The sequence below is a fragment of the Mirounga angustirostris genome, unplaced genomic scaffold, assembly GCF_029215605.1.
Source record: "Mirounga angustirostris isolate CCGP_5_RB_7025 unplaced genomic scaffold, mMirAng1.0.hap1 SCAF_11, whole genome shotgun sequence".
NCBI lineage: Eukaryota > Metazoa > Chordata > Mammalia > Carnivora > Phocidae > Mirounga > Mirounga angustirostris.
In genome coordinates this window covers 126247844-126491636 of record NW_026991719.1, presented here as the reverse complement: position 1 = coordinate 126491636, position 243793 = coordinate 126247844, and the positions used below count along the sequence as shown (strand labels likewise).

The 243793-nt window shown below is 45.0% G+C and overlaps 5 protein-coding genes, 3 non-coding genes and 3 pseudogenes across 14 annotated transcripts in view; 6 read left to right on the top strand and 5 right to left on the bottom strand.

Annotated features, from left to right (window-relative positions):
• The first annotated feature begins 724 nt into the window (after window positions 1–724).
• MPP1 (MAGUK p55 scaffold protein 1) lies at window positions 725–28552 on the top strand. The gene is made up of 12 exons (XM_045884569.3): window positions 725–961; window positions 13987–14130; window positions 14366–14444; window positions 15327–15412; window positions 17649–17717; window positions 20021–20217; window positions 22123–22229; window positions 23200–23280; window positions 24387–24467; window positions 26161–26363; window positions 26552–26626; window positions 27892–28552. Exons 1-12 carry the CDS (start codon window positions 860–862, stop codon window positions 28066–28068), a joined length of 1401 nt encoding a protein of 466 aa, XP_045740525.1. The 5' UTR covers window positions 725–859; the 3' UTR covers window positions 28069–28552.
• DKC1 (dyskerin pseudouridine synthase 1) lies at window positions 22588–41073 on the bottom strand. Of its 3 annotated transcripts, none has more exons than XM_064574772.1 (15): window positions 40919–41073; window positions 40118–40185; window positions 39389–39475; window positions 37975–38066; window positions 37472–37656; window positions 36780–36844; window positions 36277–36403; window positions 35913–36043; window positions 35353–35496; window positions 34277–34397; window positions 32888–33006; window positions 32100–32203; window positions 31494–31602; window positions 30601–30720; window positions 22588–23023 (listed from the first exon to the last, which is right to left on the bottom strand). In XM_064574772.1, the coding sequence occupies exons 1-15, from the start codon at window positions 40932–40934 to the stop codon at window positions 22907–22909; spliced, it is 1605 nt and encodes a 534-aa protein (XP_064430842.1). In that variant the 5' UTR covers window positions 40935–41073; the 3' UTR covers window positions 22588–22906. The 3 variants fall into 3 exon arrangements, with proteins under 3 accessions (XP_064430842.1, XP_045740516.1, XP_064430843.1); XM_045884560.3 differs by lacking the exon at window positions 22588–23023 and adding an exon at window positions 29567–30343; XM_064574773.1 differs by lacking the exon at window positions 22588–23023 and having other exon boundaries at window positions 30617–30752.
• LOC123851703 (small nucleolar RNA SNORA56) lies at window positions 31676–31804 on the bottom strand. Its single transcript, XR_006792680.1, has one exon. It is a non-coding gene; the product is annotated as a small nucleolar RNA SNORA56 (small nucleolar RNA).
• LOC123851693 (small nucleolar RNA SNORA36 family) lies at window positions 35678–35814 on the bottom strand. Its single transcript, XR_006792677.1, has one exon. It is a non-coding gene; the product is annotated as a small nucleolar RNA SNORA36 family (small nucleolar RNA).
• A 13493-nt stretch (window positions 41074–54566) lies between the features above and the next one.
• GAB3 (GRB2 associated binding protein 3) lies at window positions 54567–149812 on the top strand. 5 transcript variants are annotated; one of them, XR_010406288.1, is made up of 11 exons: window positions 54567–54740; window positions 100889–101192; window positions 103573–103774; window positions 104221–104675; window positions 123399–123454; window positions 124114–124333; window positions 126564–126645; window positions 127730–127832; window positions 143423–143536; window positions 144673–145900; window positions 147939–148072. XR_010406288.1 is itself a non-coding variant. In XM_064574770.1 (11 exons), the coding sequence occupies exons 1-11, from the start codon at window positions 54669–54671 to the stop codon at window positions 148168–148170; spliced, it is 1950 nt and encodes a 649-aa protein (XP_064430840.1). In that variant the 5' UTR covers window positions 54567–54668; the 3' UTR covers window positions 148171–149812. The 5 variants fall into 5 exon arrangements, 4 of the variants coding, with proteins under 4 accessions (XP_064430840.1, XP_064430839.1, XP_045740492.1 ...); XM_064574770.1 differs by having other exon boundaries at window positions 103576–103774; window positions 144673–144785; window positions 147939–149812; XM_064574769.1 differs by having other exon boundaries at window positions 144673–144785; window positions 147939–149811.
• LOC123851324 (U6 spliceosomal RNA) lies at window positions 111915–112021 on the top strand. Its single transcript, XR_006792542.1, has one exon. It is a non-coding gene; the product is annotated as a U6 spliceosomal RNA (small nuclear RNA).
• Window positions 113960–115296, bottom strand: LOC123851050 (eIF5-mimic protein 2-like; annotated as a pseudogene).
• A 24642-nt stretch (window positions 149813–174454) lies between the features above and the next one.
• Window positions 174455–185283, top strand: LOC123840995 (cytochrome c oxidase subunit 4 isoform 1, mitochondrial-like; annotated as a pseudogene).
• LOC123842784 (small nucleolar RNA SNORA70) lies at window positions 184772–184921 on the top strand (annotated as a pseudogene).
• A 16914-nt stretch (window positions 185284–202197) lies between the features above and the next one.
• LOC123850844 (olfactory receptor 1D2-like) lies at window positions 202198–203309 on the bottom strand (the record flags this gene model as incomplete). The annotated part of the gene is given in 3 exon segments (XM_045884175.2): window positions 202198–202425; window positions 202606–202944; window positions 202947–203309. Coding segments are annotated over 3 exon segments (930 nt in total), but the record flags the coding sequence as incomplete, so codon positions are not given.
• A 40270-nt stretch (window positions 203310–243579) lies between these two features.
• The window catches only part of LOC123850693 (olfactory receptor 10K1-like), a 1580-nt gene continuing 1366 nt past the window's right edge, over window positions 243580–243793 (top strand). Inside the window, exon 1 of the mRNA XM_064573650.1 lies at window positions 243580–243793. This exon is cut by the window's right edge and continues 707 nt beyond it. Coding sequence (XP_064429720.1) covers window positions 243580–243793 — 214 coding nt within the window.

Below are 243793 nucleotides of genomic sequence, written 5' to 3'. Positions count from 1 at the left end.
CTGGGTGATGTGGCTGCTAACTCTTGTCCTCGGACTTTTTCCTTTTGGCTATGAGCTACCCGAAGGTCCACAGAAGATTATATAGAGTACTAAACTGCTGATAATACTGTGAGGTTACTAGCTTGGGGTAAAGGAGGCCAGGTTTCCATCAGGTCTATGGATGGGGACAGCTTGAGCCCTGTAAACCCAGTAAATGTTCGTTTTGTTCAGAAACCCTTCTCTCATTAGCACGGCTGCTTTAACAGCACCAAGGTATTAGGATGGTAAGGAATCCTGCTGTAGGATTCCTAAGGAATGTCGGTTCCCTTTGCTTCCGCGATCCCTCAAAATTTCTGTGGCATTAACAGTAGGAGATGTGGCCCAAGACAAGGAAAAGGAGTTTGCTCTTGGATGCAATCAGGCCTTTCATCACTGAATTGCAGACAGCAATGTAAATCACAGGGTACCTGCAGCCCAAGGAGCCTTAAAGGCATTTTCGCAACGTTCTGGGCCCGCAGAGATTTCTGGGTAAAGCCTGGAGTGGAAGGGATGGCTTCCCCGCTGTCCGCACGCATTAGGCCCAGGGTGCGGGCCGAGCTGGGGACCCGCCACAGCGAGAGCGCCCTTTTCTTTACACCTCTGAGCCCTTCTGGGTTCAGCCTCAGGGTCCGGGCGGGGGCGGGGCCGGGGGCGGGGCCGGGGGCGGGGCGCGGGCGGTGCTCCGCCCCCGCCCGCCCAGCGCGCTGCCTGCGGGGTGGTGACGGGTCCGGCCGCGCCGCCTCCGCCGCCTCCGCCGCCCCGCAGGCCTCGGTTCTCGTACTCGCGGCTCTGCGCGGCTCGCGGCTCGCGGCTCGCGGCCCCGCGTCCAGGTTCCTGCGAGATGACGCTCAAGGCGAGCGAGGGCGAGGGCGGGGGCAGCATGCGCACGGCGCTCTCCGACCTCTACCTGGAGCACTTGCTGCAGAAGCGCAGCCGGCCCGAGGTGAGAGGGCCCCGCGGTTCCCTGGGCGCAGGGTGAGGGGCCGGGACTCGGCTCCAGGCCGCGCCGCCCGCCGCGGGACCTGCTCGGTCCGCGGGCCGGCCGCGGGGGGCTGCCCTCGGGATGGAGGCCGCGGCGGCTGCCGGGGGTTCGTGTGGAGGGCTTCAGGTGCGGTGGGTCGTTTCCCCCAGGAGCCCTCGTAGGTGGAAATGAGGGGAGGCCGCGCGGCCTGTACAGAGCGCTTATTAAGGTCAAGGAAAACTTCTTCGTGGACGGAAGTCAGGCTAAGGGAAAGACTTTAAGGAGCAGATCCCAGAAGAGCCGGTCTGCTTGCTTGCTGTTGAAGTGCTTGTGTTCGGGTCAGCAGAAACGGTTGTAAAACCTAACTCTGCCTCCAAAGCGCTCACTCACCGTCCGTCTGCGTTTAGGGAGGGCCCCTTGTGCTGCGGTGCAGATGGGGTGGCCTGTGTGTATCTTCGGGTGGACAAGGAATGCACGGATTCCAGAGGTAATTGTGCCCTCCGGATTCCTGGGATGGGTGGCGGATAGCTGTTACCCTCTATCCTCAAGGATGCCCGGAGAGGATGTTGAGCATTTCCGTGTTCGCTCTCAGAGTTCTGAGTGTGGATTTCGCCCAGCAAAATAAGGTTGTCTCTTACGCAGAGGTGCGGCCGCCGGAATGCTCCCTCACTCCTCTGCAGGCTGAGGCTGGCTCCCACTTGGAATACAGGCCCAGCAGCCCCTCCAGGTAGCCTGGCCTTCCTCACAGGTTGGGGGTCAGGTACTACTAGTGAGTGTCCACAGAGCGAGAGAGCGAGAGAGCCAAGCAGCAGCTGCACTGTCTACAGAAGTCCGTGTGAATCTCCTTCCTAGACTGCAGGATGTTTCAGGGCAGGGCTATTTCATGCTCACTGCTTTTATTTTAAATGCCTAATAAAGAGGTCCTCAGAAATGTCTGTGAATTAATAAGTGACTGAAGAGGTGGACAGAAGAGATTTAGCGTAACCTTCCACTTCCACAGATGAGGACACTGAAGATTCACAAGGTAAAGCAAACAGTAGAGCTGTAGACTGTTTGGGCTGGTAGCTCAAGGAAACAATTGATAAGCATCAGCACAGTGTTCACACCTGTGTGTTGTTTCCAGTCATGATCGCAATATTCTAGGCTTGAATGAGTGCCGGAATGAGCAGGTGGGGAACACAGTATTGTTACTCAGATGGCAAGACAGAATTGGAAGGTATGTAGTGGAATATGCACTATGAGGGAATCAGGATCCAAAACAACCTGGCTCCCCATAGGCTTGGATTCTCTATAATCAGTTCACTTGGCTGCGCCTTAACTTTTTAATAAAATCTCTTTATTAAATTTCCTTTTGGCAGCTTTACTGAGGTATAATTACCATACATATAATTCATAAATTTATTTAGTCTGTTCAATAAGATTTCACAAATTCATACAGTCATGTAACCAGAAAGTTCCCTGGTGGTCCTTTACACTCATTCCCCCCACCCCCGGAAACCTGGAAGTCACCCTGGAAACAGAGCTGCATTTTGACACTATTTGACGCTAGCATTTGGCCTTTTCAGGAGTGTCTGAGAAGTGGAATCCAACTGTATGCAGTCTTTTCTATCAGGCTCCTTCCACTTAGCACACCCAGAGCCCCATATGTAACTGAACGACCAGCCCTTGTGTAAACCTGTCGGCCCCTTAGGGACAGGCTTGAGACACTGTGGGCCTTCTGGAAGAAAGGCCCTGTCACTACAAGACTTACGTTGTAGTGCGCCCTCTGAGTCGGCAGTCCTCAATTACCGCACATGGTCTACTGGGTAGCCAGTTTGTTCTGGTGTTCTTAAAGAATTTGAAGCAGGTGAAAGAAAACTTGCTAAATCCTTGAATGGAATAGCACCCAGATCAGCCACTGTGCGGACATCGGAGGGAAAATCTCCAGTGGTTCCTTGAGGTTCATCTTCCCTCTGGGACTCTTACCTTTGCTGCCAACACTAGGCTTTGCCTCTCACTGCCGTGTACCCTTGGGCAAGCTTCTGGGCTCTCTGTGCCTTCGGTTTCTCTTCTCTGTCAAACGGACCTGTTTGGGGAGTTGTGGGGATGGTTACGTGAGGTAATGCTTGTCAAACACTTTGAACTGCACTGGTCCATCCAGCATCTCCCTCAGAGCTGCCTGTCCCGAAGCATCAGCACAACCCTCTGGGAAGACTACTTTTTTAAAAGGCACCAAGAATTAGGAGTGAGGGGCGCCTGGGTGGCTCAGTCGGTGAAGCGGCTGCCTTCGGCTCAGGTCATGATCCCAGCGTCCTGGGATCGAGCCCCGCATCGGGCTCCTTGCTCAGCAGGCAGCCTGCTTCTCCCTCTGCCTCTGCCTGCCGCTCCCCCTGCTTGTGCTCTCTCTCTCACTATCTCTCTCTCTGTGTCAAATAAAAATAAATAAAATCTTTAAAAAAAAAAAGTTTCACTTCTGATTATAGTTCACATTTAATATTGAAAAAGGATGCCCCGCTTGGGTGGCTCAGTCTGTTAAGGGGTAAGCGTCTGCCTTGGACTCAAGTCATGATCCCTCCCCCTCCTTCAGCGGGAAGTCTGCTTCTCCCTCTGCCCCTCCCACCACTCATGCTCTCTCTCTCTCAGATAAATAAGTAAAATTTTTAAAAAAAGAAAATAATTTCACAATAGATTGGAACTGTAGCCTGTCTCCCGTATTTAAGTATATTTCTTTTCTTGGAGAAACTCATAAGCTATCTCTGGCCTTGTTCTTTACGGCAGTGCTCACTAGTGCACATACAATTGGTTGAGGAATTCCTCTTGCATTGTGCTCAAAACAGCACTTTGCCCATATAGTAAATCCCTCAACGTTCACTGACAAATAAGTCAGGCCCCAGGTAAGCTTCCCCTAAGATCTGTCTGTTGATCCATAGGCAGTCAGATGCGTTACCCCACGCTGGTAGTCGTCCATTCTGACCAGTCTGTTGATTGCCTACTACATGCAGGCCTGGTTCTGGAGCTGAGAAGTCCAGAAGGGAGGACACAGAGGCAGGTGTAGAGTGCTGTAAAGCTGTCAGACCTTCAGTTCTGCCGAATCTAGGATGTCATTGGTGAATGGTGCTCCAGGCCGGGGCTACTGCTTGTGCGAAACCATTGAGGTTCTTGCCAGAGTGTGATACCCCTGAGTGTGATCATTTTTCGTTGTGAAAGTAATACACCCCCCCCCCAGTTGTGACAATCAAAAAATGTCTTGAGACACTGTCAAATTTTCCCCAGGGCAAGGGAGACAGAATCAGTAGACATTTCGTGGATGCAGAGATTTCACCCCTAAGCAGTGAATTGCTCAAACCTTTCAGTGTTGCTAAAACTGGAGGACCCTGAGTATGGAGTGTAGGAAGGCAAGAGTAAATGCATCTCCAAACTTGTCTGTGGGGCAAGGGAAGTGACCCCGAGGGCAGGGAAAACAGGAAGAAAAACTCTGAATTAGGGAACCAGAAGTTTCTTTTTTTTTTTAATCTTTTTTTTTTTTTTAAAGATTTTATTTATTTATTTGACAGAGAGACACAGCGAGAGAGGGAACACAAGCAGGAGGAGTGGGAGAGGGAGAAGCAGGCTTCCCGCGGAGCAGGGAGCCCAATGCGGGGCTCAATCCCAGGACCCTGGGATCATGACCTGAGCCGAAGGCAGACACTTAACCAACTGAGCCACCCAGGCACCCTGGGAACCAGAAGTTTCTTTTCTGATGCTTCACTTTTTCCTTTTCCTTCATATCAAGAAATATACATGCATACATACATATGTAGGTTTTGGCTCTGTACCTAGTACACTGGGTAGATAAAGTGCATTGGAAAAGGATCTTTAGAGACTTGACCTTTGGATTGATTGATGTATGTGTTCTCAAATGGATTTAGTGCCTGAGAAACAGTGCACCTAGTTAATGTATGATTTTAAGATAGTTCTCGCCAGAAACTTCTGGCTCCTAGGCTTTCCTCTCCCCAGCTCTTGTCATTTGTGGTAAAAGTGCTAATCTCTTTCTAATAATACCTTAGAGTACTCTTGGTTTTCTCAGTTTCTCTTTTTTCCCCAAAGTGGAGTAGATCTTGCCCAGGCTGATGGGGGGCTGCTCCCACAGTCTGCCATCTGGGGATGGCTTGGCTTCTTGGCCTGGCCTTCTCCTAAGTCTCCGCGTGGAAACAGTTGGCCAAGAGCCTAACAGTAGGCTGAACAAATGTTTGTTCTTGCCTGCATTCGCTGTCACTCATTCTTAATGCGATTGTTCGGATGAAAAAGCCAGCTTTAGTTGCGCTGTTTTATTCACCCGCATCCCCGCCCACCCCGCCCCCCAGCCCCGCCAAGTTTGTTTTCATCTCTTTTTAAGTCCCAGCTTCCTTTGAACCCTGCGGCAGATGTTTCCTCCCAGTCCAGCAGTTCCGGTAGTTAACAGCCAAAAGGCTGCAGACCAAAGGCTGGAGGCGTGGGGCGGGGTGGGGGGGTTGCTCCCCAGTTTCTGCGGCCGGTGAGCTGAGGGGTGAGCGGTCACCCCTACCCAGAGCCACTCCCCCCGCCCACCGGGAGATGAGGGCGGCGAGCTTTCAGTTGGAAGCAAACTCTGGGGCGTTTGCCTTTATTACTGGTTCAGCATTGCTTCGTGTCACTTGGCAGTCACGTGGCAGTAATGACTCAGGAAACAGCAGCACGTGCCTCGCGAGTCATTCATGTCATCAGTGAATGTGGAGCAAGCTCCTGGTGTGGGTGCCCTTGTGGGACTTACGTTCCAGCTCAAGGAGACAAAGTGAACAGAAGAAACAATCAAATCTCTATCTCTCAGCTGTGGAAACAAGACAAGTTAGGGCAGATCAGGGGGCCAGGACAAGTGTCTGGTACACAGTAGGTCAAAAGATGGGCAAGTTAAGTATCCCGAGTGGAAGGCCAACAACACCTTCCCCTTCCTCCTAGGTTCAGTGTGGGCCACTTATGTAGCTTGAAGACTGGGATGCGACTTCATGGGGCAAAACTCGTGTCTGGATCCCAGTGCTTGTCTTGGCCTCCCACTGAAGAACAGACCGCCTTTGTGAAGCTCCATTTGCTAGTTTTGAAGAAAGCTGAAAACCGTGTTTTGTGTCCTTTGAGTGCTTACTCTCTAAGACAACCTTAAACTTGATGGAGGCTGTCTTTTCCATTTATCATTTACGTTGCATGAATGGATGAATGAATGAATGACTTCCCCTTATAGTAATGAGCTGCCAAAGGGCAGACAGCATGACTTAACTATGTGAAGATGTCCTGCACTTCATGTGGTCACAGACCCACAGATTGAATTAAGGACTCACCTTTAGTGTGTGTACACAGACATCAAGTGGAAGTTTATGTCTGTATATCCTTGTTCCCACAGTTGTCTGTGGTGAGGAGATACAGGGGCTGCTTGGAGGAACTTGCTGTGAGGTGAGATTGAAGAGTCGTCTAGGGAAGTTTCACTTAAGACATACAGGAAGACAGGGTTGCTCAAGGACAAATTTGCAGTGGAGAACATTGTGGTTTGATTTTAGAAGCCTTACTGTCACATGTCGGTTCTTTAGTTAGCACATTGAAGACTTCCGTTTATCTTAGTCATCGTTCGCGACTTCTGGGGGAGTGTAATAGGGACTCTTAGTCATCGCAAAGAGCATCTTGATGGGTAAGCACATTTGAAAGACCAACCTTTGGGATAGCAGCTCTTGAACTTTTCTGACTGGAATGTGTTCTGCCTCTGGTAAGCTTTGCTGAGTCCTTAATTTAAAGGCTGACATGTTAAAAACAATCTTTGCAATAAAGCTGAATAAGAAGAATATGAGGTAAGTGTGCCGGTTTATCTGCCTGTTCTAGGTACACTATCATGTAGGCTTCTTCCCATTTCAAAGGTCAGTCCATATTCTGTGGACTAAGACTTTCTAATCTGTCACTGTTTAGAACAGTATGCAGGTTCCCACTGAGTCTGGAAACACAGGTGAATCATCATAAACACTTTACTGACAGTACGTTCCAGCACATGGCCCCCTGTGGTTAGCGACGCACATAAATGGTAGTTGATAAACGCACAATTAGTAGTGGTAAGAAATTCATAAATGAGGGTCAAGGAGAGTCCTGGGTTTTATTTCATACTCTGAGGCCAGAAATTTGACACTTGAGCTCATCATTTTTTTGTCCTTCAATTCCTCATTCTATAACACATGCGGATGGTGAATTTGAGAAGAGGAAGTCTTCCTTCCAACGTGACATTCTTTTTCTTTTTCCTCTGGTTTTCTTGAGTCTACTCACTTGAAATATGCAATGTGGCAGGAGCTACTTCACTTTGAAGAGTGTTAACCACATGGTCCCGGGTCACCGTGGGCCATACTTTGAAGAACTGTTTGGACGCTGTGGGTCGTGGCCTCTTACTTTCCTGAAAACCGATCCTGTACACCGCATAGCTCTCAAGGATGTCTTGTCGGTAGCCATTCTTTGGTACCAAGCTCTCTTGGTTATAGTTGTTGGGGTGCAAACAAGTGCTACTTGCCGGCCATTTTGCTAGTTATTTTGTGCAAATAAGTTCAATTCTGTCTACTAGGAGTTCAATAATAGTACAGTATCAGAACCATGGAATCGACATTGGTACAAAGTGTGAGTGTAGTTCTGTGCCATTTTGTCATGTGTGCATGTGTATGACCGCCACGCCAGTCAAGGTACAGTCACATGTCTCCTTGGCGACCACTAATCTGTTCTCCCTTTCTATAATTTTGTGATCTCAAAAATGTGATAGAAATGGACTCATAATATGCCTTTGAGATCCATCCCAAGTTCCCTTTTTATTGCTGAGAAGTGACTTCATCTGTTCAACTAATCACCAATAACTTTATAGCCATTCTGGTTGTTTCCAAGCTTTAGCTATTGGGAATAAGTTGTTATGAACCTCCACATAGAAGTTTTTTTTTTTTTTTTTTTAAGATTTTATTTATTTATTTGACAGAGAGAGAATGAGAGAGAGAGCACATGAGAGTGGGGAGGGTCAGAGGGAGAAGCAGGCTCCCCGCCGAGCAGGGAGCCCGATGCGGGACTCGATCCAGGGACTCCAGGATCATGACCCGAGCCGAAGGCAGTCGCTTAACCAACTGAGCCACCCAGGCGCCCCACATAGAAGTTTTGTGTGAACATTTCTCTCAGGGTGCTGTTGCTGGGCTGGGTCCTGTTGCTGGGCTGTAAGATACTTGTTGTTTTTTAAAAGACTTTATTTACTTCTTTGTCAGAGAGAAGGAGAGAGCGAGAGAGAGAGAGAGAGAGAGAGCACAGAGGGAGGGGAAGGGCAGAGGGAGAAGCAGGCTCCTGGTGGAGCAGAGAGGCGGCTTCTCCCTCTGCCTTTGCCTGTCTGTCTCTCATAAAATCATAGAAAGTACCTAACTCTCTTCCCAAATGGCCATGCCATTTGACATTCCCACCAGGAAGGATGAGAGATTCAGTTTCTTCGCATCCTCACCTGCATTTAGTGTTGTCATTGCTTTTATCTTCGCTATTATGATAGGCGTGTGGTGGGATCTCATTGTGGTTATAGTTTGCATTTCTCCCTGATGGCCGTCCTTCCTTCCTTATCCTCTTCAGTGATACCTGTTCCGGTCTTTTGCCTATTTTTTTTTTTTTAAAGATTTTATTTATTTATTTGACAGAGAGAGACACAGCGAGAGAGGGAACACAAGCAGGGGGAGTGGGAGAGGGAGAAGCAAGCTTCCCGCGGAGCAGGGAGCCCGATGCGGGGCTCGATCCCAGGACCCTGGGATCATGACCTGAGCCGAAGGCAGACGCTTAACGACTGAGCCACCCAGGCGCCCCTTGCCTATTTTTAAAAAAGATTTACTTACACATTTGAGAGAGAGTGAGCAGGCGTATGCGAGTTGGGTTGGGCAGAGGGAGAGAGAGAATCCCAAGCAGGCTCCACCTCCAGCTCGGAACCCTATGTGGGCTGACCCCAGGACCCCGAAATTATGACCTGAGCCAAAATCAAGAGCCCAGTGCCCAACCCACTGAGCCACCCACAAGATCCCGGTCTTTTGCCCATTTTTAAATTAGATGGTTTTTATTTTTTTTTAAGTTTTTATTTAATTCCAATTAATTAACATACAGTGTAATATTAGTTTCACGTATACGGTGTAGTGATTGAACACTTCCATACATCACCTGGTGCTCATCACCTTCATCCCCATCACCTAGTTCACCCATCCCCCACCCACTTCCCCTGGGAGAACCATCAGTGCGTTCTCTATAGCTTTTCTTTTCTTCAAGTTTTCTATTTAAATTCCAGTTAACATACAGTGTACTGTTAGTTTCAGGTATAGAATTAGATGGTTTTTAGTGTTGAGCATTGAGCATTCTTTTTTCTTTTTTTCTATTTATTTATTTATTTATTTATTTGACACAGAGAGTGAGAGAGCACAAGCAGGGGGAACAGCAGAGGGAGAGGGAGAAGCAGGCTCCCAGCCAAGCAGGGAGCCCATTGCGGGGCTCGATCCCAGGACCCTGGGATCATGACCTGAGCCGAAGGCAGACGCTCAACCATCTGAGCCACCCAGGCGCCCCTCTTTTTTCTTATTTTTTAAGATTGTATTTATTTATCTGAGAGAGTGAGAGAGAGAATCTTTTTTTTTTTCTAAAGATTTTATTTATTTGACAGAGAGAGACACAGTGAGAGAGGGAACACAAGCAGGGGGAGTGGGAGAGGGAGAAGCAGGCTTCCCACGGAGCAGGGAGCCCGACGTGGGGCTGGATCCCAGCACCCTGGGATCATGACCCGAGCCGAAGGCAGACGCTTAACGACGGAGCCACCCAGGCGCCCCTGTGGTTGTAATTATTATTACTATTGTTGTTTTATTGATTTTCATCTAACTGACACTGAGCCAACCAGGCATCCTGAGCATTCTTTATATATTCTAGATTCTAGTCTTTTGTTGGGTGTTTGGTTTGTAAATGTTTCTTCTCATTCTGTAGTTTGTCTTTTCATCCTCCTCACACAGGCTTTCACTGAGCAGAAGTTTTTAATTTTTAAGAGGTCCAAATTATCAACTTTTCCCCTTATGGATCCTGCATTTGGTGTCGGGTATAAGAACTCATTGTCTAGCCCTAAATCCCGATGACTGTCTGCGATGTTGTTTTTCTAAAAAGTGTTAAGAGTTTTACACTTTACATGTAGGTCCGTGACCCATTGTAAAGGTGTGAGGTTTAGGTCGGTGGAGTTTTGGTGTAGCGCCATTTATTGAAACGACTACCCTTCCTCCATCGAATTGTTTTTACACCTTTGTCAAAATCACCTGGGCGTATCTGTGTGGGTCTATCTCTGGGTTCTCTATTCTGTCTATACCACACAGTCTTTATTACTTGCAACTATATAAGTCGTGCAGGTGTGTAGACTGATTCCTCGTACTTTCTTCCTTTTCAAAAATTTTCGGCTATTCAAGGGCGTGTGCCTTTTATAACATACATGGTTTTTTTTAAAAGTCATCCAGAGGTACGTTTAATGTAGCCCAGATGGATCAGGTGCATGAAGCCAGTTGTGTGTAAGAAAAATAACATCTATTTATCCAGACCCGCCTCCGCCCGGACCCTGAGGCTGAACCCAGAAGGGCTATAGCACGTTAAATAACATCTCAGGTACAGGGGAATCAGCAGGAGTAGGAAGAGAGCTGGAGAGCACGTGGCCACCTGCAGGGCACAGCCACCCTCAGCCATGTGAGCAGTGCCAGGTCTTCTGAAATTTCTAAAGAGAGCTTAGAATCTTCTGGGTTTTACTAAATTAAAGTATGTGGTCAAAATAAAACAGACTTGTGAGCTATCCATTTACAATTTCTGCTTTAAATTATACCATTATTCATGTAGCATCCCACTCACTGTAGAGAATACGTCTTGCCTCCCCACTTTGTAAGGTGACCAGATCAGTGGCCCTTTCCCTTCATTTCCTTTCTCCTGTCAACTTCTGTCATGGTGTTGACATATACAATGTGTTCTTCAACTATGACTGCTTCATATCTTGTTTATAGGTAGATTCTGAAAAGGGGAAGTCAGTAAATGGTTTTTATATTATTATAACTGACTGCCGACCCAACAGCTTTATCCCATTTCTCCCTGATTTTTTTTTTTAAGATTTTATTTATTTATTTGAGAGAGGAAAGCGTGACAGAGAGAAAGAGCACAAGCAGGGGGAGCAGCAGAGGGAGAAGCAGGCTTCCCGCGGAGCAGGGAGCCCGATGCGGGGCTCGATCCCAGGACCCTGGGATCATGGCCTGAGCTGAAGGCAGACATTTAACCGACTGAGCCACCCACTTCTCCCTGATCTTGTTTGGGATGGCAGGATGCCCAACTCAGTTCTTATTTTCTGAGCAGCTCTGGCTGAGGAGACATGAATAGATGTCCACTGGCCTGGTCCTCCTTCCTGCCTTGAAAGTGGAGCGTTTGGAGAGCTATTTTCACCTCAAGCCTCATTTCTTTCATTTTCTGTGCAGGGACTCCTGAGCCCCAGCCCGTTGTGGTCTGCTGGACGGCACAGTCTTCCATGGCTGATTCTACTATGAGCAGGTTCCCGGCTCTGCTGTCCCAACTCTGCTCGATCTATGACCATTTCCCTATCTCCTTTCCATCTTCTAGAAAGTTATGAATATCTGTCATCCCTGAAGACTTCCTCGTGTTTTCTTTTTTTGTGGGTTTCTTTTTCCCTTCCCCCTTTCCCCCTTTCTTTCATTTACACAGGCTGCCAACTTGAACCTGAACCACAGTCACTTAGGACAAATTTTATCTTGCCAGAATAGAAAGCATTGTGCTTTGTAGCACTTTTGGGAATAATAGGTTTTCATTTGCCTGTATAGAAATGAATTAAAAATGAAGGGATGCGTTTTTGAAATTTTGAATGCCGCCCATTTTCTTCAGCAGTGTCTAAGTGTCTGTTACTATCCTCGTTTTGCCAGTGAGGAACCTAAAGCACAGAGAGATCAAGAAAGTTGCCCAAAGTTACCCAGCCGTAGTTAAAAGAGTCAGGGACTCAAACCCAGTGGGTGTATAGTTCTTTGAAAAGGTTTGCTACGTCAGGACACCCCCAAACAGATGCAATGGTAACTGTATTATTAGACCATTTCCTGTAGAGTGCCTTGAAGTTATATGAAGTTCTGTACTCCCAGGCACCCCAAGTCTATTTTCTAAATACAATACAATTCTATTTTCATAGCAAATTCTATAGGACTCATGTGACATATATCTCTTTCTCAGCACTTCCCTCTTTTGAGGCCTCCCAGTAACTAACACTCCTTCAAACCTCACCATCTTCTCAGAGTTTCTATGACCTCTTAGAAAGGATTAAGTAAATTAAAATTTAAATCATTTTATATTAGTTCATAAGGCACACCCCCTATCTTATGAGATGCACGTCTGTCCACAGGCCTCTACCCTGTGATCTTCTAGTCCTTTCCCCTCTAGGCCCTTGGCCACTGGCTGGGAAGAAGTGAATGAATGAATGAATGAATCTAGATCTAGATAGACACCTTCGCAACTGGGGATATTCCCACTTCCCCTTCCTCACTACTCATAGCATCCCCGGGTGTGGCTGGCCATATTGCTTTTGATTTACTGTTTTATCTGGGGTGGGTGGGGGACACATTCAGAGGTTTCCACTTGACTTTCCCCACTGTGATAGCTCTTACTGCAAGCTCTGGGCTACTTCAACATTACCGGACTAGAAAAATGAGGAAGAAGCAACAAAGGAGACTGAGAGGGAGCCCTTCAGGAACAGAGACTGATCCATGTTGCGGTCTAGCAGCCCAGTGACTCTCTTGGTGTGTGGTATCCAGTTTACTCATCATACTGTTGACGGACTTTTGACGTCCTTCCAGGTTTGGGCTTCTAAGAAAACTGTTGGGCTGAGAAGGATACACCACCACTTCCATGGGATTCCTATCAAAAATGTACAACCTCAGCCTAATTGTGCGAAAACATTGGACAAACCCCAATTGAGAGTCTACAAAACAGCAGGCCTGTCCTCTTAAAAATGTCAAAGTCATGAAAGACAAAGAAAGGCTGAGGAGCTTTTCTAAATTAAGGGAGGCTAAAGAGATGTGAAAACTGAATGCAGTGCATGATCCTGGATCCTGGTCTGGGAAAGAATATATATATAGCTCTAAAGGACATTATTGGGATACTCGATAAAATTTGAAGAGAAACTGAGGACCAGATACAGTATTGTATGAATGCTAAATTTTCGTTTTTGAGAAAGTTTTTGTTCTCAGAAAACACACAGAAGCATTTATGGGTTAAGGAGCATGAGGTCTTCAGATTATGTTCGAATCATTCCAAAAATTAAATTTTATAGTATTTTCTTTTACAAAATAGTGCTGCAATGACATCACTACCCACATCTTTTGGTGCCCATGGCACATGGCCGTGCGTCTCTGGGGAAGGGCGCGGATGTGGTGGATGCTGTCTCTGCACTTTATGTTCTTTTGTCTGTCCTCCTGCCCGTGCCACCGTGAGTGCCAGTTGTCTGGCTTTGCCATCATCAAGGTTGGGAGAAAGGTCACAGTGCAGATAGCATCTTGGGATGGTGGGAGGGGTGCCACTTGGGTTCAGTGGTATTATTGTTATCATCATGGGCCAGGGGCTAATCCTAAATGCCTAATTCTCTTCCTGTTTGTAGCAAAGACATAGTTTGTGAGAGGCTAATGCTAACCTGAATCATCTTTACGCAGAGCATCAAGATGCTTGAATGAATCCCACCCTGGATCTTGGCTGTAGACTGTGTGTGTGCGCGCGTGCGTGTGCGTGTGAGCACCATACAAGTACGTGGCCCCTAACCAGAAACCCTTGGTGCAGTACCCTGGATATCAAGCCCATTAATATTTCTGCAGCAAACTGGATAAACATGTCTATTAAGTTGGATAAGAACGTTGACAAATAGCCTCACATCAGAGCCTTTTAGATTTTAGAACTGCGGTTACAGACTGACGGCCTCTGCTGCCTCCCTTATTCATTGCTTTGTTGTTTTGACCCGACAGGCTGTGTCACACCAGGTGAATGCCGTGACCGAGGACATGTACACCAATGGTTCTGCTGCCCCAGGTAGCCCTACCCAGGCCAAAGGGCAGGAGGTACGGAAGGTGCGACTCATACAGTTCGAGAAGGTCACAGAAGAGCCCATGGTAATCCCTTATCATATTCTAACCTCCTGCTTACTCCTGACCCCGTGAGTCCCTGGCTCTCATCCCTCCCTCAGGTCTCTCCTTCCAGCAGCTTTGACGCCCATTCTAGTTGAGTACCACCCAGGTACAGATGAAAAAATCTTTCTCCTAAGAAATCACCTTAAATTATCCTAAAGATGATAACCGCAGAAAGAGCTGAAAATACAGCTGACTGTGCCTTTTGTCTTCATTGCAGGGAATCACTCTGAAGCTGAATGAAAAGCAGTCCTGTACGGTGGCAAGGATTCTTCATGGTGGCATGATTCATAGACAAGGTACTCTGGGGGGCTCCTAGGTTGTGTTTCACTCAGGGATTAATCATTTACTTCCTATTCAGTGGTGAGGGTCAGGAAGCTTACAATCTTAAACCCAGGAGCATTTTTGTGTATATGGCAAGAGATTTTCTGGGGCTTAATAACTGGCTCTTTGTATGAATTGCCCAGTGCCACCATCTCTCCCTCTGAGCGTTCTTACACACCTATTTATACCACTATTTTTACAGTTAATATTTGAGCAATTAGATATATGCAACCCACTGCCTTAGACTTTGAATATGTTACAGTGAAGGAAACAGACCATCTCTACTCCCTGGAGCTAACAATTAAACTGAGAAAATACACATTAAACAAATAATTACAGGTAACTGTTGTATCTTCTTAATGTGAAGGTGCTGTCAATTTTCAGATGCATCATTTAGTAAGAGCTGTTTGTGGCGAGAGAGAACATTGGGGTGAGAGAACATTAAAATATGACATGTTTTTAGTAGCTGACGATAACCTGTATTTGCCCACCTGATTCATTCCATGCTGTGAGCCCTACCCTTTTATGTTTAGTTGGGACTTTTTTTTGTATCTAGGGTGGCACAAATATTTGTAACTACTTTTCACATAGAATCTAACCATTGATTAACTGTACCATTAGGTGGCATTTGTGGGTTTATCTAAACAACAAAGAAACATTACACTTGCTGTGGATGTGGTACTTTTATTCTGCTTGGTCACCGAAACTGTCAAGTGCTGGCCTTGGTACATTCCCTTCTCCCGTGGAATATGAACATGCTCTAGGTCATGCTTTCTTTTCTGTGGTGTCTTGATTTCTATTGACAGCTCTTGTTTTAATGTTTATTCTTTGTGGACTGATTTATCATTTTGTGGTAGGCTCCCTTCACGTCGGAGATGAGATCCTAGAAATCAATGGCACAAATGTGACTAATCACTCAGTAGATCAGCTGCAGAAGGCGATGGTGGGTATTTTCCATGCCATTATCTTTGTGAAGTGTGGATGCACATTGGTGTCAGTGTATGTCATTTTTCTGTCAAGTCTTTATACCTCATTGAGGGGACTCTTACCACTGCTAATCTTTATTCTGTGCAAGCAATGACAGTTCTCTATTTTCATCTAGCAAATTTCTAAAATAAGGCGAATAACCCAGAGTATCTATCTAGAAAGAACATTGGACTGGGTGTCAGAAAGCGTTGGTCTTTAATGGCAGCTCTGAAACCCTGCTCTACTTCATTCTAGCCATGATTTTGAACAGGTGAATTAATTTCTCTAAGTCATCTGTAAAATGAAGATAGGAATCCCTATTTGTAGATTTGTTATGAAGAGTGGATGGGATATTATAAATGAAAAGTTGAGGGGCGCCCCGCGGGCTCAGTCAGAAGAGCATGTGACTCTTGATCTCGGGGTTGTGAGTTTGAGCCCCACGTTGGGCATAGAGCTTACTTTAAAAAAAAAACTGAAAAAAACCCATATGGGGCAGTTGGCCAGAATGTGGCTTTTCACTTGAGACAGAGATAAGGAGACTGAACCTTGGAGAGTTTTGAAACTTGCCCATGGTCACATGGCTGTTAAACGATAGACCTGGGATTTGCTTTAATCAAAAGTCCTCGTGGGGGGCGCCTGGGTGGCTCAGTTGGTTAAGCGTCTGCCTTCGGCTCGGGTCATGGTCCCGGGGTCCTGGGATTGAGCCCCGCATCGGGCTCCCTGCTCCGCGGGAAGCCTGCTTCTCCCTCTGACCCTCCCCCCTCTCATGCTCTCTCTCATTCTCTCTCACTCTCTCAAGTAAATAAATAAAACCTTTAAAAAAAACAAAAAAGTCCTTGTGGGGTGCCTGGCTGGCTCAGTGGGTGGAGCATGTGACTCAATATCAGGGTTGTGAGTTCAAGCCCCACTTTGGGTGTGCAGATTACTTAAAAATAAAATCTTTAAAAAAAAAAAAAAGCCCTTGGGAGGTGCCTGGCTGACTCAGTCTGAAAAGCATGCAACTCTTAATCTTGGGGTAGTGAGTTCAAGCCCCACGTTGGTTGTAGAGTGTATCTAGACAAACAAACAAACAAAAACAAAAAACAAAGCCCCCGCTGGACTTCTGCTTCTGGCCAAATGAAGTAACAGGGACCAGATTTACCCTGCCTTACCAAAATCCAAACATCCGTGTACCTAATAAAAGAGCTTCAAAATACTTGAAGCAAAAACTGGTAGAACTGCAAGGAGAAAAAGACAAATCCACAATTTTAGTCCAAGATTTCAATCTCTCTCTCAATAATCAACAGAACAAGTAGTGAGAAAATCAGTGAGGATATAGAAGAGTCTTAAAAGATACATCAACCAGTTACAGGGTATGGACTTCATTTCCCCAAGGTAGAATTGCTGGATCCTATGATAGTTCTATTTTTAATTCTTAAAAAAGATTTTATTTATTTATTTGACAGAGACAAGCAGGGGAAGCAGAAGGCTCCCCGCTGAGCAGGGAGACCCATGCAGGCTGATCCCAGGACCCTGGGATCATGACCTGAGCCGAAGGCAGGTGCCCAACCAAATGAGCAGGGTAATCTCTTTATTCTAAGAGGAAAATGGGCAAAGCAAATGAAGAAATAATTCAGGTGTCCCATTCTCCCTCTGCCCATCACCCTGCTCATGCGCACTCTCTCTTTGGCAAATAAATAAATAAAATCTTTAAAAAAAAATAAAGGATGTCTATTGCAGCAGATGATAGTGAAAAAAAATTGGCAACAGTCGACATGCCCAGTAATGAGGAGTATGGTAGAACATGAATAACATGTTCTATAGAGTATAATCCCATTTTTGTTAAAAGCAAACAAAAATACATATGAATATGGATATATGTGTAAATATTTGGAAATGTTTTCTTTCGTGTCGAGAAAGGTATGGGTATATGTGTGCCAGGGTTCCTTTAGGCTCATCTGGAGACCTTTTAGGGTTGAGTGTGGGGAGGAGGGAAAATTATTAGCTTTTTCTTCATTATTCTTTGTGCATCTCCATGTTGTTACACTGGTTTATAGGGCACATGAGACTTTGATATCAAAGGAGGAATTGTCCTAAAAATTTCAAAGTGTGCAGTAAAGATGGGTGTTGGGGAAAAAAAAAAACACTTTTTGGGGACTTTGAGAGGGGAAATAAGACTTTATGAAACCCCAGATCCATCTATTATATATCCATTATAATTTCTTTTTTAATAGAAAGAAACCAAAGGAATGATCTCATTAAAAGTAATTCCCAACCAGCAAAATCGTCTTCCTGCACTACAGGTAGGTGACACCATTTTCTCTGTTGTGTTCTTTGATATTCAATTGAAATGACATGATTTTAGTTTTAAGTTCTCAGTATATCACGAGTGTAGCTGCCTGGTGCTCTCTGAACTAAATCAACATCCATTACAAACAGGCAGTCCTTCTTTCTTTTTTTTTTTTTTTATTATTTATTTATTCATGAGAGACAGAGAGAGACAGAGAGAGAGGCAGAGGAAGAAGCAGGCTCCCAAGGAGCAAGGAGCCCCATGCGGGACTCGATCCCAGGACCCTGGGATCATGACCTGAGCCGAAGGCAGACGCTTAACCATCTGAGCCACCCAGGCGCCCCGGGCAGTCCTTCTTTCTGAGTTGCTTGTTTGTAACTGATGTGAAAGGAAAGGGTAATCTCTTTATTCTAAGAGGAAAATGGGCAAAGCAAATGAAGAGATAATTCACAGGAGGAAAAATACAACTGGACATCGAACATATGAAAAAATAGCCAATTTTACCAGTCATCAAAGAAACACAAAATAAAATGTGTGCAGTATCATTTTTCACCAGCAAATTGGCAATTATTTTTTAAAACAATAATAGCCCAGTGATTAATAGTAGCCAATAATAATAGCCAAAGGGAAGAAAGAGTCTTAAGAGCACTTACTCAAAATTCACTGAGACTTTACCTTGTACACATCACTTCGCTAGAAACTGGAGGTGATATAAAGAGAAATGGGTCCATTCCCAGTCCACAGACAGCTCATCATCGGTACAGGAGAGAAAGTGTTTGGATAGGGCCTTGGCAGATGAATGTATGCAAAAGTTTCTAGCGCAGGTCGTTTATGTTATTGTGGCAAAATTTTCTTTTTAAGCAAACTTTTTAAATTGAAGTTTGGGTATATGTGGGTGTATGTATATATTACAAAATACACAAATCATAAGTATAAAACTAGAATGATTTTCACAAACTGAACCTACCCATTTAACCAGCACCCAGCTCCAGAGACAGAACATGGCTAAGAACCCCTGTACCTGTTTCTAGTTACCATAACCCTAACTTCTAACATCAGAGACAGGTGTTGCCCCTTTTTGAAATTGGTGTAAATTGAATCATACACCATGAATTCTTTTATTTCTCATTTCGTTCACTCAGTATTATGTCTTCTTGTTCATTTGCCCAGTTGCCCCAGACCCTCACCAGTACTTTTTCTTCATTTTGGCCGTTGTGGTCTTGATTTGCGTTTCTCTGAGGACTAATTAGAGTAAGCTCCTTTTTTTTTTATGTTTTTCTCCATTTGGATGCCCTCCTTTATGAAGTACCCATTCAAGGCATTTTCTTACTGATTTGTAGGAGCTCTCTATGTATTCTGGATAAGCATCTTGTCCTGTGTCCGTATGAGACTAGCCTTAGTTTTTCAAATTACATTTGGAAAACTTTGCCATCAAAGCCAGTGGGGCCTGTGTGTTTGGGAGCAGGGGAGGGCGGTGTTCCGTAACGGCTTTCATACTTTCTTGCGGAGATATGAGTGCTCATATTTTCAATTTCTTGTGTCGCTTTTGGGAAATTGTGTTTCGTAAGGGATTTGTCAAGTGTATTCATGTGACGTTGTTCACCATATCTTCTTAGAACCTTTTAAACAGGTGCGCCTGAGTGGCTCAGTCATTAAGCGTCTGCCTTCAGCTCAGGTCATGGTCTCAGGGTCCTGGGATCGAGCCCCGCATCGGGCTCCCTGCTCCGCGGGAAGCCTGCTTCTCCCTCTCCCACTGCCCCTGCTTGTGTTCCCTCTCTCGCTCTCTCTCAAATAAATAAATAAAATCTTAAAAAAAAAAAAAAAAAGAACCTTTTAAACATTTCTAGGATGTCTACCTATCTTCTACACATTGATTTTTATAGTTGGCCTGGCAATGATGTATTCAGCAAATGAGCATACTTAACTGATTCCTCATTCTTGGAAAATTAGCTTGATTCCAATATTTCTGTCTTGTAAATAATGCTGTGGTGAACATACTTTTCCAGACATCGTAAGTGACAACTTGTGCAAAGAAGGGGATCGTGGAGACAAGGGGTATCCACATCTTAAGACCTTTGGCACATTCATATTGTTTAGTTAACATACCGTGAAAAGATTTCCCAAGGAAACATGCCTTTCCGATAGTAGCTCCTTTGTTCTCCAAGATAGACGGACAATCAGCCCCAGTAACCACGAACACGTTGGAGGGATCAGGTCCAGCCCCAGTTTCAGTCACTTCTCAATCCTGAGCCTATTTACTTATAGCAGAACTTTCGACCTGAATCCCGACACCAGCACCTTTGCCTTATTTTTCAGATGTTCATGAGAGCACAGTTTGACTATGATCCCAAAAAGGACCATCTGATCCCTTGCAAGGAGGCGGGACTGAAGTTTGTTACTGGGGACATCATCAAGATAATCAACAAAGATGACAGTAACTGGTGGCAGGGGCGGGTAGAAGGTTCCTCCAAGGAGTCAGCAGGCTTGATCCCTTCTCCTGAGCTGCAGGAATGGTGAGCCACACACACATGATTGCTTAGCTTCAAAAACCTGTCGCCTCGTGTGTAGTTTCTGTTTCTCGACTGAGCCAACCTGCAGCCTTACCTGGCATCATGGCTGAGGGGGCAACAATGAGCCGATGGGCTAGGCTCGGAAGCCGTTACAGGTAAAGGAGCCCGCGTGAAGGGCTCTTCATTTGTCTGTGGGCCTCTGTTTGCTCAAATGCTTTCCCTTTGGTTGCAGAGCAAGGGACAGCACGGGGACCGGAGCCCTCCCTGGTCTCCTGCCTCCCAGGCTAGTGCTTCTGAGACTCGCAGAAAACAGTCAAATGTGAAATGTGTGTCCTTGATGCAAAATCCCAGCACGTAGAAAAGAATAAATCCGGCCCGAGTCGGATTGCTCACTTAGTGCTGGGTTACAGTACCTGGCCCTGGGAGTGCCGGACCTGCCCCTGCAAAATAAATCCAGTGTAAAGACACTGTGCAGCCTCAAGGGAGGGGGTCCTTTTAGATTTAAGCCTGCATTCTGGTTGACCTCATCTCAGGAAGTGCCAGACAGAAATAAACCCTTACAATTCGAGGAACAAATGAGGGGCATCCAGCCAGCTCAGTCAGTAGAGCACATGACTCTTGGGCTCAGGGTTGTGAGTTCGAGCCCCACGTTGGGGGTAGAGATGACTTAAAAATAAAATCTTAAAACACATTTGGAATTCGAGCAGCAAATGAAATATAGCGCCAACCCTGCATGGTAATGGTGAAAGACCCAGGTAACACGTTGTGAAGAGCACTGCGGGACTGGGGGCAGACGGCTGAGGAGGACCCAGCACGCGGCGGAATTCAAACGGGGCTGCAGCTTAATGAGGTGTGCAGTCAGGATTTCTTTTGAACAAGGGCATCAGGTAGCAGTATTGGAACATATTTCATGTATCTAAGAGAAGGTATTGTTTTATGAAGCTGCAGTTTTAGTTGTGTACGTGATGTGTTTGTTTTACTGAAGTAGGGTCATAAAGGTTCCAAAACCAATGAGCCAGAGTGTGGTTGGGTGCGGAGTCGGCTGAGGTTTCCGTGTGTGAAGGCAGCAGCCAATTCACGGCGCCCCCCGCAGACAGGAGGCTCAGAGAGGTGGGGGCCATGCAGACTAACACAGTGATGGCTTCTCAGGGCGCAGTTGCCTCCCTTGCCTTTCTGGAGAGTTCTTATGTGGGCCTCCAAATACCTGGCATTGGGAATGTGTCCAGGCGAAGTGACACCCCCCCTCCCCCCCGCCATCACATCCTCCCCTCAGCGCAGCCTGACCATTCATTCCAGCTGGGCTTCTTCCACTTGTTTCTTTGTGTGCCCGTTGTCTCCTCCATACCAGTCTAAACCCTGCTCATCACAGACCCAGAGCTCACAGAGAAGGGCGTGGGGGTGGGAGAGTGGGAGGGAGAGAGGGCAGCTGAGGGGGTCCTGGCAGAGACACAGAGAGCAAGAGACTGCGGGGGGAATATGAGAGAGACACAGAGACTGGAGAGAGAATGAGAGATCCACACAGAGGCTGCGAGAGAGACAGACACACAGAGAAATGGGGGAAGTAGGGAGGGAGAGAGGGACAGGCTGAGAGACCAAGGAGGGGCCTCAGAGTGAGAGTGAGGACTGAGAGGGGTGAGGATGAGAGGGTCAAGGATAGCACAAAGTTTTTAGCAGATAGGTCTGGAAGTTCTTTTTTTTTTTTTTTTTTTTTCAAGATTTTATTATTAAGTGATCTCTACACCTACCGTGGGGCTTGAACTTACAGCCCTGAGATCAAGAGTCGCAGGCTCTACCGACTGAACCAGCCACGTGTCCCTGGTCTGGAGGTTTGGTGGAGAAGGGGAAGGGTGACCCTGGGGCTTTTACGCTAAGGTTCCCCTGACATTTTGGGTCATCTTTTCCTGCCAGGCGAGTGGCTAGTGTGGCTCAGTCTGCTCCAAGTGAAGCCCCCAGCTGCAGTCCGTTTGGGAAGAAGAAGAAATACAAAGACAAGTATCTGGCTAAGCACAGCTCAAGTAAGCTCCTGGGCTTCCTCTCTGCCGGCTCCTGGCAGCTAAAGGGAGATGGTGTCGTGCATGGTGGACCATACGTTACACAGGAAGCATGCCATTTCTTCTGGTTTTCTTTTATTACAACATTCATCTTCCCAGTACATGTGAAGGAAAGCTAGTGGTCTGCTCACACCCGCTCATTATCCTCACTCCTCAGGTAACCAACCGAACAGCCTTCCAGACCTTTCTCAGCATGACCAGCTCATGGTCTGAGTAACCCCAGAAAACAGCATGTTTTCCTGAGAACTCATTTTGGTTTTGTTTTTTACCTACTGTGGTAGGTAATATAATATACTAAAATTATAAATGGATTCAAGCAGACTGTAGGTAACAGCTGAATAATCTCCCATTCAGCTCACCCTCCCCAGGGGGGACTGGAGTGCAGGGCAGCGTGATGTTACTGAAACTATGGAGAAGAGAGAGGAAAAAGGAGAATATGGGGTCCAGAAAATTAGAAAGAATGTGAGTCCAAGGAATTCACTGACAGAGTCATGATGAGTTCAGATGGAGGAGGCTGGGAAAAGCAAGAAATAGACCCAAAGGAAAGGCATCCATGGTCCAGAAGTGGTGTCCTCGGGACGCCCTGTCCATCATTCCGTCACTGGCGACTGTGGTCGTGCCGGACAGTGTCCCAGCCCCCATCATCCTCTGGTAAGGTTAGATGAAGTCTGGTTGGCTGAAAAGAGCGGTGGGGCAGTTAAGGGTCTCACTGCTTCCATCCCAGCCCCTGTAGCCTTTCGTCTACCAGAGTTCGTCTTCTGAAACCAAAATACGATCACGTCACTTCAGTGACTCCAGGCCCAAGTCCTTTCTCCCCAGCCTCAGCTGCCTTCACGCCAGGCTGACAGACTTTAGGCTCTTTCCCGCCTCACCACCTGGACCACGTTCTTCCCAGCTGTGGAAATGAACATGGCTTGGTTTTCTTTGTCCCTAGTTTTTGACCAGTTGGATGTTGTTTCCTATGAGGAAGTTGTTCGGCTCCCTGCATTCAAGAGGAAGACCCTGGTGCTGATCGGTAACTTCTTGGTGCCCGCCCCCCTCCCCATGTTGCTTTGCTAGTTAGAGTACAGCTCCCTCCTTACGGTCCTGCCCGCAGCGTATGATGCCCCCTCTCCCTCCCTGCCTCAAAAAAAAAAAAAAAAAAAAAAAACGCAGTGAGGACAGTCTCTGGGGTTCTCTGAATCCTTACAGGTGTTCCATCTGGATTTACCTTACAAATGCAACTAAACCTTACAAGTTTTTCAGCAACTAGTTATTTTAGGTGGGCAGCTTACCACCCCGTCTTTAGAGTTAAAACATTAGTTGCTTAGAGGAAATTATTAGGGTTCCGGAGAAATCTCCAGTAAAAACACTGCTTTAAATTCAATTCCACTGGGACGCCTGGGTGGCTCAGTGGGTGAAGCATCTTCCTTCAGCTGAGGTCATGATCCCAGGGTCCTGGAATCGAGCCCCGCATCGGGCTCCCTGCTCCGCAGGAAGCCCGCTTCTTTCTCTCCCTCTGCCCCTCCCCCTGCTTGTGCTCTCTCTTTCTCTGTCAAATAAATAAAATCTTTAAAAAAAATCAGTTCCATAAAATCTTTAAAAAAATGATTAAAAAAGGGGGGGGACACCTGGGTGACTCAGTCGGTTAAGCGTCTGCCTTCGGCTCAGGTCGTGATCCCGGGGTCCTGGGATCAAGCCCCGCATCGGGCTCCCTGCTCGGCGGGAAGCCTGCTTCTCCCTCTCCTACTCCCCCTGCTTGTGTTCCCTCTCTCGCTGTGTCTCTGTCAAATAAATAAAATCTTAAAAAAATATATATTGAAAAAATAGATCAGTTCCATTAATTTTGGAGAGCTCAGTAAAGCAAATCTCTTTAGAAAAGAACTAGAAAACCCATGTGTCAGCTGGCTCCTCTTTGGAAACAACAGTTATGTTCTGAGTCCTGACCCTTAGCCCTTGGAGTCTTGTCTCCTAGTGGGGGCCTTTGCCACTCCCTGACCCCAGTCTGGAAGCCACACCTGCTCACTCACTCTCACCCACGTCCCATTTCTAAACCTATCCCCACCTTTGTCTTTGGGGAAAGAAATGGAAGCCTTCACGAGAATAATAGCAACCTGGTTTCTGTCTTTTCTCCCTCCCCAGGAGCCAGTGGGGTGGGTCGCAGCCACATTAAGAATGCCCTACTCAGCCAGAACCCGGACAAGTTCGCATACCCTGCCCCATGTAAGTACCTCTGCGGTCCTTGGAGGACAGGTGGGAGCACCACTCTGAGATACCAAAGTGGTCTTTTCTATGTGTGACTTTATTTGAAATGTTTGATTATAAAAACAAAACACAGTTTGGAAAGATGCAAATGTGTACATATAATCGCTCCAGCTAACTATGTTGCTATTCTTCTCTGTGTTGTATGCCTGCGTAACAGAAGCAGTTGAAAATACTTTTATCCTGCTTTAAATAAGCAAGCAAGTAATATTATTGAAAACATATATGACCGGGGCGCCTGGCTGGCTCAGTTGGTGGAGCGTACAACTCCTGATCTTTGGGTTGGGGATTCAAGCCCTACGTTGGGTGGAGATGTTACTTACAAATAAAATCTTTAAAAAATTATTTTTTCATCTTTATATTTTCTCATGTGCCTAAATCTCAGTCCGTTGAGTGGCTATACTGTAATTTCCTTAGCTATCCACTATTGCTGCCTCTAATTTTCCTGAAATGTCTTCTGAATCAAAGCAGCGCTCAGGAAAGGCACAGTCTCGGCAGTAGGATTCTTCTCAATAGAACAATCAGGCCAGTGGCCAGGTAGGGAATCAGATGACTGCATTCCCAGAAGTGAATTTGCATAGTATGATTGTGTATATTCCCAGGAAGAGATCCTGCTTATCAAAGTAGAAAACTGGATTCTGAATCTGGTATTAGTATTTTTTTACTCCTTGCTTCTACATTTTGCCTTTAGGGATAAGGGACACCCAACTAGGGGCAGAAAGCAGATGGCCCTGGGTTGAGGAATGAGTGGGGAAATTCGAAAGTAGAAATAGCCACTAAAGAAGAATTGTTGTTTTGTAAGATGGGAAGAGAGAGAGGCATGTGCAGTTGTGGATCGAGAGACAAGCAGAGGATGCACAAGACAAGGGGATAGGGGGCTCGATAAACATGGGATGCAGGAGAGGTCCCCTGGGGAGGAGTGTGAGGGGTTATGTTTCAAGCTGTGATTTCTGGAGCACGTTTTATTTTTTATTTTAGAGGACAGTTTATATGAATGATAGTAAATGTTGTGACTTAAGAATATTCCAACATTTAACAAAATGAGTTTAAACCAAACCAGAGTACTCTTCTTTCTAAGCTATAAAAAGGAAATTTTACATACGCTTTCAAGAAATCCAAACCATAGCCCATAGATCTGTTTAAAAAATATAATCAGGGGCGCCTGGGTGGCTCAGTCAGCTGGGCATCTGCCTTCGGCTCGGGTCATGATCCCAGGGTCCTGGGATGGAGCTCTGTCAGCTTCCTTGCTCGTAGGGGAGCCTGCTTCTCCCTCTCCCTCTGCCCGCCGCTCTCCCTGCTTGTGCTCTAACAAATCAAATCCTTGAAATATATATATAATCAGCTGTCATTTCTCCAATTCTGAGCTCTAATTCCTGGGGTTGGTGATTTAAGAGATGTAACTTCATATAGGGAAAGGGATAGGAATTTTCTACGTTGGGCTTTGCCTCTTGAAAGGTAAACACATTCTGGATGGACAGGGCATTTCCTGCTCTGCATCATCTATTGTCAGCCCTTCGGGATCCTGTGGGAGGAACCCCCCTATTAAACTCTCTGCACCAAAGGCAGCTGGGATTTACATACAGATACCATGGGTCAAGCCCCTAGGAGATGGGGAGGACCCCCAGTTTTGTCAGGGATTTGGGTTCTTGTGCAGATACAACACGGCCACCCAAGAAGAGTGAGGAAGACGGGAAGGAGTACCACTTCATCTCCACCGAAGAGATGACCAGGAACATCTCTGCCAATGAATTCCTGGAGTTTGGCAGCTACCAGGGCAATATGTTTGGCACCAAATTTGAAACCGTGCACCAGATTCATGAGCAGGACAAGATTGCCATCCTTGACATTGAGCCCCAGGTGGGTAGGCCTGACAAGGCAGGCATGGATGAGGTTTGGTTCACGTAGTTTCACTGGGGTCACCTAAAACCACAAGTGATGGAAATGATACTGGGCTTGGCGATGCTCAAAGATATGTATTAGAAGGAAGCCATCATGATAGCTGACTCTGGTTCTTTTCTTCCTTCCTCCCCTTCCTCTTTCTCTAGACCCTGAAGATTGTCCGCACGGCCGAACTGTCACCTTTCATTGTGTTCATCGCACCTACTGACCAGGGCGCTCAGGTGGGAAGGACGGGGTTACACAGGGTGGATGGAGGTTCATTCTCCAGGTTTGCCCGGACTGGGACATCAGTCCAGAGCTCAGCTTGTGCCCGTATCTCCCATGAGCCTCCTGGCTACTGCTGTCCTTCTTCCTGCAAGGCCAAGAAGCCAAAGGGCATGGGCACATTTGATTTACTCAGCAGACATTTATTAAACCACTAGGTAACGGGGACAAAATAAATCCGAGACCGTCATAGTTCCAGAAGTGCTTGGGGTCCAGTGGCAGAGATGGGCAGTTTGGCAGATCCTGACACTGCTGCGACGTGGGCTCAAGTGGGAAGGACAGAGGCGGCACTGAACCCACCACACCCACCGCCAGGGGTGTGGTGTGGCTGTGGGGAGAGGGGAAGAGCTAGGGGACCAGGGATACACTGAAAAGCCGCTCCCCGCTCACCACCCGAGTTCCTGCACCTGCTTTCACCAAATGCAACAGCTGTTCCTGCAGACACGGCCGCACCCCGTGGCCTGTGCACGTGGCGGTGGGAATGGAGATTGCTTGTTTCCCTGTGCCAGGAGCATGTTACCCAAAGTTTCATTTGTTGACCAATCTACTAGAAAAATACAGTCTCGCTGTACTTTTCTTAGTTAAGTGGCTGCGTGTCTTATCAGACTATTGAGGGCTACTTGTATCTTTTCTGCAAACTGCCTGGTCCTGTCCTTAGCTTATTTTTCTCTCGGGTTATTGGCCTTTTTCTTACTGCTTTCTAGGAGCTCTGTATTCGGGTAATTAGCCCTTTGGGACATCAGTTGTAAACATCTTTTTCCAAGTTTGGCATGTCTTTTGGCACTTATTGCTGTGCAAACATTCTTACTTTTACGGAGTAATCAGTCTTTTCATAGCCACTTGTTTGGGATTCTAGAAAGAGGCCTGGGATTGTAAGTCAACCTCAGACCTGTCCCAGGATTGCAGCTGTGGTGGTTGCAGCAGTGGGGAGATGCTGCTCACGTCCATGCCACAGCGACGGAGCTGTTGGTCTTCTGAGCTCTGATGATTTATCATCAGGGTTAGTTTGAGGTCCTCTAGAATTGCGGTGCTCGAGTCTCTCTCTACACCCAACCCTGTTAAACGTTCTCAAGGAAGGTCTTCAGGGCTGGAGTCTTTTAAGCAGGCGACTCTGAGCCAGGCAGTGGTCACCACAATCAGGGTCCACTTAAAGCCCATCACTGACCTCTTGGGCTGCCGTGCTGTGGGGCCTGCCTCATCCCCGCTTCTCTTTTCTTTGCAGACGGAAGCCCTGCAGCAGCTGCAAAAGGACTCCGAAGTCATCCGCAGCCAGTACGCACACTACTTTGACCTCTCACTGGTCAATAACGGCATTGACGAAACCCTTAAGAAACTGCAAGAAGCCTTTGACCAGGCGTGCAGTTCTCCACAGTGGGTGCCTGTCTCCTGGGTTTACTAAGCTTGCAGAAAAGGGGCAGCTACTCTGCGCCTTTCTCTAGCAGTTTGAATTCCATTCTCCTTGCTTTAAGACAAACAGGGACACTCCACCTCGTTTGTCAGCTTCCAGTGCTCTGCATCTATCCTAATTAGGCCAGTGGGTGTCAGTCTTGTTCAAGTTCCTTGGCTGGGCTCCGATTTTCCTGATAGATGGAGCCCCACTGATCAGGGTTTCAGAAGGATCTCTGGAAATCTGAGGCCCAAAGTACTATCAAAATGCAACTGCTAATCAAAGATGGTGCACAGAGAGGAAAAGGCAATGGCCCTTGTTCTTTAAAGCCCGTGCTCCTTCACCTTTAATTACACTGGGCATCTCATGTGTCTTTGAAGCTATTTGTAACCTCAACTTTCTAAAATGCCAAAATGAAGCGGCTGTGCAATAGAATGATGTCTGCTCTAGGGAGACCCTCAAAAGCAATAAAAACGTTGCTGTGTTGAAATGCCAATACCTTGTAACTCTCTGGGTTTCCACCTGCACCAGTCTCTGGAGAGGGAAATGGCAGCACCTGTCAACCCTTAGGACAGCATCAATACCAACTGCCTCTCCTGGGTTCAGAAGTCTCCCTCAAGCACACACAGGTCAAGATAACCCACCCTCCCATGAGGGGGGTGTGTGCTGGGCAGGGCACGATCTGGTACATTACGTGTGGACCTGAACACACACAGACAGACATGTAACCTATAAAACAAGTTTGGGAGCAAAGGTGTGATCCCATTTCTACTCCATGGGGAGAGTGCTCTGAATGCTTTGCTTCCGCTTGCATCTCCCCCATTTTCCTCCTGGCAGCCATTCCTTTCAGCTTTCTCTTCATTCTCAAGACCTGGTTTCCAGAGCACCCCACGACTGGCTGCCCAAATTAATCTGTATCCAAAGGGAATTACTCCACTCCGTTGCTCACACAGCAGCTAGCTGCTGCGATTATAAACACCCATGCCCTCAAAACCCCCCGACCCCAAGTCTTCTGAGGCTGGTGCCCACATAGACATGCACACAGGATGCTCTAATCCTGGACGAGAACCCATCAGGTGCACACATGCAGCTTCCTGCTTTGACTTGCCAGAGGCTTTCATTCTGACCTCCCTTCCAGGAGAGGGAAACCCAGCCTCAGGCCTATGCTCAGAATCCCTCCCCACACACACTGGTACCTCCTGCCAGACCCACTACATAAATACTTCTACCTTCCTCCCCTCGACTGTTGGGGGAGATCACTAGATTTGTGATGATTCCCCTTTTAATCTAGTCAATGTCCTGAATGAAGATTCTAGAGTATTTGGTCCCATACCAGATAATAGGCCCCAAGATGAATGTTGCACGACATAGAACCAGAGAAAATAACCAAAGGAAAAGCATCAAATTCCAAACAGGACATAAAGTTTCCTAGATTTTTAATTAAAATAGTTTCTATCTTTTGTTCTACTAGTTTGACCTCCCCAACAATTAGAAAACCCAACAGAAATACTTAAAAACAAATAAACTTTAATAAGTAAAAAGTACAACCTTCTCCCAGCAGTGAGTGAGTGCATCCTTTGAAAGTAAAGGAAAATTAAGAGAGAATATGGAACAGTATTTTAGCTTCTGTCACAAACACAAGTAGGCAGATGGATTCAGGTGCATTAGGCTGTACACACAGGCTATGAAGGAGTACAGAAAGGACCGCTAAGCCAGAGATGGAGTGGATGTAGCTGACAGACCACTGTCCTCACAGGACATGGGAGAAAAGATTTATCCCCCCAGTGAACAATGTGGTTCAGTTCTCTTCTTTTACTTGATCTACACCATTTCACTGAGCAATGTTTAGAAACGTTTAAAATGGGTTGAGGGGTGGTGCAAACCAGGAGAGAGCTATGCTGATAAAACAGCCATCGGGCACCAGCCGCAGATGGCTCCTGGGCTGTGCTGGGTCTGAAGGAGAGAATTCCCAACTCTCCCAAGCAGACAAGTGGGTGCCATCAAACCTGCTTCCTTCACCCATATCCTTAAAACAGGACAGGATGGGATGACCACACCAAGGAACGTCACTGAGTTCTCACGTAGCAGCTAAAATGTGCCGGAACTCTCCACCCTTTCTGGGACCTATGTTCCATTCCCTCAAGAACAAAAGGAATTCTGTTTTCTCAATAAGGCTTTAATTTCTCCTCCCACCTGGACACAGTGCTCAAAGTGGTGTCCACTATTCAGAAACCACTTCCACTTTTATTTTCTTCTTCTTCTTCTTCTTCTTGGTACTGTCACTGTCCTGGGAGAAAGAGAAAGCCTCACTGCATCTGTTAACAACCAAATGAGGGAAGTTCCAAGAGCCCAATAAGCCTTTTCAGGATCTGGGAGGATATTCTGGATTAAATAAATTTTGCAAAGAACACAAGCCCTGAGCTTTTCAGTGATGCCCCAGCGGTCTACTTTGACGGACAGGACCATTTCCCCCTCACCATCAGCAGCATTCCAACTATGAGCAGTTACTAGGGAAACGCTGCTGCTCCCCCTTCAAGTACATACCCCATCTCCTGGATCGCCCCCGCTCTCTAGCGCAGCTTTGGCCTTTTTATCCTTCTTCTTCTTCTTTTCCTTCTTGACCAGCTGTGGAGAGGTCTCGTCACTTTCACTCTCTCGCTTCCGCTAAGGTGGAGACAAGCGATCAAATGTTAGACCTTGGGCAAAAATGGATGAGAAACGTTCAGTAAGAAGGTGGGGAGTCACCAGAAAAGTTCCTGACTAAATCCAAGAGTAAGTTTTCTAATTACAAACCCCAACAGAACCTTAATTTACAGAGAATTCAAACACGGTCTCATCCCCATGCGCACAGCCGGAGCACCAAAGCTCGGGGGCTGTGACAAGTTGGACTGCAGGTCTTCAAAGGCGGCGGGCAACCCAGGAGTTGTGACAGGCCCCATGCGTGCCAGAAGCTCTTCCCAGCTCACTCAGCGCACCCATTCTGTGCTCTAATGCCAGTGGTCCCCCCAACCCTGACAAGCTGAGGTGCTACCACATACTTTCCTGGAACTTTTCAAACGCAGAGCTAAGGCGATCTAGAGGTTGTCAGCCTCTGGTGATTCTGCTCCCCGCGGAGTTTTGTACGGCTCGTCTGCCCCGGAGCCAGAATCACACACACCTCCACTGTGACCCAGTGCCGTCGCCTCAGCGCGGTGGAAGCCGAGGCCCCTGATTTGAGCCCACAATCCTCCCAGCAGACACAACAGGGAATGTGAATTGGAGCCCACACCGTCCAAACGAGTACCCCAAGGTACGGCACATTAGCTACACTGCATCACGCCCCCAAGAAGCCTTGCCGTACTGAGCCACGACCCGTGCCTAGACCGCAACCATCGAGATAAGCCAAATGCAACCATCTCCCAAAGCACACTCCCAACTGCTCACAGCATGTCACTCACCTTTGGGGCTTTTACCACTTCGGCAACTACTTTTGGGGCTTTTACGACTTCGGCAACTTCCTGTGGGTCTTTTACTGCTTTGGCCCCCACCTCTCTCTTAGCAGAGTCACTGAAAGACAGACAGCAATAGGTGAGAGGCACTGAACGGCTTTCCAGGGAGGTACTGCTGCCTCCTCAACCAGTGATATCTGGCAAGTCTAAAGCCACCATCAAAATACTGACGACAGACAGAAGAACTCACCACTTACTGTTGCAGACTGACTCCCTCTAGAGTCCCACGAGCCAGACTAGAAAGGGATAACTGTCTGCTGAGCAGGCCTGAGCAGTCACGGGGCAAGTCCCTACAGCCCCCAAGGTCTCGTGAGCACCACGCAGGTTCCTAGAGTCCCCCATATTAGCAGCTCTCCCCGGAACTAAATCTGCCCCGCTCCCCATACCCAGGTTCCATGACCTCCTGCCTTGGCTCATGTAGGCAGCCGCCATGCTGCATCTACCCCTCTGAGCTCTACAGCCTCCCGTCCTCACCTGTAGTGGATGCACTCCTGCATCCAGGCGGCCAGCGTGCCGCCTCTGCCCGCCTGGGGCTCTGAAACACCCTGCCCTCACCTGTAGTCCACATACTCCTGCATCCAGGTAGCAGGCGTGCTGTCTGTGGGCTTGCCGTGCTTATCCAGAAGACCCTGCTTGATCATCAGCCTCTTCTGACTTGCCTGGTGGATCGTCAGGATTTCAGCATTAGAACAGTGTGACACATGAAGCAGGTATTATGGTGGCTCAAGTAAGGCTCCTCCCTTGTGTGTTCTCAGCTGGGCCTCACACTTCTCTGCAAAGCACTCAGAACTCACGCTCTCCAACAGGAGCAAACATGGGACTTGTCAAAAGTCATCAAGCCTTCTTTATCAGTGAGAACCTCCAAAATGTCATTTTGTGGCACCCCCACCCACCCCATTCTTCCACCACAGGGCCTTTGCAGCACATGCGATTCCAGCTTCCCCAGACTCTCCCTTCCTTTCTTCACTTCATCAATACATAACACTGTGTCCTTTGTGCTAGCCTGGCTCCAGCGAGGATCCCTCACCCAGACCCCCCAGCCAAGTCAAACCCCTCATTTTGGACTCCCGAGATGCCAGGCACCTCTCTGTACTCTTTGATATCCCTTCAACTTGGCTTTCGTTGTGCAGTATGAGTGACGCCCGTCTGCTTCTCCCCATTAGACTAAAATCTCTAAGCTCTGAGATGGATGGTCCCATTTCTACTCACCATCACTCCCCAGAGCCCAGGTACACGGCAAGGTTGTGGTGGTAGGGACATAGCTGAGAGCCACCCAAGGAGTATTCAACAACACAAAAATGAAGAGTTAGCTCACAGCAGAGCACACACCTGGTCCCACTTACCTTTGGACCTAAACCCCACTTCCGAGGGTAAGTGTCTCTCTCCATGATTACTCTCTTGATCTTGGCTACAATACCATGGTCACAGGTAGATATCACTGCCGTGGTCATTAATGCAATAGCTGCAGGTGTTAGAAAGAGATTAAAGAATGACTTGGAAGAGAGAAACTTCGTTATTATGAGCCCTAATTCCACTGTTTTATATAAATTTTAAAACCCCATTTTAGGGGCACCTGGGTGGCTCAGTCTGTTAAGCATCCAACTCTTGATTTCGGCTCAAGTCATGATCTTAGGGTCATGAGATCGAGCCCTGCGTCGAGCTCCGTGTTCAGCGTGGCGTCTGCTTGAGATTATCTCCCCCTCTGCCCCTCCCCCCACTTGTGCGTGTGTTCGCACGCTCTCTCTCAAGATCTTAAAAAAAACAAACAAACATACATTTAAGGGGCACCTGGGTGGCTCAGTCGGTTAAGTGTCTGCCTTCGGCTCAGGTCATGATCCCGGAGTCCTGGGATCGAGCCCCGCATCGGGCTCCCTGCTCAGCGGAAAGTCTGCTTCTCCCTCTGCCCCTCACCCCGCTTGTGCTCTCTTTCAAATAAATAAATAAAATCTTTACAAAGAAAAAAAAACATTTAAAACTCGAAGCTCTACTGCCTTGAGGTTTCCTTTGCTGAGGATGTTCATATGGAGAAAATCCACTGCTATGGGAAAAAAGCTCTGAAACCATATTACGATTGTCAGTTAAAAAAATATTTACACTAACCACATAAAAATCAACGCTTCCTAGAGCCTCAGGAGACCTCTTAATAAGTAAATCAGAGCTATTCATTTAACGTGCCTAATTGGCACCACCAGAAAGAAAGCATGTCACGTGAAGGTCATGAGAGTCCCTTCTCGGTTGCAAGCAGCGATCTATGGATAGCAGCCAGAAGGGAACACCTCTAGTAAGGCACCCTAAAGATACACTCACCAGGCTTGGCGCTCAGGCCACACACGGGGAACAGCTTGCCACAGCCCCTTCAGGGCAATGGAACATTTGAAGTTTTAAGGACAATCCAACAGTAGCTAAAGGTTCACAAGTTAACTGCTATAGGCAAACAAGGAATGAGCTAAACTTTTCATCTCGATTACACAGACATTTACTCCCTTCGTTAAGGATTTTCCCTCTCCCCACTGGAGCCGGGCTGCTGAGACACGACCTCTAACAGCAGCCAGTTGGGGCAAGGGGAAGCCTCATTTACCTCCTCCTCACCTATGCCCATCTAACACAGTCCCCAAACAGGCCCCAGACAACACAAGGATTAGATGAACCTGAGGAGCCAGCACTTGGGGGCCTGCCCTTAGTGAGCCTGGCTGTGATGGTGCAGAAGGAACTAGGGCAACTTCCCCTCTTACCCATGCAGATTGCTTCCCCTTTGGTGGTGATGACCACGATCTCCTGATTGACTTCGATGCCATCCTCATATCGGAGAACACCTGGAAGCATGATTTTTGCCCCATAGCAGATTGCATTCACCTGCAGAGACAGCACTACATGTGAGAGCCCTAGCTGCTGCACTAGCCCCTGCCCTCCATCCCTCCCCTCACCAGCACAAAGGAGAACGGGGCTGGGGGGGGGGGGGGAACAGGACCTGCGAAATGGAGCTAATGGCATTCCACCATGGGCTAGGCACCTTATACACACTGACTCAGAAATGTTAAAGGGGAATTTAAATACCTACTCCTCATTCCTCCACTGGACTTAAAGGTATTTTCATCTTAAACAAAAACCCAGCCTTACTTTTCCTTAATCACTCCTCTCTTTTTTTATCACTGATGAGAGAAACCCTGACAGAATCAGGAGCGTTTTTGCTTTTTTTGGGAGATCGGGCCTCTAACAGGCTCTCAAAATGACCAGCAAGCAAGATTACTGAGGCCTGTTGAACCAATCACATGCAAGTTCAGGCTACCTCTCCCTGAGTTCAATGGCTTGTGCCACCTTGTCTTCACTTACCTGTATCTCTTGCTGACCACACTCCACCTCCCCCTTAAATTCACCCAGAGGGTACCAGTCTGACCCCAGCATGAGGAGGCTACATCACATTTATGTTGTTGCTTCACACAATTATGTTTTTTCAACTATTATAATGGCAGAGTTTAGGATACCTAATTTTTCTTTTTCTTATTATGAAGGATAACGTACAAAAAAATGCATCAAACACCCTCAACTCGGCTATCCTTTGTCCCGGACATAATAACATCATTAAGAGAACTACTCGTGGGGCACCTGGCTGGCTCAGTCGGTGGAGCGTGCAACTCTTGATTTCAGAGTTCTGAGTTTGAGACCCACGTTGGGTAATAATAAAGGAAAATAATAAGTTCACATCATGTTTCATCTCTTCACACAGAATGAGGATTTCAGAACACTGACTGTATCTCATCTTTGTGGAGTCACATTTTGTGCAAATGTGAACTTGTAACCCAGAACTTACTGCACTGTCTTTCATAACCAGCCTTTTATGAGAAGTCAACAGCTTTTCCAAAGGGTAAACAACTCGCCGCAGGTAACTGTCATCCTTGTGGTTGTCATACAGCCACTGGGCATCAAGCACGTCATGCATTGTCACCATGTGGTCCTGAAAAGCAGCCATGTATGAAAACTATATTCGGTGTCACTGTCTCTGAAATAGTCCCACAGACCCCAAACTTCCAAAACCTGAATGAATTTAGTCCAAACTCATTAGTCTTCAGTCTCTTCAGAATCACCTCTCTTCTACACATCTGTAACTACTGATACACCGAAATCTAAGTAGGCATTTTTGTAGGCTGGGGGGTAGTAAATGAATAGAGTAATGCTTTCTATCCAATCATCTCCCACAGCCCAGGTTTCAATGTTCCAAAGTTTAATTAACAGAACAGGGAAGCTGCCCTGAACTGAACTCAACACTTTGGAAATTGCCTTTTCCAGGATGTGAAGCAGGTGAGGAATTCCACCAAGGGCGGGAAGGTGTTAAGTACCAGCTCTGAAACTTCTAGCCCCATAACGGTGTACCTTTTCACTCATGACTCCAGAACGAACCCTCCGAAGTTCCTGCATCTGACCGCCAACTCCCAATAACAAACCAAGGTGCACACACAGCGTCCGAATATAGGTGCCGGCCTCACAACTCACCCAGAAGATTCCTAAGACACACACACACACAAAAGTAGCACATTGTCCAAAGTAAACACATCACTGACTGAGAAACCCAGAGTTATTCTTTGAGCCAGCAAGACTAAATACAATAGAAATAGGCTCCGACTATACCATATACTAAGGGCACCTACTCTTAACAAGAAAATCTAATTCTCAAGAACGCGTTCCTATCCACATGTGGTCAATGTCAATTCAGTTCCTCACAGACCTAATGACCCACCTAATCTTCTTTCAGGATCATACTCGATCATCTTGCTCTCATATATGGTCCGCACTCTGAGTTGCCTCTTTACTGCAGCAATAAGTGGGGGTCGCTGGAATAAGGCACCTGTCAGAGTTTCTAGGGCCTGAGAATAAGCACAAAACAAAATGAAGACTCATTGTACAGACTCTCAAATAAGAGCAAACAGCCTATTGTGGCAGTTTCAGGACACAAATGAAAAAGTTTTTTTCAATCATTTAAGACCTAAAATGTCCTTTCCATTTTTGCTTCTTTATTAGTGACACAGGAATGATTCAGTGCTTATCAGCGAGCCCTTTCCTCAGAAGGGACATGGCCAGAAGTGCCCCTGTCAATCCACAGTACCTGTTCAGGCTGGCGTGAGCAGCCCACTGAAAAGGGCACAAGACAGGACAGCCAGGAAAGCCGGCCTGTCTCCAGATGTCTACGGGCTTAGACACCCACATCACCAAAAGGTGCCCTCCCTGTAATCACAAACTTACCCTAGAAAGTTGAGTCCCCCCTTCAATAGCATTGTGTAGCCGGACAATTCCCACATACTCTTTGCCTGAAAAATGACAAAAGAGTAGTCAGGTATGGCCACTGAGTTTTCTGTGTTTTTATATGCTCATATTCCCATTTTGTGCAGCAAGAAAAGCATGCAGTTTGATGACTTCCTTCTGTAAAGTTTCCATGAAGACAGATTTCATGGTTTGGACATGGGAAAGGAGTGAAGATGCTTCCTCTCACTGGGGGTTCAACTTCCAATGTGCTGACAGGAACAGCTGGAATACGCAGTGTAGAGCCTGCTTAGAACAAAACCTCGCAAGGTCATGCAGGAGTTTCCCCTGATGAAAATGAGGGAAGGGCACTTTAGGCAGAAGCAGCAGCGAAGACTCCAAGAAGCCTGGAGCAATAAGCCTAGAGCGGGACCCAGACACAGCCCTGTCTCAGTCCTGGGAACAGATCTAGTCAACTTGATGTGCACATGTCCAGTACCTGGAACTCCAAGAAAGGCAGACACACTAGGATCTGGCAAGGGACAGAAGGTACACAACCAGAGTATCCCTGCTTAGGATTTTTTTTTAACTAATGAAGAAACCATTACCAAGGGCCAAAAAGTAGAAGGAAGGGAAACATAGAAAGCCTTCCAATAACAAAGGAGCTGCCTCTTTTTATTCCCTCTTCCACATACCTGCACTCTGCTGGGATTTCACCAAGCGAGTGGCTCGTTCTATGCACACGATTAAACAGCCAGTCACCTTGGGATCCAGAGTACCACTGTGTCCTGTCTTTTCCACCCGAAGTATTCGTCGGATCCAGGCTACCACCTCATGGGAAGAGGGGTTGGAAGGCTTGTCAAGATTAATGAAACCTGTCCTAAAATGGAAACGAAATCACTGTGCTGTCATCTCTGGCCCTCTAATAAAAACTAAATCTGAAGAGTAAAAAAGTTCACCACAGGTACAGGTTACGTATTTCCAGCAATTCTAGGCATTTCTAAAATGCCACTACCTTCTTGAACAACTGATGTGAAAAAGTCACTTTTTTAAGTACACTCTATGACCAATGTGGGTTCAAATTCATGACCCCAAGATCAAGGGTCCCATGCTCTACCGACTGAGCCAGCCAGGCGCCCCTGAAAAGGTCATTTTGAAAAGAACAGAAGTCTGAACACCACATGCTCCCAACACTTACCTGATATAGTCCCCAATCTCCCTCTTCAGAGGATTTGAACCACAGGGAAGAGGTGTATAGTGTGTAGTCCTTACATTTAGCTTATCGAAATTCTGGAAAGCAATGATACAACACAGAATAAACTTAATAAACCATTAACATATGTAAAACAAGAGTCAGCACCATCCACCATGTTATGGTTAACCCGCAAGTTTATAAACTTGGATTCTGCTCCTATATTTTCATTAGCTAGTGTGACGGACTGTTAAGCCTCCTTACACACTGGAAAAATTACCCATATGAACAGAATTAAGACAAATTTGATCACTCCTCTAGAAAGACTTCTTGGGGTACAAAGACTGGCAACGTTTCTCAAACACAACCAGCTTGTTCCTGCTCCAGATACTCCCATCTCTGCTTTTCCCAGGTCTGCTCCTTTTCATTCTCCTCCTTTCCAAGGCTTGACCACAGGTCTAAAAAAGCTCCCTTCAATTAAAGCTTATCTTTCATGTTGCCCAGTTTAGTTTCATCATGGTACTTATCACAAATAGCAATTTTAACTATCTCCCACCCTGAGATTTTAAATCCCAAGATAGTAGGGACCTTGGCCTACCCAGTTCACTAGCATATCCTCAGAGCCTACAATAGAAAAGCAGATGTATTAAACGGTAGACCTATCTGACCAAGCAGAAACTCAACTGTGTTGAATTATATAAGCAAATCTCATTTGTTTACTTCATATATATTGATTTATTATAACACTTTGTCAAGAGGCGCCTCAGTAACTTCCTCTACCCTACCCTTTCTCCTAATCTCATACCTGGCGCCTACTAAGTTGCTTGTGAAATTTGTAATTCAACTCATTACTGAGCCACTCTATTTAAAATCCAACACAACAGTCAGCAATTTCTAGAGGACCTACATGCTAGGCACTGTGGCTAAACACGTTTCATGGATTACCTCCTACAGCCCTCAGCCTGCCTTCCTAAGAGAAGATACCATAAGCAAACAGCCTTGGAGGTTAAATAACTGGCTCAAAGTCATACACTGACTCAAATTGGTCTGGCTTCAAAGCACATATCCTCAAGCACTAAAGCAGTCCTACTCCAACTGTGGCCCACAAACTAGTAAAAGTCTGTAAGGTGGAGTTAAATACAGAAACCAAGAACTAATTATTTATAAACTTTAATGGCAGTATGACATTGTTGTGACATTTTAACTATATTCTACTACAGCACTGGGTGCACTGGAAATAAAAAATGAAACAAAATCTGGTCCTTCATGTCAGACACTTTGAAGAACACTGCTCTAAAACAGTATCATCAGACATTTCCTAAGTCAAAGATGCTAGTGCTAATCACTCTTAATGAACCGCTTAACACTTAAATTACGTAAAAGCCAGGCATTGATCTGATACATAATCCTAGCCACATACCTTGAGCAACAGTGGCCACTGAGATGTGTCCAACTGAGCCACCTTGGACTCAGGTTTGATAAGAAATTCTTCAGCATGCTGTATCTCCTTACACAGGACAGAAATACACTGTTAGACTTCCCATCTGATTTTGTACAATTCCATTACTACCATGTAAGTCTAAGCCTCTTAAATAGAAAACAAGGTAGTCCCTATGCCTCTTCACTGGGACTTCCAAGTGAAAAAGAAATGAACCAGGACCTCAGAAGGGTAAGTGAAGTGCCACCAAGATGGGGACAGCTAGGAGCGCCTGGGTGGCTTGCTCAGTTAAGCATTTGACTCTTGATTTCAGCTCAGGTCATGATCTCAGGGCCCTGAGATGGAGACCCGTGTCTGGCTATGCACACACACAAACACACACTCTCTCTCTCTAAAGAAAGAAAATCTTAAAAAAAAAAAAAAAAGAAAAAGAAAGATGGGGATAGGGACTTAAAGAGAAAGAGGGATAGTGGGTCTGTTGGTGGGATAAAAAAGAATTTCAGGGAGAGGAGCTGATGTGGTCAACACCATTCAGCAAACTATACTTGACAGGAGAGATTTAGGTGGCTGGGGTTGTGTGGTTTACTACACAACCACTACCCAATTCCAACCCATTCCTTAGAAACTTTTAAAAACAGTCTTTTTATGTAATGTGTTACCTAAGTAACCTTTCACTTTAGTTAAAGCAAACTATAAAACATTCGTACTCACTGCTACATCTTCTTCTGGTAAAGACTTCCGCTCCTTTTTCTTCTTATGTTTCTTCGGCAAAATAAATACTAAAACAGACAAGAGATTTGGGAGTTTTTCCCGAAAATAAGGGTAACAAAACTTAAAATAAAGAATGAAATCAGAGCAAGTAGAAAATGGACGTTTGGTCTAGAACTACTGGGGAAAACAAAGTGTGTAAGGCCAAACGCAGGGTTGCACGGCTCGGTAACCGACCACAGGCAGTCGCACATGTCGGCTTCCATTCCGGTTCACCACGTGGCCGTGGCGGGGCTTAAACCTGCCGCACAAGTGTTCGGCCCACGGGCCACGAAGTTCCGTAAGTGACCACTCAACTGCCCCCTACCCGGTTCTGTGGCCCACAGAACTTTCTTGCGACTTGGAGCTACGAACACGCCGGAGCCCCTCGGCCCTTATTCTTCCCCGTCTGTTCCTACCGCCCTTTCGCGTGGTGCAGGCACTGCCAGGTCTCCCGTCACGGCGGGGAAGCCGGCACGGCCGACGCCTTTCAACGGGGACCCGAGCCCTAAAGAGGCTGTGCCTCGGCGGGAGGCCCGGGCCTCGCGAAGCCACGTCACTGAGAGGACCCCTCCATCCCTTGCCCTCAACCGTAGACCCAAGGCCAAGGGGCAAGGCCAGCAAGAGGCCCGGCTGCGACGGGACCGGCCTGGCGGCAAACCGGCGGAGAACGCGGCCCCCGACGCTGTCACCCTCCCACCCCCAGCTCTTCGGGGCGGCGGAGCTGATAGTTAGCCCGGTCACGCACGAGGAAACGACCCTTACCTTCCGCGTCCGCCATGTTGCCCCGCACAGCGTGCGAGCCGCGTGGGCCACCACCGAGGGAGCGAGCACAGACTCCCGCCGCCCACAGGCCGCGCCACTAAAACCCGCCCACCTGTGCGACGCCGGGTGCGTGCTGCGCCGCGGGACTGAGGGGCGGGGCCAGGCTCGGGGAGGTGAGCCCGAGGCGCGCGCGGGTCGCCTGCGCAACTTCATTGGCTGGCTCGCCTCCCCGCCCCCCACCCGAGGTAGCGCGTCCGCGCGTGCGCTTCGGGACTCGCCCGGCCCTAGGCTGCCCGGGTTGGAGACGCATGCGCAGCCCGCCCCCGCGGCCCATAGCCTATGGGCGTGGCTCCGACCACAGTTCACTGACCTTTGCTGTGTTTGACGCGGGCTTGGGCGCCCGGGTATACCGCGAGCACTGTTAACAGCAGCTATCTGCTTCCTGTCGCCGACCCTTTAAGGTTGGTATCGGATCAGTCCTTTTTGAAAAATGAAGACGTTGAGGCACAGAGAGGTTGAAAGTCCTTCGCTGCTTGCAATTCCCATCTAGCTAGAGTGGTGCTGGCCAATAGGAATACAGTGCGAGCCACTTGTGGACTTTTAAATTTTCCAGCAGCCACATGGGAAAAAAAAAAAAAAAACGTAAAAAGAAAAAGGTGAAATTGATTTTTTTTTTTTTTTAAGATTTTATTTATTTATTCATGAGAGACAGAGAGAGAGAGAGAGGCAGAGGGAGAAGCAGGCTCCCAAGGAGCAGGAAGCCCCATGCGGGGCTCGATCCCAGGACCCTGGGATCATGACCTGAGCTGAAGGCAGACGCTTAACTGAGCCACCCGGGCGCCCCGTGAAATCGATTTTAATAACGAATTTTGTTTAACCCAGTGATCCGACATATTAGCATTTCAACATATAAGCGATACACTTCATGGAATATTTTACATTTGTGTTTGTGTGTGTGGGTGAGATAAAAAAGAATTTCGGGGAGAATTTCCAGTGTGTGTTGTACACGTAGAGCGCACCTGCATTTGAACTCCAGGACGGGGACTCCATGTCAAGTGCTCTATAGTCAAAAGTCGCTTAATGGCTGCAATTATCTGACAGCAGGAAGTAGCGAATTGTGGTTCAAACTGTCTTCCCTTCCTTCTTTGGTGTCCTCTCACTCTTCTCTCTCTCAAGCGGCGATTCTTAATCTAACCTCTGTGGATTTAACTAAGCTCTCTTTATTTAATTCCTTATTGCAATTGTAAATGGAATCTTTTGCCATTATATTTTCTAATGAGTTGCTGCTTTTCTTTCATTTCTCCTCGGCCATACAAAGATTTTATTTCGCTGTGGCTTAAAAAACAGCTGATGATTGGCTTTTCCTCACTTTTAATTCTATCTAGAATTTATTTAGGTGTAAGCCAAGGTAATAATAATAATGATGTAAATTGACTTTTTATAGATAACCAAAGTCCCCAGAATCAGCCAATCCATGAGTAGTTCACTACTTCCCCCCCTTATTTTATAATGCTTCATTGGTAAATATTTCACAGAATAACTTTGAGGTATTCACTGATGGTTCTCCTATGGGCTTCATCTTTCCCCAAAACTCTTCATCCAATCTGGTAGCAAAACCTCTCAGCTTTGCTTTCAAAAGAGGTCCAGATTCTGATGGTTTTTATCACCCTCACTGCTGTCACTATAGTCCATGCCATCATTATGGCTCTCCTCTATTTTTCCAATGGGCTCCTACAGATCTCCCTGCTTCTACTTTGTCCAATTATATTGTCTTAACATAGCAGCTGGCAAGTGCTTTTAAACTGTAAATCAGGCCATGTCCCTCCTCTGCTCAAAGCCCAATGACTTCCCATCTGTAGTGGGATGAAGCGCCCCCCCCCCAAAGGTATATTCTCACCCCTGGACCCTTATTTGGAAAAGAGTCTTTGTAGATATAATTAAGTTAAGGATGACCTTATTTGGAAAAAGAGTCTTTGTAGATATAATTAAGTTAAGGATCTCAAGATAAGATCATCCTGCCTTACTCAGGTGGACCCCAAATCCAATGACAGGTGTCCTTAGAAGAGAAGATAGGGCGCCTGGGTGACTCAGTGGGTGAAGCGTCTGCCTTCAGCTCAGGTCATGATCCCAAGGACCTGGGATCGAGCCCCACATCGGGGTCCCTGCTCAGCAAGGGGCCTGCTTCTTCCTCTCCCTTTGCCCCTCCCCTCCACTCATGTTCTTGCTCACTCTGCTCTCTCTCTCTCTCTCTCAAATAAATAAATAAATAATATTTTTTAAAAAGAGAGAGGGAAGAGAAGGGAAAAGACACACAAGCAAAAGAAATGAAGATGTAGGCAGAGACTAAAGTGATTTCAGTCTTCTAGCCTCCAGACCGGGAGAGAGTACATTTCTATTGTTTGAAAGCAACCCAGTTTGGGGTAATTTGTTATGGCAGCCCTAGGAAACCAAAACACCATCTCACTAAGAGTAAAAGCCGAAGTATCTGGGGCGCCTGGGTGGCTCAGTGGGTTAAGCGTCTGCCTTTGGCCCAGGTCATGATCCCAGGGAGCTGGGATTGAGTCCCGCGTTGGGCTCCCTGCTCAGTGGGGAGTCTGCTTCTCCCTCTCCCTCTGCTGCTCCCCCTGCTTGTGCTCTCTCACACGCATGCTCTCTCTCTGTGCCAAATAAATAAATAAATAAAATATTTTAAAAGAAGCCAAAGTGTCTATGATGGCTGCTCCCCATTCTCTTTCTGAGTCCACTCCTTCCACCGTTACTCACCCCACTCCAGGCACACCCCCTTCTCGGGTCTTTTGCACCCGCTCTTCCCTCTGCCTTAAATGAATCTTGTTTATTGTCTCTCTTCACTAGAATGTTAGCCTTACGGAGCCAGGAAATGTTTGTCTGTTTTGTTCACTGCTATATATCCAGCTCCTAGAAGATGTTCAGTAAGTATTTTTGTTTAATGGATGTGTCTTGAACCCAGAAACCCCCTGGACCTTCCCTTACCAGCAGAAGTAGGGGTTCCTCCCACCCCCATCTGGTGAGGCTGATCCTGTCTTTCTTGGAGATCTTGTGATAAAATCACCTGAGCAAGAGAATGCCAATTGTCCTTGTGCCCTAACTCCTCACGTCCCTCATTGTCTCCAATCCTAAGACTTGGGTAGGCGGAACTGTGGGAATGAACTTGTCATGTGCAACCTACTGGCTCAACCCTTAACTACATCCCCAGAGAAAGTTCAAAGGACATTCCTTTCATCAAAACATTGAGAAGTACTTTGGTGAAGGTTCTGGAAAACTAATCTAGGAAAGGAGGTGAGAGGTGTTGCCATAGAAACAGGGAGCCTGGAGCAGCAGCGGCCAAGTGGGGGCATCATGATTGGCAGCAGGACTGGCAGCTGGAACCAGAATGGTTTATCCGCAAGAATCTTTGGTGGTGGCTAATTGGTCATGATGTCCTATTAATAATAAGCCACCTGGGGCGCCTGGGTGGCTCAGTCAGTTGAGCATCTGCCTTTGGCTCAGGTCATGATCCCAGGGTCCTGGGATCAAGCCCCCCATCGGGCTCCCTGCTTCTCCCTCTCCCTCTGCCGTTCCCCCTGCTTGTGCGCACTCTCTCTCCCTCCCTCTGTCAAATAAATAAACAAAGTCTTTAAAAAAAAATAAGCCATCTATAATAGACCATGATCTATATAACCCCAACAACAAAAACTCTAGGTCTGGTGAATGGCAGTCTGCCTTGAATTGCCACAGTGGAAAACATGGCCCCTCATCTAATCCCCAGATCCAGTCGCCCACAGGCTCAGAGCCCTCAAGTGAAGACTAGGCCAGGTACATACAACACTAGTGTATACTTCAAACCTTCATCCTTCTTTCCCTGGGGGACATAGATTGCCACTGTGGTCCACTGGTCAGAAATGAAGACTTAGTCTGTGTCCCTCTCACTGTGGGTCCTCCTGTGGCTTTTTCCCCAGTTCCTAACTGTATAATTGGAAAAATCCGCAGCTGGAAAAATTCCCACAGGGGAATTTTGACTCAAGGACTGAGGACAATTATGGGAAGAAAACTCAAAAGGAAGCCCCTGGAACTGTCCCTTCAATTCTCTGGCAGATTATTGTAATTAAGTCCCCAGGGACTGACTTGATCATCTCGCTGTCCCCCAAGACATCATGCTGGTCCATTACATTAATGGTATCCTGCCAACAACCTGAACAAATATTTCATCTCAGGGTGAGAGATAAGCCCCATGAAAATTTAGGGCCCACCACCTCCATGAGGTTTCTGGGCATCCAGTGGGCTGAGGCATATTGAGATGGTTCCCCAAAGTGAAAACCAAGTTGCCATACCTCAAGTCCACTGCCACTGAGAAAGAAGCACAGTGCTTGGTGGGCCTCTTTTTGGAGGTGGCATCTCCCATTAGGATGCTACACAGAGCCTTTTTCACGCCTTGATAAGAGAATCACAGTTCAGGCCTCTGGAATTTGGGATAAAAATAAAGCTAGGACTGGCCACGTGGCTGGTTAGCTCAGTTGAGTAGAATGTGACCTAACAACACCAACGTTGTGGGTTTGATCCCCAGACAGGCCAAGAAAGGCATTAGTTCTCATGTTTAGTAAAGATTAATTGAAAAAAAAAAAAAAATGAAGCTAGGACCTACACATGCACCAATTTACTGGGAGGCAAAGCCCCTGACTTTCTTTCATCCTAGGTTGAAACTGAATAACTGTGTGATCTTAAGACCTGAGCTGCACATCATGAACTGAGCACTGTTTGGCCAAGCAAGCCACAAAGTCAGGCGTGAGTGGCAGCACTTTGCTGTCAAGTATAATGGTGAAGCTACTGGGGAAAACAGTCTGGTGGTTCCTCAAAAGGTTAAACACGGAGTGGCCATATGACTCAGCAATTCCATTCCTATGTGTATATACCCAAGAGACTTGAAAACAGATGTTTAAACAGATGCTTGTGCATGTATATTCATAGCAGCATTATTGACAATAGCCTAAAGGTTGAAACAACCCAAATGTCCATCTACAGATGACTGGATAGACAAAATGTCTATCCATACAATGGAGTATTATTCAGTCATAAAAAGGAGTGAAGTGCTAATACGTACTACAACATGGATGAACCTTGAAAACATCATGCTAGGGGCGCTTGGCTGGCTCAGCCAATAGAGCATGTGACTCTTGATCTCAGGGTTGTGAGTTTGAGCTCTACGTTGGGGCTGAAAATTACTTAAAAATAAAATCTTTTTAAAAAAAAGAAAGAAGAAAACACCATGCTAAAGGAAGTAAGCATAGAGGGACAAATATTATATGACCCCACTCAGGTGAAATAGCCAGAATAGGCATCCTCACACAGGTAACAGGCATGTAAGGGAGGAGACTTCCAGAAGATTATAGCCTCTAGCCATCTGGTCACCCCCAGCCACTGAGTCCTCTCAGCTGAGGCCCCAGACATCATGGAGCAGAGAGAAGACATTCTACTTTGTCCTGTCTGACTTCCTCAGCATAATGTGTCAGCTGAATAACAAGCCATCCCAAAAGTCCGTGTCCTTAAACATGTTATAATGCCGACAGATTACAAGTATGGTGAGAATTCAGCTGGAAGGCCCGGTGCAACTGGAACTGGAACAGGAGTCTGCCCATGTGGCTTGGACTTCCTTATAGCATGGCAGCCTCAGAGTAGTCAGACTCTGGACTTAGCGGCTCAGGTCTCCAAAAGCAGGTGTTGGAGTAGATAAGGCATAAAACTGTCAGAATAACCTCTTGAAACTTGGCCCTGGAAGTCCCATAAATCAGTTCTGCTGTGTTGTGTGATTCAAGCAGTCACAAGATTATCCAGGTTCAAGGGGAGAAGGCGTCAACCCCACCTTTCAATGAGAGGAGTGTCAAAGACTTTTGGAGCCCTGGCTTAAAACTGTCACATTCATGAAGACTTAACCAACTGCTGCGCAAAGCCAAATAGTGAATCAAATGGAGATCTGATAGGAATTTCCTTCCCTGCATTTCTCAAGTCTTTGAACTAATTTCTGACATTGTCCCCTAAGTATATGTTATTTCTTTTGACTTACACTTTGATAGAAAGGCAAAGCCCCGGAGATTTCTACTTGGGCCTTTCTGCCATGATTGCCTCATTCCATGGATCAGGAATCAGTGTGGGCATTCTGCTGATTTTTAACAATTTTAGCCATTCTGGTAAGTATGTGGTGGATCTCATTGTGATTTGGATATGCATTGCCCTAATGGCTAATAATATTGAATATCTTTCCAAGTGCTCGTTTGCCACCATCTGTATATCCTCCTCAATGAATTGTTTCTTCATATCTTTTATTTATTTTCTGATTGGATTATTAGTGATTTGGGGTTTTTTAATTACTGAGTTTTGAAAGTTCTTTATATATTCTTGATATGAGTCCTTTAGCAGATATGTGCTTTGCAAACATTTTCTCCCAGTCCGCTGCTTGTCTTTTTTTTTTTTTTCTAAAGATTTTATTTACTTGGGGGGTGGGGGGAACATGAGCAGGGGAGAGGGGCAGAGGAAGAGGGAGAAGCAGACTCCTTGCTGAGCAGGGAACCCAACACGACCCTGGGATCATGACCTGAGCCGAAGGCAAACACTTAACCGACTAAGCCACCCAGGTGCCCCTTTAGCTTGTCTTTTTATACTCTTAACAAAAGTGTTAATTTTGATGAAGTCCCATTTATCAATTTTTTCTTTTATGGATTGTATCTAAGAATATTTTCTCCTATGTTGTCTTCTAAAAGTTTTATAGTTTTACATTTTACATATAAATATATGATTCATTTTGAGTTAATTTTTGTATAAGGTGTGAGGTTTTGGTTAAAGTTCTTTTTTTTTTGGCTATGGATGTCCAATTTCTCCAGCACTGTTTGTTGAAAAGACTATCCTTCCTCCATTGAATTGCTTTTGTGCCTTTGTCAAAAACCAGCTGGGCAGATTTATGTGGGTCTGTTTCTGGGCTCACTATTTCATTCCCTATGTGTCTATGTGTCTATTCCCCTACCAATAGCATGCAGTCTTGATTACTGGAGAGACTATATGATAAGCCTCAAAATCATGTAAAGAGATTTGTGTGTTGATCTTGTATACTGCAACCTTGTAAAACTCACTTATTAATTATGGGAGTTTTTCTCTGCGGATATCTTGGGATTTCCTACGAAGACAATTATATCATCTGCAAATTGAGACAGTTTTATTCCTTCCTTCTCAATCTGTGTGCCTTTTGTTTCTACAAGTTTCAACACTATGTTGAATAAGAACAGTGAGAGCAGATATTCTTGCCTTATTCCCAATCTTAAGGGAACATCTGTGCACGTTCTTCAAGTTGCAGAAGCTCCCCTGCCATTCCCAGTTTTATGAGAATGTTTGTCACAGATTGGTGTTGGGTTTTGTCAAATGCTTGTTCTGCATCAATCAATATAAGCATGTGACTTTTCTTCTTTCGCTTTTTTTTTTTTTTTTTAAGATTTTATTTATTTATTTGACAGAGAGAGACACAGTGAGAGAGGGAACACAAGCAGGGGGAGTGGCAGGCAGAGGGAGAAGCAGGCTCCCCGCGGAGCAGAAAGCCCGATGCGGGGCTCCATCCCAGGTCCCTGGGATCATGACCTGAGCCAAAGGCAGACGTTTAACCGACTGAGCCACCCAGACGCCCCTCTTCTTTTGCTTGTTAACATGGTGGATTGCAGGGGCGCCTGGCTGGCTCACTCGTTGAGCGTCTGCCTCCGGCTCAGGTCATGATCCCGGGGTCCTGGGATCGAGCCCTGCATCGGGCTTTCTGCTCCGCGGGGAGCCTGCTTCTCCCTCTCCTTCTGCCCCTGCTTGTGTTCCCTCTCTCACTGTGTCTCTCTCTCTGTGTCAAATAAATAAATAAATAAATCTTTAAAAAAAACCCAAACAAACATGGTAGATTGCATTGATTTCTTTTCTGTTTTTGTAAGTAACCACTACCTCCAATGTGGGGCTCAAGCTCACAACCCTGAGATCAAGAGTCACACGCTCCAGCTCCACCGATGGAGCCAGCCAGGGGCCCTTGATTGACTTTCATATATTGAATGAGCCTTGCATCTCTGGAATAAACCCCACCTAGTCATGGTGTATAATCCTTTTAATGTAGTTGTGAATTCTACTTGCTAGTATTTTGCTGAGGATTTGTATGTCTAGATTCATGAGGCATATTTGTCAGTAGTTTTCTTTTCTTTTTTTGTTTTACTGTCTTTTTCCAGTTTCGGTATCAGAGTAACACTGTCCTCATAGAACGAGTTCAGAAGTGTTTGATTTGGACTTGTAACGATAATTTCATACTATTTTAAATATAACAATAATGGATATGATGTCAGGATTTTTTTGGTAAGACATGAAAAAGACTATCATTGGTAATATTAAAGTCAAATTTCAAATTTAGGTGGAAATTGGGTTGCTTTCACTTTCAGAGAAGCACTTTACAGAGGTCCATAGAGGAAAAAAGAAAGTTTCTGTATCTGAAATTGTACCATGGCACTCCAGGCCTTTAGTTCACGTGCTTCATAGATGATTTGAACATGCATGTGCAGTCATCCCCCCTCGTGACTGTCCCTGATCCAGAAATCAGAGAGGCATTTTCTTTTCTTTTTTTTTTAAAGATTTTATTTATTTATTTATTTTTATTTTTTTTTTAAACATTTTATTTATTTGACAGAGAGAGACACAGCGAGAGAGGGAACACAAGCAGGGGGAGTGGGAGAGGGAGAAGCAGGCTTCCTGCGGAGCTGGGAGCCCGATGCGGGGCTCGATCCCAGGACCCTGGGATCATGACCTGAGCCGAAGGCAGGCGCTTAACGACTGAGCCACCCAGGTGCCCAAGATTTTATTTATTTATTTGAGAGAGAGAGAGATAGCGAGAGCCAGAACACAAGCAGGGGGAGTGGGAGAGGGAGAAGTAGGCTCCCCACCAAGCAGGGAGCCCAATGCGGGGCTCCATCCCAGGACCCCGGGACCATGACCTGAGCCCAAGGCAGAAGCTTAATGGCTGAGCCACCCAGGCGCCCCGAGAGAGGCATTTTCTTTTCAAATTTTCTTCTTCTTTTTTTTTTTTTTTTTAAGATTTTGTTTATTTATTTGTCAGAAAGAGAACACACAAGCAGGGGGAGCGGCAGGCAGAGGGAGAAACAGACTCCCTGCTGAGCAGGGAGCCCGATGTGGGACTTGATTCCGGGACCCTGGGATCGTGACCTGAGCAGAAGGCAAACACCCAACCGACTGCGCCACGCAGGCGTCCTTCAAATTTTCTCTTTTCACAGAGAATAAGATTCACAGCCATTTTGCCCATCATAACATAATTAAAATAGAAACTCTTTTTAAAAATATTTATTTATTTATTTTAATTTTTTTATTTGTCAGAGAGAGAGAGCAAGCAGTAGGCAGAGGGAGAAGCAGGCTCCCCGCTGAGCAGGGAGCCGGACAACGTGCGTGGGGCTGGATCCCAGGACCCTGGGATCATGACCTGAGCCAAAGGCAGACGCTTCACCCACTGAGCCACCCAGGCACCCCTAGAAGAGAAACTCTTCTTTTTTAAGATTTTATTTATTTATCTGACAGAGAGAGAGACAGCGAGAGAGGGAACACAAGAAGGGGGAGTGGGGGAGGGAGAAGCAGACTCCCTCTGCTGAGCAGGAAGCCCGATGTGATGCGGGGCTCCATCCCAGGACCCTGGGATCATGACCTGAGCCTAAGGCAGACGCTTAACGACTGAGCCACCCAGGCACCCCTAAAGTAAAAACTCTTAATAGTAGATATTTATGTTCGCAAATCCTTCTAGTTCTAAGATTTATAGTACTTAATGAAAGGCTAAGCCAAACCTATTTTAAAATAATAATAAATGGGGAAGCCGCGCTAAGGAATCCAGGTGCTGAAAACCACTTGTTATTCAAATGGATCTCCTCTCCCCAGGCTGGGTGCAAAGAAGCTAGGAAGGGGCTTGATGAAACGAAAATAAAAGTTGCAATACAAACAGGTCATCTCTCCCTAGAAATTTAGGGGGAATAACCTTGTAGAAGCAATTTTGATTCGTCTGGAAGAGAGAACAGTGCCCCCTGAAAGATGCAAGAATGATTGTCCATATCACACCCTTATTTAATGGACATGGTTAGCCTGGAGATGAGTAGTGGATAATTGTAAAATTAATCAGGTTGTGACTTGAAGCTGCTATTCCAGATGATGTTGCTTTTCTAGAGCGAATCAACACAGCCCCTGGTACCTGGTAAGTGCCTATTTGCCTGAAAAATGCTCTTTTCTCTGTTGCAATCAGCAGAGACTGTCGGAAGCAGTTTGCCTTCATCTGGCGGGAACAGAAGTACGGCTTTAGTGCCTTGCCTCAGGGCTATGTCTCTCCTTGGGCTCCCTGCCCTAATCCAGGGTGAGTGGAACTCCATTTTTGCAACGATCATGGTGAACATCAGGCTGGTCCATTATATTGAAGACATTATGCTTACTGGACCTGGTGGATCAAGAGGTAGTAGTTACTTTATTAATAAACATGTATGCCAGAGGACGGGAGATAAAGCCCATGAAAACTCAAAAGCCTGGCCCTCGGTAACATTTTGAGATGGGCTGGACCATGTTGGGTATTCAACAGGTTGCTGCACCTCATGCTACCGACCACCCAAAAAGAGACACAGCATTTGCTGCGGTTCTTTGGATCCTGTAGGCAACATACACTACATTTCATTGTTCCACGCCTGGGGTGCCTGGCCAGCTCAGTCGGTAGAGCCATCATAGGGTTGTGAATGCGAGTCCCATGTTGGGGGTAGCATTTACTTAAGAAAAACAAAAGTTGCAAAACTGTTGTACACCAGTGCATTGAACAAGTAATCTGTGAGGCTGCGTGTGTTCAGCAGCACAGAGGGCAAGGAAAGACTCCGTAGCAGGTCCGGGCCACTTGACCTTTATGATGACGTAGATCCAATATAACTAGAGCCTTTGACACGCTGGCAGGCTACATGGAGCCTCTGGCCAGTCCCAACAGGAGAAACATTCAGTGGACCACCGGCGTTTTGAAGCAAACAATACATTCTACCACAAAAGAAGTATTTTCCTTTGGATCAGCAGCTGCGGTAAAGTCTGAATGCCTTGCCATGGAGCACCAAGGAACCATGTAACCTTAGCTGTCCCTGATAAATTGGGTGCTAACTGATCATCCAGGGCAAGTGGAGTATTTGAGACCAGACTTAAGCAGGTCTGGAAGGTATAAGAAAGTTGCTCGAGCAAGTGGCTCCCATCTCTGGGGGCCCTACTACTGTATGGCAACCTTTTCCTTGACTTGTAACCTCGTAGGGAGTTGTCCATGACTAGGTATATTGGTCAGAGTCTCAGAGGGAAGCGAATGGTAGACTCAGTGGGTTGAACTGAGGAGAGCATGAGGGTTTGTTTTTTGTACAGAGGTGGGAGCAAGGTTAAGGGAATCTGCAACTAAGTGGTGAGGCTCCCAGGGCCTGCGGTTGGGGGAAAATATGCTGAAAGGTGGAGGTTCTGTCTTAGAGGATGAGGGAAATACTTTGAACTGGTGCTCTATGGTGTAGTTTCTCCATAGCCAGAATCCCTGGTTTCAGGAATCAGGAGGTGAAAGTGGGAGCAACTTCTCTACTATCACACCTAATCTACTGCCTAGGTGTTTCTTTCCATCCCCACAGCTTTGAGCTCAGCTGGTTCCCAAGGAAAGAGTGCTTCTACCAAGGCCACGACATTGGTTCTATTGAATTGCAAGTTGAGATTGCCATCTGGCCATTTAGGGTTGTTTATGCCACTGAATCAACAGGCAAACCATGGGTCTACTGAACTGGCTTGATGGTTGATACTGTTGGTTATCAAGTGGAAAAGTGTTGCTGTTAAACAACGGGATTGGGAAGGACTCTATCTGCAATGCAAGTGATCCCCTGGACACCTCCGACTATAGCCACGCTAGGCAGGACCACTGAGGATTAATACTCGGCGGTGGGGTGGGGTGGGGGTGGGGAGAATAAACGTTTGGGTCACTCACAACATAAAGAATTCTGACCACCTGAGTTCTTGGCTGGAGAACAAAGGGAGGACAGAGAGGGTAGTAGAAGAAAGAAGATTATAAACACCAATTATGGTCTGAAGACCAGTTACAGAAATAAGGATTGTAGTAACTGTGTGTGTGTGTGTGTACATACAAAGTTTTTCAATCTTCTTTCTATATTTTATACATATCAAATAAAGGCTGATAGAGGTTAGCTTTATAGTGTTTTTCTTTAGGTTGTAGGATATTGAGGTGGGGTGATGTTGGAACTAGAAGAGCGATGACTGTCCCCTAGAGATGGCTACAATGACCAACGAAACTTTTGGTCTCCTGTTTTAAGGAGTGCTTTTCAGTTTGTAGGAGGGATAGCAGCATTGTTTGGGCGGGAGCAAGCTGTTGTGGCTTTAGTGAGTTTATTTTGTGCACAGGGTGTCTATAGTATTGACTAGCTAGGGGGTGGACTGTGGTGGATATGTGGTTTTCCTCCTATTTGGAAAGGTGGGAGAGCTAAAAAAATAAAAAGATATTTACCATTCTCCCTTGAACCTGGATTTCTAGATGCGAATTAGGTTCAGCTAATCCGATACACTAGTGTGAGATTTGGAAAGCGGGAGGGAAGTCGGGGATTGCGGTGGTGGTGAAGGTCAAGTGGGCTCTGAGAGGTGGGAGTGCAGGCAGTGGCTGGAGTCCAGCTTTGTGAGAGTAATAGTGTCTGAGTGATGTGACCCTGGAGCCGAGAAGTCTCTTTGTAAGTCCCAGAAATGACGTCGCATTTATTTCTTCCAAGCGTCACTTTCAAGTGAGAGGTATCACACCACGGGAAAAGAGCACTATGGGTCAGGGTGGTGGCCAGGTGGTAGCAAACCTCAGGTAGATGAGCATCGTGGGTGCTGATCCTCACTGTGATGATCAGTGCTTTTCTGTTTACAAAGTATGTTGGCCCTGGCCCCTGGCCCGTGATCCCTATTTGTGTGGGTTTGGACAGGTGATGTTATTGTCCTGTTTCTCATTTTACTCAGAAGCAAAAATGAGGCAATGAGAAGGCCCATTGATTGTGCATATCCCATAAGATCATGCCCGCCAAGTGCTTAGCATAGTAACTGGCACTGCAGAAGGTCTCAATCAATGTTAGCTCATTGTTGTTATTGGTATTATTTAAAGTGCTCGGCGCACCCTGTGGCACGACCATTCTTAGACCCGGCGCTGAAAACCCCAGAGGCCTGGAGACTGCAAACAGCACCTCCAAGTTGTAACCTTTTGAATCGGGATGCTCCGGGTTCCGGAGGACATTTGAATAGCTCTGCAGCCGAGCTCCTCGCTGAAATACAATGATCTTTGGGGGAGGGGCGCACGCGAGCCATTGCTCGGCAAACAATCTAGGGCAGCGGGGAAGTCGGAGGGGAGTCCTGCTTCCCTTCCTCCCTCACCGGGTCCCTCGCAGGTGCGGGTCCTAGGCTTCGGCTCCCGTAACCGTGGGGCCCGGAGCCGCGGCGCGCTCGCTCGAAGGGGTTTCCCCGGCCCGGCCGCCCGCTCCCCGCGCCGTCTGGGCCGCGGGCGGTGGCGCCGTCCCCCCGCCCCAGGGGGCCGCGGCGGGCCGGGGGCGGGGGTCGCGGCGGGGGCTCGGGGCGGTGCTGGGCGGGCGGCGCTGGGCCCGCCCCGCCGGCATCCCCGGCCCGACTTCCTCCTGCCGCGGCGACCCAGCTGGAGGAAGCGGCGGCGGCGGCCACGATGAGTGCGGGCGACGCCGTGTGCACGGGCTGGCTCGTCAAGTCGCCCCCCGAGAGGAAGCTGCAGCGCTACGTGAGTAGGGGCGTCCTGGGACCGGGCCGACGGACGCACGGCGAAGTCGCACGTCGAGCCGGTGTGGCCGCTGCGCCCCGCGGCCGGCCGGGCCGGGTGGCTCCGGCGCGCCGCGGAGCCGAGGGGAGGGAGGCGGCCGGGGAGACCTCCCGGTCTGTGGCGGGGAGGCCGGCGCGGGGCGGGGGGGGGGGGGGAGGGAGGGCGGGGAACCGGGAGAGGGGCCGCGGGACCGGGCCTGCCGGGCCGGCCGGGCGGGCGGGCGGCGAGGCTCCGGACTCCCCTTGCAGCGTCCGGGGCGCTCGCTCGTGTGGCTGTCAGCGGACACTCCTCTTCTGGAGCCTTCCACAGTGGCTCATGGTTTCTCATGGTGTCGCTTCTCTGCTCTTTATGCTGACACCGCGCTTTTCGAGTGCCAGCAGGAACCAAGGACTTTTGCTAGTACGAAATCCGGGACGCTCGGAAGAGCGCATCTTCCTACACTTTCCATTTCCATTTTAAATGTACTACCGACCGCTCAGGAGTTCATTATCTCCATCGGCACGCTCAGGACAAGGTCTTAAAAACATTCCGCCGCAAGACCTGATTGTTACTGAGTGCTCTCCAGCCATTAGGAAGAACCGCTTCGGCCCCAGGGAATTGCATATAAATAGATATTAGGGCTTCTTGCTGTTTTTAGGCCGGGAGTAGTTGGATGGATCCATCTTGTTCATAATTCCTAACTTCTCTGCAACTCCAGAACACGGTGGTAGGAACGAACGCACCCGTGTTGGCTTTGCTCCAGAGCAACCCGCCCCAAATAAGGTGTTCTTGTGTGTACCGCGCTCCCAAACCGGTGTCCCCGTTTCCACCGAATTGCACCTTTGTTTTTCTTCCCACGTTTCCGAGGCACATACTGTGTCAAACTGCAGGAGGTGGAATTGTAAAGACTTTAATCATGACAGGACCCGTTTCTGATCATAAATTTGCTCGGCCACTTTCCCCATTGACCCTGAACTAGACAGTGTCCCTCTCTTAGGAGTTTTTGAGAAGTTTTTGTTGTTTGTTCTGTGGAGCAACATTTTAAAAATCTTTGTAAAGATTTACTTATTTTATTTATTTTTAAATTTTAAAAGATTTTTAAAAGTGATCTCTCTACACCCAACGTGGGGCTGGAACTCCCAACCCCAAGATCAAGAGTTGCATGCTGTACCAACTGAGCCAGCCGGGCGTTCGTCTGCTGAGCAACATTTTAAAAGAATGTTGTTCAACTTAGCAGGGACACTTTTCAGGTTAACTACCAGTGTGTCCTTTCATTATTCTTTTTGAGTCCCCTACTCCGTAAACACAAGCTCTAGTATTTCTCAGACTGTTATCACTTAGCTACTTCCCTATCAATGAAGCTACTTGGAAGACTCATTGGTACTCAAAGGAAGCAAGAGAAGAAAACCTGCTCCCTGAAATCTGCAGGGGCAGGTGAGGGCTTGTCACAAAGAGGTACTTACAAAGCCAACTCAGGGTGGGTTTCCTTGTGGCCCTTTGGCATGTGAGACATTTTAAAGGCTCACTAGATATTTTCAGAGTGGCACTCACTCTCATGATGATTTCTGATGATTCAGAAAGATGGTGCACCTGGAGGGCAAAGTTTATGGAAGATTTCTTTTTCTGGTCTTGTTTTGTATCTTGTCTCGACCAGACTGGCTTAGGAAAGGTTATTAGTATTTCATCAGTTTTGGGAAAGCATGGATGTACGTACCTACTACCATATGTGGTTCGCTGTTTTTGGTTGGAATGGAAATGTAGCAATGTGGACTTTGCGCGGCTTATAGGTGTGGGGGGCATCTGATGATGGGATGGTGATGGAGGAGACTTAAAACACAGGAGTACCTAGATGTCATCTTACCAACACTCCAAGACATAAACCATGACCTTTTAGCTGGTGCTTGTCAACTTTTTCTGAGGGTCATGCTCTTTTAGAGAGGCCGTGGTGTTTTGTTAAAAGGCATCCCAGAACACACCTAGTCCGTTTCTGCGGATCTCCGGCTTCCGCAGGAATCCCTGCTGCCACTAGATGGCGATCATGTGTCGATTCAATGGGGCATGGACAGCGCTGTTCTACACAGCCACCTTTAATTCCGATATTGCCGTGAGGACTCATTCTTTATTTCAGTTGAGCGCCAACTCTGAATCAAGCCCTGTGTCACGGGGCTAGAGAGACAGAGAAAAGAAATTGATCCCTGTTTCTAAGAAGTCCACAGTCTAACGTTTGTAACACAGTAACAAAACAAAGCTAGTTAGCGGCACGGCCGGGGCAATGACTCAGTTCTTTGCTCTGCTAGGCCAACAAGCCGCACTCGGTTCATGTTTGTTAAATTACAAATGGAAGCTGAGTCTATTTTTAGGTAAATATTTCAGTCCAAGGTAAGCTCGTGCTTCATCCTCTTGAATCCATGAGCCAAGGCAATCAGAAAGTTATTTTTATCACTGCTCTTTTAAAAGATAGTTGACTCTTTTGTGTTTTCTGTTTCAAAAATATAGGAATATATTCTGGTAAAAATTCAAACAATCTAGGAATAAGTAGAATAAAAAGTGAAAGACCCCCTTTCTCTGGACCCCCTTTCTCTGAACCCCTCCTCATTCCACTCCCCCTCCCTAGGGATAACAACTGTTAGCAGTTTGGTGAGTATCATTCTAGAAAAATTTCTTCAAAATATATCATTTTATTTTTACACAAATGAGATCATACTATACAAATTGTCCTGCAGTTTGCTTTTTTCACAATAATTCTGGACATCTTTCCGGATTAGTACATATAAATTTACTTCATTCTTTTAAACCATTGCCCAAGATTTCTTGTAATAGATGTAACATAATTTAACAATTTTTCTATTGATGAACATTTGTCTTTTATTTTCTCAATTTTAAAGAATGCTGTAACAATAATGATAATAAATTATAATAATTCATATTTATTTATTTTTTTTACATTTTATTTGTTTATTTGAGAGAGAGGCAGAGAGAGAGCAAAAGTGGGGGCAGGAGAGAGGCTAAGGGAGAGGGAGAAGCAGACTCCCCCTGAGCAGGGAGCCCACACAGCGCTCCATCCCAGGACCCTGAGATCATGACCTTACCTGAAAGCAGACAGTTAACCCACTGAGCCACCCAGGTGCCCCAATAATTCACATTTATTGAATGGTTTGTATGTGTCATGCATTACACTAAGGACCTGACTTCTATTATCGCATTTAGGGGTTTTTTTGAAGATTTTATTTATTTATTTATTTATTTGAAAGAGAGAGAGAGAGAGAGCATTGGGGGAGGAGGGGGGGGGAGCAGAGGGAGAGAGACAGGCAGACTCCCCACTGAGCGCGAAGCCCCCAAGGCCGGACTCGATCTCACAACCCTGAGATAATGAATGACCTTATCCAAAATCAAGAGTTGGATGCTTAACTTGACTGAGCCACCCAGATGCCGCTTCACTCTCTCTCTCTCTTTTTTTCCCTTCGTTCTCTTTATAGTATCTTTGTAGAACAAGGATTTTAAAGTTTTGAGGATTTTAAAATTTATCAATTTTTCCTTTATGGATTGTGCTTTTACTGTCAAATCTAAGAACTCTTTGCCTAGCCCTAGGTCCTAAAGATTTTCTATTTTTTTTCCTAAAAGTTATATACTTTCATATTTTATATTTAGATCAATGATCCATTTGAGTTAAATTTTGTCAAAGGAATGATTTTTACGTTGTGGTTTATTTTCTATCTTATTCATTTTGTTGCAATACCATTTATGGAACAGACTGTCTTTACTCCATTGAGTTACTTTTGTAACTTGGTTAAAAATGAATTGGTTGTGATTTGTAGGTCTATTTCTGTGTTCTGTAGTCTGTTCCATTGATTTCTTTGTTCATCTTTATGCTAATACCATGCTGTTTTGATGACAGTAGTTTTATAATAATTCTTGAAATCAGGCAGCTGTAGCCCTCCAACTTTGTTTTTCTTTTCAGAGTTGTTTTGGCTATTCTAGGTCCTTTGCCTTTCCATATCAATTTCAGAATCAGGTTGTCAATTGATTTCTGTATATTAACCTTGTATTCTGCAACCTTGCTAAACTGACCTTTTTTTTTTTCCTGATCCTAGGGGAAAAGCATTTAGTCTTTTACCTTTTAAGTATGGTAGTAAGCTTTTTGTAGTTGCCTTTTATCAGGTCAGGGAAGTTCCCTTGAATTGCTAGTTTGCTGAGACTTTTTTTATGAATTGGATTTTGTTAAATGCCTTTCCTGCTTCTACAAAAATAATAGTATACTTTTTCCTTTTTTGTCTGTTACTATGGTGAATTATTCTGATGATTGATTTTTGCATGTTGAGCCAGCCTTGAACCTCTGGGATAAGCTTCACTTGGTTGTAATATGTTATTTTTTTCATATATTGCTGGATTTAATTTGCTTTTATTTTGCTGAGGATATTTGTCTTTGTGAGGGATGTTGGTCAATAGTTTTTCTTTTTCGTACTGTCTTTGGCTTTGATATTAGCATAATGCTGGCCTCATAAAATGATTTGGGAAGTGTTCCCCCCCTTTCTAATTTTCTGAAAGATATTGTGTAGTATTGCTATTCCTTTTTCCTTAAGTGGTAAAATTCACTGGTGAAACCATCTGGGCCTAGACTTTTCTTTGTGGGATGGTTATTAACTACAAATATAATTTCTTTTTAACAGGTAATAGGATTGGGCGCTTGGGTGGCTCAGATACTTAAGCGTCTGCCTTCGGCTCGGGTTGTGATCTTGGGGTCCTGGGATTGAGTCCTGCATTGGGCTCCCTGCTCTGTGGGGAGCCGGCTTCTCCCTCTTCCTCTGCCTCCATCTCTCTCTCTCTGTCTCCCATGAATAAATAAATAAAATCTTTTAAAAAAACAGGTAGTAGAACTATTCAGATTACTTATATCTTCTTGAATGAGCTTTGGTAGTTAATGTTTTTCAAGGATTTTCTCTAGTTCATCTAAGTACTTGAATTAATTGTCATAAAGTTGTTAGTTATAGTCCCTTATCCTTTTAATGTCTATAGGATCTGTAATGATGCTTCCTCTTTCATTTATGATATTGTAGTTTCTTTCTTGTCTATTTTTTTCCTGATCAGTCTGGGTAAGTTTTATCAATTTTACTGGTATTTTCTAAGAACCAGCCTATAGTTTCATTGATCTGTATTTTTCTGCTTTCCATTTCATGGATTTATCCTCTTATCTTTATTATATACTTTCTTCTGATTGCTTTGGATTTAAATTTATTTTTACTTTCTTAAGGTGGAAGCTTAAATTACTAATTACTCATATTTCCTAATATAAGAATTTAATAAACTTACCTGTAAGCACTGCTTTAGGTGCATTCCACAAAATTTGATATGTTGTATTTTCTTTTTCTTAAGATTTATTTATTTATTTGAGAGAGAGAGAGAGAGAATGTGGGGAGAGGGGCAGAGGGAGAGGAAGAGATAGTCTCAAGCAGACTCCATGCTGAGTGGGGAGCCTGATGTGGGGCTTGATCCCATGACCCTGAGATCAGGACCTGAGCCGAAACTAAGAGTCAGACACTTAACCAACTGTGCCACTCAGGCACCCCTGATATGTTATATTTTCATTTTCATTTATTTCAAAATATTACTTAATATTCTTCTGAGACTTCCTCTTTTTTTAAGATTTTATTTATTCATTTGAGACAGAAAGAGCAGAAGCAGGGGAAGAAGCAGAGGGAGAGGGAGAAGCAGACTCCCCACTGAGCAGGGAGCCCCAAGTGGGACTCGATCCCAGGACTCTGGGATCATGACTTGAGCTGAAGGCAGACGCTTAACCATCTGAGCCACCCAGGCGCCCCTGAGATTTCCTCTTTGACCCAAGGGTTGCTTAGAAGTCTTTGTTTAATTTCCACATATTGGGGGATTTTCTAGATATCTTTCTGTTCTTAATTTCTAGTAAATTCCATTATGATCTAAGAACAAACTCTGTATGAGTTTTATTCTTTAAATTTGTTGTTTATATTATGGCTCACAGTAAAGTTTTATTTGGTGAATATTACATGTGCACTTGAAAAAAGCATGCATTCTTCTCTTGTTGTGCAGAGTGTTCTATAAATGCTAATTAGGTCAGGTTGGTTGATATTGTTGTTCAGTTCTTCTCTATCCTTACTGTTTTTTTGCTTACTTTTACAATCAAGTACTGAGAAAGGAGTGTGAAAGTTTCCATCTGTTAACTATGGATTTATACATTTCTCCTTCTAGTTCTGTTTGCTTTGGCTTCATGTATTTTGATGCTCTGTTGTTATTTGAACACATTCAGAATTATTATGTTTTCTTGGAGAATTTTTGTCATTATTAAATGTTTCTCTTTATCCATGATGCCATTTCTTGTTCTGAAGTCTATTTTTTTCTTTTTTTCTTTTTTTTAAAGATTTCATTTATTTATTTGACAGAGAGAGACAGCGAGAGAGGGAACACAAGCAGGGGGAGTGGGAGAGGGAGAAGCAAGCAGGCTTCCTGCCGAGCAGGGAGCCCGATGTGGGGCTCGATCCCAGGACCCTAAGATCATGACCTGAGCCGAAGGCAGACGCTTAACGACTGAGCCACCCAGGCGCCCATGAAGTCTATTTTTTTCTTATATAAATATAAGTACCCCATCTTTCTTTTGATATGTACTTGCATGTTATATCATTTTCCATTCTTTTATTTTTTTAAAGATTTTATTTATTTATTCATGAGAGACAGAGACAGAGAGAGAGAGAGGCAGAGGGAGAAGCAGGCTCCCAAGGAGCAGGAAGCCCGATGCGGGACTCAATCCCAGGACCCTGAGATCATGACCTGAGCCGAAGGCAGACGCTTAACCATCTGAGCCACCCAGGCGCCCTCATTCTTTTATTTTTAACTTATCTGTCTCTTTTTAAAATTTTATTTATTATTGGGCGCCTGGGTGGCTCAGTTGGTTAAGCAACTGCCTTCGGCTCAGGTCATGATCCTGGAGTCCCGGGATCGAGTCCCGCATCGGGCTCCCTGCTCAGCAGGGAGTCTGCTTCTCCCTCTGACCCTCCCCACTCTCATGTGCTCTCTCTCATTCTCTCTCTCTCAAATAAATAAATAAAATCTTAAAAAAATTTATTATTAATTAATTAATTTATTTATTTATTTATTTATAATCTCTGTGCGCAATGTGGGCCTCAAACTCACAACTCCAAAGGGCGCCTGGGTGGCTCAGTTGGTTAAGCTTCTGCCTTGGGCTCAGGTCATGATCCCAGGGTCCTGGGATCGAGCCCCACGTCGGGCTCCCTGCTCCGCGGGAAGCCTGCTTCTCCCTCTCCCACTCCCCCTGCTTGTGTTCCTGCTCTCACTCTCTCTCTCTCTCTGTCAAATAAATAAATAAAATCTTAAAAAAAACAAACAACTCACAACCCCAAGATCAAGAGTTGCATGCTATACAGGCTGAGCCAGCCAGGTTCCCCAAGTGTCTTTATATTTAACATGAGTTTCTTATACACAGCATATAGCTGGATTTTGCCCTTTTTTTTTTTTTTAAAGATTTTATTTATTTATTTGACAGAGAGAGGCACAGCGAGAGAGGGAACACAAGCAGGGGGAGTGGGAGAGGGAGAAGCAGGCTTCCCGCCGAGCAAGGAGCCCGATGTGGGGCTCGATCCCAGGACCCTGAGATCATGACCTGAGCCGAAGGCAGACGCTTAACGACTGAGCCACCCAGGCACCCCGATTTTGCCCTTTTTATGCAACCCTACCCTCTTCATTTTAATTGGTGTATTTAGTTTATTCACATAAAATGTGATTATAGAAATGTTTCAAATAAAATCTGCCATCTTGCTAGTTGTTTTCCATTTGTTCTATCTGTTCTTTGTTTCCTTTGTCTTCTGTTTCTGCCTTCTCTTGGGTTAATCAAGCCTTTTATTATTCAATTTTATCTTCACTATTAACTTGACAATCATAACTTTTTAATTTTTACTAGTTACTCTAGGGTGTAAAATATACATCTTTAATTAATTGGAGTCTTCCTTTAAATAATAATATACCACTTCATGAATAGTGTAAGGACCTTATAACAGTATATTTCCAATTCTGACTTTGCATTTTGCTTTCATTTATTTATTTATTTATTATTTATTTATTTATTTTTAAAGATTTTATTTATTTATTTGAGAGAGAGAGCGCGTGAGCTGGCTGGGAGGGGCAGAGGGACAAGCAGACTCCCCACTGAGCAGGGAGCCGGACGTGGATGTCTACTTTCCCTCATTTTTGAAAAATATTTTCACTGGGCATGGAATTCTGGGTTGACAAGTTTTTTGGCTTTCAACACCTTAAGATCTCACTCTTTTGTCTTCTGTCTTCAGATTCTTCTAGTGATATCTTCTATTTAGGATAGGGGCTGCTTGCCAAGGCTTCTTTCTCAATGTCCACATGACCTTCAACTTTAGATCTTTTTGTATTTTCAGTATACCATTTTGCTAATTGTCTCATTTATTCTTTCTTTCAGTTTTCCTCTTTTCTGCCCTGTTTTGGGGCTGAATTTTAAATGCAATTTTTATGATTTAATTTTCTTTGTTAGTTATACCTCTTTGTGTTTTTTATAGTGGTTGCCTTAGGGGATTAGTGTGTATCTTTAACTGATCATAGTCTACCCTAAAGTAATACTAAATCATTTGACATACAGTATAAGAAAAGGCTTTGTGCTACTGTTGTCATACATTTTACTTCTACATTTTATAAAAGCCACACTGCAGTGTTATTTTTTGCCTTAAACAGTTGTCTTTTAAAGAAATTTAAATAGGAAAAATGTCTTTATATTTACCATATCCAGTACTCTTCATTTCTTTCTGAATATCCATACTTCCATCTGGAACCATTTTCCTGTTCTGCAACTCTGCTGGTGATGAATTCTTTCAGCTTTTTTTATGTCTGAAAAAAACTTTATTTTGCCTCAAATTTTGAATGATATTTTTGGTAGGTAAAGAACTTTTGCTTAATTTTTTCCCTTTGAGTATTTTAACGATGTTGCTTTACCGTTTTCTCACGTGCATTTTTACTCTGTTCCTTTATACGTGTTTTTTCCTAGCTGCTGTTATTACTGGTTTTAAGTAAATTGATTATGATGTGCCTTGGTGTTATTTTCTTCATGTTTCTTGTACTTGGGTTTCATTGAGCTTCTTGGATCTGTGGGTCTATACTTATTTCTTCTCTTCTTTTTTAGAGATTTTATTTATTTATTTGAGAGAGAGAGCACAAAGGGAGAGGGAGAGAAGTAGGCTCCCCGCTGAGCAGGGAGCCCGACACAGGGATTGATTCCAGGACCCCGGGATCATGACCTGAGCTGAAGGCAGACGCTTAACCGACTGAACCACCCAGGCGCCTTGGTCTATGGTTATTTCTTGGTGATAGTTATATCTTCAGTTTTTTACTTATCTTTTCTTCTGCAGTGTCTAATCTGCTGTTAATGTCATCCAGTGTATTTTTCACTTCAGACCTTATATTTTTCTTCTTTAGAAGTTAAAATTTCTATCTTTTTTATTTTTCATGTCTCCTTAATATGCTAATTCTTCCTCTGCCTTCTTGAATATATGGGACATATTTATTTATTTTTAATTTATTTTTTTTAGTAATTTATTTTTTTTAAAGATTTTATTTATTCATTTGAGACACAGAGATACAGAGAGAGAGAGAGCATGAGCAGTGAGGGGAGACAGAGGGAGAGGAAAAAGCAGGCTCCCCGCTGAGCCAGGAGCCCGATGTGGGGCTCGATCCCCGGACCCTGGAATCATGACCTGAGCCGAAGGCAGACGCCTAACCATCTGAGCCACCCAGGCGCCCCTTTTTTAGTAATTTCTAACCTCAACATGGGGTTCGAAATTATGAGCCCCAAAATCAAGACCCCAAGACGAAGAGTTGCATGCTCTTCTGACTGAGCTGGTCAGGCATCCCAGGGACATATTTATGTCTTTGTTGGTGGCTCATCTCTGCAATTCCTCCAAGCATGTGGGGTTGCTTTTGAATTGCTATTCTGGTAGTGAGTGTGGGGAGTTCCAATGACTTGTGCCCTTCCTACTATCAAAGTCCTCACTCCACAGATCAGAAGGCTGATGTAGGGATTTGATCAGTTGCCAGGGATGTTGTTCCAATTACACAGTCAAGAACTGGAGAAATTGCCATAAACTCAATGGGCCCACCCTGAGATTGAATTAGGTCAAAACTTCATTTATCATCTGACTTTCCTAAAATATTCTTTCGGGAGATATGGTGGAGATGGGTGAGTGAAGAGGCCACACATGGGGAATCCATTACATCTTTCTACCTCCCTGCCTTTGTGTTTCTCCTTTTACATAATGAAAAAGAACCTCTAGTATCTCAACTTCATTGAATGTAGTCACCATTTAGTCCATGTCTTAGTCAGGCAAACTGTTAGAACACTCTAAGTGCTTGAGCTAACACATTAAATCTAGAAGCTCTGGTGAGCACACACCCATATCAACACATTTAGCTTGATCTGGAATTATATTCTGTCTTGCTTGGCCTACTGTCCTTGGAATGCATTCCCACACATTCCAATGGTTTTTAAAGACAGCTTTATTGAGGTACACACACACACACACACACACACACTATAGAATTCACCCATTGTAAGTCTATAGTTGGACGATTTATAGTAAATCTGTAGCTGTGCAGCCATTACTATAGTCCAGTTTTTTTTTTTTTAAGATTTTATTTATTTATTTGATAGAGACACAGAGAGAGAGGGAACACAAGCAGGGGGAGTGGGAGAGGGAGAAGCAGGCCTCCCGCTGAGCAGGGAGCCTGATGCGGGGCTAGATCCCAGGACCCCGGGATCATGACCTGAGCTGAAGGCAGACACTTAACGACTGAGCCACCCAGGCACCCCTACTACAGTCCAGTTTTAAACCATTTCTATCCCCTGAGAAAATTTCCTTGGCCTGTTTGCAGTCCATCCTCACTCGCATCTCCAGCCCCAGGCAGCAAGTGATCTGCTTTCTGTCTCTATAGATTTGCCTTTTCTGATAATTTCCTACAAATGGAATAATGGAATGTGTGATCTTTTGTGTTTGGCTTCTTTCCCTTAGCACTGACCACACAACAGTCAGCACTCTTTCTGAAATTCACTTAAGGTAGAACCTGAGGTCATTGACTTGAGACATTTCTTATTTTCTGTTGTTGTTGTTGAACTATACTTGACACACAATGTGAACTTAGTTTCAGGTGTACAACATAATGATTTGACAAGTCTCTCTGTTATGCTGTGCTCAGCACAAGTGCCCCTGCCATCTGTCACCATGCCATGTCACCGACTATATTCCCTGTGCTCTACCTTTCATCCCCGTGACTTGTTCATTCCATAACTGGAAACCTATACCTCCCACTCCCCTTTCACCTTTTTTGCCCCTTCCCCCAACCCCTTCCCCTCGGGCAACCACCAGTTTGTTCTCTGTGGTTCTGTTTCTGCTTTTTTGTTTGTCTGTTCATTTGTCTTATTTTTTTAAATTCCACATATAAGTGAAATTATAGGGTAATTTGTTTTTCTCTGTCTGCCTTATTTCACTTAGCTAATACCCTCTAGGTCCATCCATGTTGTTGCAAATAGCAAGATTTCATCCTTTTTTATGGCTGTGTATATGTACCACATCTTCCTTATCCATTTGTTTATCAATGGACACTTAGGTTGTTTCCATAATGCTGCAGTGAACATAGGAGTTCATACATCTTTTCAAATAAGGGTTTTCGTTTTCTTCAGGTAAATACCGAGAAGTAGAATTGCTGGATCATATGGTAGTTCTATTTTTTTTTTTAGTGGTTCTATTTCTAATTTTTTGAGGAAACTCCATATTGTTTTCTGCAGTACCCACACCTTATTTTCTAATAGAGACATTCAGTGCTATGAATTTCCCCCTTGGCACTTCTTTAGTGGCATTCCAGAAATTCTGTTATGTTGTGTTTTTATTTGTATTCACTTCAAGATATTTTCTAGTTTTTCTTGTTATTTCTTCTGTGACCTGTGTATTTAATTTGTAGGCATATTTCTGTTGTTGATGTCTAATTTCATTTCATTGTAGTTAGAAAACATATTTTGTATGGTTGGAATCCTTGTAAATTTGTTGAGACTTGATCTAATATACGGTTTATCTTGGTAAATGTTCTGTGTGCACTTGAAAAGAATGTGCATTTTATTGTTGGGTGGAGTGTTCTATAAATATCAATTAGGTCAAGTTGGTGGATAGTGTTGCTCAGTTCTACATCCTTGTTGATTTTCAGTCTTCTTGTTTTACCAATTGAAAGAGGGGTGTTGAAATCTCAGACTGTAATTGTGGATTTGTCTATTTCTCTTTGAAGTTTGATCAGTTTTTGCCTCATATTTTGAAACTTTGTCATGAGTTGCATACATGTTTAGGATTGTTATTTTATCTTGATGGATTAACCCATCATTATGAAACTACCTTATTTATTCTTGATATTATTCTTTGCTCTGAATTCTACTTTGTCTGTAGTTCAAGGTCATTGTAAGAGTTCATTTTCTAGGACTACTTCTGGTAATAAACACTATCAGTCAGGCTGCAGACAGGAAAACAGAAGCTATACGAGGTATTCAACAGAGATAATTCCATATAGGCTATGGTTTACATGGATATTAGAAGGCTAGAAGATCAAAAAAGGAGGCATTCAGCTATTAGTAACTACAGAAAGCAGTTACTATTGAAAGAACTGGGGCATAAAGGTGAAGTTTGGCATGACCACAAGCTAAGAGCTTACAGGAGGGGTACATGTAGCCATGTGTCTATTACTCTGACTCCTGATGAAGAGGGTGCTAATGTAGTTAGTGCTGATGCCTCAGAGATGGCTAGAGGAAGCTGGCAGCTGGAGCTGGTGCTGTCTTCTGCCACTGAAGGGATGCTGATGGATGCTGAGAGTCCCATCTCCCTTTCTCCTGCCTTGTACTCTTCCACCAGTGTTTCCCATTAGCAGAACCCAACAGCAAGACATCCAGAAGGGGAGTCTGAGAAATACAGTTGGTCGTCCTGTCCCAGAATCAGAGGAGTAGATCTACTCTCCAGATATGTCCCAATCTTTCTTTCATACTTACTATCATTCTGTCCTTTTTTGCTCAGTGTTCTGAGAGACTCAAGTCAAGCTTTTAGCTCATTGATTTACGGATAAGTTGTAAACTTTCTGCTGCTCAGCCCATTGATTGGTGGTCATGTTTTTAATTTCTAAGAACTGTTTCCTTTTCACATCAGCATTCCCATCTTTTCTGGATATCTTATCTTGTGAGAATTTTCCCTAGCATATTTATTATATCCTGGCTTTCTCCCTCGCATCCATACAGATATTTAGAGGAACAGATTTTTAGAAAGAGGGAACAGAAAGTGCAAAGGCCCTGAGGCAGAAGAATATATTTGCCATATTTGAAGAAGAGCTTTTTGAATTCAGTTTCATCTTCTTCAAATGCTTGGTGATTCTTGGTTTTCTGCTCATGTTTGTATTTGAGGGTCTAGATCAGTAGTTTTCAGTGGGGGTGCCAGGTAGGGATACCATATTTAGCAAAAAATAAAAAGTTAAATTTCGGATGATAAAAAGAAGTACTTTTTTAGATTTATTTATTTATTTGGGGAAGGTGGAGGGGCAGAAGGAGAGAGAATCCTGAAGCAGACTTTCCACAGAGTGTGGAGCCTGATGCAGGCCTCTATCCCAGGACCCTGAGATCATGACCTGAGCCAAAATCAAGAGTCAGATGCTTAACCAACTGAGCCACCCAGGTGCTCTGAAAAACAAGTTTTTTTGTTTTGTTTTGTTTTGTTTTTTTAGTATAAGTATGTCAACCCTATGCCCAGGAGACATTTGGCATCATCTGGAGACATTTTTGTGGTTAGAACCGGTCGGGAGGGTGCTGCTAGCATCCAGAGCGTAGAGACCAGGGATGCTGCTAAATAGCCTGCGTGCACAGGGCGATGACTACCACAAAGAGTTTGGCCCAAAATGTCAGTAGTCCAAGAGTGAGAAATTCTATTGCAGATTGAACAGTGTCTTCAGCTGAAATGAGAATCTTGTTGACAAATATCTGGTGGTTGTTGTTTTTTGTTTTGTTTTGTTTTAAAGATTTTATTTATTTATTTTTGAGAGTGAGAGAGAGCGAGCACATGAGCTGGGGGAAGGGGCAGAGGGAGAAGCAGACTCCCAGCTGAGCAAGGAGCCCGATGCGGGACTTGATCCCAGGACCCTGGGATCATGACCTGAGCCGAACGCAGATGCTTAACCGACTGAGCCACCAGGCACCCCTGGTTGTTGTTGTTGTTGTTGTTTTAAGATTTATTTATTTATTTGAGAGAGAGAGAGAATACAAGCAGGGGAAGGGCAGAGGGAGAGAATATCTAAGCAGACTCCCGCTGAGCACAGGGCTCGATCCCATGAGCCATGAGATCAGGACCTGAGCTGAAACCAAGAGTCCAACACTTAACTGACTGAGCCACCCAGGCACCCCGGCAAACATCTGTTTTAATTGCAGGAACCTGTTTCTTGTTACGGTGAAGAGGAAGGCCAGTACTTGGGTTTGTGTTCTGGGGTGTGGGCTTTGAGAGTACCTGGAAGTCTCTATATTTAGGATCACCACCAAGGGGGCTTGCTGCCATGAGTCCTGTCTACCCTGGGGCTTTGTGACCTCAGCTCTGGATGAGCTCAAGAAAATGAAAATTCTTTGTTTTGTTGTGTTTCTTGTCAGGGTGGAAGGGATATTCCTTGCAACTTTCTACATCTTAGGCAGAAACGGAAACCCTTTCTATTTCTTTTCTGAATTTAATCAACTCTTGTTTTATTATTTTATTTCTTCTTGGTGTTTATTCATTTCTGTTCTTAGCTTTTGACATTTGGATGATCTCAGCCTCTGAGTTGTGTTTAGAGGATATGTTGAAAGTTTCAGATTTACATGGTCATCATCACCTTGGCTGGTTTCATTTTTTTTAACTTTTAATTTCTCTAGTTCAGTTGGTATCTATATTAGTGTAAGATGAGGGTATGATTTTATTTTACAGTTAATCAACTGATCCAACACCATTTGTTGAGCAGTCTTTCCTCTATACATATCTTACTTTTTTTATTTTTTTATTTTTTTATTTGACAGAGAGAGAGAGACACAGTGAGAGAGGGAACACAAGCAGGGGGAGTGGGAGAGGGAGAAGCAGGCTTCCGGCGGAGCAGGGAGCCTGATGCGGGGCTCGATCCCAGGACCCCGGGATCATGACCTGAGCTGAAGGCAGTCGCTTAATGACTGAGCCACCCAGGCGCCCCATATCTTACTTTTTTAAAAAAAGTTAGCTCTCCACCCAACATGGGGCTTGAACTCACGACCCCGAGATCAACAGTCACACGTTCCACTGACTGAGCCAGCCAGGCCCCCCTGTACATTCTTCTTTTTTTTGTTGCCAGAGACTGTATTTTTAAGGAATATATGCACTTGATATAAAATCAAAGCATATTAAAATAAGTTTCCCTCCTTCCCCTTTGTGCCAGCCACTTGGTTTCTCTCTCCAGCTGCAGGCATTGGGACCAGCTTCTTCCTTCCAGATACATATTCCATGCATGTACAAGCATATTTTTTGCATAAATGGTAGCATACTATAGTCACTATTTTATAACCCCTTTCTTAACAATATATTTTAGGGATTGTTCCCTTTCAGCACATATAGATATTTCTCATGATTTTTGACAGTTTCATATTTCACTGTATGGAGGTACCATGATAGATATTTTCATGTTTCTAGTCTTCATGCTGCAGTGAATATCTTTGTGCATCGGTCTTTGTGGTTTTGTGCAATTATGCTTGTGAAAAAACTCGTAGAAGTGGAATTGCTGAGTCAACGTGTATGTGAATATAAAATGCCAATAGATACCAAATTACTGTCTTAAGTGGCTGTGTCAGTTTTCACTCTCAGCACCAGTGCATGAAAGCGCTTGTCCCTCTGCAACCCCTCAAATGTTACGAAATGTTTTGATCTTTGCAAAGTCAAAAGCTGATAAGTGGTATTCTGTTTTAATTGAATTTCTTTATCAGTGAGGTTGAGCATCTTTGCATATGTAAAAGCTATTTGTATTTCTGTGTCTCTAACATGATCTTAAATGCAACATAAATCGTAAGGTCAAAGTCTACTTTGGGGCAGTTTTTTCAGTTGATCTTCCTGTCTTCCTTACACTTTTGTCTTGGCTTTTAAACTGGTATTGAATAGGTAATAATATGTTTACATATTTCAAAAATGAAAAGCATATATGTATTTTTTAAAGATTTTTATTTATTTATTTGACAGAGACACAGCGAGAGAGGGAACACAAGCAGGGGGAGAGGGAGAGGGAGAAGGAGGCTTCCCGCGGAGCAGGGAGCCCGATGCGGGGCTTGATCCCAGGACCCTGGGATCATGACCTGAGCCGAAGGCAGATGCTTAACAACTGAGCCATCCAGGTGCCCACATTTTTTTTTTTTTAAGATTTTATTTATTTATTTGACAGAGAGAGACATAGCGAGAGAGGGAACACAAGCAGGGGGAGTGGGAGAGGGAGAAGCAGGCTTCTCGCCATGTGGGGCTCGATCCCAGAACCCTGGGATCATGACCTGAGCCGAAGGCAGACGCTTAACGACTGAACCACCCAGGCGCCCCACAAAAATGAAAAGTATATTTAAAATATACGTTGAGAAACCTCATCTGCACCTCTGTCTTCATCCATCTTGATCACCCTTTTCCTTGAAGTAAACATTTTTATTAGTTTTTTCCTTCATCCTTCCAGTATTTTTTTTAAGATTTTTTTATTCATTTGAGAGAGAGTGTGAGCGTGAGTGGGGAGGAGGGCAGAGGGAGAGGGAAAGAGTCTCAAGTAGACTCCTGCTGAACGCGGAGCCCACACGGGGCTTGAGCTCACAACCCTGAGATCACTACCTGAGCTGAAACCAAGAGTCGGTTGCTCAACCAACTGAGCGTCCCAGGCACCCCCTTCCAGTATTTCTTTATATAAATACAAGAAAATATGTATTTGCTTTTTTATTCTTCCCTTTTTCACACAAAGTTAGCTTACCGTATATACCATTCTGCACTGTAGTCTGTTGATTTAAGAAGACATGCAAATGGCCAACAGATACATGAAAATGTGCTCAACAGCACTAATCACCAAGGAAATTCAAATCAAAACCACAATGCAAAGTCACTTCACACCTGTTAGAATGGTTAGTACCAAAAAGACAAGTGATAGTAAGTGTTGGCAAGAATTTGGAGAACAGGGAGCCCTTGTGCACTGTTGGTGGGAATGCAAACTGGTGCAGCCACTGTGGACAGCATATGGAGGTTCCTCAAAAAGTTAAAAATAGAGCTACCCTCTGATCTGGCAATTTTACCTCTGGGAATATATCCAAAGGAAACAAAAACATTAACTCAAAAAGATATTTGCACTCCCATGTTCATTGCAGCATTATTTATAATAGCCAAGACATGCAAACAACCTAAATGTCTGTTGGTGGTTGAATGGAATATTATTCAGCCACAGTGAAGGAAATCCTGCCATTTGTACACCATGAATCAACCTTGAAGGCATTGTGCTAAATGAAATAAGTCAGAGTAAAACAGATACTGTATGATCTCACTTATATGTGGAATCTAAAAACAAAAACAAACAAAAAGCCCTGAATTCATACATACAGAGAACAGATGGTGGTTGCTAGAGGCTCGGGGCAGGGTGGGTGAAATGGGTGAAGGTGGTCAAAAGGTATAAATTTCCAGTTATAAAATCAATTAGTCCTGGGGCGCCTGGGTGGCTCAGTTGGTTAAGCGACTGCCTTGGGCTCAGGTCATGGTCCCGGAGTCCCGGGATCGAGTCCCGCGTTGGGCTCCCTGCTCGGCAGGGAGTCTGCTTCGTCCTCTGACCCTATCCCCTCTCATGTGTTCTCTCTCTCTCAAATAAATAAATAAAATCTTTAAAATAAATAAATAAATAAATAAATAAATTAGTCCTGAAGATGTAATGTACAGCATGGTGACTAGTTAGTAATACTGAATTGTATGTTTGAAAGTTGCTAAGATCTTAAAAGTTCTCAAAAAAATTTATAATTCTCTCCATGTCAGTGACCAGAGTTCTTCACTGTTTTTAACACTCTTTTTTTTTTTTTTAAGATTTTATTTATTGGGGCGCCTGGGTGGCTCAGTTGGTTAAGCGACTGCCTTCGGCTCAGGTCATGATCCCAGGGTCCTGGGATCGAGTCCCACATCGGGCTCCCGGCCCAGCGGGAAGCCTGCTTCTCCCTTTCCCACTCCCCCTGCTTGTGTTCCTGCTCTTGCTGTCTCTGTCTCTGTCAAATAAATGAATAAAATCTTTAAAAAAAAAAAAAAAAAAAAAAAAAAGAAAAAAAAAGAAAAAAAAAAAAGATTTTATTTATTTATTCATGAGAGATAGAGAGAGAGAGAGGCAGAGGCAGAGGGAGAAGCAGGCTCCCCGCGGAGCGGGGAGCCCGATGCGGGACTCAATCCCAGGACCCTGGGATCATGACCTGAGCTGAAGGCAGACGCTTAACCGACTGAGCCACCCAGGCATCCCTGTTTTTAACACTCTTTTAAAACCTTTATTTATTAAGTAATCTCTACCCCCAATGTGGGATACGAACTCCTGACCCTGAGATCAAGAGTCACACGTTCCACTGCCTGAGCCAGCCAGGCCCCCCAGTCTTCACATTTATTCAACCAGTTCCTTATTTTGCGCATCTGGGTGGCTTTCACTCTTCTTGCAACTATTGCCACAACTAATAGAATTTTATGTATGTGACATTTTGTACTTCTGCAGGTATATCGTTCGGTATGATTCCCAGAATTGGGATTGCTGGGTCTGTGAATCTATAAATTTAGTAAATATTACCAAATGTCCCATTTTGCATTCCTACTGGCAAAGTAGAATACTGCCTTGCCAAAAGAATGTGTTGTCAAACTGTGGGACTTTTGCCATCTCATAGGTGAAAAATTGTATTTTGGTGTCATTTTCATTTGCAGTTCTTTTTTTTTTTTTTTAAAGATTTTATTTATTTATTTGACAGAGACATAGCGAGAGAGGGAACACAAGCAGAGGGGGAGTGGGAGAAGGAGAAGCAGGCTTCCTGCCAAGCAGGGAGCCCGATGCGGGGCTTGATCCCAGGGTCCTGGGATCATGACGTGAGCCAAAGGCAGACGCTTAACGACTGAGCCACCCAGGCGCCCCTGCAGTTCTTTTATTCAGAGGGAGGCTGAACATTTTTTGACCTGTTTATTTATTTTCTTGTGACCTATGTGCTCTTCCTCCACCATTGGTCTTTTAGTCTCAATTTCTGGGAGCTGATAAGTCCTTTGTGAGAAAAGGTGTGTATAATTTTTCCCAGTTTGTCATTTGTATTTTGACTTTGCTTATGTAATTTGTGTGTACATGTGTGCAAAAAAAATTGTATCTAGTAAAATTTGTCAATATTTTCTATATAGTTGTCCCAGCACTACTTTAAAAAGTTCATCTAGGGCACCTGGGTGGCTCAGTCGGTTAAGCGTCTGCCTTCATCTCAAGTCATGATCTCAGGGTCCTGGGATCGAGCCCCACATCGGGCTCCCTGATCAGCGGGAAGCCTGCTTCTCCCTCTCCCTCTGCCTCTCCCCCTGCTTGTGCTCACTCTCTCTCAAATGAATAAATAAAATCTTTTAAAAAATAAGTTCATCTGTACTCCCACTGATTTGAAATGCTGCCCTTCCTCATCATATATGAAATTCCTATCTTTATTTCTGGGCTTGTCCCCCTTTATTGTTCTTCTTTAGAGCTTTCCTGGTTGTTTTTGATTTCTGTTTTCCCATGTGAACTTTAGAATCAGCTTGCTTAGTTTCAAAAGAAAACCGGTTATTATTGGGGCAGGGGTTATGTTAGGTTTTTAGATTAACTTTTTTTAAAAGATTTATTTATTTGAGAGAAAGAGCGTGCGCGCACGTGCGCGCATGGGTGGGGGGAGGGGCAGAGGGAGAGAGTCTTCAAACAGAATCCACGTTGAGCCCAGAGCCCAGTGTGGGGCTCCATCTCACGACCCCTGAGAGCATGACCTGAGCAGAAACCAAGAGTCGGATGCTCAATTGACTGGGCCACCCAGGTGCCCCTATATTAACTTTTTAAGGCTGAATGCTATTTCACTGTATGGATATTACCACATTTTCTTTATTTATCCTTTGATGAACACTTAGATTGTTCTCCTATCTTGGCTACTGTGAATGATGCTGTAATGAACACGGAAGTGCAGATATCTCTTTGAGATCCTGATTTCAGATCTTCGGAGTATGTACCCCAAAGTGAGATTGCTGGCTCCTATGGGTATAAAGTTTCAGTTATGCAAGATGGATGAGTTCTAGAGATCTGTTGTAGAGCATAATGCCTATAGTTAACAATACAGTATTGTACACTTCAAAATTTGTTCTAAGGGTAATCTCATGTTAAGTGTTTTTACCACACATGGACACAGGGAACCTTTTGGAGGTGATGGATATGTTCAAACTCATCAAACTGTTCTTTGTATGGCAGTTACACTTCAACAAAGCTGTGTTGTTTGTTTTTAAAGTAATGGCTTTGGGGCTAGGAGAATTTTTTTCAAGCTAGTAACATTCCACTGAGCTCTGTATTACTGTTTTTCTCATCAAAAATCATTGTTAAATTTAAAAAAATTTTTTCAGCATTTCTAGTGATGATCATATGATTTTTTCATTGAATCTAGCAAAGCAATGCATTCTATTAATAAATTATGTAATATTGAACCATCCTTACATTTCTGGAATAAACCCCAGCTGGGCAGCGTGCTTTTTTTATTGTGTTGCTGGATTATGCATGCTATTTTCCACTGGATTTTTGCATCTGTATTCATAAGTGAAACTGGTCTTTGGTTTTAAATTTGGCTTTATTTATTTCTGTAAAATCTTTAGCAGATTTTGACTAAAAGGTTATGTTTGGTCCATACAAAAATTTGGAAGTTTGTCATTCTAGAATATTTTTTTTAAGCAGGCTCCACACCCAATGTGGGGCTTGAGCTCATGACCCCAGGACCAAGAGTTAAATGTTCTACACACTGAGCCAGCCAGGCACCTCGTCTTCTAGAATATTTTAAGTAGAGTTGGAATTAACAGCACTTTAAAATTTTGGCAGAATTCCCTTCTAAACTATATCTGGTGCTTTTTTTTGTGTGTTTAGATCTTTGTCCACTCTCCTATTTCTTCTGTGGATTTGTCTGTTTAGTCTGTATCTCCCCAAGTCAGTTTTGTAAATTCTACTTTTCCTAGATAAGTTTCTGTTTCATTCTGGCTATCAAATTCATCTATGTATAATTTTACAAAATGGTTCTTAAATTATTAAGTTTATTTTTACTCTTTCCAGAGCTATTTCTTCTTTGTCGTTGTGAATTCTGCTCTGTCCCCTTTTCCCCTGTTGGTTAGATTAAGCTCATGGTTTTTCTAGGTTATTGATTTTCATTTTTGCCGTGAACCAGCTTTTTGATTAGTCTACATTTTAATTTTTCTAACTCTTTAATTTCTCCTTTTCTATTGATTAATTTCTTCCTTTAGCTTTGGCGTATTTTAGAGATGGGGAAACTCAGACTGATCACATTCTCCATATAGATGTTGTACCAGTCAGAGTTTTCATGTGCAAGCAACAGAAGCTGACCCTGGCTCATTTAAGCAGAAAAGGAGCTTATCAAAATGATATTGGGTAGCTCACAAAAGTGTTGAAAGGGCTGGAGAACCAGCTTTGAGGTTAAACAGCCAGGAAAAAACACCCCAAACCACAACTCAGAACTAGTTCTGGTGAGAAATCTGCTGTCAGTGCTGCCGACCATCTACTATCACTATTGTCATGAGTCACGGTCATTGTCACCAACACATTCTAAGTAAAATTGTATGGAAAAGAAAGAGGAAAGAAAAAGAAAATTACTAAAATGTCATAGAGTCCTCTTCCCCTTTTGCTCAGCCAGTACTTCAACCGATCAGGGATATTCACCTGGTAAGGTGACCTGAACCTTCATTCCTGAGGATTCTGACTCCTTGGTGATACCATCAGTATGTTTTGGGGGGTGGGAGCTTTGGGTACTCAGAATCCCCCAAATGCCTTTAGATGTTTCCATTCCAATTCTCAGGTTCCCAGTCTTACCTGTTTGTTTGTTTGTTTGTTTATTATTTATTTATAGTAATATCTCCACCTAGCGTGGGGGCTCAAACACAAAGGGAGGAGTGTGTTAAAGCCAACTTCATAAAGTTGTTTATAAATTTTTTTTAAAAGATTTTATTTATTTATTTGACAGAGAGAGAGACTGAGAGAGAGAACACAAGCAGGCAGAGGGAGAGGGAGAAGCAGGCTGCCCGCTGAGCAGGGAGCCCGATGAGGGACTCGATCCCGGGACTCCAGGATCATGACCTGAGCCGAAGGCAGTCGCTTAACCAACTGAGCCACCCAGGCGCCCCCACCCCGAGTTTCTTAAGCATGCTCTCGATTTCACATATATGACCTGGTGGAATAATTCGGCATCTTGTAGTATTGAAGTCTGAGGTTTCTTTGGAGCTATCTCAGCCTGTGGGTGTAAGAGATAAAAGATTCTTTTCACACTGTCCTAGAAAGGCAAGTTTTTCACTCATGTTTTGGGCCAAGAGTTTAGGTCTTTGAGCTCGTCATCCCTTTTCTTTAACATCTCCAGCACATTTGGCAGCAAATGCCTCATGCCCTTTATTGCTATTGTGTGGTATTGAACACTGAGCTCCCTCTCCCCATCCCACCCCCAGAGAACCCTTCTCTTCAAGGGGCCATTCATTTCAGGTAACTAGATGGTTATTTAATTAGGTGGCTAAAAAGCTGTTGTGGGGTCTACAGAAACAATGTTGAGGGAGACTGGAAAAGAAAGGGTATTCACAGAAATGTGGCAGAAGGGGAAAATATGAGGATGATTTTAGAGAAATAGCCAGTGGGACTTGTTGAGTGCTTAATTAAAAGGTATGTGAGAGGGAGAGGATGTCGAGAACGGTGATAGGCGACACCAGTCACAATGCAGCACTGTAAAGTAGCTTTGAAGGGATATTAGTGGCCATCTAATTAAATGCTGGCCACATTGTGACCAGTCATTTGTTATCTGGACACAGACAGTGGCAGGAAACTGGTTACATAACGTGCTTTGCAGATAATTGTGTGACAGCTGTGACTGAGAAGCCAGTGTCCGTGTTACCTCTTTGCGAACCCCGCTCGCTCTTTGCCACCGTGAAAGAGCCCTGCAGATGTGGTCCGTGCATTCAGCTACTCCTCCTGAGTCCCCGCACCATCCTGACAGCGTCTTCTGCCCCGGTGTCCGGGCTGAACGAGCTCCTCCATATTTAGAGGGCTGGGGCCGAGCCGAGCAGAGCACGATGATCACGTCTCGTCTGGATGCTGTGCTGCGGAGAAGGCAGCTGGAGATCCCATTAGCTTTGTTCTGGCAGCCGCGCTGTTGACTCACCCTGAGCTTCCTGTCAAGTGAACTGAGTTTTCCTCTGTGCTTTTGTTAAGCTGTCTTTTCTCCAGTCTGTTCTTGTGCTGTTGGTGTTTTGTTTTTCCTTTATTTTTTTATGTTCACATACAACATTACATTCGTTTCAGGGGTACAACAACGATTCCACGTTTGTGTACATTGTGAGGTGCTCACCACAATAAGTCTAGTTACCGTGTCACACTTTTTTTCCTTCTGCTGAGAACTTTTAAGATTTACTTTCTTAGCAGCTTTCAAATTTGTAATACAATATTATTGGCTTTAGTCACTGTTGCTGTACATCCCATCCCCAGGACTGCTGTTTTGTTTTGTTCAAGTCCAGGAACAGGACTTAACATTTATTCCTGTTAAATTTCATCTTTTTGGTCTGCAGTTAGTCTTCATGCCAGTCTGTGAAGATCTTTTTGGACTCTGATTATGTCATATAGGCACTGGGAGAAAACTAAGGTTAGGGCATACTGAGTCTGACATGACTGTGGGACATACGGCAGTCGTTTGGACAGATTTGTGCAGAGCTCAGGGGTGGTCTCTGGGGTATAGATAGATAGTAGTTGAAATCATGGAGATAGAGGAGATTATTCAAAGAGAATGTGATGAGCAAGAAGGAAAGGGACCGAGGGTGGAACTTTGGGAGGCTAAGAGGAAAGGCGTCAGTGAAGCTGGGAGAGACGAGAGGTGAGCTTTTGCAGGGGAGTGCCAGCCGGCCCTCCTGCCTCCCAGGGCTCCAACAGACAAGGAGACAAGCCGCAGTGGAGACTGCCATAGTGGGGCTTCCTACTCTTTCTGGTGATGCTGATTCCCAGTAGTCCTAAAGTGGTTAAGGAAGAAATGGGTAGGGAGGACAGTAGAAGTGTGGTGGTGAAAGAGAAGAGACAGGAGATGCTAGTTGAAAGCAAGGGAGAGGGAAGCAGCTTCCACCACTGCTTTGTCCCATGCTGAGACACACCTCCCTGTAGATTGTAATAGTTAGCATCCAAATATGTTATTTTCTGAGAGACTTATGTAATGACTCCATCACCCATTTCCGTAGTACTCATGCCTTCTATAGGTGGTATTCTTGTTCTTCCATCAAGAGGGAGATCATATCTGGTTGTCTTTTTTTTTTTTAAGTTTATTTGTTTATTTTTTTTTAAAGATTTATTTATTCACTTGGGGGAGAGAGAGTGTGCACATGCCGGTGGGGAGAGGGGCAGAGAGAGAGAACCCTGCAGCAGACTCCGCGCTGCAGACTCCCCACTGAGTGCAGAGCCCGACCCAGGGCTTGATCCCACGACCCATGAGACCATGACCTGAGTCGAAACCAAGAGTCGGACACCTAACCGACTGAACCACCCCAGTGCCCCTTATTTATTTGTTTTTGAGTAATGTCTACATCCAACGTGGGGCTCGAAGTCACAACCCTGAGATCAAGAGTCATGTGCTCTTCCGACCGAGCCAGGGCCAGGCGCCCCTGGTTGTCTTTTTGTGTTTGTAGCCGTCACTGATGCTTAATGCCTCAAGTGATGACTTCATTAAGGATTATAAATGGTGATATTCTTTTTCTCATTCACTCTTGTTTTAGAGACTTCGTTAGTGGTCAGTAAATGTCGCCAGTTAATATTTTACAACTACCACTATTAGGACTAGAACCACAGAATGATACTGGAGGATGTGGCCTTTTGCTTCCAACATCTGCAGCTCCTGTTTGGGGGATTGCTCTTGTTGTAGTAGAGACCTTTTGGGTTGGGAATCTGCATACCACACTCCTTACAGGAGGAGCCCAGGGAGTGAAGACGAAGTAGATGTGGTCACAGAGGGGATGGGAGGGAGTGGGGGACTCCAGCAGGGCCTTACATGCGTACTAAGGCCTTTAGCTCTTCCTCGGAGGGTGGAGGGAAGACACTGGAAGGCTCTGAGCACAGAAATGACATGATTTCCCATGAATTGTAACAGGATCAGCCTGGCAGCTGCACTGAGCACAGATTGAAGAGGTGACAGGCGGCTGCAGTGACCCAGGTGACAGGGAGGGGGCAGTGCGAGGAGGTATATGCTGAAGGTAGAGCCATCCATTGGGGTTGGTTTTTGGTGACAAAAAAGAAAGGAATCAAGAATTCCAGGGTGTTTTGGCCTCTAGCATTTGGAGGGTGGAGTTGCCATATACTGAGATTTAGAAGTCTGTGCAAGGAACAGACCCAGAGGGCTACATTATAGAAAGATGTCTTGTGAAAAGCCTCTTCTCAGTTTTTTGACACTTAGCTTCTGTTTTAGAGTTAGGAACTTTATTCTTCATTTCACTCAGACTTGTAAGTGGGATGAGGAAATTGGAACTCAAAGAATGACAACAAAGTAGAGTAACTGGGGTACAGGGGGATATGTGTGTGGCTTGCATATTGATACCACAATTTATTCACCCTTTTGATAGATATTTAGTTTCTTTCTGATTTTTAGCCATTACAAATAACAACGTAAACGGCAATGAAGACACAGCATTCTGCACATGTTTGAACATTTTTTGCCAATCTGATAGGCAAACGTATCCCATTTTTATTTTTATTTTTTAGAAGATGTTATTTATTTATTTGAGAGAGAGAGCAAGCACACAACAGGGGGAGGAGCACAGGGAGACGCAGAGAAAGAATCTCAAGCAGACTCCCCGCTGAGCATGGAGGCTGTCACAGGACTCGATCTCACGACCCTGAGATCGTGGATTGAGCCACTCAGGCGCTCCAAGGTATCACATCTTTAATTAGCGGTGTCTGGATATATGATTTCGGGCTATCTGTGTATTCTGTCAAATGCTTATTCATATGTTTTGCTGATTCTTATTACTCATTTATATTTATCTTAGTGTTTCATAGAAGCTCTTTGTGTGTTTTGTTTATTAAATTGTAGCTGACTCTATGTTCATTATTTCAACTTTGTTCAAGGAGTCTTTCACCATGTAGATATTTTTTATTTTTTTGTAAGCAAATCTATAGCTCTGTTCCTACATAGTTTCTGTGAGTTGTCCAGCATCTCACAATTGTGTTCCTGTAATAATTAAACAATAAAAGATTAACGAAAAATATAGAAAAAATTTTTTTTTATAATCATGAAGTGCGGAAGGCTTCCAACTTGTGTCATGCTGGATATGCCCAGAGACCCTGTGTAACCTGGCCCTGAAGCATCTTGGGAGGCCCTGGCTGGGGTGGCTCCACATCTGCTGTCTCAGTAGCTAAGGGCGGGTGTTGGAGTGGAAATAGATCAAAGTCAGTTTCCTTCCCTTGCAGAGCACCCCCTCTGTTTACTTGTCTGTCTCGCTCCCTGCACGGTGAGCCCATGAGCAGATTTGCTCAGTGTTCTCTCCCCAAGTGCCTAGAGTGACTGACCTCAAAGTCAGGGTTCCTTCCCTTGCTGGTTGGTGCCCCGAGCCTGAAAATGCCCTGTCTTCCTGCCAAATGGAGCCTCTTCAGTCTGTCCCACTGGCTTTGCCTCTCTTCCGTCTGCCACGCTATACTGGGGTTATTTGTTGACTTACTCGTGTCTGTATGCCTGTCACTGGAGACTTGCTTCTATTCTGGTAACTCCGCTTATTTTGCCTTCTTCACAGGTAAGAATTTTTCCTTGCCTCCCACGGAGACCAATAACCTCGCTGTTGCTCAGTAAAAGGCAGCGGCAGCGACATGCCGCCTGGGTCCCCCAGCGGGCTGCTCTGTGGTCCCTTTTCGGTAGTTGTTTCAGTTCATCACCACCAGTTCCTATTTCACAAGAAGCAAGTCTGTTACACTGTGGCTTTCAGTGCTGACAATAAGTCAGTGGTTTAGGGTCTTTGGTCGTGAGAACCATGTAATTAGAAATTAAACTGAAGTTGAAATGGTCATTTAACCTCACCCAAATTTTTACCCCAAATGAGAATTCTAATGTTGCCTTGCCAAAGTCTTAGGCCCTGACATGTTATCTGGCTCTATACTGTAACTATGAAAGAAATGAAATGAAACTTCTTCGATAACCCTGACACCAAGTTAGGTAAGGAGATTCCAGTACAAAGAAAGTAAAGAAAAAGAAAAAGAAAGAAAATTATAGCTCAATCCCATGTACTACAGATACGAGAAACTAATTGCAGATGTACTGTATTTAAATGTAAGAAAATGACAAAATTTCTAGAAGAGGTTGTGGAATGTCAGTCTGATCTTGGGACAGGGAAAACCTTTGCTATATGAAAATAAAACTTCTGTTTATTCATGTATTCATTCAGTTAGTCCTTCAACAGATACTTAGCGAGCACCTCCTAAATGTTGCCAAGCACTATTTTAGGCATTAGGTACTTCAAAAACAATATAAACTTCCGGGGCGCCTGGGTGGCTCAGTTGGTTAAGCGACTGCCTTCGGCTCAGGTCATGATCCTGGAGTCCCGGGATCGAGTCCCGCATCGGGCTCCCCGCTCTGCAGGGAGTCTGCTCCTCCCTCTGACCCTCCCCCCTCTCATGTGCTCTCTCTCTCTCTCTCTCTCAAATAAATAAATAAAAATCTTTAAAAAATTAAAAAAAAAACAACAATATAAACTTCCAAGGCAAATGACAAACAGTGAAACATTTTTGTATCATGTGTGGCAAGCAAAGAGTTCATATCCTTTACCTTCATGAATAATCCTTTTCAATCATTAGAAAAAGATCAGCATGGGCGCCTAGGTGGCTCAGTCGTTAGGCGTCTGCCTTCGGCTCAGGTCATGATCCCAGGGTCCTGGGATCGAGCCCCACATCGGGCTCTCCCTGCTCAGCGGGAAGCCTGCTTCTCCCTCTCCCACTCCCCCTGCTTGTGTTCCTGTTCTCGCTGTCTCTCTCTGTCATATAAATAAATAAAATCTTAAAAAAAAAAAAAAAAGAAAAAGATCAGCATCCCAGTAGAAAAATGGGCAAATTATATGAACAGCTGTTTACAGAAGGAGGTCTACAAAGAGACATGACACATAAGAAATAACATCCAACCTCATTACACAAATTTATTTATTTATTTTTTAAAAGATTTTATTTATTTATTTGAGAGAGAGAATGAGATAGAGCATGAGAGGGGGGAGGATCAGAGGGAGAAGCAGACTCCCCGCTGAGCAGGGAACCCGATGTCGGGCTTGATCCTGGGACTCCAGGATCATGACCTGAGCCGAAGGCAGTCACTTAACCAACTGAGCCACCCAGACGCCCCTCATTACACAAATTTAAACAACCAGATACTCTTTTGCTTTGGTCTATGAGACTGCCAGAGCTTTAGAAGAGGTTTCTGAGAAAGCTGGCAGAAAGAAGGAACATATTTCTGAGTACATGTTTGCACATAATCCCCTTCTGTGAAACTCCTCAAAAAGAATGAAAAGAACCCAAAATACAAAAGGAAGATCCAACCAACTCATGGAAAGACCCTAGCTCAGTTGTACATCTCCTCACCCTCTTCGGAGGGCGCAGTTTTGAGAAAATAAGAAAGTGATTTCTCAAGGATTCCAGTGAAAAATCCTCAACTTGGTCCATTCCAGACTCTCGGAATCACAGTGATGGGAAGACAGTGGGTTTAAGGCGAGGGGAGATATGCTGAGGTGGGGGGGGGGAGCATCACGATGACCTGCTGGCACCGAGGGCCCATCTGAGCTGAGCACACTCATACACTGAATTGGAAGTGAGTCTGGTTAGTGTCATCTTGTCTGAGTGCATTTGTTCTGGACCAGTTCTCATCAGTTCACTCAACACACATTTCTGAACCCTGACTTGCACATGTGTTCCTAGGGGAAAGGAAGGGCATTTGGGTCAGCAGTGAGGAGGCCAAGGGGGTTTGCCTTAACTGTAAACAATAAAGGGTTCTTCCTCGCAGCAGATGTATGTGCCTTGAGCCAAGGAAGTAATGAAACCAAGTTGAAACTGAGAACGTTCTTTCACTCTCCAGGGATAAGTGTCCAGGCTGGCACCCTCTGGGATCTTCACTTCTCCCGTGCTGAGACAGGAGCTTAAATAAACACGGGTGCCCTGTGGTCTCTTGGGCGGAGTAGCTTCTATTGATTCACAGTTTGTGCTGGCCAGAGGCTGGGAGGTGGTTTTGGCAACTTCCTCTAGTCAGAAGAGTGTTTAGAGCTGTCGCTGACGGCTTGATGCCCCACCCGCCCTGAGGTGCTGCCACCATCCAAGCTGGACCCTTTGAGGATGGCTCCCTCCGTCTCCTGCTCACTTTCTTCTCTTCCCTTCCCTTCCACCTGCCTACACCCCAGGCTCACACGTAACACACGTGCGTCAAGCACAGACATCTCTATTTTTTAGGAATTCATCCGTGGCACTGTTTTCTCTTCAGCATTTCTGGCAGTGGTACCATGTTTTTAGGAAGCATTTCCAGCTGCCAGGGTTAGGTAAATGTCCACCTCTGTGTTTGCAATAGTGTTCTAATTTCCTTTTTAGTTATCTTATTTCTTTTTTTAAAAAGATTTTATCTATTTATTTGTCAGAGAGAGAAAGAGAGAGAGCACACAAGCAGGGGGAGTGGCAGAGGGAGAAGCAGACTCCTCGCTGAGCAGGGAGCCAGACGACGTAGGGCTCGATCCCAGGACCCTGAGATCATGACCTGAGCCCAAGGCAGATGCTTCACCCACTGAGCCATCCAGCCGTCCCTCTAATTTCCTTTTTAAATGTGAATCTTTAATCCAGGCAGAATTTAATCTGACACTACCTGCAGTGAAATAGAGAGATTCACTAATTTATTCAGCAAGGTTTACTGAGCTCCCTCTAGGCATCAGGCACTGTTGGGGCATTTTAAAAAGATTCTTCTCAGCATTAAAGCTCAGATATCTTTTTTTTTTTTTTTAAGATTTTATTTATTCATTTGAAACAGAGAGATACAGAGAGAGAGCGAGAGCATGAGCAGGGGAGAGGCAGAGGGCAAGGGAGAAGCAGGCTCCCCGCCGAGTCAGGAGCCAGACGTGGGGCTCGATCCCGGGACTCCAGGATCATGACCTGAGCCGAAGGCAGATGCTTAACCATCTGAGCCACCCAGGCGCCCCTAAAGCTCAGATATCTTATATCTAATAACCCAAGAGACCAGGTTTTCCAAATGTTTTCCAAATTCCTGTATTTGAGGAAAATGAGAAGATCTCTTGCTAGACTGAGCTCATTTTGATAAAATGGTGCTGTATTTTCTTCCTGACTCACTCTTGGGGCGTTCTAAGCTCCTTGACCTACACAGCTGTAGTCAGTGGATAGCAGCTTCTGATCTCACTAGAGCACACTGTTAAGACCCGGGCTCCTGAGGTAGATGGTCTGAGTTCAAAGCCCACTTCTGCCGCATGTTAGCTCACGCACCTCAGTTTCCTCATATGTATGAAGAGTGTGTACCTCACAGCGTCCATGCGAAGGTTAAATGATTTAATTCAATCCATCCAAAGCACTTAGAATGGTTCCTGGGACACCTGTGTTAACTATTATTATTGCTGTATATTTTGCGAAATCTGTGTCACTTCAGATCTTTCTGTTGCTCTGGTACTTCGGTGACAGTCCCGGAAGCCCTCGTACCTTGAGCAGTGGGGAATGTCCCTAGAGGACAGACACCCATGGATGTGAAAGTACTGTTTTGTCACTTTTTTATTGTAGTAAAATATACATAATATAATATTGGTTATTTTAACCATTCGTAAGTGTAAAGTTCAGTGGCATTAAATACATTAATGGGGCACCTGGGTGGCTCAGTCAGTTAAGCGTTGGACTCTTGATTTCCGCTCAAGTCGTGATCTCACGATCGAGAGATTGAGCCCTGAGTCGGGCTCCGTGCTCAACGGGGAGTCTGTTTGAAGATTCTCTCTCTCCCTCTGCCCCTCCCCCTGCTCTTGTGCTCACTCTCTCTTTCTCTAAAATAAATAAATCTTTTTTTTTAAGATTTTATTTATTTATTCATGAGAGACAGAGAGAGAGAGAGGCAGAGAGAGAAGCAGGCTTCCCGCAGAGCAGGGAGCCCGATGCGGGACTCGATCCCAGGACCCCGGGATCATGACCTGAGCCGAAGGCAGACACTTAACCATCTGAGCCACCAGGCACCCCTAAAATAAATAAATCTTAAAAAAATATATAAATACATTCATGATGTTGTATAACCATCACCATTATCTGTACCCAACACTTTGGGATGAGGATGATTTTTAAAAGTTTATTCTACGTTCATGCCTTTGCAGGTACCCTGCTTTAAAAGATTTCCCCATCAACCAGCTCAGTGGTCAAGTTGTCATTTCAAATGTTCCTTCAGACTTGATCACCTCCTTTGTGTTTCGGTTCTACCTCAGACTCTTAATCTATCACAGAAACTAGTTACTAGTTTCAAACAGCTGTTTATTCCTGTGTTGGTTTGGGCCCATTGTTCCAACCCATCATTTTGCATCCTGAGCCTGATACCTAATGTATTGGTGACCCTTCCAGGTTCACAACACCTGCAAAGTTGATTAGCTGGTCTTAATGACCTCTAAGAATCTGCCATGTAAGAACTAATGAGAAACTAGCCAGGACACTCAGTGGCACTTGGACTGACAATACATGAGGAAGGTCAAGTCCATGTCATGCAGTGTGGCACACTTATCTCTGCTGAACATTCCTCCTCAGGATTCCTCCTTCCAAGGCTCACCACATTGCAGAGATACGGGACTTTTCTGCCTCTGTTGACAACCATGGAAGCTGATCCTGTGGGCCAGGCCATCTCCAGGACAATCACAGGAAGTTATTCCATGCCTGGGACAAGTCCTAGCTCTATCTGGCAGCGAACAGAAGGTTACAGGCCATCAGGCTGAAGGGTCACCAGCAATCCCAGGGCTAGTGGCACTGAGCCAGGACAAAGAGGAGCAGTATAACATGCTCCTGGAAATTCCCAACCTGCTGCCCTTGGGTCCCATGGCTTTTGCGGTCCCCCTTGGCAAGGAAGTAGAAGGCGGAGAGAAAGTAGAACATTATCCAGAATTCTGTTTCTTTGATGATTTTCACCTTTTGCAACCCATAAACACACCCCAAACTTCCTGAGCGTTTTCATGGTGAAACCACTGGGAAGAGAATGGGAGCTCCAAGCCGTTGCCAAATGCTCCCCTTCATCTCAGGTTCTGGGACCACATCCAACATTCCTGGGGGCCCTTACAAATGGCAGGCAGTGACTGAGTTGTTAGGTTTTCTAAACACTAACTAGCATTCACTCAGTCCACTTCAACACACCACCAAGAAAAACCCAGTGGGGGAAACCTGCTCACAGGGGAACAGTGATGAGGAGGAATGCAAGAGGAAATGGAGTCAGTAAATCAGACAAGGGCAAGTCTTAGTTCTCTTGTCTTTTCTTCCTCCGTGTCTTCTGGACTCTAGAGAAGGATGTATGTAAAGAGACAAAAATATTCCACTTTGGAAGACAGAGCTAAATTAGGGGAAATGGTTTTGACAGTTCTGCGGGCTAACACGGTCTTTGCGGAAAGGGCTCTAACGAGTGACTTTGAGGGTAATACTCTGTCACTGTTTCCCCCCCCACACCTCCCAGTAAACTGCAGGAGTGGTAGGAGCAACCAGCTTGAAAACCTGCCTGGTGACATTTTAAGATATCTTCCTGGGTCACCAACCAACTCCTACTGTTTTCTCTTTTCTTTCATTTCAATTGATGTTTTAAAGAGATTTTATTTATTTATTTATTACACATATATATGTCAAATATATATATATAGAAGAGAGAGAGCACAAGCAGGGGGAGTGGGAGAGGGAGAAGCAGCCTTCCCACGGAGCAGGGAGCCCGACACGGGGCTCGATCCCAGGACCCTGGGATCATGACCTGAGCCGAAGGCAGACGTTTAACCGACTGAGCCACCCAGGTGTCCCTAATTTCAAATAATTTTTATTCAATTTCTTAAGTTAAAGAATGTTCTTGAACACTGAAAGAGGAGCCATGAAACTTGGATTAATGGACAAGACACTTCATGTCTCTGAGGACCAGCTTCCTTTTCTGGAAAATTAGCTGCCTTGACCGCTTCACAGCACTATGAATATAAGTTGATAAACGTGTCAGAGAAAGAAATGCCATCAGTGAAATCTCATTTGCCCTTGTTCCATGCAGTTGATAACACATGACACAATAGTAGTAAACCAGAGCCTCTGATTCTGCTGGGAGCCCTCGCACTCCTCTAGTGGGCCAGTTCCTATCAGTTCTACCCCCACCACATCTTCCACCACCCAGCTGCCACCTCTCTAGGTTCGTCCTCTGTCTCTGCAGTTGTGAATTCATCCACGCAGCACATTCTGTCACGGCACTTGGCCCACAAGACCACTGTGAGCATTATAAAAGCAGAGCCTGCGTCCTATTTCTCTTTCTATCCCCTGCACACATCCCATTCAATAAATGTCTTTTCACCGAAGCCTTGAGTCCCTTTACATTTAATGTAAGTGTTGATGCACTTGGATTGAAATCAAGCATCTGATTTGTGCCTTTTGTTTGCCCCACGTCTTCGAGGTTTCCCTTTTCTGTGCTTTCTTGATTTCTTGTGGATCGAGGATCTTTTTGTAAACTTATTTAATGAGATCCCGAGGAGGCTTGGTGGCCTCTCATTCCCTTAGTGTCACTCATTCGCATGCGGTTTCAGCACATGGAGCTTCACGTGAGCCCCACTGCTGTCGTGTTCCAACACGAGGGTCCTTCCTATTAACTCCTTACAGCCACATGCTGCAGGCCGTCCGTCAGTCCACAAGCACACATCACGTATGTATTGCGTTGCCAAGACTGCTAAAGATGCTGGAGGCACTTCAGGGACCCAAACAGGAGATGTTCTTGCCATCCCAGGGCATACAGGTGAGGTCGGAACAGGCTTAAGTCGCCCAGAGAGTAGCTTCTTAGCAACAGTTCTCTTCTAATCGGAGGCATATCCTGCAGCCACTGAAGGAGCAGCTCAGGAGGAGAGCAATGCTTAGAAGCAATCGGAGCAGTCGGAATCAGAGCAGCAAATTCTGGAGCTCTGGATACTCTTGGCCAGGACAGAGTGGAGCACGTTGATGGATCAGAAGGCGAAGAGGCCCACACAGTCGCTTTGACAGGTTAAGTCCGAAACTGCCATCGCTGAGAGGACAGCAATGCTGAAGGGTCAACACCTCAGCTACATGTGGGTTTTGTTCCTTCAGCCTGAGTTGGAAAGCCTGGCTACGAAGGCAGGTTGCTGACCCATCCTGTGCGTATGTGGAGGAAATGATTTCATAGCTTTGGGATTTCACCACTGCAGAGGGGGCAGGGGGCCAATTCCGCTGAAACAAAGGGCCAGTAATCACTCTGGCCAGAAAAGAAGTTTAAACCCGAGGTGTCTTTTTACAGCCTCAGAGACTTTCAGGATGTTTCTCAGTTCATTTCAGTGTCTTTCAACAATGGACACAATCCAGACGGGCCACTGCAGTTTTATTGGAGTGAATTCTGGAGCCCAAGAAACTTGCTCGAACCCAGCCAGGTTTATCTTATTGTACAAGTAAAATTGAGTGCACGAATAAAGTGCTCAAACTTTTAAGGTCGATCCTTTATAAACTTCAGCCTTGATTATCTGTTGTAGTAACTGATAAAAGCTCATCTTAGGTATGCTTCACTGATCACTCTCACACCCCAGTTTAATCCTGAACAACATGCTGCAGTGTCTGGATAGAGCATTTATAGTGTTTGATTTAAAAGCCCAGTACCAGGGTGCCTGGGTGACTCAGTCGGTGAAGCATCTGCCTTCAGCTCGGTCCTGGGATCGAGTCCCACGTTGGGCTCCCTGCTCAGCGGGGAGCCTGCTTCTCCCTCTCCCTCTTCCTGCCACTCCCCCTGCTTGTGCTTGCTCTCTCTCTGTCAAATAAATAAATAAAATCTTTACAAAAAATAAATAGGGGCGCCTGGGTGGCTCAGTCGTTAAGTGTCTGCCTTCGGCCCAGGTCATGCTGCCGGGGCCTGGGATCGAGCCCTGCATCGGGCCCCCTGCTTGGTGGGAGGCCTGCTTCTTCCTCTCCCACTCCCCCTGCTTGTGTTCCCTCTCTCGCTGTGTCTCTCTCTCTCAAATAAATAAATAAAATCTTAAAAAAAAAATAAAGGTCCAGTACCAAGCCTTGCCTGACTGCCTAAAGTCCAGCTTAGAGATCATGTCTACCTGGTTCAGCATCACATCCCCAGTTCTTGGTACATAGATATATGAAGAGGAAATCCTGGTGATGAGGTTTGTTATGAACCCACAAAGCTAGTCCTGTTTCTCAAGAGTAGTATTTTAAACCTAGGTCTATGATACCGTGAAATTGTGTGGAATTCATTCATTCAACAAGTATTTACTGAGCAACTCTTCTGTGCCAGGCAGTGCTAAGCCCACAGAACAAAGCAGTGGGGGATGGGTGGGGGGGTGGGGGAACAGACAGCAAATCTCGAACAAACAAGAAAAATACCAGGTATTGAAAGTGGCCTGGAGGGAATTAAGATAGGGTGATGTTGTGGAGAATGATTGTGGCTGGCCACTTTAATTTGGATGATCAGAGAAGGTCTCCGAGGAGATGACAATGAAGTTGAAGTCTCAGTGACAGGAACATCAAAAAGACCAGTGTGAAAGAGCAAGAGGGTGATTGAGATGGGCAGGGCCAGTTCATGTGGGACTTTCTGGGCCACGTTAGAGTTTGGATTTTACTATTAAGGCATCGGGAAACCTTCGGAAGGGGCTAATCAATGGAGCAATATGATCAGATTTAGGTTTTTAGAAGGTCATTGACTTCTCTCTTGAGAACGAATTTATTGGGGTTGAGAGTTGATGTGAGTGACTCGGACCAGGGTGGTTGTAGGGGATGCATAGAGAGAAGTGGGTTGATTTGGAATGTTTTGAAAGTAGAGTTAAAAGAACTTGTTAATGCATTGGATGTGGAAAGTGGAAGCAAGGATCACCCCAAGGTTTGGATTTAGAAAATGAATGGATGGTGGTACCATTTACTGAGGTATTGGAAGGCTGGAAGAGGAGTAGATTTGAGACGCATGAAACTGAGAGCTTAGTTTTGGGGCATGTTAAGTTTAAGAGATAGATATATAAGTGGAGATGTCTGATTGTTGGTTATATGGGTCTAAAATTCTTGGGAAAAATCCAGGTTGGAAACATAATTTTGTGAATCATCATCAAATACATGGTAGTTAAGGGACATGAAACTGGAAGAGGCCAGTAAAGGAGAGTGTTGTGTAGTTCGATAAGGGAAGGCAGTCCAGAATGGGGATGGGGGGTGGGGGGTGGGGGTGTGTGTGGGAGAGAGTGAGAGCAAGAGAAAGATAGAGAGAGAGCATGCGGGCACTTGCGTGTTTCTGACGAGAGAAGGTCCGTGTAGTTCATCATGTCTCTAAGGGGTTCATAACCCATAAAAGGTTAGAATTCTCTGCTCAAATTTTGTGCATGCTATGTCTCTTGACTCCTTCCTTTCTTCTCATCTCTGGCCACTTACCTGTAGAAAGGGGGGCTGCTAGGGGCGCCTGGGTGGCTCAGCTGGTGAAGCGTCTGCCTTCGGCTCAGGTCATGATCCCAGGGTCCTGGGATCGAGCCCCACGTCGGGCTCCCTGCTCAGCGAGGAGCCTGCTTCTCCCTTTCCCTCTGCTACTCCCCCTGCTTGTGCTCTCTCCTTCTCTGTCAAATAAATAAATGAAATCTTTTAAAAGAAATTAATAGGGGCATCTGGGTGGCTCAGTGGGTTAAGCATCTGCCTTCGGCTCAGGTCATGATCTCAGGGTCCTGGGATTGAGCCCCAAGTTGGGCTCCCTGCTCAGCAGGGAGTCTGCTTCTCCCTCTCCCTCTCCCTCTGTTATCTCTCTCTCAAATAAATAAATTTTTTAAAAATCTAAAAAAAAAGAAAGGGGGCTGCTTTTATGCATCCCTGTCTGCCGAGATATTCATTACAAATGCCTGCTGAATTAGTCTCTGTGCATTTTTAGCAGCTCCCTGAGTGTTTCTGTTCTCTCCCAGGTATTCTTTCTGTGTTTCACATTCACCGGTCACTTCTTCAGTGTCTAATATGCTGTTATACCCATCCAATGAATGTTTCATTTCAAATATGTATTTTTTACCTCCACAAGTTCGATTTTGTTCTTGTCTATTTCTCCTCTCATTATGAACATGTTTTCCTTTAAACCTCAAACAATAGAACTGTTTTAAATTCTTGTCTGCTTATTCTGTCATCTCTGTGATTTTTAGGCTTCTGTGTATTAACTGATTTTTTTCATGATTATGAGCTACATTTTCCTGACTCCATTTTTAGTAGTTTTGGGGGGATTATTTACATTGTAAATATTGTAGAGTATCTGGATTTTATTATCTTCCTTTACAAAGTGCTGAACTTTGTTCTGGCAGGCAATTAAGTAACTTGAAGATCATCAGCTTGATCATTCCAAGGCTGCTGCTGCTGTTTTTGTTTTTTTTTTAAAGATTTATTTATTTAATTAATTATTTAAGAGAGAGAGCAGGAGGAGGGGCAGAGGGAGAGGGAGAATTTTGAGCAGACTCCCCGCTGAGCAGGGAGCCCCACAAAGGGCTCGATCCCAGGACCCTGAGATCATGACCTGAGCTGAAATCAAGAGTCGGACACTCAACCTACTGAGCCACCCAGGCGCCCCCTCAAGGCTTCTTTTTAAGCTTTCCTAGGGCAAAGCTAGGGTAGTTACACTCCAGGGCTAGTTTGGCCTATTTCTAACTCTAAGCTGTGGCCTTTCTAAGAGTATTTACTGAATGTTTCAGGTTTTTCTAGTCTAGCTGATCAGAACTTAGACATGTCCCAGTCCTGTGTGAGCTCTGGTGGTTGTTCAGTTTGTGGGTCTCCAGTAGCTGTTACTGCATTCACCTCGTGGAGTTTAACCCCACACACGTGCTTGTTAGTATTCAGCTGAAGTCTTTTTTTTTTTTTTTTAAAGATTTTATTTATTTATTTGAGAGAGAGAGAATGAGAGACAGAGAGCATGAGAGGGAGGAGGGTCAGAGGGAGAAGCAGACTCTCTGCCGAGCAGGGAGCCCGATGCGGGACTCGATCCCAGGACTCCAGGATCATGACCTGAGCCCAAGGCAGTCGCTTAACCAACTGAGCCACCCAGGCGCCCCTCAGCTGAAGTCTTATGAGGGAATTCCTATGTGGATTTCTGGAACTCTTTACTTACCTGGCTCCCTCCTCTCTGGTACTTTTCCCTGTGAAGTTCAGCCATCTCAACCATCCAGAATTTTTATTTCTGTCTTCCCAACTCTGCAACAATGCTGTAATCTGTTTGGGACACCTCCCTGTACTGTAGTCTGGAAATGGGCCTATAGGCTGAAAGCCAGGGTGGTCGTTGGGCTGACCTCTTTTGTTTCTCTTCTCATGCAGGTCCCAGCCCTGCACTGACTGTCATCCAGTGTTTAAAAGCAATTGTTGCATATACTTGGTGTAGTTTTCTAGTTGGTTTTATGGGTAGGAGATAAGTTCAGTGCCAGGTACACCAATGTGGCTAGAAATAAAAGTTCTCCCAGGTGGTTCAAATACATAATAAAGGCTGAGGAATGTATTTCTTTGCTGGATCTTAAGCCACAGAAATTGATTGTCTCATGATTTCAGAAGCTAGAAGTCTGAGACCCAGCTGTCGGCAGGGTTTGTTCCTTCTGAGAGCTGGGAAGATGGATCTATTCCAGGCCTCTTTCCTTGGTTTGTTGATAGCCGTCTCCTCCCTGTGCGTCTTCGCGATATATTCCTTCTATGTATGTGTCCAAGTTTTCCATTTTATAAGGACACCAGTCGTATTGGATTAGGTCCCACTCTAATGGCCTCACTTTAACTTGTCTCCAAATACAGTCACGCTCTGAGGCACTGGGGGTTAAGACTTCAGCATATGAGCTGGGGGGGGGGGGCGGGGGACACGGAGAAGTTCAGATTCAAGTCTCAGCCCCCCTTCCCTAGATCACCGTTGCACAGCCCCACCTCAGCCTTGCCGGCACTTGCACTTTTGTTTAACCTGGTGGGTCACTGTGTATCGAGAAACAAACCAGGAGGTGTTTGTAAATTATGAAGTCAGCAAGTTGGGTTGGTTTAAGAGGAGAACAACACATAGCTTCTACTCTTAGAAGGATGAGATTCAGTTATTCCGCTAACAATTCCATAAAAATAAACAGACCTGTGACCTAGACACACCTTCCTGGAGGAGCTCAGTTTTAGCCCTTCTCGGATTCTAGGAATGAGCATAAACACTTTTCCGCAAGGTTACAGGATGTTGCAGGTTTTTGTTGTTGGAGATGATACTGGTGGGGTGGTCATGAGTCAGCTTGGTGGCTGTGGCAGGAAAGGCTGATGGGAAACAGATCTTTGATTATCAGAACTGGAAAAGCCCTCAGAACCCACTATTGCACGGCAAGGGGTATGGGTTCCAGAAGAGGAGAAGCAGTTTCCCCAGGGCAAGCAGTGCCTTGTGCCCTGGTGACAAATCCCATCATCATTTTATAAGTTGCTTTCTTTTTTTTTTATAATTTACTTTCAAATTGATAATGTTTTGCTGTCCATTTCTCATTGCTTCACTGCAGGCCAAGGCATATCATGTCCATTTGCAGATGCTGAGGTTCGCAGCAGTCAAGTTAACTGCTCCAGGTCACCCAGAAAGTCAGACGTAGAATCAGAATTCAAATGCAGGTCCTGACTTTTAATCCAGCCCCCCCTTCTTGTACTCTGTTTCTCTGAGTCATAATTGTGGCTAATTGTTTGCATAGTGGTTTTGCTTTCTAGATCCTCTTGGTGCAGGACATGCTCGTCTTCACAGTCTATCCAGAACTGTTGACTTCCCCCCGCTTTCCATCTTGGCTTCCCGAGTTGCTCATGAGCTGCCCAGCAGAGGAGGTCCAAGGGGAGAGAAGGTGGAGTTCAGTGCAGCCATGGAAACCAGCTCCCAAGGGAGAAGAGACAGCAGCAGAGGATGTGAGGCCCCTCTGTGGGCCTAGAAATTCTCTTCTTCCCTTTGTGCACAGTGCCTGGCATGTGGTAGGCAATTAATAACCGTTTATCGAATGGATCCGTGAACATGCCCTCTCCAGAGGAATTGTTTTTTTTTTTTAAAGATTTTATTTATTTATATGACAGAGAGAGACACAGCGAGAGAGGGAGCACAAGCAGGCGGAGCGGGAGGGAGAAGCAGGCCTCCCGCTGAGCAGGGAGCCCGATGCGGGGCTCGATCCCAGGACCCCGGGATCATGACCTGAGCCGGAGGCAGACGCTTAACGACTGAGCCACCCAGGCGCCCCTCCAGAGGAATTGTTTTAAAATCCTTTTTATTGGGGCACCTGGGTGGCTCAGTCGGTTAAGTGTTAAGCATCTGCCTTCAGCTCGGGTCATGGTCCCAGGGTCCCGGGATCGAGCCCTGCATCGGGCTCCCTGCTCCGCGGGAGGCCTGCTTCTCCCTCTGCCTGCTGCCTCTCCCCCCGCTCGTGCACTCGCACGCTCTCTCTCTCTCACACACACACACTCTCTCTCTCATATAAATTAATAAAAATCTTTTAAAAAATAAAATTCTTTTTATCACAGAAGAAAACACAAATATAGCAAACCACATAGAACAAATTATGGTTTAATTATTATTAGATGAGCCCCCTTCTAACCACCAGCCAGTTGGAAAATAATTTTACCACCCCGGGCTGAAACGTCTCCATGTACCTCACCTCAGTCATGACCTCCTTCTCCCTGTAGGTTAGTTCTACCCTGGCATGTGTAGAAATCTCTTCTTTGCAATTTTTTAATGTTCTTGTCACTCCAATGAGCATCCCCTAAGCACTATAATTTAAAGTTTTGATCTCGGGGCACCTGGGTGGCTCAGTCGGTTAAGCGTCTGCGTTCAGCTCAGGTCATGATCCCAGGGTCCTGGGATGGAGCCCCACGTCGGGCTCCCTGCTCAGTGGGAAGCCTGCTTGTCCCTGTCTTCTGCCTCTCTCCCCGCTCATGCTCGCTCGCTCTCTTTCAAATAAATAAAATCTTTATTTTTATTTTTCTAAAGATTTTATTTATTTATTTGAGAGAGAGAGAGCATGAGCAGGGGGAGCAGCAGAGGGAGAGGGAGAAGCAGGCTCCCCGCTGAGCAGGGAGCCCGATGCAGGACTCGATGCCAGGACCCTGAGATCATGACCTGAGCCAAAGGCAGATGCTTAATTGACTGAGCCACTCAGGCACCCCCAAATCTTTATTTTTTTTAAAGATTTCATTTATTTATTTGACAGAGAGAGAGACACCGCGAGAGAGGGAACACAAGCAGCAGGGGGGAGTGGGAGAGGGAGAAGCAGGCTCCCCGCTGAGCAAGGAGCCCAATGCGGGACTCGATCCCAGGACCCTGGGACCATGACCTGAGTTGAAGGCAGATGCTTCACCGACTGAGCCACCCAGGGGTCCCTAAATAAAATCTTTAAAAAAAAAATAAAGTTTTGGAGCGTCTGGGTGGCTCAGATGGTTAAGCGCCTGCCTTCGGCTCAGGTAATGATCTCCAGGAAGCCTGCTTCTCCCCCTCCCAGTCCCCCTGCTTGTGTTCCTGCTCTCGTTATCTCTCTCTCTCTGTCAAATAAATAAATAAAATCTTTAAAAAAAATAAGAAATACAAAATAAAAGTAAAATAAAACCCTGAGGGAGGGCGGGCTGGTGAGTTATGCTGCTTCCTATTGAAGTTACTGGGTGATTGTCATTTTTCCTTCTGCTTCCATGCCTGCTGCACAGGCCTGCCAACTACCTGCCCTTCTCTGTTCGTGCGTCTTCCATCCTGGTGCCTGTCAGGCCGGTCTCAGCCCCTCAGTAGCCCTTGTGGTTCTTACTATGATTGCAAGATGCCCCTTAGCAACAACCATTAGGAAATTTTGAAGAAATAAAAGTGTTTTACTTACGAGGCCTGGAAATGACACAGAACACCTGGGGCTACACAGCAAGGTCGTCAGTAGAGAGAGTGCTCACGGGGGCCTGGGGTTATGCGTTTATTAGGGTCAAGGGTGGGGGCATAGGGTTTCATGGGCTTACTATCGGTGAGTTTGAAACACAAGCGTGGGAAGAGAAAAAACAAGCGGCCCAAATGGTCAGTTACCAAAATCAACCGCGGTGCCTCGGTGGGGTGAGGGGCCCTGCTCTCCATCTTGTTGTTGTGGCCATGTGTTCCTGGGAGAAAGTGTCTTTGAAGTAGAAGCCTCTTTGAAATGGATGCCTCAGCAATCAAAGCTTAAGTCAGACACTTGCATTACAAAAAAGAAACAAAATAACTGGAATATAAGCCCTCACCACAGTGCCTTTGCCCTGGCTGCTTCTTTGGCCCTTCTTCAGGCTCAGCTTAGCCATCCTGGAAGCTTCCCCAGGCCCACCAGTCTGATAGAGTTGTGTCTTTTGTGTGTTCCCCTAGAATTTGGGCTTTCCGTTATCATAGTGCTTACCTCCCTAAACAATTGTCTGTTTATCCGTCTGCCCGCCTCCCCTGCTGCCCACAAGACTGAGTGGCAGGGCGTGTGCCTTGTGCACCTCTGTTTTCCCACGGTCTGCATGGTAGGCCATCAAGAGATAGTTGTTGAACAAATGAGTGGAGCCGAGACATGTCCATGTCATTCTCCTCTTGGCACGCCTGCTGCTCCTGGCTGACCCCTCTGCCACTGCAGTCATTGCCCGGGTTGAAATCTACCCATTTCATATTTCTACCTCTTTACCATCCCAGCCAGAGAGCAGGCTCTTTTAGGGACCAGCTCTCACCCCCTTCTCTGTCTCCATCATCTGGCAGGATGCGTGGTGATTCTTGATATTACTTTCCCCCCCAAAACTATTAAAGGATGAGAAAGCTGTTCCCATAAAACTAAGAGCAATTAAGTTGAAACTTGGTTCTGCACTCGGTTTGACTTCCTCTTTTAGAATCATTTTTGGGAAGTACAACAAAGTTCCTCTTCACATTTCCCTACCAAAGTCGCCTTTGGAAAGTTTGGGGTACCCCAGGATCCCCATGAAGGCTTTCCTTAGCAGGCACACGTGGTGTTCCCTCATCCTCTGGACCCCTTCCCTGGGCCTGCACCATCTCGGGGAAGCCAGGGATTAGGGCTCATATTCCTGTTTGCCCAGTTTCCCATCCCCCCATGTTCCAAAGCCCATAGTGATGCTTGAGCTCCTTCTCTCCTGTTTAGTGGCCCCACCCCATCCGATGCCATGTTTTTGCAACAGGAATTTATTGAATCAGTAATTTTTCTCGTCCTCCTGCATCATTCCCATGAGCACACAAACATGCTGTTATTTCTCCTGTCTCAAAAAGAAGGACTTGGGCGCCTGGGTGGCTCAGTCGGTTAAGCGACTGCCTTCGGCTCAGGTCATGATCCTGGAGTCCCGGGATCGAGTCCCGCATCGGGCTCCCTGCTCGGCAGGGAGTCTGCTTCTCCCTCTGACCCTCCTCCCTCTCATGTGATCTGTCTCTCATTCTCTCTCTCTCAAATAAATAAATAAAATCTTAAAAACAAAAAAAAAACAAGGACTTAATCACACTGTTTTGTCCCTCTTCCGAGTGGACAAACATCTCAGAGGTTTAGTGTCTGTAAAGGCAGAACCAAGCCAGGGCTCACCTGCCAGGCACCGTTTTCCCCTCCTTGTCCCAACCCAGCGTGAAGCGGCTGCCCACCTTCTCATGGCTGCCCCTTGCTTCAAAAGGGTTTTCTAGTCTGAGGAGACATAGGCCATTTGTGATGATTGGCCTTCCCCCTTTCAGTGCTTGACCAGGTTCTCTGCTGCCTTGGATCTCATGTGCCCTGGGCAGGGAGGGATCTGAGAACACTCCAGACGGCAGCTTTTCCTTTTTCCCTGGCATCCTGGTCTAAGCTGGTGGGCTTATAAATGTGTCAGGCATACATGAAGCTCGAGATACAAGACTTCCTGTCCCAGTGGTCACCATGCCTCCTGGCAGAAGCCCACACTTCCTGCTGTCACACATGCCCCTGCTCAGAAGAGCAAACCACAGAGCTATAAATCTCTCCACTTGGCATTTGCCAACTGCAACAGCGAGTATCTCCAATGGTTAAGAGCCCTGCTGCTGGCCTGTCAGCCTGTGAGAAAATGGGGAACTTGAGGAAGTTCTCCAGGAGAGGGCAGGGAAGTTTACAGATACTGAGGACTCCTTAGAATGGCGGGGCCACGGTCAATTGCAATAAACATCTTTTCCTAGGCCTCATACCCAAGGACGTAGCTCATTCTAGGTCAGGGGTAAGTGAGGAGCCGAGGAGCCCTAGGTCTTCCCTAGTAGATCCCGTGGCATGCAGAGCCATGCTTCTTTGGAACATCATTCTCTTTCCTGAGCATGGACTAAGCTTTCCCTGATCATTTTACCTCAATGCTTGGCTCTTTCTGAGATTCCTGTTGCAGTGAGGAAAGTTCCTTTTAATTGTTTTAGTGTTTCTCAACAGGGCATGATAGCTTTGGGCCAGACAATTCCTGTCCTGCTCCACCCCCAACCTTTAGGACATGCAAAACATGCCTCTCGTCAGATGCCCTGTGGGGCGTCCCAATCCCGGATTGGGAAACACTGTGATTTACGAGGTGAATGCTTAAGTGTCTTCCATCTTTAAAAAAAAAAAAAAATTCAAGGGGCACCTGGGTGGCTCAGTCGTTAAGCGTCTGCCTTCGGCTCAGGTCACGATCCCAGGGTCCTGGGATTGAGCCCCACATCGGGCTCCCTGCTCAGTGGGGAGCCTGCTTCTCCCTCTGCCTCTGCTGGTCACCCTACTTGTGCTCTCTTGCTGTCAAATAAATAAAATCTTTTTTAAAAAATCCTTTGGGGGCACTGGGGTGGCACATACGGTTGAGCGACCAACTCTTGGTTTAGGCTTAGGTCATGACCTCAGAGTCATGGGATTGAGCCCTGAGTTGGGCTGTGTGCTCAGCGTGTAATCTGCTTTAGATTCTCTCTCCCTCTCCCTCTCCCCGTCCCACTGTTTGCTCTGTCTCTAAAATAAAATTTAAAAAAATCCTTTGGCCCAGAGCTCTCCCACTTTATAGTCAGACATCCCTAAAGAATTGGCTATACTCCCCCTCTCTACTTTTTCTTTTACCTCACACTCATTACTAGTTCTTCCATCCTCACTTGAGTTCAAATCCCTTCCTCCAGCTGGACACCTTAGTTAATTTCTCTGAACCTCAATGTTCTCATACAGAAAATGGACATAAAAATAGTTACCTCTCCCATAGGATATTTTTGGAGACTAAATGGGTTCTGGTAGAGCACTTGGGGGTTTACAGAAAGACAGTCGTCAACTTCAGATGATGAAGTCAAATGTATATGATTCTTCCTTTCTTGTTGAGCAACTCTCTAGAAGTTAAATAACAGTGTTAGATGATACAATGGTGGGCACTCCTCATCTGTGTCTGATTTGAATGTCTGATCTTGGCTTTTGGACTGAGCCGGATGGTGGTAAGAAAGCTTTCTTATTCGTCACTAAGGTTTTTTTTCAGCGTGAGTATACATCCGTTTCTTTTACGTACCTTTGCCGCATCCATGGTGACGATTGTACGACTCCAGTCCTGAGGACCCGTCCTTACAGTCATTGAATAAAACAGACTCGAAGATGGTGCATTAGTCGTTTCATCCAAAGCTGGGTGGACTTGCATTTCCTTGTTGAGTTTTCTGCCGTCCTTGTCATGAAGCAAGCGCCGTGGGTGCAGTAACTCCCTGTCGCTTCGCCTCTCCGCAGGCCTGGCGCAGGCGCTGGTTTGTCCTCCGGCGGGGCCGCATGAGCGGCAACCCCGACGTGCTGGAGTACTACAGGAGCAAGCACTCGAGCAAGCCCATCCGCGCCATCGACCTGAGCGAGTGCGCCGTCTGGAAGCACGTGGGCCCTGGCTTCGTGCGGAAGGAGTTTCAGAATAACTTCGTGTTCATTGTCAAGACGACTTCTCGTACCTTTTATCTGGTGGCCAAGACCGAGGTGGAAATGCTGGTGTGGGTGTACAGCATCAGTCAGGTCTGCAACCTCGGCCAGCTGGAGGATGGCGCAGGTGAGAGCAGAGCTGGGGTTCCTGTGCGCGGGGCGGGGGTGCGGGGGGTGGCCGCGGGAGGGGCCGGGGACGAGGCCCGCCCGCCTCCTCAAGCGTGTCTGGACAGGCTGCTTGATATCAGAATTGTTCCCACAAAGTACACGGCTAGAGGTGCCTTCCTTTCACCTGGTTCTAGATTTCAGGCCTGAACGTGCCACATCCTGAACGTTACAAGTGACTTCAGTGGCTTTGAAGCCACTCCACAGCTTTGCTTGCATCAGCCACAGACAACAGATGCAGTAAAAGTAGAATGTGGGTGACGATGTCCTGGAGGGCTCTGGTTTTCCCCACGCTGTTGCTGCTGCTGATTTCCAGGAAATATTAAATATCAGTGTTTTTCAGTAATTCACAGAACTCCAGTTTTTCTGTTGTCGACTGGGTTGTTCAGCCCGGGGAGGTAGAAGGACAGAACTCAGCTACTTCTCATAGGCAGGGAAGAATTTCTCATATCTCCAATCGGCTTGAGCTGTGTGCAGGACAAATTAGCTCTGAGGTTGCCCTGGGCCACTCCTGGGCTTGCTCACTCTTGCTCTCTCTTTCATACACATGCAAGCACATGTATTCCTATGTATTGTGCACCTAGCGTTACATTTCACTTACCTTCATGGAGTTTGCTGGAGAGCCCCTGATCCTCAACCTCTTGAGATCTTGACTCTGATTTCCTTTAGCATGTTAATCAGTCCTAAGTTCCAGTGGCCAATGGCTTCAACGTCTCCACCCTTACTGTATGCTTATCACCTGCCACAGAAACACACACTGGAACGCTAGGTGGCGGTGGGGAGTCAGCTGCAGCTCTCTAGGGTGGCACAGAACCGTGTGCTTCCTGAGGACAAAATCCTTTTCTTTTCATGAACCTGGGAAGCTTAGTAAGTGCAGTTAGCTATTCAGTCACATTACTGAGCTTCAAAAGCACTGAAATAAAAGGAAATGAAGTGATGGCAAGCTCTTTATCCTTGCTACAACAGATGAAGCTTACTTGCAAAGTTGCAGTGAATCCTTCCCGGCCAGAGTCCAACTCAGTGCAAACAGACTGTCCCTGACCAATTCTTCCAGGCTTGCCGCTCGCTCTCTGCCACCTTAGTCCCTACCTTCAGCCCAAACTACATAGATATCCGTGTGCAATGTTATGTGTCTCCTCTATTTCTTTCCTCATCCGGGAGTTATCCTAAAACATAGATATATAACATGTTTCCCAGTATCCAAAGTGGAACAGGAATGAGTCAGACACCAGGCAGAAAGTGGACAGGTCTGGTGGGAATTTGGAGGAAGCCAGAAACCACCCCCTATGATCTTTATCATTCCCTATACCCCACCCCCCCCTTAGTTTTTAAGAGGATGTAAGAGTAGAGTCCTCTTCATCTGAGAACCACGCCCAGAGGCCTTTCTTGTGGCTTTTAACATACAGTGTTTGGTCCTGTATCCAGCAACCCTAGCTAGTCAACGCATCATGTGCACTGTAGCCAGGAGCTCTGCTAAATGCTCTTGTGTATTAGCTCAGCTTATCCTCAGAGCGATTTTGTGGTGTATGTACTTTACAAAGAAGGAAACTTGCAGCAGGTAGGTAGCAGGCCTACGGTTCCAGTAGAGCCTGGACTTGAACTCAGGCAGTTCTTGGCCACTCGGACTCAGGAATCCTGAACTTCTGCCAGCATGGTTCAAAGGGAAATAAAAGCCGGCTTTTCATTGGAAGTCTCTGAATATCATGCTCCTTGAGAAATGTCGGCTTTACCAGCCATCACACCCTATTTCTTTCTTTCCTTTTCCTTACACATCATTACCATTATTCTTTATTTATGTTTTATTTGTCTGTCTCCTCTAGCGGACTGTAGACTCCAGTGAAGGCAGAGTCTGTCTTGGCAGAGTTAGAACAGTTCTGCGCGCATAGTAGGTGCAATAGGAGGTATTCTGCCTAGACAGAAATGCCCATATATCTGCATATGCAGATGTACATATCTGCACACATGCATATGTAAGTATGTACATACATGTTATGCATAAATATACGTGTGTGTGTGTGTGTGTGTATTTGTTGAGTGAATAAACAGTAATGCAGGGCTACGGCCGAGAGCCATAAAGAAGCTGTGAGTAGACTATGTTACTGCAGATTTTTAGGCCAAGAATGCTTGGCTTTTTTTACTCTTAATTGATTCAACACTTCAGTCTTGGAACATTGGCCTTCTTCCCCAGACATTGTTTATAGCTTGGGGAAATGGTCTCCTCCATCAGTACAAACACCAGCTGTGATTTGCATCTTCTATTTGGCCTCGTAGATGCTGTTTGAGATTTGTGAGTGAGTGCTATAGCCATTCTTAAACGTTAACCCAGGAAATGATTTCTCCAGCAGATTCCATGGAGAGCTTCTCTCGCATGCCCTGCTCCCTCCAGCCATCCCCTGCCAGCTCCCTTCCCACCTCCTTGCCGAGAGATGACCTAAGCACGAATTCCGTAGCCGCCGAGGAAAGCAGAAGTGAGTCAGAGTTTCTCTCCCTTCCTGATTATCTGATTCTGTCCAACTGTGAGACTGGAAGACCGCGGCACACCAGGTATGCTCATGTGCACGTCTCTCTGTGTCTGTGGAACCTCCGCTGCCTTCTCTGGCGGGCTCTAGTGCTGACATGTGTGCTCAGCATGCCTGACCAAATCAGTCCATTTAGCTGTAGCATCTGCTAGCGGGTGTGTCTCCCCTCACCTCTTCCTGCGGCAGCCAAGGTGGGGACAGATCACCATCAACCACTATGAGGGCTGAGTCATGCATGTGGCTTTCATGTCTAACCTTGAATTTTCATATGTATCTGACACCAATAGGATGACAAAAATCAACAAACCATTGGTTCCTGCATCCAGGGATTGGTGAGGGCTGTGGAGGGAATATGGAAGCATGGGAAAGAGACCAGCATGGGTTTTGTCGTGGATAGGTGGCCTTCCTCTTCTGACTTCTGCCAGGGACTTGCTCCATTTCAGTCACATTTATATGCTTTTTTCCCCGCAGTCTGCCCACCAGATGTGATAGCTGGTCAAACTCAGACCGCTCATTGGAACAGACTTCATTTGATGACGTTTTTGTTGACTGCCTGCAGCCCGTGCCCCCCAGTAACTTGGCCCACCCCTCACGCCATGGGAGTGGCTCTCAGAAGGCGCCTTCCCTGAGGCCTCAGGCTGCCCTGATATGGAGCAGAGATATCAATGGGCCAACCAGGGATCACTGTTCTTCACCATTGCCAGAAACTTCCTTAAATTCCACCATTCAGGTAGATAAAAACCAAGGTTCCTTGCCCTATGAGGCAAAAGAACTAGACCTCATGTCCAACATGCCACCTCCCCGCCCCCCGAAGCCAAGCCATCTCTCTGAACGGCGCCCAGAGAAGCAGCTCAAGAAGCCAGAGTGCACTATGGCACCAAGAAGAATCTCTCTCTCCGGTTTAGATAACATGAGGACCTGGAAAGGTAAGTGTTGGATGCTGACAGTGAGAGTGAAGCCTGCCTCCTCTTTACTCCTTGTGTCCTCCCAAGTCTGGCCACCGGCAGAGATCCTTAGGTCCCTGTGGCCACTGAAGGAAGTCAGAGCCCTTGTCCCTTAGCCATGCCTCTGTCTGTGTGATGGGCTCCCTACCTGAGACTAAGCTCCTGGTGTTTGTTTGGAATCACTCAGGGTCCCACTCGGTACAGAAGGTGATATATTTTGCCTCTGTTCAGCCAGATTCCATTCTTTGGCTCTCACGTGCTTAGTGAGAAGTGTGATGGTAGACCGTAGCTCTTTTCTTTTCCAGCAATCCCATCGGCCCTATTCCTCCTCCCACCTGACACGTTCTTTCCAGGTTTTAGTGGTAGAGCTTTTTACCAAGTTGTCACCATTAAGATAATTCTCACCCAGCCCTATCAGCTTGGTCTGTTGGCATGCCCTCCTGGAGCCCTCTTTTGCCTTTCTCTGTAAAGCTGTTTATTCTGATGGGGTTGCCTTGCTGCCTCCTCTCTCCCCTCTCCCTCCCTCTCTCCACCCCCGCCCCCCCCCCCCCCCCCCCCCGCCAGTGTTCCAACCAAATAGGATCAGTGTAATCACTCCCACACTGCTACCTATAAGGTCATATCTTAAAAGAATTCTGCAAGTTTAAGGAATGCAAACCCATTTCAAATTGTGTCAATTTCTCATTCTGACTGTGGAGCTAAGGCACTCTGGCAGAGACCTCCCCCAGTGCCCCGAGTGATGCGACCTTTACACGTTACTTTCTGCCAACCTCGATGAGATGAGTGTAGCTGAGTACACAAAGGGTCCTAACGTGCTGACAGTGAACAGTGGGCAAAAGGGGAAAACTGAAAGAGTATGTAAGCAGATTTTGGAAAGTGAAATTGAAGGAGTGCCTGACTGGCTCAGTTGGGAGAGCATGCGACTCTTGATCTTGGGTTTGTAAGTTGAAGCCCCACATTGGGTGTAGAGGTTACTTATAAAATCTTTTTTTTTTTTAAGATTTTATTTATTTATCTGAGAGAGAGAGAATGAGAGACAGAGAGCATGAGAGGGGGGAGGGCCAGAGGGAGAAGCAGACTCCCTGCCGAGCAGGGAGCCTGATGCAGGACTCGATCCACGGACTCCAGGATCATGACCTGAGCTGAAGGCAGTCGCTTAACCAACCGAGCCACCCAGGCGCCCACTTATGAAATCTTTTTAAAAAGGTCTCAAATTGGAGAACAAAACATTGAAATAATTTAAAATTTCAAGACAGACCTAAAACAATTAGGTTGTATTCTTTTACATGAAAGCAACAAAGTCTCATCAAAATGAAACTCATTGAAACAGAGGTTTTGGGGCGCTTGGGTGGCTCAGTCGTTAAACATCTGCCTTCGGCTCAGGTCATGATCCCAGGGTCCTGGGATTGAGCCCCGCATCGGGCTCCCTGCTCGGCGGGAAGCCTGCTTCTCCCTCTCCCACTCCCCCTTCCTTGTGTTCTCTCTCTTGCTGTCTCTCTCTGTCAAATAAATAAATAAAATCTTAAAAAAAAAAAAAAACCACAGAGGTTTTGACCATGAAACAAAGACCCAAAACGACAGTGATGGATAGAAGCAAAATGGATCCAATAAAGCAGAGGGAGTACGTCAAATTGATTATTCTGCCTAGCCCGTTGAGGTCTCCCTGGAATCAATGGTTGTGTGTAACAGCAGAGTGGAGTCAAGGTTCATTATTGTCCACATGGATCTCTGTCCAGTGACCCAGCACCCTCGATTGCAAAGGCCCTCGAATTCCCAACACTCTCCAGTGCCCCCCCTGCCATAAAGGAAATGCTGTGTATGGGAGGGTCTGCCTCTCAGCTCTGCTTTCTCTCCCATTGGGCCCCATGGTCCAGTCTGCACCAATGCCACAATCCCTTAATTATTGACATTTCTGTCTTGAAGTCTTCCCGTTCTGTTCTTTTTTTTTTTTTTAAGATTTTATTTATTTATTTGAGAGAGAATGAGATAGAGAGAGAGCATGAGAGGGGGGAGGGTCAGAGGGAGAAGCAGACTCCCTGCTGAGCAGGGAGCCCGATGCGGGACTTGATCCTGGGGCTCCAGGATCATGACCTGAGCTGAAGACAGTCGCTTAACCAACTGAGCCACCCAGGCACCCCCTTCCCATCTGTTCTTAAAGAGTACCATGCCTATTCTAGGCCAAGTTTATTTTTTATTTATTTATTTTTTTTCGACAGAGAGAGATAGCGAGAGAGGGAACACAAGCAGGGGGAGTGGGAGAGGGAGAAGCAGGCTTCCCGCCGAGCAAGGAGCCCGATGTGGGACTTGATCCCAGGACCCTGGGATTATGACCTGAGCCAAAGGCAGATGCTTAACGACTGAGCCACCCAGGCACCCCTCTAGGCCAAGTTTAGAGTCAGCTGGTCAGGTTCCAAACATACAGACACAAATCCAACTTGTGAAGATTTGACATCCATACAATGTTGAGTTTTTCAGCTCATGAACAGGAAATATCCTTCCATTTATATAGGTCTTATTTGATTTCTGTCTATAATTTGATTTATAGTTTTTAGTGAAGTCTTGCATATCTCTTATTAACGTAATTCCACATATTTCTTCTTTTTTAAATGTTATTGTCAATGGTATTTTAATAACTTTTTTGCTACTATCTAAAAATTAATTTAGGGGTGCCTGGGTGGCTGAGTTGTTAAGCGTCTGCCTTGGGCTCAGGTCCTGATCCCAGGGTCCTGGGATTGAGCCACGCCTCGGGCTGCCCGCTCAGCGGGAGCCTGCTTCTCCCTCTCCCATTCCCCCTGCTTGTGTTCCCTCTCTCGCTGTCTCTCTCTGTCAAATAAATAAATAAAACTTTAAAAAAAATTAATTTAGTTTTGGGGCACCTGGGTGGCTCTGTTGGTGAGCGTCTGCCTTCGGCTCAAGTCATGATCCCAGCATCCTGGGATAGAGCCCCACGTTGGGCTCCCTGCTTAGCAGGGAGCCTGCTTCTCCCTCTCCCTCTGCTATTCCCTTGCTTGTGCTCTCTCTCTCTCTCTCTGTCAAATGAAGAAATAAAATCTTTAAAAAATTAATTTAGTTTGATGTTTTGATTTTGTATCTAGCTTTTCTAAACTAGAGATTATGTTGCATTTTCTTTGTTTACAATCATATCACATGCAAATACTAATAATAACTGCATTTCATCTTTTATAACACATACTTTCATTTACTTTTTCTCCTGTCCCTGCTTGGGCTAGGAAGTCTAGGACATTGCTGAATCTGAGTGGTCATAACAAGGATCCTTCTCTTATTCCAGCGTTTCACCATTATAATGCGACCTGCAGATTTTTGTCAATACCATTCATACCATTCAGTAGATTAAAGACATTCTCTGATAACACTACTTAGCCAAGTGTTATTTTTTTTAATTTTTTTTTTTAAAGATTTTATTTATTTATTTGAGAGAGAGAGAATGAGAGAGAGCACATGAGAGGGGGGAGGGTCAGAGGGAGGAGCAGACTCCCTGCAGAGCGGGGAGCCCGATGCGGGACTCGATCCCGGGACTCCAGGATCATGACCTGAGCCGAAGGCAGTCGCTTAACCAACTGAGCCACCCAGGCACCCCCAAGTGTTATTTTTTAAAACTCATAATGGATATTGAATTTGTTGAAACATTTTATTTTATTTTATTTTTATTTTTTTAAGATTTTATTCATTCATTTGACAGAGAGAGACACAGCGAGAGAGGGAACACAAGCAGGGGGAGTGGGAGAGGGAGAAGCAGGCTTCCCGCCGAGCAAGGAGCCCAATGCAGGGCTCGATCCCAGGACCCTGGGATCATGACCTGAGCCGAAGGCAGACGTTCAATGACTGAGCCACCCAGGCTCCCCGAAACATTTTATGATCATATGATTTTTCTCTTTTATCTTCTTAATGTGAGGAAGTTTATTGGTTGATTTTTTTTGAATGCCAAACCAACCTTGCATTCCTAAAATAAACTCAACTTCATCATAAAGGGTATCCTTTAAATAAATTACTAGATTTGTTTTGCTCATATTATGTTTTGAACTTGTTTTTTGATCTGTGCTTCTGAGGGGGATTGTCCTATACTTTTCTTTTCTTCTGATAACTCTGTCAGGTTTTGGTAGGAGAGAAAAAGGTTATGCTGACTTCATAAAACAACCTAGAAAGTTTTCTTCTTTTTTAGTGTTTAGAAAAATTTGTGTATGATTGGTATTATTTCTACCTTAGTTGATTGCTAAAATTTACTAGAAAAGCCCCTGGGACATGGGGTTTGCTTTGAGGAAAGATGTTTAAATTAAGGAGTCAGTTTCTTTCTTTAGTCTTTAATAGACTATTCAGATTTTCTATATTTCTCAAGCAATCTGTTTATTTCTCCTAATTTTTCAAATTTATTGTCATAAAATTGATTATAATAGCCTCTTGCTATCTGTAGGATCTGTAATAATAGTTTCTTTTCATTCCTGATATTCATAATGTTGGCCTTCATCTGTTTTTCTTAATCAGTCTTGCTGGCAGTTTATCATTTTTACTAGTTGTTTTGTTTCAAGTAAGCTCTACGCCCAAAATGCGGCTTGTACTCACGATCCCTAGATCAAGAGTCACATGCTCTACCCACTGAGCCAGCCAGGCACTCCTGTTTTGCATTGGTTTTTGTTTTGTTTTGTTTTTTGTTTGTTTGTTTGTTTACCAGAGTACAAATTTTGGCTTTGTTGAATTTTTTTCCAGTTGTATATTTGTTTTCTGTTGCATAAACTTTTGCTCATATCTTTATTCTGTCCTTCCTTCTTGGGTCAGCAAACTGTGGCCTATGGGCCAAATCTGACCAACAGCCTGTTTTTTTACAGCCCACCAACTAAGAATGGTTTTTACACTTTTAAGGGGTTGTAAAAAATATATATATACCATTTGGTTCTTTCCAGAAAAAGTTTCCTGACTCCTGTTGTATGTCCTTGGAGGTAATTTGCATATTTCCCTAAATTCTTTTAATGGATGGGTGGCTTATTGAATTTCTGCCTTTCTTTTTTAACTAACATACATGTTTAAGGCTACAGATTTTCTGTAAACATTGTCTTAGCCACATCCCACACATTTTGAGATGTCATATTTTCATTTTCATTCAATTCAAAATATTTTCTAGTTTTCATTGTGGTCTCTTCTTTGCCCCATACATTATTTACAACTGCATTTCTTAATTTCCAAACCTGAGAATTTTCTAGTGATTTTTCTCATTGATTATATTTTGGTTAGAGAACATCCTCTAGTTCAGTCCTTAGAAATTTGAGATTTCTTTGCAGCTCAATACACAGGTATTTTTGTGAATAATCTGAATATACCTGAAAAGTATGCATACTCTGAAATTGCTCAGTGAGGTATTCTATGCAGGTCACTCAGGTCAAGTTCTTCAGTGATCATGTCATTCATCCCTCCTCTCTCTGCACTGTTTTTCTGTTTCCTTTATTGTAGCAGTTACCGAGAGGTATGTTCAAGTCTACCCCTATGATTGAAGAGTGGGTGTCTCTTTCTCCTTTATAATTCTGTCAGATTTTTCTGTGTATCATTAAAAGCTATGTTATTAGTTACATACGTCTTAGGATTTTATATTTTCCTAGTGAATTGAAACTTTTATCAATTTGTCATGACTCTCTAGTAATGTTTTTGTCTTAAAGTCTATTTTATATGATATTAACATAGCTATGCCTGTATTAAGTACTAAATACTACTAATAAATACTAACCAACAGGTTAGTATTGGCATGGTACGTATTTTCTCACTGTTTGGCTTTCATCTTTTCCATGACTAAATTTTAGATACGTTTCTTATAAAAAACATACAGCTATTTTTTGTATTGTTATTTAAATTTTTCATCTATTCTGACAATCTTTCTCTTTTAACTGGAAAGGTTAACCTATTTACATTAATTAGATTCATTTTTACCATTTTATTTTGTGGTTTCTGTTTTTCCTGTTTGTACAAAATTTCTTACATGTAATCTCATTCCTTGCTTTCTTCTGAATTGAGTTTGCTACCTCTTTTCAGTTTTGTTTTTTACCTCTTTTCAGTTGTAACCTCTACTGATTTGGGAGTTATACATTCCATTTCTACTTTTAGTGATTACCTTCTATATTTTTGTCATGCATACTTAATATCTGAAATTTATCAATATCCTTACTCTTCTCCCAATGTAATACAAAGACATTAGAATGCTTAAGACCTAATTACCTCTCCCAACTTAATATACTAATACCATGTAGTATTTTATTATTTTATTTTTTTATTATTATGTTATGTTAATCATCGTACATTACATCATTAATTTTTGATGTAGTGTTCCATGATTCATTATTTGCGTATACCATGTAATATTTTACTTCTATCTTTAAATCCCATAGGATAAACATTGGTATTATTTTATACAGTCATTTTTTAAAAAAGATTTTATTTATTTATCTGACAGAGAGAGACACAGCTAAAGAGGGAACACAAGTAGGAGGGAGTGGGAGAGGGAGAAGCAGGCTCCCCGCCGAGCAGGGAGCCTGATGCGGGGCTCGATCCCAGGACCCTGGGATCATGACCCGAGCCGAAGGGAGCCGCTTAACCGACTGAGCCACCCAGGCGCCCCTACAGTCATTTTTTTTAAGCTTCACTTACATTAAGTATTTTGCTAGTTTATCATTGCTTCTGGCATCTCCTAACTTCATTCTGGGATGATTTTAATTCTTTTTGTGGCTTATAGATTCAGTTACTATATCTTCAAATATTGCCTCTCCATTGTCCCTATTTTTCCTCTGGGGGTCCAATTATATGTATTATAGATTTCACACTCTGTCTTGTGTGTCTCTTGAATTCTCTTTTACATCTTTCATCTCTTTGTACTGAATTCTAGTAATTTCTTTGAATTTTTGAAGTCTGTCTTCGGTTGTGCCTAATCTGTATAACTCATATTTTGAGTCCAAATTTCATTTAATTTTTTTTTTAAAGATTTCATTTATTTATTTGAGAGAGAGAGAATGAGAGACAGAGAGCATGAGAGGGAGGAGGGTCAGAGGGAGAAGCAGGTTCCCCGCCGAGCAGGGACCCCGATGCGGGACTCGATCCTGGGACTCCAGGATCATGACCTGAGCCGAAGGCAGTCGCTTAACCAACTGAGCCGCCCAGGCACCCTCATTTATTTAATTTTTAAAGGAATATTTATATTTCAAACTCACTATTATAAGAAAGTACATAGTGCTTACTTTGGCAGCACATACACTAAAATTGGAATGATACAGAGAAGATCAGCATGGCCCCTGCACAAGGATGACTGGCAAATTAATGAAATATTCCTTATTTTGCTTTCCTTTTCTAATGTTTATGGGTGGAGAAACAGGCTCTGATAAGTGACTACCTAACTGAGGGCCCTTCTGGTTTCAAATCCTACCCCCAATTCTTCCTCCTCCAGAAAGCAAAAAGTTATACAATGAAAAGTCTCCTTTGTACCTCTGTCTCCTGTTTTTTTTTTTTTTAAGATTTTATTTATTTATTTGAGAGAGAGAGAATGAGAGAGAGAGAACACATGAGAGGGGATAGGGTCAGAGGACGAAGCAGACCCCCCCGCCGAGCAGGGAGCCTGATGCGGGACTCGATCCCGGGACTCCAGGATCATGACCTGAGCCGAAGGCAGTCGCTTAACCAACTGAGCCACCCAGGCGCCCACCTCTGTCTCCTGTTTGCTCTTTCCCTATCACCCATATCCTTCTTGAGAGTTTTCTGGGTATTCAAGAAAATATGCATATATAATCTACTTTTTAATGCAAATAGTAGCATTCTTACACTCTACCGTATCCATTGATATTCCTCTTAAGAATATATCTTGGATATTATTCAGCCATAAAAAAGAATGAGGGGCGCCTAGCTGGCTCAGTCAGTAGAGCATGCGACTCTTGATCTTGGGGTTATGAGTTTGAGCCTTAGGTTGTAGAGATTACTTTAAAATAAGAAAAAGGAATGAAATCTTGTCATTTGCAATGACATAGATAGAGCTAGAGAATATAATACTAAGTGAAATAAGTCAGTCAGAGAAAAACAAATAGCATATGATTTCACTCATATGTGGTATTTAAGAAACAAACGAGCAAAGGGAAAAAGAGAGACAAACCAAGAAACAGACTCTTAACTATAGAGAACACACTGGTGGTCAGCAGAGGGGAGGTGGGGTGAGGGGTTGGGTGAACTAGGTGATGGGGATGAAGGCGGGCACTTGTGATGGGCATTGGGTGATCAAAATAAAATCTTTAAAAAACTTTAAAATTTTTAAAAAGAATATATCTTGGTGATTTTTTACATTAGTAGAAACATACCTTATGGCCCAGCAATTTCGCTTCTAGGAATGTAGCCTACAGTTGCTCTTAAGGACAGTATTGGGACAGCAGCAGTGTTTGAATGGGGACTGTATAGTATTTGTAATTTTGGTAGATGGTGTAGATTGGTTTAACTCCTGTGAAGGGCAATTTTACCTACAGAAATGGGGCACCTGGGTGGCTCAGTCGCTTCGGTGGCTGCCTTTGGCTTAGATGACGTCATGATCCCAGGGTCCTGGGATAGAGCCCCGCTCCCTGCTCCGCGGGGAGCATGCTTCTCCCTCTGCCTCTGCCCTTCCCCTCTGCTGGTGCTTGCTCTCTCTCATGCTGTCTGTCTCTCTCTCAAATAAATAAATAGAATCTTAAGAAAAAAAATGCTTTCACATGTAGAAAATTATATGTGTACATGGTTGGTGATTGAAAATTGTGAAAGATTGGAATTAACCTTAATGTTCATTAATAGAGACATGGTTAAATACATTATTCTATATCCATTCAATGCAATGGTTCATATTTGTAAAAAAGTCAGGTAGTTCTCTGCTTATATTAGATAATAATATTATATCAATGTCGAATTTGCTGAATTTGATAAAAAGCACTGCAGTTATATAAAAGGATGTCCTTTTTCTTTTTTTTAAGTTTTATCTTTTTCTTTAAGATTTTATTTATTTAGGGGCGCCTGGGTGGCTCAGTCATTAAGCGTCTGCCTTCGGCTCAGGTCATGATCCTGGGGTCCTGGGATCGAGCCCCGCATCGGGCTCCCTGCTCGGCAGAGAGCCTGCTTCTCCCTCTCCCACTCCCCCTGCTTGTGTTCCCTCTCTCACTGTCTCTCTCTCTGTCAAATAAATAAATAAAACCTTAAAAAAACCCTGGTTTTAGAAACTAAACCCAACATTTCCAGTAACCGTAGAAACCGTTAAAATTTGCCATGAACGCCCTTACATCGTGCTTGATATAGGGAGGTAGGAAGATGCACGAACCAGGACACATGAGACATGACATTTTATCTACAATGCCTGTTCGCTTTACTGAGGGTGTAGTTTCAAAATTCAGTCACCTTCTTCAGCTTCAGACTCAGATTCTTCTTTAACACCTTTGAGCCACTCTACAAACTTTTTCATTTGCTCAAGGAAGACACTTCTCCCCTTTGCAACATGTGCATCTTTATACAACTTCAGAATGCGCTTTTCACTCAGGACTTCAGGTTTATAAAAAAGCACCACTATGTTCTGGAAGGCTGTCATGAAATGAATGTTGTCATAGCAATACTCTTGAATCTTCAGTAACAGTCAGCTCAGACTGACCTTGGGTAGTAAAGGCAGCAAGTAAAGGGCTGTATTTATTCAAGTGCCTGATGGCTTGCTCTGCTACCAGACTATTCCAATGACAACGGGTTCTGGGATGTTGTTTTTGTTTTTGTTTTCATCTCCTCCTTGACATACGAAATTATATCCTTACATGGATCACCACAGGACATCTGTTCTTGCAGTTCTTTCTGGAGTTCCTCTCGAGCTCTCGGGTTTGCTAATTCTGAACATATTCTGAAAGTTCTTTCAAGCCTGCCTCAGTGAAATACTTGGTGAAGTGTTCAACGCTATGTTTATTGGCAGGAAAAAAGACTTGCAGCTACTGCATAGATATCTTTTTCATGTATTCATGATTTAAAGAGCTTTACGGCAAAAGCTGCTGAAACCCCTTCTTTAACCAAATTCTCATTAGAAAAGCTATTAAGAATGGATGCATTAAGTGTCCCATTAGCCAGAAGAACACCGATCAACATAGCCAGCTTGTTCTTCTCTGACTCTGAAAAACCCTTTAAGAACTGCAGCAGCTTTTTTACTTCATCTTCAAAACCTTTCTCCAGGTATTTGTAGCGCCTGATTGACTTGTTAAAAACCTGAGCAAATGTTTGCATGGTCTCCAGGTCTTCTTGTGCTGCGAACACACAAACATCTGCGCGCATCATGTCATCCGCCAGTATACCGCGTGGGGCCAGCGTTCCGCCGGCCACCAGAATGTCCAAGAGTGTTTCTGCATGTCGGCGGTAATCAAGTTTTGCTCCAGAAGCATCGAGACACTTTGCTACTGCTTCCAAATCAGCACCAGTTTCAGTGAAGCCTTGAATAGCACAGTCTTGAAACTGAGTATGGTCATACCTCTCTTTTTCATCGTTTTTTCTGGTTTTAAAACGCTGGCCTGATAGCGCTGACTTTTGCTGCGTTTGATTATTCATAAAAGACATCCGAATTTAAGGCGACGAGAAAAGAGCCGGAAATCCCCGATGCGGCGGCAACTGTGGAGGTGTCTCTTCTCCCCAAATAAGTTTTGGATTATTGTTTTATGCGTTTGTCTTTTAAATCAGTTAAGAGAAGAAATGAGAAAATTATATACTTATACAGTCTTTTATATTTACCCTACATGATTCTCTTTAGTTCTTTGTGAGGGTTTGCGTTGCCATCTGGTGTCATTTCCCTTTCAACCTGTATTAGGGTCTTCCTTTAGTATTTCTTATAAGGAAGATCTGCTAGCAGTAAGTTCTCTCGATCTTTGTTTCTCTGGGGATGTTTTTATTTCACCTTCATTTTTGAAATACAGTTATGCCAGATGTAGAATTCTCGTTTGACAGATTTTTTTTCTTTGAGCATTTTGGATTTCTAATCCTACTACCTTCTGGCTTTCCATTGTTTCCGATGAGTAGTCTGCTATTAATCTTACTGTGATTCTCTTGTACCTAGAGAGCTGGTTTTCTCTTACTGCATTCGAGATTTTCTCCTTGCCTTTGATTTTCAACATTTGACTATGATGTGTCTAGGTATTGATGTGTTTGTGTTTAGCTTACTTGGAGTTCTTTGAGCTTCTTAGATGTAGATTAATGTTCTTCATCAAATTTGGGAAGTATTCTGCCATTGTTTCTTCAAAAGAATTACCTCCTTTTTTTTCCTCCCTTCTCTCCTCTCCTTGTAGGACTCTAATTACATGTATGTTAGTACACGTGATGGTGACAAGTCTTTGAGGCTTTGTTCGTTTTTCTTCATTCTCATTATTTCTTTTTCAAACTGGACAATTTATATTGATCTATTTGGAGTTCATTGATTTTTCTATCAGTTCACATCTTCTCTTGAGGACTTCTTGTGAATTTATATTGTAGTTATTGTACTTTTCAACTCCAAAATTCCATTTGCTTTTTTCCAATTTCTAACTTCTTATTGATGAGTCATTGTTATATTATCTTACAACTTTTTTTAAAGATTTATTTATTTATTTTAAAGATTTTATTTATTTGAGAGAGATAGCAAGAGAGAGCATGAGCAAGGTGGAGGGGCAGGGAGAGAGGGAGAAGCAGACTCCCTACTGAGCAGGGAGCCAGGCATAGGGCTCGATCCCAGGACCCTGGGACCATGACCTGAGCCAAAGGCAGATGCTTAATGACTGAGCCACCCAGGCACCCCTAAGGATTTATTTATTCATTTGCAGGGGAGAGGGAGAAGGACAGAGAGAATCCTGAAGCAGACTCCCTGCTGAATGCAGAGCCTGATGCAGAGCTCTATCCCAGGACCCCAAGATCATGACCTGAGCTGGAATCCAGAATAGGCAATTTAACCGACTGAGCCACCCAGGTGCCCCTATCTTGCAATTTTTTGAACATGGTTTCCATTTGGTTCTTTGAACATATTAATAATAACAGTTTTGGGTGTCTGGGTGGCTCAGTCGTTAAGCAGCTGCCTTTGGCTCAGGTCATGATCTCAGGGTCCTGGGATCGAGTCCTGCATCAGGTCCCTTGCTCAGCAGGGAGTCTACTTCTCCCTCTCCCCCTGCTTGTGCTCTCTCTTTCTCCCTCTCTCTCAAATAAATAAACTCTTAAAAAAGTAATAGTTTTGAAGTCTTTCCTGCTAATTCCAATATCTAGAACTTTTCAGAGACAGTTTTTATTGACTGATTTTTTTTCCTGTGTATGGATCATTATTTTACCCCTTCTTTGTGTCTGTTTTAATTTTTTGTTGAAAACCGACTATTTTAGATACACCTGGGTGGCTCAGTCAGTTCAGCGTCTACCTTCGGCTCAGGTCATGATCTCCAGGTCCTGGGATCGAGTCCCATGTCGGGCTCACAGCTCAGCGGAGAGTCGGCTTCTCCCTCTCCCTCTGCCTCTCCCCCTGCTTGTGTGCTCTCTCTCCCTCTCTAATGAATAAATAAAATCTTTAAAAAAAAATAAATAAAAATTTCTTTAAATGGGACGCCTGGATGGCTCAGTCGGTTAAGTGTCTGCCTTGGGCTCAGGTCATGATCTCAGGGTCCTGGGATTGAGCCCCGCATCGGGCTCCCTGCTCAGTGGGAAGCCTGCTTCTCCCTCTTACTCTCCTCTGTGTACTCTTTCTCTCTCTCTCAAATAAATAAATAAAATCTTTAAAAAAAAAAGAAAACTGACTATTTTAAAGATTTTTATTTAAGTAATTTCTATCTCCAAATTGGGGCTCAAATTTACAATCCCGAGATCAAGAGTGGCATGCTCTACTGACTGAGCTAGTCAGGAGCCCTTAAAAACTGGCTATTTTAGATAATATAGCAACTGCATTCTGATTCCACCTAGGATTTGTTATTATGGTGTATGTTTGTTTAATGACACTCAGACTAATTTTCTGGAGACTACTTCTGCACACAATGTGCAGCTGCTGAAATCTCTGCTTCGTTTTTGTCTTTTGTGTTCCTTACTTTTATTTTTAATTCTGGCTTCCCAGAGGTCTGGGTCAGCATAGTTTACTGGTCAGCCAGTGGTCGGTCAGAGTATATGCTGAAACTCTTGAGCCAGCGAGGCTTCCACCCTTTGCCAGCGGATCACTGCATGGGATGGGAAATGCATTCAAAGTTCAGTCTGTTTACAAGTCTGTCCCAGCTCTTACTTTCTATGTGGGCAAGACCTCATGTAGCTACCTACCTCTTTGACCTCTTCTACATGAATGTACCTCGTGCGTCCACACAGCTTCCCAGACCTGCCAAGGGAGTGCGGGATTTCATCAAGGTACACTTTGCTTGACTCATTGCCTAGATCATCTTGCTGTGTTTCTGGCTGGTCCACTTGTTTACTGCTCACCGTGATTGTCACTGGTCACCTAGAGGGTGGGGTGTTTATATGCTTGATCCAAATCAAATGAGTCCCCTTGGACAGCAGAGCTGTTGGTCTTCATGAGGGGGTTGGGAGCTCCCCAAGCTCAAATGCCACAGACTCACACTATTCTTATCTGGTATCCAGGAGTTTTTCTTGAATAAATGCTTTCCAATTTGTTGTATGCTTTCGGTAAATTTGAAGAGTCCCCAAATAGTTGTTTTTTTATAGTTATGTACTGTTTTATCATTGCTTTTGGTGGCATGGCTTTGCTGAGCTCTTTCTTCAACCAATTTAATAGTCCTCCCTTCCTCTGTTTGCTGATAGTTTATATAGGATTTTTACATTGATAATCACAAGTGATATTAATCTGTAGTTTTCTGATTTGCTTTATCATGATCAGGTTGAGCTGCCAAAGTTATACTTCATAAAAAGAATTAGAAATATGTTTTTATTTTTCTATGCTTCGGAACAATTTGTGTAGCACTGGTCTTTGAAAGGTTGGTAAAATTCTCTGTGGAAATCATGTGGTCCTGGTGCTTTGGGGGAGGTAGCACCATAGTGATTTTTTCTATTCTGTAGTACTTTATATGTGTAAGATTTCTATTCCTTTTTTTTTTTTTTAAGATTCTATTTATTTATTTGGAAGAGAGACAGCGAGAGAGGAAACACAAGCAGGGGGAGTGGGAGGGGGAGAAGCAGGCTTCCCGCCGAGCAGGGAGCCCCATGCGGGGCTCCATCCCAGAACCCTGGGATCATGACCTGAGTGGAAGGCAGACACTTCACGACTGAGCCACCCAGGTGCCCCAAGGTTTCTATTCCTATTTGGGTCACTTTTGGTATACTTTATTTTCCTAGGAAATTATCCATTTCATTTAGATTTTAAAATTTTATAGAAATTGGTACAGAATTGTCTCTGTGTTTCTTTTAATTTCCTGTGCTTCAGTGATAACTTGATCCTTTTCAGTTCTTATTTGGATATTTGTGCTTACCCCCGCCCCCCTTATTGATTAGATTGACTAGTCGGTTGCCTTTTGGTTATTTTTTTCTCCAGAAAACAAAGATTTTGATTTTTTTTTTTAAGATTTTATTTTTAAGTAATCTCTGCACCTAACGTGGGGCTTGAACTCACAGCCCTGAGATCAAGAGTCACAAGCTCCACCGACTGAACCAGCCAGGCACCCCAAAGATTTTGTTTTTTAAAATTAAGTCTACTCGGGGCGCCTGGGTGGCTCAGTTGTTAAGCATCTGCCTTCGGCTCAGGTCATGATCCCAGGGTCCTGGGATCGAGCCCCCGCATCGGGCTCCCTGCTCCGCGGGAAGCCTGCTTCTCCCTCTCCCACTCCCCCTGCTTGTGTTCCCTCTCTCACTGTGTCTCTCTCTGTCAAATAAATAAATAAAATCTTTAAAAAAAAAAATTAAGTCTACTCTTGGGGCGCCTGGGTGACTCAGTTGGTTAAGCGACTGCCTTCGGCTCAGGTCATGATCCTGGAGTCCCTGGATCGAGTCCCGCATCGGGCTCCCTGCTCGGCAGGGAGTCTGCTTCTTTCTCCCTCTGACCCTCCCCCCTCTCATATGCTCTCTCTCATTCTCTCCCAAATAAATAAATAAAATCTTAAAAAAAAAATTAAGTCTACTCTTTCTCTACACTCTATTGTTTTCTTTTATCTTTATTTTGTAATGTCTTTTGGTTTTCTCTGTTGTTCTTTCTCTAGCTTTGAACTGGGTATTTAATTAATTAATTAGTTTTTTAAAAAGATTTTATTTATTTGTGGGGCGCCTGGGTGGCTCAGTCGTTGAGCGTCTGCCTTTGGCTCAGGTCATGATCCCAGGGTCCTGGGATCGAGCCCCGCATCGGGCTCCCTGCTCCACGGGAAGCCTGCTTCTCCCTCTCCCACTCCCCCTGCTTGTGTTCCCTCTCTCGCTGTGTCTCTCTCTGTCAAATAAATAAATAAAATCTTAAAAAAAAAAGATTTTATTTATTTGTTAGAGAGGTCGCGAGAGAGAAAGAGCACAAGCAGGGGGAGCAGCAGAGGGAGAGGGAGAAGCAGGCTCCCCGCCGAGCAGGGAGCCCAACGTGGGGCTCGATCCCAGGACCCCGGGATCATGAACTGAGCCAAAGGCAGTCGCTTAACCGACTGAGCCACTCAGGCGTCCCTAATTTATTTATTTTTATTCTGGCATTTTATCAATATAGCCGTTGTAATAGAATTTACCATTTTAGGTAAAATTGACCAGCCAGTTAATCCAGGTACTTGGTGGGCCCTTTCAATATGCAGCGTCAGGTGTTACTTTATCTGTGGACTTTTTCTTGGATTATAGTTTTTAATATTAGTACTATACCATTGTTTGGTTTTCCTTCTATGAGGAATCTAATAATAAAATGTATACTGCATCTTGTTTGCCTGTCTTCTATTTCAACCATTTTTTTTCTGTGATTCTTTTTCTTTTTTATTCTCTTAGCTGTTTTCTGGCATTTCTTCAATGGCATTTATTGAATTTTCACTTGAATCTTTTTCCCTGGGAATCTTGTGACTTAGGCTTCATCTCTGAGACTGGTTTTATCTTTCTCTTCACTTTTTTCCCTGAGTACAGTCATTCAATTCTTATCTCATTATGTCTATTTCTTCAACCATTTCTGTCCTTTGTTTTAATGATTTATTTATTTATGTATTTATTTATTTATTTGAGAGAGAGAGAGCACGAGCTGGGGAGGAGCAGAGGGAGAAGCAGACTCCCCGCTGAGCATGGAACCCCATGCTGGGCTCAATGCCAGAACCCTGAGATCATGACCTGAGCCAAAATCAAGAGTCAGACAGTTAAACGACTGAGCCACCCAGGTGCCCCTATCCTTTGTTGTTGTTATTGTTGTTGTTGTTTTAAGATTTTATTAATTTATTTGACAGAGAGAGAGTGAGCACAAGTAGGGGGAGGGGCAGGCAGAGGGAGAGGGAGAAGCAGGCTCCCGAATCAGGCTCCCGCCGGACACAGAGTTCAATCCCAGGACCCTGGGATCATGACCTGAGCCGAAGGCAGATGCTTAACCGACTGAGCTACCCAGGTGCCCCCTATCATTTGTTTTAAAGCAAAGTGTTAGAAATAAAATTGATGCCTAATATTAGAGGAATACTCAAATTATGATCCATCTGTAGAATGAAACACAATACCAGTGAATAAAAGAATGAAGAAATTCTTGATTGTGTTTCTCTGCCCTGATCTCCAAGATATTAAGTGAAAAAATCAAGTTGCAGAATTGGGAGTATAATATGGTACCATTTGTGTTAAAAAGGAATATATAAAGAAATAAAAATATGTGTGTATGTATACATATATATGTATACAGATGGTCCCTGACTTATGATGGTTCAATTTAGGATTTAAAAAAGAAAAAAAGAGGGGCGCCTGGGTGGCTCAGTTGGTTAGGCGACTGCCTTCGGCTCAGGTCATGATCCTGGAGTCACAGGATCGAGTCCCGCATCGGGCTCCCTGCTTGGCAGGGAGTCTGCTTCTCCCTCTGACCCTCCTCCCTCTCATGCTCTCTGTCTCTCATTCTCTCTCTCTCAAATAAATAAATAAAATCTTTAAAAAAAAAAAAAGATTTATTTATTTATTTGAGAGAGAGAGAAAAAGTGCACATGTGTGCACGAGCGGGGGTGGGGGGCGGGCACCGCAGAGGAAGAGAGTGACAAGCAGACTCCCCACTGAGCAGGGGCAGGGGTGGGCAACATGGGGCTTGATCCCAGGACCCTGAGATCATGACCAGAGCTGAAATCAAGAGTCGGACACTCAACCAACTGAGCCATGCAGGCGCCCCCAATTTAGGATTTTTTTACTTTATGATAGTGCAAAGGCAATATGCATTCCATAGAAACTGTACTTAGAGTTTTGAATTTGGATCTTTCCCAGGCAGGAAAATAAAATAAAAATAAAATGAAATAGGCTTGTGTCTTAGCTGATTTTGCCCAACTGTAGGTGAATGTTAGTGTTCTGAGCACGTTTAAGGCAGGCTAGGCTAAACTATAATGTTTGGTAGGTTAGATGTAGTAAACACATTTTTTATTTAGAATATTTTCAATTTAGGGTGGCTTTATCAGGACATCACCGATAAAGGAAGTTGAGGAAGATCTGTATATAATGCACAATCTCCCATTACATCTTTCTGAGCTGGGGATTATTCTCTCACTTTAAGATGATGTTGACTCTTGGGGCACCTGGGTGGCTCAGAAACCAATCAGAAACCAAATCCGATTCTTGGTTTCAGCTCAGGTCATGATCTCAGGGTCATAAGATCAAGCCCTGCGTTGGGCTCACATGCTGGACGTGGAGCCTAAGATTCTCTCTCTCCCTCTCCCTCTGCCCCCCTCCCCGAAAAAAGATGACGTTTACTCTTCAGTATATTTTTCCAAGGCAACTTGACTTTTCATATCTCCAAGTCCTTAAGGAACACTTCCCTGGTACCCACTTGCTGGGAGCACTGGACTTTTCTAACATTATTCTGTGGTTGCTCATCTTCCTGCTCTTTGAATATTGGGATTCTGTAGGGTTTTGTAGTTAAACTGCTCTCAACACTTGCAACTTAGATGGACTCATCTACTCTTATGGTTTTGACTGCCATCTCTAAGCTGCTAATTCCCAAAAATCATATCTCATTTGAGTCTAGGCCCATTTATCTTACTGCTCTGCTTTCTGGACATGTCTTCTTTCAGTTCAACAATTATTCTAAATGTTTATGTCACGCTGTTTGTCACATCCATCTGAGAAGTTTCTAGTCCTGGATTAACCCACCTTTCCTCTTTCTCCATGCCTGTACCTGAGTGGCTGGCTATTGCTGCAGAAACTCATGATCACAGGTCTCCAGTTCACCCTCAGTGATGCTCTGTGGTGCTGCCCCTTGTCTGTTTATCACAAGGGATCTTGTACACCTTCTCTCTTCAAACCTCCCTCTCTGTCTCTTTCATCTCTATGCTCAGAAAATTCATATAATAAATGCAACAGGCATTTGTTAACTCTTTGCTATATGTCCTCCTCATTCATTGAGAGAACTGAAGCCATGATACAGAAACTTCCAAATCTGGTCTGATTTCCATCTGTTGGTGAATGTGCTCTGACTGCCCAACTAGACGTAATAGCAAGCCTTGCGTATAGAAACTGTGTTATGCTTCCCTTCCTCTCCAGAGCTGAGCATAGGGCCTTGAGGTCCATAGGGACTTGGAACCTAGTTTCAACTGATACCGTCTTGCGTTTCTCACCACCCTGGCTTGTTTCTTACAGCTGATGTAGAAGGCCAATCATTAAGACACCGAGACAAGCGGCTTAGTTTAAATTTGGTAAGTTTGGCACTTGAGTTCCTTTAAGCCTCAATTTGACCAAAAATAGCCTGACCAACATATGTTCCCTTTAGGTCTTTTTTTTTTAAATGTTACAGTCTTTTTTTTTTTTTTTTTTTTAAAGATTTTATTTATTTATTTGACAGAGAGAGAGATAGCAAGAGCAGGAACACAAGCAGGGGGAGTGGGAGAGGGAGAAGCAGGCTTCCCGCGGAGCAGGGAGCCCGATGCAGGGCTCGATCCCAGGACCCTGGGATCATGACCTGAGCCGAAGGCAGATGCTTAACGACTGAGCCACCCAGGCGCCCCCCCTTTAGGTCTTTTGAGACTCAGCACTGAGTCTCTGAGGACCCTTTCAGTCTCCCCTAAGGCTTGCACTTGTCTGGGAACTACTGGACTGAGTGTTCAGACCCTTGTCTGGCTCGGGGCAGGACTTCGGGCATCACATTATATGTAGAGCATCTGCAGACATTCCTAACCCACTGTCTTCTAGCATCACCTTCAGGAGAGTCTCACTCACCTCATACAATAGGTGCAGAAGCAGAGCTGGAGTTGGAAGCTCATTGGACTTTCCTAAGGAAGTTCGAGGTTATTCTTGGATAATTTGCAACCAGAGCCCCGTGTGCAGCCATTTTCGTGACCGTTCTGTTTTCTTGCAGCCGTGCGGGTTCTCCCGCATGTCCCCTCCGGCTTCAGGAGGGGCTGAAGACGGCTACGTGCCCATGGGCCCCCAGGCGGCCGTCTCTGGCCTTGGAGCCTGCTGCAGCCATGACGACTACATCCCGATGAGCCCAGGAAGCATCTCAAGCCCGCTGCCTGAGCTGCCTGTGGACCTGGAGCCTCCGCCAGTGAACAGAAATCTCAAGCCTCAGAGGAAACGTAAGCCACTTGACCAGGCAGGAGAGGGGGTACGGGTCCTAGAGGCCATGTGAAAAAGTTTCCTTCCTGACACTCTGGGAAGAAAGCACTAGAGGAACCACCTCTGAGGGCTGGGAAGTGTAAGGAGCAATGGCCGGGACTGCATGGGAAGGGCTGGGAAAGCTTGCCACCCCAGACTGAGAAAAGGAGGCATAGGACTTAAGGCACTGTGGCCCTGCAAATACAGCCTACAAAGCCAAGTTCATTCCAGAGGGCTCACCTTCAGCTGCTTCCCTAACAAAGACCCAGAACTAAACGATGATGATGAAACCCGCCTGGCGTCTCTTTGTTTAAACAGACTTGAATATAATCACAGTGAGGTAGCCAAGAATGACTTTTGACAGGAATTCCTGAATGCCAGACCTGGTCACATGCAATTTCTCACTCACTGCCTTGCACATGCCCATCAGCAGAGGTGTCTGGGGGCAATGAGCAGTCTGGATCCTATAGGCCCAGAGCTCCTCGAAGCTTCTGCCTTGTTCCCAGGCAGCTTCTCTGGTCTGCAAACAGCATGGACAGAGGGAGAAAGGAGAAGAGGGAAAGAAAAGCAGGTCAAAGTAACTTGCTAACTTCATTCTTGCCCATTGCCACCTGCCCAGTAGGTGTGTGTGATTACTAGGAACTATTTGGTACAATGACTGTGATCTCTGGTTGGTTCCCACCTCTGTTCGCTCTTTGGAAAAACTACTGCTTCAGGCGGCCTTGCCCCAAATTGGTAACCAAGGCCCCTACTCATGCCTGGTCGTTCTAGTCTCCCCTCCTTCAGTTCGAGTCAGATCACATCTACAGCACGTTTGCCGTGGGTATGCTGCTGTGCTAGGCACTGGGTGGGAGGTAAAGATGAGGAAGCAGGTTCTTCAGTGGGAGGGGGAGGAAGATCGGTAAGAACCAGCTGGAGGAAGAAAAATGATCCAGTCAGTACCGAATAAGAGAACGAACGCTGTCTTCGGAGTTTCAGAGGAAACAATCATTCATTCTGGTCAGGAGTGATTTCACAGGGACATGTAACTTTGAGGTCGCTATTTATTTTGCTCCATTGATTTTCTGTAGCAGTGTTATCCAACAGAACTTTCTGTGATGATAGAAATGTGGCTATTGAACACTTGAAATGTGGCTAGTACAACTGAAGAACTGAATTTTTTTGACTATATTCCCCATGCTATACCTTTCATCCCCAAGACTGAATTTTAAAGTTCATTTACTGTTAAGAAATATCAATTTAGATAGCCATGTATGGCCAGTGCAGCTCTATGGGACCTGGCAGTCCGAGGCATGAACACGGTGGATGGACTCAGGGCTGGGGATTCACTGGGTGGCTGTGAAGGTGGACACCTGGGCCAGGAGGACAGGTTCTGACAGGGGTGGCTACAGGGGTGGACCCTGGGGCCCAACAGGGAGAGGGCAGGGGGAGTAGCCACGAGTTGGCTGGTCGGTGAGACGGATGCCAGGGTGTCATGCCACCAGGAGAGACCTTCTCGCCAGGGACTATGTGACTCACATGTCCTTTCCAGCTCAGTACCTCACCCAGCTTAGAGGCTCCTGGGAAACTGAGGCTCTGATGATATGGAGGGGACTGAAATAGTCTCTACCATGTAGTCTAGTGGGGGAAACAAAAGGAACCTGGTCAAGGCCCTGGTAGAGGGATGCATGCATCACCCACTCAACAAGGTGGATGACTGAGGTGGAGTAACACATGAGCCAAAAAATCCCTGTCCTCCCAGAGCACAGTCTAGACCTGAATCAGATAATCACAGATGAATATATCATTACAAACTGCAAGGAGCTCTATGAAGGGTAAATACAAGAACTCATGAGAGCCCATGATGTGGGGCCTGATCTTGTCTGGAGGTCAAAGAAGGCCTTCCTAGGCAGGAGACATTGAGCTGAGATCTGAAGATGACTAACCAGGCAGAGAGATGGGGAAGAATGTGTCTAGGTAGAAAGACTATCAGGTAGACAATGAACTGGAAGAGGGGAAGACTAGAACCTGGGTGATCATCTCTGCCTGTAGTAAGAAAGGTAGAATTTCCATTTTGGACATGCCGAGTGTAAGGTAGGTGTTGGGATTACATACGGTCAGAGGCTTTCATATGTTTTGCTCACACTGTGCCTCCCAACACCTAGAACCATGCATGTCTTTCGATTCTGGCCTCTAACTCCTGAGAACTTACTGTACTGTATTATCTTGTAGCACGGCCACCTCCCCTGGACCTGAGAAACCTCTCCACCATCCGGGAACATGCGTCTCTAACCAGGACCTGCACTGTACCTTGGTATGTCTTTGATTGCTCAAAGGGACCTCATCCAGCACAGGCACTCCCGGTTTTAGTTAAGACTCTGACTAAATGTAGCTGAAGCCCACTTGATCTAGCTTAAGTCAAAGGAGAGATGGGGTTTGTTATCATGAGCCAGAAATATTTTGTAGATCACAAAGGAAGGAATATAACTGGATGTCCCAGGATGCTGGAGTTAGGAACGAGCTGTTGGGAACCCAAAGAACTCTCCACCTCTCACGTCTGCTTCTCTCTTCTCATGACCGTAGATCCTGAGCTTATTTACATGCTATAATTCCAGTACCAGCAGAGATAGGCTCTTTTTTGACCCCAACTCACATTTCCTGGGAGAGGGAGTTGGCCTGCCCCAGCCTGAGTGGAGTACCAACACAGCTTCCAGAAGCCCAGCCTTGTGAACAAGTAGGAGGAGGGACTTCTCAGAGAAAGAGGGATGGTGCATGGACCTGGCAGACAAACCCCAAATGTGTCTGCACTCTCTCATCTCATCTTTAAGCAGTAGTATTTTCAGAGTCGTGGGCCTGGCCCAGGAGTTTCCTGGTTCTCTCTCTAGGCCACAGGATACAGTTACTTTGCAAAGCACACCTCTGCAAAGAGCTCTATTTCCAGTCATGACTGCAGAGAGATGCAGTCTGTGCTTCTGACTCAGGAGTAGGGTGAAAATTGATTGGCAGTCTTGTTCTCATCCCATCAGAGGAATGGTCACACCTCATTACTTTTGCCAGTAACTTTGAATGGAAACAAGAGCCCCAAAGGAGCGTTTTGGTTTTGTTTGTGTTTTTTTTTTTCTAAATGATATGATGCCTTGGTCTGTTTCTAGAAAGCTTGTGAGCTCTAACACATGGAGGGTCTGGAAAAAAGTAACCCTTGAGAATTGGGAGCCATTCGCCCCAGAATGGGACAGAAGCTGGGCAGTCTCTACTGCTTCAGGAATCGCTTTGGCCAGAAGGAAATTGTATCTGGAAGGGGAGGGCCGAAAAGCCCATGGGGACCATGTCAGTTCCTGGCTGGCTTTCACAGCAGCTGTAAGACATTGCTTTGACCTCATCTATATTTTTGTTCTCAGCAATCGAACCAGATTTCTCTCTCCAGAAAGAAACGGTATTAATTCTGCAAGATTTTTTGCCAATTCTGTTTCCAGAGAAGAGGAAGAAAGCTACATCCAAATGGTAATCCTCTGTTTCACACTCTTCATATGCTTCACCCCAATGTATATTCTTAAGAGTTCATTATAAAGGAAACATGAACTTGAGAAAGCCCCCTGCAATCTGAAAACAGTCACTTGAATGTGATACCAGGTTACTGGGAACAAATCGATTTGAAGCTGGTTTTCTTTCCTGCAATATCCAGCTCCTCCTAGCATTTGGAGGCCTCCAGGGAGCACCCAGGGTTGAGGCACGTGTAATGGGAGAATGGAAATGTCGGGCGTTCTTTTCACCAAGGCTGTGATATCCTGTTTGATCTCAATGACTTTGTAGCTCCTTGGATGTGCAGAGCAAACTCACATACCCTGTGTTCCTTTCTGCCAAACCACCTGAAGGATGAGTCACTTGAGTCCCAGTGGGAGGGAGGACAGTGTCCTGGGCTGTGAATGTGTCTTAGTCTCTGGAGACTCGGGCTATAGGGTCTTTCTGTAGATCTGAGCAGATAGAGACGTGACACCTCTATCCTTTAATTAAGTAATTAATCTCCCCTTCCTGCCCTGTGTTGTTCCTTCCGTTCTCTTTACCTTGGATTCTATTGGCAGCATGGGTTTTTGAAGACAGAGGGATTTTTAGCACCTCTGGGAATTATGAAGCATGTTAGCCAGGACCGAGCCTGTTCTGGAACTTAATGTAGAGAACTCCAGAGAGAATCTGTGTTTGACCGATGAAGTTTTGAAAAGAGATCATAGAAGACTGCTATTCAAGGCACTGTGACTATATGTACTTTTGAAAAGACAGTTGTGGCCCTCCTATGCGTGAGGTTAGTAGGCAAGTGAAAATCTAAACACGGTCATCTCCAGTGAAACAGTAATTAAATGCTTCATTTTGCCTTTCTATTTGATAAAAATTGTGCTGTAAGTTCACTTAACCATATGCAGATGGAAGGTGACTCATATACAAATCTGCTGTGGTCTTCCCGATGTTTTTCACACTTAGTAATGGCCCTTGGGAAACTTCTAGAAGAAAACACTCTTATAAAGGATACTGACCAGCTGTGCTCTGTCTCCAGGGAACAGAAAAGGGAAGTGAATCTCTAACCTAATAGAAGCAAGTGCAGAGTCATTCCAGATACTAGCAGTTCATCCCTGATCTTTGAGGTTATGAGAAAGCCCAGTATTTAATTAACAGCATAGTTATGGATTGATTTCTTGCCTAAGTTTATAATCAGTAGTTAATGACTGTCTGGGCATTATTAGGCCATATGACACGGTAGATTAAGAGCCCAGAATACTGGCTGAAGGCAGGTAGCTGTGGGGAAAGCACCATATAGGTGTGTTTAAAGCCTATCTAAAGCCTATCCCATCTCATTCAATTGTATGTCTCTTCAACTGTAGTAATATAATAATTTCAAATGACTTTGAGTTACATCATTTCACTTGTTCCACGTAACAAGCCTACATGACTCATAGGGTTTGATTTTGATTTTGCGCATAATCGTATATGTTAACTTTTTTTCTCTCTGAGAACAGGGTCTGATCTGAATGTAAAAATTTAGGCCAGAGGCTGAAATACAAGTTTTGCTTTATTAAAGTTATGTATCATTTTTTAGTTTCTTTCAATGTTTGTGAAATTATAGAAAATTTAGAAGAATGAAAATTTTAACTTACGTGATCTCTTTTTTACAGGACTTTCACATTCTATAATTTCAATAGTTTTGTAAGACTTTTATGGTAGAATTCTAAACCCTCAATCTCACATTAAATGTTTTATTATGGCATTATAATACTTTTTAGTTTTTAGATTATCTTACAGTGAAACTGACTTTCTCTTGGTGTGCGGTTCTATGAATTTTAACATATACGTGGATTCACGTAACCGCCACCACAATCAACTTCGAGGTACTCCTTCGTGCTGTGTCTTCATAGTCACACCCTCCCACGACCCTAATCCCTGGCAGCCACTGATCTATTCTTCGTCGCTGTAGTTGTGTCTTTTCAAGAATGCCACATAAATGGAATCATAGAGTATGCCATCTTTTGAGACTGGTTTCTTTCACTCAGTATAATGTCTTTGAGATTCACCCAAGTCGTAACGCATGTCAACAGTTCTGTTTTATTGTCGAGTACGATTCAAGTGTATGGATGTGCCACAGTTTATCTACTTACCCACTGAAGGACATTTGGATTGTTTCAAGTTTTTTGGCATTTATGAATAGGATTGTTACAAACATTGTTTTTTTGTTTTGTCTTAAGTAAGCTCCATGCCCAATGTGGGGCTCGAACTCCCAACCCCGAGACCAAGAGTCGCATGCTGTGCCGACTGAGGCAGCCGGGTGCCCCAGCAACGTTCTTTTACAGATTTTGGTTTTTTTGATATCTTTTACTAAAGTGGAATAAACAGAACATAAAATGTACCATTTTAACCATTTTTAGATGTACAATTCAGTGGCATTAAGCTATGTTCACAATGTTGTGCAACCATCGTCACTATGTGTTTCCAGAACTTTTCCATCATCCCAAACAGAAACTCTGCACCCATTAAACTATAACGCCCTAGGCCCTCTCCAAAAAGCCCCTGGAAACCTCTGTTCTACTTTGTGGCTTTGTGAATATGCCTATTCTAAGTGCCTCGCAGAAATGGAATCATATGACACTTGCCTTCCTTCATGTAGCAGAATGCCTTCAGCGTTCATTCATATCGTAGCATGTCTCAAAGTTTCATTCCTTTCTAAAGGTAATACTCCATTGGATAGAGAGGCCACATTTCGTTTACCCAGTCATCTGTTGATGGACATTTGGGTTGTTTCTGCCTTTTGGCTATTGTGAGTAATGTTGCTAGGAACATGGGTGTACAAGTATCTGAGTCTTTGCTTTCAATTCTTTTGGATATATACCTAGAGGTGAAATTGCTGCATCCTATGATAATTTATGTTTAACTTTTTGAGGAACCACCAAACTGTTTTTCACAGCAGCCAAAGCATTTAACATGTCCACCAGCAGGTGCAAAAGCTTCTGATTTCTCTACATTCTCACCAGTACTTGTTATTTTCCCTTTGTTTGTCTGTTTGTTTTTAATTATAGGCATCCTGGGTGTGAAGTGGTATCTCATGGTGGTTTTTGTTTCCATTTCCCTGATGACTAATGATATTAAGCATCTTTTCACGTGCTTATTGGCCATTTGTGGCTCTTTGGAGAAATGACTAAACAAGTCCTTTACCCATTTTGAATTAGGTTGTTTGTGTTTGTTGTTGTTGCCTTGTAGAAGTTTTTTCAAAAATATATTATGGATATTAACCCATAATCAGATCATGATTTGCAAATACTTTCTCCCATTCTGTGGGTTGTCATTTCACTCTCTTGGTAGGGTCTTTGGGTGTACAGAACTTGTAAATTATGATGAAGTAGAATTTCTTTTTTTCTTCTATTGCCTCTGCTTTTGATATCGTATCCAATAAGTCATTGCCAAATCCGATGTCATGAAGTTTTCTCTTATGTTTTCTTCTAAGAATTTTATAGTTTTAGCTCTTATGTTGAGGTCTTTAATTCTTACTAAGTTAATTTTTATGTGTAGTCTAAGGTTAGGATCCAACTTCATTCTTTTGCATGTGGATATCCAGTTTTCCCAGCATAATTTGTTGGAAAAACTGCCCTTTCCCCACCGAGTGGTCTCAGCACCTTCACTGAAAGTCAGTTGACCATATATGTGAAAGTTATTTCTGGGCTTGTTGGTTTTTATGTCTGTCCTCACTCCAGTATCACACTGTTTTGATTTATAGTAGCTTTACAGTAAGTTTTGAAATCAGAAAGTGTGAGTCCTCCAACTTTGTTCTTTTTCAAGATTGAGTTGGTTATCCAGGGTTCCTTGAGATTCCAAGGGTTTTAGGATGGGTTTTTTTATTTCTGCCAAAAATTCCATTGGGATTTTGATAGGGAATGCATTGAAGCTGCAGATTGCTTTGGGTAATGTTGTAATCTCAACAATATTATGTCTTCCGGTCCATGAACATAGATGGAAATGTCTTTCCATTTATTTATGTCTGCTTTGCTTTCTTTCAGCAGTGTTTTGTAGTTGTCATTACAAGTCTTTGGTTAAATTTATTCCCAAATACTTCATTCTTTTTGCTGTTGTTGTAAATGATACCGTTTTCTTGATTTCCTTTTCTCAGATGGTTCAGCTAGTGTATATGTATGCAACTGAATTTTGGGTGTGATTTTTGTATCCTGCAACCTTGCTGAATTTGTTTATTTTTTTGTTTATTATTAATTTTTTGCATGGAATCTTTAAGAGTTATAAGACCATGTTGTCAACAGATTATTTGGCTTGTTCTTTTCCAATTTGGCTGCCTTTTTATTTTTTTCTTGCCTAATTGCTATATATAGCTAGAACTTCCAATACTTTGTTGAATAGCAATTGCAGAAGTGGGCCGCCTTGTCTTGTTCCTGATCTTGAGGGCCTTTAACAGATTTTGTGTGGGCATAAGTTTGCATTATCTAAGTTTTCATTTCTCTAGAGCAGAAATGGGGGATGACTTAGCCCCGTAAGGGACATTTGGCAATGTCTAGAGACATTTTTGGTTGCCACAACCATTTTGGTTGATACAGAGGATTGTGGTGCTAGCATTTTAGCAGGAAGAGTTCAGGGATGATGCTATACATCCTAGAGTGCATAGGACAACTCCCCACAACAAAGAATTATTGAACTCCAAAAGTCAATAATGCCACTGTTGAAAAATCCTCGTCTAGGGTAAATACCCAGAAGTGAGATTGCTGGGTTATCAACTATGTTTAACTGGGTCATCAATTGTATGTTTAACTTTACAAGATACTCCAAAACCTTTTCCATAATGGCTGTACGATTTTGCACACCCATCAACTATTTATGAGAGTTTTAGTTGCTCCACTGGAGCATGCTTGGTCCTGCAGTTTTTTGGTTTTTTTAATTTAGACATTCTAACATGTAGGTAGTGGTATCTCATTGTAGTTTTAACATATATTTCCCTCATGGCAAATGATGTCAGACTCATTTTTGTGTGCTTATTCGGCATTTATGTATCTTCTTTGGTGGAGTATCTATCGGTTGGATCCTTTTGCCCAAGTTTTAATTGGGTTGTTTGTTTTCTTACTTTGGGTTTTAAGAGCTCTTTACCTATTCTGTGTACAAGTTACCTGATGGATATGTGACTTGCAAAAATTTTCTTTTGAGTGTGGAGCTTGCCTTTTCATTCTCTTCTGTCTTTTGCAAGCAAAGGTTTTAAATTTAATTAAGCCAAATTTATGTATTTGTTTTTATTTTTATTCCAGTATAGTTAACATACAGTGTTATATTAGTTTCAGATGTACAATATAGTGATTCAACATTTCCATACAACACCCACTGGTCATCACAGCAAGTGCCCTCCTTAATCCCCATCATCTGTTTAACCCTTCACCCCACCCACCTCCCCTCTGGTAACCATCAGTGTGTTCTCTATAGTTAAGAGTCTGTTTACTGTTTTGCCTCTCTTTCTTTTTTTTTCCCTTTGTTCATCTGTTTTGTTTCTTAAATTCCACATATGAGTGAAATTATATACTATTTGTCTTTCTCTGACTGACTTATTTCGCTTAGCATTATATTCTCTAGCTCCATCCATGTTGTTGCAAATGGCAAGGTTTCATTCTTTTTTATGGCCAAATAATATTCCTGTGTGTGTGTGTGTGTGTGTGTGTGTGTGTGTGTGTGTACCACATCTTCTTTATCCATTGATCAGTCAATGGACACTTGGGCTGCTTCCATAATTTGGCTATTGTTGATAATGCTGCTCTCAATGTTGGGGTGCATGTATCCCTTTGAATTCGTGTTTTTGTATTTTCTGGGGAAATACCCAGTCGTGCAATTACTGGATCATAGGGTAGTTCTACGTTTAACTATTTGAGGACCCTCCATACTGTTTTCCAGAGTGGCTGCACCAGATTGCATTCCCACCAACAGTGCAAGAGGGTTCCTTTTTCTCTATATCCTCGTCAACACCTGTTGTTTCTTGTGGGTTTGTTTTGTTTTTTTGTTTGTTTGTTTTGTAATCTCTACACCCAATGTGGGGCTTGAACTTACAACCCTGAGATCAAGAGTCGCATGCTCTACTGACTGAGGCAGCCAGGCGTCCCTATCTTGTGTTGTTGATTTTAACCATTCTGACAGGTGTGAGGGGATATCTCAGTGTAGTTTTGATTTGCATTTCCCTGATGATGAGTGATGTTGAGCATCTTTGTGTGTGTGTGTTAGCCATCTGGATGCCTTCTTTGGAAAAATGTCTGTTATGTCTTCTGCCGCATTTTTTAATTGGATCATTTGTTTTTTGGGTGTTGCGTTGTATAAGAAGTTCTTTATATATTTTGCAAATACCTTCTCCCATTCTGTAGGTTGCCTTTTAACCTTTTGATAGTTTCCTTCCCTGTGCAGAAGCCATTTATTTTGATGTAGTCCCAGTAGTTTATTTTTGTTTTTATTTCCCTTGCCTCAGGAGACACAGCTAGGAAAATGTTGCTACGGCCAGTGGTGGAGACATGACTGCCTGTTGATTAAGCCCAATTTATTGACTTTCCTCTCTCTCTCTCTCTATATATATATATATATATGGACTTTTTTCATTGATGGATTGTTATCATGTCAAAGAACTATTTGCCTAACCCTACTAGGTCATTGGGATTTTCTCATATTTTCTTCTAAAAGTATCATGTTTTTAGGTTTTATGTAAGGTCTGTAATCCATTTTGAGTTACTTTTTATATAAGGTATGAGATGGTGTTGAGGATGATTTTTTACATATGACTGTCCAAAATGTTCCTGTATCATTTATTGACAGGACAATCTTTTCTTCATTGACCTGCCTTTGCACTTTTGTAAAACATCATTTGGGCATATTTTTGTAGTCTTTATATTCTGATCCATGAATCTATGTGTCTATTATTTTGTCTATACCACAGTCTTGATTACTGAAGCTTTAGAGTAAATCTTAAAATGGGAAGCATATTTTCTCCAATCTCATTCTTGTTTAAAAATTTTTTTTGTTAATTCTGCCCCCTTTGCCTTTCCAGTTTTGGAAATAAGCTTGTCATTATCTAACAAAATAACCTGATGTGATTTTGATTGGAAATGTATTAAATGTATGAATAAATCTGAGGAGAATCGCTTCTCGGCCTTTTGGCTAAGACCAAGTGTGAATAAATTTGAGGAGAATTGACATCTTTACTATGCTGAATCTTCTAATTCATGAATACGTCATGTCTCCATTGATTCAGATTTTCTTTATTTCTTTCCTCAGATAACATATAGATGTTATCATGTTTTATTAGATTTCTACCTGTGTATTTCACCTTTTGGAGCTATTGTAAATGGCATTTTTGTAATTTCAGCTTTCAGTTGTCCATTGGCAGTATATACAAATATGATTGTTTTTTGTGTGTTAGCCTCATGTCCTGTGACCTTGCTAAATTCCCTTATTAAATATGGGAGGTTTATTTTCTTTAGATTTCCCTGGGGTTTTCTGTTTACATGATCATCTCATCTGTAAATACAGTGTTTTATTCCTTCCTTTTCAATCTGTATGCTCCTTCATTCTTTAACTTGCTTTATCACCAGCCTGACACTTTTAGTACAATGTTGAATACATGTGGTGAGATGAATCTCTTTGTCTCCATTTCAGGGGGAAATCATTCAGTCTTTCACTATTGAGTATGTTAGCTGTGGGTATTTTATAGTGATTCTTTATCAGGGTAAGAAAGTTCCCTTTTACTAGTTTTCTGAGAGGTTTTTTTTTTATCATGAATGGATGCTGGATTTTATCAAATGCTTTTCTGCATTTATTGATATGATCATTAATTTTCTTCTTTAGACTGTAAATATTGTGGACTACACTGGTTTATTTTTGAATATTGAATCAGTCTTGTATTCAGTGAATAAATCCCATTTGGTCATGGTGTAGTATTCTTTTTATGTATTGCTGGATTTGATTTGCTAACATTTTGTTGAGGATTCTGTATCCATGGTCACGATGGATATTGATCTGCAGGTTTTTCATAGTGTCTTTGCCTTGTTTTGTTATCAAGGTAATGTTGGAATCCTCAGGAAGTGTTCTCTTCTATTTTCTGGAATAGATTGTGTAGAATTAGTATTATTTATTCTTTAAGTTTTTTGGTAAATTTATCAGTAAAACCATGTGGGTGACTTCAATTTCTTTAATAGTTGCAGGACCATTAACATGATCTATGTAATCTTGGGTGAATTTTGGTTATTTGCCAGAAGCTTTATAGTTGTACCTTTCCCGGTTAGGTCTGCAATGCACCTGGAATTAACTTCTGTGTATGATTTGAGGTAGGAGTCAAGTTTCATTTTCCCTTAATGTGTTTCTCTAATTGATCTGTCACCATTTATTTAAAGTTACTGTAATTTGCCACTATCCTGCAGTGCTATCTTTGCCAGAAATCAAGTATCCGTGTGTGTATGGGTCTTTTTCTGGGCTCTCAAATCTGTTCCAGTGGTCTACGTGTCTATCTTTGGACAATACCACACTATGCTAGTTACTGTAGCTTGGTAAGTCTCAGTATCGAGGAAAATAGGTCTTCCTGCTTTGTTTATCTTCCTCCAGGTTTCTGTGGCTATTTTGGTCCTTTAGAAACAATTCACCAAATTCTACCAAAAATGAAATATTGTTCTTTGCAGGAAGGGTGGTCAAGACTATTTAATCCAACATTAGAAGTAAAACTACACTGGGGCGCCTGGCTGGCTCAGTTGGTGGAACATGCAGCTCTTGATCTCGGGGTTGTGAGTTCGAACCCCATGTAAGGTGTAAAGATTACTTAAAAACCCAATCTTAAACAAAAGGAAGTGGAACTACATTTGTTCTATTTTTTTTTAATTTGATGGGGAGCTTCAGTAGGCAAGCTACCATGAAAATCACAGACCACCACATCAAATATCTTAAAATGATAGAGAATATATTTTTGTAAAACAAAACTCACCTGACAAGAAAGGAAGGGGAGGGGCGCCTGGGTGGCTCAGTCGTTAAGCGTCTGCCTTCGGCTCAGGTCATGATCCCAGGGTCCTGGGATCGAGCCCCGCATCAGGCTCACTGCTCCGCGGGAAGCCTGCTTCTCCCTCTCCTATTCCCCCTGCTTGTATTCCCTCTCTCGCTGTGTCTCTCTCTGTCAAATAAATAAATAAAATCTTTAAAAAAAAAAAGAAAGGAAGGGGAATCTCTGGGACCAAAAATGTCAAGGAATTACAAATCCTGAGAATTGATACAAATTATAAACAATAGAATCAAATACAGAAGTAAGCCATTATTGGAAATAATTGGATTTTGAAAATAAAATAGTTATGTTTGATATATTTAAAGAAATAAGATAAGTTGAAAGTTGGACTAACAAGAGACTATTAAAAAATGACCAGGGGCGCCTGGGTGGCTCGACTTGGTGAAACGTCTGCCTTCTGCTCAGGTCATGATCCCGGGGTCCCATGTTGGGCTCCCTGCTCAGCAGGGAGCCTGCTTCTCCCTCTCCCGCTCCTCCTGTTTGTGTTCTCTCTCTCGCCGCCTGTCTGTCAAATAAATAAATAAAATCTTTTTAAAAAAATGACCAGGCAGAGGAGAAAAGACCATTTAGAACTTCTAGAAATAAAAATTGGGATGAAATTAGAAACTCAGTGGGGGCGCCTAGGTGGCTCAGTCTGTTAAGCATCTGCCTTTGGCTCAGGTCATGATTTCAGGGTCCTGGGATTGAGCCCCGCAACCAGCTCCCTGCTCAGTGGGGAGCCTGCTTCTCCCTCTGCCCCACCCCCCTGCTCATTCTCTCTCTCTCAATAAATAAATAAAATCTTAAAAAAAAAAAAAAGAAATTAGAAACTCAATGGATGGGTTGAGCAGATTAAACCCAAAGAAGGATTTAGTGAACTGGAAGATCGTTGTGAAGAAGGTACTAGTAAATCAGGACAAGGAGATAAAAGCGTAGAGAAATTTGAGACATGGAAGATAGTATGAGAAGATCAAACATTTGTCTAGAGTTCTAGAAGGAGATAATAAAAAAGATGGAGAAACGATATGTAAAGGGATAATGGCAGAGTTTCTCACGATGCATGAAAGATACTAGTCCTCAGTCTGAAGACTCACGAGCAATTTAATGTAGTCATATGTTAGTGGTAGAATGTAAATGGTGGGGATATGGGTGTTCACAGTATATTTTCTTCAATTTGGCTGATTATTAGGACATTTTCTTTTTTTTATAATTTTTTTTTTTTTTTAAGATTTTATTTATTTGAGAGAGAGAGCGAGAAACACCATGAGAGGGGATAGGGTCAGAGGGAGAAGCAGGCTCCCCGCCGAACCGGGAGTCCGATGTGGGACTCGATCCCAGGACTCCGGGACCATGACCCGAGCCGAAGGCAGTCGCCCAACCAACTGAGCCACCCAGGCGCCCAGGACATTTTCATAATAATAAATTGAAAAAAATTAACCCCACAAAGGGAAAATGAATAAAGGCAAGAACAGAAATGAACAAAATAACAAAATTAGAGAGGATCAACGCTGACCTAATTGGCTCTTTAAAAACTAAAATTAGGGGCGCCTGGATGGCTCAGTCCATTAATCGTCTGCCTTTGGTTCAGGTCGTGATCCCAGGGTCCTGGGATTGAGTCCCGCGTCAGGCTCCCTGCTCAGCGGGGAGCCTGCTTCTCCCTCTGCTGTTCCCCTGCTTGTGCTCTCTCTGTCAAATAAATAAAATCTTTAAAAAAAAAAATAAAGACTAAAATTGAACATAACTAATCAAGAAAAAGCAATGGATACAAATAAACAATATTAAAAATGTAAAGGAGGTAATAATTGCAAATATGCCAGAGATTGATGATAAGAGAAAATTTTGAACTCCATGCCAGTGAATTTGACAACTTTGGTGAAAATAGGCAAATTACCAGAGAATATCCAAAAACACATTCAAGTAGAAATAGAAAACCTGAATGATTATATAACTACTAGAGAAACTGAATCAGTAGGGAAAATTCTACTACAAAGGATCATGAGGCCCAAACAATTGTACACACACTTTCTACCAAAAGGAAGAGATCATTACAATCTTATACAAATGCCTCCAGGGAATAGAAAAAGAGGAAATATTACCCACCTTATTTTATAAGGCTAAAATAACATGATACAAATAGCGATAACATAAGTACAAAATTATAGACCAATTTTACTCATTGACACAGATTAAAATATCCTAAAGAAGAATATGTCCAACCAAATTTTGCACACAAATGTTCATAGCAGCACTTTTTTTTTATTTGACAGAGAGAGCACAAGTAGGCGGAATGGCAGGCAGAGGGAGAGGGAGAGGCAGGCTCCCTGCCGAGCAGGGATCTCAACGTGGGGCTCGATCCCAGGACCCCGGGATCATGAACTGAGCCAAAGGCAGTCGCTTAACCGACTGAGCCACCCAGGCGTCCCTAATTTATTTATTTTTGTTCTGGCATTTTATCAATATAGCCGTTGTAATAGAATTTACCATCTTGGGTAAAATTGACCATCCAGTTAATCCAGGTACTTGGTGGGCCCTTTCAATATGCAGCGTCAGGTGTTACTTTATCTGTGGACTTTTTCTTGGATTATAGTTTTGGGTTTTTTTTATTCATTTGAGACACAGAGATACAGAGAGAGAGAGAGCATGAGCAAGGGGAGAGGCAGAGGGAGAGGGAGAAGCAGGCTCCCCGCTGAGCAGGAGCCCAATGCGGGGCTCGATCCCAGGACCCTGGGATCATGACCTGAGCCGAAGGCAGACACTTAACCATCTGAGCCACCCAGGCGCCCCAGATTATAGTTTTTAATATTAGTACTATACCATTGTTTGGTTTTCCTTCTATGAGGAATCTAATAATAAATATGTATACTGCATCTTGTTTGCCTGTCTTCTATTTCAACCATTTTTTTTCTGTGATACTTTTTCTTTTTTATTCTCTTAGCTGTTTTCTGGCATTTCTTCAATGGCATTTATTGAATTTTCACTTGAATCTTTTTCCCTGGGAATCTTGTGACTTAGGCTTCAACTCTGAGACTGGTTTTATCTTTCTCTTCACTTTTTTCCCTGAGTACAGTCATTCAATTCTTATTTCATTATGTCTATTTCTTCAACCATTTCTGTCCTTTGTTTTAATTATTTATTTATTTATTTATTTATTTATTTGAGAGAGAGAGAGCACGAGCTGGGGAGGAGCAGAGGGAGAAGCAGACTCCCCGCTGAGCATGGAGCCCCATGCTGGGCTCAATGCCAAAACCCTGAGATCATGACCTGAGCCAAAATCAAGAGTCAGACAGTTAAACGACTGAGCCACCCAGGTGCCCCTATCCTTTGTTGTTGTTGTTGTTTTAAGATTTTATTTATTTATTTGACAGAGAGAGAGTGAGCACAAGTAGGGGGAGTGGCAGGCAGAGGGAGAAGCAGGCTTCCCGCCAAGCCGGGAGCCCGACGCAGGGCTCAATCCCAGGCCCCTGGGATCATGACCTGAGCCAAAGGCAGATGCTTAACTGAGTGAGCCACCCAGGCGCCCCAGCAGCACTTTCTTAATAGCCAAAAAGTGAAAACAGCCCAAATGTTCATCAGCTGTTGACTTGGTAAATAAAACATGGTATAGCCATCCAATGGAATGCTATGCAGCCATGCAATGAAACAACATTTGTGAACCTTGGAAACAGTATGCTGAGTGAAAGGAAGCCAGTCCTCTCAGAAGACCACATACTGTATGATTGCATTTGTATGGAATGGCTAGAATAACAAGTCTTTAGAGACAGAAAATAGATTAGTGGTGGTTGCCTAGAGCTTGGGGAGATGGTGAGACTGGGGGTGACAGCAAGGGGTGCAGGATTTCTTTTTGGGGTGATGAAAATATTCTAAAATTAATTGAGACAATGATTGTGCAAATATGGGCATATGCTAAGCACCGCTTTAAATGGGAGAATTGTATGGTCTGGAATTATAGCTCGATAAAGTTGTTAGAAAAGAAGCCCTAAAGAAGATTTTAGCAAAATAAATCCAGCACTATGAAAAGCTGAGAATATACACAAATAAGTTGAACTTATCCCAGGTATACAAAGTGGGTTTAACATCTCAGATTCTGTTCTTGGACATCTCCGTAAAGATGGCAGATTGACCACAAGCTTCTGTTTTCCCTCCATCCCAAAACAGCCTCTAAAATGCCAGTAAAGGGATTTGTTAAAGGCATAAACCCGTAAGGGCGTAGAGAATTAAAGAAGATAATAGCAGTGGTACTGGAAAGTGGAAAGCAGATGGATGTGTGGTAAATGACTTATCAGACCCACGAATACACCTAAATACACCGGGGTAGGGGGGTAGGCAGAATATATTACAGAATACCAAAAGGTTCAGGACTTGTCCGTGGCACATAGTTCTGGAAGTGGGGCTGAAGGGAAAGGAAAAGAAGAGGTAGTGGTCCAAAGTCCGCCTAAGCAGCAGGTAAATCTCAAAATGCCCCTCCCTCACTGCATGGTGGTGGACCTCTATGACTTCCCGTCTCTACAGAAAAGTTGAAGTATAGTCTCTGGAGAGAGTAAAACAAGGGTTCTCTGGACTGGTGGGGGGAGACATTAGACCCATATGACCAAGAATACTATACTAAACACGAGGTGATGAGGTAAATATGCCTAATGGATATGAGAACCATTCCCGAACCTTTTCCCTAGCCCCTCTTTTCCACAATGTTGACAATCAGACCTTTCCATTTGAGTCCTGGAGATCGGAAGATAGTTCTCTGGGCTATTTGAGCAGCCCGAGGAAGACCTAGGTCCTGACATTGAGGGTTACCCAAGTAAACCATCCAGTAAGATCCCCCTGAAGTGAACCCCGCAGTTGAGAAGTACCACCAATGTACTCAAAGCTTCCAGTCAACTTTAGGGTCTCTGGCTCTTAAATATGAGCAGACAGCCAATGATTTCATCAGACCTTTCTGGAAAGCTCTGGCATGAAGGGTAGAGACCAAAACAGATCAGAGGAAACAAAAACTGTGCCAGAAGGGGAAACGTTTTTTAAAAATCTATTATTACCCTTTTTTTAAGCTTTAAGTTTAATTCCAGTTAGTTAGCATACAGTGTTATATTGGTTTTTCAGAGTACAATATAGCGATTCAAACTTCCCTACAATACCCTGTGTTCATTGCAACAAGTGCACTCCTTAATATTTTCTGAGAGATGAGCCATAACAACTATAAATTAAAAGAATCTTTTAAGTCAGTCAAGACATTAACATATTAAAGGAAAAAATGACGTGATTATCTCAGATGCAGAACAAGTATTTGATAGAACTCAACATCTATTCACATATGGGAACTTAATATGTGACTAGAGGTTGCATCACAGGAGAAAGGATGGCTATCCATGTGGGGTAAAAACAACAAAAAAGGAATGGATTGTATCCCTATTTCTTTTCTTTTTTTTTTTTAAAGATTTTATTTATTTATTTGACAGAGAGAGACACAGCGAGAGAGGGAACACAAGCAGGGCAAGTGGGAGAGGGAGAAGCAGGCTTCCCGCCGAGCAGGCAGCCCGATGCGGGGCTCGATCCCAGGACCCTGGGATCATGACCTGAGCCGAAGGCAGACGCTTAACGACTGAGCCACCCAGGCGCCCCTGTATCCCTATTTCACCACCATAGGTTAAAATCAGCTCAGGCTACATTATTACTTAAATGTGAAGGGCAAAACTTTATAATTTTAGGAGAAAATATGGGGCAACAAGTTACGACCTCAGCATCGGAAGGATTCCTTAAAATACAAAAACAAGCCACTCAGGAAAATATTACATTAAAAGTGGGAATGACTCTTCATTTAGAAAATATCATAGGGGCACCTGGGTGGCTCAGTCGATTAAGCGTCTGCCTTCGGCTCAGGTCATGATCCCAGGGTCCTGGGATCGAGCCCCACATCGGGCTCCCTGCTCCGCGGGAAGCCTGCTTCTCCCTCTCCCCCTCCCCCTGCTTGTGTTCTCTCCCTCGCTGTGTCTCTCTGTCAAATAAATAAATAAAATCTTAAAAAAAAAAAAGAAATAGTTTGGTGATAGTAAAGTCGGAGATAAAAGTTCAAAACAGGCAAAACTAAAGTATGTGATTTAAGGGTACTTACACACTGTCAAAACCGTATTTGAAAAGAGTGGTAAAGGCAAAATTCAATATAGTGCTTAGTCTCTGGTGAGGAGAGAAGGAGGTCGTAGAAGGGCAACAGGTGCTTCTGAGGCTGAGTGGGGAGTCCACGGGTGTGTGTCTGAGTGCATCTGGGGCAACTTTACTAGAACTTTAATAAATGGAATTGATCTTTTGGGGATTTAGTCTCTAAGGTATCTTGGGCCTGTCATATCCTTAAAACAGTTTCTTCTTGAGGGAGATTTTGGCCAACTGTTTCCGTGGTGAATAAAGGTATAGCTTTGTGTGAAAGCTGAATTGTCTATATTGTATTTCAGACAGGGAGGCTGCTCTGTGCAGTTCTCATTGTGATCTGATGGCCGATGCTCAAGTGGAGATGTGACTCGCCCTCCTTCCCTTGGGCAGCCCGGCCAGATATCCTTAACCTGAGTCCTGTGATGTTGGTTTCTAGAATCACAGAACAGCCAACTCCCTAAGCAGCGGTGCTCTGACATGGACAAAGAAATTCAGCTTGGATTATTTAGCTCTGGACTTCAATTCAGCATCACCAGCCCCTATACAGCAGGTAGGAAGTACCTTGTGTCTGAGAATTCCCAGGAGATTCCTTTTCTGTTTAGATTTTCTGATGATTCAACCATGCATGTTCTCTTTGGAAGGTCTTAAATATACCGATATGTATTGGCGTAGGAGGGGTCTGCTTAGGGAAGAAGGAATGGCGTAGTTTGGTTAGACTCTGGGGAGCTCTCAGTTGGAAATGGCACCCCTCAGTAAAGAGCCTCAAATGCCAGGCTGGGCAGTTTTGACGCCTTTATATAGTATTCTCACCTGTAAAGTGGGGACCAGAAGTAATAGCATCGACATCGAGGCCTGTCGTGAGAATGAAAGGAGTTAATACATGTAAGCGACCCTGGCTGGTCACCCACTACACAGTGTAAGCCACGGAATGAATGATGGTAAGCAGCGCAAAACAGCTAAATATTTTCGAGCAAGGGGTGGTTGTAATCTAAAATGTGCTGAACGATATATATTGTTTGATGAGAGAAGCAATTTAGCTGAACAGGATATACAGTATGACTCCATTTTGTGTGTGTGCGCAAGAAAAAAATCTGGAAGATTTCCCTTTCCTTTTGCCAAATGAACTCCCACTTCTCCTTTACCTTTAATTTCATTCCCCAAACCTGAACTGATATTCCAGAAAAACCAGTCAGAAGGGGTAGACCAACAAGTACAAAAGGTGCCTCCGTCAGTTTTGGTGCAGGGCTCTGCAGTCAAGACCGACAGCCCCCAGGCTTGGTGGCTTGCAACTGCCAAGGCCTTTTCCATTATTGCCCACAGACCCGTTGGCTGCAGGCCAGGTCATCTTCCATCCAGGGCCCAGGAGAAGCAGCCCCCCCAGCTGAGGCACGCTGGTCTCGTGGCAGAATCACGTGCTAGGTCTTTTCCCTTTCGGGTCAGCATGTGTCACCTCCACTCACGTTATATTGGTCAGAGCGGGCCGAATGGCTAGAGCGAAGTTGAAGGGAGCCCAGGAAAAGAGATATTTAACCATCTACCCAAAGTGTAAGGATTCTGCAGGGAATGACCCAGGAGGAAGGGGCAGCAAATATTTAACGACGCTGTAATCTACCCCAAAAGGACTGACATTTTCCTGATTTTTTTTTTATTCAATGTAATGAAAACCTTTTTGTTCTCCCCCTTTAGAAACTTCTCCTTTCAGAAGAGCAAAGAGTCGACTATGTCCAGGTGGATGAGCAGAAGACCCAGGCCCTCCAGAGCACAAAGCAGGAGTGGACGGATGAGAGGCAATCTAAAGTGTGAGACATGTGCTTGGGCCGTGTATGGGGCAGGGAAGCTCAGGGCTTGCTCTGAGTTTTTTTGCCAGAATTGCACCAATGGTCAATGCAGATCAAGATCCAGAGAGAATCTGTAATTTCTGTGGGCTTGGCAAGAACCTTGGGGAGAGAGGATGTATTTGTACACACTGAATGGGGAGGAGGAGGAGGTAGTTTCCCAGCCCCCGCCCCCACCCCCACCCGTCTCGGCAGTGGCCTTCCCCAGCCATGCTAGCCCAGAGCCTCCGGGATGCTTGGAGTTGGCTCCGCAGACAGGAGAGGCAACGATGGAGGATTCCAGAGCCACGGACTGTAATGTAGAAAATTCCATTCATTCCGGCAGGGTAGGATCAATAAAAACAAGACTTGGGAGCATATTTTCCCCAGAGTTTGGTTGAGAATCTCTCCAGCGGGGCATTGGGAGTTCAGATCAGAGCCAGTATTTCCCACCAGAATCATTTGACTCTCATGCTTGAAAATTCTGACCTCTCTTCTGTGCTTCCTGGGTCACAAACTATACTGGCAGAGAGGCTCCTGGAGACCATCTTGCCCCAGCCCCTGAAGACCTGATTGAGGGGATCAAACCCAGAGATGGTGGCAGAATCTGCATTCCTTACTCAAAGAGTCCAACAGACAAATCATTTCTATCCCCAGAGAAAGACAATTCAAGTGACAGGGGCAGTCAGTCCCGGGCTCTGTGATAAGCACATCAGATGATACTGGGACTTGCATTGCCACCGGCCTTTCTCGGCATGTTTTCACATGCATCATCTCATCTCTTTCCTAAAAAACCTCAGAAGCTAGGCTTGGCAGAGATTGTTGCCCCCACTTGGAAGAAAAGAAAACCGAGAACCAGAAGAAGGAACACTGCCTAAGGTCCCTCACAGAGCCAAAACCCAGAGTGAGGCCTAGAATAGAGTTGGCCTGGCTGCCCATCGCAGGCTCATTCCACCATCTTACACTGCCTCAGAGGATTTTGATGAAATCTATCAGTTTGGTCACCCTTGGAGACATGAGGAACCCGTGCAGACACGAGATGAGTCATCATCTCCTCTCCCTTTCATAGGATTTTGAGCAGGTGCTTTCTTACTTGAAAGGTATGCATGTCAAGCCAGGTTTTCTTTGTGTGGTGTTCAAATGGGAAACTCTCACATAATCAGTAGTTACCATTAGAAATACCTCTTGACGATCACTGTGAAATCCGTTCTTGGATTGCGTGGTACCCTTGCAGTGTGTTTCCCGTGAGCTGGCTAGTGCTGATGGAAGAATTTTTTGTCACCTCGGGAAGGCACGAATCGTCCCTGGCTGTCTTATGCTGGACCCAAGCTTTTGAGTGATAGACAGTTATGACCAGAAAACAAACACAACACGACAAAACAAAAAACAATACGTTCCATCTTCAAATTTCCCGATGAATTTTTCCCTTCTGTTTTAGCAACGACTAAATCCTGAGAGCAAACAGTCCCACTCTGTCGTGAAGGCATCGTGTCACCCCTTCTTTGATGGGGCACTGGGGCCCAGGGGACCCAGACAAAAGTCTCAGTCGGGCACAGGGTTTTATTTAATGGCCCTTCTTGATTGTTCTGAGCACCTGCAGCCAGAAGACAAATTGAACACCTGGGAAGTAAGCGGATACTGGTCCACCATTCTGCCTGGCTTTGTGTCTTGTAGGAGGATGGATTGACTAGGCAGGCAGGTTGATGACAGGGCCAGTCGGGGCAGTTGTAGGCTTTGCTATAGGGTTTTCGGGTTTCAAACTGCCCCAAAGGTAAGTAAATGTCAGTCTTGGCTTTTCAGACCATTAAAGAAGTACTTCTGACGTTCAAAGCAGCAGGACCTGGTGGCCTCATTTTCTTCCCGGAAGAGAGTGGGGGGAAATTGTTGAATGCTTTAAATGATGTAAGAGTCCTTCATGAGCCGGGGCGGAGAAATGAGAGGTCCCTGCAGCCCACACCATGACACAACACACAGGTCGGAGCCTGTAAGGAGCTGCCTTCTTCCCTGTGTGACTTGCGAAGAGTCACAGAGCCTCAGGCAAGAGGCCAGGGCTGTCAGTTCTAGATGGTACCTGCCTTTGGGGCAGGGGGCACCTGTGTTTAGATTCCCGATTACCTGACAGGGGCTGGTGCAGAAAAGTTATATGCCCAAGGGCCAAGAACAACCCCAGACTGAAGACAGATCAGAAAAGAAACTACAGCTGAAATTGTCAGTAGTGAAATGGCAGCCGATTGCCCACACCCAAAACCTCTTTCTACAGAATATTTCCTGGAAGGAGTGACACACTCGACAGTGTGACTGTTGGGGAGCAATTAATTAGGGATTTTACAAAAAGGATGCCTTTCACGCTCCTTCCCAGGGTGTGTGTGATTATGTCCCGCTTTGATAAGGCTGCTAATGGATGGTTACCCAAAAGCACGAGGACTCAGGGATACGACGTAGAGGTAACTTTGAGCTGACAGCAGCGCATGCTCCTGAGAGGCACCGTAGGTCAGAACGGTGCCGGCCAAATCCTGCTTTCCTGCGGAGGTAATGCAGGCGTAACGGGGCTACAAATCTGACCGGGGCTGAGGTTTGGGGTTGTTTGAAAATGGAAATGATCCCAGATGGCATTCCGGGTCAAGTGGACACGGCATGTGCGGACGCTGCACCGGGTGCCCTCTCCCAGAAGCCAGCGGGACAGCGCAGACATCGATCCCACGGTTTTCCGTAGTTCCTTTTTGCTTTATTCCATCTCGTTTCGTTAGGAAATTCCTGCACATCGGGTTGTGCAGTGCAGAAGGGTTTCAAGCCTGCAAGTCCCTAAGGCCACAAGCCCAGGCACTTTGGGAGTTAAGCTTTCCTTGGGGAGGGAAGAGCTCCAAGGCACAGAATCATCCTGTGGAAGTCCGTGTCCAGGCCTCTCCCTTAGAGCAAGGATTCGCTGAACTGTGACCTTTAGATCTGAGTCAGACTGAAGGCTCCCCTCAGGCCTGACTTCTCCTCTCGAGGCCTTCTCGGTCCTTGTTAATACCATCCTTGTACCGATAATCATGCTGATGTTAAAAAATTCATTATGTTCTTACTGTTTCATTTCTGGCATTAATAAAAGTCTTATAAGGGGGAATCATACTCACGCTCTCTCTTATTTGTTTAAAGTGAGGACATCCGATGTAAGTGCAGAACACACTTGGAAAGGCGAGTATGTGAACGTAGGCCCCCATTGCCATTTGCAAGCACAGCAAACCTAACCGAACTCGCAGGGAATCACCAAATGCACGGTCTTTTGCTGCGAACAGTTGAGCACTGCTCCGCCGAACCGCACCTTGACACCCCTTTTCTTCATCGGAAACGAACTGCAGTAATTGGCAAAGTCCGTGACCCTCCCTGATCTTCCTCATCACGGACCTTAAAAAGCCGCAGCTCCAGCCTGCCTCTCCCCAGCAGAAGTGTCCTGGGCCACCACCCTCTCTCCATGGCTGAGGCTCCCAGCTGCTCTGGATACTGGGTCAGGGGCCTCTCTACGCCGTGAAGCAAGGAAGGGACAACCGGAGTGGTGGGGGCTCAGGCTTGGGGCAGCAGGCCAAAGGCAGAGCGAGGAGAAGAAGCCACATGAAATTACTTGCCCCTGAGAAGTACGGGGCTGAGCTCGTGAATGCTTTTTCCCAGCACACCCCGGCCCGAGCCCCTGACCCAGAGAAGAGCAGGTTGGCCCACAGGGCTGGTGCTCTCTGGGACAGGCCCCCTAGGACCCAGCCATCATGCTGTGAGGAAGCCTGCACCACATGGAAAGGAACCGAGGCCATTGGCCCGTAGACTGCGGGACTGAGGCCTCTTGGAAGCAGATTCTCAGAGCCCGACACTCAGCCACGGCCGGCGCCATGCCGTGGAGCACACGCGAGCCTGACCCCCGGGGACTGCCCAAGCAGGAGCTGTGGGCACCAACCAACTGGCTGGTTTAAGTCACTAGGTTTGGGTGTGGCTGTTAGGTAACTGTAGTTACTAGACCACCAACCCAAGACAGCGGAGACAGGAATTGAAAATACTAAAGTTGTACATTCTACTGTATTAGAAGGTAGTGAATGGCATGGAAAATAAAAGGCAGTGGGAAAGGAATTGCCTGTGTGTGGCTCTGTGGGGGGCCAGCTGCTTGAGGAAGTAGGGTGAGAATATGAGCTTTGGGAAGACTTGAAGGACATGAGGGAGTAAGCCAGGAGCTGCAGGTGACCAAACACTCACGGCAGGGAGAACAGACCGCAGGGCCCTAATTCAGAAAACCTAGAATGTTGAAGGCACAGCCAAGAAGCTTTGTTGGTCAATGTTAAGACCTTTGCTTATGTTCTGGGTGAGAATGGAGCCAGTGAAGGGAATTGAGCAGTGGAGACACATGATCTGACTCAACATTTTGAAAGCAAGAATCACTGTAGCTTCTCTGTTCAGAGAACAGAGTGTAAGAGGTTAACACTAGAATCAGGGAGAGCAGGTGGCAGATTACTGCATTCACACCTGCCAGAAGACAGCTGCCTGGACCCCCACAGGGGTATCAATAGAAGGCGTGAGATGGCGTATTCTAAACAGTTGGAATAGAAACAATCTGCTGAAGAATTGGACGGGTGCCAGGAGATGAAGAGGAGTCAAGAAGGATTCTGGGGGTTTTCCCTAAGCAACTTGAAGATTGAGCTCAACATCCCAAACAAAAGTTAGAAAGACTGGGTGAAAAAGTCTTCTAGGGATCAGGAGCCAGAGACCCAAAGCTTTTCAGAACCACCAAGACCTACCCTGGAAAAGGGGAAAGACTTGGGGTACCCAGTGGCTCAGTCAGTGAAGCCTCTGCCTTGGTCTCAGGTCATGATCCTGGGGTCCTGAGATCAAGCCCACGTTGGGCTCCCTGCTCAACGGGGAATCTCCTCCCTCTTCCTCTCCTTCTGTGATCTCTCTCTCTCTCAAATAAATAAAATCTTTAAAAAAAAAAGAAAAGAAAAAATGAGAAAGACTTTGTAAAAGCTCAGATCCATTTTTGGATGCGTGGGAGAGTTGCTGCTAAGTTAGATAGGATTGGACTTGGGAAGGTTAAGCTAAGTAGAGATGTCTATTTGGCAGGTGGATATAGGAGTCTGGAGTGTGGGGAAATGTCTGGGGTGGAGATACCAAACTGTGAGCCAGGACACGGCCCCGAAAGCCCTGAGCCTGCACGAGCTCACCAAGGGCGGCCGAGAGCGGCGGCCCACGCACCGAGCCCTGGGGCCCTGGGACACTCGGAGGTGGCAGAGGAGAGAGGGAGCCGGCAGCGGAGACTGAAGAGGGGCGGCCAGGGCTCTGGGAGGGACCCCGAGAGTGCAGGTGCACGGTGACCTCCCGGTACGGGAATGAGCCGTGCCCACGCGCGCACGCACGCACGCACCCGGGAGGGGTGGTCAGGGAGGAGGGAGTGATGCGCCCCCGCCGGGGGCTGCTGACGGTCACGGGGCTGGGGGGGGGGGGCGGCCAGAGAGGAAGGGGTGCGCCGAGGCGCGAGGGAGGGCAGAGCTCAAGCTGGGGAGGAGGGCTTTGCCCCGAAGGCACCGGCCCCTCCTCGCCAGCCCAGCGCGGGGGGGACCCTCCTCCCCCAGGTTCTCAGCGCTCTGGAGCGAGATGCCTCTTGTCGGAAGCATAAGTTGCGACAGAAACTGGAACAGATCATCAGCCTCGTGTCCAGCAACCCCTAAGGGTGGCGGAACCGGTGAGGAGGAGGGGGCGTCTCAGTCCTGAGCTGTCCTCTGGGCTGAGCCCCGGATCCGGGGGGCAGGGGGGCGGGGGCCGGGGGGGTCACCGGGCCGATATGCCCCCCGGCACACCTGGGCCCCATTCATTAGTGCCTTCCTCTGGGCCCTGCGTGGGGGCAGGGGTGACAGGACCAAGCCCCTGACCCCGGCAGCAGCAATACCCCTGCCCTCCTGCCCTCCCTCCTGCCCCCCTGCCCTCCTACCCCCTGCCCCCCTGCCCTCCTTGCTATTTATACCCCCAAGCACCTATTTATTTAATTTATCTCCACCTCGCCATCTCCATCCGTAACTGTGTGTCCCTTCTCCGGGATGCTGTCGACCTCGCGCACCTTCTCTCCTTGAGTCGTCCTGGCTCCTCTGTGACACCCGCAGCCTTGGCCTAGCCTCTGGCACCTCCCCCTCGCCCCGCTCCCCCCCCCCCCGCCATGGCTGGCCCCGCCCCTCCCGAGCAGGGGTGTTGGCACCCAGCACTCGGGGGTGCGGGTGAGTGGAGGGAGGGCGACGCCCCCGAAGCCGCCCTCGGGCTGTGGCTGTGCCCAGGGGTCTCCCCGCAGCTGGGCCACGGCATCCCCTCCGACCGTCTCGGGAGTCGGACTGTATACCTTCTCCCAGGGCCCTGGCCTGAGCATCTGGACGCCTATAGCCAGGCTTGGGCCGGGGCCTGAGCTGGGCCTGGGGACTCTGGAACTCTCCTTCTCCCGGCCCTACTGCCAAACTTCCTCAGTGTTGTCTGCACTTGGCCCCGGACCCCTCGCCCCTCAGCTGCCCTGCCCTGCGCCTGCCCCGAGTGGCCTGGCCGAGGCGGCCGTGCCTTACTCCTTGGTTCTTCTTCTTCCTCCTCTGAGGGATCTGGCCCCGTCTCGGGGTCCCGAAAACCCAGTTCTCTCCCCCTTTTGGGCATGAGCTTTTTGTTGTTGTTGCTGTTGTTGATGTCATCTTTTTTCCTCATTAAACGTTGGGAAAGCGGAGTCGGGGTGTGGCTCTGTCCTTGGGGCAGGTGGGTGGTCGGCGAGCAGGGAAGCAGGTGGGGAGGCTGTCGGACTCTGGAGGGGCGGGAGGGAGGGTAACTCATTGCAGGGGTCCTGAGGATCTGAGGAGGGCCGGGGCCACGTCCAGTCCATCACCAGCCAACCCTGGTGGCTCCACCTTCAAGATACCATCCAATCTGCTCCCTTCTCCCCACCTCCACTGCCCCCAGCCCGGTCCCAGCTACCCCCGGCTCCTGCCGGGATGCCAGTCTCCCCGCTCCTGTCCCGCCTGCCCTCATCCTATGCTCAAGCAGCAGGCACTGGGAACCTGAGAAGCTGAAGGGTGGATCTTGTCCCACTCTGGGCAGAGCTCCCCAGTGTCATCATAGCACCCAAACGCCTTCCTATCTGACCACTCTTTACTGCCCCAGCTGCATCTCCGTCCTGATGCACCCACCTACTTCTTACCCACCCCCACCCCCACCCCCCCCACCCCTGAAAACACACACACACACACCTGTTAGAGTCATGCAGGTGGGGAGGAAGCAATTTCAAATAGAGTGGCCAGGAATGATATTTGAGTGAGCCAGCTGGAACGCGGGGGGGGGGGGGGGGGGGGGGGAAGAGAGTTCCAGACCAGAAAGAGCCAGTGCAAGGGCCCTGAGGCAGGTGTGGGCCTGGCGTGTTTCAGAGAGGGGAGGAGGCCAGTGTGGCTGGATCGGAGGGAGCAAGGTGGAGAGGAGAGGGGAGGAGGCCAGAGAAGATGGCGGGGTGGGGTGGGGTGGAGGCGGGGGTGCCCGAGTCACATCCGACTTTGTGGCCACTGTAAAGGGCTCTGTCTTTGTCTCTGAGTGAGAGGGGAGCCCAGGGAGGGTTTGGGATAGAGGAGTTTTGTGACCTGACTTGGGTGTTAGCGCCGCCCAGCAGCTTCAGCAGTCCATCTGTGGGGCCAAGGCGGTGGACTAAATCTGGGCTTTGCTGGGTGAGGGAGGGAGGCTCAGACTATGTTCCGGTCTCTTGATGATCCAGCCCCACGATTCTGGGCCAGTCTTGGGAGCCCTATCTGGAAAGGGTGGGTCCCAGTGCCCCTTCTTCTTGTCCCTTTCCTCCAGCTGCCCTTTGCTGTGCTTCCCCTCCCGCTCTGGATGCTTACAGAAGACTCATTTGTCTCCTTTCCTACCATAATATGGCTCGATGACTTATCAGCAAAGAGCCAATGCCTTAGTAAAATAAAATAGGCCAGTTTCTCTGTTAAAAGAAAGGAGAGCCACATTCTCAGGTTAAATAAGAAGTGAAAACCAGGATTCCTCAATTCAATAATGGTCAAGCCTTTTCTACTGCGAGTGAAGAAACAAAGAAACACAATAAAAAGTATTCACGCTGGCTTAAGCCAAAGGGAGAATTTCTGATCTGTGTAACTGAACGTTCCTATCTTCAGGCGTGGCTGGATCCAGGATTTGGTTCTCTGAGATGCGCCTTCCTGCTCCTACTTCCGCTCTGTCCAGTGTCAGCCTGCCCCCTCTCCCCCCCCCCCCCTCCCCGCAGGCCCCAAAGTATCACTGGCTTGGATGGGGTCACCATGGCCATAGGAAAGCAGCGCTCTGATGGGCCAGGCCTGAGCCACACAGGCCCACCCCTGGAATCAGAAGTGAAGTCAATTCTCTCAGAATCATAACTGCTGAGGGGAAGGAAAATGGGGGTCTTCTAGGGGTAAGATAAGGATACTGGTACCGGGAGAAGGGGAATGGATGCTGGGTGACAAAACCAACAGATGTCCACTATGGTGGTGACAGATATTTCATCAAACTCAAAATCTTTCCCCAGTATTTTAAAAGAATGAGTCTAGGAAAGATTATTCCTTAACTTAATAGGACACAGGACTATTGTGCAAAAGGAAAATACTTTTCTTTTCTTTTCTTTTTTTTTTTGAGATTTTATTTACCTATTTGAGAGAGAGACACAGAGAGAGAGAGGGAGGAGGAGGAGGAGGAGGGGACGGAGAGGGACAAGCAGACTCTGGGCTGAGCGTGGAGCTCAGCGTGGGGCTCAATCCCAGGACCCTGAGATCATGACCTGAGCCGAAATCAAAGAGTTGGACACTTAACCGACTGAGCCACCCAGGCGCCCCGAGAATATTTATTTCTAATGTAATATATACTCGAGGGATATATTTAAATAACATGCAAGTCTGAAATTTAAAAGGTGAACGTTTCTTTCCATAATGTGATTGTTAGCGATGAACATTCTTGGAGTGGAGGTGGCTTGTTCCAGGTAGTTGCTATGCATTTCCCCACATGTTCACATGGTGGGAGCATATTACAGAAATAAGGATGTGCCATGAGACAGCGAGAGAGGGATCACAAGCAGGGGGAGTGGGAGAGGGAGAAGCAGGCTTCCCGCTGAGCAGGGAGCCCGACGCGGGGCTCGGTCCCAGGACGCTGGGATCATGACCTGAGCTGAAGGCAAGACGCCTAATGACTGAGCCACCCAGGCGCCCCTCCTCGGCTTGTTTTAATCTCTTTCTATGTTAGTACCCAGGTATCTCCTTTGCTCTTTAACTGCTGCGTGATGTTCCACCAGGACAGTTGTACCTTGACTTACTGAACCTTTCTCAGTTGATGTGCATTTGCCTTCTTTCCAATTTTTCACTATGACAAATGATGCTAGAATTAATATCATGCAAGAGTTTCTCTATGATAGATTCCCAAAGTTGGGTCAAGGTACATTCATGTCTTTAATTTTAACAAATAATGTCAAGTAAATTTCTGAATACGTTTTACAAACACTCCAGCTGAGAGTGTGTAAGAGACTGCTTGCAACTAACCTTGACCAAACACTGACATTGGAGACTGTCAGTGTTTTAAACTTCATCAAGTGAATGTAAATACACACACACACACACACACACACTTGATTCTGTTATTGGTAATGTCGGGCGTCAGTATTTTCTCTACCAATGAGTTGCTAATATCATTTGCCATGTTTTCTATGTTCTTTATTAATAACCAATAAAACCTCAAAACAATCAAAATATCCATCAATGGGTGCATACTACTCAGCAACGAAAATGGGACAAACATACACCTGAAAGGGGTGAACTCTGTAGTATATAAATTATGCCTCAATCGATCCGACTTAAACAAACAGGATCTAAACAAAAAGGGGTAAAACGGTAAGACACAGTGAAAGGAGAAAGACCTATGTTCCAGGATAGGAACTGCAACCCAGGAAAAGCTGAGGGGATGTCCAGGATGACAGCTGTGCAGTCAGCCAGCCAGCCTCGAGAGAAACCAGTCTCGACAGAAAGAAGAGAGAAGACACTTAGGGAAATGGTTTGTAAATTTACCATTGTCATCAAGGTGATTTCTAACCTCAGGGGGAAAAATACCTAAAATGAGTAGGATGAGGGGGCGCCTGGGTGGCTCAGTCGGTGAAGCGTCTGCCTTCGGTTCAGGTCGTGATCCTGGGGTCCTGGGACCGAGCCCCGCGTTGAGCTCTGCGCTCAGCCCGGAGTCTGCTTGTCCCTCGCCCCCCCCCCCCACGCCTGCTCTTGTGCACTCTCTCCCTCTCTCTCTCAAATAAATCAAATCCTTAAAAAAAACCAAAATGAGGGGCGCCTGGGTGGCTCAGTTGGTTAAGCGACTGCCTTCGGCTCAGGTCATGATCCTGGAGTCCCGGGATCGAGTCCCGCATCGGGCTCCCTGCTCGGCAGGGAGTCTGCTTCTCCCTCTGACCCTCACCCATCTCATGCTGTCTCTCTCTCATTCTCTCTCTCAAATAAATAAATAAAATCTTAAAAAAAAAAAAAACCAAAATGAGTAGAATGTAATAGAACCATTCTGAGAGCATAAGGTGAAGAAGTGGAGTAAGTAGTGGAGTAAAGGAGCTACATTTTCATCTCTCCATCGGTAAGTCGTGTCTAAAAATGATGAAAGAAAGGAAAGAAGGGAATGAAAGAAAAAAAAAGGAGGGAGAGAATGAGAGAAAGTCAGAGAGACGGAGACGGAAAGAGAGAGACAGATCCCCGCTGTAGCCGCTACGCTGCCGCCTCTAGTCAGGCGAGGTTAGCATCATTTTCACTGACTCCACTGTCATCACCATCATGACCGCCACCATCACGACGAGCATCATTTCTCCCCTCTCAGGCCACATCAGAGCTCTTCAAGTTCTGCAAAGGCAGAGGCCTATGAAATAAAACACTTGAAACACCCCCCCAAGAAACACACATGAAGTACAGGAAACAAAATTTCTATCAGGTAATCAAGGGCGAGGACCTGGGAGAAGGAAAAGAAACGAGATGAGCCCTGAATTGCCGCAGCTTACTGTCTGGAGAGAGTGTCTGCAAATACAGCCCGGCAGGGGCGCCTGGGTGGCTCCGTCGTTCAGCGTCTGCCTCCGGCTCAGGTCCTGATCCCGGGGTCCCTGGGATCGAGCCCCGCATCGGGCTCCCTGCTCAGCGGAATCCCTGACTTGACGAGACAGAACGGGGAGAGTGCAGGAGATTGAGTGGGCAGGGCAGAGGACCAGAGACCAGAGAGCTGCAGAGGGACAGAAACGCTGCATATCCGCAGAGGGTCCCACTGGAGTAAGCAGCAGACCCCCGGTCAGCACAGGCGTGTGAGGAAACTAGCTGAGGCCGAGGAAAGGACCACTCGCAAGGATGAAAGGTAACTATGCCCGGCGCTTACGCAAGACAGGGACTAGTAGCCAGAATGGGAAACCTCACAATTCAGGAGGCATCAGGTAGGGTACTCAGAAAGGTCTTGCCTCGGTGGTGTGGAAAAAAAACAAAAACAAAAAACAGATTCTACACCAGTAGCTGCTCTGGTCCCACTAATTCTTTTTTCTCCCCCCTTAAGATTTATTTATTTACTTGGGGGGGGAGGGGCAGAGGGACAGAGAGAGAATCCTCAAGCAGACTCCCCACTCATCATGGAGCCCAATACGGGGCTCGATCCCAGGACCCTGAGATCATGACCTGAGCCGAAACCAAGAGTCGGGCGCATAACCAGCCGAGCCACCCAGGCGCCCCTGGTCCCACTAATTCTTAAAAGCAAGACTCAAAAGAACCAATCTGTTATCGCTTCTCGGCCTTTTGGCTAAGATCAACTAGTAAAAGAACCAATCTGTTTCCAAATAACAGCATCCCAGAACAAAGCTTATGTTTAGGAATAAAAAGGAAAGAAGACACCGCACCAAAGGTCAAATACACAACGCCTGGCATCCAATCTAAAATCACGAGGCATGCAAAGAAGCATGGAAATACAACCCCGTGAGGAGGAGTAATCACTCCATCACATATTTATTTATTTTCCAGTAAAAGGCATGCCGACTGTAAAGGAAGATCCAAAAGTGCTTTTGCTTACGGGTATCATGACCACGTGGGTGGAAAGTCCAATGGAACCTACATGTTACTAGTAGTTTAACGAGGTTCCGAGATACAAGCATTTAGAGAGAGCTAGCCAACCAACACCGCCCCCCGCCCCCACCAGGCAAACGCCTAGCCCGTTGTTGCTGCGCTTCTTTGCTCATCTGAAACAAGGCCAGTAGGCCACAAAATTCCTATTGTGGTGTTCCTGTGTTTATGTCCCTCGTTCAAAGTAAGTTTTTATTCTGGCAGCAAGCCAACCTAGTGGTGATGTGGGGAGACCAGAATTCTGGAGGGAGGCCGTATTTTCTGGAGAGCAATTGTGTACTGCAGGCTGAGAAGCTGAAGAACACGAAAAGTAAAGACTCCGCAATTCTACCTCTTGGAATCGATCTTAAGGAAATAACCATTCATGCAAAGACTGATGCCCTGGGGCGCCTGGGTGGCTCGGTCGGTGAAGCGTCTGCCTTCGGCTCAGGTCATGATCCCGGGGTCCTGGGATCAAGCCCCGCATCGGGCTCCCTGCTCAGCGGGGAACCTGCTTCTCCCTCTCCACTCCCCCTGCTTGTGTTCCCTCTCTCGCTGTGTCTCTCTCTGTCAGATATATAAACAAAACCTTAAAAAAAAAAAAGACATACGGTCTTTACACAAATGTGTAAGTTAGAGGCAAGTATTTCTAGTGGTCTCAGTTCCTGCACTAGCCACCGTGACCGAGTGTCAGTGTATTCTTCCAGATTTTTCCTTAGGATGTGTTAACTTGCTTTTATATATTTTTATTAACATAAAAGGATCATACCATGTACTAAATCACTATTTAAAATTCTTATTCCATAAATGCCATTTTCCTGTCATTTGTACAATTTTCCAGTGGGTTGTCTTTTGTGTATTGATTTCTAAGAGCTATTTGCATTGTAGTGATATTAGCCTTAGTTTAATATTTGGGTTACAAATCCTTTTGTAATTGGTTATTTGTATTTTCATCTTATTTTTGGTATTTTATTCCATGGTAGAATGCAACATTTTTTACGTAATTAGAGATTGATTTTTGCGGAGGTGGGGATTCTGGATTTTTTATTGTGCTTTCTTAACTATTTGACTTACAAATAATTTTCCCAGTTGTTCTCATTGTGATGTTTTTAGTGATATTTTCTGCCATAAATAAATTTAACATTTCTTTATAATCAGATATTGAACAATTTTTATTCATTCATGGCTTATGGGTTTTGTATTGTACGTTAAAATCCTTCATCAGTGTTTTCTCCTTTTATTTTTATGGTTTCATATTTTCTATTTAATTGTATGCTTTCATCTCCCACCTTTTAAACTTTGATTCTTTTGGAAATTTAGTTTTCTGTAATAAGCAAGGTCAAGACCCGCTTTCTTTTTCTTCTCACTTGAGTAACTCAGATAATTTCACCATTGTTCTTTTTTAAAATTTTATTTTTAAAGATTTTATTTATTTATTGGAGAGAGAGCACGAGCAAGGGGAGGGGCAGAGGCAGAGGCAGAGGGAGAAGCAGGCTCCCCACTGAGCAGGAAGCCCCATGTGGGGCTCAATCCCAGGATCCTGGAATCACGACCAGAGCCAAAGGCAGACACTTAACCGACTGAACCACCCAGGTGCCCCTCACCATTGTTCTTTACGTACTCTTTCAAGCTTGGTTTCACTCTGGCTTCTGACTCTTAAACTTTTTCTCCAGTCACATCTCTGGGTTGGGTTTGTCCCTTATGACACAATTGCTGGTATCCTGGCTAATGAACCCTACCTTCCCATGAGGACACGGGAAGAAAGTGGTCCAATTTCATTCATTTGCATGCAGCTGTCCAGTTTTCCAAGCACCATTTGTTGAAGGGAACGTCTTTTCCTCATTGGATATTCCTACCTCCTTTGTCATAGATTAATTGACCATAATTTCATGGGTTTATTTCTGAACACTCTATTCTGTTCTATTGATCTACATGTCTATTTTTATATCAGTACCATACTGTTTTGATCACTACATCTTTGTAGTATATCTTAAAATCTGGGACTGTGGTATCTCCAGGTTTGTTCTTCTTTTTCAAGATTGCTTTGGCTCCTCGGAGTCTTTTATAGTTCCATAAAGTTTTAGGATTATTTGTTCAGTTATGTGAGAAATGCAATGCTATTTTGATAGGGATTGCATTAAATCTGTAGGTTGTTTGGGGTAGTATGGACATTTTAACAATACTGGTTCTCCCAATCCATGAGCATGGATGGACTAGCTTTCCATTTGTTTGTGTCATCTTCAATTCCTTTCATCAGTGTTTTATAGTTTTCAGAGTACGAGTCTTTCACCTCCTTGGTTAAGTTTATTCCTAGGTATTCTATTCTTTCTGGTGCAATTGTAAATGGGATTGTTTTCTTAATTTCTCTTTCTGCCACTTCATTACTAGTGTATAGAAATGCAAGGTATTTCTGTATATTAATTTTATATACTATGACTTTACTGAATTCCTTTATCAGTTTTAGTTTTTTGGTGGAGGTTTTATGATGTTGAGGTATGTTCCCTCTAAACCCTTGTTGAGCGTTTTTATTGTGACTGAATGTTGTAGTTTGTCAAATGCTTTTCCTGCATCTATGAGAGTGATCATATGGTTTTTATCCTTTCTCTTGCTAATGTGACGTACCACATTGATTGATTTATGAATAGTGAATCATCCTTGCACCCTGGGAATAAATCCACCAAAAGCAAAATTAAACTACTGGGACTACACCAAGATAAAAAGCTTTTGCATAGCGAAGGAAACCATCAACAAAACAAAAAGACAACCTACAAATGGAGAGAAGGTATTTGCCACTGATGTGTCCAATAAGGAGTTAATATTCAAAATATAAAAAGAAGCTATACAACTCAACACCAAAATAATAAATAATCCAGTTTTTACGAATGGGCAGATGACATGAATAGACATATTTGCAAAGAAGATATACAGATGGCCAATAGACAAATGAAAAGATGTTCCACATCACTGGGCATCAGGGAAATGCCAATCAAAACGATGAGATACCGCCTCACACCTGTCAGAATGTCTAAAAGCAAAAACACAAGAAATAACAAGTGTTGGCGAGGATGTAGACAAAAAGGCAACTTTGTGCGCCCGGGGTGGGATTGCTAGCCGGTGCAGCTACTGCGGAAAACAGTGAGAAGGTTAATCAAGGGAGGTAGTCACGTGCCAGCGGCCTCACGAGAAGGCTCTGCGGGGGGCGGCGGGGGATGGTGCCTGCCGGCCAGGGAGCCCAAGTGACGTCAAGCACCGAGAGGCGGAGCTTCCTGAACTAGGCTCCACCTCCTCAAGGTCGGCTAGATCCGTTAATCTCCGCCACCACAGCGAGCCCGCGTTGGCGGGAACCAGCCCTGTGCGGGGAAGTCTGCGCAGGCGCCGTGGGCCCTCCCAGCTGCCTTGCGCGCGGAGGGGCGGAGCTTCGCGAAGGCTCTGAGCGTCTGAGCCGCTAGCGGAGAGTGCGGGCGGCTTCGCGGTGGGCTCTGGGGACCCGGGCGCGGCGGCCATGCAGGCCCCAGACGACCGCGACGGCAGCGGCGGCGAGGACGGCGAGGCCGGTGCGGTGGGCGGAGCGGGCGGAGCGGGCGGAGCCAGCGGCCAGGACCGCCAGCCTAGCCCCGGAGCTCCTGGTTGCCAGGAGCGCTCCGGCAGCCCTGAGGGCGACGGTGGCCCCGGCGGCGGCGAGGGAGAAGAGGGCAAGGCGGCCGATGCCCCTCCTCAGGCCCGGCCGGCACCGCAGGCCCTGGGGCCTGGTGGGCATGCGGTGCCCGTAGCTGTGGCAGCGGCAAGCCGACCGCTGGAGTTGTATCCTTTCCACGGAGCGTCCCTGGGCGGGGGCCATGGTAGAGTGGCCAGGGAGCGCGGTGGTAGCGGGGGGGGGGGGGGCAGCGGGGGGGGCGGTCGGTGCCCAAGGGCCGGCGGGGGGGCGGGGGGAGGAGGCCTGACGGGTCAGGGAAGCGGCTCAGGGTGCTCGCAGGGGGCGCGGGGGGGGCGCGGGCGTCCTGGGGTGGAAGCGGGCCTCTGAGGGCTACAGGAGGCCTCGGGCACCGGGAGATTCAGGAGCGGATGGTGCCTTAACCGCGTCTCCTCCAGCACGCTCACTGTGCCTTTCCGGTCGCCCCTGGAGGCAGAGATGGCCCTCAGGTCCCTGGCCCCACATGCCCAACGCCACCGAGGGGTGGTTCAGAAGGAGCTCACAGTGAACGGCAGCACCCTGGCAGTGTCAGTTCTAGCAGAGTAGGAGGTGGGGAGGGGTGGGGGGCGGTGGCGGCAGGTGCTTGTCTTAGAGGGCCGTCGTGGAGGCACTGGCGCGTTTAGTGTATGGATGAGGAGGGGGCTGGTGCTCTGCCCCGCCACCGCAGTTCTCACCTGTAACCTCATTTTCGTCTTTGCTCCCTTTCAGGAGATGGACTGCTGCAGACCCCGTCTTCTTCCGAGTTTCGATCAACTCCTTCCTCGACCAGCTTTCCCTGGTGATCCGGAACATTCGGGGCTTTGGGTCCCCTCCTCCGGGAAGCCTAGGCCAAGGAAGGGGAGCTGAGGCCTAGTCTTGTGCCCCTTACTAGGCAAGGCACAGGGAGTCGGTACTTGGAGTTGATGGCCACTTTGTTATCAGCGTTTAATTTTTTGCCCGTAGGGGCCCTTGATCCACTTGATTTCTTTCCCTGTTGCTAGAGGAACGGGCGCTTGAAGTGTTTGTTACTGCAGAAAATAAAACTGAGCTACCATTTCTGTGTCTTGAGTTTCTTTTCAGCTACTGTGCCTCCGGATTTTCTTGCCTTTTTTCTTTCTCGCGTTGGAAGGGAGGTTCTGGGAGAGAGATTCCAATAGCACAAGGTTCTTGAAGACAACTTAGGGAAAGGAAAATCGGATCCCATATTCAGCACTAAATCCTGCCGACATTTTGGAGTGTCTTCTTGGTTGTATTTACACCTTAAATGTATAACAACATATAATGTGTAAATTTTCAAGTTTACCATTAACTTTTTTCCTGTTTTTTTTTTGTTTTTTTCCATTTAACCTACTAGCTTTTCCAATCTCTAAAACCTCTTCAACAAATGTTACTGAGTAGATACATAAAATGCATTATAAGGTAATGTTGAACAGTTAAATCATTCCCAGTTTTTCCCCAGTTATGGGTAGTGGTTCAGTGGAATTCTTGGGCATAAGTCTGGTTTTTTTTTTAAAGATTTTATTTATTTATCTGACAGAGAGACACAGCGAGAGAGGGAACACAAGCAGGGGGAGTGGAGAGGGAGAAGCAGGTTCCCCGCTGAGCAGGGAGCCCGATGCGGGGCTTGATCCCAGGACCCCGGGATCATGACCTGAGCCGAAGGCAGACGCTTCACCGACCGAGCCACCCAGGCGCCCCAGGGCATCAGTCTTTGCATGAATGGTTATTTCCTTAAGATCGATTCCAAGAGGTAGAATTGCGGAGTCTTTACTTTTCGTGTTCTTCAGCTTCTCAGCCTGCAGTACACAATTGCTCTCCAGAAAATACGGCCTCCCTCCAGAATTCTGGTCTCCCCACATCACCACTAGGTTGGCTTGCTGCCAGAATAAAAACTTACTTTGAACGAGGGACATAAACACAGGAACACCACAATAGGAATTTTGTGGCCTACTGGCCTTGTTTCAGATGAGCAAAGAAGCGCAGCAACAACGGGCTAGGCGTTTGCCTGGTGGGGGCGGGGGGCGGTGTTGGTTGGCTAGCTCTCTCTAAATGCTTGTATCTCGGAACCTCGTTAAACTACTAGTAACATGTAGGTTCCATTGGACTTTCCACCCACGTGGTCATGATACCCGTAAGCAAAAGCACTTTTGGATCTTCCTTTACAGTCGGCATGCCTTTTACTGGAAAATAAATAAATATGTGATGGAGTGATTACTCCTCCTCACGGGGTTGTATTTCCATGCTTCTTTGCATGCCTCGTGATTTTAGATTGGATGCCAGGCGTTGTGTATTTGACCTTTGGTGCGGTGTCTTCTTTCCTTTTTATTCCTAAACATAAGCTTTGTTCTGGGATGCTGTTATTTGGAAACAGATTGGTTCTTTTACTAGTTGATCTTAGCCAAAAGGCCGAGAAGCGATAACAGATTGGTTCTTTTGAGTCTTGCTTTTAAGAATTAGTGGGACCAGGGGCGCCTGGGTGGCTCGGCTGGTTATGCGCCCGACTCTTGGTTTCGGCTCAGGTCATGATCTCAGGGTCCTGGGATCGAGCCCCGTATTGGGCTCCATGATGAGTGGGGAGTCTGCTTGAGGATTCTCTCTCTGTCCCTCTGCCCCTCCCCCCCCAAGTAAATAAATAAATCTTAAGGGGGGAGAAAAAAGAATTAGTGGGACCAGAGCAGCTACTGGTGTAGAATCTGTTTTTTGTTTTTGTTTTTTTTCCACACCACCGAGGCAAGACCTTTCTGAGTACCCTACCTGATGCCTCCTGAATTGTGAGGTTTCCCATTCTGGCTACTAGTCCCTGTCTTGCGTAAGCGCCGGGCATAGTTACCTTTCATCCTTGCGAGTGGTCCTTTCCTCGGCCTCAGCTAGTTTCCTCACACGCCTGTGCTGACCGGGGGTCTGCTGCTTACTCCAGTGGGACCCTCTGCGGATATGCAGCGTTTCTGTCCCTCTGCAGCTCTCTGGTCTCTGGTCCTCTGCCCTGCCCACTCAATCTCCTGCACTCTCCCCGTTCTGTCTCGTCAAGTCAGGGATTCCGCTGAGCAGGGAGCCCGATGCGGGGCTCGATCCCAGGGACCCCGGGATCAGGACCTGAGCCGGAGGCAGACGCTGAACGACGGAGCCACCCAGGCGCCCCTGCCGGGCTGTATTTGCAGACACTCTCTCCAGACAGTAAGCTGCGGCAATTCAGGGCTCATCTCGTTTCTTTTCCTTCTCCCAGGTCCTCGCCCTTGATTACCTGATAGAAATTTTGTTTCCTGTACTTCATGTGTGTTTCTTGGGGGGGTGTTTCAAGTGTTTTATTTCATAGGCCTCTGCCTTTGCAGAACTTGAAGAGCTCTGATGTGGCCTGAGAGGGGAGAAATGATGCTCGTCGTGATGGTGGCGGTCATGATGGTGATGACAGTGGAGTCAGTGAAAATGATGCTAACCTCGCCTGACTAGAGGCGGCAGCGTAGCGGCTACAGCGGGGATCTGTCTCTCTCTTTCCGTCTCCGTCTCTCTGACTTTCTCTCATTCTCTCCCTCCTTTTTTTTTCTTTCATTCCCTTCTTTCCTTTCTTTCATCATTTTTAGACACGACTTACCGATGGAGAGATGAAAATGTAGCTCCTTTACTCCACTACTTACTCCACTTCTTCACCTTATGCTCTCAGAATGGTTCTATTACATTCTACTCATTTTGGTTTTTTTTTTTTTTAAGATTTTATTTATTTATTTGAGAGAGAGAATGAGAGAGAGACAGCATGAGATGGGTGAGGGTCAGAGGGAGAAGCAGACTCCCTGCCGAGCAGGGAGCCCGATGCGGGACTCGATCCCGGGACTCCAGGATCATGACCTGAGCCGAAGGCAGTCGCTTAACCAACTGAGCCACCCAGGCGCCCCTCATTTTGGTTTTTTTTAAGGATTTGATTTATTTGAGAGAGAGAGGGAGAGAGTGCACAAGAGCAGGCGTGGGGGGGGGGGGCGAGGGACAAGCAGACTCCGGGCTGAGCGCAGAGCTCAACGCGGGGCTCGGTCCCAGGACCCCAGGATCACGACCTGAACCGAAGGCAGACGCTTCACCGACTGAGCCACCCAGGCGCCCCCTCATCCTACTCATTTTAGGTATTTTTCCCCCTGAGGTTAGAAATCACCTTGATGACAATGGTAAATTTACAAACCATTTCCCTAAGTGTCTTCTCTCTTCTTTCTGTCGAGACTGGTTTCTCTCGAGGCTGGCTGGCTGACTGCACAGCTGTCATCCTGGACATCCCCTCAGCTTTTCCTGGGTTGCAGTTCCTATCCTGGAACATAGGTCTTTCTCCTTTCACTGTGTCTTACCGTTTTACCCCTTTTTGTTTAGATCCTGTTTGTTTAAGTCGGATCGATTGAGGCATAATTTATATACTACAGAGTTCACCCCTTTCAGGTGTATGTTTGTCCCATTTTCGTTGCTGAGTAGTATGCACCCATTGATGGATATTTTGATTGTTTTGAGGTTTTATTGGTTATTAATAAAGAACATAGAAAACATGGCAAATGATATTAGCAACTCATTGGTAGAGAAAATACTGACGCCCGACATTACCAATAACAGAATCAAGTGTGTGTGTGTGTGTGTGTGTGTATTTACATTCACTTGATGAAGTTTAAAACACTGACAGTCTCCAATGTCAGTGTTTGGTCAAGGTTAGTTGCAAGCAGTCTCTTACACACTCTCAGCTGGAGTGTTTGTAAAACGTATTCAGAAATTTACTTGACATTATTTGTTAAAATTAAAGACATGAATGTACCTTGACCCAACTTTGGGAATCTATCATAGAGAAACTCTTGCATGATATTAATTCTAGCATCATTTGTCATAGTGAAAAATTGGAAAGAAGGCAAATGCACATCAACTGAGAAAGGTTCAGTAAGTCAAGGTACAACTGTCCTGGTGGAACATCACGCAGCAGTTAAAGAGCAAAGGAGATACCTGGGTACTAACATAGAAAGAGATTAAAACAAGCCGAGGAGGGGCGCCTGGGTGGCTCAGTCATTAGGCGTCTTGCCTTCAGCTCAGGTCATGATCCCAGCGTCCTGGGACCGAGCCCCGCGTCGGGCTCCCTGCTCAGCGGGAAGCCTGCTTCTCCCTCTCCCACTCCCCCTGCTTGTGATCCCTCTCTCGCTGTCTCATGGCACATCCTTATTTCTGTAATATGCTCCCACCATGTGAACATGTGGGGAAATGCATAGCAACTACCTGGAACAAGCCACCTCCACTCCAAGAATGTTCATCGCTAACAATCACATTATGGAAAGAAACGTTCACCTTTTAAATTTCAGACTTGCATGTTATTTAAATATATCCCTCGAGTATATATTACATTAGAAATAAATATTCTCGGGGCGCCTGGGTGGCTCAGTCGGTTAAGTGTCCAACTCTTTGATTTCGGCTCAGGTCATGATCTCAGGGTCCTGGGATTGAGCCCCACGCTGAGCTCCACGCTCAGCCCAGAGTCTGCTTGTCCCTCTCCGTCCCCTCCTCCTCCTCCTCCTCCCTCTCTCTCTCTGTGTCTCTCTCTCAAATAGGTAAATAAAATCTCAAAAAAAAAAAGAAAAGAAAAGAAAAGTATTTTCCTTTTGCACAATAGTCCTGTGTCCTATTAAGTTAAGGAATAATCTTTCCTAGACTCATTCTTTTAAAATACTGGGGAAAGATTTTGAGTTTGATGAAATATCTGTCACCACCATAGTGGACATCTGTTGGTTTTGTCACCCAGCATCCATTCCCCTTCTCCCGGTACCAGTATCCTTATCTTACCCCTAGAAGACCCCCATTTTCCTTCCCCTCAGCAGTTATGATTCTGAGAGAATTGACTTCACTTCTGATTCCAGGGGTGGGCCTGTGTGGCTCAGGCCTGGCCCATCAGAGCGCTGCTTTCCTATGGCCATGGTGACCCCATCCAAGCCAGTGATACTTTGGGGCCTGCGGGGAGGGGGGGGGGGGGAGAGGGGGCAGGCTGACACTGGACAGAGCGGAAGTAGGAGCAGGAAGGCGCATCTCAGAGAACCAAATCCTGGATCCAGCCACGCCTGAAGATAGGAACGTTCAGTTACACAGATCAGAAATTCTCCCTTTGGCTTAAGCCAGCGTGAATACTTTTTATTGTGTTTCTTTGTTTCTTCACTCGCAGTAGAAAAGGCTTGACCATTATTGAATTGAGGAATCCTGGTTTTCACTTCTTATTTAACCTGAGAATGTGGCTCTCCTTTCTTTTAACAGAGAAACTGGCCTATTTTATTTTACTAAGGCATTGGCTCTTTGCTGATAAGTCATCGAGCCATATTATGGTAGGAAAGGAGACAAATGAGTCTTCTGTAAGCATCCAGAGCGGGAGGGGAAGCACAGCAAAGGGCAGCTGGAGGAAAGGGACAAGAAGAAGGGGCACTGGGACCCACCCTTTCCAGATAGGGCTCCCAAGACTGGCCCAGAATCGTGGGGCTGGATCATCAAGAGACCGGAACATAGTCTGAGCCTCCCTCCCTCACCCAGCAAAGCCCAGATTTAGTCCACCGCCTTGGCCCCACAGATGGACTGCTGAAGCTGCTGGGCGGCGCTAACACCCAAGTCAGGTCACAAAACTCCTCTATCCCAAACCCTCCCTGGGCTCCCCTCTCACTCAGAGACAAAGACAGAGCCCTTTACAGTGGCCACAAAGTCGGATGTGACTCGGGCACCCCCGCCTCCACCCCACCCCACCCCGCCATCTTCTCTGGCCTCCTCCCCTCTCCTCTCCACCTTGCTCCCTCCGATCCAGCCACACTGGCCTCCTCCCCTCTCTGAAACACGCCAGGCCCACACCTGCCTCAGGGCCCTTGCACTGGCTCTTTCTGGTCTGGAACTCTCTTCCCCCCCCCCCCCCCCCCCCCGCGTTCCAGCTGGCTCACTCAAATATCATTCCTGGCCACTCTATTTGAAATTGCTTCCTCCCCACCTGCATGACTCTAACAGGTGTGTGTGTGTGTGTTTTCGGGGGTGGGGGGGTGGGGGTGGGGGTGGGTAAGAAGTAGGTGGGTGCATCAGGACGGAGATGCAGCTGGGGCAGTAAAGAGTGGTCAGATAGGAAGGCGTTTGGGTGCTATGATGACACTGGGGAGCTCTGCCCAGAGTGGGACAAGATCCACCCTTCAGCTTCTCAGGTTCCCAGTGCCTGCTGCTTGAGCATAGGATGAGGGCAGGCGGGACAGGAGCGGGGAGACTGGCATCCCGGCAGGAGCCGGGGGTAGCTGGGACCGGGCTGGGGGCAGTGGAGGTGGGGAGAAGGGAGCAGATTGGATGGTATCTTGAAGGTGGAGCCACCAGGGTTGGCTGGTGATGGACTGGACGTGGCCCCGGCCCTCCTCAGATCCTCAGGACCCCTGCAATGAGTTACCCTCCCTCCCGCCCCTCCAGAGTCCGACAGCCTCCCCACCTGCTTCCCTGCTCGCCGACCACCCACCTGCCCCAAGGACAGAGCCACACCCCGACTCCGCTTTCCCAACGTTTAATGAGGAAAAAAGATGACATCAACAACAGCAACAACAACAAAAAGCTCATGCCCAAAAGGGGGAGAGAACTGGGTTTTCGGGACCCCGAGACGGGGCCAGATCCCTCAGAGGAGGAAGAAGAAGAACCAAGGAGTAAGGCACGGCCGCCTCGGCCAGGCCACTCGGGGCAGGCGCAGGGCAGGGCAGCTGAGGGGCGAGGGGTCCGGGGCCAAGTGCAGACAACACTGAGGAAGTTTGGCAGTAGGGCCGGGAGAAGGAGAGTTCCAGAGTCCCCAGGCCCAGCTCAGGCCCCGGCCCAAGCCTGGCTATAGGCGTCCAGATGCTCAGGCCAGGGCCCTGGGAGAAGGTATACAGTCCGACTCCCGAGACGGTCGGAGGGGATGCCGTGGCCCAGCTGCGGGGAGACCCCTGGGCACAGCCACAGCCCGAGGGCGGCTTCGGGGGCGTCGCCCTCCCTCCACTCACCCGCACCCCCGAGTGCTGGGTGCCAACACCCCTGCTCGGGAGGGGCGGGGCCAGCCATGGCGGGGGGGGGGGGAGCGGGGCGAGGGGGAGGTGCCAGAGGCTAGGCCAAGGCTGCGGGTGTCACAGAGGAGCCAGGACGACTCAAGGAGAGAAGGTGCGCGAGGTCGACAGCATCCCGGAGAAGGGACACACAGTTACGGATGGAGATGGCGAGGTGGAGATAAATTAAATAAATAGGTGCTTGGGGGTATAAATAGCAAGGAGGGCAGGGGGGCAGGGGGTAGGAGGGCAGGGGGGCAGGAGGGAGGGCAGGAGGGCAGGGGTATTGCTGCTGCCGGGGTCAGGGGCTTGGTCCTGTCACCCCTGCCCCCACGCAGGGCCCAGAGGAAGGCACTAATGAATGGGGCCCAGGTGTGCCGGGGGGCATATCGGCCCGGTGACCCCCCCGGCCCCCGCCCCCCTGCCCCCCGGATCCGGGGCTCAGCCCAGAGGACAGCTCAGGACTGAGACGCCCCCTCCTCCTCACCGGTTCCGCCACCCTTAGGGGTTGCTGGACACGAGGCTGATGATCTGTTCCAGTTTCTGTCGCAACTTATGCTTCCGACAAGAGGCATCTCGCTCCAGAGCGCTGAGAACCTGGGGGAGGAGGGTCCCCCCCGCGCTGGGCTGGCGAGGAGGGGCCGGTGCCTTCGGGGCAAAGCCCTCCTCCCCAGCTTGAGCTCTGCCCTCCCTCGCGCCTCGGCGCACCCCTTCCTCTCTGGCCGCCCCCCCCCCAGCCCCGTGACCGTCAGCAGCCCCCGGCGGGGGCGCATCACTCCCTCCTCCCTGACCACCCCTCCCGGGTGCGTGCGTGCGTGCGCGCGTGGGCACGGCTCATTCCCGTACCGGGAGGTCACCGTGCACCTGCACTCTCGGGGTCCCTCCCAGAGCCCTGGCCGCCCCTCTTCAGTCTCCGCTGCCGGCTCCCTCTCTCCTCTGCCACCTCCGAGTGTCCCAGGGCCCCAGGGCTCGGTGCGTGGGCCGCCGCTCTCGGCCGCCCTTGGTGAGCTCGTGCAGGCTCAGGGCTTTCGGGGCCGTGTCCTGGCTCACAGTTTGGTATCTCCACCCCAGACATTTCCCCACACTCCAGACTCCTATATCCACCTGCCAAATAGACATCTCTGTTTGGATGTGAAATAGATAACTCAAATTTAACATGCGAGAAATAATATCTGCTATTGCAATGTTTAGCCATAACAATAATAGTATTGAGTGAAACAGCCTAAGGCAAGCTACAGAAACCTAAGAAGAAAACTTAAATATGCATTGGTAAAGTGTTTTTAATAAATACTTCCCCGTTTTTTACATGTTTAGAATATCAAATTTTTGTCATAGCTGGAAAATACTCTTCTTCCTAATTTTTCATTTTATCTTTGTTCATGGTCCTTTTATATATAGTGGTTTAAAATTTTTCATGTGTTTACGTGATTGTCTTCATTATAATTTCCAGGTCTTGTTTCCTATGAAAAGCCCTCCTCTGTATAAAATTACAAAAATGTTCACTTAGAACATCTTCTAGTACTTTAAAATTTTTATCTAATTGTAATTAATTTTGGTGAGAATGGACATTGGATTCCAACTTTGTTTTCTCTCCAAAGTCTTAGTCGAGTGTCCCCAAACCATTTATTGAATAATTCTTATTTGCCCCCTGGGTTGAAATGTCATCTTCACTAAATTCTAAATCTTCATCTGGGTTTTTTCTTGCGCATATGATCAAATGGCTAATATAGGTTCGGTGATTCCAGGATGGCCTCTCTGAGAAAATTATTTGAAGAATACAGTAGGGAAGGTGGGGAACAGGGTGAGATCGAGAGACAGAGACACTCTTACAGAAGAAACCTTTTGGAATGCCAGGAGGAAAGCTCACAGAAGTGTCAGCCAGGTGACATTTCAGAGGGATCTATGGTTCTCCAAGTCTTCCAAACAATCTCAGATATTCTGGTGACAACTGTGAGGACACCTCTTTGGTGCTTTTGCATTAAGGACAGAGACCCAGTGAGGTTGGAGATCCAGCTGCCATTGCAATCAGAATCCTTTTCTGAGTTGGGTTTTCTTGACATCTCCACATTTTGGCTCCATGCACTAAGGGACCCCACCAGCAAGGTCGGAGAGAGGCCAGAAGGTTCCTTCTGGGTCTGGAGGCAATGATGTCAAGACTGGAGTAGTGGTTCCCAGGCTCTAGGTTACCTGAGACCATCAGAAGTGACTGTCTACCCTGCGGTCACCTTTAAAAATGGTTTCACAGCAGCATATACCCAAACCCTAGAGTTTGCCTTCAGAAGACACCTGGTCCCAGTTGCCTGCAGGGGATAGCTGGGTTCTCTGCTTCCTTCTCCCATGATGTGAATGGGAGTCTCTTGGCCTTCCCAAACTTCACCCAATAAGTAATTGCAAATCACCCAAATCCCCCTGCATTTCCCGAGTTTGTGGCTTGAAACCTACTGACTATTTTTATCTGTGAGTTGGAGCATTTTGGTTGTAAGTGCCAAAATGCAGCTCTGACTAAATGGGGGGAGGAGGGCTCATTGGAGAGAAGCCTGCACATCCCCAGAGGGTCCGACTGGAGTAAGCCACAGACCACTGACCAGCACAAGTAGGTGAAGAAACTACCCAAGGCCAGGGAAAGGACCATGTTCAAGAATGAAAGGTAACCCTGCCCAACGCTCAAGCCAGGCAGCAAATAGTGTCTAACTCCACCAACCGGGAGGGCAAACCTCATAAGTCAGGAGGCAGGGGCGCCTGGGTGGCTCAGTCGTTCAGCGTCTGCCTTCGGCTCAGGTCATGATCCCAGGGTCCTGGGATTGAGCCCCACATCGGGCACCCTGCTCCGCGGGAAGCCTGCTTCTCCCTCTCCCACTCCCCCTGCTTGTGTTCCCTCTCTCGCTGTCTCTCTCTCTGTCAAATAAATAAATAAATAAATAAAATCTTAAAAAAAAAAATAAGTCAGGAGGCATTGGGCAGGACACTCAGAAAGGTCTTGCCTCAGTAGTGTGGGGGGGAAAAAATGAATCCTACAATGAGCTGTTCTGGTCCCATGTAGCAAATCTTCAAAGCAAGACTCAAGGATCAAACTGTTTCCATTCACTTTTTTTTTTTTCTCAAGATTTTTATTTATTTATTTGACAGAGAGATAGAGAGAGAGCTCAAGTAGGCAGAGTGGCAGGCAGAGGGAGAGGGAGAAGCAGGTTTCCCGCTGAGCGGGAAGCCCGATGCGGGGCTCGATCCCAGGCCCCTGGGATCATGACCTGAGCCGAAGGCAGACGCCCAACCAACTGAGCCACCCAGGCGCCCCCCATTCACTTTTTTAAAAGATTTTATTTATTTTGAGAGAGAGAGCACAAGAACGGAGGCGAGGGGCAGACGGAGAGGGAGAAGCAGACTCCCCCCTGATCAGGGAGCCCTATGCGGGGGCTCGATCCCAGGACCCTGGGATCATGACCTGAGACAAAGGCAGATGCTTAACCAACTGAGCCACCCAGGGGCCCCAACTGTTTCCATTCACTTAACAGCATCCCTGAACAAAGCTCATGAATGTGTTTAGGAATACAAAGGTATCCAGAACCTAAGGAAAAATCATAATGTCTGGTATCCAATCCAAAGTTACCAGGCATGCAGAGAAGCAGGAAAATCCAACCCATAATGAGAGAAATCAAGCAATAAATGGCATTCAGACTGGAAAGAAAGAAGAAAAACTGTCTTTATTTGCAGACATGATCACCTGTAAAGAAAATCTAATGGAGTCTACAAAAGAGCTACTAGACTAATTAGGGAGCTTAGCAAGTTTTCAAGATACAGCATATTTTAGAGAGAGCTACTTTAAGAACAAGTACAAATTAAAAATAAGAGGCTTAGGGGCGGAGCACCTGGGTGGCTCAGTCGGTTAATCTGCCTTCAGCTCAGGTCATGATCTCAGGGTCCTGGGATTGAGCCCTACATCCAGCTGCATAGGGCTCCCTGCTCAGCAGGGAATCTGCTAATCCCTCTTGCTCCCTGTCCCCCCTCCCCCTCGTGCTCACCCTCCCCCCTCATGCTCACCTCCCCCCCACCATGCTCACCCTGCCCTCTGCTCACCCTCGTGCTCTCGCTCAAATAAATAAATAAAATCTTAAAAAAAAGAGGCTTAGGGGCACCTGGCTGGCTCAGTCAGTAGAACATAGGACTCTTGATCTTGGTTGTGAGTTGGGAGCCCCACATTGGGCATAGAGAGTATTTTAAAAAAATAAAATAAGAGGCTTAATTCTCCCTGTTGAAGATATGGGAAGAGATGGCCCCTTTCTTAAAGCATTTACTTTAGAAAACTTAGAAATTCTTTCTCTGTCTCTTTGAAAGTATGTAAATATTTTTAAAGACTAGAAAAGCTCCTTGCCAGGTTTATGATCCAGGAATGTCTTTTTCAAGGACCTAGGAAACATCTCTTTGGAATGTAAACATCCAGCAAGACTGTGTCCCTATGTCCAGTTTCGGTGGGAGGGTAGAAGCCTAACTTCAGTGGGCACCTGGCTCCAAGTTGCAAAACTAGCTCCTGTCATAAAAACACGAAAAGCTTATTTTTCCCTTGGATAAAGCCAATTGCATTAGTCTGCTCAATCTGCTATAGCAAAATACCTCACACTGGGTGGCTTAAACAACAGAAGTTCATTTTCTCACAGTTCCGGAGGCTAGAAGTCCATGATCGAGGTGCCAGCAAATTGGGCTTTTGGTGAGAATTCTCTCCCTTGCTTGTAGAGGGCCACCTTCTCCGGCATCCTCACGTGGCCTTACCTTGTGCAGTTGGAGAGGGTGGGGGGGGAGGGGAGGGGAGGGTGGGGAGGAGCGCTCGCTGGTGTCTCTCTTATTAGGACACTAATCTTATCAGACCAGAGCCCCATTCTTATGAGCTCATTTAACCTTCCTTCCTTCCTTCCTTTAATGTCCCATCTCCAAATACAGCCACACTGGGGTTTAGGGCTTCAATATATTAATGTGGGGGAGGGAACACAAACATGCGGCCCAAAACACCAACTAACTAATACCTATGGTCACCCCAGTTACCAGGTAAATTCAGGATGAACTATGTGTGGGACCTGGTGGCATGAAGTCCTCTTACTTGAGGTCTAGTTATGGTCAATCTTGAGAACATGTAATGAGTTGTATCTGCTGAGCTACACAAAAGGGTGAAATTTCTCTCTCTGGAATCTCTTAGCAGATTGCCTGTGATGTGCATTGCATTCTAGTACAATGCTTATTCAGGGACAGAACTGTTTTTCTTCTACCTTTGTGGAGACATTTTCTGGATTGGCAGAAGATTTGGTTCTATTTTTTCTCAGCTCCTGGAAGTACCTGAAAAGAGCCCTCTTCATAGTTGAGGAGAGGGGGCAAAGGGGGCGGGAAAATAGGTACCATCACTGTACCCTCTATTTCAAAAAGGGTCAAAGGAAGGTTTCAAGATACAAAAGGGCCTGGGAGTATAGGGAAGCCACTGGAAAGCCAGGATTGCGGTTCTTATCAACCTTGTCTTCTCCTCAGTTCTCCTCTACTTTTCCTGTATTTATCCATTTCTGCATTTTTCATTAGTCACAAGGGTGGTCCCTGGAGCCAGCAGAAGGAAAAGCACAATCCCAGCCTCCCAGTGCCGAGGGTGGCGTGATAGCTTGGCTAAGAGAGTAGGTGCTTGAATCGAATACACCCAGCCTCTCTGAGCCTCAGTTCTTCCCCTACAAAAGGTGTAATAAGGGTAGTACCGAGATCACCAGGTTGTCGTGAGAATTACCTACGGTAATGTGGGTCAAGAGCACAGCAGAGTACGTGCACACCAGAAGATTTTGGTTTTAATTATATTTTCCCCGAGTGGTCATGGAGGTCGCAGCAGGCAGCAGCGGCCGAATGTTGGCTCCAGTGTTTAGCCTAATTGGCAAGCAAGCAACTTCCAACTCAGTGTCTGTAAGAGCATGTGGAAGTGTCATGAAGAGTGAAGACTATGCTCTCCTGAGTTCTGTCGACCGGGGTGACTATCCACTGCCCAATGTGGCCCACGGCAAGAACTTCTGCCAGCCAGAAGTCCTTCAAAGGGAAGAAGCCTCCCTGGAGCAGCCTCTCCACTGATGAAAAAGTTGAACTACACCACATTCAGTTCAGCGAGAGCTCTGCTGAAACAAACAGGAGCACGAACAAGTGGAAGATGGTTGTGGGCGCCACCATGTTCTTCATCAGCTTCACCACTCTCATTCTGATCTGGGAGAAACACTATGTGTACCACCCATGGTGCACACCTCTGACGAGGAGTGGGTGGCCAAGCAGACCAAGAGGATGCTTGATACGAAGGTCAGCCCGATCCAGGGCTTCTCAGCCAAGTGCGACTACAACAAGAACAAATGGAAGAAAGAGGAGCCCGCCACTCACCCATCTGAGCCCTGCCTGTTCTGCCACCTCCATGCAGGAACCTGTTACGTTGCAGTATTGATGCTAATAAATGAGCAGTTTATGTAAAAAAAAAATTTTCCCAAGACTACACTACACTGCCTCCATCCGCCCCTCACGCGCCCCAACCAACGACGTGTCCCAGCACTTTTCTTCTGGGATCTGAAACAAGGCCAGTAAAGCACAAAATTCTTACTCTAGTGGTTCCAAATTCTTTGCTCATGCAAACTGAGGATTTTTGTTTTTGTTTTTTTGTGGCAGGAAACAGATCCAGCTGTGACAGGGAAGTGGGGAAAGCAGCATTCTGGTGGGGGCGGGCACATTTTCTGGAGAGCGATTTTGTATTGTAGATCTACCTCTTGGAATCTATCTTAAGAAAACAACCATTCATACAGAGACTTACATACAAGAATCCCACTGAAACTTTATGTATAATAGGAAAAAAAATTGAGAAAAATATAAGTGTTGAACCAATGCATTAAAACGCATGTATCCATTTGATAGGATGTTTTTGAAGTTTTAGACAGAGGTAAAGCCCAAACTTCATATGAAAATTATTTCAGGAAAAACACTAATGCTAAACTTGAAAAACCTTACTCATTCATATGATTGCTCTACATTTATTGTATTATTCCTACAAACCTAAAACCACAAAAGTATTCCAAAATGCTGACATTAGTCAATGCTGAACGATAGGACCCAAGCAATTTTCTTTTTTTTTTTCCATTTTTTCAGTTGTCTTCAACTGCCTTGTAGAAGTTGAATATCTGAATCCCAGAACCTCCCCACCAACCTGAGGACAAGGGGGAGAAAATCTGGATGCTGAAAAGAAACTCAGACACGTAACACTGGCTCAGTTTTATTATCAGTGGTAACCAGTATTTAAGCAACAATGAAAACAGGTGAGTAAAGGCAAACAATTATGCCCCCCAAACAAAGGAGCAACTACTGCCAAAATCATGCCCCTAGGGAAGGCCACACTGCCTAAAATGGGACTCTCTTGTGGACTCAGCCCCTTGTTTCAGGCCGAGGCTTAGCAAAAAAGTGGGGCACAAAGTGCTGCATGGTCTGCACTACCATGGAAAGCTGGTTGAGCAAGAAGGCAGTGGAAATTTGCAGGAGGGCAGAGTCTTCGGCAGTTATTTTGCTAAAAGTGAGGGGGAAAGGAAGTAACTTTAGATTTGATTAAGTCCCAGCCCTCCTCAGTCCAATCCCCGCCCCAAGGTTACTCCTTCAGGTCTCCCTCAGAGCAACCCCTGAGGCTGCGACAGACCGTGTGCCCCATGTGCCTCCTTAGACCAGGCCTCGGGTGTCTGCGTATCTCCAAGAGTGTCCCTCAGGCAGAGATTGGCCCAGGTTCCCGCCTGCTCCCACAAGCCCCTTCTAGAACTTACATCAGCAGGTCACGGCCAGTCACTGTGAGCTCCGTCTGAACGGCCCCGTGGAAGAGTTCGGCACCCAGGGTCAGGTACTGGCGGGCCACCTCCGCATCCATGTGGCACAGGAAAGGCACCAGAAGGGTGCTGGTGGAGATTCGGTTAAGGCACCATCTACGCGGACTTTATGGCTGAGGCTCCCCTGCCCACCGGAGGCCTGCTTTCCCCCAGAGCGCCCCTCCGGGCCCCCCAAGACCACCCTGGCCGCTGCTTCAGGAAATCTGCATCACAACCCCCCTGTGTCCTCCAGCCACCGGCCCTCCCCGCATCCCCTTCTGTGCCCCTGCAAGTCCCCCGCTCACACTCCCTGAAACCCCTCCTACCCATCCTCCTGCCCCCCTCCCCCTCCTGCCTATCCCCCCCAACCCTCCCGATCCTGGGGTCTCCTTGGAAAGGATACAACTCCGACACTTGGTTTCCTGAGGCTTCGCCCGAGGCCAAGGCCAAGGCTGAAGCCTCTTCATCCTGCCTTGGGGAAAACGATGCCCCCTCGACCTGGGGAGCTCCTCCAGCCACTGTGCCCTCGGCTGCGGTGCCGCCCCAGCCTCCAGGTTCTCCGGGGCTTCCAGGGCCAGTGGGCGCTCCAGCACCACCCTCCGCACCGCCCGCGCTGTCATCTGGGGCCTGCATGGCTGGTGGGCCCGCCTCCTCAGAGCCCACGCCGGCGACACTGAGGCTCCCTCAAGAAGCTCCGCCCCTCCGCGCGCAAGGCTGCTGGGGATGCCCAGGGCGCCTGCGCAAACAGACCTCGGGTATGGCTCCTGGCATGTGATTGGTTCCCGCCAAGTCGGCCCTGCCGCCCTCAGGTCGGCAGGGAGACCCTGTTGGCGCGGGAGAGCCCGCTCCCTCACGAAGCCCCGCCCCTAGTACACGATGCAACTCGGTTTCCCTAGTGCGCCTGTGCAAACAGGCTCCTCCCATCCTGGATGGAGAGGTTGGAGTGGAAGCGCGTGGTTGGGGGAAGGTGGAGTGAGTCTAGACAAAGAGGCACAGATAAAAGGGGCAAATGTGGCAGGGGGAATAGGGGGTCAAGGCATGGCCGATTTAGCCTTGTGGGGACACTCGACACCATGGTTAAGACTTGGAGAGGTGTGCACTGAGGGAAAGAGACTGTCAATGTTCCTGTGACCCCTCTGTGTATCTAAGCTGCCCCATCAGTAAATTGCGAGGGGAGGGTGGCAAGCTGGGGGAAAGTGGATCATATTAAAAAGTCTCTGTCAGTCTCAAACTTTTTAGATTCTAAGAATAACAACATTTCTAAGTTGTAAGAGCTATTATATGTTCTGGACTGTTACAAGTCTCTTATCAAACATGAGTTTTAAAATGTATTCACCCATTTTGTAGGTTGTCGTCTCATTTTCTTGATTGGTATTGTTTGCAGAACAAAAGTTTTTAATTTTGATGTAGTCAATTATATTCATTTCTTTGTCACTTATATTTTTGGCCCCCATTCTATACAGAGAAAGACTGATACTCTGCAATATACAGTCGCCTTGGGCAGTCACTCGTGTGGAAGAGCAATCACTATGTGCATGCTGAGGTCCCACTCCCAAGAGCAGATGGCTCACTAGGTGTGATAGCTAATTCTATGTATCAGCTTGCCTGGTCACAGGATACACATTATTTCTGGGTGTGTCTGTGAGGGTGTTTCCATATGGGGTTAGCATTTGAATCTGTGGATTCAGTAAAGTAGACCCCCAATGTTGGGCGGGCATCATCCAATCACTGAGAGCCTGAATAAAACAAAAGGTGGAGGAAGGAGGAATTTGCCTCCCCCCCACACTTTCTTCTGCCTCACTGTTGAGCTGTGAAGTCTCATCTCATCCTCTCCTGCCCCCTTGGACTGGGATTTACACCACTTCCCCCTCCCTTAGTTCTCAGACCTTTGGACTCAGGCTGAATTATACCACCAGCTTTCCTGGGTCTCCAGCTTGCAGTCAGCAGGTCATGGGACCCCTCAGCTTCCACAATCAATCTATCATCTATCTATCTATCTATCTATGGGACCCCTCAGCTTCCATAATCTGTCTATCTATGAATGAATGAATTGACTGTTGGTTCTCTTGGTCCTACTTCTCTGGAGAACACTAACTAAAACATATTTGATACCAGGAGTGGTTCTAGAGGAACAGAATTTAATTTAATTTTTATTTTTTAATTTTTTTAAGATTTTATTTATTTTTTGACAGAGAGACAGCAAGAGAGGGAACACAAGCGGGGGGAGAGGGAGAAGCAGGCTTCCTGCCGAGCAGGGAGCCCGATGCAGGGCTCAATCCCAGGACCCTGGGACCGTGACCCGATACGAAGGCAGACACTTAACGACTGAGCCACCCAGGCACCCCTAGAGGAACAGAATTTTAGGGATGAGTTCTCTGAATCTATTCTCGGGTTTCTGGAATTGGCTTTCAAACCTGATTAGATTTAAAGATGCTCGTGTCTGTTTCTAGTAGTAAAGAGAACACTGATAGCCCATGTCGTGAGCTGATAGAGATAAGCAAAATATCTGCACTGGATACTCCTAATCAACCACTTATAAGAAACAAGGAGCTAGGTGACTCTGTATAGGATACTTTTGAACATTTTTTTGAAAACTAACAAATACAGTGACATTGGTTGGTAGCTCCTAATGTGGCTGGACAATGTGGTGAAAGGAAAGGATGAACTCAGGGATTTGACTTCCCAGTTCAAACACCACATAACTGGCTTAGGAGCTTCTATGTGTGCTCTGAAAGAAACCCTTACATTCTATAGCCACAGAGCCAAAACTGCTAAAAATTCAAATGCAGAACCTCATGTGCAACTACCTGAATTACAATGCAAGTTGAACCTCCAGACTTGAAGGGTGTCTACTCTTAAACTGAGGCTTTAATTGGGAAAGAATGGGATCCATAAATTAAGATGGAGAGGACATGTGGGAATACACTACTGAAGCTGGGGGCATTGAGCCCCTAAATTGTGATGAGTCTTTCCCAGTGGAAGTGGCCTCCCCACCTCCATGTGAGGGGATTCATTACACATTGCCCAAGGAAACCATAATGGCCTCCTCTGAGGAGATTCTCTTCAGAACCTACCCCCACACACACTTCTTTGCTTCTAGACGTATAAGTAGACTCAAATCCCAGCAGGCCCCTACAGGCAAAGTACAAAGTGTGACCTGTGAGGAGGTATGTTCCACTCCAAAGGAATGAATTGAGTTTTCCAATTTATCCAGACAGAAATTCAGGGAACATGTGTGGGAATGGATACCGAGGGTGTGGGATAATGGTGGAAGGGACATAAAGTTGGGATCAGGCCAAATTTATTGACATGGGCTCGCTAAGCAGAGATCCTGACTTTTTTTTTTTAAAGATTTTATTTATTTATTTGAGACAGAGAGAATGAGAGAGACAGAAAGCACATGAGAGGGGGGAAGGTCAGAGGGAGAAGCAGGCTCCCTGCCGAGCAGGGACCCCGATGCGGGACTCGATCCTGGGACTCCAGGATCATGACCTGAGCCGAAGGCAGTCGCTTAACCAACTGAGCCACCCAGGCGCCCAGAGATCCTGACTTTAATACTGCATCTCCAGGAATTAGAGAAGTCTCAAATGGTTAGATTGTTTGGGCTTAAAAGTGGCTCACCATGAACAAATTAGAAATGCTGAACCTGCCTTGGTTTAATATAGACAAAGGGATCAAAAGGCGTAGCAGGGCTGGAATGTTAGAGTGGATTTGTCATTTAAGACCTGCTCACTCACCCTGGGAGGGTCCAGAAGATATCTTTCACCAATAGTGTGAGGAATAAATTTGTGAAGGGAGCACCAGCATCCTCGAAGAGTTCTGTGGTTGCTCTTCTCTATGGGTCAGACCTCATAGTGGGAACTGCAGTCACCGAATTGGGAAACCTAAATGCAATGGTAGTAATTGGGTCCTAGTGTGGCAGGGGCCAGTGGATGGCACTTAATCACCAATGGCAGGGTGTGACTAAGGTTTCTATAATGGACAGCAGAGGTAAAGCAGCAATCAGAATGGCCTGACTCATGCAAACACTATGGTATTGCCTAATTGAGCATGAAGTGACTAGAAGTGAAATAGGAAGCCTAGTAAATTCCTAATTGATCTATAGAAGCAGAAACAACTAGATCAAGTGAACGAAAGTCTAAAGTCTAACCTGAATCATGAAAAACAGAAAGTCATGGCCCCTCAATCAATTTCCAGACTTAAGCCAGTTTACAGACCCAGATCCACTAGAAGGAAGGGGAGGCCAGGTCCCCTTCAGGAAGGATCTTGGCACACTGCTGAAAATTTATAACTCTTCGTCTTTCTTTCTCCCAGCCTTCCCCAAAGGGACTTATGGCCTTTTGCGAAGGTAATAGTACATTGAGAAATAATCCATCTTTTCAGGGACTACTGGACACTGGCTCTGAACTGATGCTAATTCTAGGAGGACCCAAAACGTCACTCTGGCCCACTAGTCAGAGTAGGAGCTTATGGAGGTCAGGTGATCCATGGAGTTCTAGCTGCCCTCTGATTCACAGTGGGCCCAGTGGGTTCCTAAATGTATCCTGTGGTTATGTCCCCAGCTCCAGAATGCATTACTGAAATAGACAATCTTTGCAGGCACACGTGGCTTCTGTGACCTGTGGAGTGAGGGTCAAGTGGAAGCCACTAGAACTGCTTCTACCTAGAAAAATAGTAAGCCAAAAGCAATACCACATTCATGGAGGGATTACAGAATTCAGTGCCACCATCAAGGACTTGAAAGATGCAGGGGTGGTGATTCCTGCCACATCCCCATTCAACTCTCGTATTTGGCCTATGCAGAAGACAGATGAATCTTAGACGATGACAGTACATTATCATAAACTCAACCAGGTGCTGACTCCAACTGCAGCTGCTGTACCAGATGTAGTTTCATTGCTTGAGCAAATAAACACCTCCCTTGGTACCTGGTATGCAGCTATTTTTTTTTAAAGACTTTATTTATTTGAGAGAGACAGAGTGAGAGCACAAGCGGGGGAAGGGGGTCAGAGGGAGAGGTATAAGCAGACTCCCCACTGAGCAGGGAGCCCAACACGGGGCTCGACTCCAGGACCCTGAGACTATGACCCAAGCTGAAGGCAGACGCTTAACTGACTGAGCTACCAGGTGCCCCGGTATTAATCTGGCAAATGTCTTTTTCTCCATCCCTGTTGTAAGACCCACCAGAATCAGTTTGTTTTCACCTCACAAGGCCAGTAATATATCTTCACTGTTCTACCTCAGGGGTATATCAACTCTCCAGCCCTGTGTCATAATTTAGTTTGCAGGGATCTTGAGTATCTTTCCCTTCTACAAGATTTCACACGGCCCATTAAGTTGATGACATGCTGATTGGACCTAGTGACCAAGAAGTAGCAACTGCTCTACACTTATTGGTAAGTGTATGTATACACTGTATGTCAGAGTTTGGGAAATAAATCCAACAAGAATTTGGGGCCCTTCTTAGTGAAATTCCTACAAGTCCAGTGGTGTGGGGCACATCCAGATATCCCTTCTAAGGTGAACAATACATTGTTGCATCTGGCCCCTCTTATACCAAAAAAAGAGTCACAACACCTACTGGACCTATTTGGATTTTGGAGGCAACATATTCCTCATTCCTCCAACATACTCCAGCCCTTTTACTGAGTGACCTGAAAAGCTGCTAGTTTTGAGTGGGGCCCAGAACAAGAGAAGGCTCTGCAACAGGTCCAGGTTGCTGTGCAGTCTACTCTGCCACGCGATCCAGCAGGTCCAGTGGTGCTTGAGGTATCCGTGGCAGGTAGGGATGCTGTTTGGAGCCTTTGGCAGGACCCTAGAAGTGAATCATAGCATAGGCCTTTAGGATTTTGGAGCAAGGCCCTGCACCATCTGTTCTCCTTTGGAGAAACAACTCTTGGCCTGTTACTGGGCCTTAATAGAGGCTGAACACCTGACACCAGGCCACCGAGTTACCATGCGATTAGAGCTGCCCGTCATAAATTGGGTGTTAGCTGACCCACCAAGCCATAAAGTTGGGCATGGACATCATCAAATGGAAGTGTTATATATGTAACCAGGCTTGAGCAGACCTTGAAGTCATGAGGAAGTGAAAAGAGAAAAAGTGGCCCGGAGTACCTGGCTGGCTCAGTCGGAAGAGCATGAGACTCTTGACCTTGGGGTTGTGAGTTCCAGCCCTATGAGGGGGGTAGAGATCACTTAAATAAAATAAATAAACTTAAAAAAAATTTTTTTAGGTGAAAAAGTGGCCCAAATGGCCATGGTCCCCACCCCTGCTACACTGCTCCCCTTTCCCAGCCTGCACCTATGGCCTCATGAGGAGTTGCCTATGATCAATTGACAGAGGAGGAGAAGACTTGAGCCTGGCTTACAGATGGTTCTGCACAACATGCAGGCACACCCCGAAGTGGACAGCGATAGCACTACAGCTCCACTCTGGGACGTCCTCTGAGACAGTGGTGAAGGGGGAGCCTCCCAGTGGGCAGAGATCCCAGCAGTGCACCTAGTTGTTCACTGTTCTTGGAAGGAGAAATAGCCAGACATGCAATTATATACCAACCAATGGGCTCTGGCCAATGGTTTGGCTAGATGGTGCAGGATTTGGAAAGAGCATGATTGGAGAATTGATGACAAAGAAGCTTTGGAGAGAACTTTCCAGATGGGCAAAAAGCATGCAGGTATCTTGTCCCATGTGAATGCTCACCAAAGAGCAACCTCAGCAGAGGAGGATTTTCATAATCAAATGGGTAGGATGACCCATTCTGTGGATTCCAGTCAGCCTCTTCCCTGAGCCAGTCCTGTGTTTGTGCAGTGGCCTCATGAAAAAGTGGCCATGGTAACAGGGATGGAGGTGATGCATGGACTCAGAAACATGGACTTCCATCCACCAAAGCTGACCTGGCTACAGCCATTGAGCGCCCAATCTGCCAGCAACAGAGACCAATACTGAACTCCTGAAATGGCACCAATCTTCAGAGTGATCAGCCAGCTACCTAGTGGCAGGTTGATGACATTGGACCACTTCTATTGTGGAAAGGGCAACATTTTGTCCTTACTGGAATACACACTTACTCAGGATATGGGTTTGCCTTCCCTGCACACAATGCTTCCTTCCAAACCACCATCTGTGGACTTACAGAGTGCCTTATCCACCCTCATGGTGTTCCACACAGCATTGCTTCTGATCAAGGAACTCACTTCACAGCAAAAGAAGTGTGTCAGTGGGCCCACGCTCATAGAATTCACTGGTCTCGCCATGTTTGTTCCCCACCATCCTGAAGAAGCTGCCTTGATAGAACCATGGAATGGTGTGGAATGAGTTCTGAAGACTCAGTTACAGTGCTGGCTAGGTGGCGATACCTTGCAGGGCTGGAGCAAGGTTCTCCAGAAAGCTGTATATGCTCTGAATCAACATCCAGTAAATGGTGCTCTTTCTCCCATAGCCGGGATTCATGGGTTCAGGAATCAAGGGGTGGAAATGGCACCGATTCCCTATGACCCCTAGTGACCCACCAGCAACATTTGTGCTTCTTGTTCCTGTGACCTTAATGCTCTGCTGTCCTAGAGGCCTTCGTTCCAGAGGGAGGAAAGTCTTCTTTCCAACAGGAAGCACACTACTGATTCCATTGAACTGAAAGTGAAGACTGCCACCTGGCCACGTTGGACTCCTCATGCCTGTGAATCAACAGGCAAACAAGGGGGTTCCTGTGCTGGCTGGGATGATTGATCCTGATTACCAAGGGGAAACTGGACTGCTACTCCACAATGGAGGTAAGAAAGACTGTCTGGAGTGCAGGAGATATAAGGGTGTCTCTTATTATTAAGTCTCTTAGCATTATGCCCTGTGATTAAGGTCAATGGAAAACTACAACAACCCAATCCAGGCAGAACTACTAATGGCCCAGAGCCTTCAGGAATGAAGGTTGGGATCACCCCACCAGGTAAAAAGCCGAGGTGGCTGCTAAAGGCAAAGAAAATACAAAATGGGTAGTGAAAGAAGGTACATATAAATACCAGCTACAACCATGTTACCAGTTACAGAAACAAGGACTGTAATTGTCATGAGTATTTCCTCCTTAGGAATATGTGTGTGTGTGAGTGTTTTATTTCCTCTCTTATTTCCTTATCATGTAACATAAGATATCTTGATTTTATATCATAGTACTTAAGTTTTGTTACTTTTATTTTATTTTTTAAAAGATTATTTATTTATTTATTTGAGAGAGAGCGAGAGAGAGAGAGAGAGAATCAACAGGGGGAGGGGCAGAGGGAGAGGGAGAAGCAGGCACCCCGCTGAGCGGGGCTCAATCCGGGACTCCAGGATCATGACCTGAGCCAAAGACAGATGCTTGACCAACTCAGCTAGCCAGGTGCCCCAAGTTTGGTTACTTTTAAATCATAGTACTTGCCCAGTGTGCCATGGCTGCAAACAGTAGCCTCCTTGGTAGTGTATGCAGCCTGTTGATTGTATGGGTTGCCCTAAGGGACCTTGGAGACAGCTCTTCCAGTGGACACTGAGGTCTGACCTCATGCTATCTCCAACCTAGGCTGCAGACAGGTATGCGGGGTGCCTTTGGAAAGCCCCAGGGCACAGTAGCCAGGGTCCACATTGGCCAAGTCATCATGTCCATCCGTACCAAGCTGCAGAACAAGGAGCATGTGATTGAGGCCCTACGCAGGGCCAAGTTCAAGTTCCCTGGCCGCCAGAAGATCCACATCTCCAAGAAGTGGGGCTTTACTAAGTTTAATGCGGATGAATTTGAAGACATGGTGGCTGAAAAGCGGCTTATCCCAGATGGCTGTGGGGTCAAATACATCCCTAATCGTGGCCCCTTGGACAAATGGAGGGCTCTGCACTCCTGAGAACCTCGGCACTGCCCCCTCCCGATTCATGCCCACCAATAAAACCTACTTCCTGTCAAATAAATAAATAAATAAATAAATAAATAAATAAATAAATCATAGTACTTAAGTTATGGGGTATCATCAAGAAGAAGAACAAATATCATCACTCAAGGACTCTAATTCCTCTTCTGGGGAAGGCGTTAGTGCATTTTTTACTTTATCCAGGATAGTTGTATCATGTTAGTGGGAATTATGACCTTGTTATTGTCTTTACTTGAGATTAAGTATGGTTTAAGGATATGTGTATGGGTGTCAATTTGACACCAACTTGTGATGACCCTTGTGATGTGTGATGTGTGACCCATCTTGTGATGGTTAATTTTGTATCAACTTGACTGGCAATGGGGTGTCCAGATTAAACGTTATTTCTGGGTGTGTCTATGAGGGTATTTCCAGATGAGAGTAGCATCTGAATTGTTGGACTCAGTAAAGTAGTTTGCCCTCCCCAGTGTGGGTGGGCATTATCTAATCTGTTGAGAGCCTGAATAGGACAAAAGGCAGAAGGAAGAGAAACTTAAACGCCTTTTTTCTGTCTCACTGCTGGAGCTGAGACCTCTCATCACACATTCTCCTGCCTTTGGACCTGGATTTACATCATCAGCTCTCCTGGTTCTCAGGCCTTCAGACTTGAACTGAATCATACCACTGGCTTTCCTGGGCGTCCAGGATGCAAATAGCATATGGTGGGGCTTCTCAGCCTCCATAGTCATGTGAGCTAATTCCAGAAACATTGTTTCTGTCTCTCTTTTTTCTGTTTCCTCATTCATTGTTTCTGTTTCTCTGGAGAACCCTGATTAATACACTAGGACACTTACAAAATGCTGCTGCTGCTGCCTCTTTGACCAAAAAGATCCTAATCCTCATTTGTAGGGCTCCCCTATGGCACAGCCAAGGGATTAATTCAACCATGGCCGTGGGAAAGGCCTGTAACACTAATGGTACTAATCTGAGGCTTCCTGGAAGAAGAAACTTACAAATATGAGCAGGGTATATAGGCCTCCCCAAAGTATATCCACACACACCCTGGGAAAGTTGCCTGATGGTTGCCAAGTAGTGAATGGTCTTAAGGCCATTGTTAGGAAGTGGGATGATAAACATCTCTGCTGAGACTTACATAGAACCTCATTTGCTTGAAGAAATTTTAGGTAAGACATAACAAGGTAAGGAGGAAGTTTAGGTAAGACAAAAACAAGGTAGTGATGGAAGGTGGGGGAGAACAGAACAAACCACTCAGTAGGGTGGTCATGGGGAAGAACTGGGAGGAAACACCCTCTCTCTGCCATGTGATCCACCACAAATGAATCAAGGGAGATGGGGAAAGGCAAAAGGTCACTTTAGGAAGGCTCTTCAGGGGGAGTTAAGGTAACTTCCCCTTATTCTAACAAGATAATTTGGACCTCCCTCACATTTTACTCCCCTCTCCCTGCCCCCAGATGGGTTGGGCTGGTGCATTGTGATGTCTGTCTGAGTCACCCCAGGACTACCACTGGCTAGGAGTTTCTTACTGACTAAACAAAGCTGAAGAGTATGCCTCTTCATTGTCCTAGAGAAAGTATATATAGGGAGATCAGGAAAACTGTTGGTCAAGTCACTGTTGACTTAGACTTAGCAGAGGTGAATGGGGAACCACAAGAGCCCAGCACAGATTCAGAACCACCAGTCGCAAGCATTAACCAGCCAACTACAAGCAATAGACAGAGAATGAATCAGAAGAACCCCCATCAACCCAAAACTGAAGACATTGAAAAGGTCAGATCACACAACCCATGGTCCTTCTCTACATCCTCATCTACCACACCCCCAAGACTCCTACCTGTCCTTGTCTGGGACAAACCCCCTCCCCAGCCCACACCCCTTTTATAAATCCACCCTTCCCATGCACCCCCCCATCCACTGCTTTCAAACTCTTTCCCTACCAGTTGAAGCAGATCATCAAGAGGATAAAATTAGCCCTTCAACAGAGTTCAAGAAATCCAAAGACAACAAAAAGGCAGAAAGTATTAGTCTGTTACCAGAGGGCACATAAAAAGAAGAATCTAAATAAAGCAGTCCAAGAACAAAAAGAACCTGGACAACTCTGCCTCTGCGAGTAATGTCTCATGCATAGTAGAGCCCAAGACCAACAACTCTTCTTGGCATCCCCAGTGGAAGTTCTGAAAAACAGCCAACCCGTAAGGAATAAACCTTACACCAAAAGGTACACCAATGGTGACAATTAATAAAAGGAACACATTTTGAAAATGATGTATGTATGTGTCTTTGTGAGTTCTCTGATGGTAGGGAGGTTGGAAGATAGGGAAGAGGCAGGTTGTGAGGAGAGAGGTTGTAAAGTCCAGGAGGGCTGGGGGTCAGACTGGCAAATTGACAGTTACACAGTCATTGGGTACAAAGACTGGGTCATGGCTGAGCACTGAAGACAGATTTCCTTCCTTGATACTTTAACCCACAGGCAAGGAAGAAAAAAAAACTTGGTGTTTATGTGTGGGGGAAGGGGGGAGTAGGGCAGGATGGGAAAAAGAGAGGGGGATGACATAAAAGTTTAGACTGCCAGAACCCAGATGGGGAGACATGTGATGTGAGGGAGAGGGTGGAAGTATGTGATAAAAAGTCTGATGCTGTTTTTTGATGTTTGACTGCTGACAGCTTTCAAGCTCTACTCTTCCCCCTTCTTCTGCCCCACATTGAAGCAAGCTGATAAGGAACTCTGAAATTTGAGCCACACAAGCCCTAGCCCATGTACAGGAACACTTGCCCCAGGCCCAGCCCCTAACTACCATAAAATCCCAAGCCAGTCTCCTTTCCCAGCTCTCTCAAACCAGTCTTGGTCTTGCTTGGGAGCCATCCCAGGTCTCCCCAGAAAGCCTCATTATGTGAGTAACAAACCATTCATTCCCTATTGGTGCTCATACAGCAGCATCAGATGCAGCATCCAAACCTAATTTGGGATGTGTGGGCGAGTCTATCTTACTCCTGTGGGGTGACCACAACAAACTCACATACTTCACAGAAGCTTAATTATGGAATATATTTGGCCCTTTACCAAAGATACCAGTATTTCAGGAAATATGTCTTCAGTGCCTAATTAGTGTCAGATATAGTTGTAGGCCCTGGGCTTACAGAGTAGAACAAGAAGTCCAAAGTTCCTGCCATCAGGAGTTGATGTTTTCCTGGATCAGCGGGTAGTTGAAAGTGGGGAGAGAGGAGAGGAGCTGGGGAGACAGCTGCTATAGCTGTGGGCTGTGGGGAAACCTCCAAGGAGTTGACATTTGAGTTGAGACCTGAACAACAAGATGGAGTGGGTCGTATGGAGATTTCAAAGAAGAGTACTTTAGGAAGAAGAAACAGCAAGTAGCAATATCATGAGGTAAGAACAAAGCAGCATGTTGAGCAGCAAGAAGGCCAGTGTAACTCAAGCACAGTGGAGGAGGGGCAGAATGGAAACAAATGAGTGAAACCTGAGGGGTCATCACAGATGAGCGTGCATAGGGCTTTGCTAATAAATGTGCACTGTATTATTAAGGAGAAATTTTAAAACAGAGCTACAAAATAAACAGAAAGAAACATTGGTCTGGATTCAAACCCAGCTCTGAAACGTCCTATCTACCTGTTGTCTCAAGAAAGTCACTCAATTTATGTGAGCCTGTGTTTCCACATTTGTGAAAAGCTGATAATGTCAACATCACAAAACTTTCAGGAGAATTAAGTTAGATACAGTGACTGGCATATAGTCAGAAGTCAGTGAATGATAGTTATGTTGGTTATTAATTACCACTCTCTGAAATGCTTTTGCCTTGAACACACTTGGGAATGCTCATAGCCAAATTGCCTTGTACATCATGGCTCACTTTGGCCTTGTGTCATTGAAAGGTTTAAAACTACCTTTCCAGGAAGTAGGCCTCAAAGATATTATCAATCAGAGAGAGTGATTCTGAACTGAGCATCAAAGGACAGGCTAAGGTGGCTTAGATACAACTCGGGCAAAAACTCCTCCTTTTGCAGGCAGGGCAAACAAGGACACCTGCTAGAAGTTCCTGCTTCTAGAAAACATGACAAAGATATCAGTTAATCAGTGTGATGATTTAGGGACAAGCATGGTTGAGGCTCTGACTCTCCAGTGAATATATGGGACAAACATTTTGCTCAATGCAGCCCAGGGTAAATAACCCAGAGGGCCCCAACTTGGGTCTCCCTCATGCCCCAAATCCTTTCAATGGCAGAATTGGTAACCTCCTACTAAAAACTTGCAGCCAATGCTAAGTGCCCTTACAGATCATTTCCCATTTGATAGAAAGGGATAATAACATGCCAGGTGGTTCTTTTATTTGACAAATGCCATTGCTTTTACTCTGTGCCTGTAAATTTCCTAAGGGATTTCCACATATCAATACATTTAATTTACACTATAGCTTGAGACAAAGGTACTAATAGAAACACTGTTCTATAGAGGAGGAATCTGAATTTCTATGTTTTATACATTATTTTAGAGTCTACAGAAATGATGGAAATGTCTCCATCTCACTCCGTGAAAATCCTCACTCATCCTGCTGGAATTGGGTCAGCTGTTTCTCTCAAGATTCATGTCTTTATTCAGTTCTCTGACTTTTTTGTTAATGTCTTCCCTTGTCTTTCCTTTATGGTGATCACTAAAGGATAGATGCTGACAATTCTGGATCTGTCATAAATGTTTCCATTTTCCTCACATCCTTCCCATTCATTCTCCCTTTTGTATTGCATGTTTGGAAAATCACATGGTTTCATTCTTTGGTTCAATTGAGTATGTGTCAGATAAATACTTTGCCACTTATTCCACTTGAAAATTTGTTTTTTTATTTCAACTGTAATATTATTAAGTTCAGATTTGGACTTGTTCTTTCCTATACCAACCTATTTTGTTTCATGGATGTAGCATCCCCTAATCCCTGTTAATACTCCTATTTTCTATGGGATACTATCTCTTTGCTCCTAATAAACCCTAAGCTGTACACTTCCCTTCTGGAAATTGGTTTAAATCATATTTTTTTCTTTTAAATTTATGAATATATTTCCCTGTATAGGAAAAAGTAGAAAGAATCCACTTTTCAGCTGTGACAAAGAATTCAAGATAATGAAAATCAAACAGGATTATTAAGAAGAAGAGAGATAACCTAAATAAAACACAGGTTCTTTGTTTATAACATCAATGCATCAAATCTCTGTATACTTAATCAATTGCTCACTTTAATTTTGATAAAATTATTTCTGAAACAGACAATTTACACATAATATTTTTAAATGGTAAAGGGCAAAATGGTTTTGTGAGGGGAAGTGAGGGAAGGGAGGTGGTTTTGAAGGAAGGTGAGAAATAGAAGGTATTTTTTAGGTGAGATGAAGGAGGGAAGTACTTTGTAGGGGAAGGTGAAAGAAATTAGTACTTTCTGAGGGGACATGAAAGAGGGAAGGCCTTTTTGAGTGGAGATGAGGGAGGTTAGTACTTTGTGAAAAGCCTTGAGGAAGGGGACCTTTGAGAGAGGAGATGAGTGAGAGAAAACCTTTGTGAGGGAATGTGATGGAGTGAAGTCAACTGTGAGAGTAAGTGAGGCAGGGATGCACAGTTGAGGGAAGAGAAGGCCTTTGTGAGAACAAGTGGGAGACAAATTGAGTGGCATTTATGAGGGAAAGGAATGTCATTTTGAGGAGAGATGAGGAAAGGAAGGCCTTAGTGAATGGAGATAAGAGTGGAAAGGGCTTTGTGAGATGAGGTGAGGAAGGTTAGTACTTTGCAGAAGTGAGGAATGCTAGTCCTTTCTAAGGGGAGTTGAGGGAAAGAAAGCCTTTGTGAGGGGAAGTGAGTGAGGGAAGACCTTACTGAGAGAAAGAAAAGCTTCTGTGAGGGAGCATGAAGGAGGTTGGCACCTTGTGAAAGGAGCTGAGGGAAAGCTTTTGTGAGGGGCGATGAGGGAGGTTAATACCTTGTGAGCGTAGGGAAGGGAGCAAAGACCTTGTAAGGAAGGTGAGGCAGAAAATGCATTAGTGATGGGTGTAAGGGAAGAAAAACCTTTTTTGAAGGAGATGCGAAATTAGTATTTTGTGAAGGAAGGTGAGGGAGTGGAAGCCTTTTTGAAGCAGGGTAAGGGAGGGAATGTCTTTGTGAGGGAACTTGTGAGAGGTTTGTACTTTGTTAGCAGAGGTGAGAGAGGGAATGACTTCATAATGGGAAGTGAGGCAAAGAAAGATTTAGTGAAGGAAGGGAAGGCCTTTATGTAGGGAAAAGAGGAAGAGAAGGAGTTTTTGTGCATTCCAGAGGGAAGCCTATGAGAGAGGAGGTGAGGGACAGCAGGCCTTTTCAAGGAAGATGTGAAAGGGAAAGACTGTATGGGGACATGAGTCAGGAAGCTGAGAGAGGAAGGACTTTGTGACTGAAAGCAAGGGAGATTAGAACTTTGTGAGAGAAGATCGAAAGATCTTTTTGAGGAGAGATGGGGAAGAGTAGCACTTTGAGAGAGGGAAGAATTGAAAGGGTAGAGAAGTGAGGGAAGGTCTTTGTGAAGGCAAGTGATGGAGGTAAACCGATTCTGAGAGCAAGTCCAGCAGTGAAAGCATTAGTGAGGAAAGGAACAAGCCCTGTGAAGAGAGGAAAAGAAGTTAATACTTTATGGGGGCAGTTGAAGGAGAGAAGGCCTTTGACACAGGATTTGAAGATTTTAGCACTTTTAGAGGGGAGGTGAAGGAAGTTAGGTCTTTGAGGAAGCAACAGAGGGAATGCTTTAGTGAGGGTTTTGAGAGAGGGAAGGACTTTGTGAGAGGAAGTGAAGGAAGTTAGCACTTCTGGAAGTGAGGTAAGGGAGTGAAGACCTTTGTTAGGGAAGTGAGGTAAGGAAGGGAAGTCCTTTGTGAGGGAAAGTGAGGGAAGAAAAGGTCTTCCTGAGGATGGATGGTAGAGGAAAGTTCATTGTCATGGGAGGTGAAGCAGTAAAATCCTTTGTGAAGGAGGTTAGGAAGGGAAGTGTTTTGTGAGAGGAGGTAGGGATGAAAGACCTTTGTGAGGGGAGGTGATGGAGGGAAGTTCTCTGTGAGGGAGGTGGGAAAGATTAGTAGTTTGCCCTGGGGAGAGGTTTATGAGGGAAGGGAATGCCTTTAGGAGTGGAGGTGTGAGAAGGAAGGTCTTTTTGAGGGAAGGTGAATAAATGAATCAAACCTTAACAGCATAGGGGCGCCTGGGTGGGTCAGTCAATTAAGCATCTGCCTTCAGCTCAGGTCACGATCCCGGGTCCTGGGGTTGAGTCCCATGTCAGGCTCCCTGCTCAGGAGGGAGCCTGCTTCTCCCTCTCCCACTCCTCCTGCTTATGTTTCCTCTCTCTCGCTGTCTCTCTCTCTGTCAAATAAATAAATAAAATCTTTTTTAAAAAATGACCAGACAGATTAGAAAAGACCATTTAGAACTTCTAGAAATAAAAATTGGGATGAAATTAGCAACTCAGTGGGGGCACCTGGGTGGCTCAGTCTGTTAAGCATCTGCCTTTGGCTCAGGTCATGATTTCAGGGTCCTGGTATCTAGCCCCGCATCCAGCTCCCTGCTCGGTGGGGAGCCTGCTTCTCCCTCTGCCCCTCCCCCCTGCTCATTCTCTCTCTCTCTCTCTCAATAAATAAATAAAATCTTAAAAAAAAAAAAATTAGAAACTCAATGGATGGGTTGAGCAGATTAAACCCAAAGAAGGATTTAGTGAACTGGAAGATCGTTGTGAAGAAGTTACTAGTAATTCAGGACAAGGAGATAAAAGCGTAGAGAAATCTGAGACATGGAAGATAGTATGAGAAGGTCAAACATTTGTCTAGTCAGAGTTCTAGAAGGAGATAATAAAAAAGATAGAGAAACGATATGTAAAGGGATAATGGCAGAGTTTCTCACGATGCATGAAAGATATTAGTCCTCAGACAGTCTGAAGACTCACGAGCAATTTAGTGTAGTCAGATGTTAGTGGTAGAATGTAAATGGTGGGGATATGGGGCGCCTGGGTGGCTCAGTTGGTTAAGCGACTGCCTTCGGCTCAGGTCATGATCCTGGAGTCCCGGGATCGAGTCCCGCATCGGGCTCCCTGCTCAGCAGGGAGTCTGCTTCTCCCTCTGACCCTCCTCCCTCTCATGCTCTCTGTCTCTCATTCTCTCTCTCTCAAATAAATAAATAAAATCTTTAAAAAAAAAAATGGTGGGGATATGGGTGTTCACAGTATATTTTCTTCAATTTGGCTGATTATTAGGACATTTTCATAATAATAAATTGAAAAAATTAACCCCACAAAAGGAAAATGAATAAAGGCAAGAACAGAAATGAACAAAATAACAAAATTAGAGAGGATCAACGCTGACCTAATTGGCTCTTTAAAGACTAAAATTGGGGGCTCATCAAGGAGCTTGCTTCTCCCTCTACCTGCTGCTCCCCTGCTCGTGCTCTGTCTCTCTCTGACAAAAAATAAAAAAATCTTTAAAAAAATAAATTAAAAAAAAATTAAGTCTATAAAAACTTACTAGCATTCAAAAGGCTTTACATGAGGAGGTGGAAAAAAGGCATTACATGAGGAGGTGGAAAAAACGCCTTAAAAGAACAAAAGGTGCAATCCTCAATGAAGAGCTAATGGTTTTGAATGCAGTACATGCAAAATAAAGAGTTTCAACATTCAAAGGTTAAAAAAAGAAAAAAAAGGGGGGAGAAAAGACCGGAAATTCAAGAAAACTAAGGCAGAAAATATGCACAGAAGTAAATTTGTATTCTCTTATTTCAGCCTGTGACAGGTCAAATGGACGAGTTAATCCCCAAGCTGGCAGCATTTATTGAACACGCAGGCCCAGAAGCACTCTTCTGGGCACCTTTCCTGGATTAACTCATGTGGTCCTTTGGCATATGGTCTATCATTATTCCTTTGTACCAATGAATAAACTCAAGCATAAACAGGGCAAAGTGAGAATACAGAAGTAAATAACATAATGGATGAAGCATATCAAATTAATGTATCTAAATCTCTACCTTGAAACAATGAATGCAATTTCTTTTTTCAACTGTCCATGGAATATTCATAAAAACTGACTCTATATTAGACCTGTGATATCACAATATTTATAATAAGAAATATATAATTTATCTTCAACCAGTTCCTGACACGGAGCCCCTAAAATCCTTGGAATTTCCTGTGATGAATGTCTTTTATAATGCTAAAGAAGGAACGTTTGGAAAGCCTTTAGGTAATCTAAGGATGGGGGCTGGTTTCCAGGGGAACCACCTCTGGAGAGGGAAGAGGGGCTGGAGGTTGAATCCATCACCAAAGGCCCATGATTGAATCAATCGTGCCATTGTAATGAAGCTGCCATAAAACCCCCAAATGATGGGGGGGTGTGGGGGCTTGGAGACCTTCTGGGTTGGTGAACACAACGCAGAGTAGCATGCTGCTCAGAGAGCGTGGAAGCTCCGCATCCTTTCCCCCTACCTTGCCCTATGCATCTCTTCCATCTGGCTGTTCCTCATTTATATCTGTAACCAAAGGAATGTGAGTTCACTCCTTGGGGAGTCACAGATACACCAGGTGGAGTTGTTGCACAAAGTAAACTTTATTGGCAGCAAAGAAAGAGATCACAGGGAATAGCTTCCAGAGCTGTGACTCCCTAAGAGGGCAAATGGGTACCTTTTATTTAGGATTAGGATGAATATTTAGACAGGGAAGCCTTGTCATGGTATGTAGAGATGGGCACAAGGTCCCGCAAGCGCCTTAAGGAAACATGCCTATGCATACATTGTATGTTATGTAAATGAGGCTGAGGCTCTCTGCTTGGGGAGAGATTTTAGGATTATAATGAGGTAAAGGTAATTGCTGGTCATCCCAGGGGTCACTCCATGGTCCATCTGCGCAAGCGCAAGTTGGGGGGGGTCCCCACTCCGACGGTCTGGGTGGTCTGGGCCAGCGGGAGGTCTTGTCAGGGCAGTCAGCCATCACCTGAGGAGGGTTTTGGGGGTTTCATTTGCCTGAGTTAAGATGTAAGCCAGAAACAAGAGCTGAAAGAAAAATGTGAGACAAAGGTTAGTGAGTACAAGCAGGTGAACAGTAAAGGTCAGGTCTTGAGGTCTAGCTGGTGACATACCCTTTTATAATAAACCAGTAATCTAGTAAGTAAAATGTTTCTCTGAGTCCTGTGAGTCATTCTAGCAAAATTAATCAATCCTGAGGAAGGGAACTTGGGAACCTCTGACTTATAGCCAGTTGGTCAGAAGAACAGGTAACAATCTGGACGTTTAAGACCAGCATCTAAAGTGCAAGGAGGAGGTAGTGGGAATCTCCAATCTGTAGCACACAGGTAACAACCTGGGTTTGCATCTGGAGTCTAAAGTCAGGGATGAGGGGCAGTCTTAGAGGACTGAAACGTTTACCTGTGGAATCTGATGCTATCTCTGGGTAGATAGCATCAGGATTGAGTTCAGTTGTGGGACACCCAACTGGTGTCCCAAGAATTGCTTGTTGTTGGTGGTGGGGAACACCCCCCCACACACACACATACATTGGAATTGGTATCAACCTATTTAAAACTACAGAGACAACCTTAATATATCCCCAGAAGTAAAAATATATACATAAAGTAAAAAATAATTTTAAAAGTAATAACTCTCTTATCATATGGAAAATTTTAAGTGCCGCCTTAAACAACTCTTGATCCAAAGAAGATAGCCAAACCCAAATTGAAGGTTATCTATAAAATAGCAACAGTGAAAGCACTAGGTATTCAGACTCCTGTAAGCAGGGTTTAAGCAGTGCTAAGAGAAAATATTTGTGTTAATAAACATGAAAATAGGGGCGCCTGGGTGGCTCAGCCGTTAAGCGTCTGCCTTAGGCTCAGGTCATGATCCCGGGGTCCTGGAATTGAGCCCCACATCAGGCTCCCTGCTCCACGGGAAGCCTGCTTCTCCCTCTCCCACTCCCGCTGCTTGTGTTCCCTCTCTCACTGTGTCCCTCTCTGTCAAATAAATAAATAAATAATCTTTTTAAAAAAATGAAAATAAAGAATTAAAGTATCCAACTCAAAAGGTTAGAAAACAAACCAAAAATAAACCTAGGAAAATCAGAAAAAAAGGAAAAAGGAAAGATAAAAGCAGAAGTCAATTAACTAGAAAATAATAGATCTAATAAATCCAAGATGAGACTCTTCCAAAGAATTAAATAGATATGTTAATTGCCATAATCAATAAGGAGGAGAAATCACAAATACACAAAACAAGAAAAGAAAATGGGTAGATAACCACAGATTTAGAGCAAATAATAGGAAATTTAAAACAATTTTTTTCAACTCTATACAAATAAGTTTAGGGACCTAGAGGAAATGTTTGATTCTCTAGGAATAATATATGAATAACCAAAACTCACTCTAGAAAAGAGAATCTCTATAAAATAAAATTTATAAAAACTATTCCTAGAAAAGAAATAGGGAATATTGTTCAAAAGCAACCCCCACCGAGCTCAAATAAATTAATTTCTTAAAAAGTTTTTTTTAAAAAACAACCCCTATAAAAAGCAGCAGGTCAACTGAATTCAAAGGAAAATTCAACCAAACCTTTAAGGTGCAGGTGACTTCAATGCTATGTAAATCATTTCAAGGCATAAAAAAAAAAAAATTGCAAATTTTGGTTATGAAAGATTGATACCAACAAAGCACAAAGAATATGCAATCACAGATAAATCTCACTTAAGAAAACCATTACAAAAATACTAAATAAAATATAGCCAAACATAATCTAGTAACTCATTTAAAAATCAAAACATAACCAACCAAGTGGGATTTATTTTTAGGGATGTAAAGATGGTTCAATATTAGAAAAGCTATGAATGTATTTCAAATTTTCATAGACCAACAGTAAAAAATCGTATGATCATCCCTACAGATGTTGAAGAGGTATTTGACAAAATTTAATATCCGTTCTTCTTTTTTAATATCCATTCTTGCTTTGCAAAAATTTCTCAATAAAATCAGATTAAGGGGATACTTCCTTAACATGACATTTCTCTATCAACCAAAAATTCAACACCATGTTTAGTGAAAAAAATACTAGAAGTGTTCCCACTAAGACATGGGAAAAAACTAAGATATCCTCTCGCACCACAGTAATTTAACATTATTCTGAAGATAGACAATAAAATCAGACAAGAAAAATATATAAGTATAAAAATTTAAAGGAGAAGGTAAATTTATCATTATTTGAGGATGATACAACTATTTACCTGGAAAACAACAGAATCCAAGTGAAAAACTATTACAAATAAGAGAATTTAGTAAGGTGGCCCAGTACACAACTGATATACAAAAACCAGGGGTCTTCATTAACAAAAGCAATAACTAGTAAATAAAACTCCATTTACAATGACAATAAAAACTGTGAAATACCCAGGAATAAGCTTAACATGAAATGGGCAAAGAGAAAAACTTCAGGAACTTGTTAAAAGAGACAAAAATAAGACTTGGACAAAATAATTTCAATAATGTGTTTTATTGAACCCAACAAGGTCCAAAACATTATCATTTCAACATGTAATCAATATAAAAAATATTAATGAGATATTTTGCATTCTTTATTCATACTAAGTCTTTGAGTTTCATTGTATGTTACACTTACACTTTATAGCTCAATTAGGACATTTCATATACTTCAGGAGCTGCAAGTGGTTTGTGGCTATCATATTGGACGTGCAGATGGAGAGGGTGAGGAGAGAAACAATCATGCTCACAAAATGCTGATGGGCAGGTAAATGAGTAGATAATCTCTTTTTGTATACCTATAGGCAGAGGAATTTGACATGATCTATCAAAATTTACATATATTTGTCATTTGACCCCATATACCACTTGTAGGAATTTATCCCAGAGAGTTTATCACAAGGCATTCAGTATTTTTAAGTTTCTTTGTTCATTTAGGCAACTTGCACGCAGAAAGGTTGTAGGTTGTACTTTACCCCACAGTAGCAGGGGGAGTGGGAGAGGGAGAGGCAGGCTTCCCGCTGAGCAGGGAGGCCAATGCGGGGCTCGATCCCAGGACCCTGGGATCATGACCTGAGCTGAAGGCAGACACCCAACGACTGAGCCACCCAGGCACCCTCCAATGCCACTTTTAAGTAGTTTTTTCTCCATGGATTGGAAGAGTTTTATTGATTTTTGCATTATTTATTTTACACTTTGTAAATTTGTTCCCCTTAGCTCTAGTAGTTTTTCAGTTTGTCTTGGGTTTTCCAGAAAGATACTCATATTTACATATGATCATAACTTTCTCCCCTTCCTTTCTGATATTAATACCTAATACATCTATCTTCTGGTTTACTGCTAAGCTAGAATTTTGACAAAAATGTTAAATGATAGTCATGGTAGGGGGAATCCCTGTTGTTGCCCTGATCTTAATGGGAATAGTGTTTCAACACTAAGTACTAAGTTGGCCAAATTGTTTTAAGACAGGGTTTTATATATTTTTTTATCACTTTAAGATAGTTTTTACTTTGTTTCCTAGCTTGATGTCAGGTTTAGGTATGTCAGGAGTAATGCCCTATGGAGTAAGTTGGGAAGTTTTCTTTTTGATGCTCTGCAACAGATTAAATAACACTGGAACTGGATGCCTGGGTGGCTCAGTCGGTAAAGTGGCTGCCTTCGGCTGGGGTCATGATCCTGGGGCCCTGGGATCGAGCCCTGTGTCGGGCTACCTGCTCAGCGGGGAGCCTGCTTCTCTCTCTGCCTGCTGCTCCCCCTGCTTGTGCTCTGTCTCTCTCTCTCTGACAAATAAATAAAATCTTAAAATAAATAAATAAATAACACTTGGAACATCTCTGCTTAAAAGTTTAACAGAATGAGTAGGACTAGTGTCTATTGGTAAAGCAGATCTTTGATTCTATTTCTTCTTTGTTTATTGATTGATCATTTTCATTATTCTACCTCCTCTTGAGTTGCATGTATTATTTTCCATACTTTCTTAGAAAATTGCCCACCCCATTGTCATAAAGCCATATAGAATATTATTGTGAATTTTAAAAATATCCTCCATACTTTTATATCTGTTGTTAGATTTTCTTCTCAGTCATAATGTTGTCTACCTGAATTTTTCTTCTTTGTCTATGTTGTTGGTCCTTTCAAAGAACCAGATCTTGGTTTCCTTGCCCTATTCTACCTGGGTTTTTCATGCTACAGCGTTAATCTTTATTAGTTTTCCCCTTCTGTTTTGTTTTTGTGTTTCTGATGTCATTTCTATAGCTCCTGGACTTGAATGCTTAATCAATTTATACTGAACCCTTTTTTATTAATTAATTAAATCATTTAAGGTTGCTATTTAGCCTATGACTATGACTTTGGCCACATCTCATAGATTTCGTCTCTGTTTAGTGATTTGATATCAAGGTCATGGTAGCTTCTTAAAAATTAGTTATTTTCCATCATCAGAATACGTCACATTATGGTACTTGTATATTCCATGAACATTAAAAAGTAAACCTTGTCCATAAAACACAGCATGTCTGGATTTTCTACAGGAAATTATTTTTATATCTTCTTGGACTTGGGTATCTGAGAGCTGAAAAAAGGAATTTCAATGTGAGTTTAATTTGTATTTCTCAAGTTATGAGTGAAATTGATTGTCTCTTCTTATGTTTAAAAACCACTTGTAGTTCTCTTTCTGTGAATTTCTGTTCACTTCCTTGGTTCATTTTTCTATTCCATTGTTGTTGACAATTTACAAGAAACATTGGTGACATTAACAATGAAAAAACAGTTAAAATAAATATATACACCCCTCACATACTTATTTATCAATCTACCAATGGAGTGAATTATAATGTGGTGAATAACATTTTTCAGTCCTTCAACTCATATTTACTGAGCACCTACTAATGTCACATGAATAAGACAGACAAAATCTCTGGCCTCATGGAGACAGGGAAAAACAAACTATATGTAATTTCAAGTAGTGATAAGTGCTAAGGGGAAAAAAGGCACAGCGAGTGGTAAGTCACAGTGTGATATTCTTTTAAGAGGTGTTCTGTGTCTTTGTTTCTTTGTTTTCTTTCTGTATGTGAACTGGTCTTTTCCAAGTTGATTTTAAAGAATGAATTGGTACACTTGGCATCTTTTTCCGTGCTCTTTAACTTTTTAAATAACATGGCAATATTCTGTTTCTTCAAGTTTTGATGAAATAATCTGGACCTGATTTCTCCTTCTCTTTGGACTAAATCTTTGGCCACCATTTGAATTTCCCTTTGGTTTCAGTGTAAACAGATTTCCTACTTTCTCTTAGTCAGTTTTGGAAATTAACATAGTCCTAGAAAATTGCCCATTTTATCTGGATTCAAAATTTCTTTGCATTTTAAAATTTTATTTTTCATCCTCTCTGTCCTTCCTAATCTTATCTACTTGCATTGTATCTTTGTATCTTAATTGAACTACCAATTAATTCACTGTGCACACAAATTCTGTGGGAGTTGGGAATTGGGACAGGACACAGTGGGAACATGTTATCTCTGCTCTATGATGTCTGCAGCTTCTGCTGGGAAAACTCAGGCAGGTGGGGGCCAGAATCCTCTGAGGGGTTCCCTTACTCTCATGTCTCCCGTCTGTCTGGGATGACTGGAAGGCTGGGCTCTGTGGACCTGAGCACCTCCATATGGCCCCTTCATGCAGCTTAGCTTTCTCACAGCGGCTCAGGGATCCCAGAGGACATGGTCCAAGGAACAATCCAGAAGCTGCCCCACCTTCCGTGACTTAGCCTTGGAAGTCACACAGCATCACTTACACTCCTCTTGAGAGGTGGGGTCTGTGTCCCCAACCCTTGAATCTGGGCAGGCTTGTGACTGTTTGTACCAATGGAGGCTGCAAAGCAGAGCACAGTGGGATGGACTATTGGAAAAGACATTCAGCCACACTGTTGTGATTATTGTTATATGCACATGTTGAGACATGTGTTAAAGCTACTCTTTTCACTTCATCTAGGAATGTTCTTTGTGAGGTCAGCAAGTAAGCCTATGGCTTGGGAAGTGTGTTTACATACCACAATCCATGCAGGAGTTCAAAGGGGTACCCATCTCTTTCTCCATTTAGCTCACAAACTTTGTCAATGGGTCATGAAGTCACAATCCATGCGTCTACTGCCATCTAGTGACAAGGGCCCCCATTGCAGATTTTGCTCTTTTCGAGAAATGAACCTCTTTAGTTCCATCCAACAAATTATTCTTACATAAGCAAAAGGTGAGAATTCCATTGCTTCTCTGATGGCATCCCTCACCTAGAAAATGTGGATAAAAACAGCCTCTCCATCACAAGATTGTTTGGTGATAGTGAGTAAATACATGCACTCACTCAAAACGGTGCCCAGCACAAAAGAAGCTCCATTGTTTATTATGATTCACTCCATTAACGGAGGCCTGTAGTCAAAACTCATGAGGCACACAAGGTTTGAGGAGAGGCCATGAAAGACAAATAGAATGAATTGAAAATTAAATCCTCACACAAACAAGCTGTGCACCTGGAGCCTGACACGAGAGTCACTCAGGAAGGGTTGGTTGAAGGAGTGAGCAGAAATTTGGGCTCAGCTGGACACCTGTCAGACCCATCATATGGACAGTCCCTTCCCACATCAAAGGGAGGAGAAGACAAGACAACATCATAGCTCAGAAGCAGGAGATGTTGTCACCAAGACCAGGCCTTTCGGGGCGCCTGGGTGGCTCAGATGGTTAAGCGTCTGCCTTCGGCTCAGGTCATGATCTCAGGGTCCTGGGATCGAGTCCCGCATCGGGCTCCCTGCTCCGCGGGAAGCCTGCTTCTCCCTCTGCCTCTCTCTGTCTCTAATGAATAAATAAATAAAATCTTTAAAAAAAAAAAAAAAAAAAAAAAAAAAGACCAGGCCTTTCTCCAACTGAGGAGGTTCCTCAAGGCCCCTTTCATGTCCTTATTCCTAAGACTATAAATGAAGGGGTTGAACATGGGAACCCCCACCGCATATAGCACAGTGGCCACTGAGTCCTCAGCTGTGTAGGAAGAAGAGGGTCGCAGATACACCCCAAATAAAGTTCCATAGAACAATGACACCACGACAAGGTGGGAACTGCAAATAGAAAAGGCTTTCAGGGGATGCCTGGGTGGCTCAGTCGGTTAAGCGTCTGCCTTCGGCTCAGGTCATGATCCCAGGGTCCTGGGATCGAGTCCCGCGTCGGGCTCCCCGCTCTGCGGGGAGCCTGCTTCTCCCTCTGCCTCTGTCTCTCATGAATAAATAAATAAAATCTTTAAAAAAAAAAAAAAGGCTTTCAGTTTGCTCTGAGAAGAATGAAGTCTTAGGATGGCTGAGAAAATGTGCATGTAGGAAAGAGAAATAAAGAGGAAAGGAGCAACAAAAAGAAAGCTCCCCAGGGTGTAAACAACCAACTTATTGATGTGGATATTTGAACAGGAAAGCTTTAGCAATGAGTAAAGTTCACAGAAAATATGGTGAATTCTGACACTTGCACAGAATGACAGTGTATCTATCAAGAGGGTGTGGATCAAAGGATAGATATTTGTGATAATCAGAGCCACAGACACCAACGTGATACAGAATTTGGGGCTCATGGTTATGGTATAATGAAGAGGGTGACATATGGCTACATATGGCCGTCATATGCCATCACTGCCAAGAGGAAATTGTCCAGTTCTAGAAACAAGATTAGAAAATACATCTGAGTGAGACATCCAACATAGGGAATGGACTGGCTCTGGGTTTGGATATTGAGCAGCATCTTTGGTATAGTGACAGAGGTGAAGCAGATGTCAATGCATGACAGGTTGGCTATGAAGAAGTACATGGGGGTGTGGAGGTTGGAGGTGGAGCCAATGGCCAGGATGATGAGCAGGTTCCCCACCACAGCAACCAGGTACATGGATAGGAACAGACTGAAGAGGAGGGGTTGATGCTCAGGCACCTCTGACAGTTCGAGGAGGAAGAATTCTGAGATAATGGTTAGGTTGCCTCTTGCCATGCCTCCTGGTTTCTATAAACATGCATTGAGAATACATCTGTCAACAAGAGCAGAGGCAATCTGGGAAAGCATGCACAACAACCTTCATCATTGGCTGAAATACTTTGTGACACTTTGGGGTGGTAAGGGCAAGAAAGTGTGGGGCTGTCTGGTCATCAGAGAATGCAGGGCAGGTGAGCTGAGGCCCTTCTTGAGACTTACCTCAGTCAGGAGCTCCTCTTTTTTCTCGAGAAGGAAAGAAGGACCAGACAGAGAATAAGACAGAACTGAAAGTAAGGCCTGGTTTGGGGAGGGAGGGTGGAGGCAGCTAAAGCAGTTGAGTTGTCACAATGGGTGCTTTGTTGGATCCTTGTAGGCCTCTTTATTTTACTGATGTAGGGGTTTGGGTGATGACCATAAAGCAAAATTCTGTGTTCGCGTGTGTGTGTATACTTAAACACAGATGTATATACTTTATAAACATATACACAGACATATATATTCATATGTATGTATTCACAGAAAATTTCATGAACGCATATTCACCAAAATGCTAATAGTGGTGATCTCTGGGGTGCGAGATTTTAACTTGCATCTTTTTTCAACAATAAACACGTATCGATTTTCTAAACTATGCTCCATGGACGTTAATATGTCTTTCAAAAGAAAGAAACAGTTAGGGGCTCAGGGCTTGTCATACATTAGTATCTTTGTCTCTCCTTTCAAGTTCATGTTATGGAATCCACAAAGGCTAAATGCTCATGTCATAATATCAGTCATTCTTATATTCCTATTTGATGTCTTATCCCTCCAATGTACTTCTAGACTGCATTTGCATGTATTGACGATATTTGCCTCATTGTTCTTTTGTGCATATGCTTGTTGTTGCCAGGTTTTGATTTCAGTATTATGCTGGCTTGAGGCCATGGTGATTCCGTGGTGAAGCAGACAGATGTCATTCTTTCCCTTGTAAACTTTTAATATTTGAAGAGGGGATTAGTGCTTTGGTTGGATCCTTGTAGGCCTCTGAGGATACTATAAGCTTTCACCTCCAACTGATATTTAGACTCAGAAAAACATAGGAAATGAAGGCTCAGGCACAGTTTTAAACAGACCAACTAAGCATTGAAAAAGTGCCCCAACACAGAGCCAAATTTCAAAGACCAGGAGACTATTTTATTTTTTTTATTTCTTTCCTTTATTCCCCCCTCCAGTGTTTAAGGAAATCTCTGGAAAACCATTATCTGACCAAAAGCTAAAAGAACAGAGACTTCAGAGACCACACATGATAAAGCATAGTTTTTGGAAAATAGTTTGGAAAAGTCACCAAACCAACAAGCACGTACAAATGACAGAAAGCAACAAAAACAAACCCTGATGAGAAGGAAGAATCTAATTTCCAGCATTACCACATTATAATATTCAAGATGTCCAGTTTTCAGTGAAAAATTACGAGGCATGCAAAGAAACAAGTATATATGGCCCATTTACGAGGCATGCAAAGAAACAAGTATATATGGCCCATTCACAGGATGAAAAGAAATTAGCAAAAACTGTTTATAAAGAGGCACAGACATTGGACTTACTACAAAAAGACTTTAAATTAATTTTCTTAAATATGTTCAAAAAGCTAAAAGAAGCTGGAACAATATCTCAACAATTAGAGATTATCAACAAAGTGATAAAAATTATAAAAAGGAACCAAATAGAAAATGTGGAACTGAAAAGTACAAAAATTGAAAGGAATAATTCATGATAAGGTTTCAATAGCAGATTTGAGCTGGCAGAAAAAAGGATCCATGAACTTGAAGATACATAAACTGAAATTAGTCTGAGGAGCAGAAAGGAAACAGATTAAAGAAAATGAACAGTCTAAGAGACCTGTGGAGCATTATCAAGTAGACCAACATATTCATTGTGGGAGTCCCAGAAGAAGAAAAGGAGAGAAAAAAGGCCAAAAAGAATATTTGAAGAAATAATGGCTGAAAATTGCTCAAATTTGATGAAAGCATGACTCTATACATTCAGAAAGCTCAATGAATCCCAAGTAGGATAAAAACCAAGAGGCCCACACCAAGACGCATTATAATCGAACCGTCAGAAGCCACAGACAAAGAGAGAATCTTGAAAGCAGCAAAAGAGGAGCAACTTGTCGTGTATAAGGGATCCTCAATAAGATTTACAATTTCTTATCAAAATCCATGGAGACCAGAAGGCACTGGGGTGACATATTTAATGTAATGAAAGGAAAAAAGTCAACCAAAAAGTCTACATCCAGCAAAACTCTCCTTCACGCTTTTGGGTTGAGCTGCCGGTTGTCCACGAGGTTCTTTGAGTTCACTCCCAAGCACATCTGCAATTCAAAATGTCGCACCTGTCCCCCCAAACTAAGCCCTCCAACCCCAGTAACCCCAGAGTCTTCTTTGATGTGGACATCAGAGGGGAGTGAGTTGGTCGAATTGTCTTAGAATTGTTTGCAGATATTGTACCCAAAACTGCAGAAAATTTTCATGCATTGTGTACAGGAGAAAAAGGCATTGGACCCGCCACTGGGAAACCTCTCCATTTCAAAGGATGCCCTTTCTATCGAATTATTAAGAAATTTATGATTCAGGGTGGAGACCTCTCAAATAAAAATGGGACAGGTGGAGAAAGTATTTATGGTGAAAAATTTGAAGATGAAAATTCCGTGACTTCCCTGAGGATGCAGATATAGATTTAAAAGATGTAATAAAATTTTACTAATAACAAGATGTAAAAAATGTTGGAAATACTTTTTTCAAATCTCAGAACTGAGAGATGGCCATTAAAAAATATGCAAAAGTTTTAAGATATGTGGAAGGTTCAAAGGCTATTACTGAGAAAGCAGATAGATTGAAGCTGCAACCTATAGCTTTAAGCTGTGTGCTGAATATTGGTGCTTGTAAACTGAAGATGTCAAATTGGCAGGGAGCAATCGACAGTTGTTTGGAGGCTCTTGAAATATACCCATCCAATACCAAAGCCTTATACCGTAGAGCTCAAGGATGGCAAGGATTAAAAGAATACGATCAAGCATTGGCTGATCTTAAGAAAGCTCAGGAGATAGCACCAGAAGATAAAGCTATCCAGGCAGAATTGCTGAAAGTCAAACAAAAGATAAAAGCACAGAAAGATAAAGAGAAGGCAGCGTATGCAAAAATGTTTGCCTAGTAAGAAATTCAGTTTTCCTTAAATATGCATTGATTGTTATATAAAGGCAATAAGAAAATTTAAAGGTTTTTGTCGGTTATATATGATCCCTGATGTGTTTCCTTTGATACTTCAGTTTCCCATTGTTTACAGTTCAAGAATACTGAAAAGAGTTCACTCTTAATAAAACAGTGTTACAAAATTAAAAAAAAAAAACACCTCTCCTTCAAACATAAAGAAAAAATTAAGACATTCCCTAATAATCTAAATCTGAGAGAATTCATTGCTAGTAGCTCTACCCTAAAAGCCGTGCTAAAGGGAGTATTTCAGGGTGAAATGAAGGGACACTAGACAGTAACTTGAAGTCATACAAAGAAATAAAGAACATCAGTAAAAATAAACACATAGGGAAATATAAAAGTCAATATTAATGTAATTTTGGGTTTTAACTCCTCTTTTTTCATATATCATTTTAAAAATATATAAAACTATAATTACAAAACAATGTGAATGGGCATACAATGTGTAAAGACGTAAGTTGTGTCAGTAACAACATAAAAGGGGAAAGATGGAGCTGTATAAAAGCAGCTCTTTGTATACTCCTGAAGCAAAGTTGGCATTAATTCAAACCAGATTGGTGTAAGTAAAAGATGTTAATTGTAATCCCCAGGGTAATGACTAAGAAAATATATAGTGAAAGAAAGTACAAGGGAATCAAGATGGTAACTAGGAAACACATATCTAACATAAAAGTAGATGGTAATGGAGGAATTGAGGAACAAAAGAGATAGAAGACATATAGGGGAAGAAAGCAAAATAGTAAAAGGAAGATCTTATCAGTAACTACTTTAAATGTAAGTGGATTACATGGTTCAGTTAAAAACGGAGAGTGGCAGGGGGCCTGGGAGGCTCAGTCGTTCAGTCTGACTCTTGATCTCAGCTCAGGTCTTGAGCTCAGGTCTTGGTCTCTGGATCATGAATTCAAGCCCTGCACTGGGCTCCATGCTGGGCATGGAGCCTACTTTTTAAAAAAAAAGAAAAAACAGAGAGTGGCAAAATGGATTTTTAAAAAATATTTGTTTAGAGAGAGTGTGTGCACGAGTGGGGGGAGGGGCAGAGGGAGAGAAAGAGAGAGAGAAGCAGTCTGCCCACTGAGCGTGGAGCCCAACACGGGGCTTGATCTCACAACCCCGAGATCATGACCTGAGCCTAAACCAAGAGTCAGATGCTCAAGTGACTGAGCCACCCAGGCATCCCTACAAGATACTTTAGATCCAAAAACACAAATAGGTTGAAAGTTAAGGAATTAAAAAGATATTCCATGCAAATAATAACCAAAAGAGAGCTATACTAATATCAGACAAAATAGACTTTAAGTCAAAAATTGTTATAAGAGACAAAGAAGAACATTATATAATGATAAAAGGGTCAACTCGTCAAGAAGATATAACTCATCAAGAAGATATAACTATTGTAAACATTCACACACTTAGCAACAAATCACAAAATATATGAGGCAAACATTGACAGAATTGAAAGGAGAGATAGCCAGTTCCACAATAATAGCCAGAGACTTCAAAACTCTACTTTCAATAATGAAAAGAACCACCAGATAGAAGATCAATAAGGCAACAGAGGATGTGAGCATATAAACCAACTAGACCTAACATACCCATACGGAATACACCACCCAATGACAGCAGAATACACATTCTAACCAAGTGTATGACAGACATTCCTCAGGATAGGCCTTGTATTAGGCCACAAAACAAATCTCAGTAAAATTTAAAAGATTGAAATCATACACAGTATAGTCTGCAAGCACAACAGAATGAAACTAGAAATGAATAACAAAAGGAAAACTGGAAAATTTACAAATATGTAGAAATTAAATAACACATTTTAAAATAAGCAATGGATCAAAAAAGAAATCACAAGGGAAATTAGAAAATACATTGAGATGAATGAAAATGAAAAACCAAAAAGAAAAAAAAAGAAAATGAAGAAACAACATACTAAAACTAATGGGATGCAGTGAAAGCAGTGTTCAAAGGTAAATACCAGTTGTAAACACCTACCTTAAAAAGATCAGGGATAAAACAAGGATCCTCACTTTCATCATTTCGGGTTTTTTTTTTTTTTAAGATTTTATTTATTTATTTGAGAGAGAGAGCACAAGCAGGGGGTAGGGGCAGAAGAAGAGGGAGAAGCAGGCTCCATGCTCAGGGCTTAATCCCAGGACCCTGGAATCATGACCTGAGCCAAAGGCAGACACTTAACCAACTGAGCCACCTGGGCTCCCCAATCACTTTCTTCATTTCTATTCAACATTGTACTAGAATTCTAGCCAGAGCAGCTAGGCAAGAAAAAGAAAGAAACAGCATCGAAATTGGAATATAAGAAGCACAATTATCTCTATTCACAGATGATTTAATCTTATATATAAAATCCTAAGGAATCCATCAAAAAAAAATCTGCTAGATCTAATCGAATTCAGCAAAGTCGCAGGATACAAGATCAACACACAAAAATCAGCTGTAGGGGCGCCTGGGTGGCTCAGTCGTTAAGCGTCTGCCTTCGGCTCAAGTCATGGTCCCAGGGTCCCGGGATCGAGCCCTGCATCGGGCTCCCTGCTCCGCGGGAAGCCTGCTTCTCCCTCTCCCACTCCCCCTGCTTGTGTTCCCTCTCTCGCTCTGTCTCTCTCTGTCAAATAAATAAACAAAATCTTAAAAAAAAAATCAGCTGTAATACTATACACTAGCAATGAACAATGCAAAAATGAAATTAGGAAAATAATAGCATCTATAATAATAACAAAAAGATGAAAATACTTAGGAATAAATGTAACCAGGGGGATGCAAGACTTGTTCTTTGAAAACTACAAAACATTGTTCAAAGAAATTAAAGAAGCTCTAAGTCAATGGAAAGACTTCCCATGTCCATGGATTGGAATATATTAAGATGGCAATACTCAAAAAGTGGTCTACAAACTCAATACAGTCTCAATGGCCTTTTTTGCAGAAATGGAAAAGGTGATCCAAAAATTCATAGGGAAATGCAAGGGACCCCAAATAACCAAATGCTCTCAAAAGAGAATGCAGTGGTACACTTCATTTAGTTAGACGCTTATGGTTAAGATTGTAGCCAAGTTTTGGCATCAGATATAATGTTGATTTTTTAATAAGTTAAACAGAACATTATTATATGAACTAGGAATTCCACTCCTAGGTATATACCCAAAAGAATTAACAGGTGTTCAAATAAAAACTGGCACATAAATGTTCATAGCAGTACTATTCATAATAGCCAAAGGGTGAAAATAACTCATGTATACATCAACTGATGAATGGATGAAAAAAATATGGTGTAGCTGCACAATGGAATATTATTCAGGCATGTTAATTAATGAACTAATATGTCCTGAAACATGGATGAAAATATTGAAAACATTATGCTAAGTGAAAGAAGCCAAACACAAAAGGCCATATATTATATGATTCCACACATATGGACTATCCAGAAGAGGCAAATCTACAGAACACTTTGCCATTTGAGACCCCTGCTGTCCAGCCCCCTTGCTCATTGCTGTCTCCCAAAGGAACCATTCTTTCCCCAGACATTTACGAGGACTCTGCTGCAAGCTGACTGCCCCTTCTACATCCCACTCCTGCCTCATTCTGAGACCTCAGCGTCCACGTGGCAGACCATTGTAATCGATCAAGCTCAACCTCCTCTCTGTCTACCCTTGGGAAGGTAACCCAAACTACACCAATCACAGTCTCTCTCTCAGGGAATTGGAAAGTGGAACAGAGATACACAGAGATGGAAAGCGGCTGGAGCTGAGTCGTTGAGAGCGACTCTTTGGAGAGAGATTCCTCAGAGGTGCTCTGGTTCCCGGCTCCCCGACACTTTGATATTCAGCTCCTGACTTCAATTCCGCGAGCTCCTCCCTGCCCCTCCAGCAAGCCTCTTCATTCAGTCAGAGCTGCATTGTGTCGCTTACAACCAAAGTGCTCCAACTCGTATTAGTGAGAACAGTCGGTGGGTTCCAAGCAACAGACTCAGGAAATGCGGGGTGATTTGGACGATCTGCAATTACTTATTGGGTGAAGCTGGGGAAGGCCAAGAGACTCCCATTCACATCATGGGAGAGGGAAGCAGAGAACCCAGCTATCCCCTGCAGGCAACTGGGACCAGGTGTCTTCTGAAGGCAAACTCTAGGGTTTGGGTACACACTGCTGTGAAACCGTTTATACACACACACACACACACATATAATCTTTTTTTTTTCTTTTTTTTTCCCACACATATATAATCTTACACATATATAAATTATATATGTATTATTTTTAAGTAGGCTCCCCGCCTACCTAAGTGTATATATATTATTTTTTGCCTAAGTGTATATATATATATATTTTTTAATGTAGGCTCCACACCCAACGTGGAGCCCAACATGGGGCTTGAACTCACGATTCTGAGATCAAGACCTCAGCTGAAATCAAGAGTCAAATGCTCAACCGACTGAGTCACGCAGGCACCGCACCATGAAACCATTTTTAAAGGTGACCACGGGGTAGATAGTCACTTTTGATGGTCTCAGGTAACCTAGAGCCTGGGAACCACTACTCCAGTCTTGACATCATTGCCTCCAGACCCAGAAGGAACCTTCTGGCCTCTCTCCGACCTTGCTGGTGGGGTCCCTTAGTGCATGGAGCCAAAATGTGGAGATGTCAAGAAAACCCAACTCAGAAAAGGATTCTGATTGCAATGGCAGCTGGATCTCCAACCTCACTGGGTCTCTGTCCTTAATGCAAAAGCACCAAAGAGTGGTGTCCTCACAGTTGTCACCAGAATATCTGAGATTGTTTGGAAGATTTGGAGAACCATAGATCCCTCTGAAATGTCACCTGGCTGACACTTCTGTGAGCTTTCCTCCAGCATCCCTGAAGAAACCAGTCTCCTCTGCTTGGGAGAGTTTCTCTACCTCTCCTTTGTCCTTTTTCCTCTCCTCCTTCCTCCTTTCTCTTCCTTTCATTTTCCTCCTCCTCTCTCTCTCCTCTCTCTTTCTCCCCCGCCCCGTATCTCTTTCCCCATCTCATTCTCAACTTTCCTTTCAGATCATTGCTCCAGAGAGGCTACCCTATACCTAAATTAGCTGGAAGAACAAATGTGCAAGATTAAATCAAAGTGGGGGTTTAGATTTTGGTAAAGATGACATTTCAACTCAGTGGGGAAATATGGATTATTCAATAAATGATATTGGGACACCTGGCTAATCTCTGGAGTTACATCCCAATGTCATCCCTCACACCAAAATAAATTTCCAGTAGATTAAAATTTTAAAGCACTAGAGGATATTGTGAGTGAACATTTCTATAATGTTATCGTGGGTGGAGCTTTTCACAGGGCACAAAACCCAGAAATCATAATGAAAAAATTGATCACTTAAATGCATTTACTTTTTTTAACTTATGCCTCTATACATAAGGACCATGAGCAAAGTTAAATTGAAGCAATGAGGAGGAAAAGTATTTTCCACTTATGATAAAGATTTGATATTCTGAACATGTAAAGAACACCTACCAATCAGTATGAGAACTCTTAATAAAACAGTGTTACAAATAGCCAAACTGTGGAAAGAGCCAAGAGATGCCACTAGTAAGAAATTCAGTTTTACTTAAATATGCATTGATTGTTACATAAAGGAAAGTAACACGGAGATATGATTTTGGTTACTACATGTATTTGGTTTTACAAAGATGTACAAGACTGAGCACATTCTGTTTGAGGTGGGATGTAGGGAAATGGACACTTTTATATACAACTGGTGCAGCCTTTTGGGGGTGCAGTTTGTTAATATGTGTCAAACACGTTAAAGAGGGCTTACTCATTGACCCAACAGTTCCCCTTCTAGAAATCTACTGGACAAAACCAAATATTACCATGATATTCATTGCAGCACAGTTTATAGTACTGAAAGATGAGAAACAGTGAAAAGGTCTCTGTACAGGGGACTGGTTAAAGTAGCTGAGGAATAAGGGCACCTGGGTGGCACAGTTGGTTAGGCGTCCAACTCTTGATTTCAGCTGGAGTCATGATCATGGGGTCGTGGGATCGAGCACCGTGTTGGGCTCCGTGCTCAGTGTGGAGTTTACTTGGGACTCTCTCTCTCCTTCTCCCTCTGCCCCTCCCCCCACTGGTGCTAAATGGATAAATAAATAAATAAAATCTTGAAAAAAAAGTAGCTGAGGAATATACATTTGTGGATTATTATACAGCCCCCACTGCCCACACCCTGTGTCCTGTGTGTTTGGGTAAAGAAGCTTTAGAAGCACAAACAGGTGTTGGAGGCCATCAGAATAAAGCTCCTCTGAAGAAGGAGAGAAGGCAACGGGGGCGGGGCGGGGGAGAGCAGCAGTGGAGGCAGAAGCAGCCACCAGGCGGCCTGTTTCCTCTGTGGAAAGGGAGGAGGGGGAGATCCCTGGAGGATGAAAGTCAGCTGAACTTGTTGGACCCCTGAGGCCCAGGGTCTGCTGTACCCTCTCTGTCCCCTGCATGAGAGGTTCAAGCAGATACATGAACTCTAAAATAAGAAGATGATAGTTTTGCCAGAACTAGCCGTTTTCCCTCCCCCTCGACCCCTACCTGGAGGTGTCCACCCTGGCACCAACCCACTAAGTCCCCAATGCCAAGTCCACGAACCACACATCTCCTGACATCTGGGCTTGGTATGGTAGGGTCTGTGAGCTTGGTCACAGCAGTCAGTTGCTCAGAGCTTGACTCACCCTGTCTGGGTACTACAGCCACAGCCGGACTTGGGACCTGACCCAGGGGAGGATCAGGCCCCAGGTCCCAGTGACGTTACCAGGTGCCCCCTTCCTAGATGCCAGGCTCCTCTTGAACTTGTGGCTAGATTTGCCCCAGCCTCCCTCTCTTCCACCCTGTGCTTTTCACATGGCTGCTGCCAGGGCCTTATCACTGAGATGGAGACCTAGAAGCTCAACCTTGGCATACCCTGGCCAGGGCTTCTCCTCCAGGGTCATCTGGAAGGCTCAGCTTGGCCAGCTGTGCAGGGAACACAAGACCACTCCTGCTCATGGCCCTGGCACCCTGGGGCATACATGTGGGCTTCTCTCTTCAACCCCACCTTGTTCCTCTGCCAGGAAAGCGGTTTTACTCAGTCCCCAGGCCCTGAGGAAACACCAGCTGGCATTCCCAGTGCAAGCGAAAGCCCCCACCCAGAAGCCTTTCTTCGCTTCCTTCCTGAGCTCAGGAAGTCTCCTGTTCTCGGAGCCCCCAGCCCACCCATGGGTCTCCCTCCCTCCTGCATTATCCCAGGAAGGGGCTGCCGTCCTACGCAAAGATACTCCAAGTCCCTCTCCATTCTCATCAGCTGCTGGGATGGAGAGCGGTCCACTCTCCCTCAGAGAGATCATTCGCCTACTGTTCACACACACAATTCTCTGTACACTTGAGAACTCAGTTAGAAGGGGCTGGCATGGAACAAATGCCAGTCTCCTGCATGGGACAGGATTACTGAGAGTATGATCTTCACACACACATATGTGTGTGGCTCTGGGTGCACATGCTAATATCTATACACACATAATACCTATGTTCCCCCCAACACCTGCACACACACACACGTGCATGCTAGTGAACCTAGAAGGGCACACCATTGACACGGCATCCAGCTTTGCCTGTGGGGTCCCAGATGCCTCCAGAGTTCTGTCATTTCCTGACCCAGGTCACCTCCCACCTGTGGTTATCAACTCAACTCTATTCAACTCCTATGGATACTCCTGAAAGTGATCACGAGCTCTCTGACACCTCAGCTCCTAGCCAGCTCTTGGTTCGGGTTAGGTAAGCGGTACACATAGACAGTATGGATGAATGGAATGAATAGAAAGGCAGCTAGCTGTCTCTGCTGTTCTCTGTCTGGGACCGTGCCTGGCTTGGACAGCAGCTTTGGTCCCAGACCAGGTCTCCTGGCTCACCAGCTGCAGGAATCCCCAGCTGCCCTATGCCTCCTGTCTGTCTCTTCTTCATGCTTGATCAGCTGTAGCTTCCCAGTATGCTTCTTTCACCTACTGCCCAATGGACCTTGGCACCCCCTCCAAGCTCAGGGGCCCATTTCGTCAACCCAGAAGGAAAAGGGAGACAAATGTCCCTTGATTCCAGGGAAAGCAAACTGCCAAGACTTAAGTCTTCCTAGCTAGGTATGCACCCAGCCTCCCCACCTGGCCCCGCTGCTACCTGTGGGAACCAGCTGTCCTTTTCACCCGCCTCTTACCGCGAAGTTCCTGACAAGCAACCCAGGGAACTCTCTGGAGCCTTGATCCACAAGAGCAAGAGAGCAGAAGCTATGGGCATGAGACAGGGTGAAATCAGCAACAAGAGACCAGGAGCACTGTTGGAAGAATGAAAACCAAGGAGCTACAGGGACTCCTAGGACCTTGGGAGAACAATTCCCCAAAGTACTTGTTAGTGACAAATGGTGTCATTATCCTTGGGAAGAAGAAATATTTTTATATTTTCCAGTGGCCCTTGAAAACCAAAAACCCACTATCGTGATGAAAACCAGAAGCCTAGCAGCCACTGGATAAGGTAGAATGGGACTGGAGATCCTTCAAAGTCCCATTCTGAGATAATCATAATTATTTTACTTAACTGGTGGTCCCCTGAAAGACATCTCTCAAAAGCTGTCTTTATTTTATTATATTTTTAGAGGTGGGGCAGGAGAGAGAGGGAGAGAGAGAGAGGGAATCTTAAGCAGGCTCCATGCTGTTCGATCTCACAACCCTGAGATCATGACTTGAGCTGAAATCCAGTCAAATGCTTAACCAACTGAGCTACCCAGGTGCCCCCAAAGCTTTATTTGACCTGAGTTGGAGTTCACCTTATTCGAATAGCCTTTCAGGGAGGAGGTGTGTCAGAAACAATCAGAAGCTGTGATTTAACGTTGTGGTCCCCTGAGGGAGTAGCTAACAGTTGGGAAAAACAATTGGCTAACCAAAAAAGCTTAAAAGGAAAAGCTGGGGAATGAGATATCCATAGGGCACTTTTATTTATTTATTTATTTATTTATTTATTTATTTATTTATTTATTTATTTTTAAAAGATTTTATTTATTTATTTGAGAGAGAGAGAATGAGAGACAGAGAGCATGAGAGGGGGGAGGGTCAGAGGGAGAAGCAGACTCCCTGCTGAGCAGGGAGCCCAATGCAGGACTCGATCCCGGGACTCCAGGATCATGACCTGAGCCGAAGGCAGTCGCTTAACCGACTGAGCCACCCAGGCGCCCTATTTATTTTTTTAAAGATTTTATTTATTTGTTAGAGAGAGAGAGAGACAGAGCACAAGCAGGGGGAGCGGCAGGCAGAGGGAGAAGCAGGCTCCCTGCTGAGCAAGGAGCCCCACGCGGGGCTCAATCCCAGGATAGAGACCTGAGCTGAAGGCAGATGCTTAACCGACTGAGCCACCCAGGCATCCCCCCCAGGGCCCTTTTAAAAGTTCTGTCATATTCCTGAGAATCCAAAAGCCCACAAACATGCATACGGCTATGTGCATGCCCAGGGCTGAGCACAAGCTCAGGAAAGGCCTGAGAAGGCCGTAAACTCTCAACTCTGGCTAAAGAAGAGGCCATCTCTGTCAGATCTTGCTCTCTGACTAAGCCACTCCAACAAAGAAATTATAAAATGCACTAAGAAGGCGGAAGTTAATTTCTCAAACAGAGGTAAGGAGGAAGGTGGTCCCTGGCAGACGGGAAGCTCTAGTGAATGAGATCGTCCGGGGAAGCCGGCTGGTGAGTTGACTGTACCATATGACTACACCTAACATGTGACTTCCATCTCCAGTTTCCAAAACAGCTGGGCTGTTCCAGCTGTTGCTACTTCCCCACCAGTGACAAGGAGCAGGGACGAGGTAGGTGTAGCAGACAGGAAAGAGAAGTTTAAAAAGCATTTTCCTTTTTAAAACTTATGACCCCATAATTGCACACGTTGTTTATGTTCCTAACCCTTTGGCAGAACTTAATCACATTCCGGGCGGGCGACATGACTTGCAGGGCCCAGTGCAAAGTGAAATCGACTCCTTATTCAAACAGAAAAGAAGTGCAGTTAAGGGTACTAAAATATAAACTGTTTTCTTTCAGTTATCTTACCATCTATAAAATATTATAAGAGTAATAATGAATCGTAGACTTACAAATTGCAAAAAAAAAAGTTATAACTGTATCTAACACAATAAATAATAATCGCCTAGCTTGAGAAGATGTGCTTGATTCCTTCTCAAATGTTTTGGTGGGTAGTGAGTGAGCAGGGTTTTTTTTTTTTTTAAGTTTTTATTTAAATTTAAATTCCAGTTAGCTAACATACAGTGTAATGTTAGTTTCAGGTGTACAGTTTAGTGATTCAACACTTCCATAAACACCCAGTGCTCACCTCACAACAAGTACCCTCCTTAATACCCATCACCTATTTAACCCATCCGCCCAGCCACCTCCCCTCTGGTTCTCTATCGTTAAGAGTCTGTTTCTTGGTTTAAATTATATTCCATATATACTTAAGTCACTTGCTTCAGGGGCAGCTCTAGGGGACAAATGGATAAGGAAAGACCCCCAGATAGAAAAGCCAGCGACTACACAGGACAATGTGAGGACAAGCAAGTCTTTTCCAGAGGAGAGATCCAGGGGCTGCCTGAGGCCAACCAAGGAGCTAGTACTCTTTCTGCCCGGCGGGCTTCATCCTATTGCTGTGGGCCCCATTCTGCCCTTCTGGATGACTTCAAATTACCCTCCAATATCTAGTCTCCCCTCTTCCTTTTGGAAATGAAAGTCGTTTGAGTTTTACCTGTTCACATTACCATCCAGCTAGAGACTTATACCTAGTCTCCCTTGTTGCTAGATGTCCTTAGATGGGACCAAGGCTGGCTTCCTGGGCATGTGACCTTTGCACGGGACCCTGCTGCCAAAAGCACCCCCCGCCATGCTTGGTGCAATGCTTTCCTGTTGCTATCTGAAATTCTTGATTATTTTATGTTTGAGCTTGTGTTACATAAGTGAAGTCTGGCGGGACAATGGAGCGTGTGTGTGAGCACAGGAGATGTGCTGGTGCAAGCATACAGATGTGTGGGCAGGGGGCAGCTTAGCTGTCATTCCTGGGGCAGTTTGGGGTGACACGGGGCCCTGACAGGGTGTCAGGGCGAGCCCTGGGCCCAGATTGGCTGTGGCAGTGGTGACTGGGACATAAAGGGTATGAAACCCTTGACCTTTAACCATCCATTTCTCACTGCCTCTGGGCAGTTCCCCCAAGTTGGCCCAGAGTGAGCAGAACACTCAATATCCCCCTGTTTGCCCTGCATCTCGTTATGCTAGAACTTCTGCCTCCTCGCCTCCACCGAAACTAAGGAGAGAGAAGTGGTAGGTGAAGGCAAAGAGGAAATGAGGACATGAGGAGGTTCTGGCTGAGCTGCCCGTGCGTGTAGTGGTACCAGGGGGAGATACTGAATCCAGAAAGAGGACTGGGCCTGGGAAGGAGGAAGACAAGTCCACTGTGTTGTGTATTAGCTGCTGAAATGGCCACAGAGGAGACGCCATCTAACACGTGGCACAAAATAATGGGAGAACCAAGACAAAGATCCAAATGGGGGGTAGGGGGTGGAGCCTTGGAAAAGAGCAGTTGGTTCCTGCTGAGGAGGAGGTGAGGGTGGTGATGAGACCCCAGAAAGAGGGGACGAAGAACAGCATGGTGCGTGTACGGGCAGGCCACTCTGGCCCACCCAGGCTCCCCCACAGAGAGAAGAGAGACCCCAGAATCTGAGAAGTAGTTTAGTTTCAAACTGCGATGAACAGGGGACATTTTGCTAACCCTTAGGAAAGAGGGAAGGCCTCACAGGACAGCACGGCAGGGCCTTCTGATGAGAAGTGGGCCAGGAGAACAGGGGAAACCAGTCTGGCTAGAGCTCCTGGATTCAAAAGGTACCAGCTGTCTCTGGGTAGGGGGATGTTGTGTTCAACTCACAACAGAAAACAGACTCAGGAAGGAGCCTCCAGCTGGGGCCAGCCCCCAGCCCGCACACACAGAGACTGTAGGAAGGAGTACAGAACGAGTTACCACTCACTTCAAAGAGTCTGGAACTGGTCAATGAAGCACTGAAACAGAGAAAGGTGCAGAAACTGCCTCCTTATCCCCACAGGACATGCCCAACCCTGCAATCTGAACCCCCATCCAAACTTGGAATGACCCACCCACCACCACTTGAGGTAAAGGTAGACATGTTTTCTAAAGGAAAACACAAAGTTCTCAAACTTTGCTGTGCATCAGAATCCTTCAGAACCTGTGAAAACGGGGCGCCTGGGTGGCTCAGTTGGTTAAGCGACTGCCTTCGGCTCAGGTCATGATCCTGGAGTCCCTGGATGGAGTCCCTGGATCGAGTCCCGCATCGGGCTCCCTGCTCGGCGGGGAGCCTGCTTCTCCCTCTGGTCCTCCCCCCTCTCATGTGCTCTCTGTCTCTCTCATTCTCTCTGTCTCAAATAAATAAATAAAATCTTTAAAAAAAAAAAAAAAGAACCTGTGAAAACGTGTACGCTCCATACAAAGCAGTAGTTAAAGAGAAAATAAATGTGGTATCTGCAAATACACTGAAATAAGATCTCTAGGACTTGTTGGAAAAGTGTACATGGGGTTCGAACAATATATTTCTGCATGGAGACAGATCAATGAGAGAGGGAGAGGGGTGTAAATGCACAGAAAGCCCCAAGGCTAGGCCTGCCAAGTCTCCTTCCCACAGAAATGTTGATCCCTGGGTGGCTGCCTACGCTCTGGCCCCTCACCACCCCCACATTCTGCACGAAGATGCCCTGGTCTGCCCCCGCCCCAGCCAGAGGTTGGGCACTAGCCCAGGAGACAAGGTAGACAGAGACTGTTAATATATTCTCACCTCCCTGCTCTACTTATGCTCCCCGCCACCTCCCTGGCTCCTCCCCCCCATCCCAAAGCCCAGTGGCTAGACTGGAATGGGACCTTCAGTGGGAAGGAGGTAGCCTCCCTCCTCCACCCTCCAGGGGCTGGGAAGGGAGATATAAGTCCATTTAACCTGGACACAGACCCTGCTGCTTAAACTAGAGAGCATTGGGCACCTGGGTGGCTCAGTCGTCAAGCGTCTGCCTTCGGCTCGGGTCATGATCCCAGGGTCCTGGGATCGAGTCCCGCATCGGGCTCCCTGCTCGGCGGGAAGCCTGCTTCTCCCTCTCCCACTCCCCCTGCTTGTGTTCCTGCTCTCGCTGTGTCTCTATCAAATAAATAAATTAAAAAAAATAAAAATAAACTAGAGAGCATTACTTGAGGGCAACACAGTGCTCCGCGTGGTGGCTGCTTCATTTCCTGTTGTGTTGGATGGAGAATTGGCCCCTGATCACCTGAAAGAGAACATAAAATCCAGTTCCCAAACTCAGGAGAGAGGTGGGAAGAGCCTAGTAGGGTCTGCCATGAGGCAGCACCATCCTCTGTGGGCAAGTTGCCCCTGCTCTGTCCGGCGGCTCCATCCTTCCCTCCAGCCTGCCTTCCCTGGAGCCCTGGCTTCGGGCAACCCTGTCTATGGTGTTTCCTAGGAGAGAGCAGTCTGGGTAGGCAGAAAGATCTGGGAACCAGGCTGAGGTCCTGGAAGTAACGGAGCCAGAAGTTTGCCCTGTGCATCCTCCTGCTGATAAACCAAACCCTCTAGACTCACCTGAGGGTGGGAGCACTCTGAGTTGGGTGTCTCCCTGGGCCATGGTCAAAAGTTGTGAGTTTTCTAGAACTTGAGAGGTCTCAGTGTTGTTGTATCGTCCATGATGCACAAACAGGTGAGATGGCCCTGGCCTATTTGCTAGAAGCTAAAACACACATTTCTGGCTGATTAGGGGTTTGTGTGTGTGTGTGTGTGTTTAGGGGTTGAGGTGACGCAAGGAATAGATGAGAAGTAAAAACGTAACCTCTTGATTAGTTCAGGCTAATCAAGACCTAGTCTGATCTTAGGTCAGCCAGGGAGACCAGGGGTCTCTGAGAAAGCTCAGGCCCACTTTGAGGAAGCAGCAGGAATCAGGAGCAGCCAAATTTGAAGGGGTTTGTCAGTGCAAACTGGTTCCAGTCTCCCTCCTTCCCAGCCCCTATTTCTTCCCAGTACCTGGCACATATGAAGCATTTGATCCTTTTAAAATGACCCCAACTTGGCATCCTACTGACAACCTCAAAGGACAAAAGGAGCACATTAAAAGCTGTGTGTGTTGGGGATAATGGACGGAGAGGGGAAGGAGGAACACAACGTACTCACTTGGAGCTGTGGGGCTGGCTCTTTATTTGGGTTGGATTCCCGGTCCCACGTCTCTGGCCCCGCCTCAGTTTCCCGTCTCTAAAACGCAGAAGTAGCAACCACTCCCTCCTGGGCTTGTGGAGACTAAATGCAATGGTGAATGTGAAGCATTCTACGGCAGAAAATAGTTGCAAGCCTATGTTCCCAACAGAGACGGAGGCGGGGGTGTGTGTGGTACAAATAGGCAATAAGCGGGGTTAGACAGGAAATCGGTTTGGCTTCGCAGGCTGTGTGATCAGTCTCACATTACATGGTTTACTGATCCCTGAGTTAATTCAAAAGGGAAGGAATTACAACGATCACCATCAATAATCAGGAAATACAAACTAAAACCACAACACATGGGGCGTCTGGGTGGCTCAGTCGGTTAAGCGTCTGCCTTCGGCTCAGGTCCTGATCCCGGGGTCCTGGGATCGAGCCCCGCATCGGGCTCCCTGCTCAGCGGGGAGTCTGCTTTTCCCTCTCCCACTCCCCCTGCTTGTGTTCCTGCTCTCGCTCTCTGTCAAATAAATAAAAATCTCGTGCACTTTTGCGCTCTCTCTCTCTCGTGCGCGCACAAAAAATAAATAAAATCTTGTAAAAAAGATAAAACCACAAATCATTTTTCATTCATCAGATTTGCAAAACTTCCCAAGGTTATGAGGACACCAGGGTTTTGCACACTGCTGGCGGGTATGCAAAGTAGGACAGCCACTTGACAGGGTGATCTGGCAGAATCTGTGAATAGCAAATTATACAACACCCACTTAGATCTCCTGGCACTCTTCTGAACGCTGTAGATAAATATGAACTAAACCCCCAAACAATCCTATGATTGAAGTGTGTACTATTGTCTCCATCTATAGGTGAGGAAACAGGCACACAGAGAGTCTGCCGCTTGCCCATGGTCACTCAGTTTGTGGGTCATAGTAGCAGCAGGATTGAACTAAAAATATTACAACTCAAAATGCCCATTCTCTCCATGGCCCAGCAGATCCACTGCCAGATGTATCTCTCCTAGTGAAACCTCAGCACATAATGTGTATAATGACACGTGCCCGAGGACATTGGTGATAGGAAAAACTAGGACCAATCTAAATCGCCATCAGTAAGGAAATGGATAAATGCAATGGAGCATATCCATCCAGTAGATTAAAATGCAGCAGTGAAAAGAATGAATGAAACTGTGCTAACTAGATCTCAAAAGCATTCTGATGACTGCAAATATTATGTAGGCATAAAAAGAATGAACCAGAACTATGAAAACTGATTTGGAGAGATGTTAGTTACTAAGTGAGGAAAAAAGATGCCCAAAATGTGTATCGTGTGAGCCCAATTTTGTGAAACAAATGACAAAAATACCTACATTTTTCTGCAAGTGTATATAGACACATGTGGGTATTTGGTTCTATTGAAGGACATGAACTAGGTTGTTCACATAGGTTACCTGGGAGTGGGGTTGGAGGGGTCATGTGGAGGTGGAGTGGAGGTGGTCACGGTGGTGGGGCAAGGAGGGGCCAAAAAGAAAGAGAAACGAAAATATCTGCACTGGACTCCCAGGATGCTTAATATGACCATTTTGTTTTTGTATGCAAAACAAAAGTCCCACTCAGAAGAAAGAAGGCAAATCGTAGTGCATTTAACCCACCTCTACCAGAAACAGAAAGATCATGCACAAAATATTGGGAAGGACATAGAAAATCCCAACAACAACCTGAAAGACACACAGAAACCCTGCACTCACTACATAGAGAATATGGGGGCTCCCAATTATAAAAAATGACCACATACTGGGTCACAAAAGAAGTTTCAACAAATCTTAAAAATCAACATCATATTGACCACATTCTCTGACCACTATACAAATACATTTGAAACAATTTTATTTTTTTAAAGATTTTATTTATTTGTCAGAGAGAAAGAGAGAGAGAGAGCACAGGCAGGCGGGGGGAGGGGCAGAGGGAGAAGCAGGCTCCCCGCTGAGCAGGGAGCCAGACGTGGGACTCAATTCCAGGACCCCGGGATCATGACCTGAACTGAAGGCAGATGCTTCACCGACTGAGCCACCCAGGCGTCCCATGAAACAATTTTAAAACAATCAAGTCAAACACACATGCTTGGAACTTTAAAATGCACTCCTGAATAACTCATTGATAAAAGAGCCAATAATTGTAGACATTGTGAAATATTTAAAACTGAATGGCAGTAAAAGTGCTACACATCAAACTTACAGGAGGCAGTGGTTATCGGAGAGAAAGTCGTAGCCTTAAATAGATATATTTAAGATCATGAAAGACTGGAATAGGGGAATTAGAAAATCACCAATAGAACACCAGGATAATAATGGCTGCCAGCAAGGTCCACCAATGAATGCTAAAATTAGTGACTGAAACTTTAAGGAGAAACCAGATAATTGCGTATCCTCAAATATCTCCCCTGAAATGTTTATTAATAACTGTAGTGGTTTTAACATATATCCACAAATTCTTTGCTACTCCTCACTCCAGGAGATTGAGCTTGGTTTTCCTCCCTTTGAGGGTGGGCTGGACTTAGTTACTCCCTTCTAAGGATTTGTTGGAAGGGAAAATAGTAACTTGACAGCAGAGAAACCTGGAAGGCATCATCTAAACCAAGTGATCCAAGTGAACTTCACCATTGGCAAGGCATGCTGATCTCATGTGCCCCTGGTGAGATGTGAGGAGAAGGGCACTTCCCTTCTGTGTTGTTCTTCCCAAAATTCCATAACTCAGTTTAACCACGAGAAAAACATCAGAAAAACCCAAATAGAGGGAAATTCTACAAAATGTATGGCCGATGCTCTTCAAAAAATATCAAGGTCAGGGCGCTTAGGTGGCTCATTCGGTTAAGCATCTGCCTTTGGCTCAGGTCCTGATCCTGGGATCCTGGGATTGAGCCCCACATTGAGCTCCCTGCTCAGCGGGGGAGTCTGTTTCTCCCTCTCCCTTGGCTCCTTGGCCCCTCCCTTCCTTTCCCATGCTCTCTCTCGTGCTCTCTCTCAAATAAATAAATGAAATCTTTAAACAAATGTCAAGGTCATAAAAACAAGGAAAGATGGAGACACCATCACAGATCAGAGGAGACTAAGGAGACATGATGACTAAATATAGGTTAGATCCTGGAACAGAAAAAAGACATTAGTAGAAAAGCTGGGGACGTCTGAATAAAGTCTATGGCTTAGTTAATAGTATTGACCCAATGTTAATTTCTTCGTTTTAATAAATGTACCATGGTTTTGTAAGATGCTAATTTTAGGGGAAGCTGATTGAAGGGTATATGGAAATTTTCTGTACTATCTTTGCAGCTCTTCTGTAAGTCTAAAATTATTTCACAATAAAAAGCTTACATTTCTTAAAGGTCTAAAACATCATGAAAGACTGAAAATAAATTGTGTTCAAGTCAAGAAGCTAGTAAAACATCTACAGAATAAACCTAAAGCAAGTGTAAGGAAAGAAACATAAAGATAAGAGCAGATATTAATGAAGTAGAAAGCAAAGAAACAAAAGAAAGGGTTTTTAAAATATGATTTCACAAATAAGTGAGTTAGAGAACTTTTAGCAAGATTGTGACAGAGACTGCTAGCCATCATTCAATCTCTATCCTCTTCTTGTTTCATATCTGTCTCATGGCAGCCCAGAAAAACACAATATTTCCTGGCATCTCTTTATTTTTACTTTTTTGTTGTTGTTGTTTAAAAATTTTTTTTGAAGATTTTATTTATTTATTTGACAGAGAGAGAGAGACAGGGAGAGCGGGAACACAAGCAGGGGGAGTGGGAGAGGGAGAAGCAGGCTTCCCGCCGAGCAGGGAGCCCGATGTGGGGCTCGATCCCAGGACCCTGGGACCATGACCTGAGCTGAAGGCAGATGCTTAATGACTGAGCCACCCAGGCGCCCCTATTTCCTGGTATCTCTTGCCACTAGGAGTGGTCGCGTGATTAAGTTCTTGCCAATGGGCAGTTAGCAGGGGAGCCTTTTGGAAAATACAAATTCTTTATATTCTAGAATATAGCTACTAACGCTTGGTCAGTTTGACGCATAGCAAACATCTTCTTCCAGTTTGTGGCTTACCTTTCAATTTGTTTGTGGTGACTTTTTGGTACATTGGCTATTCATTTTCAAGTAAAATCAGAAAATTCTATTCTGGAGAATGTTCCATGTGTACTTGAAAAGAATGTGTATTCAGCTGCTTTAGGATGAAATGTTCTGTATATATCTGTTAAGTCCATCTAGTCCAATGTATCATTCAAAGCCATTGTTTCCTTGTTGATTTTCTGCTTAGATGATCTGTCCATTGCTGTAAGTGGGGGTGTTAAAGTCCTGTACTATTATTGTATTATTATCACTGAGTTTCTTCAAGTTTGTTATTAATTGATTTATATATTTGGGTGCTCCCAAGTTGGGGGCATATATATTTATAATTGTTAGATCTTCTTGTTGGATAGACCCCTTTATTAGGATGCAGTGCCCTTCTTCATCTCTTGTTACAGTCTTTGGTTTAAAATCTCGGGGCGCCTGGGTGGCTCAGTCATTCAGCGTCTGCCTTCAGCTCAGGTCATGATCCCAGGGTCCTGGGATCGAGCCCCACATCAGGCTCCCTGCTCGGCGGGAAGCCTGCTTCTCCCTCTCCCACTCCCCCTGCTTGTGTTCCCTCTCTCGCTGTGTCTCTGTCAAATAAATAAAATCTTTAAAAAAAATAAACAAATAAAACAAATGAAATCTTGTTTGTCTGATATAAGGATGGCTACTCTGACTTTCTTTTGATGTCCATTAGCATGATAAATAGTTCTCCATCCCTTCACTTTCAGTCTGAAGCTGTCTTTAGGTCTAAATTGAGTCTCCTGGGACGTCTGGGTGGCTCAGTCGTTAAGCGTCTGCCTTTGGCTCAGGTCATGATCCCAGAACCCTGGGATCAAGTCCCACATCCGGTTCCTTGCTCAGCAGGGAGCCTGCTTCTCCCTCTCCTTCTGCCTGCTACTCCCCCTGCTTGTGCTCTTTCTGACAAATAAATAAATAAATCTTTTAAAAAATAAAGTGAGTCTCTTATAGGCAGCATATAGATGGGTCTTGGTTTTTTATCCATTCTGATACTCTGTCTTTTGATTGGAGCATTTAGTTCATTTATATTGAGAGTGATTATTGATAGATATGAATTCAGTGCCACTGTATTACCTGTAAAGTCATTGTTTCTGGAGATTTTCTCTGTTCCTTTCGTCTTTGTTGCTTTTGGTCTTTCTTTCCCACTCAAAGAGGCCCTTTAATATTTCTTGCAGGGCTGGTTTAGTGGTCGTGAACTCCTTTAGTTTTTGTTTGTCTGGTAAACTCATCTTTCTCCTTCTATACTGAATGATAGACTTGCTGGATAAAGTATTCTTGGCTGCAGATTTTTCCCATTCAGCACGTTGAATATATCATACCACTGTCTTCTGGCCTGCCAAGTTTCTGTGAATAAGTCTGCTGCTAATCTTATTTGTCTTCCCTTGTAAGTTAGGGATTTCTTTTCCCTTGAGGCTCTCAGGATTTTTTCTTTATCTCTGTACCCAGGAAGGCTACCTAACCAATTGTGATCCAGGAAAAAGTGACATCTTAGCCGGATGTGAAGAATGAGTAGGAACTAGCCCATCAGTTCCTTTTAAGGCCAGAGAGGAGGAGGGGAGAGAGAAGAAACAAAGGTGAATACATCAGTCTTCACTCACCATCAATGGAGTGAGAAAATCCAATGATCCCAATCCCAGATGAGGAAGGTTAGACAGAGGGAGGCACCAAAGTGGAAAAAGGGCCAACTTGATTCATGCCTAGCTCATCTCACTCACCACAGACATGCATGTGGTTAGAGCAGCGCTTCTCAAAGTGGGGTCTGTGGACCAGCACATCAGTATCCTCTGGGACTTGGTAAAGATGCAGATTCTCAGTCAAAACCTCTGGGGGTGGAGCCCAGTAATCTGTGTTTTAATGAGCTCTGCAGGAGGTTCTGGTGCTTCCAGAGTTTGAGAACCACTGACTTTGAGTTCAGCTTACTCATTTCCTGGTGGCTTTCAACTTTTGTCCCAAAGCAGGAATGCGGGAAGAAAGAGACACAAGCAGTTTTTCAGACGTTTAACAACTGTAAGATTGCAATGTCAGAATGAGAGAGAAAAGTATTCACCCCAGTTCTAGAGAAACCAGCCTGCTTCCTCACCCTCTTTTATACCCCCACAGTCTTCCAAAAGCCAGGTTTTGTCAAGGAAAGGGGCCCTTTTTGCTGTCCTGCAGGGCTGTTTAGCAACATCTCTGCTGTGTGACTCCAGCTCTTCATATTTCTCACTTTCAGTTCCCACGTGAAGGCTTTCATGCCTTTATGGCACCGGATTCTAAAAACACCAAGGAGTTTTGGAGGCAGTTTCCATTTTTGCCCCTGGGAGCCAAAATACCACCTGAGCAAAGTGGGAGCTCATAGGAAAGGCGGGAAAGTGAATTAACTCTCCTGTGAGGCACTCTAGGGTGAATTGTTATATGCATTCGCTGTGCTCCAGTCACAAAGCAGACAAGTAAGAGTCTAGTTCTGGTTAGGACTTCAAAGGCCAGGCCCAATGTTCTGTTTACTCCATCAGTGAACTTCAAACAGTTTTGCCGATTTCCCTTCAAAATAATTTTGTGAAACTATGTCACACACACACACACATTTTTAAACTAGCATTTGAAATTTTTCCTAAGTTTAAATAGTCATAAAGATATGATTTCTTAAAAAAAAAAGATATAATTTCTGGCTTACTGTAAATAATCATAATTTAAAACTACCCCTGCCTGCATATTCCTTGGGAAAGCTTTATTTACCCCAGCGATGTGCACACCTAGGTTTGAAGAGCATGCATTAAGACTACACAACCTTTCATGGGGCGCCTGGGTGGCTCAGTCGGTTAAGCGTCTGCCTTCGGCTCAGGTCATGATCCCAGGGTCCTGGGATCGAGCCCCGCATCGGGCTCCCTGCTCGGTGGAGAGCCTGCTTCTCCCCCTCCCGCTCCCCCTGCTTGTGTTCCCTCTCTCGCTGTCTCTCTCTCTCTGTCAAATAAATAAATGAAATCCTAAAAAAAAAAAAAAAAAAAAAAAAAAAGACTACACAACCTTTCAGAAACCACCAGCGGATCTTGTTCCACAGCAAGCTCCTGGTGAAGAGTGCCCTGGTGCTCCTGGTGTTCTGTGTGCATGTCCTAGGGCACAGAACAAGCTGGTCATTTTGGAAAGGCCAACTCCAACCTATGCAGCTGTGCTGGTGTGAGTGGACTGAGCCTTTTGTTCTGGGGACTCCATCTGGAGGGCTAAGGAAAGTGGCCTCTTTGCACTCAAAATTATCCTGTATCATTGAGACATTGGCAACATCATCATCATCCCTAAGGAGAAAAGCCCCAGCGTACTCTTCACTGATAACTCCATAGGGGTGTGTATTTCCAAAACTGGGATTCCAGGCCTGATTTCAAAAGCTTTAGACAATTATGATGTCTTCACCTACTTAGAGCCTTGACTTCTAGTTCAGCTGGGAGATGGAAAGAACTATGGTCTCTGCTCAGTGAGTGCTTTCCTTCAGACAGAGGCCAACAGTCAATCAGTAGTGATTTGAGGAGCTCAATAGTAAAGTATTAAAATAGCCTTAGGAGTCCAAGAATTATGTATATCAGTAGTCAATAAATTATTTCCTGGTAGCTTCTTCAGAGACTGGATGCTTGATAGGTAATTCCCTTGTACTTCTGAAAAGCAGGCAGTCTAGTAGAGAATGAACATGTGGGCAGAGATGAGTACTTCTTGTTTCCCAGGGTTGTAGGCTAAATTTCACTTTTTTTCTATAACTATCAACATTTCCTAACTAGCTGGTCCTAAGATTCTGAAGTCTACCTGGCTTGCCAAGGACTTCAGAGTCCTCTGAATCTAAATTAACCTACAGCCTTCACCTGCTATCCCATTGCCCACAGTTCTGGGCTGCAGTGAAGTCAAGACAGGTAATAAAGTCCGGTCCTTGGGGCGCCTGGGTGGCTCAGTCGTTAAGCGTCTGCCTCCAGCTCAGATCATGGTCCCAGGGTCCTGGGATCGAGCCCCGCATCGGGCTCCCTGCTCTGCGGGGAGCCTGCTTCTCCCTCTGCCACTCCCCCTGCTTGTTTTCCCTCTCTTGCTGTCTCTCTGTCAAATAAATAAATAAAATCTTTAAAAAAAAAAAAAAAAAAGGAACTCCAGTCTTCTTGCTCGGGACACAAAAAGGCCAACTATACCTGGTACACTTCCAATGAGACTCACACTCTAGGAAGAGAAAGACGTGTCCCAGAGTCATGTGGTTCCCAAAATGGCTCAGGAAAATAATCCTGACTTTCCAATCTGCAGTCAGATTGGGGAGGAGAGAGCTAATCTAAGGATCACCTCTGCTGGGAGAGACAGGAAATACAAAAGTATCTTTTTTTTTTTTTTTTAAGATTTTATTTATTTATTTGAAGAGAGAGACACAGCGAGAGAGGGAACACAAGCAGGGGGAGTGGGAGAGGGAGAAGCGGGCTTCCCGCCGAGCAGGGAGCCTGATGCGGGGCTGGATCCCAGGACCCTGGGGATCACGACCTGAGCCAAAGGCAGACACTTAACGACTGAGCCACCCAGGCGCCCCAGGAAATACAAAAGTATCTTGGCAAGAGAACCTCAGGGGAAACAATTAGAAGAGTATGCCAACCACATTAATGAAGTTGTGAATAGCCTCGATGGGCAGCCACAATTGTAAATGTGGTCCTGGTGGAGCAAGCAGACTGATTCTTTAGCCAAAGAATGACAACAAATAACAAGTTCATGCTGCAACCTCAGAGCCCAACACAAGGGACTTCTGCACTCCTTGTCCAAAGCTGCATTTCAGGAATGAGTGATTCTTGTCCAGGTCCCAGAATTTCTTTTTTTTTTTTAAGTAGGCTCCACACCCAATGTAGGGCTTGAACTCATGACCCTGAGATCAAGAGTCCCATGCTCTACCGACTGAGCCAGCCAGGGGCCCCCTTTTTTTTCAGACCCCAGAATTGTTAGGCTGATAACCATCATTTAACTATGCACCTCTTCTGTTCCAATGTCTGTGCAAGAGTTGACAGACTGATAAGGGTCCAAACACAGACACTTGAAGTGGACAGTAGAGAATTCATCTGTTTAGCGTGGAAACTTAGGGGTGAGCTTGACCACCTGGGGTGGGGGGAGGTTGGTCTTTTCCTGAAGGGACACCTGAAGGAGGTATCGCCCTAGGGGTCCCAGCAGCTCATTCAGAACACAGTGGTCTCATATCAGCGCCATCACATAAAGCATCAGCGATCTAGGCCAGTGCAACTCCTTCAACATTCCCCCAGAGCAGAGGTGGAGACAGGCGTCAGACATGTTCTCAAAGGGGTAGAGAGATGGCTGAGTGAGAGCCCAAACTGGACAGCCCTTGTGCTTGGGAGTCAGAAATGACACCATGGTTGTTGGGGACCAGATATGATGAGGTACAAGAGCAAAATCATAACACAAAAGGCCAAGGTGTCCTCCTTTACAACCCAAGGAGCCTCTCTTCAGTTGAGTTCTTGAGCATGATTAGTTTTCTTGGGTGCATGGTGGTAATAGAGCTGGGCCAACGAAAGGAATGTTTCCACTGAAGTTGAGACAGGATGATAGAAATCAGGTGATAGGGCAGAGTCAGCAGTTAGAGATGCTGGCACTCAAAAGGTTTTTAATTAATTATACTTCGGGGCCCCTGGGCGGCTCAGTCGTTAGGCGTCTGCCTTCGGCTCAGGTCATGATCCCAGGGTCCTGGGATCGAGCCCCACATCGGGCTCCCTGCTCTGCAGGAAGCCTGCTTCTCCCTTTCCCACTCCCCCTGCTTGTGTTCCCTCTCTCGCTGTCAATCTCTCTGTCAAATAAATAAATAAAATCTTTTTAAAAAATTAAAAAAATAATTAATTATACTTCAATTGATTACCGAAAATTAAGCAGAAATTATCAGCTCTAAGTAAAATCTGGCATTGCTAAATATTTATGTAAGCTTGGGAAGATTTCTTCATGGCAACTTGAATGCAAGATTGCCAAGGAATGCCTGAGAAATGCATTTTAAGTATTCACATAGTAATTGTAAGTGTTGATTTTGTTATAAAATTATGCTGTTACTGTCCTAAGAAGATGAGGAAGAGGAAGCATGTGAATGTGCAGGGTGCTTGCAAGGGGTGTGGTGAAACAGGGTTAGATTCTTAACTTTCAGAGTAGTAAATTGGTAGATAATGCCAAAGCTGAAAGTCAAGGAGAAGTATAATAATATAATAATATTATGTAATACAATAATAGCTACATGTAGTGCTTGTCTCTGAGAAAAAGAAAATGAGGGGAAGGGGTACAAGAGGTTATGGAATTATTTGACTTCTGAAATAACATTTGTGTATAACTTAGATTTTTTTAACTAAATAAAAACAAAAACAAATGGGGAATCCCACAGAACAAGTTGTAAATAGATTACACAACTAAGCAATGAAACCAAGACTTGCTTATTTAAAAACTAAGGTCCCTTCTTCAATGGGGCCTACTGACTTCCCTGTGTAAACTTGCCCCCTGAGGCCCCCCTTGCAGGCACCCCCAACCCTCTTTGCTCTCGTAGCACGAACCACGTGATAACACTGCATCACTTACTTATTGGTATTTTGCTTCTCTGCCTGTTCGCTTCACTGCTGGATCCTAAACACCAAAAACGGCGACTGGCACATGGCAGACACTCAATAAACATTTGTTGAATTAATATATTAAAAAACTGTAAAACTCAACTGAAGTACATCAAAGTCTTCTTTGATAGCGACTCTTGCTAGTTTAACGGGTAAACTCGTTACAATCTCAGTTAAGAATATCAACATAATGATACTAATGTCCAAATGGAAAAATTTGCGTGGAGAATATGCAGGAATATAGGGCCAAAGGTATGCCGTTAGGTAGAGTAAGTCCTAGGAAATATTAATTAAATAATAACTACATATAGTAACACAGATACCAAAGTAGGAAGGCTGATCAATGAAAAGGAATTTTAAAAATCCATACGAAAATTTAGTATATGATAAAGGAGAAATTTAATAAACAATAAAGGCAGCACTCAATAAATGGCATTTTAGACAATTGTCTTTCCACTTTACATAAACACACAAATACACACACACAGAGGCTGGATCCCTATTTCATGCCTTTTATCAAAATAAATCCCAGGTGGGTCGAAGAGTAAACATATAAAAATGAAACACTAAAGCTACTAGAAAAATACACAGGGGGATATTTTATCTTCTGAGAGTACTGAAAATGTGTCCAAGCTCAGAAACCACAGAGGAGAAAAGCAATAAATTGGCTATATGAAATTTGAAAATGTATGCATATACACTTGAAACCAATGTAACATTTACATCAACTATACTTCAGATAAATAAATAAATAAAGTTGAATAAAATCTTAGATTTGAATATTTTAAAGCTGCATATATTTTTATAGTTAAATATCCTGTACTTAAGAAATGTATAAGATATAAAAGATTTCCCATGAACAAAAAAAATGTGTAGCAAAAGACAAATGAGAAAACATATCAGTGTGAAGGGGTTAATTTTGTTAACATAGATTTTTTTTAATTCCAGTATAGTTAACATACAGTGTTATATTAGTTTCAGGTGTACAATATAGTGATTCAACACTTCCATACAACACTCAGTGCTCATCACAAGTGCCCTCCTTAATCCCCATCATCTATTTAACACTTCCCCCCACCCACCTCCCCTCTGGTAACCATCAGTGTGTTCTCCATAATTAAGAGTGTTTCTTGGTTGCCTCTCTCTCTCTCTTTTTTTTTCCCCTTTGCTCTTTGTTTTGTTTCTTAAATCCTACATATAAGTGAAATCATATGCTATTTGTCTTTCTCTGATTTATTTTGCATAGCATTATACTGTCTAGTTCCATCCATGTTGTTGCAAATGGCAAGATTTCATTCTTTTTTGTGGATGAATAATATTCCATATATATATCTCACATCTTCTTTATCCATTCATCTATCCATGGACACTTGGGCTGCTTCCATAATTTGGCTATTGTAAATAATGTTGCAATAAACAGAGGTGCGTGTATCTTTTTGAATTAGTGTTTTTGTATTCTTTATGTAAATACCCAGTAGTGGAATTACTGGATCATACCGTAGTTCTATTTTTAATTTTTTGAGGAACCTCCATACTGTTTTACATGGTCCTTCACCAGTTTGCATTCCCACCAACAGTGCAAGAGGGTTCCTTTTTCTTTCTTTCTTTTTTTTTTTTTTAAAGATTTTATTTATTTATTTGACAGAGAGAGACACAGCGAGAGAGAGAACACAAGCAGGGGGAGTGGGAGAGGGAGAAGCAGGCTTCCCGCAGAGCAGGGAGCCCGATGCGGGGCTCGATCCCAGGACCCTGGGATCACCACCTGAGCCGAAGGCAGACACCTAATGACTGAGCCACCCAGGCGCCCCAAGAGGGTTCCTTTTTCTCCATATCCTCCCCAACACGTTGTTTCTTGTGTTTTTTATTTTAGCCATTCTGACAGGTGTGAAGTGGTATTTCATTGTTATTTTGATTTACATTTCCCTGATGATGAGTGATTTGAGCATTGTTTCATGTGTCTGTTGGCCATCTGGATGTCTTCTTTGGAGAAATGTCTGTTCATGTTTTCTGCCCGTTTTTAAATTGGATTATTTGTTTTTTGGATGTTGAGTTGTATAAGTTCTTTATAGATTTTGGATACTAACCCTTTATCAGATATGACATTTGCAAATATCGTCTCCCATTCAGTAGGTTGTCTTTTATGTTAACATGGCTTTTTTTGGGCAAAGTAAACAACCCAATATAAAAATAGTCTTAAGAAAAATACAAAGGCGGGGCACCTGGGTGGCTCAGTTGGTTAAGCGACTGCCTTCGGCTCAGGTCATGATCCCGGGGTCCTGGGATCGAGCCCCGCATGGGGCTCCCTGCTCGGCAGGGGGCCTGCTTCTCCCTCTCCCACTCCCCCTACTTGTGTTCCCCTCACGCTGTCTCTCTCTCTCTCTCTCTGTCAATTAAATAAATAAATAAAATCTAAAAAAAAAGAAAGAAAAATACAAAGGCAAATGAACACAGGAGAAGATGCTCAGCCTTATTAATAATTTTTTAAGACAAATTAAAACAAAGATATTTTTTGCCCATCAGACTGGCAAAAATTTAAACAATTTGCATCAGTTTGAGTGAGGATATGAGGCTAGAGGTACTGTCATATGCTGTTGATGATGGTGTATATTTGAGCAGCATCTTTGGAGGGTAAGTTGGCAGCATCATTCTGATTTAAAACGTGCACACCAAGCTCAACAGGGGGGACACAGGGAGGGTCCAGATGGCCAGAGGAGCAAGTACTTGAAGGAAAGAAAAAAACGGGCAGGAGTGCTGGGTAATTCTGTCTGCATCTCAATTGAGGGACTTCCTGTTGGTCTTGCCCTGTGCACTGTAGAGAAAATAAGACTGTGGAACTGCCTGAGCTGCAGGGAACTTGAAGATGCTTTAGACTCTCTTCCAAACCCATGCTCAGCGTCTGTGCTATTTGGAAATTCTTTCCTGGAGATAGATGTTCAGATCTGGAAGACACCATCCTTCAATCTCAAGGCCATCTTGCATCTTAGCACCTTTTGCTTTCTTTACTCATTCCATGACTGAATGTTGAAACTGATTGCAGAGACTCCTAGAGGCACTTGGGGCGCAGTTGCCACTAGGTGAGCATGGAAGAACACTCAATAAATGCTTGTTAGAATCAAGAGCTCATGGTCTAGAGAGGAAACATGGAAAAAGCAAGTGGAAGAAAGACATTATATGTTTGCTGGTCAACATTGAGTAGGTAATTTCCTTATTCTTGGGCTGCTTTTCCGTGCCATGACCTTCTCTTCTTGTTTCTCCTGGCCTGGGATGTGACCTGGACTGAGGGTGTGGTGGAAACGAGGCAGCTTTCACCCCTAGATGACACCCTAGGGGAAGGTGGAACAAGGAGTCAAACAGATCAAGGTGTCTGTTGAATGCTGCATCTGGGATCGATGTCATGCACAATGCACATGAGCTTGTGTTTCACATGAGCTGGCCAACATCTGTATTCCCAACATCTCCTCCTGCCATTCTCATTAGCATGCTCTTCTTCCTGGCCTGTTGGTGGAGATTTGAGACAGAGTCTTGAGAATGTTTTATAGCAAGAAGGTTTTGAAGTTATCCCACACTTAGACTGTCGCCTGTAAATTTTGTAGCTGTTGGTAGCCATGTTTGCTGCCATTCAGATAAGAGATGTAGGAGAAACTTGTCTTTAGAGAAAAAAGAAGAATGAAGCAGATCCACAAGGATGAGAAGTGGAAAGAGAGAAGGAGTCCTAATGATGTTTGAGCCTCTGGTTCCAGTTTGCTCCTGAGGCCTGGCTGCAGTCCAGTCCTGGATTTCTGGGAGACAGCTGCCCACCCCCAACTTGATATTCTTTTTTTTTTTTTTTAAGATTTTATTTATTTATTTGACAGAGAGAGACACAGCGAGAGAGGGAACACAAGCAGCAGGGGGAGTGGGAGAGGGAGAAGCAGGCTTCCCACAGAGCAGGGAGCCCGATGTGGGGCTCGATCCCAGGACCCTGGGATCGTGACCTGAGCCGAAGGCAAATGCTTAATGGCTGAGCCACCCAGGCGCCCCTGATATTCTTATAATAAGTTCCCGTGGTTTCCTGGGCCAGTTGGAGTTGGTTTCTACTGCGTTTGACCAATGGAATCCTAACCGGTGCATCTGTTTGTTCATCCTTCAGAAGGAGGTCTATGTCTACCAGAACTGGGAATTAGCGACTGCCTTCGGCTCAGGTCGTGGTCCCAGAGTCCTGGGATTGGGTCCCGCGTTGGGCTCCTGGCTCGGTGGGGAGCCTGCTTCTCCCTCTGACCTTCTCCCCTCTCGGGCTGTTCTTGCTCTCTCTCTCTCTCAAATAAATAAATAAATAAAATCTTAAAAAAAAAAAAAAGAACTGGGAATTAAGAGGGCTCCATCAGATGCTATGTTCCAGTCTTTCAGGCAGGGTGAAGAAAGATGGAAGAAGTTTAGAGTGTGTTTTTGCCAGTTAAGAAATCTGGTTGAATGTGAAGAGTAGTGAGGGAGGTGAGACTGGAGCCCAAGACAATGGCAGCAGTTTCTTTTATGATATTGATGTGGCAGCCAGTAGGCAGGTTGGACACATTTCCCCTCAGAAAGCCACTCAATGGTAGCGCCTGGCTCTTTCCCCGGCATTGCCAAACGTAATCAGTATCAGGTGGGAATAAAGATTCCCAAAGGCTTCTTCTCAGAAGGTTGGGCTTCCAGAGGTTCTGCTGGGGCCAGATGTGTCTCCTTCCGGCAGATGCCACATACCCCAACCTTACCTCCAGCCCTGGCCCTTCACAGTGAGTGGATGTGATTCCCCAAGGAGCTCTTCTGACTCTGCCTTTAAAATACTCTTGTACCCTCTACACAAGAGCTAATAAAAGCGAGCTTCACAAAACAGTGATGCTCCATGCAGTCGGCTGAATAATGTCCCCCCAAAATTCATGTCCATCTGGAACCTACGGCAGGCCTAGGAAACAAGTACAGTCTGCAAGTTGGTGGTTGTCCCCAAAATGTTCCCGGCCTGTGTTAAGTACAGAAATCGAGTGTATATGCAGACAAAGTGAGTTTATGTCTGTTGAATCTGATAATAAAAACTATGTGTTTGTATTTAGTATGTCTTTTTTTCAGTTAATTTTACGAACAAATTCGACTGTATTTTACAAAAGTATCAATCCATTATAGATTAGAAATATTATTTTAAAAGAAAAAAAAGAAAGGTCCTTCACCAAGAAGAGTTGAGAAGGCCTACATTACCCCCAGCAAAAGCTGGCCGCAGCCCTTCAGAGTCTCCGATAAAAGGGTGCTGCTATTTGCTGCTGAACCCTCTCCCCTCATAATCTGTATGTCATTTGTCATGTCGGGGGATAACCGGAGCAAGGGTTCCATGCCCTCAGTTGCTATATTGCCCAGAACTTCTCATTGTTCTTGTGTTTTGTTGTGTCAAAGTTAAAACCTCTTTGTTAATGACTCTGAGACAGAAGTCATACAATTTCTAGATTTGGGGAAGGTGGCAGCCGTGGCAATAATATCATTTTTGAATCTTCACAACCCTCCCCAATCCCCCCAAAAAAGAGACAGAGAGAGAGAGAGTAAAATGGCAAAACCAAAAGTCCGAGGCAACATCTCCCACAAAACTAGGTGACAAGGGATCCCCATAAATTCTAAAATCTGGACTAGCTGAGACCAAACCTACCTACTTTCAGGTAATTCCAACTATGGAATTCTTTGTGGTTGCCCAAATACAAGGTGAGAAAATAAAGAGAACCTATCAATCTGTAGCTAACCTTCTCAAAACATGAAGAGACTGTTGAGGAAAAAACGATCAACCAATATGGTTGAAGCAATATGCTTCATAACATTCTAACCAAATACATGCATACAGTTCCATGGAGAAGAGCCCTAGTGTCCCAGCTGAGGGGGCAAAAGTGTGTGGTTTCCTCATGGTCCCAGGCAGGCACGGGACCCACAACCAGTATGGTGAAGAAGGGGGACTGGAGTTCACTCTGGGGACCGGAAGTGCTAGCTAAGAAACCAACAGAATTCTGAGGCCCCTAATCAGGACTGCATTCCTGCATACTTAGCACCACAATTTCTGAGAAATTGAAATACAAATATTAGCACTTAAATTGAGAATTTGGAGGAGTAATGAAGGGCCAGAATTCTGAACCAACTGAGAGATACTACAAAAGTCCCAGTAGGTGGGGAAAGGAAACACAACCTTTACACTGGCCCTTCTTTACAGCCTGCTATAGGGGCTGCCTGAGCTTGCTAATTCCCTACCCCCTCCCAGTCTAGACTTGGAACAACCACTGGAGGGAGGTTTTGGGTCTGCAGAGCAGATTCACATCTCCAATATTGCTGTCTCCCACCCAGCTGGGTGGAAAGAGAGGAGAAAGAGACCACATCTGTCGCACTCAGAACCTTTGTCAAATTAACCACTCGAAGAAATGTAGACTGATGGATGCATCTTCTTTCTAGAGGAAACCAGGGAAGAAAAGAGTTACCCCTCCTCAACACACACTTGAGATATTTCACAGATTTCTTTAAACTCTTTACCCACTCGGCTTAACTATTAAGTCTATATTATACCCACAGCCAAAAGTTTCCTCCTTATTCTATTTTCTCATTCTAATTATTTCTAGCCAGCACTGCGTAACATATCTCATCAGAGGTTCTACAAGAGCAAATGACAACCATGAGATGCTCTAATAATAAAAGCCCGACATACAAGATATCCCAGATATAAACCCATAATGAATTTCCCAGGAAGACAAGACTGTTCAAAACTGTTGCTGCTGCAAGTTGAAGTTTAAAAACATTAGAGAAAAGCCCAAAATAAAGGTCTTTTGAGCTTATGAGCTAAAGTTGAAAGAAACTGAAGTCCCAAATCGTTCTCTCCAACCTCCCTTCTGCTCAAATGGAGAGGTTCTGGATGATTAGTGGAAAGTTCTGCAGTGTGGGCTGCCATCCACAGGAATGGGTGTTGTTCGCTCAGGGTCCCAGCAATGAGATTATTTTAGTGCCAACTTACCCAGGATCTTCCCTTTTACAGAGTATAAACGGTTAGTAGAATGCACACAAATATCCACCCCTGGCCCTATCCCCACCAAATGTGGAAGTCAAGCCAATGTCCAGTCCCAGCAGAATGATGCTCCCAGAATTCAATGCTGTGTTGCCCCAAATCCTACCAGAATCTGTAATGTCTAACCAGAAGGAGATGCAGAAAACGTGGGTAGGTTTGAGTGATGCGGTAGCTTGAACCGTCACTGCTTTAGAACGTCCAAGAATTTGCAGAGGTAGCAACCCCAGTACTCAGGTCTCATTCGAGGTGCCTTTCTTTCAAAATGTTCAGTTTAGATCTTAAACCTCTGTATTTTATTACCACACTGCTGTGCCCACTGGCCCTGCCAAAGATTTTTTTGCGGCCTTGACCTCTGTCTCCAGGCTAGGTCTCTCTCTTGGGCTCCCACTGGTTTCTGCTGAGCCAATCAGCTCAGGAAGATTCAGTGACTTTGTTTTCTAGGTCCTTCTCTTTCCTTTTACAGCACGTGCCAGGCAAGATCACGTCAAGGAGGTGTTCCCAAAGCCTGTTACGAGGCCTTTGTCTCCATTAGAAAGCAGAAGAGCTTTTGTATTAGAAACTGTGGCCAAGAGGAGTGAGGAGCTGGAGAGGAGGAAGAGGAGGATAGAGGTGCTGAAAGAGTCTCACACACTCACCTTGGAGTGTTGGGAGCCCCTCTGGGGGCAGGATCACAGACAGGAACAGCTGGAATGATTGGGGGGCTTGATTCGAAGCACAAACAGGGCTTCATGGGGGTCCTGTTTCCTGTTTCAGGGTGTGGCAAAATGCTGGAGAGAGGGCCTTCTCCTCGCTTCTGCCCAGAACCCAGCACCATGCTGGCCCTCTAAGGAATGGAAGGTTCTGAGACATGGCAATGGCTTTGGCCTGGGCACTGGTATTCCTAAAAGGGGCAGGGGTGGTCCGGAGACTTTTTTGGAGCAATTCTGTGGGCAATGGAAGCGAACAAAAGCCCAGAGCAGCTGCAGCGTGTAGACTGTTGGATGAATGAGGGCAAAGCATTAGGGGGACCCCAGAGGTAAACTGGATCCTGCTTTGCTAAGATGCAGACCATGATACAGGTTGGACATTGGGCTGTCTGTAACCTGGGAATGGGGAGATGAAGGTATCAGACAGAAAGTCAAGTCAGCTGAGTAGTAGCACCCTCAAGGGCTCACAACTTTTATTCCCCACCTCATTCCCCGATAGCCCAGATGATGCCCCTTTATAGTCATTACAAAGAATCACAGGTTCTCTGCGTTGTGGACTGGGGGGCTTAAAAGGCCACCAGCCTTGGGTTCCGTTGTCCACTTTATGCTCCCTAGCAAGGCTTGATTGCTTGATTCCAATCCAGGCAAACCTGTACACTCTGCCTCTAAAATCAGCAGATCAGAGTTAAATAACCTTGTCAAGACCAATACTGTATTTGTTTGCAAAGAGAACATAAGTCATTGGGTTTGGGTTTGGGTTTAGGTTCAGCAATATGACCTGGGGAAGGCACTCCCCTTGGTGGGAGACCACAGGGACAGCCTCCTTCCTGACCTGTCCTCTAGGACTTCCAGAGTCCTGCCTTCACTATTATTTAACTCAAGTGACAGAACGAGACAACTCCTCTGAAGACTCTCCCTTCTTAAGGGCCATCAGGCGATACTTCCGAGGGTTTGCTCCTGTGGTCCAGATGGGCTGTTCCTCCTCTTCAGGTTCCCTCGCCAACAGCAGGCAATAACAGAAGAACCTCTGGCAGGGCTTCTGCCGGATTTCCATCCCGTGCACTGATCTGCCCTCCCAGGTAACAGCAGGGTGGTCACGGGACATGGGAAAAGAGCAGGGCCATGGAGTACGATAAGAAAGACAGAAAGCACTTCAACGCAAAAGTACTAAAAGACTAATTAAATTATAATTTATTTTGTTTTATTTACTTTTGTTTATAGATTATATTTGTTATAATGTGTTATTATTATTTAATTACAATTACTGTAGCAGGTAAAAAGAATGAAGTAAACTACTATACATTGACTGAAAGCTTCTCTCGGACATTTTATTAGGTGAAAACACTAAGGGCATTAAGTTGGTATACTATGATCCCATTTAAGCTTTTTAATGTGTGAGTGTGGTGAATGTGCATGTATATATGTGTGTGAATGTGTGTTAATGTATGTGTGTACGTGTGTGTGTATGTGTGTGTAGGTGAGCGGCTATGTGTGTGTATGTGTGTGTCCGTGTGTGTGAGTTATGTGTGTTTATACACACAGGACAGAGCAGGAAAGGGACTAAACCTCACTGCTAAGAATGGCGCTCTCAGGGAAGGTGGGAGTACGATCGAAGGAATAGAATCTTTTTTTTAAACTTTTTTTTAAGATTTTATTTATTTATTTGACAGAGAGAGAGAGCGCGCACAAGCAGAGGGAGAGGGAGAAGGAGGAGCAGGCTTCCCGCGGAGCAGGGAGCCCGACGCGGGGCTCAGTCCCAGGACCCCGGGATCATGACCTGAGCCGAAGGCAGACGCTTCATCCACTGAACCACCCAGGTGCCCAGGAACAGAAACTTTTACATTAACTTTCACTTCTCACTTTTTAAGTGTTAGGATTATGTGTGAATTTTACTTTCGTTTGTGTGTTTTTCAGTATTTTCAATCCCCATATTTCCACAACACTGCCGCAAGGAAAAAGAGTAGAAGTGATTTGCTGTGGCAAAGCTAAAGCCAAGGGTCCTAGCCCATGGAAGATTAATTTGAATCTGGAAAATATGCTCTCACTCATCCACAGTTATCCAGGGACAAACGGGCTCCAGGGAGGCCAGGCGGCGCTGCGTGCTTTGCCAGGACAGGGGACTGCAGGTGGGAACTTACTGTGATTTCTAGTCAGGGCTGATGGTGTGGCTGGGAGCAAGGCATGGGTCACCCGGAAAAAAGACCTCATGACCATGTGCTCTGAAATGAGGAGTGGACAAGCTGCCCTCTAGGGACCCATCCAACTCCAAGAATCCAAGTGCCAATTAGGTCAATAAAAACCAAAATAATAGTGTAAGACACAAGTGACTGGGAAACTGGAATCACAACCCTTGTCTAGGCCTAGAATTAGTGGGACCAGGGGCGCCTGGGCGGCTCAGTCCATTAAGCGTCCGACTCTTGATTTCGGCTCAGGCCATGATCTCAGGGTGTTGGGATGGAGCCCCATGTCAGGCTCTGCAATCAGCAGGGAGTCTGCTTGAAGATTATCTCTCTCCCTCTGCCCTCCCCCCCCACAATCAGGCTCTCCCTCTATCTAAAGTAAATAAATAAAATTAAAAAAAAAAAAAAGAATGGGTTTTCAGGTTTCACTGAACCCGCTTTGAGTCTCAGTGGTCCCAGTAGAAATGGTATGTACCTAAGCGAGCTTCTGTCCTTTAGGGGACAACCCCACCTCCATGGGACCCTTAACTCCTGTTGATTCTAGATTTGTTACATCTCTAGAATCTTTAGAAATCTTCTCCTCTCGGGGCGCCTAGGTGGCTCAGTAGTTAAGCGTCTGCCTTCGGCTCAGGTCATGATCCCGGAGTCCTGGGATCGAGTCCCACATCGGGCTCCCTGCTCGGCGGGAAGCCTGCTTCTCCCTCTCCCGCTCCCCCTGCTTGTGTTCCCTCTCTCGCTGTGTCTCTCTCTCTGTTGAAAAATAAATAAAAATCAAAAATAAATAAATAAATAAATAAAGACAGGAGTTTTTGGGTTCCTGGGTGGCTCAGTCGTTAAGCGTCTGCCTTCGGCTCAGGTCATGATCCCAGGGTCCTGGGATTGAGCCCCACGTCGGGCTCCCTGCTCAGTGAGGAGTCTGCTTCTCCCTCTCCCACTCCCCCTGCTTGTGTTCCTGCTCTCGCTATCTCTCTCTCTGTCAAATAAATAAAATATTAAAAAAAAAAAACTTATAAAAAAAAAAAAGAAATCTTCTCCTCTCTTCTGCTGCGAGGGAGGGATGCACAGGAAGAAATCTCAGGCTAAACATAACTTGTAATTTGGGTCCCACCAAGTGAAGAAGGAAGCAAACATGTCCCCCAAAGTCCAGGAAGCTGCTGGGTCTTATCCCCTCTCTTCTGCACTCTGGACACAGACCAGCCAAAGCCATTGTCCCACCAGGCACTCAAACCGCCATTGTCCTGAGAGTTCTCATTCCTACCCCAACTCTCTCCTAGCTCCTTCCTGTTCACTCCCACCCTGTGACCTGGCTCACCTTTCGCCCTCTGCTCCTCTCAGCCGTTCATTCAAGCATATGTTAGGCACCTACTCAATGCCTGACCCTAGACTAACTGTAGAAGATGCAGAAATGAGCAACAAGCATTTATTCAATAGTTATTGATACTCCCAATATGTGTAAGCCAATGTTTGAGAGGCTGAATAAGACACCACTCTTGCTATCATGGAACTCACAGAGAAATAATAATAAAAAAAATATCACAGGAGTCAGTGGTAAATAATACGGTTGGGGAAGCCCAGAGTGCTGTGGGAACCTAAGGGAGGGACTAACTCAGTCCAGGGGTCAGGGTAGGTATCTGGAAGGAGGTGACGCATAATCCTGGGATTCCCAGGAGTCCTGGGAGCTTGGGGGAGGTGGGAAAAGTGGGATGCTACAGCTGATGCACAAGTCACGAGTGTCTTTAAAATCAGCTCACCGGACCTTACATTCTACAAGAATTCCCTACAGCATCAATGATCCTGCAGGCCCAGCCTCTGTTTAAACCTATTTAACAACGTCAAGCTCAGCCCCTCCATCCCCACTCAAAGACAACTCTTCAAAATGTAAAAGAAAGACTGTCATTAAAGTCTTTGAAAAACAACTCCATATATAGACTTTACTCATCCCACTTCCTTTTTTATAATAACTCAACAGGTGAAGTAAAGTGGCATCACAGTGAACAGTTCATTCTCAGTGAACAGAGGGCAGAATTCCAAAAAGCTAATAGGAAGAAGACAAGGGCCAAGCCTGGCAAAGGGAGGTGGAGGTCCTATAGAGCTGGCTACACTCCCATCTTTAGAAAGGGCCCTAGGGCCTTCCACGACTTGGAGAATTGCTAGAAAACTGCCTTTTCCAGCCTAGGAGTTCTACAGAGGAGAATGCAGGATGGCCCTACTGCAGAAAAACCATACCTTAAGCTCTGAGTTTATCATCTTGGGCTTTGGGGACCTGGCCGAACTGCAAATCTTCTTTTTTGGACTCTTTCTAATCATGTATCTCGTCACCCTCATTGACTCCTGCCTCCAGACCCCCATGTATTTCTTCCTTCGCAATCTGTCCACCACTGAAATTTGCTATATATTGGTGATTGTCCCCAACA

Bases quoted from the DNA above. Each gene is read 5' to 3' on its own strand.
- MPP1 (XM_045884569.3), top strand. From the start codon at position 860: ATGACGCTCAAGGCGAGCGAGGGCGAGGGCGGGGGCAGCATGCGCACG. The intron at 24,468-26,160 runs GTAAGTACCTCT...GTTCTTGTGCAG, and splicing joins GTTCGCATACCCTGCCCCAT to ATACAACACGGCCACCCAAG. The intron at 26,627-27,891 runs GTGGGAAGGACG...TTTTCTTTGCAG, and splicing joins CTACTGACCAGGGCGCTCAG to ACGGAAGCCCTGCAGCAGCT.
- DKC1 (XM_064574772.1), bottom strand. The intron at 35,497-35,912 runs GTACACCGTTAT...GCTGCTTTTCAG, and splicing joins CTGGAGTCATGAGTGAAAAG to GACCACATGGTGACAATGCA. The intron at 31,603-32,099 runs GTGAGGGCAGGG...TCTGTCTTTCAG, and splicing joins CAGGAGTATGTGGACTACAG to TGACTCTGCTAAGAGAGAGG.
- GAB3 (XM_064574769.1), top strand. From the start codon at position 54,669: ATGAGTGCGGGCGACGCCGTGTGCACGGGCTGGCTCGTCAAGTCGCCC. The intron at 54,741-100,888 runs GTGAGTAGGGGC...GCCTCTCCGCAG, and splicing joins AGAGGAAGCTGCAGCGCTAC to GCCTGGCGCAGGCGCTGGTT. The intron at 123,455-124,113 runs GTAAGTTTGGCA...GTTTTCTTGCAG, and splicing joins AGCGGCTTAGTTTAAATTTG to CCGTGCGGGTTCTCCCGCAT.